Source organism: Humulus lupulus, chromosome 5, assembly GCF_963169125.1.
Source record: "Humulus lupulus chromosome 5, drHumLupu1.1, whole genome shotgun sequence".
Classification (NCBI taxonomy): domain Eukaryota; kingdom Viridiplantae; phylum Streptophyta; class Magnoliopsida; order Rosales; family Cannabaceae; genus Humulus; species Humulus lupulus.
This window is the reverse complement of record NC_084797.1, coordinates 4,365,800-4,638,785: the sequence shown is the minus strand read 5'-3', so window position 1 is coordinate 4,638,785 and position 272,986 is coordinate 4,365,800. Positions and strand designations below refer to the sequence as shown.

At 34.9% G+C, this 272,986-nt stretch overlaps 27 protein-coding genes, 1 non-coding gene and 2 pseudogenes across 35 annotated transcripts; 16 read left to right on the top strand and 14 right to left on the bottom strand.

Moving 5' to 3' along the window:
* Positions 1-11,889: 11,889 nt before the first annotated feature.
* Positions 11,890-16,775, bottom strand: LOC133834243 (myrcene synthase, chloroplastic). Its single transcript, XM_062263783.1, has 7 exons — positions 16,484-16,775; positions 15,345-15,609; positions 14,425-14,851; positions 13,974-14,192; positions 13,242-13,380; positions 12,542-12,793; positions 11,890-12,302 (listed from the first exon to the last, which is right to left on the bottom strand). Exons 1-7 carry the CDS (start codon positions 16,724-16,726, stop codon positions 11,997-11,999), a joined length of 1,851 nt encoding a protein of 616 aa, XP_062119767.1. The 5' UTR covers positions 16,727-16,775; the 3' UTR covers positions 11,890-11,996.
* A 6,606-nt stretch (positions 16,776-23,381) lies between these two features.
* Positions 23,382-30,543, bottom strand: LOC133834242 (uncharacterized). Of its 2 annotated transcripts, none has more exons than XM_062263781.1 (18): positions 30,164-30,543; positions 30,025-30,083; positions 29,784-29,915; positions 29,442-29,582; positions 28,502-28,558; positions 27,863-27,957; positions 27,057-27,189; positions 26,778-26,954; positions 26,418-26,605; positions 26,189-26,255; positions 25,717-25,850; positions 25,236-25,302; positions 25,086-25,148; positions 24,750-24,994; positions 24,515-24,644; positions 24,215-24,307; positions 23,915-24,100; positions 23,382-23,693 (listed from the first exon to the last, which is right to left on the bottom strand). In XM_062263781.1, the coding sequence occupies exons 1-18, from the start codon at positions 30,462-30,464 to the stop codon at positions 23,409-23,411; spliced, it is 2,553 nt and encodes an 850-aa protein (XP_062119765.1). In that variant the 5' UTR covers positions 30,465-30,543; the 3' UTR covers positions 23,382-23,408. The 2 variants fall into 2 exon arrangements, with proteins under 2 accessions (XP_062119765.1, XP_062119766.1); XM_062263782.1 differs by having other exon boundaries at positions 29,784-29,919; positions 30,164-30,276.
* Positions 30,544-30,704: 161 nt separating this feature from the next.
* Positions 30,705-30,778, bottom strand: TRNAT-AGU (transfer RNA threonine (anticodon AGU)). Its single transcript has one exon. It is a non-coding gene; the product is annotated as a tRNA-Thr (tRNA).
* Positions 30,779-31,377: 599 nt separating this feature from the next.
* LOC133834241 (uncharacterized) lies at positions 31,378-34,082 on the bottom strand. The gene is made up of 7 exons (XM_062263780.1): positions 33,788-34,082; positions 33,156-33,246; positions 32,482-32,597; positions 32,266-32,325; positions 32,112-32,177; positions 31,810-32,009; positions 31,378-31,726 (listed from the first exon to the last, which is right to left on the bottom strand). Exons 1-6 carry the CDS (start codon positions 33,842-33,844, stop codon positions 31,818-31,820), a joined length of 582 nt encoding a protein of 193 aa, XP_062119764.1. The 5' UTR covers positions 33,845-34,082; the 3' UTR covers positions 31,378-31,726; positions 31,810-31,817.
* A 28,451-nt stretch (positions 34,083-62,533) lies between these two features.
* On the top strand, positions 62,534-64,201 carry LOC133834240 (uncharacterized). The gene is made up of 2 exons (XM_062263779.1): positions 62,534-62,722; positions 63,717-64,201. The coding sequence occupies exons 1-2, from the start codon at positions 62,602-62,604 to the stop codon at positions 63,926-63,928; spliced, it is 333 nt and encodes a 110-aa protein (XP_062119763.1). The 5' UTR covers positions 62,534-62,601; the 3' UTR covers positions 63,929-64,201.
* A 1,399-nt stretch (positions 64,202-65,600) lies between these two features.
* On the top strand, positions 65,601-68,417 carry LOC133834239 (uncharacterized). Of its 2 annotated transcripts, none has more exons than XR_009893324.1 (3): positions 65,601-66,211; positions 66,323-66,416; positions 67,814-68,417. XR_009893324.1 is itself a non-coding variant. In XM_062263778.1 (3 exons), the coding sequence occupies exons 1-3, from the start codon at positions 66,088-66,090 to the stop codon at positions 68,012-68,014; spliced, it is 381 nt and encodes a 126-aa protein (XP_062119762.1). In that variant the 5' UTR covers positions 65,608-66,087; the 3' UTR covers positions 68,015-68,417. The 2 variants fall into 2 exon arrangements, 1 of the variants encoding a protein (XP_062119762.1); XM_062263778.1 differs by having other exon boundaries at positions 65,608-66,211; positions 66,361-66,416.
* A 1,397-nt stretch (positions 68,418-69,814) lies between these two features.
* On the bottom strand, positions 69,815-73,229 carry LOC133777840 (uridine kinase-like protein 3; annotated as a pseudogene).
* Positions 73,230-93,733: 20,504 nt separating this feature from the next.
* On the top strand, positions 93,734-96,084 carry LOC133834238 (uncharacterized). The gene is made up of 2 exons (XM_062263777.1): positions 93,734-93,918; positions 95,598-96,084. Exons 1-2 carry the CDS (start codon positions 93,798-93,800, stop codon positions 95,807-95,809), a joined length of 333 nt encoding a protein of 110 aa, XP_062119761.1. The 5' UTR covers positions 93,734-93,797; the 3' UTR covers positions 95,810-96,084.
* Positions 96,085-97,483: 1,399 nt separating this feature from the next.
* LOC133834237 (uncharacterized) lies at positions 97,484-100,224 on the top strand. 2 transcript variants are annotated; one of them, XR_009893323.1, is made up of 3 exons: positions 97,484-98,094; positions 98,206-98,299; positions 99,682-100,224. XR_009893323.1 is itself a non-coding variant. In XM_062263776.1 (3 exons), exons 1-3 carry the CDS (start codon positions 97,971-97,973, stop codon positions 99,880-99,882), a joined length of 381 nt encoding a protein of 126 aa, XP_062119760.1. In that variant the 5' UTR covers positions 97,487-97,970; the 3' UTR covers positions 99,883-100,224. The 2 variants fall into 2 exon arrangements, 1 of the variants encoding a protein (XP_062119760.1); XM_062263776.1 differs by having other exon boundaries at positions 97,487-98,094; positions 98,244-98,299.
* Positions 100,225-101,683: 1,459 nt separating this feature from the next.
* On the bottom strand, positions 101,684-105,098 carry LOC133777835 (uridine kinase-like protein 3; annotated as a pseudogene).
* Positions 105,099-126,145: 21,047 nt separating this feature from the next.
* Positions 126,146-127,791, top strand: LOC133834236 (uncharacterized). Its single transcript, XM_062263775.1, has 2 exons — positions 126,146-126,344; positions 127,400-127,791. The coding sequence occupies exons 1-2, from the start codon at positions 126,224-126,226 to the stop codon at positions 127,636-127,638; spliced, it is 360 nt and encodes a 119-aa protein (XP_062119759.1). The 5' UTR covers positions 126,146-126,223; the 3' UTR covers positions 127,639-127,791.
* A 7,607-nt stretch (positions 127,792-135,398) lies between these two features.
* LOC133834235 (Bowman-Birk type proteinase inhibitor-like) lies at positions 135,399-137,023 on the top strand. The gene is made up of 2 exons (XM_062263774.1): positions 135,399-135,590; positions 136,593-137,023. The coding sequence occupies exons 1-2, from the start codon at positions 135,470-135,472 to the stop codon at positions 136,829-136,831; spliced, it is 360 nt and encodes a 119-aa protein (XP_062119758.1). The 5' UTR covers positions 135,399-135,469; the 3' UTR covers positions 136,832-137,023.
* An 863-nt stretch (positions 137,024-137,886) lies between these two features.
* On the bottom strand, positions 137,887-143,196 carry LOC133777827 (uncharacterized). Its single transcript, XM_062217576.1, has 4 exons — positions 142,861-143,196; positions 142,686-142,773; positions 142,405-142,608; positions 137,887-137,892 (listed from the first exon to the last, which is right to left on the bottom strand). Exons 1-4 carry the CDS (start codon positions 143,184-143,186, stop codon positions 137,887-137,889), a joined length of 624 nt encoding a protein of 207 aa, XP_062073560.1. The 5' UTR covers positions 143,187-143,196.
* Positions 143,197-148,676: 5,480 nt separating this feature from the next.
* Positions 148,677-153,187, top strand: LOC133834234 (protein ACCELERATED CELL DEATH 6-like). The gene is made up of 5 exons (XM_062263773.1): positions 148,677-149,155; positions 149,305-149,360; positions 150,662-151,286; positions 151,885-152,423; positions 152,506-153,187. The coding sequence occupies exons 1-5, from the start codon at positions 149,080-149,082 to the stop codon at positions 153,055-153,057; spliced, it is 1,848 nt and encodes a 615-aa protein (XP_062119757.1). The 5' UTR covers positions 148,677-149,079; the 3' UTR covers positions 153,058-153,187.
* Positions 153,188-153,909: 722 nt separating this feature from the next.
* LOC133777822 (protein ACCELERATED CELL DEATH 6-like) lies at positions 153,910-154,874 on the top strand. The gene is made up of 2 exons (XM_062217570.1): positions 153,910-154,434; positions 154,554-154,874. Exons 1-2 carry the CDS (start codon positions 153,910-153,912, stop codon positions 154,872-154,874), a joined length of 846 nt encoding a protein of 281 aa, XP_062073554.1.
* Positions 154,875-155,928: 1,054 nt separating this feature from the next.
* On the bottom strand, positions 155,929-165,048 carry LOC133834267 (uncharacterized). Its single transcript, XM_062263824.1, has 11 exons — positions 164,869-165,048; positions 164,431-164,585; positions 162,996-163,113; positions 162,560-162,656; positions 161,897-162,003; positions 161,502-161,624; positions 161,215-161,368; positions 159,598-159,658; positions 159,115-159,494; positions 156,940-158,554; positions 155,929-156,454 (listed from the first exon to the last, which is right to left on the bottom strand). The coding sequence occupies exons 2-11, from the start codon at positions 164,556-164,558 to the stop codon at positions 156,205-156,207; spliced, it is 3,033 nt and encodes a 1,010-aa protein (XP_062119808.1). The 5' UTR covers positions 164,559-164,585; positions 164,869-165,048; the 3' UTR covers positions 155,929-156,204.
* A 9,087-nt stretch (positions 165,049-174,135) lies between these two features.
* Positions 174,136-176,526, bottom strand: LOC133780207 (uncharacterized). The gene is made up of 2 exons (XM_062220073.1): positions 174,903-176,526; positions 174,136-174,588 (listed from the first exon to the last, which is right to left on the bottom strand). Exons 1-2 carry the CDS (start codon positions 175,600-175,602, stop codon positions 174,554-174,556), a joined length of 735 nt encoding a protein of 244 aa, XP_062076057.1. The 5' UTR covers positions 175,603-176,526; the 3' UTR covers positions 174,136-174,553.
* On the bottom strand, positions 175,639-176,130 carry LOC133777813 (uncharacterized). The gene has a single exon (XM_062217561.1). It carries the CDS (start codon positions 176,128-176,130, stop codon positions 175,639-175,641), a length of 492 nt encoding a protein of 163 aa, XP_062073545.1.
* Positions 176,527-176,682: 156 nt separating the features above from the next.
* On the top strand, positions 176,683-178,335 carry LOC133834233 (anthocyanidin 3-O-glucosyltransferase 7-like). Its single transcript, XM_062263772.1, has 2 exons — positions 176,683-177,169; positions 177,244-178,335. Exons 1-2 carry the CDS (start codon positions 176,683-176,685, stop codon positions 178,074-178,076), a joined length of 1,320 nt encoding a protein of 439 aa, XP_062119756.1. The 3' UTR covers positions 178,077-178,335.
* A 28,876-nt stretch (positions 178,336-207,211) lies between these two features.
* Positions 207,212-209,398, top strand: LOC133834232 (anthocyanidin 3-O-glucosyltransferase 7-like). The gene is made up of 2 exons (XM_062263771.1): positions 207,212-207,843; positions 208,409-209,398. Exons 1-2 carry the CDS (start codon positions 207,363-207,365, stop codon positions 209,281-209,283), a joined length of 1,356 nt encoding a protein of 451 aa, XP_062119755.1. The 5' UTR covers positions 207,212-207,362; the 3' UTR covers positions 209,284-209,398.
* Positions 209,399-211,160: 1,762 nt separating this feature from the next.
* LOC133834231 (anthocyanidin 3-O-glucosyltransferase 7-like) lies at positions 211,161-212,885 on the top strand. 3 transcript variants are annotated; one of them, XM_062263770.1, is made up of 2 exons: positions 211,161-211,758; positions 211,878-212,885. In XM_062263770.1, exons 1-2 carry the CDS (start codon positions 211,308-211,310, stop codon positions 212,756-212,758), a joined length of 1,332 nt encoding a protein of 443 aa, XP_062119754.1. In that variant the 5' UTR covers positions 211,161-211,307; the 3' UTR covers positions 212,759-212,885. The 3 variants fall into 3 exon arrangements, with proteins under 3 accessions (XP_062119754.1, XP_062119753.1, XP_062119752.1); XM_062263769.1 differs by having other exon boundaries at positions 211,161-211,803; positions 211,884-212,885; XM_062263768.1 differs by having other exon boundaries at positions 211,161-211,803.
* A 2,344-nt stretch (positions 212,886-215,229) lies between these two features.
* Positions 215,230-216,351, top strand: LOC133777805 (anthocyanidin 3-O-glucosyltransferase 7-like). Its single transcript, XM_062217548.1, has one exon. The coding sequence runs from the start codon at positions 215,230-215,232 to the stop codon at positions 216,133-216,135; it is 906 nt and encodes a 301-aa protein (XP_062073532.1). The 3' UTR covers positions 216,136-216,351.
* Positions 216,352-222,286: 5,935 nt separating this feature from the next.
* Positions 222,287-224,112, top strand: LOC133834230 (anthocyanidin 3-O-glucosyltransferase 7-like). Its single transcript, XM_062263767.1, has 2 exons — positions 222,287-223,022; positions 223,103-224,112. Exons 1-2 carry the CDS (start codon positions 222,515-222,517, stop codon positions 223,966-223,968), a joined length of 1,374 nt encoding a protein of 457 aa, XP_062119751.1. The 5' UTR covers positions 222,287-222,514; the 3' UTR covers positions 223,969-224,112.
* Positions 224,113-224,155: 43 nt separating this feature from the next.
* LOC133834229 (protein EXPORTIN 1A) lies at positions 224,156-234,729 on the bottom strand. The gene is made up of 32 exons (XM_062263766.1): positions 234,405-234,729; positions 233,549-233,665; positions 233,257-233,349; positions 233,072-233,143; positions 232,790-232,897; positions 232,619-232,701; positions 232,094-232,232; positions 231,907-231,975; positions 231,750-231,827; positions 231,545-231,607; positions 231,391-231,435; positions 230,908-231,015; positions 230,720-230,818; positions 229,893-230,096; positions 229,614-229,673; positions 229,097-229,207; positions 228,471-228,568; positions 228,122-228,230; positions 227,931-227,996; positions 227,632-227,730; positions 227,468-227,548; positions 227,263-227,352; positions 226,851-226,936; positions 226,675-226,755; positions 226,407-226,589; positions 226,146-226,212; positions 225,923-226,033; positions 225,698-225,805; positions 225,474-225,611; positions 225,251-225,388; positions 225,050-225,154; positions 224,156-224,951 (listed from the first exon to the last, which is right to left on the bottom strand). Exons 1-32 carry the CDS (start codon positions 234,501-234,503, stop codon positions 224,829-224,831), a joined length of 3,231 nt encoding a protein of 1,076 aa, XP_062119750.1. The 5' UTR covers positions 234,504-234,729; the 3' UTR covers positions 224,156-224,828.
* Positions 234,730-244,023: 9,294 nt separating this feature from the next.
* On the top strand, positions 244,024-248,939 carry LOC133834228 (pentatricopeptide repeat-containing protein At5g27270). 2 transcript variants are annotated; one of them, XM_062263764.1, is made up of 8 exons: positions 244,024-244,596; positions 244,819-246,220; positions 246,329-246,643; positions 246,799-246,903; positions 246,987-247,074; positions 247,195-247,316; positions 247,545-247,609; positions 247,839-248,939. In XM_062263764.1, the coding sequence occupies exons 1-8, from the start codon at positions 244,063-244,065 to the stop codon at positions 248,397-248,399; spliced, it is 3,192 nt and encodes a 1,063-aa protein (XP_062119748.1). In that variant the 5' UTR covers positions 244,024-244,062; the 3' UTR covers positions 248,400-248,939. The 2 variants fall into 2 exon arrangements, with proteins under 2 accessions (XP_062119748.1, XP_062119749.1); XM_062263765.1 differs by having other exon boundaries at positions 244,459-244,596; positions 244,803-246,220.
* Positions 248,940-250,143: 1,204 nt separating this feature from the next.
* LOC133834226 (uncharacterized) lies at positions 250,144-254,139 on the bottom strand. The gene is made up of 8 exons (XM_062263762.1): positions 253,669-254,139; positions 253,406-253,501; positions 253,182-253,292; positions 252,777-253,086; positions 252,331-252,421; positions 251,418-251,745; positions 251,027-251,175; positions 250,144-250,915 (listed from the first exon to the last, which is right to left on the bottom strand). Exons 1-8 carry the CDS (start codon positions 253,996-253,998, stop codon positions 250,408-250,410), a joined length of 1,923 nt encoding a protein of 640 aa, XP_062119746.1. The 5' UTR covers positions 253,999-254,139; the 3' UTR covers positions 250,144-250,407.
* A 102-nt stretch (positions 254,140-254,241) lies between these two features.
* On the top strand, positions 254,242-256,643 carry LOC133834227 (NADH dehydrogenase [ubiquinone] iron-sulfur protein 6, mitochondrial). The gene is made up of 4 exons (XM_062263763.1): positions 254,242-254,391; positions 254,489-254,611; positions 255,379-255,463; positions 256,217-256,643. The coding sequence occupies exons 2-4, from the start codon at positions 254,504-254,506 to the stop codon at positions 256,324-256,326; spliced, it is 303 nt and encodes a 100-aa protein (XP_062119747.1). The 5' UTR covers positions 254,242-254,391; positions 254,489-254,503; the 3' UTR covers positions 256,327-256,643.
* Positions 256,644-257,896: 1,253 nt separating this feature from the next.
* On the top strand, positions 257,897-260,745 carry LOC133834224 (cytochrome b-c1 complex subunit Rieske-4, mitochondrial-like). Of its 2 annotated transcripts, none has more exons than XM_062263759.1 (3): positions 257,897-258,041; positions 258,316-258,497; positions 259,850-260,745. In XM_062263759.1, the coding sequence occupies exons 2-3, from the start codon at positions 258,323-258,325 to the stop codon at positions 260,494-260,496; spliced, it is 822 nt and encodes a 273-aa protein (XP_062119743.1). In that variant the 5' UTR covers positions 257,897-258,041; positions 258,316-258,322; the 3' UTR covers positions 260,497-260,745. The 2 variants fall into 2 exon arrangements, with proteins under 2 accessions (XP_062119743.1, XP_062119742.1); XM_062263758.1 differs by having other exon boundaries at positions 257,899-258,051.
* A 485-nt stretch (positions 260,746-261,230) lies between these two features.
* LOC133834225 (protein COFACTOR ASSEMBLY OF COMPLEX C SUBUNIT B CCB1, chloroplastic) lies at positions 261,231-263,375 on the bottom strand. Its single transcript, XM_062263761.1, has 4 exons — positions 262,947-263,375; positions 262,722-262,846; positions 261,710-261,862; positions 261,231-261,625 (listed from the first exon to the last, which is right to left on the bottom strand). The coding sequence occupies exons 1-4, from the start codon at positions 263,295-263,297 to the stop codon at positions 261,439-261,441; spliced, it is 816 nt and encodes a 271-aa protein (XP_062119745.1). The 5' UTR covers positions 263,298-263,375; the 3' UTR covers positions 261,231-261,438.
* A 2,247-nt stretch (positions 263,376-265,622) lies between these two features.
* On the bottom strand, positions 265,623-271,198 carry LOC133834223 (4-coumarate--CoA ligase 2-like). The gene is made up of 5 exons (XM_062263757.1): positions 270,050-271,198; positions 267,934-268,278; positions 267,738-267,805; positions 266,783-266,888; positions 265,623-266,030 (listed from the first exon to the last, which is right to left on the bottom strand). Exons 1-5 carry the CDS (start codon positions 271,121-271,123, stop codon positions 265,851-265,853), a joined length of 1,773 nt encoding a protein of 590 aa, XP_062119741.1. The 5' UTR covers positions 271,124-271,198; the 3' UTR covers positions 265,623-265,850.
* Between the last annotated feature and the right edge of the window lie 1,788 nt (positions 271,199-272,986).

Sequence of the window (272,986 nt, the reverse complement as noted above, 5' to 3'; positions counted from 1 at the left end):
GCAAGAGAGGTCTCGAGCTCTTGGACCTTCATGCGGGTCTTCTCCAACTCGGCCTTCGAGGTCGCCAAGGCATCTTAAGTCACCTTAGCCTCCTGAATAGTGGCCTGGTGCTTGGTCCTCATATCCTCGGGCTGAGTTTTGGCCCTGGTGATGCTCCGGTGAAGAGCGACGACGCCCTGCGGGAAATGAAAGATAAATTGCCTTAGAGGAAAAATAGGGCAAAGTATAATGGTAAAAGCCTAAGACAAAGAAAAAAGGAGGGGGCAGCTTACCGTTAGAGTCATGCCCATTGAAGACTCCATTACGTCAACCAGGCTCATCGTCTCAATAGTCCGGAGCTCCTTCTCGGTGAACTTATAGATATGGTCAACGGCGTAGTTCGCCGATTCGTACACCGTTCCCCGAAAGGCCTCGGGGATCTTCTCCAGGTTCTGAGGATTGACTGGGATGCGCACATCGGAGGCCACCGCAGCCGAAGCCCCGAGCTCCGTCCCTGCGTCCTGGGTGACGGTTGGAGTTCGCTGAGGTGGTGGATGCATTTGGCCTGCTCCGGCAGCAGGAAGAATCGCTCCCGCGTCCTGGGCTGACGAGGTTTTCTCCTTCTCATTAGCCAGGGACTTGGTGGAGGTCCCAGCAGTGCTCCTGGACCCCCGAAGCCTTTTCAGTCTTGGCCCGGCTGAGGGGTTTCCCCCGAAGACTGCGCCTCGCAAGCTCCCCTCGGGCTGAGACATCTCTTCTGTTAAACAAAAAACATGGTTATTACAAGTTAACAATCATACAGAGATAAAGACAAAAGGTTAAAGCTAAAAAAGTATACGAATACTAAGGGAACCCTACCCCCCGAGCTGGAAGAACCTAAGACGATTATTTCCCAAACTGGCACAGGTTCTGGGTCCGGTTCTGACTCAGGGCTAGATTCTTCTACATACTGCCTAAGCCCCGGAACATAGATACCCCTCTGGAGTGATGGCCATGTGCGTAGGTTGGTCCCATACTCCTCAAATAGGATCGACCTAAAGGCTAGGGTGTTATCTACTACTACGGTACCCCTAGGCCGGCTCTCTTGGTGATCCAGCAAAAGCCGGTCGACACAATGGAGCAGAAGTGTGTTCAGGTTCGGATCGCTTCGCTGACGATGGACGAGCTACCTAGGATTGAACCTAGCCAGCCGGGGGTCTGCAGTGGCCCTATCTGGACTCCTAAGCAAGTAAGGGTTACCTTGGCCAGAAGGACCCGCGGCTGCTCCGGATTGGATCCTCTCCTCGCCCATCCTCTGGGCGACCTCCAAGGTCCTCTTCCTGTTCCTCACGAGCGGAACTTCGTCGCCCTCGTCCTCCTCACCTTCATCTTCCGCGACCTCCTCCACGATGACAGGTCTGGTGTCCCGAGCTGGGGGCGGCCCACGAGGCCTCTTTAGGTTCAGGGTCTGATTTGGAAAAATCAGCTTGCAGAACACCATCGTCTCGTCCGTCACGAGCGCGCGATAATCTTTCTCGCTGGGGGGCAAGCCCGCCAGCGTGTCATATTGGCCCCCGAGGGTCACGGACTTTTCGGTCCTCGCGAAGATGGCTGGAAGATTATTTTGAGTCAGAATGGAGTATGAGAGGATTTGTAAGTGTCTTACTTTGTGTATTCTGTATTTTGGCAATTTCATGATTCATCTGTTAGTTTCTCAGTTCCATCTGTTTTGTGTATCTTGACAGTATTTTGGTTCATCTTCTGTTTTGCCAGTTGCATCTGGCTGTTGGACATTGTTTTAATTGACTGTTTGCTTTCGTGGCTTTGTTTGAGTTTGACTGTATCATTAGGTTTTGAGTTTTTCAGTGGTAGCTGAATTAATTAGTTTCTCTAACGATTTTCTGTTTTGAGCATGGCTGGGTTTTTGAGTTAGTTAGATCTTAGTTCTATAAATATATGGGTTAATTGCTTTCCTCAGTCGTGGATTTAGTGGTGTATGTTTTTCGTATAGTTTGTTTTTTGGTTATCTTTCTTTTACAGGTTAAAGAACTGAATCTTGAGAGTTTGTTCATCCATGGCTAGCTGTGATTGTTCATCAAGCTGAGTATTGGAAGAAAGCTGGATCTGCAAGAATTCAAGTGTGAAGATTCAACTAGTTCAAGCTAAGGATTGTTGCAAGAGAGACAAGTATAGATGATTTACTGTGTTGATTGTAAATTGAGAGATACTGTGTAAAACTTGCAATTCATATCTTAGTGGATTTCTTTTTGGACTAGGTCCCAAGGATTAGCCATTACTTTGTGTAGTGGTGAACCTTGTAAAAATTTCTTGGTGTGAATTTTACTTGTTCTTAGCTATTTCTTTAAATCTTGTTTTTAATTCGTCAAGATTGTAGATTCTTAGGTAGTATATCACCTTCAGGATCTAAAATAACACTTAAAAGGCGAGCTAAGGACGGGAGCAACTTACAAGGACGATTGAAATAGTGGTGCTCGCAGTTCCGGAAACCAGTCGACATGAAGAACTGGTCCTTAAAGTCATTTGGGTGAGTGGGAAGCTCGATGACCGCCGCCGTGTTGGGAAAATGGGTTAAATAGTAAAACCCGTCGCCTCGCCCCCGCTGGTCCGGGCTGGCTTTGAGGCAAAAGAAATATAAAATATCTGCAAGAGTGGGGACCTCCCACTCTTGCTTCTGGAACAAGTACCTCAACCCTGCCAGCAGACGGTAGGGGTTGGGGGGGAGCTGAAATGGGGCCAACCCCACGAAGTTCAAGAAATCAGCAAAGTACTGATCCAGGGGGAGGAAGGCCCCTGCCTTAAAGTGTTCACCGCTCCAGGCCGCGAACGACTCGACGAGAGGCGAGTAGCTCCGCTCGCCCTCCGCAGCAGGTCGGGCCACCACGGACGCTTTCCCCAGGGCGATATTGTGGGAAAGGAAGATTTTGTTAATCTTCGCCTGGTCGGTTATCTTCGAGACGATCCTTTCCGCCTCAAAGAAGGCATAAGGGGCCACCTCGACGTCCTTCTCCACTATCGGCCCGAAGCAGGGGATCGGGGAGCTGGGCATCGCCGCCTTCCCTTTCTCCTGCTGGGAGGCCGAGCTTCCAACGTTCTTCTGAGGGAGATTCCTTTTTGGAGCCATCTGGTCGCCTAACGAACAAAAGAAAACACTTTAGAAAAGGCGACCCAAGCAGGAGGAAGAAGCAATTATTATTTGCACAAGCTAAGGTAAGCCCAGCCCGTGGAGAGTGGAACCACGCGGTTCAGTGAACACGCGCTTATACTCCCAACAGATCCCCGATTACTCGGAATTCGTGTGTCAGGAGGTTCAGAATAGAATTTGCCTTGGGGGGAAAGTTTCAATAGGCAAAAAATTACAAAACCGCTTATGAGGCGTGTTCCCTAAGCTACCCGGTTTTACACCCAAAGTTTCCCAAAACTCCTACCTAGAAATTTTCCCAGGAAAAGCATCCTGAAACCCATACTCTAAAGCGATTTCCTACAACAAATATACCCTAACCTAAAAAGACTGTCACCCTCCATGTCCACGAAACCCTGAAAACCCTTGCATGCGGCTACAATAAAAAACTTTTTTACCTAAGCTACAGTAGCATGTTTTCAAAGCACACAAGGTCAGGAAACTTACAGTGTATGGCTGGGAGGTAGACGAGAGTGTTGCGTGGGTAGGAGCTTCGTTGATGTAGTAGCTTCCAAAGCCTCGGAGAAATCCGTACGCCTAAGCTTCTTGAACGATGAAAATGGCAGCAACAGTTTCGAATGAGGAAAAGGGTTTCGTTCTTCTGGAATATGGAGAGGAAAGAGGAAAAGAGGTTTGAAAATTTTCGAATGAAAGGGTGGCCCATGCGTAGGGTGGCCCGTGCGTAGGATGGCCACCCCCTTTTTATATGCGTGAAGGATCACGTGTAGAAGGCTCCTGGATGGCCCTAATGAGGGATCCGAGGCCTTCCACTCGAAATACGAAACGACGGATGGGCATAGGCTAGGCCATTAAATGTGGTTCTCGTAGGACGTACCGTCACCACCCATGATGTTCCACGTGTCAGGCGCCTGCATAAAGAGTGGGATGCGAAGAGTTTGTGGGAAAGTCTAAAAGCCCCTACTATGGTCTTATATACGACGTCATATACCACGAGCAGGAGCTTGGGGGCAGATGTACGCCCTGATTTTCCCACGGGCTGATTAGCAGGCCGAGCTTCGGACTAATCATGGTTAGTCCATAAACATCCCCCAGACCGGAGCTCCTGTCTTGAGGTCGTACCCCCCTTAGCTCGAGGAATCCTCAAGGACTCGCCAAGACTCCCCAAGACTGGAGCAAGGAATCGGAAGGCCGAAGGTTGAGTTAGATGCGCAGCTCGTGGTACGAGCTAGATATGGAGGCTATGACCCCTTGTAAAGCCAACACACGCAAGATAAACGTGCATATATCTGACATCACGTGTCCGATATCTCCCTGACTTCTCGGACACGCTGCAGGAACGTGCGTGTTCAGACACCCACGGCTGGGTTGGGCCGTGCGGCCCATTATCTCCTTACCTATCGATTTGACCATACTTATGTGTCAGGTTTAGGAATTAATCATGAATGTCACAGAGTTGATATGACAAATAAGAAGGTCACGGGATGACCTCCTTACCAACTTCCAGGTGCCTTCTCCTATAAATATGGAGACCCTGGGAGTTGATAAGGGTTGGCAAAAATAGTCTCTGAAGAGATATATACTTTGTAACCAAATACCCAGAATATATCAATAATATTGACTAGTGGAGTAGAAGGATTTTAACCTTTGAACCACTTAAAAACGTGTCTTGAGTCACCTATTTCATTCACTAAGATCTTATATCTGTTACGGTTCTACATTTGGCACTAATCCCTTTCTCTCTTTCTCTTAATTACCTGTTGGCGAAGAACCGCGTCAACACTTCCAAAATCTATATCGACCACTATTGCAGAATTGTGCAATTTCTTCAGGCAAATATGTGTAGGAAAAACTCATTGCGGCATCTTTATTTATTTTCATGCAATTTACATATCATCAAACAAACATGCAAATTCCTAGAACATGCTCCTATGAAATTGATACAAATACAAAGTAAAGTAAAAACTTACATTACGCAGCGGAACTGGAACAACTCCATCCTTCAATCTCTCTAACCCTTGATTCCATTCTGTAGCAGAGTATTATCAAGAGATTGACCAAGATCAGCAACACAGTCTTCCTCACCAAGCCTTTGATCAACCTAGAACTAGTGTGGGCTGGCTCTCAACACATGAGATAGAGATCTAGAAAAGAAGAAGAGATTGTGGCTAAGAAAGGATTAGAGTGTCTAGGTTTTCACTTACCCAAATCAACTGAGACTGACTTGCTACTGAAAACCCTAGATATCATATTCCTTATATAGACAACTTAATGGGATTTATTTAAATTTAAATTAATTAAAAATAATAAACAAAAATAAAAGCCTTGGGCTGCCATAAATGAACTTGGGCCCAATCTCTTTATTTTGAATTTAAATCCCAACTGGGCCTAAATTCAAAACCTTTTATTTATTTATTTTTTAATTAATTAATTAAATCCTTATTCAAATTAACTAATTATAATTTGAAACTTGATTTAATATTATTTATTTATATTGATACCAATTTATCAATATTAATAAATTTACCCAAATATTCTCTTTTATTCTCTAAATCTCATATCTCTGTAAATTTTCCAAAATTGACCTAGTCAACTTTAAAAATCCTAATTGATAATTAAATCAATTAATTGAGACATTCTAGATGATTTACTCAAAGGTGATGCGGGGACCATGGATCCATGAAATCAAGCTCCAACAAGTTACCGTGAATTTATTTACGAATAATTTCACTACCTTATTAATTCCTCGTGACTCCACTATAGACTCGGAATTGAACTCTTGAATTCATTGAACGTATTTTCAAAACCATAAATACGTTATCCATTGTTATAACCATTACAATCAGTCAATCCTCTATCGATGTCTTACTAACGAGCTGGGTGCAAATTACCGTTTTACCCCTCATCAGTATTTTATCCTTAACTCCCACTAAGTTCCTTATAAATGATATTTCCGTGAACTTAATCACAGAAATGAGATCTCAATCATTTAACCTTTTGAACAAAGCAATCAAGGAAATCATCTTTTCACTTCTCATACAGAAGTTATAGATTTCATATCTATGAATAATACTCCCACTCAATTTCATTATTAAATCTCCAAGATGTAAGTATGGGCTAGACCGTAGGGTAAGCTGGTAACGAACAAGTCAAAAGATTTAAATAATATAATTAGTAGAATATTATCACTCAGAATTAAGATCGACTTAATATATGGTCAACGTTGTGACATTGATTAGATTTGATAACAACGATACTTATTTATCAATCAATAATCAATATCGGTCCTAATCCGATGTAACTAAATACATCCGATCTTATCTGCTTGGTCGATGCCTTGGACAAGACATCACACCCTGAATGTGTAAGTAGATCATATCGTAGATTTCCTAATCAGTGAAAATCCAATGCACTAATCTAATCTTAGGACTCGTTCTTTTGAACATATAATTACAACTATAATCCACTGTGACCTAGTCACTATAATTGTAACTATCCATATGTTCGGGATTTTATAAATGTTTGTATTATTTCAATAATCATGTAATAAAACAAGCAAGCAACACGGTTGTCAAACTAAATGATTTCTACTACTTTTATTGATAATATGAAATCATGCTACATGTCCGACATGGTTTTATAAGGGCATAAAACCCAACAATATGTTCGAGGACTTTAAATGTTAAAGATGTGGAGGAAGCACAAAATGATCTTATTCAGATATTGTGCAAGATGGAGTTGATTTTTTCTCCAGCTTTTTTTGACATAATGATTCATTTGGTATTACATTTGCTAGAAGATGCAATATTGGGTGGCCTAGTATTTATGAGGTGGATGTATCCTTTTGAAAGGTACATGAAAAAATTAAAAAATTATGTGGGAAATAAAGCTCGCCTTGAAGGGTCGATCGCCGAAGGCTATGTTGCAGATAAGGCTTTGACCTTTTGTTCAATGTATTTCAAAGACATTGAAACAAGATTTAACCGTCTTGATCGAAATGAAGATACAACTTATATCCCACGAAATCTTACAGTTTTCCAATCTCAATGTCGTCCACTCACAAAGGGAACTTTGAAGCCTCTCGATCATAATAGTCGTGAAATCGCTGAGTGGTTCATACTTGAGAATTCTCCTAAAATTGAGCCTTATTTAGAGTAAGTTTATTCTCTTATAAATTAGAACATGTGTGGTTATTATCAGTATTTTGTTATCAAGAATCGTAACACTATTCTAATTAACAGCAAACACCTACAAGAGATTAAACAAAAATATCTAGATGGTGATCATGATTGTTTGCATATGAAAAATTTTCATTCGTGGTTTCATAAAAAGGTAGCTTTGAACTTTGAACTTTGAACAGTGATTTTATTAATGATATATTTTGTGAATCTAATATCATTTTATGTATTTAGATATATGACTTGCACAAGCTTGGGTCTTTGGAAAATGGTGATGAACTGTTAGCTCTAGCATCTGGGTCAGATCATTTGTCAACCTTTTACCAAGGTTGTATAGTCAATGGTGTTCGATTTATTGCACACGATCGAGACAAAAAGCGCACCACACAAAATAGTGGAGTGTCTATTGCCGGAATAGAATGTTTTAATTATTACGACACGCTTGAAGAAGTAGTGACACTTTCTTTCACTGGTGCATATTCAGTGGCATTATTTCGGTGCAAATGGTTTAATACAAATCCAAGAATGAAGAAAATAGTCATTGAAAATATATCACCAGTATAAACGTCAATGGTGAATGGTACAAAGATGAGTCGTACATACTTGCTACTCAAGCTAAGCAAGTTTTCTATCTCGATGATTTACTTAGAGGTCGTGATTGGAAAGTTGTAGAAGATGTGAATCATCGACAGATTTGGGACATTAAGGACAATTCTGATGAGGTTAATGATGTTATTGATGTTGTACATGAAACAAGTTCATCAAATTTTGTGTTGACTGTGGACCTCGGAGAGTTGATTATGCAATCTGATCAACCTGCTGCATATGTTGGAGATGATGAAGAGGGTGATGACGAAGTTGATATGTCAGAACATGAGGAAGTTGCAGATGCAGAGGATGAATTGTTAGTTGAGCTTTGTGAAGATGAAAATGTGTCTCCGATTACTGATGGAAATGATAGTGATTACTATGTTTAGTTTTTTCTATTTGTGTAACAGAACTATATATTTAAATATAATAAAGTTTTTTTTTGTAATTATAATATAATATATTTGAGCTTTGTGAAGATGAAAATGTGTCTCCGATTACTGATGGAAATGATAGTGATTACTCTGTTTAGTTTTTTTCTATTTGTGTAACAGAACTATATATTTAAATATAATAAAGTTTTTTTTTTGTAATTATTATTATTATGAATTCAATGTGATATACTTCTATTTTAATGCTAATTACTAACTAATAAATTTTAAACTGAAGTATAATGTCAGCTGATATAGATACTTATCATGGCGGAGATGGTGGGGGTCAAGACCCGCCAGATCCTTCTAGGGTACCATCATCTTGCGAGTCAGGTTGCATATCAAAATTATTTTTAGAAATTATATTGTTAATAAATTTTAAAGCCCCGCCGACGAGAAGAAAAGGTCGTGGCCTTGCTAGTAATAATGTTCTTGAAGAACGAAGGAAAAAAGCTAGGAACCCATTGGATCTAGAGCTTGATCCTGTGACCAACAAAGTGGTTGGGCAGGAGGATCAACCTTTTATTCGCATGTTGGGCACTCTAGTTTCCATTTTGTGTCCGGGGCATTATTTGGATTTTGCTGATGTACCTCAACAGTTTAAGGATCAAGTGCTTGATCGTATGAGGGTAAATAAATTACAAATCTTGTACTTTTCATTATTTACAAAGTTATCTAAATTTTTTTTCTTAATGCAGTATTACTATAATATAGACGGTCATCCACAACGTGAGTCAGTTCTGGCAACTGTCAACAAGGAGATGGGGGAAAGATATCGCGAGAGAAAGAACAATAGACATAGACACTTCAAAAATCATTATGCTGGACTAGAAGATTTGGAGAATGTCCTCTCTAAGCCACCTGACCATTGCACTAAGGAGGCTTGGCACAATATTTGTGAAATGTTTTTTAGCGAAAGATTTTTGGCTCGTTCCGCTAAAAATCAAGCAAACAGAAAACAAATGAAGTATGTAACAACACAAGGCACAAAGTCGTTGGCAGCTAAGCGTCACCAATATGTAAGAGAAGATGTTAATTTAATTTTATAAAATAACACATTCTGAAACATTTTGTTTACATTTGTATAGGAGAACCCAGATGCACATGTTGTTGATACTTGGAGGGATGCTCATATGAGAAAATCGACAAAATCTTTTGTCAATGAGGCAGCTCAACAAGATTATGTAAGTGAATAGTATTGTTTTCTTGTTTCTAATGTTTCTAATTTTTGTTCATATTGTTATCTTTATACAGGAAAAAATGGCGGTAGAGGTTCAAAGGTCACAGCTTAAGAGGCAAAGTCAACAGCAGAGTGAGGCATCTCTAAATGTATCTGGCGTTGATTCGTCCCCGGTCGATCAATACGAGATACTTAGTAAAGTACTCGGGGAGAGATCTGACTACCAAAGAGGAGTGGGTTATAGGGCGAAAGGGAAGGCAAAAAAGACATCCTCTAGCTCTACAGATCAAAGTCAGTCCCAATCAAATACTGCTGCCACGCTTAATGAAGATATGACTATTATGGCTCTGATGATGAAGGAAATTCGTGAGACGTTTCAGTCTGTGGTACCTGAGCATCCCAATAAACTGTATGACCTAAGGTTTGACAGTTTTCTGCAGAGGTATTTGCCACCACAATCCGAAGGTGGTTCGTCATCTCAGAGTAACACTGCCAATCATGACCTTCATACACCGCCACAACAGCAGTACCAGCCTCCTTCACAGCAGCAGTATCAGCCTCCTTCATAGCAGCAGTTCCAGCCTCCTTCACAGCAGCAGTTCCAGCCTCCTTCACAGTATCTGCCACAGCAGTTGTACCAGCCTCACCCAATGTATCTGCCACATGTGTCGTCGCAACAACCTCCTCAGTATCAAAACCAATACACTTTTGGACGCTCTTCCAGTCTCCTCCACTATATTTTAGCTTTACCGATTTTCCAGGAGGAACGATGCAGCCTCCGCTACCTAATGTTAGATATGGGGAGGTTGGAGGCGAGTCGCAGCCACAGCCTCAAGATCAGTTTGGGGACCTCACGCTTGGACGATCATCACAGCCACCTTATATTCCTTCACCGCCACAGCCACATCCGTCACCCTCACCGCCACCACCACAGTCGTCGTCCTCACAGCCAAACCAAAATGTTGAAGATGAGAACAATTTCAATATTAATCTTAATGATTTTACTTAGTTACTAGTTTATGTATTTGGACTGAATTAATCTTGTATTTATTTTTAATGACAATATCGATATTTATTAGGTTGATAAATATTAAAACTATTCAAATTAATTTTAATGTTAGTTATATTTAAACTAATTAAATGTTTATTTTTGTTAGATTATATTATGAATTATTTTTAAAAATCATGAAATTTAATAAATATTAATTTATTTCAAATAAACTTTAAAAAATATTATAAAAATAATATTAGCAGCGGACCCCGCAGCTAATGATAATGCCTCTGACAAAGGTATTAGCGGCGGGCTCCGCCGCAAATATTATATTATTAGCGGCGGGTGTGTCATTCCGCCGCTAATAATCATTATTAGCGACTAATATTTAGGCACGGTTTATTAGCGGCGGAGGCCCCCGCCGCTAATGTATGAATTTCTTGTAGTGTAGTCGCCGCTATTACGTTCGACGACAATAGTCAACCTTAGCAGCGACAACCACCGTCACCCCTAATCTTTGAAAAATATAGCATGATTGTAGTTTTTATACCATATTTGTTGTAATGTGTTTTATTTATACCATATTTGTCTGTTTAAAATTATTTTTATTTCCTATAGCACAATCTTCTTTGTTTTTACAGCCTTTTATGAATCTGAAAACACATGGCCTTAGTTGAACTTGAATTCGAGATTCATTGAGTGAAAATATAGCATGATTGTAGTTTAGTGGTTCAATATTCCCTAAATAATTTTGTGATAATATGCATATTTGAAGCTAGTGGTAATAAACAATCATATATGAAGCTAGTGATTATATTTCAGTTTACTCTGTATTACTAGGGTCACGTGTCCAATAATAGAATTAAAATAATATATAATATATTATTTATTTATTTTATGATGTAAGAGTTAATTATTTAAAATAAAATATTTATAATTTAAACTAGACTATAATATAAATTATAAAATAATTGATGGTTCTTGTAAAAAAATTAATAAATTAATTATTGATTACATTATATTATTATATTAATTAATAAAATAATTTTTTTAATAATAACCTATTACAACATAATATGGTATAACAAGTCAATAAAAATATAATCATCTTGATTACATAACCATTAAAATTCATCTATTTATATATATATAAATATATATATATATATATGTGGAAGGTTTTGCGTTATTAAAAAAAGATAGATTTGGTTTTTCCATACCATATTTTAATCTTTTATTTTATGAATAAATTGTACCGTTAAGTAATATTGTAGCGACAATTTTGAGCTTTTGCAGCGACAACTTTTACAGTAATAGCCCATATTTTTTGTGGTGAGTTTATAATAATATTTTTTAATTAACAAATTTTTTTAAAAAAGCAAACCAAAAAAAAAAAAAAAAAGCAGTAAACAAAATATTATATATTTATTGCAAAGGTAATAATACCCATAGTTAATTATCTACCCATAGTTAATTATTTTCCACCAACAAGATTTGAAACAAGTTTACATGATCACTTTCTCTCAGGAAAATTAATAGGATTAATAATCAGTGCCAAAATACGTTCTTTTGACAGACAGTTCTGAGAAGCATGTCCATCTCCATACTGGTACATGAACAATGCCGTTCTAGCAAGATTTTTGCAAACTTCAACAAATGTTTCTGATAAACAAGAGTTATCTTCATCGTTCTTATTCATATCCTTCCATGTTTCACATATCAAGAACTTGATGTGTTCACGAGCTTCGTCTTTCGAAGCACCAATATCGTACATGTAACATTGAATTGATTTAGGAACGTCGCCTCTATTCAACTCATCCTGATCGATCAATGAACGTTTTATTGTTAAGGATAAATAATAAAAGTAATGATATGTGCACTCAAATTATGCGCATAAACATTATACACAGTGACGTGACAGTTTAACTTAACAAATCACATTTATCAAAGCTGAACTCACTGTTTTAAAAAAAACAATATGTCACATTACTGTGTGTAATATTTGGGTAGCATATTAAAACAAAATCTAAATATGATGTGTAGATGTGATGAACTTACTGAAAATGTTCCTAAATCGTCTGCAAGTCTTACAATCAAGCATGATTGATGAATTATATTGGGATAACCTTCTGTGAAGAATTTCATAGAGTCTTTCGTTATGGGATTTGTGAAGCAGAAATAAGCATGCACAAGAATTACCGGTCCTCCTATTGAAAGCCAAGCCATCTCAATATATTCTTGCAAGGTTGGTTGGTATCCACTATAGTACCATTTTGCTTCTTGTAAATAACATTTACACAAATCTACCCACTGCAAATGATTTTATATATGCTAAAGTTAAATCATAAAGTCATGAAATATTACAAATACAGTTAAAGGAAAAATATACTATTTTGGATGTATCCTATACTTTCGCTAAATTTAAAAAATGACTGTACTTTAGACAAAAATTCCAATAATAAACATATATATTTTTTTACAAATATGATACAATTAATAAACCTTTGTCTGATTTTGATCGAACCTTTTTTTTAATATGACATGTTTGCCTTTGTTTAATTTAAAACAAATATAACTTTAGTTGAAAAATTCGTACTTACAAGTTAAATTAATTATTTCAGTTTAGTTTTAAAAAATTAAGCATAATAAACCAATCAAGTTAAATTAATTGTAAAAAATGGTAAAATTGTGTTATTTTACCAAAATATAAAAAAAATATATATCATATATATATATATATATATATACGTATACTTACCGATTTCTTGAGGTATTCAATGTTGAGGAAGTTTTGGTCTCCTAACACATCGAAAGCCATCTCATTTATGGTATTGTGTAAAACTAAAAAAGGCATCTTCATGTAATCCGGTAACTCATTTATTGCATTCACATCCCATCTACCAACAAAATCAATTATTACACAAATTAATGTTTATAATATATATACTATTGATTGAAAAGCTACAATTTAATTTTGATATATACTTTTTTTTTAATATATAAGTATGTATATGTATAAGTATAGTATATTATTGGATATAACTTTAACAGATTATTCTAAATATTTAATAGAATATACATTTAAAACATATTTATCAATTATATTAATATAAATTTAAATTCAAATGTTATAAAATATAATTATTATAATAATATATAATACAAAACTAAATATTTAATAATTATATTAATATAAATTTAAATATTATAAAATATCATTATAATAATAATATATAATACATAATCTTAATTTTTATTAAAATAATTATTATTTATGTTTAAAAAGATTATTATATTATGTACAAATATTTAAAAAAATCATAAACAGTATTTTAGTTTAATTTTTTATTTAATATATTTATGTCATTCTTTTAATTAAAATTTATATAAAAATGATATAAATTTAATAAATCTTATAAATAAAATTAAACAAACGTACATTATACATTGCTTATATCTAATATATATATATAATGATTAATTTACTAACCTCTCAACAGCTTTAGTGAAAAGCTCTAGCTCCTCCAAGGTTCCATATACATCATAAATATCATCAATTATTGTTATAAGCACAAATAATCTTGCAGATATTCTCTTAAAGTAGCTGAATTCTGACTCAAATTTTAGTCCAACATCCCATAAGAAAGCCTCCATCAATCTATCTCTAGCGAAATTCAACTTCTCACCAAGTTTAGAATGCCTCCACCACCTTATATATTATTCAATGTACGTAATATTATTCAATTTGACCAAAATTAGAGGTGTTCAACTAATCCAATCCGCACTATGTATGGATATCCGCACTAAGTATGGATATTTACAATCGAATTAGATTGGATCGTACAGATTGGATTGTATCGGTTAAATCTTGAACACCCCTAACCAACCGATTAAAACGAGATTTGTGTATCATTAACTATTTAATTAATTATTATTATTACCTAGATAAATGTTTTAGATCTTCTTGATGTGTTGATTGCACCATGTTGAAATCCAGCTTGGCAAACTCAAGCAAAGTAGAATTCATGTCTTGTTTTTTCTCATATACATCAATGAACCACCTAGCTTCCGATCTTGTTATCCTCCAATGAAGTGGAAGCTCCAAGGCATGGTTAATAATTAGTACATGATGATTAACATTAAAATTATCATTATGATCAAGATCATGATCTAATAATACTTTTTTTTGCTCCATCTTCATCATATATTCTTTGAGACATTCAGTTGAAAAAACTCTTGCTTCTTCCAAAACATTCTCATGTTTCATTGCATAGAATGAAGCTTCATACAAAGACAAAACTCCCATAATATCATCACTCAAGTATGTTTTAAACTTCCCTGTCTCATCCTTGAAAGCATTGAATACTTCTGCAATAATATCCATAAAACTATTATTTTGTTTCTATGTATAAATTAGTTAATAAAAAAGATATATGGGAGATGATATAAATACATATGGAAAAAATTTCGCTACTTAGGTATTTTTAGTATTTTCAGTACATGGATAAGTTGTGACTCTGTTTTTTTAACAAGACAATGTATAAGTATTTACCGGAGTCCTGCTCTCACAAATTTTCAGGAAATTCCAGATAATTTAAAATGCCGAAATCGGGATTTAAATAGCATATTGCACGCGCGTATAAATATTGTATCAAGCACATGTACAATAAGTTGTTTGAATTTTGATTTCGGCATCCTAAATTATTCATAATTTTCTGAAAATTTGTGAGAGATCCATTTTAACTATAATATAAATCGTCATGTAAAAAAATTATAATTAATTTCAACTTATTTATGTACCAAAAATACTACAAATACTTATAAACTTTAATCACTACAATATATATATATAGACATATACCTTGAGTTACCAAGTATCCATGTTGGCGTAAAAGCCTAAATTGGAGAGCAGTCGAGTATAAATTATAATTAGGATTAATATTATTTTTAATATTGATGTACTTTCTTTTTAAAATAGTGTTTATTTCATCCTCGAAATGATAAGATATTCCAAGTCTTTGCAATGTATCGATTAGGTCGAGTTGAGCCAAAGATTCGTTCGTCCCATCTACCATCATTTTCACCTCTTTCTTCAACTCATTTAGTCGACTTGAATAGGATTTTCCCTGCATGCAATTCACATATATATATATATATATATTTATATAAGATCTACTTTTAAAAGAATAATAATAATTCTAATATGATCATACACGAGTAAAAAAATTAGTCACGCGTGCAACAATATGTTTGAACTTAATTTTTGGTACTATAAATTATTAAAAATTTTCTAAAAATCGCGTCGATGCTCTAAACAACTATAATATACACGATCATAAAAAAAATCACACAAAAAACTATTCAAAAATCGAGAACATTGAGAGTCTCACCGATAAGGCTTAAAGTGAAGTCCTATAAGAGAATTGCCTATAGTATATAATATAATATAAAAGTCAAAAGTAATTTTTGAACTAAGTTATAAAAAACTCTTAGATCGATTTTGTACTTTATTTTTATTTTATATATTTTATTATTTATATTTCAAAACTATTGACTTTAAAAAATCAAACGACTCATATCTCAATGAGACAGATCACATCACACTACAAAAAGATCTTCCTTTTAGTCGCGACAAAATTTTCACTTTTAGTTACAAATTTTGTGACTAAAAAACATTATATACCAATATCATCATTAAAAAATTCGTATCTAAAATATTAGTCATCACAAAAATCATAATTTTTTTTAACTAAATATGTTTTTAGTCATGATATATATCATCACTATATATAATAGGTTGTTAGCTTGTATCTAAATATTATTTTCCTGTAACAAATAATTTTATATTTTGACTAAAAATAACATATTTAATCACAAAAAATATATGTTGTGTCATCACGAGACAAAATCAGTACTCTTGGAATAAGATTAGTAAATCTGGCTGGTAACAAAAATAACAAAAATAAATAATTGTAGCAAAAAATAACAAAAATAAATCACCTTATATTGGCTTGTAAGAGACTGAATGTAATCAAAAGACCAAATAGAGGGCTCATAGTTGGCTGATCTTCGATCAGTATTATTGACCACAGTACATTGGATGGGGTGACAAGTACTTGATCTTGATCTTGACTTTGTAGATGTTTTTGGTGTAAAAAGTCTACCAAAATCACTACTACTAATGCTACTGTGAATAGGGAGTGATAATAATGGAGCAAATTGGTGAACAGCCATGCACTGCATATTCTTTTAATTAAATTTGTTGTAATAATAATTTCTTGGGATGAAAACTTCAGCATTGCTTTGCCTTGAATTTATATATGTTGATTATGGAGAGTTAGGCAAAAAAACATTGAAAATGTTATATATTGTTAGATGAGTTTAAGTCTTCCACTAAATAATCAATTTTTTTTTAGTATATAGTAGATATATTAATTATTGCTTTATTATTTATACTTAACCTAAAGGTAGATATATAGACAGTGTGAGATACCAGGATTAATAAAATTAATTCTTGTTGGGATAACTTCACTTTCATTTTTTGAGGAAATTAACTAGACTCGGTGTCATCTTACTTTTATACACAGATTTATAATAATGAATGTTCTCATTATACCCTTTCTCATCAGCTATTCAGTCTCTTAGCCACATGCAATACGATAGGGTAAAGCAACACACATCTCGCCATCGCTCCGGAATATAGCTAGTCCACCGACCCGTAGAAATTTTGTATTTAATTTAAAAATTATGGGTATTCAAGAATTCAAACATGTATATATAATATTGTCAGTAGTTAATTTGTTTTATTATTTGTGGTTTTAGTGAAGAAAAAAATTGTTCAAACTTGAGTTCATGGGTCTACCTATATAAATTATTTTATAAAACAAATAATCCAAAAAATAACTTGTCAAAACACATAGTCTAAACAAATAATGAGATATCATCATTAAATTAAGGGTCACAAAAATTTGAATTTTTAAATTATAGAAAAGTTGATCATTTAAAGAGCGTTAAATAGATATATTAAACTATAATGTGTGATTAAAAATGTATACTATCAAATTTTTAATGCACATACATTATTGTTAAATAAATGTATGCTGTCACTAAAAAAAATTTAGCCCTTTTCCTCTTTTATACATGTTATAGATACACAAAATTAAATGCCGTGGTTAAGGATTCAAATTTCTTCCTTAATTAATTCCTTTTAATTTCCACACCAAACCATCTATATAAATATGTTTGTCATTATTCTTCTAGCTAGTATCAAGAAAATCAACACAAAACTTTAATACAATATATAATAAGATATAATGATATATATATATATACATATAAAACTTTCTCATAATCATATAATAATCTTAGACCCTATATATACTTAACAAAAAAAAAAGCAATTAAAAAATATAAATATATATATATTTATATATATATATATAAAAGGCTTTGCGTTATTAGAAAAACATAGCTAGGTTTGGTTTTGTCCTACCATTTTATTATTATATGAATAAATTTGGGTTGTGTGTTTTTTCTATATAAATAATATATATTATTTATAAATTTTCAAAAAATTCCGAACAGTTTACAATACTGAAAACTAGGTTCAAACATGTTGATTTTCACGCGCATAAAAAAAATTAGTCACGCGTGCAACAACATGTTTGGACTTAGTTTTCGTTACCGTAAACTATTCGGAATTAATTTTCTGAAAATTTGAAGGATGCTCTAAATAGTTACAATATACACGGTCATAAAAAAAAATTGCGCCGAAAACTGTTCATGGGTCGAGAAAACTGAGAATCCCACTGGTAAAGCTTAAAGTGAAGCCCTATAGGAGAATTCCCCTATATATTATTGGATATTGAATTTAATTTAATTTTTATAATAATGCCTTAATTAATAATAAATTAGATATTATTAATTTTTTTTTTCACATACGACATATACATTGGACACTGCGTCTCTACTTTGAGCTGACTACGGGGAAGAAGAAGAACACATAAATTTTTTTAGTTAGGGTTTAATCTCTAAATTTAAATTAGATTTTTTATGTTATTATTTTAAATATAATTTATGTTTAAATTAGACATTGAACTTTTTTTGGTTGGAATGATTTTTTTTTCAGTTTAAATCTATTTTTTAATTATTTTCTTTTCATTTTAAGTTTTGTAATTTATGTAAAAAAATTGAATTAAATTATAATATAGATGATTCCCCTCCCATACACACTAACACATTCAATTGAAAAAAAATGGGTGTGTGAATGTGTGTTGGAGGGATTTTTTTTTTTTTAAAATTATCCAATATTTATAAATTTTAAATTAATTATATTATTTTTTTAATATTTTAAAATTCTTTTTCTTTTTAAAACTCAATTTACATTTTTTTTATTAAAAAAACAATATGAGTTCGATCAATGAGGGGGCAACACATGTTGGCCTAATCAACACTTAATAGAGTTGGTCAAAAATAAGAATTATGTATTTATCTATACCACTTATTAAATATTTAGTATTTATACTGTAAATATTCCTAAAGAAAATAATAAAATAAGAAGATAAAACCATCTCCAATGCAAAATGTAAATTTTGTGATAAATCTAGCACAAAAAATGAGTTAATGCTATATTTGGCCCAATATTTACAATTGTACTCTAATGCACAATATGCAAATTAATACAAAAAAAAGTCAATAATTCATTTAATATTTATTGAGAGCATACAAAAATAAATTTTTTTATTATCCAAATTATGTTCTCCAAGAAATTTGCCACTAAAAAAAATGATATATGGTTGGTCATTAATTGTCAAGTAATAATTAATTATAATAATTAGTGGAAATATAGTAAATAAAAAAGTAGTATTTATTGATGTGTTATATTTTGTGACAAATTCGGTATAGCTTTTAGCATGTGACAAATTTAGCACACTTTTTGAAATACCATTGGATTTATATTTTTTTTGTAAAATGTGTTAAATGTAGCATTGCACTAGCTTTTTGACACTCTATTAGAGATGCCCTAAGAAGAAAAATAGTGAATGAGAAAGTGAGATGAAAGAGTAGGTAAATTTTGTTAACTAATTCATTAAAGAAATAGACATGAGAGCCACCTGGTTGTTAATAATAGTAAGGATTCAAATTTCTTCTAAGAGACTGATATTTTTAATTATTTCGGTTTAAATTCATACCGAACCATCTATATGATCGTGTATTAATATCCTAACTAGCTAGAAATAGGGACAATCAATATAAATATATATATAATATAATAACATGTATACATTTATCGGACAATTCTTCTATAGGAACTTCATTTTAAGCCTTACTGGTAGGGCTTTCAGTGTTTCTTGATCCGTGAATAGTTTTCGGCGCGATTTTTTTTTTTACCATGTATATTGTAGCTATTTAGAGCATTCTGCAAATTTTCAGAAAATTCCTAATAGTTTACAGTACCGAAAACTAGGTTCAAACATGTTTTCCACGCGCATAACAAAAATTAGTCACACGTGCAACAACATATTTGAACTTAGTTTTCAGTACTGTAAACTATTCGGAATTTTCTGAAAATTGGCAGGATGCTCTAAATAGCTGCAATATACATGGTCATAAAAAAAATCGCATCGAAAATTATTCACAGGTCGAGAAATACTGAGAATTTCACCGATAAGACTTAAAGTAAAGCCTTTCTAGGAGAATTCCCCTGAATTTATATACAACGTTCTCATGAATTAGAGTTTTTACCGGCTTTGCATTAGAAAAATATGAATAAATTAATATTACTTTTTCTTTACTATTTTTTATTTTTCTAATATTTCTTCAAAAATCTTAAAAGAATTAAAAAATGTAAAAGAAAAAAAAGAAGTAATTTTTTTCAAATAAAAAACATCAAAAATTACGTTATTTTATATATATATATATATATATACCATTTTACCCACTTGAGTTAGGTATGCTGGAAATAAGTTGGAGTTTTTTCTTCTTAATTACATAATTAATAATGAACAAAATTCTTTGCTTTTCTTTTCTTTATGTTAAATTACTTTGTACGTATCACTTAATAAAGCAGCCATTATTGATCAATTACAACGTTGTGTTAATAATTTCTAAATCTTTGTCCATAAATCATAGTCAATAATCTAATTGGCCTTTATTATAATATTAGACCCATTATTTTCAATTAAATTGACACTTGGGAATGAAATATTACCGATTTGAATCTGTGGTCCTAATAAGCCTATAACATGCATGTATATGGAGAATATCAGTTTAGTGCTCTATATTATATATTAAATCCTCTACTTGTAACTATTTGGTCTTTTTTCTTTTTTAAAACAAGAATTTTAGTTTATGAAGTTGAGATTATTATTTAGTCGTTTACTTTAAAATTTGACAGTTTAGTTTGCAAATTTACTACTCATTCCCATTCAAGTGACCAAATTGTAATGATCGTATATCTTCGTCATGTATTGAGTGATATATAAGGAATTTCTTGTTTCTTCTTCGGTTTTGTATTTCTTCTTAAGAGCTTCTCATATCTTATTTTTTGATGTATAGTATTTGTGTAGAGATCATAGAGGCGATCCGACAAAACATTGGGTTTTTGGCATCTACAAATGAGTTCATATTCTTCCATTTACTTCCTTTCTTTGATCACTTCTTGAGAATTGCCATCCTTTGGAGGCTCCAAAATCTTCAAGTCTTTCTTTGTCAATAACTTTCAATGTTGAGGAAAAACTTGATTTTGTCTTGCCATCTTACAAAGTTTGAACCACCAAACATATCTAGTCTAACTAGATCTTGAGACATAAGCTTGATAGCTGAGATTGATGAGCTTTCTTCCATGAGTTTAACTAGCACAAAAACCTTTAGAAATGCATAAACTTTGACAAAAAACAAAGGTTTAGAGATAGAGATTTTTTATTGTTGAGGATTAGGCTATAGATAACATTTGGTTTGTGATACAACTCGAGACAGAAGATACAGGTAAATCAACCTTTGAGAATAGTTAAACACAAATTATATAAACACAATGAGATTAGAGTTTAGAGTGGACCTTCCTTGAAGAACAAACCCTAGGAACATAAAATCATAAGCTATGATTTTATGTGAAACACAAAAGTTGCAAGGTTTGACACAAACAAAGATTTGTTGTCCAAATCTATATTCCTAGCATTCTCTATGGAAATGCTTGAAGCTACAACAATGCAATGAGATTGGGATACACAAGCATTGATCTTTCATACAAGTCAAGCTTTCTTGATGAAGATCTTGGAGAAAACTAGTAATCTTGGAGCTAGAGAGAGTTAGAGAGACAGAGAGAGGTGAGTGATTAATTCACCAATTAACTCATATGAACCCCTTAAATAGTATAGGACCCTCATTAGACTCAACCAATGAGATTAGAACATTTAAATTTAAGTTTTGGAGCTACATTACAGAACTGTACGGACACCCCATAACAGCCCAGGCGACGCATCGCGTGGTTCGTTTAGTCTAGGGTTTCAAAGCTTCAAGTGTGTGTTTAAATCATATCATGAATGTTTTGTACGATAGTTTGTGATTTAAAAGATTATCATATTATTATTATTATAGAAAAAAACCATACACAGTGTTTTGGTTTAATTTTTCATTTGTCATTCTTTTATATATTATGTTGATTATTTTTTAAAATTTTATATGGCAATCATAAAAACATGAGTTATTTGCGACAAAATCTCTTATTCTTTTACAAAAAGTTGCGACAAAATCCCCAATAAAAAAAATTTGGTGGCAAAACCCCCCTTCCATTAATGATTTGTTGCAAGTTACACACTTTTTGTGTTAAATGTCATATAAGCAAGTTAAGTGTCAACTAAGACACACATGACAACACTTTATAGGGCCACATGTCAAAAACTAATTAATTATTATTTTTAAAATAAATAAATTCAATTAATAAAAAATAGAAAAATAAATTTAAAAACTTTTTAAATTTATTTGAATTTTTTTTAAAAATTTATTCCCTTCAAAATTTAAATTTATTTGAAAAAATTTCTTAATTTTTTTTTTATTTTAAGTTTTTTTAGTGTTTCAATTATTTTTTCTAATATTTTACTATTTAAAAATAATAACACATAATTCAAATTAAACAAAAAATTAAATTGAAAAAAAAAATTATTTTTCTATTTTTTATTAATTAAATTTACTTTTTGACATGTGGCCCTATATAGTGTTGCCACGTGTATCTTAGTTAACATTTAACATGCTTACGTGTCATTTAACACCTAAAATGGTTAAGTTGCAACAAATCATTAACGGAAGGGGGTTTTGCCACCAAAATTTTTTATCAAGGGTTTGTCTCAACTTTTGTAAAAGAATAAGAGATTTTGCTGCAAATAACCCTAAAAACATAATAAAAATAATTAATAATTTTTTTAAATAAAATTAAACAAACGTGCAATGCAATGCACGTTGCTTATATCTAGTATATATGTGTGTCGAAATCCGTGTGTTTTAATTAATTACAAATTTTGTGTTTATTGCTTGCTTTAATTGTATTACAAGTGCTGAATTCATGAGAAAAAATTATCAAATTGGTCACTTTTTGGCCAAGAAACAAGAAATTCAAATGACTAAATTGCCAAAACTATCACCACAACAAACCTTCAAGAGAACAAATATATGCATATTCCAAAATTTTAAAATACGTTTGAGAAAGAATTTTCATTATACTTTTGGTGTGATATTTTGTCACGTATGTACATTGAAAATTCTTATATATACATTGCCTGAAGGGGAAACAAAAAGAACAAATGAGATACATTTTATACAAGGGCTCTCTCTCTCTCTCTCTCTCACTCTCTCTCTCTCCACTATACTTGTTAGAATGATTTGACATTTCTTTTTGCTTCCCCAATTATTTTCACAAATACAAATTTTGTCATCAAATTCTGAATTCAACCACATCACCATCTTTTAGCTTGGTATTAGGCAACACCAATTGGCCATTCACCAAAGCCATTTTTCCCTCGAGTCCTACTCTTCTAGCAGCATCGGCCGCAGTGCTGCCAGTGCTCAATCTCATTATCTCGCCATGGGGCCAACAAACAATTACCACCTCCCCAAGAACGACCGATCCGTAAGACTTTCCTCGTAGCTTCTCTTTTCCAAGACTTGCTTCCGAGTGTAGTTGCTCTTCCCACCGCAGCATTGTCCTTAGTAGGCGTACCTATACAAATTTAAAGCTAATATTAGCATCATGAATCTTATGCAGAATGTCGAGTGTGTTAGATATGATGTCGAATGTGTCTGAAATATCATTTTATAAGGAATAATAAAAAAAGAAATTCTCTTGTAAAAGTCAATTAAGACAGCCGAATAATTTGATATGAATAAATTTCAGTGCCATGATCAAAAACTGGTCTGGATTTGGTGAATTGCTAGGCAAACCTTGTTATTTATGCTAGTCTCCATGGAGCTCCATGTCACAGCATTTAAACTTGGCCTTGATGTATAATAATCAAGCTGTTTGCCATCGAAGACAGCCGACACGACAGCCCAATAGTCAGATTCTTCATGCTCCGTCAAATCAATGACCTGAAGAAATGTTGGCAATAGGCGCCCAAATTGATCTTGCTGCATGGCCACCAAAAAGTTTAATAAATGTTTCGGTTTTACTTCTCAAGGTGACACTCTACACCAGCCCAGATTGATCTGATATTTTCTGAGAATGAGACATGATGAACATACCTTGTGGTACATACCGTCTCGAGAAAGTGTATACTTCTCTAGGCAAGTACACCAATCCCCATGCCCTGGTTCACACCACCACTCGTCGGTCACCTGGAAGCCATAAACATGCAAGGTTTAGAATGATAAGCCATTATCGATTCAGCTATTCTTGATTAAAGAAGGCACTTCCATTCCATTATCTTGTGCACTTGCTCAACTCTCTTGACTCTGTCTCTTATATTTAATTTATCTCTGAACAAAGTCATCAATTATCTAAGACTGTCAAATCGAGATATTTAAAGCATATCAAATTTCAACCTTTTTAAATAACCTTGCATAAGCCTCCCACCGCCTCATTTGGGATGAAGATCTTCTATCAGCTACTGCTTCAGAAGCTGCCAGTCCAAAGCTCACAGCAACAAGCAGCTCCTTACCACCCTTTTCTACTCTGCATATTCAAAGACGTGCTACAATTTAATGACATGTATACCGAAAACTGTATACCAAATAATGACAGCAGCATTTTCATTTAGATATATGATGAAGTAAATACCTAATAATGACAGCAGCAAGAAGATGGCTTCCTTCAACTCTAAGTACTGGATGTCCAGATTTCAGCAAACTGTACTTCTGTAACAAATTGCATTCTATGGAATTCTGTTCCTCAGTATCACTGGAGAAATAAGGAGCAGCCTCCACTTCTGATTCATCTGTGATAGGTATGGAAGATAACTGGTTTCCAGTTTCTTTATAAAGCCAATGAGCAGCTAGTCCATGTTCAGCATATTCATGCATTCTCTGGTAAGAAGAGTTAATGAGAGTAGCTGAATTAAAAGATACAAGAAAGAAATCCTGAGTTTTCTATTGTCCGACAAAGTTTGGAGCCTACCTGTGTTCGTATTTGAACTTCCAAAGGTGATCTTTCGGGACCTTGTACTGCAGTGTGCAGAGACTACAAACAGAAATACAAAGCAATAGTAAGAATTACCCGAGAAACTTTTAATTTGTAGTGAAAAATAGGGGCGGGAGGAAATCTAACCTGATAGCCACTAGGCTTTGGATTGACAATGTAATCATCAAATTCACCATCAATGGGGGTCCAAAGTCTGCATAGTAAACCATATATGCCATTATCATCAATAATAGGTTTATGACGTGAAGATTCCATGTATATCTACCTCACTAGCTTAACAATTTGACAAAAATGTATGAACTCTTGCGACATCAACATTTGTAACAAATCAGTGAGCAACTCCACATGAACAAGGGTTTTCAATTAATTTTTTTTATTTGTGGGCCCTGACTGTTTGGCCGGGAGACCTCCCAGTGGCCCCAAGTTTTGAGTCTAGGGTAATTTGAACCCTGGAGCACTGCCCCAAGTTTATTCATCATATGAACAAGGGTTTTCAAATAATAATTAAAACAGGCAATAGGTTTTCACATAAACCATAATGTTGATTCAGTTTCATGTAAATAAAATAAAAAAACTGAAACAGAACAAAAGGTTCATTTTGGTTTACTTGTGTACAATGTTGAGAAGACTATAACAGCATTGAACAGCAGGCCCATGAAGAGTTCCTTTCTTGTCTCCAACAACTACCCTTAATGCACAGGCGTCATAGACTTGGTCAATGTCGATATCCTTTCTTTTCATCTACAGCAACATAGATAACTATGTCAATTTCTTTACTGGGATGAAATTCTGAACAAGGATCATTTTTCCAATCTTTAAACAATGAAGATAAGGTGATATGAGCAAATATTAAAGTCAAGTATAAATAGAAGCATTCTCTTTTAACGGTAAATGTAATGTCAGATTTGTTTGGATTGAAGGAACAGAAAGGAACACTCCTTCACATTTATCTCACAAGAAAGAATTGACATGATTTCAAACATCATTCCACACAACAATGTTGGCAAAACTATGTTTTGGAAAACACGCTAGCCCACCTATGATTAATGTAATTAACACTGCTTGATTATATTAATTACCTTGCTGTAGATGCTATATAAACTCTTTAGACGGCTAGACAAAGTTACTTCCATCCCTGGGACATAGCTGCAAGTACAAGAGAAAAAGGAGCTTTAAAGCACTAGTCTGAATGATTCTGATTTTCATCATAATCAGCATGGTAGACAATTCTGGTAATAAATTATGCACAAACTATGTAATTGAAATAAACTACAAGTAACAACAGTGAAAGGTGAAACCAGAACATACGAAGTTGAAATAATCAACTCCCGTTCAAGCGCTTCCTCACAAACTACTAGAGACTGTAAAGCAATCGCAGCATCTTGCACAACCTTCGGTCTTGTCGTCTCTAGATCTTTTCCTAGAGTACTAAGATATCTTGACCGCTTTTTTCTGTCTAGCAAGACATCAAATGGCAATACTGCTTCCAAAAGATCCTGAAATTGAATAAAAGAAACAACAATAGATAAACAACTGGCTTATTTTTAACTAGTTTCAAACTTATCTTTACTCTATGGGTTTAATGTTGATTTTACAACCATCCCCTGTTTCCCAAAGTAGTTTTGCCTGTCTTAGTAATTTGCAAAGGGCATTGGCAAAAAAGCTTACTTTCATGTTCGTAATGTCTTCATCAACTGCCATAGTCCCGTCACAATCAAATTCAGAGCTTTTCTTGTCCAAGGGTTGCAAGCTGGCTCTAGCACATATTCTTTTTGTGTTTCCCACTTTACTGCTAGGGCTCCACATAGAAGCTAGATCAGCTCTCAATTTCTGAAAGATTTGAGGCTGCATATGAAGTGTACAAGACATACCATCAAAACATGAATTGCAGGTTCCCTAATAACAAGTGCATGAAACTTGGAGCTAAACCAAAAAGATATAATAGACCTCAAGTACAGCAAAGCACAAATCTTCTAGCTCAGCTTTCAATGCCCACAAACCCAATCTGGAAGCAAGTGAACACCAAACAGCGAGGGTCTCCTTTGCAACAGCTTGAGCTTTTTGCAATGGCAGAACATAACTGTAAAAGAGTGTTATATAGTGTGATCAATTGCTACTATTTGAGCATTAGGTTATGGCGTGGGATAAGAGGGAGGATAAGTAAGAGAATAAATGGCACAACTAATATCAGACACCCCTTTATTGTATTTGAACAGTCACATAGATTTATAAAAATTACATCCCAAAGAAGATATATAAAAATAACAATATTATCAATCAACATTAAGACACGACTTTAACCTTCAAGAAACACAATTATTGATGTACATGATGTTGCACAACACTATAAATATTATTGATAGAACCCGCATATGGGTAGTATATAGGTAATAAGGGGTATACGGGTCATTGCATAGGGGTTTTTGGATGAGCTAGAATAGTAGTATATATATGAGGGTATGAAGAGTGAGAGGGATCATGAGAATTGTATTGTAATTTGAGCTTCGTCTCTTGGGAGAGTTGAGGTCTTTCAAATACCTCATTGTATCCATTGTTTTCTTATCATTTCTGCATTCAATATCGAATATCAGATCTGCCTACTTGTTTTCTTTGTTCCTATTATCAATTTCCTCTAAGATTTTGTCTATTATCTATGTTATTCATTGAAGACCCTAGTTGGGGTACATCAATTATATACAGATATATATATATATATATACATACATAAAACATATAAAGTTGAGAATCTGTACATTGTTCTCATATTGTGAAGACGGTCAGCAAGCTTGATAAGAACCACACGTGGATCATCAACCATTCCCAAGAGCATGACTCGTAAATTGTCTGCCTGAAATGTAAACAAAGCAAGTGTAAGATAAAGAAAAATAATCAACTAAGCTCTAGTTCTCATATGGTCATTCATGTTTGAAAAAAAGCTAATAACATCAACCAGCACAAATGCATATACATCAAAACAATAAATGCCCATTTACCAAATCTTTAATTGAAAGAATAACTTAGTACATGTGCACACATAGTAACATCTCATTGATTATTATTAACCGAGTACATATTGTTGAGGAATAGGAAAATTGCCTGACAATATCTCTCAGGAATTAACAAAATATCCAAATTACAATTATATACATTAGGAGTAGCTGAGAGACCTCAACAGAAGCTTCTGCATTGAAACAAACATAGATAATGCATTAAATTAAGGAGACTAATTGTGATTTAAGATTACCTGAAAGCTCACATATTAAACTACGAAGACATTAAGATTAGAAAATTATGTCTTATCCAATGTGATGTATAATGAATATATCAATAACTAGTTACCACCATTAAATCATGGCTAATTACTATCAATGCATATAGAATAAGTTGCGTACCTCTTCATGCCCAAGGGTACCAGTGTTCACATTTATTCTTCGATGTCTCCGCAAGAGCTGCATAGCAGATTAATAGTCATATGATGAAATCAAAATGAACTAAAATATGAGATTAAAAAGACAATACAAAATTCATAATCAAGTAATAGATTTCAAAAACAGTGAAGCACATAACTAACACAATTGTACTGTTGAATTAAAAACAAAACAATATTAATCAAACACCACACTGAAGGATCGCAATCAATTGACAAGTCAAGGAAACTAAAAGCAGAAAAGTAAGATTGCAAGCAGACATATGTGGTTTGACAAGCATTTACATTAAATTCCAAAGCCATAGGCTTGCACAAACAATCTACAAAGTAAGTTAATCACTGGAAATAGTTAGCTAAAGCAACAGAACTTGCAGGACCAAGACCCCCAAAATAAATAGAAGCAAACACTGATGTTAAGCCATTAGGAGAAAACGACCAAATGGACTATAAAATTTGTATCTCTAAATGTTTACCTTCAACTCTGTTTTACACTGTAACCATCCATGAGATCAAATGGTTCAGTTTCTCTCCATTATTAGTATATAATGCTAAAATCCTATGAAGTGCCAAAATCTAACCTTTTTAACAAAAGAAAAGATATCTCTTTAAACTGATTAAGAAGAAGAAACAACAAAACTATACACGACCTCTTTACTTTTCATAATTGGTAGGGTCAGATGTAATATAGTCTACCCTCATAGGCATGGAATGGTTATCTTCAAGAGAACAAGTATTCTTCTAGGACTTTACAGTTTGACAATATGGAGACATTCATATTCTCACAAGCTATTAGTGTCCAAAAAAAAAAAACAAAAGTTACAAGATGCCTAACTGTTTTTATGAGAAAAGCAATCAAAAGACCAATTACAATTATATATATTTCTCTCACAAGCTATTTGTTATACCTGATTAATATAACTCAACCTGGAAACACCAGCCACCAACCTAGCTACATCCTCACCAAATTCCTCTTCTATGTTTTGCAAACTTTTACATGTGTCGTCAACCACATCATGAAGAACTCCAGCCACAACAGTTTCAACAGCCTGCAACAGATTTCAGGTTAATGAAGGGATTGTAATTTTGTTCAGCAAAATCACTTCTTGTTGTATCAATACACAAACTTGAATGAAGTAAAACAAGAAATCGAAAGGTTTTTTCTCCCTAAATCAGAATAATACTGTCATTATGGTCATTACAAAACAACAATCAGGTGTAATGAGATTGAGAATGAGAAAGATATGTACTCTTTTGCCGGTAGAGGGGACCAACATAGCTAAGATTCGTCCAGTATGGATGCAATGAGTCAAATAAGGGTCTCCAGTTTTGCGAAGTTGGCCATGGTGAGCTATTTTAGCAAAGTGAATAGCTTTCTGCACCTGCCTTCACAAATGGACAAATTCCAGAGGCATCAGATGACTAATATATAATCAAGCACAGAACCATGAAAGATTGAATGGGTGAATAATAGTGACAGTGATGGTATACCATTGGATCACTAAAGATAGGATATCCAGTTACATCTACTCCTTCCAGTATGTGAGAACCTAACAACATCGTTCATCAATATTTAGAAAGAAAAAAAAACTATGAATGTAGCAAAATATGGAGTGGAGAAGAAGAGGACCTGGTTGGTCATCTAGTTTCGGCCACAAGAAATCGACCTTAGTGGAAAGACAAGCGCCGGAGGCAATCGCGACGGCGGTGACGGCAACATGAGTGATGGTGGAGGTGACGGCGCCGTGGAGGGAGGTGGAGCCGGAAGCAGCGGCAGCGGCGATGACGTTGGCGGAGGTGAAGACGGAGTTGAGGGAGGAAGAGACGGCGAATTTGGGAGCAAGGAGGTATCGGAGCTTGGCCGTACTCCGGCGATGGAATCGGTGAGCCAACATTGCGTTGGCTTTTGCGGGGGTTTGGCATGAGACCATCGTCTGCGTCTCTGCCTCTCCCTGATTCTCTCTCTCTCCTCACTTTCTCTCTCTAGAAAAAGAATATAATTTCACAAATTCAGGTGGTTGTGGTAGTTATCCCTTTCAATATAAATATTAATTAAAATAAAATCGAAAAAAATAATAATAAATAAAAGGGAATTATTTCTGGTTAGGATAATTCCACGAATTTTGAGAGAAATTAAATAAATAAAAATGTAAAAATAAAATAATAATTTCTGCTCTCGTTGAGAGTCGAACTCAAGACCTCCCGCTTACTAAACGGGTGCTCTAACCAACTGAGCTACGAGAGCTTTTTGTTCTGTGTATTTACCATATTAAAGAAAGGCAAATATAAATGGGTTAAAATACTATTATTGCTAACTTTTATTTTTCTTTTGTTTTTTTGTTTAGTTTTCTCCCTTTAATAACTCTAAAATAAGCAGTAAATCCAAATTCAATTTTATGATTTCTAAAACTTATGATAGAACCTACATAAATATTTATTGGTTATTTATTTTCAAATTCTCAATCTAAATATTAATTCTAATTTTAAGCTACAAAATAGAAAACATTATTTTCAAGTTTTCTCCCAATCCAAATCATTATATCCTAAAATCCTACAAATCTATCATTTTTTTTATATTTTCAGATTCTCTACCAATCACATATACACTTTCGCGAACCAACCAGATCCTATAATATTTGTTAATTAATGGGTTTGCTTTAAAGCAATGATTAATAACAATTTAGTGAAAATTAGTAGATAATATGTTAATATTGCTCAAGTGATTTTGCAAATTTTATACGTTTCATTAGTTTAGAGGAAGTCTACTAGCTATAAGTGAAAACTTTACCTCATATTATGTAGTTAGGTCATTTGCAAAATTGAGAGAGAAAATAAAGATCACAATTCTATATCTCAATCCATCTATATATATATATATATATATAGGCATATATGCATAGGAATGTTAAACATGGGGAAGCATATAAGCATACATAATCCTAGTATTTGTAGGTTTATATTTTCATCAAAGGCACATCCTGCAAATCTTCGAAAACAAAAAATATACATTGGAGGAAGTTTTCTTTCAACTTCGAGCGCCACCATTAAAGGCGAAGGAAAACGCGGAAAAGCTCCTAGTGAACGGTCATTAGCCTCTAAATCAAATCAAATTAATCCAGTCAGGATTTCTCATCGTGCAAAAGGTCGATTCTTCAGCTTCTAACAATCGAAATGCCCCTTGCTCGAGACAAACCTATAGAACGAAAGGAAAGTCGTTTGTAATCTAAATGTAGTGCGGGTGGTGATAATGAGGTATGATTGTGAAGAGCATTTTACCCGGGAAATTAGAATGATGAGGTGCCAACTGAAGAGTATCCAGCAGCTCTCATCTCTTTGAGTGTCTCGGCCAACCAGTCCAAGCCCTCGTAAAGTCCATCTCCACGGAGCGCACATGTCCCTTGTATGTGCCATTTTCTGTTCTTGAGATCGAAGAGGCCCATTCCTTCGCATACTTCCATTGGCGACATTGCTCCTTTCTTTGGTGGGGAAAGAGGAAAAGAAAACGCGACAAATTAAGCCAAGTTGTAGTGAAAATTAAGTGTGTCCTCGCATGAAACGTATTTACTAGTGCAGCTTACCATGTCCTGTTTATTGGCAAACACCAAGATGACACTGTTGAGCATAAATGGATCACTGATGATAGCCTGAAACATAAAAAATAGTCAAGTTGGAAAACAAACTTCAACTGCAAAATGCATGTTATCCAATTGTAATTCATTCAAGATTTAAAACCTGAAACTCTGCCTTTGCTTTTCCGATTCTCTCTCTGTCCAAGGAATCAACAACATAAATCTGCAGAATCAAAGATATCAAATATCAATATAAAGATCTTTAACGGTCGGATCATCAATGATACATGAGGAAGACCACAAATGAAATTCCAACAAAGACAGAACAATAAAAGAAGTCATTAGACAAGAACACAGAAAACACAAGCAGGAATATTACCAAGCCATCTGTGTTATTAAAGTAATGCCTCCATAGTGGCCTTAGCTTCTCTTGGCCCCCGACGTCCCAAACTGTGAATATGACATTCTTATACTGTACTTTCTCCACATTGAAACCTGCAGGAGACAGAAATGTCTTTACAGAAAAGTTCATAGAATAGTAAGAGCATAAAAACAGTGGTGTACAGTAATCTTCAAATAGGTATAAATAGCAAAGGAAATGCTGTCAATGAAATGATATCCAAATGCAAGAACCAATGGGACCTTGCCCTTAACACAATAAGAAAAAAGAAAGTCTTAAAAGAGAATCCTGATGCTATGAAAGAACCCAAAATCCCAACGGTCAAAAGATGTAAAACTGAGCAATGGCGAGAATCTTTTTGTACCATCCAACAAAAAAGGAAGGAAGAAATAAATGAATAAATCCATTTTCGATGGAATGAAAAAGACAATTATGATAAAATCATAAATATAAAATACAACCACACATGTCAACCCAAGTGAGGTGGCTCAAATGTTTAGACATGTGGTTTACTTTCACAAAGTCTGAGGTTCGAGTTCCTTCTGAATAAGTACATAACAATTGCTATATTTTCCTGGGCAAGAGAGCCTAGTTTCATCATAAATACAAGATAGAACCACACATGTCCAACTTAAACGAACAAATTGACATACCAATCGTGGGAACAGTTGACAAAACCTCTCCAATGTGCAGCTTGTACAAAATGGTAGTCTTACCAGCTGCATCCAGACCTAGCATTACAACCTAAGCCAACCCATTTAAACATGAAGATTAAGCAAAGCAAACTAATTAAGCACTAAGAGGAAAAACAAGACTAGCTCATTTAAAGCTAATACAATACAAAACCTCACAAGTCAAGCAAGTGGAATTAAGATTAAAAAAATCTAAAGCCGAAAGCAACATCATTAAGTTTGAGGTTTGAACTGAGCAATGTACTTAGTACTTAAAAGCATTTAATGACATTTGAAATCTACAATACTGAATTCAATTCAAATTCAACAGACCAATCAATACCCATGTCCATATTATTAAAAAAAGAATCATATTCGACCGAAAGCAACAGCCACGAGTTCCAAAAACAAAAAACTAATAAATTAAAAGGAAAAGTCGTACGACAGAGTAAGAATCCTGATAATAAATCATCACTCATTCAAACAACTACATATTGGAACAAAATTCAAAGCTAAAACAAATCGAATTCCCCATCAATTCAATAATAAGTTGCAAATAAATAAACAAACAAAAAAATCTGAAAAAATAAGAACGAGAGGAAGAGCAGACATACTCGCATCTCGGTGTTGCCGAAGAAGGCATCGAAAAGCTTGCGAAAAGCTTGACCCATGGTAATTGAGGTTTTGTGTTAAACTTATCTGTAAGTTTCAGGTAGAGCTCATCGACTGGAGGAAAGAAATCGCGGCGATTGCGATTGGAATTGAGATTGAGATTGAAGGTCAGGTTAGGTCAGCTTTGATCGATCTTTTAGAGAAGAGGAAGAAGAAGAAGACTCAGAACCTGGTAGCGTTTGCTTTTTTCTTTCTTTCCAAACACTTTTCAGGAAAATCAAAAAAACAAAAGCCAGAAGACTAGTCTTCATTGCTTTTTTTTTTTTTTTTAAAAAAAACTATTGAAAATTTAAAATAAAATAATAAATAAAAGCCCATTTTTTGTGAAATAAGGCCCAATCCAAACCAAGATGGGATTGAAAATTAACTCGAACTCGGTCAACAAATGCTTTTCAAAAATAACATTTTTTATTTATTTTTTTAGTATTACGACTTTAAAAATAATTATTATAAAATTACGTTCTCATACCAAAATAGACATCATATGTAGAAATATTTTGGTACAAATAAATCCGTAAAAACTTTATATGCTCTTTCCATATCGTTACTTTTAGTAACTGGAATTTTACATAAATAACATAATTACAAAAATTATAATAAAAGAAGGCAAGAAAGGAGTTCGACAAAATTCTAAAAAAAAAATCACATTTTATATAAACTATGTTTTAGTATAATCGGAGTGGATTGTGTTTGATATTTTCATTAATATATAAACTATGGTATTTATTATAAAATTAAGTTTTTTTTTTGTTGGAAGCACTAAACAAGTGCATAATTCTTTTATAGTTCTCTAACCTTTGTTTGTTTGTGGGAGAAAATGAGAGAGGAAAGAAAGTTTTGGAGAGAACATAAAATGAAGGTTGGTTTGGCAAGAGAGAAAATGGGGAGGGAAACAAAAGTGAGAAGAAAAAATTAGGTGATACCCACAATAAAAAAATTGAGAAATTTACACTTCACACTGTTTTTCACAATTTAATTACAAAAATACCGTACATAATTTAATTTACATAAATATTGCTAATGTAGTACTATTGTCAGCTTTTTTTCTCTCTCTTTCTCTACACCTTGTCTCTCTTTTTTTTTTTTTAGTTTATTACATTTTCTCTCTTCTCCTTAATTTCAAAAATATTTCTCAGCCATATCGCTAGTCAGTTGGGCTCAAGAATGGTATAATCGCGACCAACTCTTCAAAATGATCATTTTGATATAAGGGAAGTATATATTTTTTCATCATTGTCGAAAAAAATGACCAAAATAAAAAGCAATTTTTTAGTTTCTTTTGTATATTCGGTTGACTAAAAAGTAACTAAATTTTAAACTTAAACAAAATTTAATATACTAAAATTTTTATTCTTATTTTACATTTGAAAGATATCATATGATATTCTAAATAACTTTAAAGTTATTTTAAAACATTTCAAGTAACTTTTTTAAAATAGATTATTTAGGATATTATTGGGTAACTTTTAAATAGAACATAAGAAGACTATTTTTTGTAACTCACTAAGTTTGTTGGTTACTTCAAATTTGTGGCATACTAATTTTTTTTTAATCATATATTAAAATGTAACCAATTGGTATCTTAAATTATTTATAAAAAGCAATGAAAATGTAGTTTTTAAAAGTAATTATGCAATACACTAAATAATATCATTTTCTAATAAGCTATTCATGATAACTTGGAATTATAGGAGTAACTTTATATACTATATGATAACTAATTAGTTTTTAAGATAGACTTGAAGGTAACGTAAAAATATATTAATAATAAGACATGTAAATTACATGAGTGACTAAAAAAGTCTATTAAAAGTTTTCATTTAAAAGTTACCATGTAGTATACTAATTTTTTTTTTAATAAACTATGTGGTAACTTATTACATTATATGACAACTCATTAGTTTTTTAAATAAGCTTGAAGGTTACCAAAATGTATCTTAATCAGTAAGACGCAATAATATAACATAAAAATAACTAATTTGTGTATTAAGATATCTACAAATGAATTTAAAGGTAACCAAAAGCAACTTAAACAATATGATTTAAAAATAAAGCTTTAAAACAAAAGAGTAATCAATTGGTATCTTATCGGTATCATAAGCAACCAAAAGGTAAGTTTTTACAACCCAAAAAAAATTAGGAAGTAGGGTTTTCCAATTTTTTTCAAAATCTGGTATGCTATGCTAGTGTGGCACTAGTATTTGTGTAAATATTTTGGTTGAATGTATTTTTGTAAATACTTTAGATTTTATGTATATAATTGTAAATTTTCCAAAAAAAAATTACTCTTCAAATTAGAGAGAAAAATTGTGGGACTTTTATGCTTAAGTTATTAATAAGGAATATGCCATTTTGCTCTCTTTTGTTTATGCAAAATACCTACTATGCTTCCTGATTTTCATAAGTACCAAAATAATACCATTTGTTTTATTATTCATACCAAAATGATACCATGAACCTATTTTTGGTCAAAATTATTTTTTCAAAGACACTTCATCCTCACTTATATATTTTGTTTATAATAAATATATATACTTAAATAAATAATACTTCAAGTTTATTAAAGTTAAAATCAAATATCAAATAATAATAAAATGTAATACATGATTTTAATTATTTTATTCTCATTTATTTTATTATTCATTTAAGTTTATATATTTTTTAAAATAAAGTTTAAGTATTATCGATTTATTAAAAGAATAAAACGTAATTTTAATTATAGAAAAAATATATAGGTGAGGGTAAAGGGCCTTTAAAAAAAAATTGGGCTAAAAATAGGTGCAGGGTACAAATTTGGTATGAGCAACAAAACATAAGAAACAATTTTGGTATTTATGAAAACTTGGATGAATATCTGGTACTTTGTATTAGCTCAGGGACTAAAATAGTGTATTCCCTTATTAATATTAAAATTAGTTTATAAAAATGGTGAAAATTACATGTTATATGTGAATTTTAATAGATTGTGCAAAAATATAGTTTTTTTTTTCAATAAAAGTTAATCTATGGCTTTTTTTGTTTTAATTTCACTTATATGGGTTCAATTTCCCATATTTTTGTATAAAAGTTTGTTTATGCCATATTTTCACTCTTAATCAAGTTTTATGAATTTGGAAGGGTATGTTTGTAATTTGATTATTTTTTTAGCTTATTTGATTATTTTTTTATATTAATTTTATATAACTATTTTTATATTAAATTTTTCCATGGTTGTTTTGCAATTTTTTTTTTTTTTTTTTTGTAATATGAATTGTATTTATTATTTTTTTTATTTATTGTAAACATTTTTTTCTTTTTTTTTAGGTTGTACATTTTTTTTTCAAAACCTGGGTAAGGTAACTAGTTACTTAATTAATTTTTCAAAGTTATGTAAAAAAAATCCTACATTTATCTAGATGTTAGGTAACTAGCTTAAATAACATTTATTTAGAGGGGTAACCAGTTATTTGTTTGTTTTTTCATATTTATGTAAAAACTAATCTTAGAGGTTAAATAACATGTATCAGGAAGGGTAACCAGCTACAGTGCGATTAATAACTTACTGCCATAAGAGGGGTAACCAGTTATCATAAGAGGTTGACGAGTCACTCATATTAGAAATGAAAAAAAAAAAACATCACATTTGAAGGAAAAAAAAAAAAGTATGATTTAGTAACCTAGGTAACCAGTTACCATATAGAACCCAGAAATATACACACACATTAGAATGTGAAGGTAACCAGTTACCTCCTAAAATATACAAACAAACAACGTAAAAGTAACCAGTTACCACAGATCTCAAGACAGAAAAAAAAAAAAAAAAAAAACAAATCTCACCACGAACCAACCTCCTCCCTCGCCTCCAACCACCACCAAAAACCCCCATCCCCTACGCGCAAAACCCCGTCGCAAACCCAGCCATCCCCGTAGTTTTGCACAGCTCCGAGCACCACAAATCGCACACAGCCTAAGCGCCACCCTTCTTCCCCGCCTCCGACCACCACCAGCACTTCCCTCACCTCGGCCTATCCCTGTCTTTTTGGATTTGGGGGCTCGCGAATGGAATCGCGCAGAGATGCGCGGATTGAGTTTGTGTTCGTCGATGGTGCGGCTGGGGTGTGCTTGGCTGAGTTTCATGGAGGTGCGCGTCTAAGGTGGTAAAGGTGGCTGGGTTTCACGGAGGTGCGGCTAGGGTGTTCTTGGCAGGTGGTAAGGGGGTGGGCGGAGATAATGGTGGAGATGGTGAGGTAGTCGAGTGGAGGAGTGGCTGGGTTTCACGGAGGTGCGGCTGAGGTGTTCTTGGTAGGTGGTGAGGGTGGGTGGGCGGAGATGATGGTGAGGCAGCCGAGTGGAGGAGTTTTGGCTATGGTGGAGATGGTGAGGCGGCTAGGGCAAAATGAAAGAGAAGATGGACTTGGTTGAAGGAGTTTTGGCTATGTTAATTACCATAGTACCCCTCCTTTTGCTTATTTGTTTTGATTAATTTTGATTTCCAATATGGGATTAGTTTTTCCATAAACGAAGTTTTTGTTAATTAAATTTTTCCATACAAATTAAAGAAAGTTTAACTCCCATATTTTTGCACATTGATGGCTAAAAAACCATACTTTTTAAAAATCCCCATAAAAATAATAATAATTTCTTACTTGTGTGCTTTTATAAAACTTTTTTCTCTAATTTGGAGGAAAAAAAATTGGTGGGTACCACACAATATTATTCTCTTCACTTTTTTTTCTCTCTACTTTTCTTTCCTACTAAACATTTTCTTTTTCTTTTCACATTTTTTCCTTTCACTTTCTTTTCTACCAAACATAGGATTATTTTACCAAAATAGCCTCAATACTTCTAATTTTTATCTCTATATTACCAAAAAAAAAAAAAGTATGATTTAGTAACCTAGGTAACCAGTTACCATATAGAACCCAGAAATATACACACACATTAGAATGTGAAGGTAACCAGTTACCTCCTAAAATATACAAACAAACAACGTAAAAGTAACCAGTTACCACAGATCTCAAGACAGAAAAAAAAAAAAAAAAAACAAATCTCACCACGAACCAACCTCCTCCCTCGCCTCCAACCACCACCAAAAACCCCCATCCCCTACGCGCAAAACCCCGTCGCAAACCCAGCCATCCCCGTAGTTTTGCACAGCTCCGAGCACCACAAATCGCACACAGCCTAAGCGCCACCCTTCTTCCCCGCCTCCGACCACCACCAGCACTTCCCTCACCTCGGCCTATCCCTGTCTTTTTGGATTTGGGGGCTCGCGAATGGAATCGCGCAGAGATGCGCGGATTGAGTTTGTGTTCGTCGATGGTGCGGCTGGGGTGTGCTTGGCTGAGTTTCATGGAGGTGCGCGTCTAAGGTGGTAAAGGTGGCTGGGTTTCACGGAGGTGCGGCTAGGGTGTTCTTGGCAGGTGGTAAGGGGGTGGGCGGAGATAATGGTGGAGATGGTGAGGTAGTCGAGTGGAGGAGTGGCTGGGTTTCACGGAGGTGCGGCTGAGGTGTTCTTGGTAGGTGGTGAGGGTGGGTGGGCGGAGATGATGGTGAGGCAGCCGAGTGGAGGAGTTTTGGCTATGGTGGAGATGGTGAGGCGGCTAGGGCAAAATGAAAGAGAAGATGGACTTGGTTGAAGGAGTTTTGGCTATGTTAATTACCATAGTACCCCTCCTTTTGCTTATTTGTTTTGATTAATTTTGATTTCCAATATGGGATTAGTTTTTCCATAAACGAAGTTTTTGTTAATTAAATTTTTCCATACAAATTAAAGAAAGTTTAACTCCCATATTTTTGCACATTGATGGCTAAAAAACCATACTTTTTAAAAATCCCCATAAAAATAATAATAATTTCTTACTTGTGTGCTTTTATAAAACTTTTTTCTCTAATTTGGAGGAAAAAAAATTGGTGGGTACCACACAATATTATTCTCTTCACTTTTTTTTCTCTCTACTTTTCTTTCCTACTAAACATTTTCTTTTTCTTTTCACATTTTTTCCTTTCACTTTCTTTTCTACCAAACATAGGATTATTTTACCAAAATAGCCTCAATACTTCTAATTTTTATCTCTATATTATTTTTAATAAATTAATTATTTCAAAAATACATTTTTTATCATTATTATTGATACAGACATCTTATTTATATTTATTTTATTAATTTTTTCCCTACACTTTTTTTCTTTCTTTTTTTCCTTATATTTTTATGCTAAAATCAATCATTATAGTTATCAATAATAGGTGGAATAATTTTATAATGCTCTGTGGTCAATATAAAATTGTATATTTTGACACTTAATTTGAGGGTATTTTGCATTAATAAGGATTTTACATTAATATGGCTTTTTTTAAAAAAAATAATTAAAATCTGGAAAAAAAAGAAAAGAAACAAAGTTCCTAAATCTAGAAAAATTTGTATCTCTTATAGGAAAGTTCTTTGGTGTACCCTCCAAAAAAGGGCACACCAGTGCATCCTTTCTCTAGTTTTTGGTTTGGGAAGTATTTTCGGCGTAATTTTTTTTTATGGCTGTGTATATTGTAGTTATGTAGAGAATCCTACAATTTTTCAGGAAATTCTAAATAATTTATAGTGTCAAAAACAAATTTCAAATAAGCTACTTTCCACGCACATAAAAAATAACAGTCATGCGTGTAACAAACTATTTAAACCTTGTTTTTCGACACTGTAAATTATTTAGAATTTACTGAAAATTTGTAGGACATTCTAAATAACTAAAATATACACAATCATAAAAAAAAATTATGCTGAAAATACTTTAGAGGCAAAAACTAAAGAGGGGATGCACCGGTATGCCCCCTTTTGAGGGTACACCCAAGATTTTCCTTACCCTATATAAGCCCTTTTTTTCCTATAAAACTTGATACCATTTTGGTCTAAGATATGGTCGATCTAATCCCCCATGGTTGACCCTTGGTGCTCGATCTTGATCAGAATTGTCCAAACCTAATGTTGGTGATAACTGCAAGAGAATAAGAAGCATGTTCAATAGATTGTTGCGAACAATAATGCCACCTATGATTAAATTTTGTTACTATTATTTATGGGATTGCAGAAAATAAGATCACGAGTCTTCAAAATAACAACCCAGTCTAATAAATCAACTTTATTGAGTTCTCCATACTTTTTTTTTGTTGCAATGAAATTTATTATCATTGAAAAAAAATTCATAATGTCATGCATCCTATAAAACTAGGAGCAAAATAGTTCTTCATCCACCCAAAGAGTAAGCACAATTAATCCATAATGATGAACATGAATCCACTACAAGAAAGAAAGCTTTTGCCGGCGCAATTCGGAATCGCATCGGCAAAATAAACCTTTATTGGCGCATTTAGTGAAACGCGCTGGCAAAAACAAGGACTTTTGCCGGCGCAGCCTCGAATTGCGCTGGCAAAAGGTCTATCGAATTTAAAAAAAAAAGATCATACACTTTTGCCGGCGTATTTCACCTAACGCACCGACAAAATTCAAACCTGTATTTTAACAAAATGCACATTTTCAAGAAGGTAGGTGGATAGACTTTTGTCGGCGCATTTCGTTGCGCCGACAAAAGTCTAATTTTGCGTCGGTAAAAGTTGGGCTTATTAAAACATTGTCGTTTTGACCTAGGGTTTTAGTACTGAATTTTTCTGGCGCAACTAAACGCGCCATAAAAAGTCATAACGATATCCTCAGCCGCTCGAGCCCTTCTTCCCCATTTTTTTTCGTCAATTTCTTTCTTCTTCTCTTCTCTCTGGTTTTCTCTCTTTCCTCCACCACCCCACCAGTCGCACCCCCACGAGCCGCACCCTGAGCCCACCCACCCCGACGGCCACTCCACCCCACCCGAGCCCACCCACCCTGACGGCCACCCCACCCCACCCGAGCCAACCCACCCCGACGGCACCCCACCAGAGCCCCCACCTCACCCCACTGCGAGCCACCACTGCCGCCCCCTCCTCCTCCAAGTCGCCCATTGTAAGTTTTATAATATAGTTTTGTGTTTTATTTTATTTATGTATTGAATTTAATTTTTTTGTTTCTATGGAGTCCTCGAGCCACTGCCGAAGCAGTTAGAGCGGAACCACTGCTAGTGCGGAGCCACTTCACTCACTGTAATATTTTATATTTGCTTGTTAATATTTATTATATTGTATTTTGTGATATATGTATTTTAGTTAAAGTATGAACTTAAAAAAAAATCAGATTAATAATGTATGTTTATATTTTAAAATTGTTTTATATTAAATGTGATATGTTTGTAAATATGTATTTAATAATTTTTTTTGTATTAATAAAAAAATCAGTTTTGGTATATGCTTTTTTGTGGTTAAATATTTGTATATATGTAAATTGATGTATTTGTTAATGTATATATCTATATATTTTTTATGATATGAGAATATTCTGGTTATATATGTGTTTAATTTGTAGGTTTTTAAATTTTTGGGATAGTTTGAAATATAGTCGTTATGCTGCTCATATTTTGTTAGAGTTAGTAAAATTAATAAAAGTTTAATAATTAATTAAATAAAAGTTTAAGTTTAATTAAAAAATACATCAAAAAAATAATTTTTAACTATAATTTAAATAAAATAAAATTACCAATCATAATAATTAATAATTAATTTTAACATTAATATTAGATGTTATGTAATTGAAAAAAATTAAAAATATAATTAAGTAAAATATAAATATAATAAAATTGTTATTAATTAAGTAAATAATCAAATACAAATTGAAGAATTTAATAAAAAATTACAAAATGAAATTAATGTATAATTAAATTAATTTTAAAATAAAAGTAATAAATAAGTAAATGATTTAAAAAATTATAACAATTAATAATTAGCTACACTTTCTTTGGTAAATATAAATAATTATTTTTGCCAGATATAGGATATTATTATCACTTAGTGATAATTAGGGAAACAAACAGTCATGAAATATTTTGACTATCATTTCCCTTATTTTAAGACAATTATTAATATTTTCTGAATTATTTCGCTTAAAGATGGCGAGCAACAGAAGCTGGATGGGTGCGAGGAATCGTTGGTCTCTGAAGTATAGAAATGGTGTTAAGGAGTTCTTTGATATCGCTAAAAATCAGGTGAACGATCGGGGTTTGGTTCGTTGTCCGTGCAAGAAATGTGGGAATGTTAAGTTCTAGCCTATAAATGCAATTTCGATGCTTTTATTCAACAATGACATCATACAGTCCTACAAAGTGTGGCATTACCATGGAGAGGCGCTGCTGCCGCCACCAGATGTGGTACGAGATCAGGATAGAGATGAGATAGCGGATATCCTGGAGGATGTTTACGCTGAAGATGACATTCCCACTGGAAACTATAATGATCCTCCCCAAGATGATGTTCAACATCGCGACAAGTATGACAATTTATTTAAGGAGATGTCAAGTGAACTGTACCCAGGTTTCTGAAAGTATTCCGCGTTGAACTTCTTAGTGAAGCTAATGCATCTGAAAGTTATTAACAAGTGCAGCAATCATTACTTTGATGGTTTGCTGGAATTGTTAGTCGACGCTATGCCTGACGGAACAATTTTACCTAAGTCTAACTATGAGGCGAAGGCAAAGTTGCGGAGTATTGGATTGAGATATGAGCCCATCGATGCTTGCAAACATGATTGTGCACTGTTTTGGAAGGAGAATGCAAATTTGGAATTCTGTCCGGTTTGTGGTGAGTGTCGCTGGCAAGATAATTGTGGGAACGGGAAGAAAGTGGCTCAAAAGGTCATGCGGTACTTTCCGTTGACGCCGAGATTGAAAAGGTTGTACAGTTCGAGATATACTGCAGAGGATATGAGACAGAACTATTCTAAAAGGCCAAAGGAAGATGGTGTGATAAGGCACCCCGTTGACAGTAAGGCGTGGAAGCACCTTGATGAGTTGTACCCATCTTTCGCAGCTGAACCTCGAAATGTTAGGCTTAGGTTGGCTACAGATGGTTTCAATCCTTTTGGGAACATGAGCAACTCTTACAGCATATGGCCTGTGATACTTGTCCCATACAACTTGCCGTCGTGGAAGTGCATGAAACCACAGTCATTAATGTTGTCTATTCTAATTCCATGTCCTTCTTCACGTGGAAAAGATATCAATGTCTATATGAGACCTTTGCTTGACGAGTTGAAGGAGTTATGGGTGAATGGTGTCGAGACACGAGATGCATACAATAATACCTTGTTCAATATGTGTGCAGCAGTCTTGTGGACCATTAACGACTACCCAGCTTATCCTATGATGTTTGGGTGGGGCACAAAAGGGTACAAGGCATGCCCCACATGCAATGAAGAAACTCCATCTGTAGGGATTAGAAGTAAAATTGCATACATTGGCCATAGAAGGTTTCTTGATATTGATCATGAATGGAGGAGTAAACGAGCACTATTCGACGGTGGCCACCATCGAAAGATTACCCCAGTGATGATGTGTTGAAGCAATTAGAGAATTTGCAAATTAGACATCCTGGGAAACACAAAGAATTTGGTGGTGTGAAACACAAAAGGGCTTCGATTGAACTTAATTGGTCGAAGAAGAGCATATTTTTCGAGCTTGATTATTGGAAGGAAATATTGCTGAGGCATAACTTGAACGTAATGTACATTGAGAAGAATGTTTGCGACAATGTCTTGGGAACTTTGTTGAACTTAGAGGGAAAATCTAAAGACACTAACAAGGCAAGACTTCATCTAGCAGACATGAAAATTAGGGAAACACTCCACCTCCGCAAAGAGGGAAACAAGTGGAAGAGACTGCACGCCAGTTACACCCTCAGTGTCCCGGAGCGTCGAGTTTTCTGTGAATTTGTGAAGTCAGTTGAATTCCCGGATGGTTTTGCTGCAAACCTTTTGAAGAATGTCAATGTCAATGATGGCAAGATAACTGGGCTAAAATCACATGATTGCCACGTGTTGTTTCAACAGTTGTTGCCCATCGCAATTAGATCGTTTTTGGTTCCTGAAGTTCGGAAGCCAATTATTGAGTTGTGCGGTTTTTTCAAAAAACTTTGTTCAGACTTTGAATGTGAAAGACCTTGAGAATATGGAGACATACATTATCACCATTTTATGCAAGTTGGAAATGATATTTCCTCCAGCATTTTTCGACATTATGGTGCATTTGGTTTTGCACGTGGTCAACGAGGCCTTAACATTTTGCTCAATGTACCTCTGGGGGGTTGAGACTCTATTCAATCGATATGAGAGGAATGACGATTGCGTTGAATCCCAACCAAATCAGGAATATTCTATTTATAAGGCTGTTGGTCGTCCTTTTGGTAAGAAATTAAGTATGCTCCTCAAGCCGCAATTAAAGCAAAAGGCTGAGTGGTATATCTTGAACAATTGTGCCGAAATTAAGGAGTACCTTAGGTGTGTTTTCTAGTCTTTTTCAATAAATTTGTTTGGTTTATATATCGAGTAAAGGCAAAAATCATAACATTGTTGTCCGTTTGTAGTGAGCATATGGATGAATTAAGAAGACAGGGGGGCTCAAATCTTGACGTTTAATAAGAAGCTAATTTTCCTCAGTGGTTTAAAGAAAGAGTATGTATATTAGTCAATTCTTTTTTGAAACCCCACTTAATTAATCAAAAACTAACTTTCAATATTAATGTTGATAGGTGAACGGTTTGCATGACTCAACACCTACTGAAGTGAATAATGAATTGTATGCTCTTGCAAACAAATCAAGCGGCACTGTGTTCTCATATCCAGGGATGATAGTGAATGGTGTGAAATTTGTGATTCATGGTCGTGATATGAAGCTTAAAACACAAAATTACAATGTAATGGTGCCAAGTGAGGAAGAAGTGAACTATTATGTAGTTCTAGAAGAAGTAATTGAATTGTCCTACTTGATGGGTTACAATGTTGTCCTATTCAAGTGTAGATGGTTCAATACAAGTAGAATAAAGTGGAATCCAATTTTACGAGTGTATATGTGAAGGAAGAATGTTATAAAGATGATCCTTTCGTTCTCGCATCTTAAGCGAAGTTGGTGTATTAGCTTCGAGATGTGGAAAATGGGGATGATTGGAGGCTCGTTAATGAATACACTTCGAGGAATGTATGAGATTTCTCAAATTCCGATGTTGATGATACTGAGACCACAAATGATATACCAATATTGCAAGAAGTTAATTCTTCTTCATTTTAGTTGTGGGTAGAACTTCCAATTTTTGATAATCTTCAGTATGATTGGGTTGATGTCAATCCCACTGAAGTGTACAACGTCGATGCTTTGGTTGGCGAAGGTTCGGATGAATTTGTTGTCGATGATGAAGTTGAATTTGAAGACGACACGTTGGCCGAGTATGAAGACGATGAGGATGACGACAATGTTCTAGTCGATAGTGGTGTTCGTAATGATGTTGTAGTTAGTGATGATGAGGACAGTGATATGTAATTTAAACAAGCATATGCAACTTTTTATTTAATTCAATGAAAACTTTATTTATTATCATTAATTAATGATAGTATCAGATATAGGTACACATACACCTAGTGGATGCCTTGGGGATAATCAATGTATTCATGTACTGGTTCTCATTTTTTCAAGATATTTGATGAAATATCTTGAAGAAATGAGAATTAGTACATGATTGCTTACTATCTCCAAGGGATCCATTAGGTCGGAATATGGTAGGTTGGGAAAGACCATAATTAATAAAATGTTAATTTTATAACAAAAAACAATAGATATACACCTAGTGGATGCCTAGGGGATAGCCAATGTATTCATGTACTGCTCCTCATTTTTTCGAGATGTTTGAGAAACATTTTGAAAAAATGTGGAGAACTATATGACTGCTTACTATCTCCAAGGGATCCACTAGGTCAGAATAGGGTAGGTTTGGAAATACCATAAGTAATAAAATATTGATTATATATATAAAGTAATAGACATGCACCTAGTGGATGCCTTGGGGATAGCCAATGTATTCATGTACTACTCCTCATTTTTTCAAGATGTTTGAGAAACATCTTGAAAAAATGGGGAAAAGTACATGACTGCTTATTATCTCCAAGGGGTCCACTAGGTTGGAATAGGGTAGGTTGGGAAACCATAAGTAATAAAATGTTAATTTTATATAAAAAAAAACAACAGACATACATAATTTGAATTAGTTAATTAATGAATATTTTAATGTAGAATGGCCGAACAAAGTAATGACACCGGTGGTGGCTCCAAGAGGGGTAAGGGAGCTTATTACGATACCAATATCGAGAAGGAGCTGGCCACCAAAAACGTTAGCCATCTGAAATTAGAGTTTGATGCACAAACTGGAAAAGCTATTCAAACGACCGCAAGTGGTTCAACAATTCCATGGCTCGTTATTTGCGTAACATCGTACCCCCAACTACAGGAGTTGGGAACAAGTAAAACCTGCTGATATCCAAGTTATTCGGTAGAGGCTATCTGTAAGCATTTTTCAAATCTTTAATAACTCACTATTAAAGATTTTGTCTATCTTCGTAATATTTTAACAAATTCCAATTTAATTGTGATTTTATGACAAATTCATTTATCCACAAGACAATCCAGTAATCAATAATGTCATGGTAAGATAAATGCAAAAGAATCTAACTGATTGGCGCCACATGATGAAGAAACACTGGTTAGAGGTTGGAGGAGAGGTGGACAACGAGAGAGCGAAGTCAAAACCTTTTGGGTCGATTACTTCTTCTGATTGGGCAATTCTATGCGATTTTTGAGCTTTTAATTCTCAGCAGGTATGCTGTAGATTTTACATTAATGTTTAATTATGAAATTACAATCTAGATTAATGAGTACTATTTTCTGTTTGAAGCATATATCGAAGAGAAATAAAGAAGCTCGAGCAAAAATTACCATACCAGGAGGACACGGTTCCAAATCCATCGTTGCCTATGTTTATGATCACGTAAATTATAATAACCTATATCCTTACATTTACGAACATATTATAAAGGTAACAATGTTTAAATAATTTTATTTTTTAGATGGACCCGTCTACTAGCGAGCTTCCGAGCATGATCGACACATTCGAGCACCTCCACAAGAAGAAGGATAAATGGATCAGTGATGTAGCGGCGACAAAACATGTAAGTTGCATAACCTTAACTAATTTATGATCATTTAACTTTAAAAAAGTTTAGTAAATAATTAATAAATATTAATTATTAATTGGTTGGTGTCAATTAGTAATTATTTATTAATTATTAATTAAATTTTTAACAATTAAATCTTTATAATCTATGTGCCAATATTTTTATGATTAATGATTGGGGACTAAGATAAAAAAAGAATGTAACTAATGTTGTCCCCGTATAAGGGAGCTTGTGGGGCTAAGTTAGTTTGTTCATGAAAATCCATATCTAAATCACAAACTTGCAAATATAGTTGATGTATATGTTTAGAGACGTAAATTCCCCATTAATGGAATTAACTGCTCTTATTGTATATATCAACAATTTCTTCATGTTTTTTATTTAGATATGGATTTTCATGACCAAATTAACTTTAGCCCACTTGCTCCCTTATACAGGAACAAAATTAATTACATTCTTTTTCAATCACTGGTCTGCAGTCATTAATGATAGGATGTTGACAAATAGATAATAAAGTTATATTTTATATGTTGTTATATTAAAAAATTTTAAGTTAGGTTTTCAAATAATGTTATATTGGAATTCGAGGTACGTGCTTTTTATTGTGCAGACTGACAGAGCGTCGAGCATCGCAAAGTACGGCCCTTGTATCATCTTCTGCTTCTTGTGTCGGCGATAATGTCGATGGTCAGTTCCCACCTGATATGGATATTGTCACGGATGTCCTTGGACACCGCTCGCATTATAAGAAAGGGTTTGTGGGGTTGCCTAGGTTGAAGGCAATTGGCGCAAAGAGGGCAGCATTTTCGTCAACTTCTCAAATGTCCGGGCAATTGCCACCTGAAGTGGACACCATTTTGCAGCAAACTCAGGAAATTATGCTGGAAAATCAGAACCTAAAGAAGTATACGACTAAACTTGAGAGTCGTCAACGACGTCAAGATGTCCTACTCAGTACTTTGTTGAAGCAAGTTGGTATATTGGCTCTTGGTTTTACTGTCGACTTACCAGAACAAGATCCGGACGAGGACGATGATGCTCACGGGGGCGGGGATGATGAGGAGGGCAGTACACATTTGTAGAACTTTTTTATTTATTTATTTAAAGTTTAATTTATTAGAGATTTAATTTACTAAACTACTTTTATATTTTCATGTTTGGTGGAGACAATAAATATTAATAGTTGTAATTTTTTTTATTTATAAAATTTTAATTTTATTTCAAATTAAATAATATTACTAGAAAATTAAATAATTATTAATATATTAAAATCAAAATTTATTAATTAATATTAATATATTGAAAATAAAATTAGTAATATTATCAAAAAAATTATTTAAAAAATATTCTTACCGGTGCAAAATTACGTCGGCAAAAGTCTCAACTTTTACTGGCACAAAAATGCGTCACTACATATATCCACCTTTCCCGGCGCAAAAACGCGCTACTAAAAGACACATCTTTTACCGGCGCAAGTTTGCGCTACTAAAATAATAATCTTTGTCGGCGTATTTTTGCGTTGCTAAAAGTGTTTTACACAATAACGAGACAAAATTTTTTCCCGGCGCATTCTTATTTTTTTCCAACGCATTTTTTCGTCGCCAAAAGATACAATTGTCGGTGCATTACTTTTTGCGTCAGCAAAAGTGCCATTATTGACGGGGGAACGTCGTTGCTTTTTGCAGGCACAATACCTGACTTTTGCTGGCGCAAATTTACGCCGGCAAAAGTCTGATTTTTTGTAGTGACAATGATACTCTTGGAAAATTGGACAACGAACTTGCAATATCCTCTAACAAAGACTTTATAACTTGCAATATCTCTATCTCTCTCTCTCAATTTTTCAAATGAACGAACTTGTAATATCTTCTAACCATTCAAATTTATTTAAGATGAGACCTACTGTTTTAGTAGTGCCACGTCAGTTGATGTAATATCTTGGTGCACATATCATTATTCTAAATATTAGGCATGGCAAAATGGGGCGACGGGGTGGGGCGGGGCGCCGACCCGACGGGGCATCTTTGCCCCAGTAAAAATGGGGCGGAATTCGGGGCGGGGTGCCGCCCCGTCCCGCCCCGCCCCGCTAGGAATTTAAATGGGGCGGGGCCGGCCCGCCTCAATTATTTTTTTGTATACTCTAACTCAATTTTCTCATGCTACTTATATACATAGTACGTAAAATTGATATTTTATATGTGATTTAGAATATTTTTAATTCTATATAGACTAGAAAGAATTATAAATATTGAAAAATATGTTTTATATAATTCATCCTCATTCTTGTATTTATTTTGTAAAGTTTAAAATAAAAAAAACAAAATATAATATTTGATGGTGTAGTTGATACCAAGTGTAAAATGTAAAGATTACAATAAAAAATAATATCTAGGCTTGGGGAAAATTCTAAAATTATAATTTAATGTTTCTTAAAAAAAAAAAGTTAAATGGGGCAAATGGGGTGGGGTGACCCGCCCCGCTCCAAGAAACTAATCGGGGCGGGGTGGGGCGGGGCGGGGCGGGGCAGACCCGCCCCATTTACATCCCTACTAAATATACTAAGCAATGTCACATTAACACATTACCACTAGCCCACTCTCATGTGGTCGTACGTAGTAGCATTCCCCTTCGGCACACATGCTGCTCCACTCCTCTCCGCCGTCCACTGCCTAGCTGCAACCTCTTCCCCCGAGACGATCTTCTCTTTCTTTAACACTACTCAATCCAATCACACAATTTTTCCCACAATGACTAGTAGCAGTGGTGGCCAAGTAAAGGCATACGACATGTGGGATGGGGTCCCTGAGTGTTAGAATATGGAAAAATATTTAGAAGTAGAATGTGATACATAGTAAGAATCATGGAGTTCCATCTCAAAACCAATACAAATATTATGCAGAATAATTATGATTTTGTTAAGAATTGTTAGTTTGGTAAATTATTTTTAATTTTAGTTCAAAAAACTTTGATCATCGAAATCGGGTTTAGGGATCTCTTTGAACTATTTTACAAAACATATAGTCTAAAAAATAATTTTTCAAAACACAAGGTCCAAACAAAGAATGTAAAAAAATACAAGGTCCAAAAAATTATAAACCCTTAAAAATATCATGTTAAGCCAAGTGACAATAAATTCCGTTAGACAATCATTTATTATATATGTAAGATTATTTTTGAGTGTTGCTAATTGGCACCTTAAGGTGCCCAACACCACATGAGGTGACACCTCATAATTAGTTAGCGATACCCAATAATACTTATTAAATTCAAATATGTGGAACTCGATATTAGATTACCCCAATATTGGTATGCCACCTACTTGTGGTGTTGGACACCAATGATACCTCTTAACAATTCTCATTAATTTTATTTAACCTTTCTATTTGGCCCCTCCTAGTTAATTTTTATGCCATGCTTAGTTCAGCTGCTGCCTAATATGAGTTTGTTCAACATCAACACATTATTTTGATTTTGTCCTTTCGGCCAATCCAATTGAGTTACCACCAATTGGGTCCGGTCCCCACAGATGGTACATTGGAAATGAATTAATGTCATCATTAATTAAAGTTGTACATATATATACAAGTGATCAATAATTTAAGTTAAATATTTTAGATTTTTTATATTTCTTTGGCCGCCGGTTTGGCAAAGCATCCATCACACTACAATATTAAATATACCCAATTATTTAAAAATGAAATAAACTAGATTACTTAAATTTAATATATATATATATTATATTATATTAATCACTTAAAGTATTAAATATATTTAAAATAAATAAAAAATATTATAAAATAAATAAAAGAGCAAACGGGGCAGATGGTACTATTATTCCTGTCTTTGACCCATTTAACATGCGAAGTTAGAAAATAGCCCCTGTCCCCACTCCCATCCCATTAATTAAGGGCAAATCCCTATCCTGGTAGAGAAATTTTTCATCCTATCCACAACCACCCTTTGAATAATAATAACAATATTTTATCCATAAAGTTGTAAAAATAATCATATACCCTCTCCCCATGATATTGTTAATTAATTAATAAGTACAATAATAACGTGGTTGAATTTTTTTCGTTCGTATATACCAAATTCAATGTTTTCCAATGGTCTATACGTACCATACTAGCTACCAAATTCTGACCAAACTTGTAATTACCGATCATTATATAATTCTTGGTTTCGTTATTGTTAGTTGGATATTTTGAAAATATGTTCTAAATAGTTATAATATATACAGTTATAAGAAAAAAATTTATATTGAAAACTGTTCACAGGTCGAGAAACACTGAGAGTCCTACCGATAGAGTTTAAACTGAAGCCTTATAATAAAATTGTCTATATATATATACATATATAATCAAGATATTATGAATAACATACTTAAAGAATTTTAGACCATGTTTTTATCATTCTCTTTTCAATCTTTATACCTACCAATATTCAATTCATTGTTCTTAAAATATCCTCATCATAATAATAAGCAAACAAATACATTAAATTATATATACCAAGAGTAGAAGATTCAGACAAAAATGGACCACACTACAAAAAAGGAGACTTTTGCCGGCGCAAATTTGCGCCGGCAAAAGTATGGTTTTGCGCCGGCAAAAACTATGGAGTTTTTGCCGACGCAATTTTGCGCCGGCAAAGAATTGCGTCGTATCTCCGTCGCTAATGTCACTTTTGCCGACGCAAATATAATGCGCCGGCAATGGACTTTTTTGGCGACGAAAAAATACGCCGGTGAAAATATAAATGCGCCGGTAAAAAAATCTGTCACGATATTGTGAAAAACACTTTTAGCGGCGCAATAATGCGCCGGCAATAGTTTAATTTTTTAGTGGCGCATTTTTGCGCCGGTAAAAGTGTATATGTGAAGGTAAGATTGAAACTCTTTGCCGACGTAATTTTGCGCCGGTAAAAGTATTTTTAAAATAATAATTTGTATTAAATTATTAATATTATTTTCAATATATTAATATTAATTAATAATTTTCAATTTTAATATATTAATAATTATTTAATTTTTTAGTAATATTATTTAATTAGAAATAAAAATAAAATTAAAATTTTATAAATAAATAAACAAAAAATTACAACTATTAATATTTATTGTCTCCACCAAACATTAAAATATAAAAGTAATTTAGTAAAATAAATGTCTCATAAATTAAATTTTAAATAAATAGAAAAAAAGTTCTACAAATGAGTACTGGCCGCCTCATCATTCCCGCCCCCATCAGCATCATCGTCCTCGTCCGAATCCTGGTCTGGTAAGTCAACAGTAAAACCAGGAGCCAATTGACCAACCTGCTTCAACAAAGCACTGAGCAGGAGATCTTGACGCCGTTGACGACTCTCAAGTTTAGTCGTATGCTTCTTTAGGTTCTGATTTTCTAGCATAATGTCCTGATTTTGCTGCAAAATGGTGTCCACTTCAGGTGGCAATTGCCCGGACATTTGAGAAGTTGACGAAGATGCTGCCCTCTTTGCGCCAATTGCCTTCAACCTAGGCAACCCCCCAAACCCTTTCTTATAACGCGAGCGGGGTCCAAGGACATCCGTGACAATATCCATATCAGGCGGGAAATGACCGTCGACATTATCGCCGACACAAGAAGCAGCAGATGATGCAGGGGCCGTACTCTGCGATGCTCGACGTTCGGTCATCTCATTCTGCACAATAAAAAGCACGTATTTCGAATTCCAATATAACATTATTTGAAAACCTAACTTATAAATTTTTAATATAACAACATATAAAATATAACTTTATTATCTATCTGCCAACATCCTATCATTAATGACTGCAGACCAGTGACTGAAAAAGAATGTAATTAATTTTGTTCCCGTATCAGGGAGCAAGTGGGCTAAAGTAAATTTGGTCATGAAAATCCATATCTGAATCAAAATCATGAAGATGTTGTTGATATATACGGTAAGTGCAGTTAATTCCATTAATGAGGAATTTACGTCTCCAAACATATACATCAACTATATTTACATGTTTTTGATTCAGATATGGATTTTCATGACCAAATTTACTTTAGTCCACAAGCTCCCTGATACGGGGACAACATTAATTACATTCTTTTTTTATCTTAGTCCACAATCATTAATCATAAAAATATTGGCACATAGATTATAAAGATTTCATTGTTAAAAATTTAATTAATAATTAATAAATAATTACTAATTGACAACAACAATTAATAATTAATATTTATTAATTATTTACTAAACTTTTTTAAAGTTAAATGATCATAAATTAGTTAAGGTTATGCAACTTACATGTTTTGTCGCCGCTGCATCACTAATCCACTTATCCTTCTTCTTGTGCAGGTGCTCGAATGTGTCGATCATGCTCGGGAGCTGGCCAGTAGATGGGTCCATCTAAAAAAGCAAATTATTTAAACATTGTGACATTTATAATATTTTCGTAAATGTAAGGATATAAGTTATTATAATTTACGTGATCATAAACATGGGCAACGATGGATTTGGAACCGTGTCCTCCTGGTATGGTCATTTTAGCTCGAGCTTCTTTATTTTTCTTCGATATACGCTTCAAAAAGAAAACAGTACTCATTAATCTAAATTGTAATTTTATAATTAAAAATTAATGTAAAATGTACGGCATACCTGGTGAGAATCAGAAACCCAAAAATCACACAGAACTGCCCAATCAGAAGAAGTGATCGACACAAAAGGTTTTGACTTCGCTCTCTCATTGTCCACCTCTCCTCCAACATCTACCCAGTGTTTCTTCATCGTGTGGCGCCAATCAGTCAGATGTTTTTGCATTTGTCTTACCATGGCATCGTTGATTACTGGATTGTCTTCTGGATAAATGAATTTTTCCTAAAATCACAATTAAAATTGGAATTTGTTAAAATATTTTGAAGATAGACAAAATATTTAATAATGAGTTATTAAAGGTTTAAAGAATGCTTACAGATAGTCTCTTTCGAATAACTTCGATATCAGCTGGTTTTACTTGTTCCCAAGCTAGTGTAGTTGGGGGTACGGTGCTACGCAAATAACGAGCCATAGAATTGTTGAACCACTTGCCGTACTTTTGAATAGCTTTTCCAGTTTCTTTATCAAACTCTACTTTCAAATGAGTAACTTTTTTGATGGCCAGCTCCTTCTCGATATTGGCACCGTAATAAGCTCCCCTGCCTCTCTTGGAGCCACCACCTGTGTCATTACTTGTTTCGGCCATTCTACATTAAAATATTCATTAATTAACTAATTCAAATTATGTATGTCTATTGTTTTTTGTTATAAAATTAACATTTATTCATTATGGTATTTCCAAACCTACCCTATTCCGACCTAGTGGATCCCTTGGAGATAGTAAGAAGTCATGTACTTCTCCTCAGTTTTTTAAAATGTTTATCAAACATTTAAAAAAAATGAGGAGCAGTACATGAATACATTGTCTATCCCCAAGACATCCACTAGGTGCATCGCTATTATTTTTTGTTATTGAATTAACATTTTATTACTTATTGTCTTTCCTAACCTACCCTATTCCGACCTAGTAGATCCCTTGGAGATAGTAAGCAGACATGTGCGACTACACACTTTTTCAAAATATTTCATCAAACATTTTGAAAAAATGAGTAGCAGTACATGAATACATTGTCTATCCCCAAGGCATCCACTAAGTGCATCACTATTATTTTTTGTTATTGAATTAACATTTTATTACTTATTGTCTTTCCCAACCTACCATATTCCGACCTAGTAGATCCCTTGGAGATAGTAAGCAGACATGTGCGACTACCCATTTTTTCAACATATTTCATCAAATATATTGAAAAAATGAGTACCAGTACATGAATACATTGTCTATCCCCAAGGCATCCACTAGGTGCATCACTATTATTTTTTGTTATTGAATTAACATTTTATTACTTATTGTCTTTCCCAACCTACCCTATTCCGACCTAATAGATCCCTTGGAGATAGTAAGCAGACATGTGCGACTACCCATTTTTTCAACATATTTCATCAAATATATTGAAAAAATGAGTACCAGTACATGAATACATTGACTATCCCCAAAGCATCCAATAGGTGCATGTGTACCTATATCTAATACTATCATTAATTAATGATAATAAATAAACTTTTCATTGAATTAAATAAAAAGTTACATACACTTGTTTAAATTACATATCACTGTCCTCGTCATCACTAACTACAACATCATTACGAACATCACTATCACTATCACTATCGACTAGAACATTATCGTCATCCTCATCGTCTTCATACTCGACCAACGTGTCGTCTTCAAATTCAACTTCATCATCGACAACAAATTCATCTGAACCTTCGCCAACCAAATCATCAACGTTGTGCACTTCAGTGGCATTGACATCAACCCGATCATACTGAAGATTATCAAAAATTGGAAGTTCTACCCACAACTGAAATGAAGAAGAATTAACTTCTTGCAATATTGGTATATCATTTGTGGTCTCAGTATCATCAACATCGGAATTTGTGAAATCCCATACATTCCTTGGAATGTATTCATTAACGAGCCTCCAATCATCCCCATTTTTCACATCTCGAAGATAATACACCAACTTCGCTTGAGATGCGAGAACGAAAGGATCATCTTTATAACATTCTTCTTTCACATATACGCTCGTAAAATTGGATTCCACTTTAATTCTACTTGTATTGAACCATCTACACTTGAATAGGACAACACTGTAACCCATCAAGTAGGACAATTCAATTACTTCTTCCAAAACTCCATAGTAGTTCACTCCTTCCTCACTTGGCACCATTACACCGCAATTTTGTGTTTTAAGCTTCATATCACGACCACGAGTCACAAATTTCACACCATTCATTATCATCCCTGGATATGAATACACGGTGCCGCTTGATTTGTTTGCGAGAGCATACAATTCATTATTCACTTCAGTAGGTGTTGACTCATGCAAACCGTTCACCTATCAACATTAACATTGAAAGTTAGTTTTGGATTGACTAAGTGAGGTTTCAGAAAAGAATTGACTAATATACATACTCTTTCTTTGAACCACTGAGGAAAATCAGTTTCTTGTTGAACTTCAAGATTCAAGCCCCCCCGTCTTCTTAATTCATCCATATGCTCACTACAAATGAACAAAAAAACTATGATTTTGGCATTTACTCGGTATATAAACCAAACATCATTATTGAAAAAATACTAGAAAACACACCTAAGGTACTCCTTAATTTCGGCACAATTGTTCAAGATATACCACTCAGCCTTTTGCTTTAACTGCGGATTGAGGAGCATACTTGATTTCTTACCAAATGGACGACCAACAGCCTTATAAATAGAATATTCCCGATTTGGTTGGGATTCAACGCGATCGTCATTCCTCTCAGGTCGATTGAATCGAGTCTCAACCCCCCGCAGGTACATTGAGCAAAAGGTTAAAGCCTCGTTCACCACGTAAGCTTCTGCGATTGAACCTTCAGGACGTGCACGATTTCTTACATATTGTTTATAAACTCCCATCGAACGTTCAATGGGATACATCCACCTAAAGTGCACGGGACCGCCAAGAATTGCCTCTTTCGGAAGGTGCAAAACCAAATGCACCATAATATCGAAAAATGCTGGAGGAAATATCATTTCCAACTTGCATAAAATGGTGATAATGTCTGTCTCCATCTTCTCAAGGTCTTTCACATTCAAAGTCCGTGCACAAAGTTTTTTGAAAAAACCGCACAACTCAATAATTGGCTTCCGAACTTCCGGAACCAAAAACGACCTAAGTGCGGCGGGCAACAACTGCTGAAACAACACGTGGCAATCATGTGATTTCAACCCAGTTATCTTGCCATCATTGACATTGACATTCTTCGAAAGGTTTGCAGCAAAACCGTCCGGGAATTCAACTGACTTCACAAATTCACAGAAAACTCGACGCTCCGGGACACTGAGGGTGTAACTGGCGTGCGGTTTCTTCCACTTGTTTCCCTCTTTGCGGAGGTGGAGTTTTTCCCTAATTTTCATGTCTGCTAGATCAAGTCTTGCCTTGTCAGTGTCTTTAGATTTTCCCTCTAAGTTCAACAAAGTTCCCAAGACACTGTCGCAAACATTCTTCTCAATGTGCATTACGTCCAAATTATGCCTCAACAATAACTCCTTCCAATAATCAAGCTCGAAAAATATGCTCTTCTTCGACCAATTAAGTTCAATCGGAGCCCTTTTGCGTTTCACACCACCAAATTCTTTGTGTTTCCCAGGATGTCTAATCAGCAAATTCTCTAATTGCTTCAAAACATCATCACCGGAGTAATGTTTCGGTGGTGGCCTGAGTTCCCTGTTACCGTCGAATAGTGCTCGTTTGCTCCTCCATTCATGATCCATATCAAGAAATCTCCTATGGCCAATGTATGCAATTTTACTTCTAATCCCTACAGAGGGAGTTTCTTCATTGCATGTGGGACACGCCTTGTACCCTTTTGTGCTCCACCCAGACATCATAGCATAAGCTGGGTAGTCGTTAATGGTCCACAAGACTGCTGCACGCATATTGAACAATGTACTATTGTATGCATCTCTTGTCTCGACACCATTCATCCATAACTCCTTCAACTCGTCAACCAAAGGTCTCATATAGACATCGATATCTTTTCCAGGTGAAGAAGGACCTGGAATAAGAATAGACAACATTAATGACTGTGGTTTCATGCACTTCCACGGCGGCAAGTTGTATGGGACAAGTATTACAGGCCACATGCTGTAAGAGTTGCTCATGTTCCCAAAAGGATTGAAACCATCTGTAGCCAACCCAAGCCTAACATTTCGAGGTTCGGCTGCGAAAGATGGGTACAACTCATCAAGGTGCTTCCACGCCTTACTGTCAGCGGGGTGCCTCATCACACCATCTTCCCTTGGCCTTTTAGAATAGTGCCATCTCATATCCTCTGCAGTATATCTGGAACTGTACAGCCTTTTCAATCTCGGCGTCAACGGAAAGTACCGCATGACCTTATGGGCCACTTTCTTCCCGTTCCCACGATTATCTTGCCAGCGACACTCACCACAAACCGGACAGAATTCCAAATTCGCATTCTCCTTCCAAAACAGTGCACAGTCATGCTTGCAAGCATCGATGGACTCATATCCCAATCCAATACTCCGCAACTTTGCCTTCGCCTCATAGTTAGACTTAGGTAAAATTGTTCCGTCAGGCATAGCGTCGACTAACAATTCCAGCAAACCATCAAAGTAATGATTGCTGCACTTGTTAATTACTTTGAGATGCATCAGCTTCACCAAGAAGTTCAACGCGGAATACTTTCGGCAACCCGGGTACAGTTCACTTGACATCTCCTTAAATAAATTGTCATACTTGTCGCGATGTTGAGGATCATCTTGGGGAGGATCATTATAGTTTCCATGGGGAACGTCATCTTCAGCGTAAACATCCTCCAGGATATCCGCTATCTCATCTCTATCATGATCTCGTACCACAGCTGGTGGCGACGGCAGCGCCTCTCCATGGTAATGCCACACTTTGTAGGACTGTACGATGCCATTGTTGAATAAATGCATCGAAATTGCATTTATAGGCTGGAACTTAACATTCCCACATTTCTTGCACGGACAGCGAACCAAACCCCGATCGTTCAACTGATTTTTGGCGATATCGAAGAACTCCTTAACACCATTTCTATACTCCAGAGACCAACGATTCCTCGCACTCATCCAGCTTCTGTCGCTTGCCATCTTTAAGCGAAATAATTAAGAAAATATTAATAATTGTCTTAAAATAAGGGAAATGATAGTCAAAGTATTTCATGACTGTTTGTCTCCCTAATTATCACTAACTGATAATAATATCCTATCTCTGGCAAAAATAATTATTTATAGAGATATTTCCGGCTAAATTACTCAAACTTACAACTTACTAACACTTAAATGACACGTGACACCACATGATTGGTACACATTATTATTATTATTATTTTAAATAATTTTTCATAAAAAAAAAACATTTTTTATTTTTTATTTTTTTAAAAAAATCCAATTTATTGTTTTCCAATTTAAAGGTAACAAAAAATAATTTTTTTTTTCATTTTTTACAAAAAAAAAATCAAATTTGCTGCTTTTAATCAATTATTTAGGATTAAGTAAAAAAAATATTTAATCTTAAATTATTGCTTAGATTTTAAACAAAATTACTTAATCTTTAATTGAAAACAAGTAGACAAAATGATAAATAGGAAGATTTTAATAATAATAAATTAAAAATTTTGAGGATATTAACAATATAAAATTAAATTTTAAAAAAAATGTATTTTTCATACTTAATCTTAAGTTGAAAAAAATTTTGAATTTTTTTTTAAAAAATGTAAATTTTATTTTTTTGTTAAATTAAAAAATATTTTAAGAATAATAACAAATTTTATCAATCATGTATTGCCACGTGTCCGTTGACTAGTCTACTTTAACATTTACTTATTTATTACTTTTAATTTAAAATTAATTTAATTATACATTAATCTCCATTTTGTAATTTTTTATTAAATTCTTTAATTTGTATTGGATTATTTACTTAATCAATAATAATTTTATTATATTTATATTTTATTAAATCATTTATATTTTTAACTTTTTCAATTACAAAACATCTAATATTAATGTTAAAATTAATTATTAATTATTAAGTATTATGATTGGTAATTTTATTTTATTTAAATTATAGTTAAAAATTATTTTTTTGATGAATTTTTAATTATACTTAAATATTTATTTAATTAATTATTAAACTTTTATTAATTTTACTAACTCCAACAAAAATTGGGCAGCATAACGACTATATTTCAAACTATCCCAAAAATTTAAAAACCTACAAATTAAACACATATATAACCAGAATAGTCCCAGAGCAATATACAGAACATTCTCATAACATGCACAACATAAACCAAGATTAATAACATATATCAAATCTTTCTATATCAGTAACATCAAAACAATTTATTTAGTAAATATTTATAAACAAATAATATTTAATATAAAAAATATAATATATATTTTTTTAATATACATAATCTAATCTATTTTTTAATATACATATTAAGCATTAAAATTAAAAAAATATACATTCTCAAATCAAATTTTTTTTAATAAATACTAAAATTATATTTTCTTTTTCATTATTAATATCATTTTTTTAAAACTACACATTTATTTATTTTATAAACAGAAAAATATAATTATAATAACAAATATCACACACATACATTTATATTAATCAATTTCTACAAAAATTTAACATTAAATAAACATATATACACACCCATTTACAGAAATACATAAACATATATCCATATACAAACATATATACAGATATATAAAAAAAAAAAACCAAATTTAAGTATATATATATATTCAGATATAACTAATATATATATATATAACTAATATATATAAATATATACATATATATAAACTAATATATATAAATATATACATATATATATTCGGATATAACTAATATATATAAATATATACATATATATAAATATATACATATATATATTCGGATATAACTAATATATATAAATATATACATATATATATAATCATATATAAATATATATATATAAACCGAAATATATATAAACATATATAAATATATATATAAACTAACCTTTGCATTTGTTTCACCGAGAGAGTTACAACACACCTGTTCATAGGGAGAGAATAACAAAAAAAAAATACAATTACAAAACATAATATTGAGAAAAAAATCCAAAAATGTTAAAAAATTTCTCATTTTACTAACCTTGAGAGATGCTTCAATATATAACTTGAGCCACGGCGTGGGATTATGGGACACCGGTGGTCGGAGACTATCACAGAGGAGAGAGAGAGAGAGCTTACAAACTCAGAACAGAAATGGGGAAGAAGGAGGCTGCGGCTGAGATATATCGTTAAGACTTTTGCCGGCGCGTTTCGTTGCGCCGGCAAAAGTCTAAAAATGCGCCGGCAAAAGTGTTTAAGTAAACCCTAAAGTAAAACGATGTCGTTTTAATTATGTCGACTTTTGCCGGCGCGTTTTGTCACTTTTGCCGGCGCAACGAAACGCGCCGGCAAAAGTAAGCCCACCTACTTTTTATTTCAAACGTGTAAAAATTTAAAAACACGTTGACTTTTGCCGGCGCGTTAGGTGAAAGGCGCCGGCAAAAGTTTGTACGCTTATTTTGAAAAATCTGGCATTACTTTTGCCGGCGCAACCCCGACTTGCGCCGGCAAAAGTCATCTTTTCCGGCGTTAAATTGCGCCGGCATAGGGTTTGATTTTTGCCGGCGCAATTCATGAATTGCGCCGGTGAAAGTGATTTTTGCCGGCGCAATTACGAATTACGCCGGCAAAGAACTAGTTTCTTGTAGTGCCACTCAACGAATGCATGCAATAATTTTCACGTGCTCAATTTAATTTGAATAATAATAATACGTGTATGGTGAGATATGAATGAATAGGATAAGCTTATTATCCTTAAGTCTCTCTATAAATACCTTGGAAATAAGCCTCTAGTTTCCACATCTCAAAAGTATTATATATATATATATAATCACTCGATCGATCTTCTTCACTCACTACAATAATTAAAAATGGCGTTCATGAAGGTTTTTCTTGCTCTGCTTTTGTTGGCTGTGGTGGCTTCAACAACTCATGCTCGTGTTGATTTTTTGGGGTTGATTTCGGACAATGGTGCTCCCTTTTGTCCAGTTGGTATGTATGTATATATATATATATATAGATATTGAAGAAATTAACTTATTATAATAAGATCATAAATTATCTATACCTTAACCCTGGTCTCCAAACACTAGGAGTCATGACAAAATTTAATTTTTTTCACCCTTTTATAAAATATATATATATAATAGTATATTTTTTTCTTTCTAAATTTATGATTTTCTTTTGTATTTACAAAAAAAAAAAAAAATTAGAGTATTTTATTCTCTTATATTAAGTTTGGGTGGAGGAAATGAAATTGAAGGATAATAATAAAATAGAATAAAAATTAATATGAAGACAAAAAATGGGTTATTTTTTATAAAAATTATTGAGTTCTTTTCATTTACTTATTCACCCCAACCAAGCATCACATGAACATTAATTCATCTGATTATTATTGGTCTTAGAGTTATGTTGGTTCTTGACAAGAATTATGATCAGATTTTATCTAAAAATCAATTGGTAATTAGTGGAGTTACCCATGTTCTTATTCATGACTCAATATTCTTACACTTGTTCTACGTAGGAAATTATATTCTAATATCCCCTCAAGATGGTGACTATATTTTGCTCACCAGTCTTGAATAACAAATTATTTTTCTCAGCTATAGCTTTTTTTTATTTTTTATTTTTATCTCGAGTGTCTTTTTGTACTATGCGGATCTCGTGCGACTTATCACTTGCTATTTGGATCTCAAGTGTCTTGTTGCACTATGCGTATCTCATGCATAATGCAGCTTACTGATCTTCTTTTCTTTTTTTTAATTCTGCTCACTATTTGGATCGGTATGGATCGAATACCCGCTAGGAATATGACTCATGATACCATGACAATCAATGATTAGTGGAGTTAATTACTTGTGTTCTTGACTCAATATTCTTTACACTCGTTCCACGTGGGACACTATACTCTAACAATTTTTATATTTATACAATACATGTATATATATATATAATTTGATGAAGTGATGTTGTTTGTATGTAGGACCAACGAAATGTGCTAGCTGTAGTTGCGAAGTGGAATCTGGGAAGCTTAAGTGCGTTCGTAGAGACACAAGAAGAGGTGCTTGCCCATCAACCTGCGGCAATCCATGCTTCTGCGACAGATCAGCCTGTCCACTTTGTCAATGCAGCTACGAGGTCACAGGATGCCCTAGAATATGCCCAACAACCACTTCGACGAAGATATTCAACTAATCACTGATTCATATCTTAGTCATCATATCTTATATATATCATCATCTACACATAGCTAGCTCTCTTTCATATATATATATATGCATGCCTCAATCATACATACATATGATATTGTTGAGGTTTTTAAATAAGTGAATAAATGTAAGCTGGCTATACCTTATCTTTTAGAATAATAATATAATATCGGCAAGTTATTATATAACAATTATGATGATGTGGCAATATAATGACTTGGTATAGCAAGTCACCAATAGGTAAATATTTTTTTTTCAACATTGACTTTGAATTTAGTTATTTTTTTTTGCATAATTAATGTTGTTTTCAACCAATAAGAGACATTAGCTATATTTAGAAATTGACATGCATTTGAAAAATGAAAAGTTTACAATATTAAATTTTCATAACAAATACACGTTTTTCATCAAGTAACTCTTCCAAAAATTTGAAAAAATAAAAATTTATTTTTAGAAATATTAATTAACAACTATAAATATGGACCATTGATCTTAATCTAATGGATAATATTAAAGTAACTATCCATGGGTAGTAACCATTAAAAGTGCACCCATATATATTTATACATTCAACTCGTCAACACATAATGCCATGGCAAAATAAAATAGTATCCATTAACGAGTTAAAAAAACTGTCACCTTTTTACTCAAAGTATATAAGTTTATTGGAATTTTCTTAGGTAGAGGCTGCTCTTACCGTAAGGGCGTTTTCTATTTTTGGTACTTGAAAGAAATTATAACCTATTTAGTACTGTTATCTGTTTCGCAGTTAAGTCTGCGTACATGGTGTGAAATTTGCTTATAACTTGGGTACTTTTACCTCAAACATTTCTTAAATTGGGTAATTTTGCTACAAATATATCTTTTATTGGGTAGTTTTTCCTACGTTTGACAGACGAATTTAATTGTGAGAATTGACAGTTGTACCAAACTACACCAAAACATGGACAGAAGGTACTTTTATCGCCAAAAAAATAATTTGAGTACTTAAATGCTATAAACGTAATAATTTAGATACTTTAACTGCAAATAACCCTAAATTTAAATAGCAATAACTTCTTATTCAAGCACACACTACAACATATTTTTGAAGAGTCATATCTATGATATATAACATAAAATACAATTATTAATAACAAAATTGTAAACAAAAAAAATTGCCTAATGAGAATTGAAGCCAATAATAAAATCTCAATATGTTTCACACTCACATCCATATTTTCTTCTACCATTATTAGCTATAATATTGTTTAAAATTTTAGTTTCTTAAATGGAATAATCTAGTTTCTTTGAATACCTAATAAATTAGAAATGGTGTATATTAAGAAATAGGCTTATGTTTTAAAATTATGTGAAGATATTTAGTTGACTTATGGATAAGTAATTAATTATAAAGTGGTAAAAGGGGGAAAAAGAATCCAATAAAATAAACTAAATTTGGAAAATGAATATAATAACGTAAAGGGTATATAAAATTATAATTAACGCCATAAAAATATTCTGTAAAAATGTAAAGAAGTGCCAAGAGTTTTTACTTTATACTTTTTCATTCTTGAATAAATGAATATATAATTATGATCAGTAAAAAAAAACAATAATACAATTTGAGGGGTCGGGAATATTAACACTCCACACTAAAAACAAAATTTAATTTAAATAATATCTTTTTATGGGTGGGACCCACTTTAAGTCAAAATAGTCAAATGATTCTTTCTTCCCTTTTTTTTTTCTTTCTCTTTCCCCGACTTCTCTCTCTCTTCCCTTTCTCTTATCTTCTTTCTCTATTCTCTAAACGGCAACACGCCACCACCACAAAGACTCAACCTCCGGCAACCACTATTTTTGACATGCAGTGACTCATTGATTTGTCTTGCTCCAACGACCTCAACCACCAAGCGGCGCTGCCAAACTCGTCGTCTGTTCGGAATAGTCAGTCAAAGTTTTGGTCCGTCAACTTTGATTGTGTTTTCAGGCCATCTCCGACCACCTCTCGACGAATGGTTAGTACCTTTGAAAACAGCGTGAAGAGAGGAACAAAACCCACTTAGTCATTCCGGTCAACTCGTCATTTTTCTCTGGCGAGATTTTGGGTATCTTCTCCACTTTCCGGCGACGTTCCGACTAGTCTGAGCACCTTTTGGATCGATGGTTCGCATGAATGTGATCTACTCGCTGATGTGGTCATTTTGTTATATGTCACACCTACCTTCGTCGATGTTTCTGATACACCGCTCACTGTCGCCACCAACCGCTACTGTGCACCGCTTGGGTAAGGTTCCGGAACTTGAAATTTTAAATATGGTCATATTATATATCGTTGGACGCGATTTTGAATAAGGAATTTAATGATGATAATCATTTTTTCATTTAATGCACATAGGAAAAGTGTGATATTAAAATTGGACTAAATCATTATAGGATCATCGTTAAGCTCAGCAGCGTCGGTTTTAGCTTGGATTGAAAATTCTAAGGAGGTAGGGACTCAACTTGACTATTGTATTTATTTTACTCATATTGAATTGCATTAAATATATTCCAATTTTGAAATTTATAAAATGTTTGAAAAATTGAAAACTTAATCTACATGTTTTCTTATCTGTTTTGAGGGCACTGAGTGTCAAATATATTTTTGTTCACTTATTTATGCAGGTTATGATTTTTTTGGTTTTATTGAAATGCAGCTATTATGCTGCCATATTTTCTAAAATATAAAGGGAATGTGTTTCTTTCTTTTCATGTTTACTTGCATTTGGTTATACCGATGAGAGCCATAGTAATCATGATTTGTGCATGTTGTTGTTTCACGGCCTAGTCTCTGTGTCATCATAGGTAGATCAGCTGTCCACTCATCTGTAGGTGTAAAGACCTAGCATCTATATACAAGAAGTGTTCTAAGCCTCCCCCTTGTGGTGGTTATCAGGTCCGGCTACCCGATTTAAGATGTCGGTTTTTCTATGGTGGGTAACAGGAACTAGGGATCTAGTGGACGATGTGATGTGCACTTGTAGCTATGCTCTTATGATTATTTGTGTTTTCTCTCTATTTTGGTTCATACATGATGATATATGTTTTGTTTTCAAAGCTAACTATGCAAGGGTTTTATTAAAATTTTGGTTCCTATGTTATTAGTTGCTTTCTTACTGCGCTTTATAAGCTCACCCCCTATATCTCTCCCATTCCGGGAGCCTAGTGACGCGAATGTGGATAAGGTGAATTATTGATGGAGCAAATGTGTTTAGCCTAGTTCTATTTAGTGTCATTGTTTTATCTTTTGAACATTATATATGTATATTTGATTTGGAACCTAATGATCGGTATATTTGAATTAGTTATGTAATAGTTAGGAATGAGAAATGGTGGATGCTAAGTATTATTTTGAGTGTTTATGACTTATTAAATTTAATTGTTTGGTGACTACATAACTGTGGGGATATTATTGTTCTATATATAATGATAAATGATCATGCTTTTATCATTAATATTTTTATATACAGTTATAGGAGTTATTCCATGAATTTGACTTATAATTATAGTACTATTTAATATAAACTAAATGATCATTTATAAAGACTATTTTACAACAAGGGTCAAAGTTTGACCTTTAACCACCTAAGTTATAGATATTACAAATCAGCCACAGCCTAGGGCTCGAGTTGTGACATTATATGTATGCATGCAATGAATATTATTACAATAACATATAAATTTAAAGAGCAATGACTTCTTCTTCTTCTTCTTCTCATGCAATGAATATTATTACAATAACATATAAATTTAAAGAGCAATGACTTCTTCTTCTTCTTCTTCTTCTTCTTCTTCTTCTTCTTCTTCTTCTTCTCATGAGCCATCTGACAACATTAGTGATTATCAGAAAACAAACATCCATAGTGAGCGCATTTGCATGGATCGCAAGTTGTTCCAAGCTGCAACTGATGGTGAACTTGAAGTCTTCAGGGAAAAGGTTAGTGAACTCCAACTGTTATTGACCCCAGAAAGAAATACAGTGCTCCATGTCCATATCATCACTACTTCAAGAACACTAATCAAACAACCTTCGTGGAAGGGATCCTAGACTTGTGTCCAGCACTGTTGATGCAAACTAATGCAAGAGAAGAGACTCCCATACTCATGGCAGCAAGGTACGACCATCACCGCATTGTTGATTTTCTAATTGAACATGCAAAATCATCCCAACCACAAGACCTTGAAGAGGACATCTCTGGTGTCCAAACGATGATAAGGATGAAGAATGAGGAAGAGGACACTGCGTTGCACGAGGCTGTGCGGTTCGGTCATCTTGAGGTTGTGCAGATATTGACGAGAGAAGACCCTAATTTCTCGTATTCAGCTAATAAAGCAGGCGAGACTCCACTCTACATAGTCGTCCAGTGCCGACACCAAGATTTGGTTAATGTAATACTAAATAATTGTTTTTCACCAGCTACCGGTGGTCTTAATGGCAGAACTGCACTACATGCACTACAAGAAAAAAATGCTTTTAATAACACCGAAAATGTGTTATCAAAACATACGATAACACTTTCTGATGTGTTAAGACCAACTATGTTATCGTAGGTCAGGGTACTTTACATAACACTTTATTAGTATTATATAGATGTGTTATTGTACTGTCAACGATAACACAATTTCTGTGTTATTTTAATATATAGATAAGTGTTTAATTATGTTATTTATAGTCGATTATATAACACTTTTTTTGTGTTATACTACACTTTAGTATAACATTTTTTTTGTGTTATACACTTTATTATAACACATTTTTTGTGTTATACTATACTTTAGTATAACACATGTTTTGTGTTATACTACACTTTAGTATAACACATTATTTGTGTTATATAATGAAGTTTGCATAACATAATTCTTTGCATAAAAAGTGTTATTGTAATAGATATTATAACTCAATTTTCATATTATTGTTATATTTAGATATGTTTAAATTCTCATTATATATTTTATTTATATAACACTAATTTATTCCATTATATTTTAATTTTTTTTATATAATTAAAATTAGCTTTCTAATATATACTAGCATCATCAAATGAACTTGATTTTCAAATAACAAAAAGTAAGAACATTTAACATTGAATTAACAATCCACAATTTAGTTTAAAACATTCAACACTGTCATCAAGAACAAAATTAACTTTAAGTATTCAAGGATTCTAAAAGTTACTACTTTCAACACAAATAAATAAACAAAGTTACTACTTTCAATGAGTCTTAAGTATCCTTTTATGCTTCTCTTATCACATCTGCAAAATAAACAAAGAAATATTTTATTGTTATTATCTAGCATCACAAATTACTTCAAGAAAAATGCTATGGAAATTATATCAAAAAAAGGACACCACATACAAAATAATGGATTCACAACTACACCAAAGCAAACAAAAACCATTCTACTTCGAAACTACTCAGAAATGAGTATTTTACTTAAGAGTGTCAAAAACCATAATTTCCAAGTCTCCACAAAAGATATAAAGGAAATACTAGCAGTTTTTTTTTTTTGGTTTCATCATGTTTTGACAGGTGAGCAAAAGAAACAATTAATTGAAGTCGCACAAAATAGATTAGCATTTGCTAGTTTGGTAAAGTTGAGTCCTATTGAATATATGTAGTCTAAGCTAAACCCATGATAATATAATATCATTTCCTCTCAACAATGCAAGAATAAGCAACAAGTTATGCTATTCTATTGATATGAATCATGATGAGAAATTGATTCTTATTATTGAAAATGAACCAAGTGATGAGTACAATTGGGTTAGCCAATTAGCTTTATTTATAAGCTGGCTAGGCGATCAGGAGAATTCAATCAAGATAAGCTCAAAAACAATTATAGGTCTTACATGAGCTCAAGAACAAGTGAAGAAGCTCCCCCGCCACCGTTGCATATGACACCAACCCCGCACTTTCCCTTTTTATGTCTCAATACCTGCAACAACATTATTCTTATTTAAGAAATTCCAAGTAAAATATATCAGAGAGAGCATAGTTACCAATGTCTCTTTTATTCCACAGCTAAACATAACTGCATGATGTAAGATATATATAAGATCCAATGGCCTAGAATCTAGATGACACTCATATTATATGTGTGCAAGGCAAACATGTGATTAGGCTTACTAAAAAAGAAGCAATAAAGAGCATAAATGGTTGTGCCAATTCATTAGTCTGAAATAGTTTGAGAGATTAAATAAAGAGCATGACCATGTGTTTAGACTAAGTCCAACAAGCCATAAGGAACTCATAAAAGAGAAACACAAATAGAACACCACAATAAACTAAGCTACAAAAATCAGCAGCAGAGTGTGCTTTATGATCGAAGCCACTGCCAAAAAAAAAAACAGAGAGAGAAAACACAACAGACTAAACTTGGAAGTTTTATTAACCAACAATTCTGGGCCAAACAAAAAGCTATTATGCAGCATGTCTGTTTTAGTAGCCAGGATAGCTTTTCCCAAAGAATAATTGCTGTCTTTGTAGACAGAATTGTACAGTAATGGACAAATACACAATTGATCAAGGTATTGGGCTTCAAGGGTAGACAAAAGTTAATTATTTTATCTCCAAAATGATTTGTAACCACCAATAGTTTATCATAGAGGTTGATTAAAAAATGGAATCATAGAAATACATTGATTAAAAAATGAAAGACAATCATAGAGGGAATCGAAACCTGCTGGCCATTGTCTCATTTTCTGTGGATTAGAATTTTCCCAATCTTGATTCCCTTACAACATGCTCTCAGAGCATTCTCCATACTCTCACCACTGTAATGACAAGAATAAGTGTGCAATGAGAATATATCGAATTAGTACATTGTGAAAAATTACAGCTTTGAATCTTATTTTTTGGCCCAAGAATAGAAATCCTCTAGAGTTTGCTTCCAAATATAAAATTTATATGAAAAACTGACAAAAAAACACATGCCACAATTGCTTTGCGAAATTACCTCCTGATTATAGACACACCACATAATCTCTTACAGAAATCTACACCAGTATACACGGACTCTGCGAAAGACAGGAGATGTAAATTAGCTATCAGCAATTACAGTTTCAAGAAATTGGACTCTCTTAGCGAAATCAAAATTAGAAAAAGAAAACAAAATAATGAAGGTATCATCTATACAGCATAAACTAACTTTAGTCTTTGAACAACAAACATGCTATGAAGCATGGGTCCTAAACTGTCATATTAGGACAGTTAATATTAGATTTTCCTTTTTAGAGATTTGCAGTACTAACAACATAATGCTTTGCTTTTCTAATATGAGTAGTGGCACTTAATTGTTGAGGCTAAACAGTTAATGCCCTCACATTCAGACAAGAAGCTAATGTTACTCATATGCTAAAAAATTTCCTGTTTAAAAAAAGAAAAAAGGAAAAGTTACAATATGATAAGTAATTTTTCACATATAAGCTGAAGGAACCCATTAAAAATGAAAACAGAAAACTGAAAGGGACAAAGAACTAAAAAATTCCATTTGACTGTCAGCTTACCAGTTGGAGTGACCACCTGTTTTTCTGTAAATGGCAGATGTCCCAGACCATGCTCAACGACCTGGTAATAATTTCAAGATCATTACTCATTGACTAATCCCATTCTCAAAATGCAAAACCATAAATAAACTTTATATTCAAAGAAACAAATACTCACCAAACGAATCAACCGATCAGCATAAAATACAAAATCATGCTTCGTTGTTTGTGAATCACGTATGAGGGTATGCATGCCCCGTATCTGCATGAGTCAACCGGTAATTAGTGCCATAGAAAGTTGCTGAAATTACATTAATAACAGAGAATGAAGCTTGCCAGATACCTGAAAAGTTGAATGTATAACGTATAAATTAGGATATATTTTACACAAGTCATGTTGGCCAAGCTTTGTACGGATGTGTTATACAATCAAATCAATAGCCACGTGATTATCTCCTCCGCGAGGAATAATGATGTCAGCATATTTTTTTGTAGGAAGAATAAAGCATCAAATGCAGGCATCACAAACTTTGAGTACTGCATTAAAACAAAAGCATTTTAAGAAAATGAAATGGTGAAAAATGTAGCCTACTTTCATCAGATTATTCTCTCATTTTCATATGATCAAGTACCGGAGACTAACAGTGAACCCTCAACCCTATCGAGTGGAGATTTTGTGAAAGGGAATGACATAAATGATTAAACAACAAGAGTTAATCAAATAATAAGAGGAAACCATCCATCACAAAGATCACTTTCAAAAACAGCACTTTGACATTTCTAGCTACTAACAAGTAACAAAACATAATTACCACCAGAGTTGCAGTTTCATCTCCTGAGGTATATTCATTGATACTTTAAACTTAATTGAGGCCCACAAATTCAAAGATATAATCTCTTGGCAATAAGAATGATTACAAAATTACATGAATAGTTGCTAACCTGATCAAGAACTGTACCAATATCCCTGTTTTTTTCTACTGTGTCACGCCTTATCCTCCTTGCTAAACGAACATCAGCATCTGCACTGAAAAATTTTCAATGTGAAGTGCCTCAACTTAGTAACACTATAAAGTGACATATCACGGCATCCCATAGTTAATGCAGAAACTATAAAAGAAATCATTATATTAATTGAATCTCAAATGTAATGGTATAATAATGAATAAATTAGAAAAAAAATAGTCAGATAAGCATCTCAAGACCACATATTTGTAGTAGTAACTAATGAAAAGCATCAGAAATACAGAGTAAGAACATCAAGTAGCCTAAATGATAAAAAAGAAAATAAATGACCTGTATCAACAAATATCTTCATATTCATCAACTCTCGAACACGGGGATCATGAAAAATGAGAATGCCTTCCAAAATTATCACATCTGAAGGGTTTACCTGCACATCATATGCCGCCATATTGTTGAAGTAAGGGTCCTCTAATTCAGAATTCTAATAGAGATAAGAAACATACTGATAATTGCAAGCATGCACATACTGTAAGTACTGAATAACTTTAATTCTCCTATAACTTCTCTTTAGTAAGACAAGTATAAGAAAACAAGAGGCAATTCATTAGACCAGCATGTTAAGAAAACAAAAGTTGCCCTTCTAGGTGGGAAGACATTGTTTTTGTAACTCTTGAAGTCATAGTTTGGAATATCTACTGCTTGCCCATTCCTCAACTTATCCATAGAAGCTAAAAGTTTCTCATTATCAAATGCATCTGACAATAAAAGCAATTTTACATCAAAAGACATGAAAGAGACAGCATGCACCATATAGGAGAAATATATACCATAGTTAGGCTAGTTATCGCTACAAAGCAAACCAATTCTAATGTGCCCCACTAAATGGCTAAAAATATACTATATTTTTGTGAATTTTTAGCAAGATACATGTATTAGAAACTGTGTACAAATTTGTAGCATACTAAAAAAAAATTAGTCATATATTAAAAGTTAACTAATTGGTATCTTAAAATTATTTATAAAAAGCAATGAAAATGTAGCTTTTAAAAGTAATTATGCAGTACACTAAATAATATCATTTTCTAGTAAGTTATTCGTGATAACTTGGAAAGTAACTTTATGATAACTAATTAGTTTTTAAGATAGACTTGAAGGTAACGTAAAAATATATTAATAATAAGACATGTAAATTACACGAGTGACTAAAAAAGTCTATTAAAAGTTACCATGCAGTATACTAAATTAATTTTTTTTAATAAACTATGTGGTAACTTATTACATTATATGGCAACCCATTAGTTTCTTTAAAAAGATTGAAGGCTACCAAAATGTATCTTAAACAGTAAGATACCATAATATAACATGAAAATAACTAATTTGTGTATTAAGATGTCTAGAAATGAGTTTGGAGGTAACCAAAAGCAAATGAAACAATATGATCTAAAGATAAAGCGTTTAATAAAAAAAAAAAAAAGATCAATTTGTATCCTATCAATATCGTAAGCAACCAAAATGTAAGTTTTTACAACCTAAAAAAACAAAAAAAATTAGGAAGCGGGAGTTCTCAATTTTTTTTTAAAATCTGGTAAGTAGCGTGGCACCAATATTTATGTAAATAATTTGGTTGAATGTATTTTTGTAAATACTTTAGATTTTATGTATATAATTATAAATATTCCTAAAAAATTACTCTTCAAATTAGAGAGAAAATTTGTGGGACTTTTATGCTTAAGTTATTAATAGGGAATATGTCATTTTGGTCTCTTGGGTTTATGCAAAATATCAGTTATGCTTCCCGATTTTCATAAATACCAAAATATTACCATCTCTTTTATTATTCATTCCAAAATGGTACCTGGTAATATTTTTGGTCAAAATTATTTTTTCAAAGACACTTCATCCTCACTTATTTATTTTGTTTATAATAAATATATATACTTAAATAAATAATTCTTCAAGTTTATTAAAGTTAAAATCAAATATTAAATAGTAATAAAATGTAATACATGATTTTAATTATTTTATTATTCATTTAAGTTTATATATTTTTTAAAATAAAGTTTAAGTATTATCTATTTATCAAAAGAATTAAAAGTAATTTTAATTATAGAAAAAATATATAGGTGAGCGTAATTTAAAAAAAAATTTGACTAAAAATAGGTGTAGGGTACCATTTTGGTATGAACAACAAAACATAGGAAATTTTTTTGGTATTTATGAAAATTTGGATGCATATTTGCTACTTTGTATTAATTCAGTGACTAAAATAGTATATTCCTTTATTAATATTAAAATTAGTTTATAAAAATAATAGAGTAATTTCTCACTTGTCTGCCTTTATAAAACTTTTCTTTCTAATTTGGAGGAAAAAATTTTGGTAGGCATCACACAATATTCTTCTCTTCACTTTTTTTCCCTTAATTTTTTCTCTCTCTCTACTTTTCTTTCCTACCAAATACATTTTTTTTTCTTTTCACTTTTTTTTCCTACCAAACATAGGATTATTTTACCAAAATAGCCTTGATACTTCTAATTTTTATCTCTATATTATTTTTAATAAATTAATTATTTCAAAAATACATTTTTTATCATTATTATTGACACAAACTGTAACGCCCTAAACTCTAGGGACCGTTATGGTGTGCGTTTTATACAGTGCTAAACTCGCTAATCGAGTCATTTGGCCATAATCGTGTAACTAAGTATGATTAACGGTTTAAGGTTAAATTTTTTTGGTTAAGATATAACGTTTCACTAAAACGTTTACCATATACATTGGGATCCCAAAAATATTATTCAAAGGTTAATTACAAGAAAGTATTTACAACTAGCCGATCTAAGCAGCAAAATAGGGTTTAACCCTAGTTCCTCTTTCAACCCTCGGTCGTGGCGGTCGAGCAGCTGCATATGTACACATCGTCACCTAAGCTCTCAAACTCAAGGATGGTCCAGCTTTCTTTTGCCTTTACCTGCACCACATAGCACCCGTGAGCCGAAGCCCAGCAAGAAAACTCAATATGCTCATGAACAATAATAACATGTCATCAAATCATAAAGTGCATGCCTAGCAGTAATAGTCTTCATCACACATGCAAATAAGTTCAAATAATGATGGGTATCCAGGATAAGGAATCCTGCCCTCCTGAGTGGATGACTATCAATTCAATCCTAATCAGATGAGTGATTTAACACTGGTAGTTCTGGTAACCATGCTGGGCTTATAGCCCTAAATAGAAGAGTGACAGTTGTAACTATATGAGTCATTCAATGCCAATATTCATCGAACTTAGGGTCGGTCAGACATTAATGCTCTATATGAGTCATTCAATGCCGATGTTGATTAGACAAGCGCTTATAATTTTCATCGACCTTAGGGTTGGTCCAGCATTAATGCTCCATATGAGTCATTTAATACCGATGTCGATTAGATCTAATCTTTTTATCGGCTCTGTGCTCGTGACGCTTATGCCGCTCCTGACTCTTAGGTCAGTAACACACAACCAATGCTCAGTATCGTTGATGAACTTGACTAGTAAGTCACAGCTTCACAGACGGATCTGACACCATTGTCGATTATGACTAGTAAGTCAGTGTCATTCACAAGAAGCAAGATTTGCTAGCATTTAATATGCAATCCATGTCCACTTTTAAACATTCAACATGCCTCAATAATGTCCATGAATGTCATATATGGGGTGCAGTTTTCTTACCTTTGGTCCAAGCACATGTTACCAATAAACAAGCCACAAGCATGATCCTGATTCCAAGCCCCTATTGATAACTTAGTCACAACCATAATATAAAACCTCATCAAAATGAGTATATAAATACTTCCAAACCCAACCCAAGCCTCCAGGATGTCGAATCCCACTCAACTAGGTAGTAGGATCGATCACAGGGCCTTAGAGTTAGGTTCCCATTAACAAAACACAATTCTGGAAACTTTTTCTGTTAAGGGCCGCGACCCTCCTCCTTCTTCAGCAAGCTTGGGCCACGGCGCCCTAGAACAGGGTCGCGGCCCAACCTCGAACCAACCATTTTTCCTCGTTTTCTCCTTTTTAAAACCTTCCAAAAACCTATCAAAACATCTCCAAACTCAAAAATAAAAGTTCCCAAACATCCCCATGATCCAAAACCCATAAAACCCAATCTTTAATTCAATCAAAAACTCATCAAAACACAAAGTCCAATTCAAGCTTAAAAACTTTAAAAACTTAGAACTTAAAACTTGGATTACCTCCGATTATGTTGTTTCCCAACTAAATCCTCCAACTAATAAGCTTCTAATCTTCCCTAGGATCACTATGCCTCGAATCTCGCTTAAATCTGAGTCCTAGAACTCAACGAAAATGCGATCGGGAGACGAAAATGGAACTTTGAGGGAGAGAGAACATTCTTTTTATTTCTTAAAAGGTTACTTCAAGCTTAAGTAGCTTCAAATAAATCCTAACGCTCGGGGTCCCAAAAATGTCCCCGGGGGCAAAATAGTCAAAACCTCCAGAATTTCACCCTGATCTTACTAACTCCCAATTTATCTTCAAATTTTTATTCCCATTACCCACTAACACGGTAATGTGCTGAATGCCCCTTGACTCACTCCGAGTCAAGTATAAATATGTTGTGACTTTCTCACTAGCTTACCTCCTAGAATCATCTCGTGTTGAGTAACCCTAGCATAACCAAATAATAATAAAGCACCACACACATATCATATATGTCCCAATATGCCCGAAATGGCCAAAATATGAAAATCATTCAATTAATCACAAATGGGTTCACATGCATATTTAATACACCTAACACATGCATATTATTATTTAATAACATAATAAATCAATTATGGCCCTCCTGGCCTCCTAATCAAGGTCTTAAACGTTATTAGGAAATTTGGGTAATTACACAAATATCCTTGTTGACGCAGTTCTTCGCCAACAGGTAATTAAGAAAATAAGAGAAAGAGATTAGTGCTTAATAATGAACCAAAATCGATAAATGATCTTTTTATGGACTGATGACACAACTACGTTTTTAGGTGGTTCAAAGGTTAAAATCCTTCTACTCCACCAGCCAATATTATTGCCATATGCCTGGTATTCTTTACAGGGTACTGTCTTACACAATAGAATCCAACCCCTTGCAACTCCTAGGGTCTCCATATTTATAAGAGAGGGCACCTGGAAGTTGGTAAGGGAGGCCATCCCGTGACCTTCTTACCCATCATGTCACTTCTGTGACATTCATGATTAATTCTTAAACTCTGACAAACGAAGTGTGGTCTAATCAACAGGTAAGGGGGATATTGGGCCGCACGGCCCAACCCAGTCGTGGGTGTCTGAATACGCACGTTCATGCTGCGTGTCCGAGAATTCAGGGATATATCAGACATGTGATCTCTGATATATGCACGTTTACATTGCGTGGTTGAATTTATAAAAGGTCATAGCTTCTAACTCCAGTTCGTACCCCGAGCTGGATGCCCTCTCGACCTGCGGCCTTCAAAGTCCTGACTCGACCCTTGAGTAATCTTGACGAACCTTTTGGCTACCTCGAGCTAAAGAGGTAGGACTTGACGACGGAAGCTCCAGTCATGGGGTATCCATGTGGCTGACATAATTAGGCCACATCTCAGCTCGCTAACAGCTCACTGGAAAATCAGGGCGTACATCTGCCCCCAAGCCCTTGCTCGTGGTACACGCCGTCGTGTAGGGCCACATTAGGGCCTTTTAGGCTTCTCCATGGACTCTCCATATTCCACCTTTTACGCAGGCGCCGAATACGTGGAACATTGTGGTTGGTGACGGTACGTCTTCCGAGAACCGCATTAAATGGCCTAGCCTATGCTCAGCCATCGGGACACCATCCAAATCCCCTGCACAGGGGAAAGACCAGGGCCTGGCTGCCCTGGCCAAGGTACCTCCTCCTCTGCCAGTGGAGAAGATGCCCCCGCCTCCTCCACGAGCTCTGTCCCCTGCTCGAGACGTGGAGGCGGAGGCTGGGACTCTGACGGCCGTAGTCCCGGATGTGCGCATTCCCGTTGACCCCCAGGCCTTGGAGAAGATTCCTGACGTCTTCCGGGGGATGGTGTATGAGACGGAGAGCTACGCTGTCGACCACTTCTACCGCGCCACCGAGAGAGACCTGGAGGCCATCGAAACAAGGAGCCCGGAGAATGTAATGGAAACTTCATTGGGAATGGCTCTAACGGTAAGCTGACTTTACCCTTTTATGATCTTTGATTACCATGCCTTGCCCTGTTTCTCTCTCTCTTTTTTTTTTTTTAAGGCAGTTGCCTCTTTGTTTTTGTAGAGTGTCTTGGCCCTTCACCGGAGCATATCCAGGTCCAGGGCCCAGCTCGAGGAGATGAGGGGCGAGCATCAGACGATTTTGGCCGCCCATCAAACTGCCTTGATCGCCCTGCAGACGGCCCAACAGAAGGAAAAAGAAGCCAAGGATGCTTCGGCGGCCGCGCAAGCCGAGCTGGATGAAGCCCGTCCTAAGCTTCAAGAGGCCGAGGCCACCAAAGCCGCCCTTGCTGCCGCGCTGGTCGAGCTAGACTCTGCGAAGACTGGGGCCGAGGAGGCCAAGGCCGCCCTGGAAACGGAGGAGGCAGCTTCCAGCTCCGCCATGGAGGACATGCTCTACCACTGCTGGGTCTATAACTCGGACGACGACTTCTCCTTCTTAGGAGCGGACTGGGAGGTCTTCTAGGAAGGGTTCAAAGCTCGCCTCTAGCAAGAGGCACCTTCTGAGACCGGGGACGCCTCCGCAGCTGCCGAGCAGGAGGGCGAGACGGCGACCTCCACAGGGCAGCCCGGTGGAGCCTAGGGCCTTTCTTTTTCGGACCCACTCATTTATTATCATCATCATTTTTTTGGAACTTTTGTATGAGGTTTTTCCACCTCGAGACAATTGGTTTTATCAATTTTTACTTTTAATTGGTTTATTTCCTTTTGCCTCTATGCATTTCGGTCATTGCTTTGAAAAACTTAGTTCGTGTTAATTCCTGACTAATATTTTGTGCTTTTTTAGAAAAACACCGATTAATCAATTTGAATTAACTTCTAAGCTTTATGACCTGGTTATGTCTAGGTCCTTAGTTTGAAAACTTAGTGCGCGTTAATTTTTATCAATATCTTGTGCTTTTTAAGAAAAACAACGATCAATCAATTTGAATTAACTTCTAAGTTTTTAGGACCTGGTTATATCCAGGACGTTAATTTGAAAACTCAGTTCGCGTTAATTCTTGACTAATATCTTGTGCTTTTCAAGAAAAAATACCGATCAATCAATTTGAATTAACTTCTAAGTTTTGGACCGACCTGGTTATATCCAAGGTAGAGCTTAGTTCGCGTTAATCCTTTATCAATATCTCGTGTTTTTTAAGAAAAACAACGATCACTTGATTTGAATCAACTTCTAAGCCTTTAAGGCGACCTGGTTATATCCAGGCACCATATGCCCCCTAAGTAACTAGGAAAGGGTCTTTCGTGGTTACTTGATATTATACCCACAAATATTCACAATGAAAAACAAATATTTAATTTTCATTGCTTAACAAAAATAAAAAAAAGGAAATGGCTTTTAAGCCTTACAAGGGTGTTATCGATAATATCTCTTCAAATGGATGGCGTTCCAAGTTCGTGGGAATGCCCCTCCATTTAGCCGAGCTAATTTGTAAGTTCCTTCCTTGATGACTTCGGTAATTTGATATGGCCCCTCCCAATTCGATCCCAATACTCCATCTTTTGGATCCTTACCGGCTAAGAAGACTCTCCTGAGGACCAGGTCGCCAATGCTAAAGGCGCATTTTTTGACCTTTGAGTTGAAGTAACGAGTGATTTTTTGCTGGTAATGCGCGAGCTGAAGCTGCGAATCTTCTTGTCTTTCATCAATCAGGTCGAGAGAGGCGCAAAGTAGTTCATGGTTGTGGTCCTGGTCATATGCCTGGACTCGATGCGAAGATACCTTGATCTCGACGGGGAGGACTGCCTCCCTCCCAAAATTCAAAGAGAAAGGAGTATGATCCGTAGGAGTCCAATGCGAGGTCTGGTATGCCCACAGAACCTAGGGGAGCTGTTCTGGCCAGACCCCCTTGGCTTCGTCTAGTCTTTTCTTAAGGCTCGCCTTTAGTGTCTTATTGACAGCTTCGACCTGACCGTTCGCCTGAGGATAGGCCACGGGGGAGAAACTTTTCACGATTCCGTACCTTTCACAAAATTCGGTGAAGAGGTCGCTATCGAACTGAGTCCCATTGTCGGATACGATTTTCTTCGATAGCCCGAACCGGCAGATAATGCTCTTGACCATGAAGTCGAGGACTTTCTTGGAAGTTATTGTTGCTAAAGGTTCAGCCTCAGCCCACTTTGTGAAGTAGTCGATAGCCACCACGGCGTAGCGGACCCTGCCCTTTCCAGCGGGGAGGGCGCCAACCAAGTCGATTCCCCAAACTGCAAATGGCCATGGGGAGGAGATCATCTACAGCTCGACGGGGGGAGCTCGGGCAGCTGTGGCGAATTGCTGGCACTTGTCGCACTTCTTGACATACGAGATCGAGTCCTTTGACAGAGTGGGCCAGTAGTACCCTTGCCTTAAGACTTTTAGGGCCAGGCTTTGCCCCCCAGTGTGATCCCCGCAAAAACTTTCGTGCACTTCCTACAGGATGGCCTTTGCTTCGCCTGGCAGAACACATTGTAGGAGAGGTAGGGAGTGCCCACGTCGGTATAGCACCTCATCTATCATCGTATACCTTGGAGCCTGGTACAGTACCTGCCGTGCGTCATTACGTCCTTCGGGTAACTTCCCCTCGGTGAGGTACTCAAGGATGGGAGTCATCCAGGTCGGTCTGGCGTCAATCATCTCGACCTCCGCCCCGACCTTTTCTATACTTGGTTTTTCCAGGAATTCCACCGGTACTAACCCCAGCGTCTCCGTCTCCCCAGAGGTAGCGAGCTTGGCAAGGGCGTCTGCGTTGGCGTTCTACTCCCGAGGTATCTGCTCGTTTGAGCCTCACCTGAACGCGGACAGTTCGACTTTTACCTTGGCCAGGTAAGCGGCCATCTTGGCTCCTCGTGCTTGATATTCACCTAGCACCTGGTTTACCACGAGCTGGGAGTCACTGAAGCACTTAACGGAGCTCACCTTCAGCTCCTAGGCTATTCTTAGCTCGGCCAGCAAAGCTTCGTATTCGGCCTCGTTGTTGGAGTCCTTGAATTCGAATCTCAGCGCCGAGTGGAATCTATGTCCCTCAGGGGATATCAAAATGATTCCAGCCCCGGAGCCGTTCTCATTGGATGAGCCATCCACAAAGATCTTCCACGACGTCTGGGCCGAGGTGACCTGGGGTGAGTCTTCTACAGGATCCTCCCGGAATCCTGTGCACTCCGACGAGGATTCCAGTTCTCAAAGCCATGAGCTTGGAGCTGTCATCTGCGTCTCTGGCCCGAGCAGCAACGTTCGCGAACCTGCTCAGGTAAGCCTTCAAAGGCTCGTCAGGTTGTTGCCTCACGTTAGCCAGGGAGTCGACCTTGACGCGGCCAGCCTGGGAGGCTCGGAATGCCCTTTTGAAGTCAGCAGAGAAGGTTTTCCAGGAGCTGATTGATTGTTTCTTGCTTTGTTTGAACCGTTGTCTGGCAGGTCCAGTCAATGTGGAGGGAAATATCAGACACCTCAGCTCAGGGCCAATGTTGTGGGCCATCATCAGGTTATTGAACATCCCTAGATGATCCGACGGATCTCCGTCTCTGTTGAATTTGGACAGGTGCGGCATACAGAAACCGGATGGGTATGCCGTTGTTGTTATGCTGGGGGTGAAGAGCTGAAGGTCGTCCGCCGAATCATATTCGTCTTTCTCTTTCTCCGACAGGAGCTTCCTCATTAGCTCCTCCATCTGAGCCAGGCGCTCAAGGGTTTTGTCCCGACTTCCTTAGTTACTCCGGGGCTGTTCAACAACTCCGGATCCATTGTATACGGTTGGTGGGTTATTACCCCTCCTATCTTAAGATAGGTTATTTGGGGCAATCCCGCCGTTACGTACCTTGGACAGGTCTCCCCCTGAGCGAGCATGGCTGCCACCTCCTACCAGGTCCCCCCTATGAGAGTTAAGGTGATCTCGTAGGTTGCCCCTTGGGGTGGCTTGAGGGTTTTGCACCGAGCTTAAGCGCTGACGCAGGTCTCCGTCAGAAAGGTCACTCCGGCGACTGCCGGTCCAGTAGCTCCCGTTAGAGAAGCTCGGAGTCCGCCTCTGGGGGAGGATTCGGGCTCCCTCTGGGTGCCCTGCTATGATGGGAAGGTCCTGCGGATGGCGGGTTCCTGCTACTGCTTCCATAACCTGGAATATCTCAGATAGGGCGAGGAGGAGATGGATATCTTATTGGTGACGGAGGATGCCTGACCGGGGATGCAATCCTGGTTCCGTCAGGGCGGATCAAGTTAGGTGGGGGCCTCTCGGCCCTGCCAACCTGCGGGCCCCGCGCCTGGCGATTTGGACGAGGCGCAGGACGGCTGGTGGGGACGGGCTGGTGCTGTGAGCCCTCCCCGGATCTCCTTCTAGAATTCCCTCGAGCCCTCCTGGGCGCGCTCGAGGCTGGCTGTGAGCTGGGAGTTGAAGTTCGGACCGAGCGGCTATACTGTTGTTCGGCTCTAGGTATTTCTTCGAAGTTTCCTCTCGACGATGCGATAAGGGAATAGAGTTGGATGTCGGAGGTCTGTTTGAGTGGCTAGGCCTGGACTGATTACCCTGGCAGGACTTACGAGTCTCGCCTTGCCTCTTTCCGACGTTAGCGTCTGTTGTAAGAGGGGGTAGTCGGGCCAACACCTCCTTAATTTGCTGACTAGCTTTCACCAGTTGGCTCCTTAACTGAGCATTCTCCATCTCTACCGCTGTGTAAAAATCCGGGTTTGGATTAGGTGGCCAGGGTGCCGAACTTCTAGTGTCATCCTGGCCTATCGGCTGCTTGCCCGGCCGCTGCTGGACATCAGGATTTTGCTCACCGGAGATGGCGGCATGATGAGCCTCCTGCCCATCATGTTGTTCCGCCTCGTTACCGTGTCTTGATCGAGTGGTCACCATAGTTGGATGTTTGCGATAGCACCAATCTCACTAGCTCTTAACGAAAGCACCAATCTGTTGATGCGGTTCTTCGCCAACAGGTAATTATGAAAATAAGAGAAAGAGATTAGTGCTTAATAATGAACCGAAATCGATAAATGATCTTTTTATGGATTGATGACACAACTACGTTTTTAGGTGGTTCAAAGGTTAAAATCCTTCTACTCCACCAGCCAATATTATTGCCATATGCTTGGTATTCTTTATAGGGTACTTTTTTACACAATAGAATCCAACCCCTTGCAACTCCCAGGGTCTCCATATTTGTAGGAGAGGGCACCTGGAAGTTGGTAAGGGGGGTCATCCCGTGACCTTCTTACCCATCATGTCACTTCTGTGACATTCATGATTAATTCCTAAACCCTGACAAATGAAGTGTGGTCTAATCAACAGGTAAGGGGGATATTGGGCTGCACGACCCAACCCAGTCATGGGTGTCTGAATACGCACGTTCATGCTGCGTGTCCGAGAATTCAGGGATATATCAGACACGTGATGTCTGATATATGCACGTTTACATTGCGTGGTTGACTTTATAAAAGTTCATAGCTTCCAACTTCAGTTCGTACCCCGAGCTGGATGCCCTCTCGACCTGCGGCCTTCAAAGTCCTGACTCGGCCCTTGAGTAATCTTGACGGACCTTTTGGCTACCTCGAGCTAAAGAGGTAGGACCTGACGACGGAAGCTCCGGTCATGGGGTATCCACGTGGCTGACATAATTAGGCCACATCTCAGCTCGATAACAGCCCACTGGAAAATCAGGGCGTACAATCCTATTTATATTTATTTTATTAATTTCTTCCCTACACTTTTTCTTTCTTTCTTTTTTCCTTGTATATTTTTTATGCTAAAATCAATCATTATAATTATCAATAATAGGTGGAATAATTTTATAATGCTCAATGATCAATGTAAAATTGTATATTTTCACACTTAATTTGAGGGTTTTTTTGCATTAATATAGATTTTTTTTATATATTTTTACATTAATATAGCTTTTTTTTTAAAAAAATAATAATTAAAATCTGGAACAAAAAAAAAGAAGAAACAAAGTTCCTAAATATAGAAAAATTTGTATACCCTATAGGGTGATTTTTTGGTGCACCCTCTAAAAAAGGGCACACCAGTGCATACCTTCTTCAGTTTTTGGTTTGGGAAGTATTTTCGGCGTAATTTTTTTTTATGGGCGTGTATATTGTAATTATGTGGAGAATCCTGCAAATTTTCAGGAAATTCCAAATAATTTATTGTGTCGAAAACAATTTTCAAATAAGCTATTTTCCACGCACATAAAAAAATAGTCACCCGTGTAACAAACTATTTGAACTTTATTTTTCGGCACTGTAAATTATTTATAATTTACTAAAAATTTGCAGAACGTTCTAAATAACTACAATATATACAATCATAAAAAAAAATTACGCTGAAAATACTTTAAAGGCAAAAACTAAAAAGGGGGTGCACCAGTATGCCAATTTTTTAAGGTACACCCGAGAATTTCCTTACCCTATATAAGCCTTTCTTTTCCCATAAAACTTGATACCATTTTGGTCTAAGATATGGTCGATCTAATCCACCATGGTTGACCTTATGTGTTCGATCTTGATCGGAATTGTCCCAACCTAATGTCAGTGATAACTGCAAGAGAATAAGAAGCATGTTCAATGGATTGTTGAGAATAATAATGCCACCAATGATTAAATTACGTTACTATTGTTTATTGGATTGCAGAAAATAAGACCACGAGTCTTCAAAATAACAACCCACCAAAAGAAATCAACTTTATTGAGTTCGCAATACTTTTTTTTGTTGCAATGAAATCTATTATCATTGAAAAAAAATTCATAATGTCATGCATCCTATAAAATTAGGAGCAAAACAAGTTCTTCATCCACCCAAAGAGTATGCATAATTAATCCATAATGATGAACATGAATTAAGGATACTCTTGGAAAATTGGACAATGAACTTGCAATATCCTCTAACAAAGACTTGAGAAGTCATTGGAAAAATGAACATCTCTAAAGAAAGCAGTCACAACTGCTAAAGAGTCTCATGCAACAAAGTGCAAAGAAGTATCAAATAGCTAACTCTGAACCAACGACACTATTAAAGTCTGCATCAACAATTCTTCATCCTTCTTGTGTGTAGCATCCAAATATCATCCTGAGAAAGATGCTTGTGATAGTATCATGACTTTTAAGCTTATCTTAGAGGTAAATCTCGTTCTGTTGATAATTCTCGCTCTGTCATTAATTCTAATTTTATGTATAGTTATTATATGAGAGCGTCTTGGGGTGCAAGATCTTTTAATTTCCTCTTTTTGATAATATAATTTGTATATATGTGGGCATTGAAAAAGAATGGAGATCAAACTTGGCAAATATTGACGCAATAAGACTACAATAATTGTTTATTAAATTATATCAAGCTGTAATAATAATAATAATAATAATAATATCTCAAATTTTCCCTAATAAATTACTGAAAAAAATAAAATTACTAATAAGCACTGAAAAACTTAAAATTCAAATATAAATATTGATAACAATAATTGTAATAATAGTAAATTAATTAAATATGACATAGAATATCCTAAATTAGTTTAATATTGAAAAAATTCTGAAAAACAGTATAACAACCTTCTATTTAAAAATCAAATTTAAATAATAATATTTATCTAAAAATAACTAACATAAATAACTGTATTTGATAACATTGCAAATTAATGAATAACCGTTGAAACAACCAATCACGGCCTCTTATTTCAAATTAATAAGTTATTTTATATATAGTTATTTTATTTATATATATTTTAAAATAATTAAATAAAAAAATATTCACTAATATATAGGAAACAGTTTATTTCTCAATTTGTAACTAAACAATGGTTTCAATAATAATAGTAATACTAAAATAAACATAAAACATATTGCCTGTCCACACTTGGATTATTTTGGGGGTAAAGTAAATAATGAAAAAGTTGCTAAATTGTGAATACAAAAAATCTTAATTTTAGTCCCAATAAATGTTGTACCTACAAGTAAAAAATTTGTGACTAAAGAATTTTTTTTTACTTGTGTCATCACTAAAAAGTCTGTGGCTAAAAATATTAGTTATAAAAATCATAATTTGTTCCCACTTAATGTATTTTTAGTCCTAACAAACTTTTTTACTAAAAATAATAGGTTGTGACTAAAACTATATTAGTGACAACTTGTGATTAAGTATGACTTTTTAGTCACAGCTAATTTTTTGTTGTGACTAAAAATAATATTTAGTCACACAAAATATATTGATAACTCTACAAAATAGAGTTAATTTACCACTTTTTATGTGCTAATTGTTGCTTAATTCTTGAGTTTTTAATTGATTTATTAAGTTTTTAAGTAATTTTGAATTTATTAGTCTTATCATGATTTTATATATTTTTGTGTAGTTTAATTATTTAAATTATTGTGTTTAGTTAGAAGTAAAAAATGTGTGTTTTATTAAAACAAAATGTTAAATTAAATTAAGTTTAAATTAAAATTTTCATGAAAATTTTGTTGTAAATTTTATTATTAAAAATATTTAGTTTTAATGTAATTTATGTTTTTTGTAGGAAATTATTGTATTGTTGGTGCTTGAAAAACAAAGAAAAATAAAGGAAAAAAAATGACATTTTCAAGGAAAAGAATGAAAAAAAATTGGAAGATTTACACTCACTTACATTATATTGTAATTAATTACTAATTTGTTATGCATATTTTAATATACCTACATTATAATATTAATTAACCTAAATAGCATATATTCCAAATTTATTTACCATTTTATTGTACCTCTTATTTTTTTTTTAATTTAATAAGGTGTTTGTTACTTACCATTTTGATACATCATTTTATTTCCTTGTTTTCTTGGCCCTTTTATTATTGAATCACTTTATTTCTTAAAAAAAAACGCATTGTTCCAATATTTCCTTTACTTTTCCCTGTCTATGGGTATATATTTTGTGGTCTACATAATAATAACTTATGAATTCAATATAACTTTTGTATTAGTTTAAAATTTTACTCCTTTTTTAGTTTATATGTCTATTATGAAATTTCTTGTGATTTTTGTTTATATGTACAAAATAATTTATAATCACCGTTATTAACTAGTTTTTGTTTTGAATTTTGTAGTTATTTTAAACACTTGTATTTACTAATATAGTAACTTAATACTCAATAGTATCTAAATCAATGACTGTAATTTGATGTCTACCAGTATAAAATTAGTAGGTAAATGTTACTTTGGATACTTATATTTATCAAAATCATAGCTAAATACTCAATAGTATCTAAATCTATGACAAATTTTAAATACTTATTTGTATCAAATTATTATATAAATGTTACATATATTTTTGTTTTTGAAAGACCCATTTTGTCATAACCATAATTAGTTAATTATTTTCCATGATTTGGATACTTTTATATGATGGTAACTAAATGTAACATATTGCTCTTGAAAGTTCCCCGTATCAATATTTGACAATTTTTACTTACGGATAGTTTATTGATACTCTTATATATCAATCCCAATTAATTGGAATTCATCTCATCTCAAATGTAATTATGATATTTGTTAGATTTCAACAACAAGATTCCACTGCAATCAAGTGAAATGCAGCCAAGAACAACAAAGAAAACACTATAGCAACTTCAATCTAACTACAGTGGTACTCATGGGTAGCTAAATGTATTTGTTTATTAATTTGAATACTCTTTCCAAATATTATATATAAATACATACTTACGAGTATATTACATAAAAAAATATCCATTGTTAACACACTTGCAAACATATATATTATAAAAATGATCAATTAAACAACTAGAAAAATACTAATTTGTATCCATCAATATTTATTTTTTATAAATACTTTTTTCTTTTCTTATTTTTAATACCTTTTGGTATCCCATATACAATAAAAGCATAACCTTGATGATATAAATAATTGAAAAAAATATACTTTTTAGTATCCAATGAAAATAACATTATGAACATCAAAGTTTTAAAAAATAAAAATAAAAACTACCACTAATTATTATGTTATACATAAAAAATGATCATTTATTTAATTATATAATTAATGGTATTTTTTTTATATAATTATATACTTTTTGGTAATATTAAATAAAATAAAAACTACATTTAGTTTTCTTACATATAAAATGAATATGTAAGCAATATAAAAATTAAGACGAAATAAATTGTATGTCATATCCTATAATAAATATGAATGTCCTAAAAGAAATTAGCCATAATAAACGTCAAAGTATGAAAGAGAACATATATAAAATGGACATAAAATATATAAATCACAAGTGTGCTATAATAAACTTTTATTAAAATCAGATGCATCCAATACATAAGTTGGGTAAAAGTTTAAATTTTGTATTAGATTTGAATGAAACATAAGAAGAAAAATAAAATAAATAATAAATAACTACCAATCGGTACCCAAAATACTTAATTTTCTCAATAATCCACGCCACCTTAATATTGGTATGATCTTCAAGTTGGTTGTAGCTTCACATTCATTGTTCAAATAGTAATAATGATTTTTTAGTAGTCAAATCTTATATAAAATAAATTAGTAATAAGTCAACAAATTGATTAATTAAGCTATTTTAGGAAAGTTATCAAGTATGTGAGTAAATTAAGGAAATGTAATATTTTGTTAAATAAAATGAAATCAGTTATATACAACAATAATTAATATATTTTGGTTATATTATTTTATCCCTAACAAAATTGTTATTATTTATTCTTATATGTATAAATGTGTAAACTGCCCAAAAAAATTAGCAATTCTGAAAACTAAGGCCCAAGTAGCTTCAGCCTAAGCTTCCAGCTGCCCCAGCCGAAGATTCTTAGCTGCCAGCAAGCCCACGAGCCTCCTCCCAGTTGGCCCAACTCACCAGCCCAGCCCAGAAGCTGCCCCAGCCTTCACAGCCTTCCTGGCACTCCAACGGGCCAGCTGCACCAGGCCCACGAAAGAAGCCTCCCCAACAAGCTTTCCCTTGCCAGGCCCAACCCGCCAATATTTCTCCAACAGTATTCGGCCCACCTAAAACCCAAACTTTTACCCTTTTTGAGCCAACAAATTGTCACTTTGTCCCCTTGTCTAAAATACTAATTTTTTATTCAAATTTTTCTACACATTTTACCAAAAAATCATCATTATACCATATAATTTACCCATATTTACTATATTATTATTAATTTAATCAATTTAATTAATTTAAATTGATTATTTTAATACTATCATTTTGGCTATGAATAGGGAATTTTCAAGACCATTTTGGGTGTGCTTGATTTTTGGGAGATGTTACACTACACAAGTTCTAGACTTTCAAACATCTCTATTTTCTTCATCTTCATCTTCTTTTTGGTTAATTTTCTATGAGTTTTTAGAGGAAAAATTTGGGCGTTTCTCCTCCAAATTTTCCTATTTATGTGTATAATTTTTTGGTTTGTAATTTCTAGTCCAGTTATGAGTTTCTAATCTTTTTAAGATTATTAAGGTGATGATGATACAATATGTAACTAGATAGTGTTTATTTTGTATGTTGATTTCTCATTTTGTGCAACAAAGTTTATGGATTTTCTTTTTCAAATATTTTCTTTCATCTTAAATATCTTGTATTTTTTATTGTTAGCAAACATATTTACACTTTGTTATTCATTAGTGCAAAAACATAAGATTCTTTGTGTAAGATGTGTCATTAAATCATACACATCCAATGCTTAGAACAAAAATATTATGTTTTGCCTTATAAATAATGTTATTTGAATTTTTGTTGTTTCGTTAGGTTGATTCACATTCAATACTTTGAAATTATAATTTTGAAAAAGTGAAGAAAAATCTTATATTTTTAGAAGTAATTTGTGCTTAAAATTATAAATCTATTTGGAAAATGATAGTTTGATTTATTTTAACTATCACTAAAACTTGGGAATCAATGTACTTATAAATATTATTCAACTTATATTTTGTGGATTCTAGCACCTTAATAATCTTCTTTTACTATCTTGATTTCTATTTTTAATTTATTTTTATTTATTGTCTTTGATTTCTTTATTATTATCTTTTATTTTATTTTCATTATACAAAAATCTCAACAATCTTTGGAGCTATGTTAGAATTTATTAATTTTGGTTTAAAATAGTTTTCTTTTCGATTTTAGACAACTTCTTTGGGTTCGACATCCTTGATTACACGATCACTATTCTATATGAACGATTCGTGCGTTTGCGATATAAATATTTAAAACATACTTATTTTTGGTCCATCATATATGTTGTGACTAAAAAGTTGTTACTAGAGGGTACCTTTATTTGTAGTATTGATCATTTTCATAACCATCAAATGGTTATTATTATTATATTCTTTGTATCTTGAATATTGTAGATAGTAATGAAGAAATTTTCAATTGCTTGTTTTTTCTCATTGATCCAACTTCTTGATACTTTTATTTTCCTATTTTATTTTATTTTATTTATTTGTGTGTGTAATGAGACTTTTACTAGTGTTTTCTTTATTATTAATAAGAATTTTATCTATTGTTAAGGCCTTATGAGTTAACTAAAACCTTAGATTATTCATTCTAGAACCATATGATGAGTCAATAAAAACAGGCATTAAGAAAACATTACTACACTAATCTATATATGCATAGAAAGGATAATTTTGATGAAGAAAGAGGTGTAATTTTTACAATCTCTCTTTTTATTTCTTTTTACCATGTCCTTTTTCTAATAGTGTGTATATGTTTTATTGAGTTGATTATTGATAAATCATTACATAAATAGATGTGATAGTTTTATTTAACTAATCAAATTTATTTCAGATGAGACCTACTTTTTTAATAGTGCTACGTCAGTTGATATAATATCTTGGTGCACATATCATTATTCCAAATATACTAAGTAAAGTCACATTAACACACATTACCACCAACCCACTCTCATGTGGTCGTACATAGTAGCATTCCCCTTCGGCACACATGTTGCTCCACTCCTCTCCGTCGTCCACCGCTAGCCACAGTCTCCTCCCCGAGACGATCTTCTCTTTCTTTAACACTACTCAAAATAATCACACCATTTTTCCCACAATGACTAGTAGCAGTGGTGGCCAAGTGAAGGCATACGACATGTGGGATGGGGTCCCTCAGTGTTAGAATATGGAAAAATATTTTGAAGTAAAATGTGATCTATGGTAAGAAGTATAAAATTCCATCTCAAAACCAATACAATTATTAGGTAGAATAATTATGATTTTGTTATGAATTGTTAGTTTGGTAAATTATTTTTAATTTTAGTTAAAAATACTTTGATCAAAATCGGGTTTATGAGTCTATTTGAACTATTTTACAAAACACATGGTTCAAAAAATAATTTTTCAAAACACGAGGTCCAAACAAAAAAGTAAAAAAATACAATGTCCAAAAAAGTATAAACCCTTAAAAATATCATGTCAAGCCAAGTGACAATAAATTCGGTTAGATAATCATTTATTATATATGTAAGATTAATTTTTAGTGTTGCTATTTGACACCTTAAGATATCCAACACTATATGAGGTGACATTTCATAATTAGTTAGCGATATTACATAATACTTATTAAATTCAAATAAGTAGAACTCGATATAAGATTACACCAATATAAGTATGTTAGGTAGTGCCAAGCTGCCTAATATGAGTTTGTACTACATTAACACATTTTTTTTCCTTTCGGCCAATCCAATTGAGTTACCACCAATTGGGCCCGGTCCCACAGATGGTATTAAATTGGAAATGAATGTCATCATTAATTAAAGTTGTACGTGTATATATAAGTGATCAATAATTTAAGTTAAATATTTTAGATTTTTTAGATATCCTTTTTTTTTTTTTTTTATCCTTTACCTACTAATCTTTGGCCGGTTCATGCATCACACTACAAAATTAAATATATAAAGAAAAACCCACAAGGATGGGGCAAGATTCCTCGGTATACCCCTTTATTTAAAAATAAAATAAATAAAAATAAATTACTTAAATTTAATATATATTATATTATATTAATCACTCCAAAAATTAAATATATTCAAAATTAAATTAAAAATATTTAAAAAGTTACTAATATATTACAAAATCAAATAAAGAAACATGTAAAATAAATAAAAAATATTATAAAATAAATAAAAGATCAAACGGAGCATTGTTGGGGCGGAAAGTACTATTATTCCTATCCCCAACCACAACCACTCTATGGATAATAATAACAATAATTTATCAATAAAGTTGTAAAATAATTATATACCCTCTCCCATGATATTGTTAATTAATAAGTACAATAATAACGTGGTTGAATTTTTTTTGTTCGTATGATACCAAATTCAATGTTTTCCAAGCTACCATAATTTGACCAAACTTATAATTACATATAAATATATGATCATTGTAGCTATCATGATATATACATATTTTAATAAGTGTGTAGATAAAAGTAATTTTTAATTTTAACAATTTATTTTTATTTTTTTAATGTTAATTTTTTTAATAAAATATTTTTATATTTAACCAAATATTTTTATATTTAACAATAGTTTGTAAACTATAAATACTTAAGCTTATATTCCTATATAATTAATTTTTTTAATTATTTATTTTATTTTATTTAAGTTTAAGTGTTTACAAACTACCATTAAATATAAGAATATTCTATTAAAGTTAACATTAAAAAAATAAAAAACCATTAAAACAAAAAAATTTCATTATCTATATAATTATTATATAGAAGAGATATAAATATATATATATATAATCAAGAGATTATGAATAGCATAAAATATTTTAGACCATGTTTTTATCATCCTCTTTTCAATCTTTATACGTACCTACCAATCTTCAATTCATTGTTCCTAAAATATCCTCATCATAATAATCAAACAAATATATTAAAGTGTATAAACCAAGAGTAGAAAATTCAGACAAAAATGGACCAATCAACACATGAATGCAATAATTTCCACGTGCTGATCAATTTAAGTTGAATAATAATAATAATAATAATAATAATAATACGTGTATGGTGAGATATGAATGAATAGGATAAGCTTATTATTATCCTGAACTCTCTCTCTCTCTATAAATACCTTGGAAATAAGCCTCTAGTTTCCACATCTCAAAAGTATTATATATATATATATATAATCACTCGATCGATCTTCTTCACTCACTACAATAAATAAAAATGGCGTTCATGAAGGTTTTTCTTGCTCTGCTTTTGTTGGCTGTGGTGGCTTCAACAACTCATGCTCGTGTTGATTTTTTGGGGTTGATTTCGGACAATGGTGCTCCCTTTTGTCCAGTTGGTATGTATAAATATATATATATAGATATTGAAGAAATTAACTTATTATAATAAGATCATAAATTATCTATACCTTAACCCTGGTCTCCAAACACTAGCCCTATGTTTGGTAAGGATGAAAACGGGGAGGAAAGAAGAGAAAACTGGAGAGAAGTAGAAAGGTGAGTAATTTGGTTAGAGAGAAGAGAGAGGGGAAAAGAAAATTGGATAGAAAAATATGGTGGGACTCACTTAAAATATTTTCTCTGATTTTATTTTTTGAAGTTTAATGACTAAAATGACATTGACTTTCACATTATTTATTATTTTTAATAATTTTTTTTTTATTTTTATCTTCACATTATTATATATATTGAAAAAAAATAATATATATTGTGTTAAAAAATATTATATATATTTTTTAGTTTAAAAATTTTAATTATAAATTATTTATATGCATTTTTTTAGAATATAAAATAAATGGAAAAAAAGAATAGTATGCATGATAAAAAAATTATTTTCATGCTAATTATGATAAAGTTATAAGAGAAAAATATAATATTTAAATTATGAATAATACATAAAGATAAATATATAAATATTAATATAATGGTAAAAAATATCAATTTTATCTTACATTTCAATCAATAGAAATAAAATAATTTTCTTTTCTCTCATTTTTACCAAACAAGTAGAAGAGAACATATATTTTTTTTTCTTTCCTTTATCTTTTCTATCCCTTCTATATTTTCCATCCCTCTTATTTTCTTTCCTCTCTTCCAAACATAGGCTAGGAGTAGTCATGACACAATTTAATTTTTTTCACCCTTTTATAACAAATATATATATATAATAGTATATTTTTTCTTTCTAAATTCATGATTTTTTTTTTGTATTTACAAAAAAAATAGACACATTATTCTAAAATTAGAGTATTTTATTCTCTTATATTAAGTTTGGGTGGAGGAAATGAAATTGAAGGATAAGAATAAAATAGAATAAAAATTAATATGAAGACAAAAAATTGGTTAATTTTTATAAAAATTATTGAGTTCTTTTCATTTACTTATTCACCCCAACCAAACATCACATGAACATTAATTCATCTGATCATTATTGGTCTTAGTTATGTTGGTTCTTGACAAGAATTATGATCAGATTCTATCTAAAAATTAATTGGTGATTAGTGGAGTTACCCATGTTTTTATTAATGACTCAATATTTTTACACGTGTTCTATGTAGGACACTATATTCTAATATCCCCTCAAGATGGTGACTATATTTTGCTCACCAGTCTTGAATCACAAATTGTTTTTCTCAGCTATAGCTTATTTTATTTTTTTATCTCGAGTGTCTTTTTGTTCTATGCGGATCTTGTGTGACTTATCGCTTGTTATTTGGATATCAAGTGTCTTGTTGTACTATGCGTATCTCATGCATAATGCAGCTTACTGATCTTCTTTTCTTTTTTTAATTATGCTCACTATTTGGATCGGTGTAGATCGAATGCCCACTAAGAATATGACTCATGATACCATGATAATCAATGATTAGTGGAGTTAATTACTTGTGTTCTTGACTCAATATTCTTTACACTCGTTCCACGTGGGACACTGTACTCCAACAATTCTTATATTTATACAATACATGTGTATATATATATATATATAATTTGATGAAGTGATGTTGTTTGTATGTAGGACCAACGAAATGTGCTAGCTGTAGTTGCGAAGTGGAATCTGGGAAGCTTAAGTGCGTTCGTAGAGACACAAGAAGAGGTGCTTGCCCATCAACCTGCGGCAATCCATGCTTCTGCGACAGATCAGCCTGTCCACTTTGTCAATGCAGCTACGAGGTCACAGGATGCCCTAGAATATGCCCAACAACCACTTCGACGAAGATATTCAACTAATCACTGATTCATATCTTAGTCATCATATCTTATATATATCATCATCTACACATAGCTAGCTCTCTTTCATATAAATATATATATGCATGCCTCAATCATACATACATATGATATTGTTGAGGTTTTTAAATAAGTGAATAAATGTAAGCTGGCTATACCTTATCTTTTAGAATAATAATATAATATCGGCAAGTTATTATATAACAATTATGATGATGTGGCAATATAATGACTTGGTATAGCAAGTCACCAATAGGTAAATATTTTTTTTTCAACATTGACTTTGAATTTAGTTATTTTTTTTTGCATAATTAATGTTGTTTTCAACCAATAAGAGACATTAGCTATATTTAGAAATTGACATGCATTTGAAAAATGAAAAGTTTACAATATTAAATTTTCATAACAAATACACGTTTTTCATCAAGTAACTCTTCCAAAAATTTGAAAAAATAAAAATTTATTTTTAGAAATATTAATTAACAACTATAAATATGGACCATTGATCTTAATCTAATGGATAATATTAAAGTAACTATCCATGGGTAGTAACCATTAAAAGTGCACCCATATATATTTATACATTCAACTCGTCAACACATAATGCCATGGCAAAATAAAATAGTATCCATTAACGAGTTAAAAAAACTGTCACCTTTTTACTCAAAGTATATAAGTTTATTGGAATTTTCTTAGGTAGAGGCTGCTCTTACCGTAAGGGCGTTTTCTATTTTTGGTACTTGAAAGAAATTATAACCTATTTAGTACTGTTATCTGTTTCGCAGTTAAGTCTGCGTACATGGTGTGAAATTTGCTTATAACTTGGGTACTTTTACCTCAAACATTTCTTAAATTGGGTAATTTTGCTACAAATATATCTTTTATTGGGTAGTTTTTCCTACGTTTGACAGACGAATTTAATTGTGAGAATTGACAGTTGTACCAAACTACACCAAAACATGGACAGAAGGTACTTTTATCGCCAAAAAAATAATTTGAGTACTTAAATGCTATAAATGTAATAATTTAGATACTTTAACTGCAAATAACCCTAAATTTAAATAGCAATAACTTCTTATTCAAGCACACACTACAACATATTTTTGAAGAGTCATATCTATGATATATAACATAAAATACAATTATTAATAACAAAATTGTAAACAAAAAAAATTGCCTAATGAGAATTGAAGCCAATAATAAAATCTCAATATGTTTCACACTCACATCCATATTTTCTTCTACCATTATTAGCTATAATATTGTTTAAAATTTTAGTTTCTTAAATGGAATAATCTAGTTTCTTTGAATACCTAATAAATTAGAAATGGTGTATATTAAGAAATAGGCTTATGTTTTAAAATTATGTGAAGATATTTAGTTGACTTATGGATAAGTAATTAATTATAAAGTGGTAAAAGGGGGAAAAAGAATCCAATAAAATAAACTAAATTTGGAAAATGAATATAATAACGTAAAGGGTATATAAAATTATAATTAACGCCATAAAAATATTCTGTAAAAATGTAAAGAAGTGCCAAGAGTTTTTACTTTATACTTTTTCATTCTTGAATAAATGAATATATAATTATGATCAGTAAAAAAAAACAATAATACAATTTGAGGGGTCGGGAATATTAACACTCCACACTAAAAACAAAATTTAATTTAAATAATATCTTTTTATGGGTGGGACCCACTTTAAGTCAAAATAGTCAAATGATTCTTTCTTCCCTTTTTTTTTTCTTTCTCTTTCCCCGACTTCTCTCTCTCTTCCCTTTCTCTTATCTTCTTTCTCTATTCTCTAAACGGCAACACGCCACCACCACAAAGACTCAACCTCCGGCAACCACTATTTTTGACATGCAGTGACTCATTGATTTGTCTTGCTCCAACGACCTCAACCACCAAGCGGCGCTGCCAAACTCGTCGTCTGTTCGGAATAGTCAGTCAAAGTTTTGGTCCGTCAACTTTGATTGTGTTTTCAGGCCATCTCCGACCACCTCTCGACGAATGGTTAGTACCTTTGAAAACAGCGTGAAGAGAGGAACAAAACCCACTTAGTCATTCCGGTCAACTCGTCATTTTTCTCTGGCGAGATTTTGGGTATCTTCTCCACTTTCCGGCGACGTTCCGACTAGTCTGAGCACCTTTTGGATCGATGGTTCGCATGAATGTGATCTACTCGCTGATGTGGTCATTTTGTTATATGTCACACCTACCTTCGTCGATGTTTCTGATACACCGCTCACTGTCGCCACCAACCGCTACTGTGCACCGCTTGGGTAAGGTTCCGGAACTTGAAATTTTAAATATGGTCATATTATATATCGTTGGACGCGATTTTGAATAAGGAATTTAATGATGATAATCATTTTTTCATTTAATGCACATAGGAAAAGTGTGATATTAAAATTGGACTAAATCATTATAGGATCATCGTTAAGCTCAGCAGCGTCGGTTTTAGCTTGGATTGAAAATTCTAAGGAGGTAGGGACTCAACTTGACTATTGTATTTATTTTACTCATATTGAATTGCATTAAATATATTCCAATTTTGAAATTTATAAAATGTTTGAAAAATTGAAAACTTAATCTACATGTTTTCTTATCTGTTTTGAGGGCACTGAGTGTCAAATATATTTTTGTTCACTTATTTATGCAGGTTATGATTTTTTTGGTTTTATTGAAATGCAGCTATTATGCTGCCATATTTTCTAAAATATAAAGGGAATGTGTTTCTTTCTTTTCATGTTTACTTGCATTTGGTTATACCGATGAGAGCCATAGTAATCATGATTTGTGCATGTTGTTGTTTCACGGCCTAGTCTCTGTGTCATCATAGGTAGATCAGCTGTCCACTCATCTGTAGGTGTAAAGACCTAGCATCTATATACAAGAAGTGTTCTAAGCCTCCCCCTTGTGGTGGTTATCAGGTCCGGCTACCCGATTTAAGATGTCGGTTTTTCTATGGTGGGTAACAGGAACTAGGGATCTAGTGGACGATGTGATGTGCACTTGTAGCTATGCTCTTATGATTATTTGTGTTTTCTCTCTATTTTGGTTCATACATGATGATATATGTTTTGTTTTCAAAGCTAACTATGCAAGGGTTTTATTAAAATTTTGGTTCCTATGTTATTAGTTGCTTTCTTACTGCGCTTTATAAGCTCACCCCCTATATCTCTCCCATTCCGGGAGCCTAGTGACGCGAATGTGGATAAGGTGAATTATTGATGGAGCAAATGTGTTTAGCCTAGATCTATTTAGTGTCATTGTTTTATCTTTTGAACATTACATATGTATATTTGATTTGGAACCTAATGATCGGTATATTTGAATTAGTTATGTAATAGTTAGGAATGAGAAATGGTGGATGCTAAGTATTATTTTGAGTGTTTATGACTTATTAAATTTAATTGTTTGGTGACTACATAACTGTGGGGATATTATTGTTCTATATATAATGATAAATGATCATGCTTTTATCATTAATATTTTTATATACAGTTATAGGAGTTATTCCATGAATTTGACTTATAATTATAGTACTATTTAATATAAACTAAATGATCATTTATAAAGACTATTTTACAACAAGGGTCAAAGTTTGACCTTTAACCACCTAAGTTATAGATATTACAAATCAGCCACAGCCTAGGGCTCGAGTTGTGACATTATATGTATGCATGCAATGAATATTATTACAATAACATATAAATTTAAAGAGCAATGACTTCTTCTTCTTCTTCTTCTCATGCAATGAATATTATTACAATAACATATAAATTTAAAGAGCAATGACTTCTTCTTCTTCTTCTTCTTCTTCTTCTTCTTCTCATGAGCCATCTGACAACATTAGTGATTATCAGAAAACAAACATCCATAGTGAGCGCATTTGCATGGATCGCAAGTTGTTCCAAGCTGCAACTGATGGTGAACTTGAAGTCTTCAGGGAAAAGGTTAGTGAACTCCAACTGTTATTGACCCCAGAAAGAAATACAGTGCTCCATGTCCATATCATCACTACTTCAAGAACACTAATCAAACAACCTTCGTGGAAGGGATCCTAGACTTGTGTCCAGCACTGTTGATGCAAACTAATGCAAGAGAAGAGACTCCCATACTCATGGCAGCAAGGTACGACCATCACCGCATTGTTGATTTTCTAATTGAACATGCAAAATCATCCCAACCACAAGACCTTGAAGAGGACATCTCTGGTGTCCAAACGATGATAAGGATGAAGAATGAGGAAGAGGACACTGCGTTGCACGAGGCTGTGCGGTTCGGTCATCTTGAGGTTGTGCAGATATTGACGAGAGAAGACCCTAATTTCTCGTATTCAGCTAATAAAGCAGGCGAGACTCCACTCTACATAGTCGTCCAGTGCCGACACCAAGATTTGGTTAATGTAATACTAAATAATTATTTTTCACCAGCTACCGGTGGTCTTAATGGCAGAACTGCACTACATGCACTACAAGAAAAAAATGCTTTTAATAACACCGAAAATGTGTTATCAAAACATACGATAACACTTTCTGATGTGTTAAGACCAACTATGTTATCGTAGGTCAGGGTACTTTACATAACACTTTATTAGTATTATATAGATGTGTTATTGTACTGTCAACGATAACACAATTTCTGTGTTATTTTAATATATAGATAAGTGTTTAATTATGTTATTTATAGTCGATTATATAACACTTTTTTTGTGTTATACTACACTTTAGTATAACACTTTTTTTTGTGTTATACACTTTATTATAACACATTTTTTGTGTTATACTATACTTTAGTATAACACATGTTTTGTGTTATACTACACTTTAGTATAACACATTATTTGTGTTATATAATGAAGTTTGCATAACATAATTCTTTGCATAAAAAGTGTTATTGTAATAGATATTATAACTCAATTTTCATATTATTGTTATATTTAGATATGTTTAAATTCTCATTATATATTTTATTTATATAACACTAATTTATTCCATTATATTTTAATTTTTTTTATATAATTAAAATTAGCTTTCTAATATATACTAGCATCATCAAATGAACTTGATTTTCAAATAACAAAAAGTAAGAACATTTAACATTGAATTAACAATCCACAATTTAGTTTAAAACATTCAACACTGTCATCAAGAACAAAATTAACTTTAAGTATTCAAGGATTCTAAAAGTTACTACTTTCAACACAAATAAATAAACAAAGTTACTACTTTCAATGAGTCTTAAGTATCCTTTTATGCTTCTCTTATCACATCTGCAAAATAAACAAAGAAATATTTTATTGTTATTATCTAGCATCACAAATTACTTCAAGAAAAATGCTATGGAAATTATATCCAATAAAGGACACCACATACAAAATAATGGATTCACAACTACACCAAAGCAAACAAAAACCATTCTACTTCGAAACTACTCAGAAATGAGTATTTTACTTAAGAGTGTCAAAAACCATAATTTCCAAGTCTCCACAAAAGATATAAAGGAAATACTAGCAGTTTTTTTTTTTTGGTTTCATCATGTTTTGACAGGTGAGCAAAAGAAACAATTAATTGAAGTCGCACAAAATAGATTAGCATTTGCTAGTTTGGTAAAGTTGAGTCCTATTGAATATATGTAGTCTAAGCTAAACCCATGATAATATAATATCATTTCCTCTCAACAATGCAAGAATAAGCAACAAGTTCTGCTATTCTATTGATATGAATCATGATGAGAAATTGATTCTTATTATTGAAAATGAACCAAGTGATGAGTACAATTGGGTTAGCCAATTAGCTTTATTTATAAGCTGGCTAGGCGATCAGAAGAATTCAATCAAGATAAGCTCAAAAACAATTATAGGTCTTACATGAGCTCAAGAACAAGTGAAGAAGCTCCCCCGCCACCGTTGCATATGACACCAACCCCGCACTTTCCCTTTTCATGTCTCAATACCTGCAACAACATTATTCTTATTTAAGAAATTCCAAGTAAAATATATCAGAGAGAGCATAGTTACCAATGTCTCTTTTATTCCACAGCTAAACATAACTGCATGATGTAAGATATATATAAGATCCAATGGCCTAGAATCTAGATGACACTCATATTATATGTGTGCAAGGCAAACATGTGATTAGGCTTACTAAAAAAGAAGCAATAAAGAGCATAAATGATTGTGCCAATTCATTAGTCTGAAATAGTTTGAGAGATTAAATAAAGAGCATGACCATGTGTTTAGACTAAGTCCAACAAGCCATAAGGAACTCATAAAAGAGAAACACAAATAGAACACCACAATAAACTAAGCTACAAAAATCAGCAGCAGAGTGTGCTTTATGATCGAAGCCACTGCCAAAAAAAAAAACAGAGAGAGAAAACACAACAGACTAAACTTGGAAGTTTTATTAACCAACAATTCTGGGCCAAACAAAAAGCTATTATGCAGCATGTATGTTTTAGTAGCCAGGATAGCTTTTCCCAAAGAATAATTGCTGTCTTTGTAGACAGAATTGTACAGTAATGGACAAATACACAATTGATCAAGGTATTGGGCTTCAAGGGTAGACAAAAGTTAATTATTTTATCTCCAAAATGATTTGTAACCACCAATAGTTTATCATAGAGGTTGATTAAAAAATGGAATCATAGAAATACATTGATTAAAAAATGAAAGACAATCATAGAGGGAATCGAAACCTGCTGGCCATTGTCTCCTTTTCTGTGGATTAGAATTTTCCCAATCTTGATTCCCTTACAACATGCTCTCAGAGCATTCTCCATACTCTCACCACTGTAATGACAAGAATAAGTGTGCAATGAGAATATATCGAATTAGTACATTGTGAAAAATTACAGCTTTGAATCTTATTTTTTGGCCCAAGAATAGAAATCCTCTAGAGTTTGCTTCCAAATATAAAATTTATATGAAAAACTGACAAAAAAACACATGCCACAATTGCTTTGCGAAATTACCTCCTGATTATAGACACACCACATAATCTCTTACAGAAATCTACACCAGTATACACGGACTCTGCGAAAGACAGGAGATGTAAATTAGCTATCAGCAATTACAGTTTCAAGAAATTGGACTCTCTTAGCGAAATCAAAATTAGAAAAAGAAAACAAAATAATGAAGGTATCATCTATACAGCATAAACTAACTTTAGTCTTTGAACAACAAACATGCTATGAAGCATGGGTCCTAAACTGTCATATTAGGACAGTTAATATTAGATTTTCCTTTTTAGAGATTTGCAGTACTAACAACATAATGCTTTGCTTTTCTAATATGAGTAGTGGCACTTAATTGTTGAGGCTAAACAGTTAATGCCCTCACATTCAGACAAGAAGCTAATGTTACTCATATGCTAAAAAATTTCCTGTTTAAAAAAAGAAAAAAGGAAAAGTTACAATATGATAAGTAATTTTTCACATATAAGCTGAAGGAACCCATTAAAAATGAAAACAGAAAACTGAAAGGGACAAAGAACTAAAAAATTCCATTTGACTGTCAGCTTACCAGTTGGAGTGACCACCTGTTTTTCTGTAAATGGCAGATGTCCCAGACCATGCTCAACGACCTGGTAATAATTTCAAGATCATTACTCATTGACTAATCCCATTCTCAAAATGCAAAACCATAAATAAACTTTATATTCAAAGAAACAAATACTCACCAAACGAATCAACCGATCAGCATAAAATACAAAATCATGCTTCGTTGTTTGTGAATCACGTATGAGGGTATGCATGCCCCGTATCTGCATGAGTCAACCGGTAATTAGTGCCATAGAAAGTTGCTGAAATTACATTAATAACAGAGAATGAAGCTTGCCAGATACCTGAAAAGTTGAATGTATAACGTATAAATTAGGATATATTTTACACAAGTCATGTTGGCCAAGCTTTGTACGGATGTGTTATACAATCAAATCAATAGCCACGTGATTATCTCCTCCGCGAGGAATAATGATGTCAGCATATTTTTTTGTAGGAAGAATAAAGCATCAAATGCAGGCATCACAAACTTTGAGTACTGCATTAAAACAAAAGCATTTTAAGAAAATGAAATGGTGAAAAATGTAGCCTACTTTCATCAGATTATTCTCTCATTTTCATATGATCAAGTACCGGAGACTAACAGTGAACCCTCAACCCTATCGAGTGGAGATTTTGTGAAAGGGAATGACATAAATGATTAAACAACAAGAGTTAATCAAATAATAAGAGGAAACCATCCATCACAAAGATCACTTTCAAAAACAGCACTTTGACATTTCTAGCTACTAACAAGTAACAAAACATAATTACCACCAGAGTTGCAGTTTCATCTCCTGAGGTATATTCATTGATACTTTAAACTTAATTGAGGCCCACAAATTCAAAGATATAATCTCTTGGCAATAAGAATGATTACAAAATTACATGAATAGTTGCTAACCTGATCAAGAACTGTACCAATATCCCTGTTTTTTTCTACTGTGTCACGCCTTATCCTCCTTGCTAAACGAACATCAGCATCTGCACTGAAAAATTTTCAATGTGAAGTGCCTCAACTTAGTAACACTATAAAGTGACATATCACGGCATCCCATAGTTAATGCAGAAACTATAAAAGAAATCATTATATTAATTGAATCTCAAATGTAATGGTATAATAATGAATAAATTAGAAAAAAAATAGTCAGATAAGCATCTCAAGACCACATATTTGTAGTAGTAACTAATGAAAAGCATCAGAAATACAGAGTAAGAACATCAAGTAGCCTAAATGATAAAAAAGAAAATAAATGACCTGTATCAACAAATATCTTCATATTCATCAACTCTCGAACACGGGGATCATGAAAAATGAGAATGCCTTCCAAAATTATCACATCTGAAGGGTTTACCTGCACATCATATGCCGCCATATTGTTGAAGTAAGGGTCCTCTAATTCAGAATTCTAATAGAGATAAGAAACATACTGATAATTGCAAGCATGCACATACTGTAAGTACTGAATAACTTTAATTCTCCTATAACTTCTCTTTAGTAAGACAAGTATAAGAAAACAAGAGGCAATTCATTAGACCAGCATGTTAAGAAAACAAAAGTTGCCCTTCTAGGTGGGAAGACATTGTTTTTGTAACTCTTGAAGTCATAGTTTGGAATATCTACTGCTTGCCCATTCCTCAACTTATCCATAGAATCTAAAAGTTTCTCATTATCAAATGCATCTGACAATAAAAGCAATTTTACATCAAAAGACATGAAAGAGACAGCATGCACCATATAGGAGAAATATATACCATAGTTAGGCTAGTTATCGCTACAAAGCAAACCAATTCTAATGTGCCCCACTAAATGGCTAAAAATATACTATATTTTTGTGAATTTTTAGCAAGATACATGTATTAGAAACTGTGTACAAATTTGTAGCATACTAAAAAAAAATTAGTCATATATTAAAAGTTAACTAATTGGTATCTTAAATTATTTATAAAAAGCAATGAAAATGTAGCTTTTAAAAGTAATTATGCAGTACACTAAATAATATCATTTTCTAGTAAGTTATTCGTGATAACTTGGAAAGTAACTTTATGATAACTAATTAGTTTTTAAGATAGACTTGAAGGTAACGTAAAAATATATTAATAATAAGACATGTAAATTACACGAGTGACTAAAAAAGTCTATTAAAAGTTACCATGCAGTATACTAAATTAATTTTTTTTAATAAACTATGTGGTAACTTATTACATTATATGGCAACCCATTAGTTTCTTTAAAAAGATTGAAGGCTACCAAAATGTATCTTAAACAGTAAGATACCATAATATAACATGAAAATAACTAATTTGTGTATTAAGATGTCTAGAAATGAGTTTGGAGGTAACCAAAAGCAAATGAAACAATATGATCTAAAGATAAAGCGTTTAATAATAAAAAAAAAAAAAGATCAATTTGTATCCTATCAATATCGTAAGCAACCAAAATGTAAGTTTTTACAACCTAAAAAAACAAAAAAAATTAGGAAGCGGGAGTTCTCAATTTTTTTTTAAAATCTGGTAAGTAGCGTGGCACCAGTATTTATGTAAATAATTTGGTTGAATGTATTTTTGTAAATACTTTAGATTTTATGTATATAATTATAAATATTCCTAAAAAATTACTCTTCAAATTAGAGAGAAAATTTGTGGGACTTTTATGCTTAAGTTATTAATAGGGAATATGTCATTTTGGTCTCTTGGGTTTATGCAAAATATCAGTTATGCTTCCCGATTTTCATAAATACCAAAATATTACCATCTCTTTTATTATTCATTCCAAAATGGTACCTGGTAATATTTTTGGTCAAAATTATTTTTTCAAAGACACTTCATCCTCACTTATTTATTTTGTTTATAATAAATATATATACTTAAATAAATAATTCTTCAAGTTTATTAAAGTTAAAATCAAATATTAAATAGTAATAAAATGTAATACATGATTTTAATTATTTTATTATTCATTTAAGTTTATATATTTTTTAAAATAAAGTTTAAGTATTATCTATTTATCAAAAGAATTAAAAGTAATTTTAATTATAGAAAAAATATATAGGTGAGCGTAATTTAAAAAAAAATTTGACTAAAAATAGGTGTAGGGTACCATTTTGGTATGAACAACAAAACATAGGAAATTTTTTTGGTATTTATGAAAATTTGGATGCATATTTGCTACTTTGTATTAATTCAGTGACTAAAATAGTATATTCCTTTATTAATATTAAAATTAGTTTATAAAAATAATAGAGTAATTTCTCACTTGTCTGCCTTTATAAAACTTTTCTTTCTAATTTGGAGGAAAAAAATTTGGTAGGCATCACACAATATTCTTCTCTTCACTTTTTTTCCCTTAATTTTTTCTCTCTCTCTACTTTTCTTTCCTACCAAATACATTTTTTTTTCTTTTCACTTTTTTTTCCTACCAAACATAGGATTATTTTACCAAAATAGCCTTGATACTTCTAATTTTTATCTCTATATTATTTTTAATAAATTAATTATTTCAAAAATACATTTTTTATCATTATTATTGACACAAACTGTAACGCCCTAAACTCTAGGGACCGTTATGGTGTGCGTTTTATACAGTGCTAAACTCGCTAATCGAGTCATTTGGCCATAATCGTGTAACTAAGTATGATTAACGGTTTAAGGTTAAATTTTTTTGGTTAAGATATAACGTTTCACTAAAACGTTTACCATATACATTGGGATCCCAAAAATATTATTCAAAGGTTAATTACAAGAAAGTATTTACAACTAGCCGATCTAAGCAGCAAAATAGGGTTTAACCCTAGTTCCTCTTTCAACCCTCGTTCGTGGCGGTCGAGCAGCTGCATATGTACACATCGTCACCTAAGCTCTCAAACTCAAGGATGGTCCAGCTTTCTTTTGCCTTTACCTGCACCACATAGCACCCGTGAACCGAAGCCCAGCAAGAAAACTCAATATGCTCATGAACAATAATAACATGTCATCAAATCATAAAGTGCATGCCTAGCAGTAATAGTCTTCATCACACATGCAAATAAGTTCAAATAATGATGGGTATCCAGGATAAGGAATCCTGCCCTCCTGAGTGGATGACTATCAATTCAATCCTAATCAGATGAGTGATTTAACACTGGTAGTTCTGGTAACCATGCTGGGCTTATAGCCCTAAATAGAAGAGTGACAGTTGTAACTATATGAGTCATTCAATGCCAATATTCATCGAACTTAGGGTCGGTCAGACATTAATGCTCTATATGAGTCATTCAATGCCGATGTTGATTAGACAAGCGCTTATAATTTTCATCGACCTTAGGGTTGGTCCAGCATTAATGCTCCATATGAGTCATTTAATACCGATGTCGATTAGATCTAATCTTTTTATCGGCTCTGTGCTCGTGACGCTTATGCCGCTCCTGACTCTTAGGTCAGTAACACACAACCAATGCTCAGTATCGTTGATGAACTTGACTAGTAAGTCACAGCTTCACAGACGGATCTGACACCATTGTCGATTATGACTAGTAAGTCAGTGTCATTCACAAGAAGCAAGATTTGCTAGCATTTAATATGCAATCCATGTCCACTTTTAAACATTCAACATGCCTCAATAATGTCCATGAATGTCATATATGGGGTGCAGTTTTCTTACCTTTGGTCCAAGCACATGTTACCAATAAACAAGCCACAAGCATGATCCTGATTCCAAGCCCCTATTGATAACTTAGTCACAACCATAATATAAAACCTCATCAAAATGAGTATATAAATACTTCCAAACCCAACCCAAGCCTCCAGGATGTCGAATCCCACTCAACTAGGTAGTAGGATCGATCACAGGGCCTTAGAGTTAGGTTCCCATTAACAAAACACAATTCTGGAAACTTTTTCTGTTAAGGGCCGCGACCCTCCTCCTTCTTCAGCAAGCTTGGGCCACGGCGCCCTAGAACAGGGTCGCGGCCCAACCTCGAACCAACCATTTTTCCTCGTTTTCTCCTTTTTAAAACCTTCCAAAAACCTATCAAAACATCTCCAAACTCAAAAATAAAAGTTCCCAAACATCCCCATGATCCAAAACCCATAAAACCCAATCTTTAATTCAATCAAAAACTCATCAAAACACAAAGTCCAATTCAAGCTTAAAAACTTTAAAAACTTAGAACTTAAAACTTGGATTACCTTCGATTATGTTGTTTCCCAACTAAATCCTCCAACTAATAAGCTTCTAATCTTCCCTAGGATCACTATGCCTCGAATCTCGCTTAAATCTGAGTCCTAGAACTCAACGAAAATGCGATCGGGAGACGAAAATGGAACTTTGAGGGAGAGAGAACATTCTTTTTATTTCTTAAAAGGTTGCTTCAAGCTTAAGTAGCTTCAAATAAATCCTAACGCTCGGGGTCCCAAAAATGTCCCCGGGGGCAAAATAGTCAAAACCTCCAGAATTTCACCCTGATCTTACTAACTCCCAATTTATCATCAAATTTTTATTCCCATTACCCACTAACACGGTAATGTGCTGAATGCCCCTTGACTCACTCCGAGTCAAGTATAAATATGTTGTGACTTTCTCACTAGCTTACCTCCTAGAATCATCTCGTGTTGAGTAACCCTAGCATAACCAAATAATAATAAAGCACCACACACATATCATATATGTCCCAATATGCCCGAAATGGCCAAAATATGAAAATCATTCAATTAATCACAAATGGGTTCACATGCATATTTAATACACCTAACACATGCATATTATTATTTAATAACATAATAAATCAATTATGGCCCTCCTGGCCTCCTAATCAAGGTCTTAAACGTTATTAGGAAATTTGGGTAATTACACAAATATCCTTGTTGACGCAGTTCTTCGCCAACAGGTAATTAAGAAAATAAGAGAAAGAGATTAGTGCTTAATAATGAACCAAAATCGATAAATGATCTTTTTATGGACTGATGACACAACTACGTTTTTAGGTGGTTCAAAGGTTAAAATCCTTCTACTCCACCAGCCAATATTATTGCCATATGCCTGGTATTCTTTACAGGGTACTTTTTTACACAATAGAATCCAACCCCTTGCAACTCCTAGGGTCTCCATATTTATAAGAGAGGGCACCTGGAAGTTGGTAAGGGAGGCCATCCCGTGACCTTCTTACCCATCATGTCACTTCTGTGACATTCATGATTAATTCTTAAACTCTGACAAACGAAGTGTGGTCTAATCAACAGGTAAGGGGGATATTGGGCCGCACGGCCCAACCCAGTCGTGGGTGTCTGAATACGCACGTTCATGCTGCGTGTCCGAGAATTCAGGGATATATCAGACATGTGATCTCTGATATATGCACGTTTACATTGCGTGGTTGAATTTATAAAAGGTCATAGCTTCTAACTCCAGTTCGTACCCCGAGCTGGATGCCCTCTCGACCTGCGGCCTTCAAAGTCCTGACTCGACCCTTGAGTAATCTTGACGAACCTTTTGGCTACCTCGAGCTAAAGAGGTAGGACTTGACGACGGAAGCTCCAGTCATGGGGTATCCACGTGGCTGACATAATTAGGCCACATCTCAGCTCGCTAACAGCTCACTGGAAAATCAGGGCGTACATCTGCCCCCAAGCCCTTGCTCGTGGTACACGCCGTCGTGTAGGGCCACATTAGGGCCTTTTAGGCTTCTCCATGGACTCTCCATATTCCACCTTTTACGCAGGCGCCGAATACGTGGAACATTGTGGTTGGTGACGGTACGTCTTCCGAGAACCGCATTAAATGGCCTAGCCTATGCTCAGCCATCGGGACACCATCCAAATCCCCTGCACAGGGGAAAGACCAGGGCCTGGCTGCCCTGGCCAAGGTACCTCCTCCTCTGCCAGTGGAGAAGATGCCCCCGCCTCCTCCACGAGCTCTGTCCCCTGCTCGAGACGTGGAGGCGGAGGCTGGGACTCTGACGGCCGTAGTCCCGGATGTGCGCATTCCCGTTGACCCCCAGGCCTTGGAGAAGATTCCTGACGTCTTCCGGGGGATGGTGTATGAGACGGAGAGCTACGCTGTCGACCACTTCTACCGCGCCACCGAGAGAGACCTGCAGGCCATCGAAACAAGGAGCCCGGAGAATGTAATGGAAACTTCATTGGGAATGGCTCTAACGGTAAGCTGACTTTACCCTTTTATGATCTTTGATTACCATGCCTTGCCCTGTTTCTCTCTCTCTCTTTTTTTTTTTTAAGGCAGTTGCCTCTTTGTTTTTATAGAGTGTCTTGGCCCTTCACCGGAGCATATCCAGGTCCAGGGCCCAGCTCGAGGAGATGAGGGGCGAGCATCAGACGATTTTGGCCGCCCATCAAACTGCCTTGATCGCCCTGCAGACGGCCCAACAGAAGGAAAAAGAAGCCAAGGATGCTTCGGCGGCCGCGCAAGCCGAGCTGGATGAAGCCCGTCCTAAGCTTCAAGAGGCCGAGGCCACCAAAGCCGCCCTTGCTGCCGCGCTGGTCGAGCTAGACTCTGCGAAGACTGGGGCCGAGGAGGCCAAGGCCGCCCTGGAAACGGAGGAGGCAGCTTCCAGCTCCGCCATGGAGGACATGCTCTACCACTGCTGGGTCTATAACTCGGACGACGACTTCTCCTTCTTAGGAGCGGACTGGGAGGTCTTCTAGGAAGGGTTCAAAGCTCGCCTCTAGCAAGAGGCACCTTCTGAGACCGGGGACGCCTCCGCAGCTGCCGAGCAGGAGGGCGAGACGGCGACCTCCACAGGGCAGCCCGGTGGAGCCTAGGGCCTTTCTTTTTCGGACCCACTCATTTATTATCATCATCATTTTTTTGGAACTTTTGTATGAGGTTTTTCCACCTCGAGACAATTGGTTTTATCAATTTTTACTTTTAATTGGTTTATTTCCTTTTGCCTCTATGCATTTCGGTCATTGCTTTGAAAAACTTAGTTCGTGTTAATTCCTGACTAATATTTTGTGCTTTTTTAGAAAAACACCGATTAATCAATTTGAATTAACTTCTAAGCTTTATGACCTGGTTATGTCTAGGTCCTTAGTTTGAAAACTTAGTGCGCGTTAATTTTTATCAATATCTTGTGCTTTTTAAGAAAAACAACGATCAATCAATTTGAATTAACTTCTAAGTTTTTAGGACCTGGTTATATCCAGGACGTTAATTTGAAAACTCAATTCGCGTTAATTCTTGACTAATATCTTGTGCTTTTCAAGAAAAAATACCGATCAATCAATTTGAATTAACTTCTAAGTTTTGGACCGACCTGGTTATATCCAAGGTAGAGCTTAGTTCGCGTTAATCCTTTATCAATATCTCGTGTTTTTTAAGAAAAACAACGATCACTTGATTTGAATCAACTTCTAAGCCTTTAAGGCGACCTGGTTATATCCAGGCACCATATGCCCCCTAAGTAACTAGGAAAGGGTCTTTCGTGGTTACTTGATATTATACCCACAAATATTCACAATGAAAAACAAATATTTAATTTTCATTGCTTAACAAAAATAAAAAAAAGGAAATGGCTTTTAAGCCTTACAAGGGTGTTATCGATAATATCTCTTCAAATGGATGGCGTTCCAAGTTCGTGGGAATGCCCCTCCATTTAGCCGAGCTAATTTGTAAGTTCCTTCCTTGATGACTTCGGTAATTTGATATGGCCCCTCCCAATTCGATCCCAATACTCCATCTTTTGGATCCTTACCGGCTAAGAAGACTCTCCTGAGGACCAGGTCGCCAATGCTAAAGGCGCATTTTTTGACCTTTGAGTTGAAGTAACGAGTGATTTTTTGCTGGTAATGCGCGAGCTGAAGCTGCGAATCTTCTTGTCTTTCATCAATCAGGTCGAGAGAGGCGCAAAGTAGTTCATGGTTGTGGTCCTGGTCATATGCCTGGACTCGATGCGAAGATACCTTGATCTCGACGGGGAGGACTGCCTCCCTCCCAAAATTCAAAGAGAAAGGAGTATGATCCGTAGGAGTCCAATGCGAGGTCTGGTATGCCCACAGAACCTAGGGGAGCTGTTCTGGCCAGACCCCCTTGGCTTCGTCTAGTCTTTTCTTAAGGCTCGCCTTTAGTGTCTTATTGACAGCTTCGACCTGACCGTTCGCCTGAGGATAGGCCACGGGGGAGAAACTTTTCACGATTCCGTACCTTTCACAAAATTCGGTGAAGAGGTCGCTATCGAACTGAGTCCCATTGTCGGATACGATTTTCTTCGATAGCCCGAACCGGCAGATAATGCTCTTGACCATGAAGTCGAGGACTTTCTTGGAAGTTATTGTTGCTAAAGGTTCAGCCTCAGCCCACTTTGTGAAGTAGTCGATAGCCACCACGGCGTAGCGGACCCTGCCCTTTCCAGCGGGGAGGGCGCCAACCAAGTCGATTCCCCAAACTGCAAATGGCCATGGGGAGGAGATCATCTACAGCTCGACGGGGGGAGCTCGGGCAACTGTGGCGAATTGCTGGCACTTGTCGCACTTCTTGACATACGAGATCGAGTCCTTTGACAGAGTGGGCCAGTAGTACCCTTGCCTTAAGACTTTTAGGGCCAGGCTTTGCCCCCCAGTGTGATCCCCGCAAAAACTTTCGTGCACTTCCTACAGGATGGCCTTTGCTTCGCCTGGCAGAACACATTGTAGGAGAGGTAGGGAGTGCCCACGTCGGTATAGCACCTCATCTATCATCGTATACCTTGGAGCCTGGTACAGTACCTGCCGTGCGTCATTACGTCCTTCGGGTAACTTCCCCTCGGTGAGGTACTCAAGGATGGGAGTCATCCAGGTCGGTCTGGCGTCAATCATCTCGACCTCCTCCCCGACCTTTTCTATACTTGGTTTTTCCAGGAATTCCACCGGTACTAACCCCAGCGTCTCCGTCTCCCCAGAGGTAGCGAGCTTGGCAAGGGCGTCTGCGTTGGCGTTCTACTCCCGAGGTATCTGCTCGTTTGAGCCTCGCCTGAACGCGGACAGTTCGACTTTTACCTTGGCCAGGTAAGCGGCCATCTTGGCTCCTCGTGCTTGATATTCACCTAGCACCTGGTTTACCACGAGCTGGGAGTCACTGAAGCACTTAACGGAGCTCACCTTCAGCTCCTAGACTATTCTTAGCTCGGCCAGCAAAGCTTCGTATTCGGCCTCGTTGTTGGAGTCCTTGAATTCGAATCTCAGCGCCGAGTGGAATCTATGTCCCTTAGGGGATATCAAAATGATTCCAGCCCCGGAGCCGTTCTCATTGGATGAGCCATCCACAAAGATCTTCCACGACGTCTGGGCCGAGGTGACCTGGGGTGAGTCTTCTACAGGATCCTCCCGGAATCCTGTGCACTCCGACGAGGATTCCAGTTCTCAAAGCCATGAGCTTGGAGCTGTCATCTGCGTCTCTGGCCCGAGCAGCAACGTTCGCGAACCTGCTCAGGTAAGCCTTCAAAGGCTCGTCAGGTTGTTGCCTCACGTTAGCCAGGGAGTCGACCTTGACGCGGCCAGCCTGGGAGGCTCGGAATGCCCTTTTGAAGTCAGCAGAGAAGGTTTTCCAGGAGCTGATTGATTGTTTCTTGCTTTGTTTGAACCGTTGTCTGGCAGGTCCAGTCAATGTGGAGGGAAATATCAGACACCTCAGCTCAGGGCCAATGTTGTGGGCCATCATCAGGTTATTGAACATCCCTAGATGATCCGACGGATCTCCGTCTCTGTTGAATTTGGACAGGTGCGGCATACAGAAACCAGATGGGTATGCCGTTGTTGTTATGCTGGGGGTGAAGAGCTGAAGGTCGTCCGCCGAATCATATTCGTCTTTCTCTTTCTCCGACAGGAGCTTCCTCATTAGCTCCTCCATCTGAGCCAGGCGCTCAAGGGTTTTGTCCCGACTTCCTTAGTTACTCCGGGGCTGTTCAACAACTCCGGATCCATTGTATACGGTTGGTGGGTTATTACCCCTCCTATCTTAAGATAGGTTATTTGGGGCAATCCCGCCGTTACGTACCTTGGACAGGTCTCCCCCTGAGCGAGCATGGCTGCCACCTCCTACCAGGTCCCCCCTATGAGAGTTAAGGTGATCTCGTAGGTTGCCCCTTGGGGTGGCTTGAGGGTTTTGCGCCGAGCTTAAGCGCTGACGCAAGTCTCCGTCAGAAAGGTCACTCCGGCGACTGCCGGTCCAGTAGCTCCCGTTAGAGAAGCTCGGAGTCCGCCTCTGGGGGAGGATTCGGGCTCCCTCTGGGTGCCCTGCTATGATGGGAAGGTCCTGCGGATGGCGGGTTCCTGCTACTGCTTCCATAACCTGGAATATCTCAGATAGGGCGAGGAGGAGATGGATATCTTATTGGTGACGGAGGATGCCTGACCGGGGATGCAATCCTGGTTCCGTCAGGGCGAATCAAGTTAGGTGGGGGCCTCTCGGCCCTGCCAACCTGCGGGCCCCGCGCCTGGCGATTTGGACGAGGCGCAGGACGGCTGGTGGGGACGGGCTGGTGCTGTGAGCCCTCCCCGGATCTCCTTCTAGAATTCCCTCGAGCCCTCCTGGGCGCGCTCGAGGCTGGCTGTGAGCTGGGAGTTGAAGTTCGGACCGAGCGGCTATACTGTTGTTCGGCTCTAGGTATTTCTTCGAAGTTTCCTCTCGACGATGCGATAAGGGAATAGAGTTGGATGTCGGAGGTCTGTTTGAGTGGCTAGGCCTGGACTGATTACCCTGGCAGGACTTACGAGTCTCGCCTTGCCTCTTTCCGACGTTAGCGTCTGTTGTAAGAGGGGGTAGTCGGGCCAACACCTCCTTAATTTGCTGACTAACTTTCACCAGTTGGCTCCTTAACTGAGCATTCTCCATCTCTACCGCTGTGTAAAAATCCGGGTTTTGATTAGGTGGCCAGGGTGCCGAACTTCTAGTGTCATCCTGGCCTATCGGCTGCTTGCCCGGCCGCTGCTGGACATCAGGATTTTGCTCACCGGAGATGGCGGCATGATGAGCCTCCTGCCCATCATGTTGTTCCGCCTCGTTACCGTGTCTTGATCGAGTGGTCACCATAGTTGGATGTTTGCGATAGCACCAATCTCACTAGCTCTTAACGAAAGCACCAATCTGTTGATGCGGTTCTTCCCCAACAGGTAATTATGAAAATAAGAGAAAGAGATTAGTGCTTAATAATGAACCGAAATCGATAAATGATCTTTTTATGGATTGATGACACAACTACGTTTTTAGGTGGTTCAAAGGTTAAAATCCTTCTACTCCACCAGCCAATATTATTGCCATATGCTTGGTATTCTTTATAGGGTACTTTTTTACACAATAGAATCCAACCCCTTGCAACTCCCAGGGTCTCCATATTTGTAGGAGAGGGCACCTGGAAGTTGGTAAGGGGGGTCATCCCGTGACCTTCTTACCCATCATGTCACTTCTGTGACATTCATGATTAATTCCTAAACCCTGACAAATGAAGTGTGGTCTAATCAACAGGTAAGGGGGATATTGGGCTGCACGACCCAACCCAGTCATGGGTGTCTGAATACGCACGTTCATGCTGCGTGTCCGAGAATTCAGGGATATATCAGACACGTGATGTCTGATATATGCACGTTTACATTGCGTGGTTGACTTTATAAAAGTTCATAGCTTCCAACTTCAGTTCGTACCCCGAGCTGGATGCCCTCTCGACCTGCGGCCTTCAAAGTCCTGACTCGGCCCTTGAGTAATCTTGACGGACCTTTTGGCTACCTCGAGCTAAAGAGGTAGGACCTGACGACGGAAGCTCCGGTCATGGGGTATCCACGTGGCTGACATAATTAGGCCACATCTCAGCTCGATAACAGCCCACTGGAAAATCAGGGCGTACAATCCTATTTATATTTATTTTATTAATTTCTTCCCTACACTTTTTCTTTCTTTCTTTTTTCCTTGTATATTTTTTATGCTAAAATCAATCATTATAATTATCAATAATAGGTGGAATAATTTTATAATGCTCAATGATCAATGTAAAATTGTATATTTTCACACTTAATTTGAGGGTTTTTTTGCATTAATATAGATTTTTTTTTATATATTTTTACATTAATATAGCTTTTTTTTTTAAAAAATAATAATTAAAATCTGGAACAAAAAAAAAGAAGAAACAAAGTTCCTAAATATAGAAAAATTTGTATACCCTATAGGGTGATTTTTTGGTGCACCCTCTAAAAAAGGGCACACCAGTGCATACCTTCTTCAGTTTTTGGTTTGGGAAGTATTTTCGGCGTAATTTTTTTTTATGGGCGTGTATATTGTAATTATGTGGAGAATCCTGCAAATTTTCAGGAAATTCCAAATAATTTATTGTGTCGAAAACAATTTTCAAATAAGCTATTTTCCACGCACATAAAAAAATAGTCACCCGTGTAACAAACTATTTGAACTTTATTTTTCGGCACTGTAAATTATTTATAATTTACTAAAAATTTGCAGAACGTTCTAAATAACTACAATATATACAATCATAAAAAAAAATTACGCTGAAAATACTTTAAAGGCAAAAACTAAAAAGGGGGTGCACCAGTATGCCAATTTTTTAAGGTACACCCGAGAATTTCCTTACCCTATATAAGCCTTTCTTTTCCCATAAAACTTGATACCATTTTGGTCTAAGATATGGTCGATCTAATCCACCATGGTTGACCTTATGTGTTCGATCTTGATCGGAATTGTCCCAACCTAATGTCAGTGATAACTGCAAGAGAATAAGAAGCATGTTCAATGGATTGTTGAGAATAATAATGCCACCAATGATTAAATTACGTTACTATTGTTTATTGGATTGCAGAAAATAAGACCACGAGTCTTCAAAATAACAACCCACCAAAAGAAATCAACTTTATTGAGTTCGCAATACTTTTTTTTGTTGCAATGAAATCTATTATCATTGAAAAAAAATTCATAATGTCATGCATCCTATAAAATTAGGAGCAAAACAAGTTCTTCATCCACCCAAAGAGTATGCATAATTAATCCATAATGATGAACATGAATTAAGGATACTCTTGGAAAATTGGACAATGAACTTGCAATATCCTCTAACAAAGACTTGAGAAGTCATTGGAAAAATGAACATCTCTAAAGAAAGCAGTCACAACTGCTAAAGAGTCTCATGCAACAAAGTGCAAAGAAGTATCAAATAGCTAACTCTGAACCAACGACACTATTAAAGTCTGCATCAACAATTCTTCATCCTTCTTGTGTGTAGCATCCAAATATCATCCTGAGAAAGATGCTTGTGATAGTATCATGACTTTTAAGCTTATCTTAGAGGTAAATCTCGTTCTGTTGATAATTCTCGCTCTGTCATTAATTCTAATTTTATGTATAGTTATTATATGAGATCGTCTTGGGGTGCAAGATCTTTTAATTTCCTCTTTTTGATAATATAATTTGTATATATGTGGGCATTGAAAAAGAATGGAGATCAAACTTGGCAAATATTGACGCAATAAGACTACAATAATTGTTTATTAAATTATATCAAGCTGTAATAATAATAATAATAATAATAATATCTCAAATTTTCCCTAATAAATTACTGAAAAAAATAAAATTACTAATAAGCACTGAAAAACTTAAAATTCAAATATAAATATTGATAACAATAATTGTAATAATAGTAAATTAATTAAATATGACATAGAATATCCTAAATTAGTTTAATATTGAAAAAATTCTGAAAAACAGTATAACAACCTTCTATTTAAAAATAAAATTTAAATAATAATATTTATCTAAAAATAACTAACATAAATAACTGTATTTGATAACATTGCAAATTAATGAATAACCGTTGAAACAACCAATCACGGCCTCTTATTTCAAATTAATAAGTTATTTTATATATAGTTATTTTATTTATATATATTTTAAAATAATTAAATAAAAAAATATTCACTAATATATAGGAAACAGTTTATTTCTCAATTTGTAACTAAACAATGGTTTCAATAATAATAGTAATACTAAAATAAACATAAAACATATTGCCTGTCCACACTTGGATTATTTTGGGGGTAAAGTAAATAATGAAAAAGTTGCTAAATTGTGAATACAAAAAATCTTAATTTTAGTCCCAATAAATGTTGTACCTACAAGTAAAAAATTTGTGACTAAAGAATTTTTTTTTACTTGTGTCATCACTAAAAAGTCTGTGGCTAAAAATATTAGTTATAAAAATCATAATTTGTTCCCACTTAATGTATTTTTAGTCCTAACAAACTTTTTTACTAAAAATAATAGGTTGTGACTAAAACTATATTAGTGACAACTTGTGATTAAGTATGACTTTTTAGTCACAGCTAATTTTTTGTTGTGACTAAAAATAATATTTAGTCACACAAAATATATTGATAACTCTACAAAATAGAGTTAATTTACCACTTTTTATGTGCTAATTGTTGCTTAATTCTTGAGTTTTTAATTGATTTATTAAGTTTTTAAGTAATTTTGAATTTATTAGTCTTATCATGATTTTATATATTTTTGTGTAGTTTAATTATTTAAATTATTGTGTTTAGTTAGAAGTAAAAAATGTGTGTTTTATTAAAACAAAATGTTAAATTAAATTAAGTTTAAATTAAAATTTTCATGAAAATTTTGTTGTAAATTTTATTATTAAAAATATTTAGTTTTAATGTAATTTATGTTTTTTGTAGGAAATTATTGTATTGTTGGTGCTTGAAAAACAAAGAAAAACAAAGGAAAAAAATGACATTTTCAAGGAAAAGAATGAAAAAAAATTGGAAGATTTACACTCACTTACATTATATTGTAATTAATTACTAATTTGTTATGCATATTTTAATATACCTACATTATAATATTAATTAACCTAAATAGCATATATTCCAAATTTATTTACCATTTTATTGTACCTCTTATTTTTTTTTTTAATTTAATAAGGTGTTTGTTACTTACCATTTTGATACATCATTTTATTTCCTTATTTTCTTGGCCCTTTTATTATTGAATCACTTTATTTCTTAAAAAAAAACGCATTGTTCCAATATTTCCTTTACTTTTCCCTGTCTATGGGTATATATTTTGTGGTCTACATAATAATAACTTATGAATTCAATATAACTTTTGTATTAGTTTAAAATTTTACTCCTTTTTTAGTTTATATGTCTATTATGAAATTTCTTGTGATTTTTGTTTATATGTACAAAATAATTTATAATCACCGTTATTAACTAGTTTTTGTTTTGAATTTTGTAGTTATTTTAAACACTTGTATTTACTAATATAGTAACTTAATACTCAATAGTATCTAAATCAATGACTGTAATTTGATGTCTACCAGTATAAAATTAGTAGGTAAATGTTACTTTGGATACTTATATTTATCAAAATCATAGCTAAATACTCAATAGTATCTAAATCTATGACAAATTTTAAATACTTATTTGTATCAAATTATTATATAAATGTTACATATATTTTTGTTTTTGAAAGACCCATTTTGTCATAACCATAATTAGTTAATTATTTTCCATGATTTGGATACTTTTATATGATGGTAACTAAATGTAACATATTGCTCTTGAAAGTTCCCCGTATCAATATTTGACAATTTTTACTTACGGATAGTTTATTGATACTCTTATATATCAATCCCAATTAATTGGAATTCATCTCATCTCAAATGTAATTATGATATTTGTTAGATTTCAACAACAAGATTCCACTGCAATCAAGTGAAATGCAGCCAAGAACAACAAAGAAAACACTATAGCAACTTCAATCTAACTACAGTGGTACTCATGGGTAGCTAAATGTATTTGTTTATTAATTTGAATACTCTTTCAAAATATTATATATAAATACATACTTACGAGTATATTACATAAAAAAATATCCATTGTTAACACACTTGCAAACATATATATTATAAAAATGATCAATTTAACAACTAGAAAAATACTAATTTGTATCCATCAATATTTATTTTTTATAAATACTTTTTTCTTTTCTTATTTTTAATACCTTTTGGTATCCCATATACAATAAAAGCATAACCTTGATGATATAAATAATTGAAAAAAATATACTTTTTAGTATCCAATGAAAATAACATTATGAACATCAAAGTTTTAAAAAATAAAAATAAAAACTACCACTAATTATTATGTTATACATAAAAAATGATCATTTATTTAATTATATAATTAATTGTATTTTTTTTATATAATTATATACTTTTTGGTAATATTAAATAAAATAAAAACTACATTTAGTTTTCTTACATATAAAATGAATATGTAAGCAATATAAAAATTAAGACGAAATAAATTGTATGTCATATCCTATAATAAATATGAATGTCCTAAAAGAAATTAGCCATAATAAACGTCAAAGTATGAAAGAGAACATATATAAAATGGACATAAAATATATAAATCACAAGTGTGCTATAATAAACTTTTATTAAAATCAGATGCATCCAATACATAAGTTGGGTAAAAGTTTAAATTTTGTATTAGATTTGAATGAAACATAAGAAGAAAAATAAAATAAATAATAAATAACTACCAATCGGTACCCAAAATACTTAATTTTCTCAATAATCCACGCCACCTTAATATTGGTATGATCTTCAAGTTGGTTGTAGCTTCACATTCATTGTTCAAATAGTAATAATGATTTTTTAGTAGTCAAATCTTATATAAAATAAATTAGTAATAAGTCAACAAATTGATTAATTAAGCTATTTTAGGAAAGTTATCAAGTATGTGAGTAAATTAAGGAAATGTAATATTTTGTTAAATAAAATGAAATCAGTTATATACAACAATAATTAATATATTTTGGTTATATTATTTTATCCCTAACAAAATTGTTATTATTTATTCTTATATGTATAAATGTGTAAACTGCCCAAAAAAATTAGCAATTCTGAAAACTAAGGCCCAAGTAGCTTCAGCCTAAGCTTCCAGCTGCCCCAGCCGAAGATTCTTAGCTGCCAGCAAGCCCACGAGCCTCCTCCCAGTTGGCCCAACTCACCAGCCCAGCCCAGAAGCTGCCCCAGCCTTCACAGCCTTCCTGGCACTCCAACGGGCCAGCTGCACCAGGCCCACGAAAGAAGCCTCCCCAACAAGCTTTCCCTTGCCAGGCCCAACCCGCCAATATTTCTCCAACAGTATTCGGCCCACCTAAAACCCAAACTTTTACCCTTTTTGAGCCAACAAATTGTCACTTTGTCCCCTTGTCTAAAATACTAATTTTTTATTCAAATTTTTCTACACATTTTACCAAAAAAATCATCATTATACCATATAATTTACCCATATTTACTATATTATTATTAATTTAATCAATTTAATTAATTTAAATTGATTATTTTAATACTATCATTTTGGCTATAAATAGGGAATTTTCAAGACCATTTTGGGTGTGCTTGATTTTTGGGAGATGTTACACTACACAAGTTCTAGACTTTCAAACATCTCTATTTTCTTCATCTTCATTTTCTTTTTGGTTAATTTTCTATGAGTTTTTAGAGGAAAAATTTGGGCGTTTCTCCTCCAAATTTTCCTATTTATGTGTATAATTTTTTGGTTTGTAATTTCTAGTCCAGTTATGAGTTTCTAATCTTTTTAAGATTATTAAGGTGATGATGATACAATATGTAACTAGATAGTGTTTATTTTGTATGTTAATTTCTCATTTTGTGCAACAAAGTTTATGGATTTTCTTTTTCAAATATTTTCTTTCATCTTAAATATCTTGTATTTTTTATTGTTAGCAAACATATTTACACTTTGTTATTCATTAGTGCAAAAACATAAGATTCTTTGTGTAAGATGTGTCATTAAATCATACACATCCAATGCTTAGAACAAAAATATTATGTTTTGCCTTATAAATAATGTTATTTGAATTTTTGTTGTTTCATTAGGTTGATTCACATTCAATACTTTGAAATTATAATTTTGAAAAAGTGAAGAAAAATCTTATATTTTTAGAAGTAATTTGTGCTTAAAATTATAAATCTATTTGGAAAATGATAGTTTGATTTATTTTAACTATCACTAAAACTTGGGAATCAATGTACTTATAAATATTATTCAACTTATATTTTGTGGATTCTAGCACCTTAATAATCTTCTTTTACTATCTTGATTTCTATTTTTAATTTATTTTTATTTATTGTCTTTGATTTCTTTATTATTATCTTTTATTTTATTTTCATTATACAAAAATCTCAACAATCTTTGGAGCTATGTTAGAATTTATTAATTTTGGTTTAAAATAGTTTTCTTTTCGATTTTAGACAACTTCTTTGGGTTCGACATCCTTGATTACACGATCACTATTCTATATGAACGATTCGTGCGTTTGCGATATAAATATTTAAAACATACTTATTTTTGGTCCATCATATATGTTGTGACTAAAAAGTTGTTACTAGAGGGTACCTTTATTTGTAGTATTGATCATTTTCATAACCATCAAATGGTTATTATTATTATATTCTTTGTATCTTGAATATTGTAGATAGTAATGAAGAAATTTTCAATTGCTTGTTTTTTCTCATTGATCCAACTTCTTGATACTTTTATTTTCCTATTTTATTTTATTTTATTTATTTGTGTGTGTAATGAGACTTTTACTAGTGTTTTCTTTATTATTAATAAGAATTTTATCTATTGTTAAGGCCTTATGAGTTAACTAAAACCTTAGATTATTCATTCTAGAACCATATGATGAGTCAATAAAAACAGGCATTAAGAAAACATTACTACACTAATCTATATATGCATAGAAAGGATAATTTTGATGAAGAAAGAGGTGTAATTTTTACAATCTCTCTTTTTATTTCTTTTTACCATGTCCTTTTTCTAATAGTGTGTATATGTTTTATTGAGTTGATTATTGATAAATCATTACATAAATAGATGTGATAGTTTTATTTAACTAATCAAATTTATTTCAGATGAGACCTACTTTTTTAATAGTGCTACGTCAGTTGATGTAATATCTTGGTGCACATATCATTATTCCAAATATACTAAGTAAAGTCACATTAACACACATTACCACCAACCCACTCTCATGTGGTCGTACATAGTAGCATTCCCCTTCGGCACACATGTTGCTCCACTCCACTCCGTCGTCCACCGCCTAGCCGCAGTCTCCTCCCCCGAGACGATATTCTCTTTCTTTAACACTACTCAATCCAATCACACCATTTTTCCCATAATGACTAGTAGCAGTGGTGGCCAAGTGAAGACATACGACATGTGGGATGGGGTCCCTCAGTGTTAGAATATGGAAAAATATTTTGAAGTAAAATGTGATGTATGGTAAGAAGCATAAAGTTCTATCTCAAAACCAATATAATTACTAGGTAGAATAATTATGATTTTGTTCTGAATTGTTAGTTTGGTAAATTATTTTTAATTTTAGTTAAAAAAACTTTGATCAAAATCGGAATTAGGAGTCTATTTGAACTATTTTACAAAACACATGATCCAAAAAATAATTTTTCAAAACACGAGGTCCAAACAAAAAAGTAAAAAAATACAAGGTCCAAAAAAGTATAAATCCTTAAAAACATCATGTCAAGCCAAGTGACAATAAACTTGCTATTTGACAACTTAAAGTGTCCAACACTACATGAGGTGACATTCCATAATTAGTTAGCGATACTCCATAATACTTATTAAATTCAAATAATTGTAACTCAATTTAAAATTGTACCAATATCAATATCTCATCTACTTGTTATGTTGGAAACGGATAGTGCCTAGCTGCCTCATAGGAGTTTGTACTACATTAACACATTTTTTGTCCTTTCGGCCAATCCAATTGAGTTACCACCAATTGGGTCCGGTCCCCACAGATGGTACATTGGAAATGAATGTCATCATTAATTAAAGTTGTACGTGTATATATAAGTGATCAATAATTTAAGTTAAATATTTTAGATTTTTTATATATCTTTTTTTTTTTTTTTGATCCTCTACGTACTAATCTTTGGCCGGTTTGGCAAAGCATGCATCACAATACAATATTAAATATATAAAGAAAAACCCACAAGGATGGGGCAAGATTCCTCGGATATTCCCATTTATTTAAAAATAAAATAAATAGAAATAAATTACTTAAATTTAATATATATTACATTATGGTTGTGTTTGGTAAAATTTTTGTTTTTGAATTTTTTAAACACAAAAATAATAATATGTTTGATAACTATTTTTGTTTTTTGTTTTTAAAAATAAAAAATAATAAATGCGTTTTCTAACTTTTATTTTTATGTTTTGTTTAGTAATATAAAATGAGATGGTGATTTGAAGAAGAGAAGAAAAAAAAAACTAAAAGTTGAAAACAATTTAAAAAATTTTGAAAGTGCAAATTTTCTATTTTCAAAATTTAATAAATTTTTTTTAAAATTTAAAAAAATAAAAAATAAAAAATAAAAATAGAGTTACCAAACGCTATTTTATGTTTAATTGTCAAATTTTTAATTAATTAAATAAATAACTGTTTTTTTAATGATTACCAAACATCACCTATATTAATCACTCCAAATATTAAATATATACAAAATTAAATTAAAAATATTTAAAAAATTACTAATATATTACAAAATCAAATAAAGAAACATATAAAATAAATAAAAAATATTATAAAATAAATAAAAGATCAAACGGGGCATCGTTGAGGCAGAGAGTACTATTATTCCTGTCCCCGCCCCGTTTAACATGTGGAGTTAGAAAATAGCTCCCGTCCCTGCTCCCACTCTATTCCCAGTTTTGGCGGGGAATTCTCGTCCCATTAAAGGCAAATCCCTATCCTCATGATGAAAATTTCCATCCTACCCACAACCACTCTATGGATAATAATAACAATAATTTATTAATAAAGTTGTAAAATAATTATATACCCTCTCCCCATGATATTGTTAATTAATAAGTACAATAATAAGGTGGTTGAATTTTTTTTGTTCGTATGATACCAAATTCAATGTTTTCCAATGGTCTATACTACCATACAAGCTACCATATTTTGACCAAACTTATAATTACATATAAATATATGATTATTGTAACTACATGGAGATATATATATATATCCCTTCTATATTCTATATAATAAGCGTGTAGATAATATAAATTCTTAATTTTAATAATTTTTTATTTATTTTTAATGTTAACTTTAATAAAATATTCTTATATTTAATAGAATATTTTTATATATAACAATAGTTTGTAAACTGTAAACACTTAAAATTAAACTTAATTATATTATAATATAATTAATTTTTTTTAATTATTTATTTTATTTTATTTAAAATTAAGTGTTTACAAACTATCATTAAATATAAAAATATTCTGTTAAATATAAGAATATTTCGTTAAAGTTAACATTAAAAAAACAAAAAACCATTAAAACAAAAAAAATTCATTATCTATACACTTATTATATAAAAGAGATATAAATATATATATATATATATAATCAAGAGATTATGAATAACATAAAATATTTTAGACCATGTTTTTATAATCCTCTTTTCAATCTTTATACGTACCTACCAATCTTCAATTCATTGTTCCTAAAATATCCTCATCATAATAATCAAACAAATATATTAAATTATATAAACCAAGAGTAGAAGATTCAGACAAAAATGGACCAATCAACACATGCATGCAATAATTTCCACGTGCTCAATTTAATAATAATAATAATAATAATAAAGTGTATGGTTAGATATGAATGAATAGGATAAGCTTATTATTATCCATAACTCTCTCTATAAATACCTTGGAAATAAGCCTCTAGTTTCCACATCTCAAAAGTATTATATATATATATATATATATAATCACTCGATCGATCTTCTTCACTCACTACAATAATTAAAAATGGCGTTCATGAAGGTTTTTCTTGCTCTGCTTTTGTTGGCTGTGGTGGCTTCAACAACTCATGCTCGTGTTGATCTTTTGGGGATGATTTCGGACAACAATGCTCCCTTTTGTCCAATTGGTATGTATGTATGTATATATATATATAAATATAGATATTGAAGAAATTAACTTGTTATAATAAGATCATAAATTATCTATACCTTAACCCCGGTCTCCAAACACTAGGAGTCATGACAAAATTTAATTTTTTCTCACCCTTTTATAACAAATATATATATATATATATATAATAGTATCATTATTTTTCCTTCTAAATTTATGATTTTTGTTTGTATTTACAAAAAAAAGACACATTATTCTAAAGTTAGAGTCTTTTATTCTCTTATATTAGGTTTGGTTTGAGGAAATGAAATTGAAGGATAGGAATGAGATAGAATAAAATTGAGTATGAAGACAAAAAATTGGTAATTTTTTATGAAAATTATTGAGTTCTCTTTTCATTTACTTATTAACCCCAACCAAACATCACATGAACATTAATTCATCCCATTATTATTGGACCTGTACTTAATTCATCCAATTATTATTGGTCTTAGTTATGTTGGTTCTTGACAAGAAATATGATCAGATTTTATCTAAAAAATTCAATTGGTGATTAATGGAGTTACCTATATTCTTATTAATGACTTAATATTCTTACACTTGTTTCATGTAGGACACTATACTCTAATATCTTCCTCAAGATGGTGACTATATTTTGTCCACCAGTCTTGAATCACAAATTGTTTTTCTTAGCTATAGTTTATTTTTTTTTTATCTCTAGTGTCTTTTTGTACTATGCCGATCTCGTGCGACTTATCGCTTGCTATTTAGATCTCAAGTGTCTTGTTGCACTATGCGTATCTCATGCATAATACAGCTTACTGATCTTTTTTTTTTTTTTTTTAATTCTGCTCACTATTTGGATCAGTATGGATCGAATACCCGCTAAGAATATGACTCATAATACTATGACAATCAGTGATTAGTGGAGTTAATTACTTGTGTTCTTGACTCAATATTCTTTACACTCGTTACTCGTTTCACGTAGGACACTATACTCCAACCATTCTTATATTTATACAATACATGTATATATATATATATTGATGAAGTGATGTTGTTTGTATGTAGGACCAACGAAATGTGCTAGCTGTAGTTGCGAAGTGGAATCTGGGAAGCTTAAGTGCGTTCGTAGAGACACAAGAAGAGGTGCTTGCCCATCAACCTGCGGCAATCCATGCATCTGCGACAGATCAGCCTGTCCACTTTGTCAATGCAGCTACGAGGTCGTAGGATGCCCTAGAATATGCCCAACAACCACTTCGACTACTGTGTTCGAAGATATTCAACTAATCACTGATTCATCTTAGTCAGCATATCTCATATGTATCATCATCTACATATAGCTAGCTCTCTTTCATATATATATATATATATATATATATATATGCATGCCTCAATCATACATATGATATTGTTGAGGTTTTTAAATAAGTGAATAAATGTAAGCTGGCTATACCTTATCTTTTAAAATAATAATATAATAATATCTGCAAGTTATTATATCACTACAACAAAAATGCTATTTACCGGCGGAATAATTACCGGCGGAGATAGTCCGCTGGTAATCATACGATCTTTACCGGCGGAAAACGAATTCCGCCGGTATTAATCTTATTTTTATTTTTTAAATTTTTTTTAATTAATGCCGGCGGGAAATTTATTATTACCGGCGGACAACCCGCCGGTGATAAGTAGAATTCATTACCGCGGCCAGTTTACCGCCCAATTATTATATTCATTATTGTCGGCGGATAATTACCGGCTGGCTCCGCCGGTAATAATATTTCGATTATTACCGGCGGATTATTACCGGCGGGTTCCGCCGGTAATAATAAATAAAATATAACAGTTATTGTGCTATTGCCGGCGGAGTTATCAGCCGGCAATAATAATCTATATATGCAGACCATTCATCTTCTTCGCGTCCGTTCGCCCAAGTCTCCCAAAAAAAAACCCAGACGCTTTTCTTCTCCACAGATTTTCTTTGACGAGCTTTTCTTCTTCTGTGATATATTTTAATCGTAAGCTGTTTAAATGTTTAAGATTTACTAATATTTTTATTTTTATGTATTAAACAAATTAATAGATCGTCCTGCAAGAAGGAGGGGACGTGGCCCTGCCAGTAATATTAATACTGAAAAACGAAGGCGGGATGCTGGCAAACCACTTGAATTGCAACTTGATCCGGCGACAGACAAAGTGGTTGGTACTGAGCACCAAGCTTTTGTTCGCCAATTGAGTACTGAAGTTACATTACTATTGCCAGGACATTATTTAGATTTTAAAGATGTTCCTCAGCAATATAAGGACCAGGTCGTTCAAAAGATGAAGGTAAAAAAAAATATCTAATTTTTTTATATTATACATTTTAGTCTATAAAAATTTAAACTAACAATTTTTTTTTTAGTATTACTATAATATCGATGGGCATCCAGAATCTGAAAGAGTTATGGGAACTCTGTATACGGAGATGCGCAAAAGATATTCAAAGAGAAAGAATATTAGACATTCTCATTTCCAAAAATATTATTCTGGAAATCCGAATGATTTGGATAGTGCTCTCAATGCTATTCCTGACTTGTGCTCGAAGGAGAGCTGGAAAGAAATCGTCGATTTGTTTCTGAGCCCAAAATTTATAGCGCGATCTACGCAGAATAAGAAAAATAGAAAGGAAATGAAGTATTTGTCGACGCAAGGCTCTAAATCAATGGCAGCAATTCGTAACGAATATGTAAGTAAAATACTTAACTTTATTTGATATTATTATATTATTAATTAAACTAACACTATTATTTTGTAGGATGAACCTGATGAGCATGCTATTGATGCTTGGAGAGATACACATATAAAAAAATCTACGAAGACTTGGGTTAGCGAAACTTGCAAAGAACTACATGTAAGTTAAAGTTTTTTCTTTAATTATTGATCTTAAATTATAGTAATATTGGTTTTTTAACATTTTCTTTTGGCAGGAACAAATGACCCAAGAGATGGAGAGGCAAAATATTCAAAGTAGTCAATCAGGTTCGGAATCTGCTTCTAGTGAAGGTTCTACAGCTAAATCAATATAGTATCAGGTTATGGATAAAGTCCTTGGCTCGAGGTCTGATTATCAAATAGGAGTGGGATACAGGCCTAGAGGCAAAGGGAAGAAATCAACATCTAGCTCCACAAGTCGAAGTTCAAGCCAAACTCAGTCACAAGTTCCTACTAATGTGACTCCAGAGATGATGGGAGTTTTGGCTGAGATGTGGGTTAAGATGCGTGATAAGGTCGAGTCAGGAAATTTTCAGACTGATTCTTCCCTCCATGACCCATGCTATGAAAGTTTATTGCAGCAGTCTTTACCTTCTCAACAACAAGGTAGTACATCCAATCAAAGCCCGGGGACGTCGTCGATGCCACAACAACCACAACAAAATTCTCCAAACATATCTGGTGGTTCCTCTCAGTCGCCACTTTTTAATTATATGTTTGGACTTTCTTCCCAATTTCCTCAGACACAACCTATGGGAAGTCAGTTTGGAGGATTACCGCGGCAGTAGCAACAGCAACAACAACCTATGTACAGTCAATTTGGGTCGTTCATGCAGCAGCAGCCAGTATATCCTCATTATGGAGGATCGACACAGCAGCCCGTTTATAATCAGCAGTACTACACTTCTCCGAATCAACAACAGCAGCAGTCTCCTTTGATTCACCCACAGCCTCGGCCATATTATCCTTCGCCGCCAGCACCACAGTCTCATGAAGGTTTGAGTCGAAGCACGAATGTTGAAGATTTTTAAATGAAACTTTTGATGAAGACAATAATAATTAGTTTAGGTTTTATTATATATTATTAAATTTATTTTGTAAAGACAATTTTAGTATTTTAAAGTTGTATTTTTAATTTGGATATTAATTTAAATAATATGGATTTTATTTCTAAATTTTTTTAGTTATAAGTTTAGTTATTTAATATTAATTATATATAATTTATAAAAATTAATTTTTTTTAAATATGATTTACATTTACCGGCGGAAACCGCCGGTAATAATGTGTCAGACGTTAATTATGACCAAATTATTACCGGCGGGCTCCGCCGGTAATAATATTATTACCGGGGGGAGCCTAATTCCGCCGGTAATAACGACTTTTACCGACCGATTTGTACCGGCGGAGATCGCCGGTAAAAGTATTACCGGCGGCTTTATTGACTATTACCGGCGGTTTTCTCCGCCGGTAATAGCTGATTTTTCTGTAGTGTATATATATTTATATATGATCTTTTCTATACATTCAACTCGTCATCACACAGGTGTTTTCCTCTCAATCCCTAAGCAAGCACTTTTCCAACAGTTGTGCTTTTCAATACAGTTTCCCAAACCCAGCTCTCACAATCTTTCTCAATACTCAATCTTGATTTCCATACTTGATCTCTCTCTCTTCTAATCTGGTGTTTCTGCTGTTTTATCTGAATTTTTCTTTGCACTAACAAGTGGATCCAAGTTGTCTTTGTATAGACCAAGGAAAGAAATAACCCTTAAGTTAATGAGGTTGTTATGACAGTTGTGAACCAAACAACTCATTAATAGAATTAGTTGGGATTTGGAGAAACTACTCCCACAAAAACATTACACAAATAGACATGAAAGTTTTATTTAACCAATCAAATTTATTTCAGATGAGACCAACCATTTTAACAATGTTACGTTAGTTGATGTAATGTCTTGGTGCATATATCATTATTCTAAATGTACTAAGCAATGTCACATTAACACCAACCCACTCTCATGTGGCCGTACGTAGTAGCATTCCCCTTCGGCACACATGCTGCTCCACTCCTCTCCGTCGTCCACCGCCTAGCTGCAGCCTCCTCCCCCGAGACGATCTTCTCTTTCTTTAACACTACCCAATCTAATCACCCATTTTTCCCACAATGACTAGTAGCAGTTGTAATGCCCCGAAATCCCTAATGCGGTTTAATGGCTCGAATAGTAGGCCGGGAGGGCCATAACTGTTTAATTATGTCATTATATGAGTATATGCATGTTTATATGAATTATATTATAATATGATGTTATATGCATGCATGTGGGTCCACATTTCATAACAGGGATGTTTTGATAATTTGGCCCGTTGAGAGCATAATTGTATATTTGTATGCATGTCAGTGACATATTGTTGAGACCACATTATAATGTGGATTTGTTCGAGCTATTCGGCATGAGACGATCTTTGAATATGAATTAGCAGTTTAGTCATAACAGGTTTAAGCTTGGGGCTCGGGGTGAGTCTTGGGGTGATTTTAATGATTAGAGCATTGCCGGGAATTAGAGGGTAACGAGATGTGAATTATTGGTGTTTGAGAATAGCGAGAATTGGTGAGCATTAATTATGATTAACAAAATAGGTGGAACATTTTAATTTTTCCCTTGGGAGCCTTTAGAAATCCTTATTTGACCTAGGGGTATTTTAGTCTTTTCACTCCTAGGATAGATATAAGCCATTGAAGGCTGTAGAAGGAAGGGGAAAAAAGAGCATAGAACAAAACCTTCCCGTACCTAATTTTTCTCCTTTTCTTCTTGGATTTTTGAGCTTAAGTTGAGGAATAAGTCTTGAGAGCTTGGGAGTGAGTTCCACCGTTGAAGAGCATCATAATTTGAGCTTGAGGTAAGTTTCTAGCCATTAAATTTCCTGGTTTGCTATGTTTTAGCTTTGGTTTTCAGTTGAGATTTCTAGGTTGGATGATTGGTTTTGTTGGGAGTTTTTGGCTAGGGTTTTTGTGGTTGTGATGCTTAGGGCATGTAAGGATGGTTTTTGGGTTCATTTGGCACCAAAAATGAGGTTTGGAAGCATTGGAATCGAGTTGGAATTGAAGGAGTCGAAGGAAGAGGTTTCAGTGGAGGATCTGGCTGGGTGTAGCGCTACAGCGCCCACCAGGGGGCGCTATAGCGCTACCTAGTGCTCTGTTGGGCAGTTTGGGGTTATGAGAATAGCGCTAGGGCGCTATTGAGCAGCGCTGTAGCGCTACTCTGTTCCTTCAGAATCCTGTTTTGAGTGTTTTTAAGGATTTTTGGCTTGGGGTTTCAATCCTTAAGGCCCGGGATCGAATCTACTCACCGTGTGGGTACATTTCGAGGTCCCGAGAGTGGGGTTTAGGTCAAGACCCTTTCATTGTTGATTTTCATTAATGGAGGTTATAATTTGTTATGATTAGGTAACCGCTAAGGAATCAAAATGTTGATCGTTCTCAGGAGTAGTTTATATTCTACTTCTCGCTCGAACCAGAGGTAAGAAAACTGCACCCTGTGTATATGACATGCATGATTGTTGTTGAGGCATGTTGGTTGATAAATGTGGACAATGATTGCATATTAAATGCTTAGCAGAGTTTGCTTACTTGTGTATGGTACTGATTAGTCAGGGATGACACTGGTTGCGTATTACTGACCTGAGAGTCAAAAACGGCATAAGCGTCCTGAACGCAGGCCGACTAAGTATTAAATCTAATCGATATCAGCGTTGAATGACTCAGGGAGCATTAATGCTGGACCGACCCTAAGGTCGATGAAACTTATAAGCGCTTGACTAGTCTAAGCTAGTTACTCAGAGCCAGGGCCTAAGGCCTAGGTGACTGCTTGTCACATGGCTAGGGAGCGGAATCCCACGGTTATGACTCTATGGACATATGATAGGTTATATTGGTGACCAGTTCATCGAGCACCTATCTTGATAAGCTAGTGAAAGACTCACTTATTTGTAAAGCCCAGGTGACCCTATCGTCACATGGCTAATGGGAACGGAATCCACTTTAGTGACTTTTCCAATTGTCACTCCTCTATTTTGGACTGAAAGTCCTGAATGATTATTATGATCATTGTTGATATTATATTCATGCATTATTGTGTTTTCTTGCTGTGCTTTGGCTCATGGGTGCTATGTGGTGCAGGTAAAGGGAAAGAAAAGCTCACCCAGCCTTGAATGGAGAGCTTAGGTGGTGCTGTGTACATATGCGACCGCTTGACCACCACGACCAAGGAGTTCTCAGAGGAACTAGGGGGTTTACCCTATTTTTGCCGCTTAGGTCAGTGGGTTTGTAAATTTGAAACAGTAATGACCATTTTGAGTTGTAAATAAATTATAAATGGTTTTGATGGGCCCATGAATAGTTTTATGTTTTAAATAAAATATATCCTTTCCTTTTGATTGGTTTTCTACCTTAGCCTGTTAATAATACCTAGAATCACGTTTTTAACCAAAGGACTCGGGTAGCGAGTTAAATTTCCAGTTCACCGTATTTGTTCTGGGATAACCAGGGCGTTACAGCAGTGGTGGCCAAGTGAAGGCATACGACATGTGGGATGGGGTCCTTGAGTGTTAGAACATGGTAATTAAGAATAATTATGATTTTGTTCTGAATTTTTAGTTTGGTAAATTATTTTTAATTTTAGTTCAAAAAACTTTGATCAAAACCGAGTTTATGGGTCTATTTGAACTATTTTACAAAACACATGGTCTAAAAAATAATTTTTCGAAACACAAGGTTCAAACAAAGAATGTAAAAAAATAAAAGGTTAAAAAAAAATATAAACCCTTAAAAATATCATGTTAAGCCAAGTGACAATAAATTCAGTTGGATTATCATTTATTATATATGTAAGATTAATTTTGAGTGTTGCTATTTGACATCTTAAGGTACCTAATACCACATGAGGTGACACTCTATAATTGATTAGCGATACCCCATAATACTTATTAAATTCAAATAAGTGGAACTCGATATTAAATTGTACTAATATCAGTATACCACCTAATTATGGTGTTGGACACTAGTGATAGCGCTCGGTTGCTGCCTAATATGAGTTTGTTCTACATTAACACATTATTTTGATTTTGTCCTTTCGGCCAATCCAATTGAGTTACCACCAATTGGGTCCGGCCCCCACAGATGGTACGTTGGAAATGAATGTCATCATTAATTAAAGTTGTACATATGTATATATATATATATAAGTGATCAATAATTTAAGTTAAATATTTTAGACTTTTTATATATATTTTTTTAATCTTTGGCCGGTTTGGCAAAGCATCCATCACACTACAATATTAAATATATAAAGAAAAACCCACAAGGATGGGGCAAGATTCTTCGTATAAACCCCTTTATTTAAAAATAAAATAAATAGAGATAGAATACTTAAATTTAATATATATTACACTACATTATTAAATATATCCAAAAATAAAATTAAAAATATTTAAAAAAATTACTAATATGTTACAAAAGCAAATAAAAAAACATGTAAAATAAATAAGGACAAATATTATTCTCGTCCCTATCCCGTTTAATATGTGAGGTTAGAAAATAGCTCCTGTCCCCGCTCCCGCTCCCGCCCTATTCCTCATTTAAGCGGGAAATTCACGTCCCATTAATTAAGGACAAATCTCTATTTTCATGGAGAAAATTTTCAACCTACCCACAACCACTCTATGAATAATAATAACAATATTTTATCTATAAAGTTGTAAAATTATCATATACCCTCTCCCCATGATATTGTTAATCAATAAGTACAATAATAACGTGGTTGAATTTTTTTTTGTTCGTATGATACCAAATTCAATGTTTTCCAATTGTCTATACGTACCATACTAGCTACCAAATTTTGACCAAACTTGTAATTACCGATCATTGAAGCTAGCTATACATATAAATAAATATATATATATATATATAATCAAGAGATTATGAAAGATAATCAAGAGATTATGAATAACATACTCAAAATATTTTAGACCATGTTTTTATCATTCTCTTTATACGTACCTACCAATCTTCAATTCATTGTTCCTAAAATATCCTCATCATTATAAGCAAAACAAATACATTAAATTATACATACAGTAGAAGATTCAGACAAAAATGGACCACTCAACGAATGCATGCAATAATTTTCACGTGCTCAATTTAATTTGAATAATAATAATAATAAAGTGTATGGTGAGATATGAATGAATAGGATAAGCTTATTATCCATAACTCTCTCTATAAATACCTTGGAAATAAGCCTCTTGTTTCCACATCTCAAAAGTATTATATATATATATATAATCACTCGATCCATCTTCTTCACTCACTACAATAATTAAAAATGGCGTTCATGAAGGTTTTTCTTGCTCTGCTTTTGTTGGCTGTGGTGGCTTCAACAACTCATGCTCGTGTTGATTTTTTGGGGTTGATTTCGGACAATAGTGCTCCCTTTTGTCCAGTTGGTATGTATATATATATATATATATAGATATTGAGGAAATTAACTTATTATAATAAGATCATAAATTATCTATACCTTAACCCTGGTCTCCAAACACTAGGAGGAGTCATGACAAAATTTAATTTTTTTCACCCTTTTATAACAAATATATATATAATAGCATATTTTTTTCTTTCTATATTTATAATTTTTTTTTGTATTTACAAAAAAAAAGACACATTATTCTAAAATTAGAGTATTTTATTCTCTTATATTATAAGTTTGGGTGGAGGAAATGAAATTGAATGATAAGAATAAAATAGAATAAAAATTAATATGAAGACAAAAAAATTGGTAATTTTTTTATGAAAATTATTGAGTTCTTTTCATTTACTTATTAACCCCAACCAAGCATCACATGAACATTAATTCTTTTGATTATTATTGGTCTTGGTTATGTTGGTTCTTGACAAGAATCATGATCTGATTCCATCTAAAAATAATTTAGTAATTAGTAGAATTACTCATGTTCTTATTAATGGCTGAATATTTTTACATTTGTTCCATGTAGGACACTATACTCTAATATCTCCCTCAAGATGGTGACTATATTTTGCTCACCAGTCTTGAATCACAAATTGTTTTTCTCAACTATAGCTTATTTTATTTTTTTATCTCGAGTGTCTTTTTGTACTATATGCGGATCTCGTGCGACTTATCGCTTGCTATTTTTGGATCTTAAATGTCTTGTTGCGCTATGCGTATCTCATAATGCAACTTACTGATCTTCTTTTCTTTTTTTAATTCTGCTCACTATTTGGATCGGTGTGGATCGAAAGCCGGCTAAGAATATAACTCATGATACCATAACAATCAATGATTAGTGAAGTTAATTACTCGTGTTCTTGACTCAATATTCTTTACACTCGTTGCACGTGGGACACTATACTCCAACAATTCTTATATTTATACAATACATGTATATATATATATATTGATGAAGTGATGTTGTTTGTATGTATAGGACCAACGAAATGTGCTAGCTGTACTTGCGAAGTGGAATCTGGGAATCTTAAGTGCGTTCGTAGAGACACAAGAAGAGGTGCTTGCCCATCAACCTGCGGCAATCCATGCATCTGCGACAGATCAGCCTGTCCACTTTGTCAATGCAGCTACGAGGTCGTAGGATGCCCTAGAATATGCCCAACAACCACTTCGACTACTGTGTTCGAAGATATTCAACTAATCACTAATTCATCTTAGTCATAATATCTCATATGTATCATCATCTACACATAGCTAGCTCTCTTTCATATATATATATATATATATATATGCATGCCTCAATCATACATATGATATTGTTGAGGTTTTTAAATAAGTGAATAAATGTAAGCTGGCTATACCTTATCTTTTAGAATAATAATATAATATCTGCAAGTTATTATATAACAATTATGATGATGTGGCAACATAATGACTTTGTATAGCAAGTCACCAACAGGTAAATATTTTTTTTCAACATTAGTTTTGAATTTAGTTATTTTTTTTGCATAATTAATGTTGTTTTCAACCAATGAGAGACATTAACTATATTTAGAAATTGACATGTATTTGAAAATTTTCATAACAAATACACGTTTTTCATCAATTAACTCTTCTAAAAATTTGAAAAAATAAAAATTTATTTTTAGAAAGATTAATTAACAACTATAAATATGGACCATTGATATTAATCTAATAGATAATATTAAAGTAACTATCCATTGGTAGTAACCATTAAGAGTGCACCCATATATTTATATATATTTATACATTCAACTCGTCAACACATAATGCCATGGTAAAATAAAATAGTACCCATTAACGAGTTAAAAAAACTGTCACCTTTTAACTAGTATATAAATTTATTGGAATTTTCTTAGGTAGAGGTTGCTCTTACCGTAAGGGCATTTTCTATTTTTGGTACTTGAAAGAAATTATAACCTATTTAGTACTGCTGTCTGTTTCGCAGTTAAGTCTGCGTACATGATGTGAAATTTGCTTATAACTTGGGTACTTTTACCTCATACATCTCTTAAATTGGGTAATTTTGCTGCAAATATCTCTTTTATTGGGTAATTTTTCCTACGTTTGATAGACAAATTTAATGGTGAGAATTGACGGTTGTACCAAACTACACCAAAACATAGACGAAAAGTATTTTCGTCGCCAAAAAAATAACTTGAATACTTAAATGCTACAAACTGCAAATAATCCTAAATTTAAATAGCAATAACTTCTTATTCAAGCACACACTACAACATATTTTTGAAGAGTCATATCTATGATATATAACATAAAATACAATTATTAATAACAAAATTTTAAACAAAAAAAATTGCCTAATGAGAATTCACTACAAAAAAGGAGACTTTTGCCGGCGCAAATTTGCGCCGGCAAAAGTATGGTTTTGCGCCGGCAAAAACTATGGAGTTTTTGCCGACGCAATTTTGCGCTGGCAAAGAATTGCGTCGTATCTCCGTCGCTAATGTCACTTTTGCCGACGCAAATATAATGCGCCGGCAATGGACTTTTTTTGCGACGAAAAAATACGCCGGTGAAAATATAAATGCGCCGGTAAAAAAATCTGTCACGATATTGTGGAAAACACTTTTAGCGGCGCAATAATGCGCCGGCAATAGTTTAATTTTTTAGTGGCGCATTTTTGCGCCGGTAAAAGTGTATATGTGAAGGTAAGATTGAAACTCTTTGCCGACGTAATTTTGCGCCGGTAAAAGTATTTTTAAAATAATAATTTTTATTAAATTATTAATATTATTTTCAATATATTAATATTAATTAATAATTTTCAATTTTAATATATTAATAATTATTTAATTTTTTAGTAATATTATTTAATTAGAAATAAAAATAAAATTAAAATTTTATAAATAAATAAACAAAAAATTACAACTATTAATATTTATTGTCTCCACCAAACATTAAAATATAAAAGTAATTTAGTAAAATAAATGTCTCATAAATTAAATTTTAAATAAATAGAAAAAAAGTTCTACAAATGAGTACTGGCCGCCTCATCATTCCCGCCCCCATCAGCATCATCGTCCTCGTCCGAATCCTGGTCTGGTAAGTCAACAGTAAAACCAGGAGCCAATTGACCAACCTGCTTCAACAAAGCACTGAGCAGGAGATCTTGACATCGTTGACGACTCTCAAGTTTAGTCGTATGCTTCTTTAGGTTCTGATTTTCTAGCATAATGTCCTGATTTTGCTGCAAAATGGTGTCCACTTCAGGTGGCAATTGCCCGGACATTTGAGAAGTTGACGAAGATGCTGCCCTCTTTGCGCCAATTGCCTTCAACCTAGGCAACCCCCCAAACCCTTTCTTATAACGCGAGCGGGGTCCAAGGACATCCGTGACAATATCCATATCAGGCGGGAAATGACCGTCGACATTATCGCCGACACAAGAAGCAGCAGATGATGCAGGGGCCGTACTCTGCGATGCTCGACGTTCGGTCATCTCATTCTGCACAATAAAAAGCACGTATTTCGAATTCCAATATAACATTATTTGAAAACCTAACTTATAAATTTTTAATATAACAACATATAAAATATAACTTTATTATCTATCTGCCAACATCCTATCATTAATGACTGCAGACCAGTGACTGAAAAAGAATGTAATTAATTTTGTTCCCGTATCAGGGAGCAAGTGGGCTAAAGTAAATTTGGTCATGAAAATCCATATCTGAATCAAAATCATGAAGATGTTGTTGATATATACGGTAAGTGCAGTTAATTCCATTAATGAGGAATTTACGTCTCCAAACATATACATCAACTATATTTACATGTTTTTGATTCAGATATGGATTTTCATGACCAAATTTACTTTAGTCCACAAGCTCCCTGATACGGGGACAACATTAATTACATTCTTTTTTTATCTTAGTCCACAATCATTAATCATAAAAATATTGGCACATAGATTATAAAGATTTCATTGTTAAAAATTTAATTAATAATTAATAAATAATTACTAATTGACAACAACAATTAATAATTAATATTTATTAATTATTTACTAAACTTTTTTAAAGTTAAATGATCATAAATTAGTTAAGGTTATGCAACTTACATGTTTTGTCGCCGCTGCATCACTAATCCACTTATCCTTCTTCTTGTGCAGGTGCTCGAATGTGTCGATCATGCTCGGGAGCTGGCCAGTAGATGGGTCCATCTAAAAAAGCAAATTATTTAAACATTGTGACATTTATAATATTTTCGTAAATGTAAGGATATAAGTTATTATAATTTACGTGATCATAAACATGGGCAACGATGGATTTGGAACCGTGTCCTCCTGGTATGGTCATTTTAGCTCGAGCTTCTTTATTTTTCTTCGATATACGCTTCAAAAAGAAAACAGTACTCATTAATCTAAATTGTAATTTTATAATTAAAAATTAATGTAAAATGTACGGCATACCTGGTGAGAATCAGAAACCCAAAAATCACACAGAACTGCCCAATCAGAAGAAGTGATCGACACAAAAGGTTTTGACTTCGCTCTCTCATTGTCCACCTCTCCTCCAACATCTACCCAGTGTTTCTTCATCGTGTGGCGCCAATCAGTCAGATGTTTTTGCATTTGTCTTACCATGGCATCGTTGATTACTGGATTGTCTTCTGGATAAATGAATTTTTCCTAAAATCACAATTAAAATTGGAATTTGTTAAAATATTTTGAAGATAGACAAAATATTTAATAATGAGTTATTAAAGGTTTAAAGAATGCTTACAGATAGTCTCTTTCGAATAACTTCGATATCAGCTGGTTTTACTTGTTCCCAAGCTAGTGTAGTTGGGGGTACGGTGCTACGCAAATAACGAGCCATAGAATTGTTGAACCACTTGCCGTACTTTTGAATAACTTTTCCAGTTTCTTTATCAAACTCTACTTTCAAATGAGTAACTTTTTTGATGGCCAGCTCCTTCTCGATATTGGCACCGTAATAAGCTCCCCTGCCTCTCTTGGAGCCACCACCTGTGTCATTACTTGTTTCGGCCATTCTACATTAAAATATTCATTAATTAACTAATTCAAATTATGTATGTCTATTGTTTTTTGTTATAAAATTAACATTTATTCATTATGGTATTTCCAAACCTACCCTATTCCGACCTAGTGGATCCCTTGGAGATAGTAAGAAGTCATGTACTTCTCCTCAGTTTTTTAAAATGTTTATCAAACATTTAAAAAAAATGAGGAGCAGTACATGAATACATTGTCTATCCCCAAGACATCCACTAGGTGCATCACTATTATTTTTTGTTATTGAATTAACATTTTATTACTTATTGTCTTTCCTAACCTACCCTATTCCGACCTAGTAGATCCCTTGGAGATAGTAAGCAGACATGTGCGACTACACACTTTTTCAAAATATTTCATCAAACATTTTGAAAAAATGAGTAGCAGTACATGAATACATTGTCTATCCCCAAGGCATCCACTAGGTGCATCACTATTATTTTTTGTTATTGAATTAACATTTTATTACTTATTGTCTTTCCCAACCTACCCTATTCCGACCTAATAGATTCCTTGGAGATAGTAAGCAGACATGTGCGACTACCCATTTTTTCAACATATTTCATCAAATATATTGAAAAAATGAGTACCAGTACATGAATACATTGACTATCCCCAAGGCATCCACTAGGTGCATCGCTATTATTTTTTGTTATTGAATTAACATTTTATTACTTATTGTCTTTCCCAACCTACCATATTCCGACCTAGTAGATCCCTTGGAGATAGTAAGCAGACATGTGCGACTACCCATTTTTTCAACATATTTCATCAAATATATTGAAAAAATGAGTACCAGTACATGAATACATTGTCTATCCCCAAGGCATCCACTAGGTGCATCACTATTATTTTTTGTTATTGAATTAACATTTTATTACTTATTGTCTTTCCCAACCTACCCTATTCCGACCTAATAGATCCCTTGGAGATAGTAAGCAGACATGTGCGACTACCCATTTTTTCAACATATTTCATCAAATATATTGAAAAAATGAGTACCAGTACATGAATACATTGACTATCCCCAAAGCATCCAATAGGTGCATGTGTACCTATATCTAATACTATCATTAATTAATGATAATAAATAAACTTTTCATTGAATTAAATAAAAAGTTACATACACTTGTTTAAATTACATATCACTGTCCTCGTCATCACTAACTACAACATCATTACGAACATCACTATCACTATCACTATCGACTAGAACATTATCGTCATCCTCATCGTCTTCATACTCGACCAACGTGTCGTCTTCAAATTCAACTTCATCATCGACAACAAATTCATCTGAACCTTCGCCAACCAAATCATCAACGTTGTGCACTTCAGTGGCATTGACATCAACCCGATCATACTGAAGATTATCAAAAATTGGAAGTTCTACCCACAACTGAAATGAAGAAGAATTAACTTCTTGCAATATTGGTATATCATTTGTGGTCTCAGTATCATCAACATCGGAATTTGTGAAATCCCATACATTCCTTGGAATGTATTCATTAACGAGCCTCCAATCATCCCCATTTTTCACATCTCGAAGATAATACACCAACTTCGCTTGAGATGCGAGAACGAAAGGATCATCTTTATAACATTCTTCTTTCACATATACGCTCGTAAAATTGGATTTCACTTTAATTCTACTTGTATTGAACCATCTACACTTGAATAGGACAACACTGTAACCCATCAAGTAGGACAATTCAATTACTTCTTCCAAAACTCCATAGTAGTTCACTCCTTCCTCACTTGGCACCATTACACCGCAATTTTGTGTTTTAAGCTTCATATCACGACCACGAGTCACAAATTTCACACCATTCACTATCATCCCTGGATATGAATACACGGTGCCGCTTGATTTGTTTGCGAGAGCATACAATTCATTATTCACTTCAGTAGGTGTTGACTCATGCAAACCGTTCACCTATCAACATTAACATTGAAAGTTAGTTTTGGATTGACTAATTGGGGTTTCAGAAAAGAATTGACTAATATACATACTCTTTCTTTGAACCACTGAGGAAAATCAGTTTTTTGTTGAACTTCAAGATTCAAGCCCCCCCGTCTTCTTAATTCATCCATATGCTCACTACAAATGAACAAAAAAACTATGATTTTGGCATTTACTCGGTATATAAACCAAACATCATTATTGAAAAAATACTAGAAAACACACCTAAGGTACTCCTTAATTTCGGCACAATTGTTCAAGATATACCACTCAGCCTTTTGCTTTAACTGCGGATTGAGGAGCATATTTGATTTCTTACCAAATGGACGACCAACAGCCTTATAAATAGAATATTCCCGATTTGGTTGGGATTCAACGCGATCGTCATTCCTCTCAGGTCGATTGAATCGAGTCTCAACCCCCCGCAGGTACATTGAGCAAAAGGTTAAAGCCTCGTTCACCACGTAAGCTTCTGCGATTGAACCTTCAGGACGTGCACGATTTCTTACATATTGTTTATAAACTCCCATCGAACGTTCAATGGGATACATCCACCTAAAGTGCACGGGACCGCCAAGAATTGCCTCTTTCGGAAGGTGCAAAACCAAATGCACCATAATATCGAAAAATGCTGGAGGAAATATCATTTCCAACTTGCATAAAATAGTGATAATGTCTGTCTCCATCTTCTCAAGGTCTTTCACATTCAAAGTCCGTGCACAAAGTTTTTTGAAAAAACCGCACAACTCAATAATTGGCTTCCGAACTTCCGGAACCAAAAACGACCTAAGTGCGGCGGGCAACAACTGCTGAAACAACACGTGGCAATCATGTGATTTCAACCCAGTTATCTTGCCATCATTGACATTGACATTCTTCGAAAGGTTTGCAGCAAAACCGTCCGGGAATTCAACTGACTTCACAAATTCACAGAAAACTCGACGCTCCGGGACACTGAGGGTGTAACTGGCGTGCGGTTTCTTCCACTTGTTTCCCTCTTTGCGGAGGTGGAGTTTTTCCCTAATTTTCATGTCTGCTAGATCAAGTCTTGCCTTGTCAGTGTCTTTAGATTTTCCCTCTAAGTTCAACAAAGTTCCCAAGACACTGTCGCAAACATTCTTCTCAATGTGCATTACGTCCAAATTATGCCTCAACAATAACTCCTTCCAATAATCAAGCTCGAAAAATATGCTCTTCTTCGACCAATTAAGTTCAATCGGAGCCCTTTTGCGTTTCACACCACCAAATTCTTTGTGTTTCCCAGGATGTCTAATCAGCAAATTCTCTAATTGCTTCAAAACATCATCACCGGAGTAATGTTTCGGTGGTGGCCTGAGTTCCCTGTTACCGTCGAATAGTGCTCGTTTGCTCCTCCATTCATGATCCATATCAAGAAATCTCCTATGGCCAATGTATGCAATTTTACTTCTAATCCCTACAGAGGGAGTTTCTTCATTGCATGTGGGACACGCCTTGTACCCTTTTGTGCTCCACCCAGACATCATAGCATAAGCTGGGTAGTCGTTAATGGTCCACAAGACTGCTGCACGCATATTGAACAATGTACTATTGTATGCATCTCTTGTCTCGACACCATTCATCCATAACTCCTTCAACTCGTCAACCAAAGGTCTCATATAGACATCGATATCTTTTCCAGGTGAAGAAGGACCTGGAATAAGAATAGACAACATTAATGACTGTGGTTTCATGCACTTCCACGGCGGCAAGTTGTATGGGACAAGTATTACAGGCCACATGCTGTAAGAGTTGCTCATGTTCCCAAAAGGATTGAAACCATCTGTAGCCAACCCAAGCCTAACATATCGAGGTTCGGCTGCGAAAGATGGGTACAACTCATCAAGGTGCTTCCACGCCTTACTGTCAGCGGGGTGCCTCATCACACCATCTTCCCTTGGCCTTTTAGAATAGTGCCATCTCATATCCTCTGCAGTATATCTGGAACTGTACAGCCTTTTCAATCTCGGCGTCAACGGAAAGTACCGCATGACCTTATGGGCCACTTTCTTCCCGTTCCCACGATTATCTTGCCAGCGACACTCACCACAAACCGGACAGAATTCCAAATTCGCATTCTCCTTCCAAAACAGTGCACAGTCATGCTTGCAAGCATCGATGGACTCATATCCCAATCCAATACTCCGCAACTTTGCCTTCGCCTCATAGTTAGACTTAGGTAAAATTGTTCCGTCAGGCATAGCGTCGACTAACAATTCCAGCAAACCATCAAAGTAATGATTGCTGCACTTGTTAATTACTTTGAGATGCATCAGCTTCACCAAGAAGTTCAACGCGGAATACTTTCGGCAACCCGGGTACAGTTCACTTGACATCTCCTTAAATAAATTGTCATACTTGTCGCGATGTTGAGGATCATTATAGTTTCCATGGGGAACGTCATCTTCAGCGTAAACATCCTCCAGGATATCCGCTATCTCATCTCTATCATGATCTCGTACCACAGCTGGTGGCGACGGCAGCGCCTCTCCATGGTAATGCCACACTTTGTAGGACTGTACGATGCCATTGTTGAATAAATGCATCGAAATTGCATTTATAGGCTGGAACTTAACATTCCCACATTTCTTGCACGGACAGCGAACCAAACCCCGATCGTTCAACTGATTTTTGGCGATATCGAAGAACTCCTTAACACCATTTCTATACTCCAGAGACCAACGATTCCTCGCACTCATCCAGCTTCTGTCGGTTGCCATCTTTAAGCGAAATAATTAAGAAAATATTAATAATTGTCTTAAAATAAGGGAAATGATAGTCAAAGTATTTCATGACTGTTTGTCTCCCTAATTATCACTAACTGATAATAATATCCTATCTCTGGCAAAAATAATTATTTATAGAGATATTTCCGGCTAAATTACTCAAACTTACAACTTACTAACACTTAAATGACACGTGACACCACATGATTGGTACACATTATTATTATTATTATTTTAAATAATTTTTCATAAAAAAAAACATTTTATATTTTTTATTTTTTTTAAAAAATCCAATTTATTGTTTTCCAATTTAAAGGTAACAAAAAATAATTTTTTTTTTCATTTTTTACAAAAAAAAAATCAAATTTGCTGCTTTTAATCAATTATTTAGGATTAAGTAAAAAAAATATTTAATCTTAAATTATTGCTTAGATTTTAAACAAAATTACTTAATCTTTAATTGAAAACAAGTAGACAAAATGATAAATAGGAAGATTTTAATAATAATAAATTAAAAATTTTGAGGATATTAACAATATAAAATTAAATTTTAAAAAAAATGTATTTTTCATACTTAATCTTAAGTTGAAAAAAATTTTGAATTTTTTTTTAAAAAATGTAAATTTTATTTTTTTGTTAAATTAAAAAATATTTTAAGAATAATAACAAATTTTATCAATCATGTACTGCCACGTGTCCGTTGACTAGTCTACTTTAACATTTACTTATTTATTACTTTTAATTTAAAATTAATTTAATTATACATTAATCTCCATTTTGTAATTTTTTATTAAATTCTTTAATTTGTATTGGATTATTTACTTAATCAATAATAATTTTATTATATTTATATTTTATTAAATCATTTATATTTTTAACTTTTTCAATTACAAAACATCTAATATTAATGTTAAAATTAATTATTAATTATTAATTATTATGATTGGTAATTTTATTTTATTTAAATTATAGTTAAAAATTATTTTTTTGATGAATTTTTAATTATACTTAAATATTTATTTAATTAATTATTAAACTTTTATTAATTTTACTAACTCCAACAAAAATTGGGCAGCATAACGACTATATTTCAAACTATCCCAAAAATTTAAAAACCTACAAATTAAACACATATATAACCAGAATAGTCCCAGAGCAATATACAGAACATTCTCATAACATGCACAACATAAACCAAGATTAATAACATATATCAAATCTTTCTATATCAGTAACATCAAAACAATTTATTTAGTAAATATTTATAAACAAATAATATTTAATATAAAAAATATAATATATTTTTTTTTAATATACATAATCTAATCTATTTTTTAATATACATATTAAGCATTAAAATTAAAAAAATATACATTCTCAAATCAAATTTTTTTTAATAAATACTAAAATTATATTTTCTTTTTCATTATTAATATCATTTTTTTAAAACTACACATTTATTTATTTTATAAACAGAAAAATATAATTATAATAACAAATATCACACACATACATTTATATTAATCAATTTCTACAAAAATTTAACATTAAATAAACATATATACACACCCATTTACAGAAATACATAAACATATATCCATATACAAACATATATACAGATATATAAAAAAAAAAAACCAAATTTAAGTATATATATATTCAGATATAACTAATATATATATATATATTCGGATATAACTAATATATATAAATATATACATATATATAAACTAATATATATAAATATATACATATATATATTCGGATATAACTAATATATATAAATATATACATATATATAAATATATACATATATATATATATATTCGGATATAACTAATATATATAAATATATACATATATATATAATCATATATAAATATATATATATAAACCGAAATATATATAAACATATATAAATATATATATAAACTAACCTTTGCATTTGTTTCACCGAGAGAGTTACAACACACCTGTTCATAGGGAGAGAATAACAAAAAAAAAATACAATTACAAAACATAATATTGAGAAAAAAATCCAAAAATGTTAAAAAATTTCTCATTTTACTAACCTTGAGAGATGCTTCAATATATAACTTGAGCCACGGCGTGGGATTATGGGACACCGGTGGTCGGAGACTATCACAGAGGAGAGAGAGAGAGCTTTGCTTTCAAAAATTCAGAACAGAAATGGGGAAGAAGGAGGCTGCGGCTGAGATATATCGTTAAGACTTTTGCCGGCGCGTTTCGTTGCGCCGGCAAAAGTCTAAAAATGCGCCGACAAAAGTGTTTAAGTAAACCCTAAAGTAAAACGATGTCGTTTTAATTATCTCGACTTTTGCCGGCGCGTTTGTTCACTTTTGCCGGCGCAACGAAACGCGCCGGCAAAAGTAAGCCCACCTACTTTTTATTTCAAACGTGTAAAAATTTAAAAACACGTTGACTTTTGCCGGCGCGTTAGGTGAAATGCGCCGGCAAAAGTTTGTACGCTTATTTTGAAAAATCTGGCATTACTTTTGCCGGCGCAACCCCGACTTGCGCCGGCAAAAGTCATCTTTTCCGGCGTTAAATTGCGCCGGCATAAGGTTTGATTTTTGCCGGCGCAATTCATGAATTGCGCCGGTGAAAGTGATTTTTGCCGGCGCAATTACGAATTACGCCGGCAAAGAACTGGTTTCTTGTAGTGATTGAAGCCAATAATAAAATCTCAATATGTTTCACACTCACATCCATATTTTCTTCTACCATTATTAGCTATAATATTGTTTAAAATTTTAGTTTCTTAAATGGAATAATCTAGTTTCTTTGAATACCTAATAAATTAGAAATGGTGTATATTAAGAAATAGGCTTATGTTTTAAAATTATGTGAAGATATTTAGTTGACTTATGGATAAGTAATTAATTATAAAGTGGTAAAAGGGGAAAAAGAATCCAATAAAATAAACTAAATTTGGAAAATGAATATAATAACGTAAAGGGTATATAAAATTATAATTAACGCCATAAAAATATTCTGTAAAAATGTAAAGAAGTGCCAAGAGTATTTACTTTATACTTTTTCATTCTTCAATAAATGAATATGTAATTATGATCAGTAAAAAAAAACAATAATACAATTTGAGGGGTCGGGAATATTAACACTCCACACTAAAAGCAAAATTTAATTTAAATAATATCTTTTTATGGGTGGGACCCACTTTAAGTCAAAATAGTCAAATGATTCTTTCTTCTTTTTTTTTTTTTTTTTTCTTTTTCTTTCTCTTTCCCCTTTCTCTCTCTCTCTCTCTCTTCTCTCCACGGCAACACACCACCACCACAAAGACCCAACCTTCGGCAACCACCATTTTTGACACGCGGCGGCTCATTGGATTCGTCTTGCTCCGACGACCTCAATCACCAAGCGGCGCTGCCAAACTCACCGTCTGTTCGAAATAATTAGTCAAAGTTTTGGTCCGTCAACTTTGACTGTGTTTTCCGGCCAACTTCAACCACCCCTCGACGACTGGTTAGTACCTTTGGAAACAGCGTGGAGAGAGGAACAAAACCCACTTAGTCATTTTGGTCAACTCGTCATTTTTCTCCGGCGAGATTTTGGGTATCTCCTCCACTTTCCGGCGACGTTTCTACTAGTGTGAGCACCTTTTGGACCGATGGTTCACATGAATGTGATCTACTCGCCGATGTGGTCATTTTGATATATGTCACACCTACCTTCATCGATGTTTCTGATACACCGCTCACTGCTGCCACCAACCACTACTTTGCACCGCTTGGGTGAGATTCCAGAACTTAAAATTTTAAATATGGTCATATTATATATCGTTGGACACGATTTTGAATAAGGAATTCAATGATGATAATCATTTTCTCATTTAATGCACGTAGGAAAAGCGTGATATTAAAATTGGACTAAATCATTGTAGGATCATCGTTAAGCTCAACAGCGTCGGTTTTAGCTCGGATTGAAAATTCTAAGGAGGTAGGGACTCAACTTGACTATTGTACTTATTTTACTCGTATTGAATTGCATTAAATATATTCCAATTTTGATATTTATAAAATGTTTAAAAAATTGAAAAATTAATCTGCATGTTTTCTTATCTGTTTTGAGGGCACTGAGTGTCAAATATATTTTTGTTCACTTATTTATGTAGGTTATGCTTTTTTGGTTTTATTGAAATGCAGTTGTTATGATGCACAATTTTCTAAAATATAAAGGGAATGTGTTTCTTTCTTTTCATGTTTACTTGCATTTGGTTATATCGATGAGAGCCATAGTAATCATGATTTGTGCATGTTGTTGTTTCATGGCCTAGTCTCTGTGCCATCATAGGTAGATCAGGTGTCTACTCACCTGTAGGTGTAAAGACCTAGCATCTATATACAGGAAGTGTTCTAAGCCTCCCCCTAGTGGTAGTTATCAGGTCCGGTTACCCGATTTAAGATGTCAGTTTTTCTATGGTGGGTAACGGGAACTAGGGATCTAGTGGACGATGTGATGTGCACTTGTAGCTATGCTATTATGATTATTTGTGGTTTCTCTCTATTTTGGTTCATACATGATGATATATGTTTTGTATTCAAAGCTAACTATGCAAGGGTTTTATTAAACTTTTGGTTCCTATGTTATTAGTTGCTTTTCTACTGGGCTTTATAAGCTCACCCCCTATATCTCTCCCATTTCGGGAGCCTAGTGACGCGAATGTGGATAATGTGAATTATTGATGGAGCGAATGTGTTTAGCCTAGTTCTATTTAGTGTCATTGTTTTATCTTTTGAACATTATATATGTATATTTGATGTGGAATCTAATGATCAGTATATTTAAATTAGTTATGTAATAGTTAGGAATGATGAATGGTGGATGCTAAGTATTATTTTGGGTGTTTATGACTTATTAAATTTAATTGTTTGGTGACTACATAACTGTGGGGATATTATTGTTCTATGTATAATGATAAATGGTCATGCTTTTATCATTAATATTTTTATATATAGTTATAGGAGTTATTCCATTAATTTGACTTATAATTATAGTACTATTTAATATAAACTAAATGATCATTTATAAAGACTATTTTACAAAAAGGTTCAAAGTTTGACCTTTGACCACCTAAGTTATAGATATTACAAATCAGCCACAGCCTTAGGCTCAGGTTGTGACATTATATGTATGCATGCAATGAATATTACTACAATAACATATAAATTTAAACAGCAATGACTTCTTCTTCTTCTTCTTCTTCTCATGAGCCATCTGACAACACTAGTGATTATCAGAAAACAAACATCCATAGTGAGCGCATTTGCATGGATCGCAAGCTATTCCAAGCTGCAACTGATGGCGAACTTGAAGTCTTCAGGGAAAAGGTCAGTGAACTCCAACTGTTATTGACCCCAGAAAGAAATACAGTGCTCCATGTCCATATCATCACTACTTCAAGAACCACTAATCAAACAATCTTCGTGGAAGGGATCCTAGACTTGTGTCCAGCACTGTTGATGCAAACTAATGCAAGAGAAGAGACTCCCTTACTCATGGCAGCAAGGTACGACCATCACCGCATTGTTGATTTTCTAATTGAACATGCAAAATTATCCCAACCACAGGACCTTGAAGAGGACATCTCTGGTGTCCAAACGATGATAAGGATGAAGAATGAGGAAGAGGACACTACGTTGCACGAGGTTGCGCGGTTCGGTCATCTTGAGGTTGTGCAGATATTGATGAGAGAAGACCTTGATTTCTTGTATTCGGCTAATAAAGCAGGCGAGACGCCACTCTACATAGTCGTCCAGTGCCGACACCAAGATTTGGTTAATGTAATACTAAATAATTGTTTGTCACTAGCTACCAGTGGCCCTAAGGGCAGTACTGCACTGCATGTAGCTTCTACAAATATAGGTAATAATTAACTTTTTTTTTCTTTCTAATTTGTTATTTCTTTAGGGTACACTTAAAATGAATTTTGACTATGTGTATCTTTATATCTTTATATATATAAAAATTATATATTTAACTTATTCTTGCTTTAATGATTTTTTTCTCTGTCAACTTTAACAAAATCTTACAAATATTTAATGGATTATACTTTTAAAATTAATTAAAAAATACGATACACTATAGATATTTATTAATTATATTAATATAATTAAAATATTATAAAATATCAGTATTACAATAATATTTAATACATAATCCTAATTATTATTATTTATATATATTTTTAAAAATCATATTATTTTTTTTATTATTACTTACTCTAACTTATATAAATATATATTCATATAATTAAATAATATAATAAATATTATAGATACATTGATAATCATGCGTGTACAAAGAATGTAACTATGTAAGTATACAAGAAAGTATAACATCCTTCTTCCACCAATAAATAGACTCTATTTCTCTATTTCATTATTATTATTATTATTATTATTATTATTATTATTGTTGTTGTTGTTATTAATGTTGTAGATAATTTACTTAAATTCTTCAGGAATAACAAAAATGTTTGTGGACAAAGTAGATTTTCTGACAAAACAAGTAGATGATGATGGTTGTATTCCACTGCACTATGTTGCTTTCTTCTACTCATCAAATGTGGTGGAGATTACAAAAATGTTGCTAGAAAATAATGAAAGTAGTGCATACATCAAAAATAAGGAAGGCATGACAACACTTCACATTGCAGCTTACAATGAGTGTTGTGGTGATAAGATAATGAAGGAAATTCTGACAAGTTGTCCAGATAGCTACGAAGAAGTTGACAATGAAGGCAGAAATGTTCTACACCATGCTGTGTCGACTACATATCTCTCCAACGTAAACTTCATCTTAGAACACGCATCATCATTAATTTTAAATAGAAAAGATAAGGAAGGAAATACCCCATTGCTTCATATGGCTGCCACTTCCTCATGGAATCTGCCCGTTCTAAAAGCTTTGTTGTCTCATCCCAAAGTGAATAGGATGTCACTCAACAAACAAAACAACAATATTCGAGATGAGTATATGATTCAATTCAAACAATATGAGGTAATTATTTAAATTTCTATAGTTTGACTTTTATCTAGCTGTGTTATATCTTATTGTAAATTGATCACTATATATATAACAGGTAAGAATGCTGGATCTCTTCAATAAATACTTCATAGAGCCTTCTGTGGGAATACATATCCTAGAACTCGAACTCAATCGCAAGAACATTAATTATATGCAGAAGGAAATCATTACAAAAATTAAAGAATCTAGTCTAGTTACTTCTACATTGATTGCGACAGTGACATTTGCAGCTGGATTTACGATGCCAGGAGGTTACATAAGCGACGAGGTTGGACATCGACAACAAGGGAGTGCTGTACTGAGGAACAACACAGCATTTCAGGCCTTCATCATAACAAACACAATGGCCATGTTGCTCTCTGCTACATCTGTTTTTTTGAACATCTTTCTTAATATAACATTTGTAGAAGGAGTAAATGATCACAGGAAGTGGAATTACTATAAGTTTTGCATGAGCTTAACCATCTATGCCCTGGCCTTAATGATGATAGCATTTGTCACTGGTACATACGCAGTGTTGTCACTTTCTGCTCCCCTTGCCATCACCACTTGTTTTATTGGATCGTTTTTCTTCGTTATCACATTCTACATAATAATGCATGAATAAGAGTGTATAATTTAGGAATAATTTTCATATATATACTCATTAAACTTGTAGTCATAACTTGTGCAAGTGATAAATATATAAGAGTAAACTCAAAATTTTAAATTTATTATTAATAAATTTATTTTAATTATTTGAATATTATTACAATATATAAATGTTATTATGGTGTTGGTTCAGCCACTTTAACTAAATGTTATTGTGGTGTTTGGGTTCTTTTTCTTTCAGTTTTATTATTATGTTTAGTTAGTTAGTTCTGTTAAGGGAATTAGCTATAAATACTTGAGAACCTTGGTCTGTTGGGATATTGGTTAAGAGTTAGAAATTGAGTGAGATTGGAGGGTTGTAAAGAGTTCAAGTGTATCTGATCTTGATCTTTCATTGTGTGAGCTCTCTTTGTAATTTGAAGCAAGGCTTCTTGGTGTAAACTCTTGTTTTGATCTCAAGCTTACTGAATAAAGTTCTCAGCCATTTTTTAGGTTGTTCTACCCCTTGGATGTAGGATTACATTGTGATCCGAACCAAATAATTGTTTGTGTTGTTTTGGTTCAAATCTGATTTGTTATTCTCTGTTTTATGCTAGTTCTTTTGTTGTTGTTTTTACAACAAGTGGTATCAGATGCACAAGTTGCATTAGAGGATTCAAGAACTACTTGGTGACCATCTTGGTTGATCAAGATACAGAGCAAGAATGAGTTCAGCCAGATTCGAGGTGGACAAGTTCTTATTATATATATTTATCTTATTACATATATTTTTGTAAATATATAATTTCTTCTAAAATATTTATTATTATTATTATTGTTGTTAATAATGTTATAGATAATTTACTTAAATTCTTTAGGAATAACAAAAATGCTTTTGGACAAAGTAGATTTTCTGACAAAACAAGCAGATGATGATGGTTGTATTCCACTGCACTATGTTGCTATGAATCGCAAAAATGTGGTGGAGATTACAAAAATGTTGCTAAAAAATAATGAAAGTAGTGCATACATCAAAAATAAGAAAGGCATGACAGCTCTTCACATTGCAGCTTACAATGAGTATTATGGTCATAAGATTATGAAGGAAATTCTGAGAAGTTGTCCAGATAGCTACGAAGAAGTTGACGATGAAGGCAGAAATGTTCTACACCATGCTGTGACGACTACATATCTCTCCAACGTAAAATTCATCTTCGAACATGCATCATCATTAATTTTAAATATAAAAGATAAGGATGGAAATACCCCCTTGCTTCATATGGCTGCCACTTCCTCATGGAATCTGCTTGTTCTAAAAGCTTTGTTGTCTCATCCCCAAGTGAATAGGATGTCACTCAACAACCAAAACAACAATATTCGAGATGTGTATATGCTTCAATTCCCAATACGTGAGGTAATTAATCAAATTTCTACAGTTTGACTTTTATCTAGCTATGTTATATCTTATTGTAAACTGATCAATATGAGGTAATTATTTAAATGCTGGATCTCTTCAATAAATACTCCATACAGCCTTCTATGGGAAAATATGTCCTAGAACTTGAACTCAATTGCGAGAAGATTAATAATATGCAGAAGGAACTCATTAAAAGATTTAAAGAATCTAGTCTAGTTACTTCTACGTTGATTGCAACAGTGACATTTGCAGCTGGAATTTCGATGCCAGGAGGTTACATAACCGAAGAGGTTGGACATCGAAAAGAACCAGAGAGTGCTGCACTGAGGAACAGCGTAGTATTCCAGTTCTTCATCATAACAAACACAATGGCCTTGTTGCTCTCTGCTCTATCTGTTTTTTTGAACATCCTTCTTAATATGGTGACACCAAGTTGAAGAACTACAAGCTCTGTCATGAGATTAACAATCTGGGCCCTAGCCTTCATGATGCTGGCATTTGTCACTGGTATATCCACAACGTTGTCACTTTCGACTATCAAATATCATTAAGGGAGGTTGACGAGAGCTTAATTTGAGAATAATTTTCATATATATATATATATATATATATAACTTGTGCAAGTCATAAATATATAAGAGTAAACTCAACATTTTAATTTTATTTTGCTAATGTTGAAATTTTTTCAAATTTGCTTGATTTAATATATAATGACTTGTGTGAATTGAATAACATGTTAACTAGAGGAAAAATTATATATTTTTTGGCATCCATTGATGATCGATTGCTCTATAGGTTTACATATGTATATTTATTTAAGAGCAAGATGAAACTTTACGCGTTCTGGTGTAGCAGCATTCAAATCTCAAACGGGTTAACTCTCTTTTGTCAGTAGCTACAATGAGATGGTTGTTTTGCCAATGTAGTGCATTTGATTAGCGAATATTACGCAAGGGTCGAGCTAAATTCCACTACAAAGTCCCATCTCCACTTCTTACGAGGTACACTCTTGCAATAGCAATTAGGTTATTTTAGTGAACTCTTTCACAAAATTTTTAGTTTTTGAATGAATATTTCTAGATTATCCAATTCAGAGATATTGTGCATCACCAATTCAGAGTAAATTTATTGTAAAAAAATGTTCGAAATTCTATTATATTTGCAAAAAAAATTTACTCAATTCATTCTTTAAAAAAAAAAAAAAAGCTCCTCTATAGGCTTTTACTCTTTATGGGAAACTCATAATTATTAAGTTAATAATGTCTTGTAGCCATTTGGGTTGTCTACATGACGAGAGCAGAAAAATTTAAAAACAAAATGAAAGTTAAAATGGCTAAACAAATAGCAAAGTGATACAAAATATTAGATAAGTTATTTTTTACTGTAAAAGAAAAATATATAAAAGATTTACCTACTATGGTTAGAGGCTGTTAGTCCACTTTTCAAATTGGTTTTAATTTGAATTTTTGCTGGTTCAAGATACAATGCGGCTTTTAAATGCAAATGAAAGAAGGGTCTTTCATGATAATTTTGATCATAAATCAGTGTGGTTAAGCAATCAACAGAGTTGCATACTATACTATAAAGGGGTAATTTTCTAATTACCTTAGAGCTGATTTGACTTTAAGCCAGCGGATACTGCCAATCTCAAATCGAGCAGACGAATCAAAAAATAATAACAAAAGGACATGGATGACGGGTTTCGAGAATGGCAGTAGGGAAGTTATCTGTTCTCTTACCAAGGAAGCATGTAGCAGCTGTAAGTCCCTATTTAACAGCAGCAAAAGCTGCAGAGGTAACAGCTGCCTCGGCTATTAAGGAGACTGGTTGACGAGCCTGCAGGCAAGCGCCTATGTCGAAAGGGTGCAACTCAGCGCCATCGAAAAGAAGATTGACACCGGGAAGGACAACTTCTCTGTTGTCGGCCTCCTCTTGCTCAACTTTTATTGTGCTCCCTGAAGGGGATTCTTCGATTGGCCTTGTGGAAGCCTCGTACACAGGCGCCAAAGCGTATGACCTGAACACCATCATCAAAGGAAGGAATTAGACCATATGATCCATCTCAATTCCTCTTTGCTATCATAACAAATATTTATATGTATTGGTAAAAGAATGCATCCAATAACCAATTGTGCAAGTTTATGGCTAGCTGCTATGTTTATTAGCCTTCATTTATTCATATAATGGATAACTTCTAATATCTAATACAACATCCAAGAAAACTATACGTATACTAATAAGAAACTAAATGTAAGAAAGAATAAGATTCCTCAAAAATGAAAAAGAACAAAAAATCTAAAGCGCAACCTTTGCCAGTCTTTCATAAACGAAAAAAAATCGTATCTAGAAGTAATCTCTAAACACCACCCACATCAAATGCAGAAAGTAAACCAAGAAATATTAGTGCATATCATGGTACCAAATTAACTGCAAGGATATGGTGGGAAATAGGATAATATGCCACGTGTAAAAGAAAAAGAAAAAAAAAGATTTAAGATTGACCTGAGGATGCTCCCATCAAAGCTCAAGACTTCAGTTCGGCAACGATTTCGGTTAGCTAGTTTTAGTCTCTGATGTTCACTCATAGCTCCCGAAATGGGAGATGAAGGATCCACGAGTGGATTCCACCTTCCACTAGCATAATTCATGAGATGTCGAGATGGCTCCTTTGATTTCTCTTTCTGATAAAGAAGCTTTGCTGCAGGACCCGTTGCTTGATACTCTGCACAAACATCCCGTAATCTTTTTCTTATGCCTTGCATTGCATCATGATGCTCATGTAGTGAGTCTGCTTGAAGTAATTGGGATGAAACGACCCTCTTGCAAATATTATTGCATAACTTCGGACTGAAAAGTGGAACACCAAATTCCACACTCAGTGGAACCCATTCATACTTCTCTTCAACAGGTGAAAATTGTTCAGACTCTTTTTCCTTGAAAAGTTTTAAGAGCCGAATGTAACCCACTGTCCACAACTCCATTTTGTTAGCCAAATCAGCCAACAAAGAGTTCAGCCTTTTACTTTCCTCTTCACTCAGTCCCATATCCCCCTCTATACGAGCAGTTGAACCATCAGAATTCTTTAACGGCAATGGAATATCTAGAGTAACAACTCGCCCAGATTTATCAAGGTCGTACTTACTGAGGGGCTGCACTAGCACAGCTGAGTGTTTCAGAAGTGAATTTAAACAGTGCAAGAGTATACCTCCCTTAACTAAGTTTCCTTCAAACTTGCCCCCCAAGCCTCCTACTGTAGAACCATCCCAAGACCATATGAGAGCCTTCTCACAACCAGCCAGTGGTGCAGGAAGCAAGCGTAAGCATTGCCCTTTCATCAGAACAATAGATAGAGGTCCACATGCCACAGTTGTGTACAACACCAACTTCATCCAAGGTGTCATGGATGAGTGAGAGGGAGGACCAAAATGAACAGGAAATGTCGGTCCAGGGAGGATTGATGAATGTGGAAGAGGAATAATAGAGACAACAATATCATAGTCACGAAGAAACAACCGTTCTAAAGTTGCGGGTGCAAGAGATGCCAAGCTTTCACAACGAAGTATGTCTACGCGATATTTCTTTATCCTCCTTGACATTTCTTTTCCAACATCTGACCCTTCAACTGGAATCAGTTTCTCATCCTCCAGAAGATTTATGGATTCAGTGACTTCAATTAAGCTATCATCATCTCCTGATGAAATTCCAACTATTGGTTTAGTATCAGTACTTTCAGGAACAGATTCAGTAAGGTCAGAATCCCCCTGTGACATCTCCTTATTAATGGAACCATCGCCGTTAAACCCATCTTCATCCACACCAGTAGGTTCTGATCTGTCATTTATGGTAATATCAGCAACCAGAGAAGCAATCTCCTCATTGCTTAAGGCCATTTTATCTATATTGTTGAAAATCTCATCTGCTTTCACATAAGTCGCAACTCCACCTGACTGTAGGCATTCTAAAACACAACGAAGGCTAGAAGCATGATTTGCGAATTCCTGGAGTTCTCCCTCAAATTTAGCTCCCTCTAAGGTACTCAGATCCTTACAAAGATCCGCAATGCTAGCATGACCAAGTTTTCCCGCTTCATACAGTGTCACAGCATGAGATTTTAAGCCTGAAAGACGAATTCTTTAGTAACATATATAGAAAACCATGAAAAGATACGACCGAACACTGGAAAGAATATATGTATATTACGCAAAGATGTAACAGACTTGGCAGGAAAAAGGAAAGAAAATATTCATAAATGCAATCAGTAACACCATGTTCCCCTGTTTTAACAAGATGGAAAGGATACTCAGGATGTCCACACATCATAACATATGCAAAGTACACTAGTAAACTGCACAATGCTGGGCAGGAATAGAAATGAGACAATGAAGGAAGATAGTTTTAAGAATCTATCACACCGTGTTCCAAAGAGTATTATGAACTTGTGTGCATTCTTTTACACAACACACCAAAGGTATCCATCAAGATATCTAAATTTCATGTCTTCCTTCCTCATTCACAACAACTTCAGATACAGATCACCTATTCCATAATGTTTAAGGGAGAAGATTCTAAGTTCTGACCAATTAGAAGTATTTTAATTTAGCTCTGATGACAGTAATATTAAAATATTATAAGAAAAAGTCAGAAGCTTGTTAAAAAATAATCAACTGAAAGACAAACCTGGTGAAACAGATCCCATCATAAGATACGATGTTATGTTAGCATCCACAATGAAAGCAACACGAGCATACAATGAACCTGGCCCAAACTTTTCTGCTCCTGAAGCTTCCCCTTCTGAAGCATTATCACCATCTATGAAAATATTTGATGAGCCAGCACCAGCATGAGAACCCTCTTCATCACTAAGAATGGTCCTAGGAGATCCAGGTATACTTGAATCTTGAAGAATAGATGCTGGATCAATGACTTTCACTGCCCAACCCAATCGACATGCAAAAGATGCAGCTGCCTGCAGTTGTGAAAGGTCAGCCTGTAACGTTGCTGCCAGCTCAGCAACAGTTGCATTCTCACTTGAAACAACAAATACTGCATACAGTAACCTTCAAAATAAGACATTGAAAATATCAGGACTCAGTTTCCTTGCCAGTCAAAAATATAACGATGGGGTATTAAAGACATTGTTATGTCGAAATACTGCCTTACTCCTCTATAGGATCTTCATAAGACTGCTCTCTGTTGGAAACAAACCCTTCAAGCCTGGAAACTGGACCTCTGTAACCATTAGTAATTCAAACACAGAAGCCTACTATGATTACTGATGAAAAATGAATCAACTTGAATATTTTCTGGATTGCAGTACATATTAGGAAAGCATAGAAGAGTACTTGTTATTTTGAATTACTTAAATCATAGAATAATATATACAATTGACTGTTACTAGTTAAGTTTAATAAATGCAAGTGAAAGTCACAGCTCAAAACAATAGAAGTTCACACATTTTAACTCATAATCTATCATTTATAGTTTTTAGAGAAAGGCTCATTGTGTTTTGACCCAAAAAGATCACAAGTATGTAGAACAGACTTCAGGTACCCTAATAAAAATAATCTAGAATTATCAGAATGCCAAATGTTCACCGAACCCCTAGTTGGATGATGTGGCAGTTCAGCATAAAGACAAGCAAGAATGTGCAAGAGCAACTATAGTATATTTTTATGTATAGCTATTTTCAATTATATTTCACGTATATTGAGAGAAAGACCGAAAACATAATCATAGCAAAAGTTAAAGAAAAAGTTCAATATATGTGATGACCGATAAGAGGTATTTGCAAATAAGCTATTTGGCCATAAGCCAATTCTCGAGCCTAGCGAGAATTATACCAGCTCAATGTTACAATCAAGAGTAACAATTTAGAGATGTGGGGTGGGGGGTTGGGGTTGGAATGGTGAATGCAAGTGTTTCTTGGAATTTTCACTTAAAGAGAAACCTGCTTGATAGGAAGATTCCAAAGTAAATGAGTTGCTAACCATGCTGGAAGGAAGGTAGGAATGTTTGTCACAATTTAGAAGATAGAAGGGTTTGGCTCAATGATAGTTCAGAAATTTATACTTACAAATTTGAGTGTTTAAAGGAACAGGTCCAGCCAGTGATGTTTCGGGCTTCCAGTTCCCTCAAAATAGTTTAAGGAGCAATGGGTGTTTCAGCAACATTGTTTACAGTTTCTGTTTTCTTATATTCCAAATAAAAAAAAAGATGAAACGAAAGTTATTGAGTGTGCTACAATGGCCATCAGTAGGGTGATCTGATTAGAGAGAAACAGAAGACTTTTTAAGGTGTTGAGATTTCACCAAAAAGTCTATGAGATAAAGTTAGGTATGGGGTAGCTATTTGGTTATTCAATGTGAAAGATTTTAAAGAAATTTTATTTTCTGACTTAGCTAGAGATTGAAGTTATCTGTCGCTCGGACTTTTATTTTTTTCATATATTAATACAAGTTCAGTTTCTTTTTAAAAAATGTTACAATCAAGAGTACCGCCTTAAGTAGCATCTTTTGCACAAAATGCAAAGGACAGAAATGCATTTCAACTCTATATGTGAACACAATCTTTAGCTTCTAAAACTAACAATGATGAACAAAAAACAACGAAAGTAAATGAGTTCATTATTAGCCTCCAGAAAAGAAGTGCAAAGTTTCCAAAGGAATAACATTATAACACTAGTAACTTGTACAAGGTTTTTTTTTCTTTTCAAAATCAATGTATTCAATATGTTAACATTGGAATAAATAATTGGCATGATATTGTTATTACACTTACCTTTAAAGCGGTCATCAGAATAAACTGGAACATCAAAGTATATTAATCCCCGCCGAAAAAGACCTTTGATAATGTCAGGATCGAACAGGATAAATGAATTGGCTTCTTCCTTGCAGACTTTATCTATGGTAGCCATTTCTTCTTCTGAGAGTTTCTACAAACGCAGGTAATAATTGTAATCGACATCAATCACACAAATCATAACTTCGAAGCATGTGGCACAAACACACATAAAATTGTGTGATTGCGGAAATGATGTTGATATTTTTGAGCACTAGAATTTTTACCTTAAATTCTTCCAATGTAAAGTTCACGAGACAAACTCCCCACCATGGTTCAATTGTAAAATCCACAGGTTGGGTAGGTAAAAGTTCTTTTGCAATTGACTTGTTAAGCTTCCACATAATTTTCTGCATAGCTCCAAACCAGATTTTAGAAAAGGCGAAATAATAAGAATCACTGTGAATGTGGTCCCAAACAAGTGCATAGGTTAAACCACTACTCAAAGTAAAAGGTTTCAGAATGGAAGCACAACTTTAAAGTTTAAACAGAAGAATCAATAATAGATCATAAATTGGTTTGTTTCCCCTCCCCTAGGTTCTCTCTCTCTCTCTCTCTTTCTCTCTCTCTCTCTCTCTTACACACGTTCAAGATACAGACCTATAAAAATGAAAGTCGGTACCTTAGATCTGCACTTGTTCATTATATCAATAAATTCATTTCTCCCTATGCCTGTAAGCCGCAATGCATCTGCAGCACTAAAATTTGGGATGCTATCATAAGGTTGCTCTGCAAATAACACGAAATACATGAGCATCGTTACCTACTGTAAGTATCAAGCAATTCTCACATGCAAAATCGAGCAACAATGTCCAATTTCGCAAAGTTTTAAACCTTGTAAATAAAAATCTAACCATGTAGAGACTTCTGTACAAGTTCAACTAATTTAATACATTCACCTCTTGCTGATACATTTCAGATCGTTTTATTATATGATTGAGATTCTTAGGTAACGTTCCACCATCCCTTTGTCTTGCAAGATCACAAGCATCAATAGCAATAGAAAATTTCCTTCTTTTTTTCCTTATTCTATAAATATGTATATGTTGCTTTGCATAATAAACGTACATAGTAAATTAACCAACTACTGAAAAGTTTGTTGACATTATACACAGAAATTTAAACAGACCAATGAAGGCAAAGTAATTCGTTAAGTGTCAGCATAAGTGTGGTGCCCTTGCCTTATGTATCAACATGCTAGTATTCAGGAATCTTCTAGAAACCAAATAAAAATAAGACTAATTCATACTCTTAGCATATTTATCGAAAGAAAGTGAAGTATTACCATTCTTCATAACCTCAAAAATCATATCGCAGTAGTATTTAAAAGGTGATACCCTCATCACACGGCAAACATACTCTGCAAGGTGATAAGGAAATAGCTGCACATAACAATTTCAACAACAAATTGCAAAAATCATATATTTGAAGCAAAAGGAAAATAAAGGTAAATTTTGTACAGCTGATACAATTAAATCAAAGTGATACTATATTGAGTGAAGTAGAGAAGTGATAACATCATATCATCTAAGATTTAACTGTGCCAAGTCTTGTAATATTACAAATATATGAAACTACATCAAATATAATATTGGCAAATCCTTTTGTTGCACTTTATTCAAAAGGGATAGAGAGTGCAGAACATGTTGATCGTTGATGCAGTGTAGCAGTAACAGTGTGATTTGCAAAGAACTTAATATGCTTCCAAAAATAAGACGCACCGCTAAATTCTTTCGCAAGTAGCGCATCAAATCTTCGTAATATTCCGTTTCTTTGCATATTTTGCGAGCAAAACAAGCATTCCATTGAAGTCTTTTTTTAATGCAATGTTCAACTATCCTGCATAGAGTAAGCACGGGCAAGTGAAGTTAAAACTAAAATTAGGCTGCAGCCAACGTTGCTAACTGAACATTAACAGAGCAAATATTGATCAAAAACAGTGTTCAATCACCATAAACCTATATTAGTCTACATTTCATAACTAATTAATTTATCTAAGAGGGTGACAAGAATGATAAACCTCCCATAAGACTAGTGTATGTAAGGAGAAAGAGAATTTTCCGTGAATGGTTTAGATAAGATAATCAGAATCCTATCAAGTAATATCAGAGACAATCTTGGGGCCATGGTAACGAAGAAGATAGATGCAAGAGTCCAAGTGGCAGAGGTTTGCTGATTGTGAGGCCACTTGGGAAGCTTTTGATGATCTCCAGCAACAACTTCCATCCTTCAACCTTGAGGAGAAGGTTGCTGATTGAGCGGGGAGTATTGATAAGAATGATAAACCTCCCATAAGACTCACGTATGTAAGGAGGAAGTTTAGAAACAAACAAGTTAGTTAGGAATTTAGTTGAGCGAGCTGGTATGTTACTACAATTCTGTTTTGGGCTGTTATGATTGCACAAAAGAGGTTAGTTCTAAGGAGAGAAGTTAGAGCAGAATTTGCTTATTCTTGGGAGAGGAGAGCCCCTCGAATTAACTCACCATTGTATATGTTAAAGTTTTGGTGCTTTGTCAAATCTGAAGTTGAAGAATACAGAGACATTTCAGTAGAATTTTGTATGAATTGTTTAGATAGGACAATCAAAATCCTACCAACAGGGTAGCTCAAATAGTCAAAATAGTCAAGCATGTGGTTTCCTCCACAATGTCTGAGGTTGAAATCTCTCTAGGATACCAAAACAGTAAAAATTATAGTTTATTTTTCCTCGAATATTATAAAGTTAGGCAAAGAGCCCACTTTCAACAAAATAAAACAATATTAACTAACCGTTTGGCAAATGCTTTCTCTTCACTTTTATATAGAAACTAAAAGCACACACTCATGAATACTTTTAATGTTAACATGAATATTATAACAAAACTAAATGCAATTCTTCTATGAACCCTCAATTCGATTGTTAAATCAACAAATGCTGAACTGTATGCAAGCCACGTATCAAAGAAGTTCATAAAGCAATGTAATAGCGGCCTCAGTGTATTCTATTTTAAAGCAAATTAGTTAATAGTAAATGCTTTCTCATTGAAACATTTTTTTCTAAATGAGCACAATATTATTCATCTTTTAATATTTACAATTCTTTATACAATACATTGTTATTCAAAGAAAAACTCAAAAGCAAGAAAAAGAAAAGTAATAATAAAAAGTAGCTTAACCTTCTGTGCCATTCTTCCTTGGAGGACAAGGTGGCTTGAAGCCGTTTGGGCAAGCTCTCCCATGGACATTCCTCTTTGATTGTTTTCAATATCAATTGTTCCTCGATCGTCGCTGGAGAACGCTGCATCTTTTACACAATCACCTAATCTACTCTCTGCACATAAATCAAAGTTTTCATTAACACAGGCAGACAAAAATTTACACGAAATCGAAACAAAATTTAGCCAAATTCAAGCATAATCCATAACCAAATCAAAATACAAATAAGTAAGTATGAAGCAAGTCGAAATTAGATCCAGAAAAATCAATTTTCTCGCTAAAATACGCAGTGGAAATGAATTTAAGAATATCAAAAATTAAAAAATGCGAAACCAAATTTTGAAGAACCACGTTGAGGATGCATAGATCAGAGAGAGAGAGAGAGAGAGACTGAGTACCTGAACCTGATAGTGAGGTAAATTTGATTAGGGTTTGGGATTGAGAGGGTGTCGAGCTTTAGAGATCTGTCAATGGAAGAAGAATGTGGTGGGTTGGGTTGCACTCAGTACTGTTCATCTTCATCAGTTGAATCTCCATATTAAGAAGAAACGGTCACTTAGTCAAAGGCCCGAATGGATATTCCGACCCGCGATACAACCCACTCGACAAAACTAGGATTTTCGGGTTTTGGATGGGTCGGATTCGGATTTTGTGGGTTTCAGATTCGATAAATAAGTACCAATCGCGCTCGAAAAGATTTTGGAGGATGTAGAAATTAGATCCAGTAGCCACTTTTAATCAAGCCCTTTCTTTTTTATTTACAATTTTTAAGTTTTAGTATAATATCCACTATTTCAATCAATATACCTATTATACCCCTATAATTGGTAGATACTGTTTTTAGAAGAGTATCATGTGGTCAATGGTATTTTATGAATTATCTGTGATAAAAATTGGTAGAACTAAACTAAAAATATTTAGAAGGTAATTTTAGTTAAGAACTCATTAAACTGGCTAATTTTCAATTTATCTCATTTTAGATTTGGCATGTTTTCGAGTTGATTAGGTGTAGGTGGGTTTAAGACCTTTTGTGGGCTTTGGTAAAAGTATTTAAAAATGCCATGTTTTGATAATTAATTTTTATTTTTTTACTTTTGATATGTTATTTTAACAAAATAAAAATGAGAGAAACTTTTGAAAGCCAATTTGTTCAATTGTTTTAGTTGAACTGCATAAGTGTTTTTTTTTATTTCATATAAAAATTGGACTTAGTAAGCCAAACACATTGTGTCTCTTGATTTTTATGTCGTTGTCATTTCCACATAGATAAATTGTTTATGTCATTCGTGCATGGAAGCATGATTGTGATGACGAACATCTAGAAGTTTATTAACTAATGTAAGTCAAGAAACCAATACCATACGAAGCTTATTAACCAATAATCACCATGGATGTAGAGATGGTAAGCACTCTTATGTTTTCCTTTCCCACCCAAGTGTATCACTCTTATGTTCTCGCTAACACCTTGGAGTATGATCACAGCTGAAGAGTGAGGAGAAGGGTTGGATTCTAAGTCCTATTTATAGAGTTTTAGGAATAGATATCTTATTTTTTGCTTTGAATAAAAATAATGAATTTAATTGGAAATATTTTAATATTCTTCAGTCAAAGGCTTAGAACTTAGTCAAATTTTTCAGAGAGAGAGGTTGAAGGAGTCAAAGCTTGATTTTTAAAATTAAAAAATAAAAATAATAAAAACAAATAAAATCTTAACTTCTAACTCCCTAAATCTCGTAACTCTATACTCATTGCAGTAAAATTGACATAACTAGAGTTGTAGAACTCTGATTTATACCATCTTTATACCGTTAGAAAGATAATTCAATTATCTACAACTTTTTAGAAATACTATTTTTCGAAATTCATAACATAAGTGGGTCAAAAATAGATCGGAAGTTACAATACCCTAAAGTTACGGGAAAATCTATTTAATAATCTAAATAACAACTTAATCCACAATTAAATAAAATCGTGACAAATGTCATGCTCCTAACAGATTCTGGTGAAGACTAAGTCTTATATTTCCAATATTTTATCATTAAAATAATAATTCCTTAATAATCATGCATATGACAAGTGTCATAATCCTATTGGCTCTATCTAAACCTTAGGAATAACCATGCTCATGACAAGTGTCATATTCTTATTGGCTCTATCTAAAACTTAAGTTATAATAATTATCATATTAATAATAAGCAATATTAATCAAACATTATGTTATAATTAATATTCTTAAACTATATATTAAACTTATAAAATCCATAACTATTGCTAGGAGTTTCCAACTAAATCTTGGTTTGAACCAAAATCCACGAAATCTAACATACTACAAACTAATACTAGATATTGCTACTACTACTACTATCTAACTAGCTAAGTAAAATTCTAGGACTCTACAAAGCACTAAGTGGAAGTAAGTTATTACAAATATCTGCGGCCGAACCAATATAATTCCTGGTGTCGTTTAGTTCTTACATTCAACTTACAAATTTTTATCGTTTTGGTGACTCCGTGTCGTTGGCTGAATCATCAGTCAACAATATTAATTAAACTTAAATTTATTTTGACAATTAAAATCAATAAATATGCATTTTTCACCACTAATCAAACATATATTCTTTGTATTTAACCAATCATAGCATTCCCCCACTTGTTTAAATACAAGCATCAACCCATAGCTCAAACAATTTTGGTGCATAAAGTAAAATGTTTTTCGATTTGAACTTACCTAAGTGAAAATATCACAAAGTCTTATCAAAATCATTGGTAGCTTAAAAGGTTGATACTTCACACACCTCCACTAGATCTTTTATTTTCCCACTTTCTTGCTTTAGCACTCATATGGTCATGTGTTCATCCATTCATGAACTTTCCAGGGAGAAACTCCAGCACATTAACACTCCAAATAAAACTCATATTCACCAAAATTTCTAATTAAATAGATAAAAAATATCTAAAAGATTTAGGATGCCTTATTACATTTTGAAAGCTTAGACTTATATAAATATATATTATATGAAGATAGATTTTCTATAATGTTATGTTTGTATAATTCATATTAAATTATATATATATATACATACACACATGTATTAGATTATCACTTAAAATTATCTCATAAATCAATTATTTTAATTATTTTTTAATTTACTAATACTTTTTCTAATTCTTATATGAAAAATATAAGAAATTATTTAAAGTATCACAATTTTATTTTTTTCTCTATTTTATCTCATGTAATTAGCACATAAATTATTATACAATAAAAATAAATTAATATTATAGAGTCTTAATTTTCTTTATTATCTTGAATTTATTGACGTGTTAGATTATCTATATTTTTTTTTTCAGATGAACTCAACACCACCACAAAATATAATCTTGTATATGTTTCTTCAGAAAGAACATGACTTATATATATATATATAAATAGTCATACAATATAAATGTTTTTTGTTACACTACATATTATATTTATAAATTTAAATGATATAAAAATATATAATACAAAAATTAAATATATAGATATAAATATATATCACCCATATATGAAAAAAAAATACTAATTTTATTATTGATATAAATTTTATAAACTCAAAAATTATAACTAATTGGACAAGATTTTATTAATCAATCACCCATAAAAAAAACTAATTGCAGGATAAATCAAATTGAATGAAAAAAATATACTTTATTTATAGCCTACAACTATAACACCCACAATGATTTGTAAACTATATGAGATTTCGATAAAAAAAATCATTACTTAACATATACAAATAAAACTCAAATTCACTTAAATTATAATAAAATAAATAAAATAGCTCTAAGAAATTATAAAATGATAAATCATTTCTCCAAAGCTTTTCTTTATAGATATACAGATATAGATAGATTTTCCAAACGAACTCAAAATCACCACTACAAATAAAAAAAAAATTATATGTCTCTTCAAAAATATATATAGATATATAGATTTGTCAATTTGTTCTAAAAGAAGGGGAAAAAAACTGCAAAATATTTGTGTTGATGAAATAATAACAATCATATATAACCAATTATTTCATTTTGTGTCTAATATATATGAAAAGGACCTATAACAACCAATCGTTACTCCTGTAAAAATTATATATGGTAAAGTAAGTGACCATGTCATCATTAATTCTTCACCACACAAATAAAAAGAAAAAACAGTACAATTACTAATCTCGTACATATATGTAATAGGTTGGTGCACGTCAAGAAAAATAATAAATGTAGAAATGTGGGTTGTTGGTACGGTGTTGGTTAGTGATAACACCACATTTTACGATAAAAATGTAATAAATTATTATTAATACAATTTAATATCGAGTTTTATATATTTTAATTAAATAAATATTAATTATGAGATTATATATCGCTAACTAACTATAGAGTATAATTTTATATAATGTTGGATACTTTAGTGCCAAATAGTAACACCCCTTAACTAATTGCATGAATATTGTCCAAAACATCGCTAAATGCAGTATATATTAATTAATGTAATTTAATAACATATTTTAATTGAATTATAATTTTGATACTTTCTATTCCAATCAAATACTTTATATTTATAAAATCAGTAAAAAAAAAAAAGGTACTTTCTCCTTTAATTTGGTCAATATTTTTTTAATAATGCCCAAAAATATCCTTAGTTATAAATACTTTAATAATAAAAATGTATTTGAATAAAATAAATATCTTAAAATTGATTTTAAAATTACAATAGATCTTTTGTTTTCCATTTTCTCGCTTTAGCACTCATATAACCATATGTTCATTTATTTATGAACTTTCCGAGGAGAAACTCGAGCACATCACCTCTCCAAATAAAACTCATATTCACCAAAAATTCTAATTAAATAGATAAAAGATCTCTAAAAGATTTTAGGATGTCTTATTACATCTTCAAACCTTAGACTTATATAAATATATATTATATGTAGATAGATTTTTTATAATGCTATGTTTGTATAATTCACATTAAATTATATACATACACACATGTATTAGATTATCACTTAAAATTATTTCATAAATCAATTATTTTAATTATTTTTTAATCTACTTATACTTTTTTCTAATTCTTATATGAAAAATATAAGAAATTATTTAAAGTATCACAATTTTATTTTCTCTCTCTTTTGTCTCATGTAATTAGCACATAAATCATTATACAATAAAAATAAATTAATATTATAAGGTCTTAATTTTTTTTATTATCTTGAACTTATTGACGTGTTAGATTGTCTATATATTTTGTTCAGGGGAACTCAACACCACCACAAAATATAATCTTGTATATGTTTCTTCAAAAAGAACATGACTTTTTTATAAAAAAAATAGTCATACAATATAGATGTTTTTTTGTTACACGATATATTATATTTACAAATTTAAATGATATAAAAATATATAATACAAAAATTAAATATATAGATATAAATATATATCACCCATATATGAAAAAAAATACTAATTTTACTATTGATATAAATTTGATAAACTCAAAAATTATAACTAATTGGACAAGATTTTATTAATCAATCACCCATAAAAAAACTAATTATAGGATAAATCAAATTGAATGAAAAAATACTTTATTTTTATCCTACAACTATAACACCACAATGGTTTGTAAACCATGTGAGATTTCAACAAAGAAAATCATTACTTAACATATACAAATAAAACTCAAATTCACCTAAATTATAATAAAATAGATAAAATAGCCCTAAAAAAATTATAGAATGCTAAATCACTTCTCCAAAGCTTTCCTTTATAGATATATAGATATAGATATATTTTCCAAACGAACTCAATATCACCCCTACATATAATCTTTTATATGTCTCTTCAAAAATTATGAATATAATTTTTTTTTTAAAAAACAAATAAGTCATAGAATATATATATATGTCTTTTGTTCTATTATATATTATATTTACAGATTTAAATGATATAAAAATATATGTTACAAAAATTAAATTTATAGATATAAATATATTGATATAAATTTGATAAATTAAAAAATTTTAACTAATTGGGGAAGATTTTATTAATCAATCACCCATAAAAAAATATTAAATGTTGGACAAATCAAATTGAATAAAAAAAAATACTTTTTCTCTATAAATATATATAGATTGAATGAAAAAAATACTTTATTTATAGCCTATAACTATAACACTCACAATAATTTGTAAACCCTGTGAGATATTTACAAAGAAAATTATTACTTAATATATATAAATAAAATTCAAATTCACATCAATTCTAATAAAATAGAGAAAATAACTCAAAAAAAATTATAGGATGCCACATCACATTTCTAAAGTTTCCCTTTATAAATACATATAGATTTGTCAATTTGTTCCAAAAGGTGGAAAAAAAACTGCAAAATATTTGTGTTGATGAAATAATAATAATCATATATAACCAATTATTTCATTTTGTGTCTAATATATATATATATATATATATATATATATGAAAAGACCTATAACAACCAATCGTTACTCCTGTAAAAATTATATATGGTAAAGTAAGTGACCATGTCATCATTAATTCTTCACCACACAAATAAAAGGAAAAAACAGTACAATTACTAATCTCGTACATATATGTAGTAAATATGGGGAACGTTTCCAATAGGTTGGTGCACTAATAATTAATGAAGGTAGAAATATCGGTTGTTGGTACTAGGAATTAATGTTATTGATTAGCGATAAAATATAGTATGATAAGGATGAAATAAGATGTTATTAGTGCAATTCAATATCGAGTTTCATACATTTTAATTAAATAAGTATTAATTATGAGATGATGTATTGCTAACTGGGTACAATCTTATGTGATGTTGAGTACCTTAGTGCCAAATAGTAACACCCCTTAACTTAATTGCATGAATATTGCTTGATATGAGGTACTAATGGTGTCCAAAACACCACTAGATGCATGGTATATTAATTGGTATAAATTAATATTGGATTCAACATATTTTAATTAAGATAAGAAATATATGTACTTATTTGATACTTTGTGTTTTATTGAATTATAATTTTTGTACTTTCTAATACGAAAAAAAAATCATATCAAATACCTTGTATTTGTAAAATCAGTAAAAAAAAAAGTAGATTATGCTCTAATTTGGTCAATAATTTTTTAATAATGCCCAAAAATACCTTTAGTTATAAATACTAAAAAATACATTTTTAAGATTTCTTGTGGAATGTATTACGGAAGCTCTCACAAATGAAAATAGTTCTCTAGAATGTATTTCTAGCCAAGTGCTCTAGTGGATAGAAATTGTATGTCTTACAAGTGAGCATTAGGCTTTTATTTATAGAATTTTGAGATACTCTTTTAATTTCAACTTACACCAACCCCATTGGTTATTACCAATGTTTAATTGGATGTTTATGGAATTAAAATGAAGATTTTGGAATTACTTGGGATGTTAGAAACGTTCAAAACTGAAAAGAAAAAAAAAGAATTGGAATTTGGCTGTCAGCGAGCCTAGCCGCGGCAACTGTTCCCCAGGCTGCAGCTAGGGATGATAGTGGCCGCGGCCACAGTGTTTTTTCGGCCTCCCAAATTCTCTCAAATTTCCAAAACATCACAAACTCCTTTCCACTTGATTTTGTAACCTCCATACACATAATGAGAGTTAAAATCATATCTCCAACAACCATATCACATTATGGCTTTGTGAAATTCAAACTCAAATGTGTAAATATCAATCTACATATTGTTGGGTAATATTTGAGAGTTATAAATTTATAACTGAATTGTAACTCCAAAATATGTTACATTTAGACACACACATGTATATAATTTTGTAACTCTCTATAATATGTTACAATGTATGACAAATCATATTGTGTGACATTATTTAATCTAACATTATATTATATAAAATAATATAACATCAAGTGCATAGTTGTGCTTGACTATAGTTCGTGGTAGGTAGCAACCATTCAATAATATTTTTAATTTCATTTTTCTAAAAATATTATTGCGGATGAAAGAAAGAAAGAAAAGAATGAGAATATTATTGATCTGTTATATATGTAAAACAAAGCTACAGAAAGTCTTTATATAGGCAAATACAACCAAAAAATAACAAACTCTCCTAACTAATAAAGAAACAAAAATAACAGACAAATACAACTGAAATACACTAAATATAATGATGGGAGACCCATAACTGAGTAAACCCAATACCCCCCCTTCAAGATGGACTGTATATATTATGAACAGTCATCTTGCTTATGTGAGAATTTAGAGCTGTGGAAGGAAGAGCCTTAGTGAATGCATCTGCCAGCTGTAAGTGACTACTAATAGGAATGAGACGAATCGAAGAATCTCTGATTTTGTCTCTAATAAAATGGCAGTCGAGCTCGATGTGTTTGGTTCGCTCATGAAATGTGGGGTTGTTAGCGATGTGAATAGCAGAGGAGTTGTCACAGTAGATGAAAGCCGGGGTATTATTAAGAACATGAAGGTCACGAAGTAAGTATTGAAGCCATGTTATTTCACTGGCCGTGGCTGCAAGAGCCCGATACTCTGCTTCAGCCGAACTTCGAGAGATAGTTGGTTGTTTCTTAGTACGCCAAGAAACTAAGGAATCACCAATGAAGATGCAAAAACCAGTAGTAGAACGTCTGGTATTGGGACAGGAAGCCCGTCCGAATCGGAGAACCCACGAAGATGGAGAGAAGAAGTTGGTGAGTAAAGAAGTCCTTGGCCAGGAGTACCTTTGAGATACCGAAGGAGGTGATGAACAGCTTGAAGATGAGGAGTTCGGGGGCTGACATAAATTGACTTAGACAATGAACAGAGTATGTGATATCCGGCCTTGATAGATTCAAATAGAGAAGCCTACCAATGAGTCTTCGATATTGTGTAGGATCGGTAAGAAGCTCACCGGTTTCAGCAGAGAGTTTTAATCTTGGATCCATTGGTGTGCAAGATGGCTTGCTTCCAAGGTATCCAGTATCTTCAAGAAGTTGTAGAGTGTACTGTCGCTGTGATAGAAACAAACCAGCTGTGGAACGGGCAATTTCGAAGCCGAGAAAGTATTTCAATGTACCAAGAGCTTTCAGCCTGAATTGTTTGTGAAGTGAGGCTTGAAGGTGTTGGAGATTTTGAATATTTGGGCCAGTGATGATAATATCATCAACATAGACCAAAAGGGCGATGAAATGTTGATCGTGGCCACGAGTGAAGAGTGTATAATCAGCTTGAGATTGGGTGAAGCCTTCGGCAATGAGAGCATCTGACAATTTTCTGTACCATTGGTGCGAGGATTGCTTGAGGCCGTAGATGGACTTGTGCAATTTGCAAACAAGAGGTCATGCACATGTAGAAGAAGGAACAATAAGACCTTTAGGAAGAGTCATGTACACTTCCTCATGTAAATCGCCATTGAGGAATGCATTATTTATATCAAGTTGAAGCATAGGCCATCGTTTGATGGTAGAGATAGCCAATAATAATCTGAATGTGACAAGAAGCAAGTTCTGCTCAGGAGTCTCAACACAAGAAAATTGATGCTCAATGCCTTTGGAAGCAAATAAATTAGTAAAAGCAAGTTCTGGAGCATTGTCAGATCGAAAACTCTTGAGGGAACAATTAAATTGAGTTTGAATAAAAGAAAGAAACTCAGGAATGACAAGTAAAGCATCAGATTTGTGCTTGAGCAAATAAATCCAAGTAAATCTAGAACAATCATCAACAAGGGTAAGAAAAAATTTATGATTAGAATAAGATGGTATATAATAAGGACCCCATATATCACAGTGCACAAGATCAAAAATATGAGATGAAAATTTATTATTATTTGGAAAAGATAACTTATTTTGCTTTGCTTGAGGACAAATATAACAAGGTGTCTTTTTATGTAGTAAAGAAGTGTTACAATGTAAGACATTTCGAAGCAAAGCTAATCTTTTATTGGATAAATGGCCCAATCGAGAATGCCAAGTATCAGCTGTAATAGAAAAAACACTTTGTGCAGTAGGAGTAGAATCCAATAGGTAGATTCCATTGATTGCTTTACCCGTGCCAATCATCCTCTTGTTGAGGTTGTCCTGGATAAAGAATTGGTCAGTCTTGAAAGTAATCGAAAAAGAATTGGAAAAAGTTAGAGCACTAACTGAAATGATATTATAATGAAAACTAGGTACATAAAGAACATCATGAAGAATAAGATTTTGACAAAGATTAATAGATCCACTAGAATGCACTAATAAAGTGTGATTATTAGGAAGGACAAGTTTAGTGGGCTGAATAGGACAAAGAAATTGAAAAGAATTAATATTAGAGCATATGTGTCTAGTAGCACCTGAGTCTAGAATCCAAGAAGTAAGAAGAGGTAAGTGAGAATTAGTGGAGAGAACAATACCTTCAATACCATGAGAAGAAGAGATGGCTGAAGAGTGCATACCAGAATTTTGAGAGGCTAAAAGATTAAGTAATTGCTGATATTGAGTTGAAGTAAGTTGAGGGAGAATGGTACTATTGGTAGTGGATGACTTAGAGAGATCCTCATCTGTTTGGGCTTGATTCACAGCAGCTTCCTTAGGTACCCGTGGAGGAAGAATGGTACTAGTAGGTGGTTTGGTTGTGGTAAATCCTGGAGGATACCCATGGAGTTTATAACATTTTTCAATTGTGTGACCAAGGCTATTACAATGAGTACAGAAGGGACGAGTTCTTCTTTGATTGGATGATCTTGGTGCAGCAGAATTATATCTTTGAGAGATAGATTTGTCACTGTTAACAGCAAAGGCCATAGAAGGGGCAGTAGGATCGGGAGTGCCATGTTGATTTTCTTCCTGAGTGACCAAATGAAAAACACGATTAAGCTCGGGCAAAGGATCCATAAGGAGAATGTTACCTCGGACTTGAGAGTATGAGTCTTTGAGTCCCATAAGAAAAGACATGATATACTCCATATGGTAGTGTTCTTGCAATTTCTTGACTCCTCCACATGTACAATTGTTACATGTACATGTTGGGCGATAATTGGTGAGCTCCTCCCAAATCGTTTTGAGCCGAGTGTAGTACATGCTAATTGACATCATATCTTGATTAAGATTCATTAGTTCCTTGCGAAGATTGAAAATATGTGGACCATTTCATCGCTGAAATTGAATTCGAAGATCTGTCCAAATCTCAGAAGCAGATTCATCATATAAAATGCATGCTGAAATTTCTTTCGAAACCGAGTTAAGTATCCAAGAAATCACAATATTATTATTTCTAAACCAAGCATTGTATAAGAAAGTATCAGATATGGAAGGTTTAGCGATAGAACCATCAAGAAAGCCTATCTTGTTTTTGACAGATATAGCAAGCCGCATTGCCCGACTCCATGAAGGGTAATTGTCTTGGTCGGTGAGAAGTTGTGTGACCAAGATATTGCCGGGGTTATCTCCATGATGAAGATAGTAAGGATGTGCTGGATCTTCAAGTGGATGTTTGGAATTGGGCAGCTGAGATGATGAAGTAGTATTGGTGGATGTGGAATGAGGAGAAGGATGAACAGCAGACGAATCAGGTGATGGGGTAGTATTTGGGGAGTCATCAATCGGAGAATCAGAGGAAGGAGGAGTGCCACCAGTAGACATGGTGAAAAAAAAAATTTGCAGAAGAAGAGTGGAAGAATACAGCAATCCCTGGGAAAGAAGAACACCGGGTGATGTGGAAGAAACGCCGGTGGTTGCTGGAATTGGAGCAGCAGTCAGAGGTATAAACCAGAGGATGCCGGAGAAGACGCCGGAGAAGGATCGTATGGAAGCTCTAAGCTTCCGGCTTTGATACCATATTGCTGATGAAAGAAAGAAAGAAAAGAATGAGAATATTATTGATCTGTTATATATGTAAAACAAAGCTACAGAAAGCCTTTATATAGGCAAATACAACCAAAAAATAACAAACTCTCCTAACTAATAAAGAAACAAAAATAACAGACAAATACAACTGAAATACACTAAATATAATGATGGGAGACCCATAACTGAGTAAACCCAATAAATATGTCAACCACAATAATATTCGTTGTACAAGAATAGACTACGACAAGCATTCATGATACACCAACTACTGCTATACTATAAATTTTATCAATAAAGAGCAAATAAGTGCAAGTATATGTAATAAGACAAGTTACAAAAGTTTCCATGGCAACATCACCAGTCCACCCCCATGTCATTGTAGTAGCCTTTCCCTTTGGCACACACACTGCTCCACTCCTCTCCATCGTCCGCCGCCTGGCTGCAGCCTCCCCCCCTGAGACTATCTTCTCCTTCTTCAACACTTCTCAATCCAATCACACCATTTTTACCACAACGAGTGGCGGTGGTGGTGGTGGTGCCAAAGTGAAGGCATACGATGTCTGGGATGGAGTGCCTGAGGGGCACACCTTCACTAGAGGGCATCAGGAACCCATCGAGCTTTTCATGAAGGCTGCGCCGCAGAGCTTGAGGCTGGGCATAGACAAGGCGGTGGTCGAGACCGGAAAGAAGGTGACATGTTTGGTCACTGACGCTTTCTTTTGGTTTGCAGCTGATATGGCTCAAGACATGGGAGTGCCTTGGGTCCCCTTTCGGACTTCTGGACCTTGTGCATTCTCTGCTCATCTTTACACTGATCTTATTAGACATCAAGGTTGTTATATATGCTATTGCTACTCTACTTTTTTCGAATATATATGTTGGTATTGATCATGATGTTTCTCTCAGTTGTAGCTGGTAGTGGAAACGAAAGCCTTGGCTTCATAGCAGGAATGTCAAAAATACAAGTTCAAGATTTGCCGGAAGGAGTGGTCTTTGGAGACTTGGAATCCTATTTCTCCACCATGCTACATCAAATGGGGTTGATGTTACCGCGGGCAACCGCAGTTTTCATGAACTCGTTTGAAGAACTAGACAAAACCATTACGGATGACATGAAGTCCAAACTCCAAAAGTTCCTTAGTGTGGGGCCATTAAACTTAGCGTTGCCGCCGCCGCCCGCTCAAGATGAGAGCGGCTGCCTGCCGTGGCTTGACAAGCAGGAAGCTGCCTCGGTTGTATACATTGGCTTTGGGTCAGTGGTGGTACTACCAAAAGAAGAGCTCGTGGCTATAGCTGAAGCCTTGGAAAGCAGCGGTGTTTCATTCATTTGGTCCCTCAAGGAAAATGGAAAAGCAAATCTACCAAAAGGGTTTTTGGAAAAAACAAAAACGCATGGAAAGGTAGTGGCTTGGGCTCCACAAAGGAACATACTGTCCCACAAGTCAGTTGGAGTGTTTGTGTCGCACTGTGGTTGGAACTCGTTGTTGGAGAGTATAGCTGGGGGAGTGCCTATGATTTGTAGGCCATTTTTTGGTGACCAAAGGATAAATGGGCGAATGATAGAGGACGGGTGGGAAATTGGGATCAAAATTGACGGTGGAGTATTCACAAAACAAGGCATGGAAAGTTGTTTGGATGTGGTATTATCTCAAGAAAAAGGAAAGAAAATGAGAGAAAATCTCAAAGTACTTAAAGAATTAGCAACAAAAGCTGTTGGCCCTAGTGGAAGCAGTACATAAAACTTCAAGCAATTGCTCCACTTGATAAACAACCCTAGTGCTGCTTAGAGTGCTGCTCAATGTTAAAGAATTTCGCATAATAAGAAAGAATAACTAAATGCATTTGTGCATTGGTATCTTTGTACTTGCTTTGATTTTATTACTAGTATCCTAAAAAGGCCATGTTTTTAATTTCTTTAAAGGAATCCAAAATTGCACTACTGCTTAGTGTAATTAATAATGTAAAAGAATTGGGATAAGCCTGAGCCATTTCAATTCATTTCAACAACAAATGAAAAAATAAAATAAAATCATATGGTACGTTATGTCCACTAGATGGTATAAGTCAATAGTCGATTTTTGACCAATATAGTATTTTCTATGATTTTTATGTCCATTTGTTTATTGGATCGACGTGAAAGGAAAAAAAAAAGTATAATTAATGTAAACATTGTTTTGTGAATTTTTTTTATTAAGAGTAAGAATAATAATTAAAATAATATTTGGTGAATATTATTTTAATTAATGAAGTGTGAGTTGATTGTTTTAGACCATAGTATGGGACTTAGATGTGAAATAAATATAAGATAGACATCTTGTTCAAAGAGTTTAAGTATATGATTTTATGTGTTTGGAATCTACATAAAATCTTAGAATTATTTTAGACTATGATGTTGTGACTTATTCACTAAGAGTCTATGAATAATTCAAGAGGAATTTTATGGAACTAAAATTATGATTTTATGTTGAAATGACTCACATAAAATCATAGATATAAGTTTATACCAAAGTTGCATTATTTAGTGCTTAGACCATAGTTGATTTTAATTATTTTAAGCTATTGTTTAATGCATTATTTTGGATAAAATGCATGTAACATTTCAGCACATATATTATTGTGCTTCTCACGTGTGTGTCTCGACCAACCACACAAATCAAGTTTTGGTGGGAAGTTTTTGAAAGGATCATGGGTAGTTATTAGAGGTTGGTTGAGACGGGGTGCCATGTTTCTCTCATTTTGCTCAGCCATCTTCGAAATTGGAAGGGAAACCGAGAGAGAAAAGATGAAGAACACTTGGTGTTCTTGAGAGTGTGGTACGTTCGGGTTCAAGAAGAAGAAGGCAAGAGAAAGAAGGGAGTGTTTTGAGAGTTCGGTGCAAGAATAGTCAGAACAAAATAACTGTTTTGGACTAAGTTGAGGAGAAGTAAGAACACACCAAGAACCGGCCACAGTAAGAGGTATATATTCATAGATTTCCTTCGTAGTTTTAAGTTTTCGATTTTTCATTTTCGTTTCTTAGGATGGTGATGAATTTATGGGCTGTTATGTATGGTTTTAATCAGCGTTTTAGGACTATAGAACATCCTTAAGGTGTTGGGAAGGGTCTAAAATAGTAGATCTTAAGTTTTGGGGTGGCAAGGTGGTGGTTGTAGCCATGGCCGATGGTTGCATTGAGGGTTTCTTCACCGCCGGCATTAATGGAGGTTGCAGGCGATGATGATGTTTAAGGCCATGGGTTGGGTGTTCTTCCACACCCCTAAGAGTTCCAGAGGTGTATTAGAAGTTGCCTTGGGTTGGGTTCCACCTTTGGTGGGTTTGGGAGTCACGGCTGAAACTTGGGAGTCATTGTTGACTGTTTGCTTCGATCAACCACCACCGGTGGTGGTGGCCGGAGGTGAGGGTCATGGTGGTGTCGGGATGAGGCAGTGAACGTTGTGGGAGGTACCTATGGCTCGAAACTGGACTTGAAGAGTGCTTTCCATTCTTGGCCGTGCACAAGAAGCCATTGATGAAGGCTTTGTGCACGTGAGCATGCATGCATGGTTTGATGTTTCTTTTGGTACCTATGGTTACCAATTTGTAACCAAAGGGGATAAAAAGTGGTATTTGTAACCAAAGGGGACAAAAAGTGGTATTAGGTATTCTAAGATCAAAATCTGATTATTGAGAATTAAGGATGAATTTTCCCTAGTTAATTGTCCAAGTATAATAATTTATAAGCTAGGCTCGGGAATTATTATGTGAGCTTCAAGAAAAATTCTAGGTTTGGGAGTTAGTTTCAAAGTTTAGATTTGATGACTTAGAAGCTACGAAATATTTTCAAGGACTTAGAAAATATTTTAGGAAGTACAATATTACCGATTTTAAGTCTCAAAGTCAAGAGGTGGGCTCGGGGCTCGTGAATTGGACTCGAGCATCGGAAAACAGAATTTTAAGAAATAATTAGAGTTTTGACTTGAAGTTTCGAACATGGCCTAGGATAAAATTATTATTGGAAATAATAATTTTCTAAGTTTGGGATTCTGAGAGGGGTATTATGGTCATTTTACCTCAAGGGCTCGGGTTTGGGCCATGGTTGGGAATTTCAGTTTTGTTTTTTTAAATTCCCTTATATATTTTAGAATCTTAGTAAGCATAAACTGAGACATATTGTCCCAATATGATAATAGGTTCTAAACGCGATCGGAAATACTCACAAAGACATAATTCACGAAAGCTAAGGACAAGAGGTAAGGAAGTATACACCAAGAGTAACTTAGCTTGTTGTGATCTTAGTGAATTGTTTGCATGTTTGTATACTGCCGGTCAAATTCTAGTTGCTATATATATATGTGTGATTATATGGCTGGATGCGCATGATAGTACCCATCTACCGGGTTTGAATGTGCATAGTGCAGTAAAGTTATCATGAATGCATGTGCAATGTTTGTAACTTTCAAGGGAAACCTTGTGAGGGTGGACCCCATGCAGCCGTGTAGTGGGGTTAGCCGTCAAGTCAGTAAAGTCATCGAGTTTTAGCGGAGTATACCCCTTTGGCACGGGAGGTGAGTATATTTTGGGCCGCGGAGGCCACCCGGGGATCATGACCCCACAGATAACTCGATGGCTCAGTACAAGGCCTTGTGAGGGCGGATCCCCATGCAGCCGTACAGTGGGGTTATCCACCAAGTCAGTAAAGTCATCGTGTTTTAGCGGAGTATACCCCTTTGGTACGGGAGGTGAGTATTCTCTAGGTCGTGGAGGCCACACTGGGATTAAAACCCCACAGATAACACGATGGCTCAGTTATATGTTTTCAGTATGTTACGCAACACTTTGACTTATGTGAATATGCTAGACGTGTTGCTCAGTTTGCAGTTTCTAGATATGCATTTCTGTTATGCAAAGTTTGTTTTGGATAGTAGAGTCATAAGTTGTAGCTAGCTTCCTTACTGAGCGTTATAGCTCATCAGTTACTCTCTGTGTGTGTAGGTAAGGGCAAAGCTTAAGGAGCAGTGCAATGAGCTGGAGGGGATTCTGTCTGAAGTATGCATACTGTGAAACAACCGACCTGCGGGGTTGTCAGGGTTCTCTTAAGTTTTCCGCTGAGTCTAGTAACAGTTTTATCAATTTCATGTTTACTAGTTTTACTTAAAGAAGACCCTATGGCCACAGACTATTTCTTAAGTTACGTTTAACTACATTTTGTTTTTTAAAAGTATGGGATCTGTACGCCCTAAACATCCATAGGTTATTAGCGAGCTGGAAAAAGGCATACTCCTATCAGCCACGTGGAAGCCACCTACCCGAAGCTGCTGTTACGAGTCTCTACCTCTTTAGCTTGAGGTGGTCAAAGGTTTAGTCAGAATACTCGAAGGCATCAGGTCAACAGTGTGGACACCACGAGCTGGGACTATATCAAGTTCGAGGTACGAGCTAGAGCTGACACCTCCGACCCTTTATAAAGTCAACCACGCAATGTAAACGTGCGCATATCAGACATCACGTGTCTACTCCATTTCTGAAATCTCGGACACGCAGCATAAACGTGCGTGTTCAAGCACCCCACGACTGGTTTGGGCCATGCGGCCCATTATCCCCCTTACCTATTGATTAGACCACACTTCATTGTCAGGTTTTAGGAATTAATCATAAGTGTCACAAAAGTGACATGATGGGTAAGAAGGTAGCTGGATGACCCCCTTTGCCAACACCCAGGTGTCCTCTCCCTATAAATATGGAGACCCTGGGCATTGCAAAGGGTTGGCGTCTAGTTTGTAAAGAAACCCCCTGTAAGGAATACGAGAGAAATATCAATAATACTGGCTGGTGGACTAGAGAGGGATTTTAACCTTCGAACCACCTAAAAAAGTAAACGAGTTATAACCTTCCCTTGAGATTATTTACATATTACGGTTCATCATTTAGCACTAATCCATCTCTTTATTCATATCATTATCTGTTGCCGAAGAACCGCGTCAACAGTTTGGTGCTTTCATTGAGAGTATTTTAAATTGGTGCTATTGCAAAAACCCAACCATGGTGGTTACTTGCTCGAGACATGGTAACGAAGCGGATCAACGTGATGGGCATGAGGCCCACCATGCCGCCATATCCGATGAGCAAAACCCTGAGGTTCAGCAGCGACCGGGAAAGCAGCTAATGGGCCAAGACGACACTGGAAGTTCGGCTCCCCGACCGCCCAATCCGAACCCGGATTTCTACACGGCGGTAGAAATGGAAAATGCACAGTTGAGAAGTCAGCTGGCGAAAGCAAACAAGCAGATCGAAGAGGTTTTGGCCCGATTACCCCCTCTTACAACCGACGCTAACGTCGGAAGGAGGCATGGTGAGACTCATAAGTCCCGCTGGGGTAACCGCTCCAGGCCCAGTCGGTCGGTCAGAACCTCGACATCGAATTCTACTCCCACCACCAGGAAACTGTATTTGAGAAACTTCCTAGGACCGATCAGCAATTCAGTTGATCGGTCCGGACCTCAACTCCTAGCTCAGTTCCACCCTCGAGTACACTCAGGGGGGCCCAAGGCAGCTCGCGAAGGAGATCTAGGGAGGGCTCGCGATGACAGCCTGCCCCGGCCAGCCGTCCTGCACCACGGTCAGACCACCGAGCGCAGGACGCAGGGAATGGAAGAGCGGGACGGCCACGACCTAGCTTAGTCCGCCCTGACGGGACCAGGATCGCGTCACCAGTTAGGCATCCCCCTTCACCGATAAGATATCCATCTCCTCCCCGTCCAGTCCGAGACATTCCGGCTCATGGGAGTAGCAGGAGAAATCCTCCTTCCGCTGGACCTTCCCATCGCAGCAGAGCGCGCGGGGAAATCCTGGATCCTCACTCTCAACGGCGGGCACCGAGTTTTTCAAACGGGAGTTACTAGACCGGGAGTCATCGAAGTGACATGTCCGATGAAGACTTGCGCCATCGTTTGAGTTTGGCTCAAAGCCCTCGGGCCACCCCGAGGGCCGACCTTCGAGATCGCCTCAACTCTCAAAGAGGAGATCCTGCTAGAAATGGTAGTCGCGCTCACCAAGGGGAGGGTCTGTCGGAAGTACGTGAGAGCGGGAATGCCCCACATAACCTGGCTCAAGCTAGGAGGGACAATAACCCGCCTAACACTTACAATGGAACTGGAGCTATTGAACCGCTCCAGAACAACGAAGAAAGTAAGGACCAAACCCTTGAGCGTCTAGCTCAAATGGAGGAGCTGATGAAGAAGCTGTTATCGGAAAAGGAAAAGGATGAGTATGACTCGGGGGACGAACTCGAGCTCTTCGCCCCCAGCATAGCAGCTACGACGTATCCACCTGGTTTGCATATGCCTCACTTGTCCAAGTTCAATGGAGACGGGGACCCGTCAGATCATTTGGGTATGTTTAACACCCTAATGATGGCCCACAACATCGGTCCCAAGCTAAGGTGTTTAATATTTCCTTCCACCTTGACTGGGGCGGCCAGGCAATGGTTCAAGCATAATAAAAAACAGTCCATCAGCACGTGGAAAACCTTTTCTGCCGACTTCAAAAGGGCCTTTCGTGCTTCTCAGGCTACCTGCGTCAAAGCCGACACCCTGGCCAATGTAAAGCAACTACCCGAGAAACCTTTGAAAGCTTACCTGAGCAGGTTCGCCAACGTCGCGGCTCGAGCCAGAGACGCAGACGATAGTTCCAAGCTTGTGGCCTTGAGGACTGGGATCCTCATTGGGGGCGGACTCAGGGAGGAGATACAGAGAAAAGGTGTAAGCACGGTGGACGAGTTCCTAAGCAAGGCCCAAGGATGGATAAACCTGGAGGAGGCACAAGCTTCGGCGGCGGGAACCAGCCAAGCCCCTGAACAGCCCGCTGGAGTGGAAACGGATGTCGTAAAAATGACCCAAACTGTTACACAGAATAACCAGTTGGGTGGAGGCAAGAGAAAAGGAAGTGGCGAAGGCGGCCAGCACAGCCCGAAGAAGAACAAGCCCGTAGAAAAGTTTAAGCCAATCTATGCGACTTACTCCGAGCTCACAAACACTAGGGAGAACATTTTCCTAGCAAACTCAGCTCGCCTCCCCTGGAAGAAGCCGGAGCCGTTGAAGCACCAAAAGGCTAAGCGGAGCCCCTCCAAGTTTTGTCGATTCCACAACGACATTGGCCACAACACTGACAATTGTAGGCACCTGAAGGATAAGATCGAGACTCTCATCAGAGCCGGACCCTTGGCTCAGTATGCGCGGAATAGAGTTCCAGCCAGCCAACCTGCTCCAGAAGCTCCGATGAGCCAGCCCAGGTCTCGGATAAATCAAGACACCCCTCATCCTGTGATAGGGGGAGAGATCTCCACGGTCTCCGAAGGCCCCCATCTGGCTAGCACGAGCAGGGGGGCCCAGAAGAGATATGTCAATGAATTGAAAGCTCATAACAGAGTGGAGTTTGTCCCAGAGCAGCATCTACCCAAACAACAACGATTGGAGAGGCAACCAATCACATTCACCGAGGAAGAAGCCAGTCACGTCCAGTTCCCTCTTAACGACCCTCTGGTCATAGCCGCTCAGCTCGCTAACCGGAGAGTTAGGAGGATACTGGTCGATAATGGGAGCTCCGTGAACCTGCTGTTCCGGTCCACGCTGGAAAATATGGGTTTATCCGTCACCGAGTTGAAAGCCACCTCCATGATGCTATATGGATTTTCTGGAGAAGGGTCGGTAGCAATAGGAACAATCGGGTTGGTGATCACCTTGGGAGAGGGACCTCGGACTGTCTCAAAGCTCCTCGAGTTTGTGGTCATCGATTGTCCCGCCGCGTACAATGCTATTTTGGGCCGACCTACATTAATAGCGTTCGAAGCCATAACCTCCATCCGTCACCTCGCACTAAAATTTCCCTCCTCCACGGGGATATGCACTGTCCGAGGCGATCAGCTCGCTGCCAAGGAATGCTATAGCATTTCTATGAAGGGAAAATCAAAACCCGGGCAGCAGACGATGACCGTCCAGGGCGGGAGTGAGGAATCTCAGGAAATTGTGCCTAGTCCTGAGATTGAAAAACCTCAGAATGCCAAAGGGAAGGATATCATCTTAAATAATGATATTGACCCCAGAATAGGCGAGGACAGATCCGAGCTCCAGGCTATCGAAGAGCTCGAGGAGGTCACTATCGACCCACAAGACCCCTCGAAGGTGGTAAAGCTCGGGAAAAATATATGTAGTGAAAGGAAGGCGGAGCTGATTAGGTTTCTGCGAGAAAATTTAGATGTGTTTGCCTGGTCTCATGGAGACATGATAGGGATCAACCCGAGCGTCATCATGCACACCCTCCACTTGGATAAAAGCATGCCTGCAAAATCCCAGAAATAAAGGCGCCTAGGAACAACCCGAGCTGAGGCCCTAGAGGAGGAAGTAGCCCGACTCTTAAAGTGCGGCTTTTTCCGCGAAGCAAAGTTCCTGATCTAGGTCACCAATCCTGTGTTGTTCCCGAAGCCCAACGGAAAATGGCGAACATGCATCGACTTTTCCGATCTGAACAAAGCCTGCCCCAAAGATTGCTTCCCCTTGCCAAGGATCGACCAATTGGTAGATGCCACGACGGGGCACGAGCTCATGTCTTTTATGGATGCATACTCGGGCTATAATCAGATCGCCATGAATCCGGTAGATCAGGAACACACTAGCTTCATGACCCCAACCAACGTATATTGTTACAAGGTCATGCCTTTCGGGCTAAAAAACACAGGAGCTACGTACCAGAGGTTGGTAAATAGGATGTTTACCAATCAGATCGGGAAGAATATGGAAGTGTATGTTGACGACATGTTGGTCAAGTCCAAAACTGTCGATAACCATGTCTCCAATCTGGAGGAATGCGTCAAGATTTTGAGGGAATACGGCATGAGGCTAAACCCCCAAAAGTGTACTTTCGGGGTTGCGTCAGGAAAATTCCTGGGTTTCATCGTCAATACCAGGGGAATAGAAGCGAACCCCGATAAGATCAGGTCGCTACTCGAGATTCCCTCACCCCGGTCGCGAAAAGACGTTCAAGGTCTGACAGGAAGGGTGGCGGCCCTTAATCGATTTATTTCTAAATCTACCGACAAGTGCTTGCCATTCTACAACCTGCTCCGGGGAAATAAAAAATCTGAGTGGACCAAGGAATGCGAACGTGCCTTCCTCGACCCGAAAGCACATTTAGCCAAGCCGCCCATGTTGTCCAAACCAAAGGCAGGAGAACCTCTTTTCCTTTACCTAGCTATCACGGAAGATGCGGCTAGCGCCGTATTAGTCTGAGAAGAAGACAAATCTCAAAAGCCAGTCTATTACATCAACAAGAGGCTTCTCAGGGCTGAATCCCAGTATCCGTTGATGGAAAAGATGGCTTTCTACCTTATTACGGCCTCCCGAAAGATCAGGCCGTATTTCCAGTCCCACTCAATACACGTCATAACCGATCAGCCTTTAAGGCAGGTTTTGCAGAAACCTGAAGCATCGGGACGTCTGTTGAAGTGGGCTATAAAGCTCAGTCAATTTGAGATACTCTACATGTCGCGAACTGCTATAAAAAGCCAGGCCCTGGCTGATTTTGTGGCAGAATGCACAGGGTTCCGAGAAAACCCAGCGGAAGAATCAACTCAGGCCTCATGGAAAGTCTTCGTAGATGGCTCGTCTAACGAGAACGGCTCCGGGGCTGGAATCATATTGATATCCTCAGAGGGACATCAATTCCACTCGGTGTTATGATTCAGATTCAAAGCGTCCAACAACGAGGCCGAGTGCGAAGCTTTATTGGCTGGGCTAAGGGTGGCCCAGGAGCTAAGGGCCAGCTCCGTCCAGTGTTACAGCGATTCCCAGCTCGTGGTAAACCAAGTTTTAGGATAATACCAAGCACGGGGAACCAAGATGGCTGCTTACCTGGCCAAGGTAAAGAAAGAGCTATCCGCATTTGAGCGCGGCTCAATCGAGCAGATACCTCGGGAGCAGAATGCCAATGCGGACGCCCTGGCAAAACTCGTTACCTCTGGGGAGGCGGAGACTTTGGGCCTGGTGCCAGTAGATTTCTTGGAAAGACCAAGCATAGAGGAAGTCAGGGCGGAGGTCGAGATAATTGATGCCAGACCGACTTGGATGACTCCCATCCTCTAGTATCTCACAGCAGAAAAGTCACCCGAGGGGCGAAATGACGAAAGACGGGTACTTTACTAGGCTCCAAGGTATATAGTGATAGATGGGATATTATACCGGCGTGGACACTCGTTACCTCTCCTACGGTGCGTTCTGCCAAGCGAGGCGAAGACCATTTTGCAGGAGGTGCACGAGGGTTTTTGCGGAGATCACACTGCGGGGCAAAGCCTGGCCCTGAAGATATTAAGGCAAGGGTATTATTGGCCCACTCTGTCAAAGGACTCGATCTCCTACGTCCAAAAGTGTAACAAGTGCCAACGATTCGCCACAATTTCCCGGGCTCCTCTGGTCGAGCTGAAGATGATCTCGTCCCCATGGCCATTCGCGATATGGGGGATTGACCTGGTTGGTGCCCTCCCTACTGGAAACGGAGGAGTTCGCTACGCGATGGTGGCCATCGACTACTTCACAAAGTGGGCAGAAGCAGAGCCCCTGGTGACAATCACTTCAAAGAGAGTCCTCGACTTTGTGGTCAAGAGTATTGTCTACCGATTCGGGCTGCCAAAGATGACCGTGTCGGATAATGGAACGCAATCCGATAGTGACCTCTTCACCGAATTCTGCGAGAGGCACTGCATTGCTAAAAGCTTCTCCTCCGTGGCCTATCCCCAGGCCAATGGGCAGATCGAGGCTGTCAACAAGATGCTAAAAGCAAGCCTTAAGAAGAGACTGGATGAAGCTAAGGGAGTTTGGCCCAAACAGCTCCCCCAGGTACTGTGGGCATATCGGACCTCGCACTGAACTTCGACGGGTCATACTCCTTTCTCCCTGGCTTTCGGGAGTGAGGCAGTCCTTCCTGTCGAAGTAAAGGTAGCCTCGCATAGAGTCCAGGCGTTTGACCAAGACCGGAACAACGAATTGCTCTGCGCATCCCTCAACCTAATTGATGAAAAACGAGAAGCTTCGCAGCTGCAGCTCGCGCATTATCAACAAAAGATCACTCGTTATTTCAACTCAAAGGTCAAGAAACGTGTCTTTAGTGTTGGTGACCTGGTACTCAAAAGAGTCTTCCTAGCCAGTAAGGATCCCAAGGACGGGGTGTTGGGACCAAACTGGGAAGGGCCCTATCAAATAACCGAGGTCGTGAAAGATGGAACCTACAAGCTAGCTCGGCTTAATGGAGAAGCAGTCCCGCGGACTTGGAACGCTATACACCTAAAGAAATATTATCAATAATATCTTTGTAAGGCTTGGTTAGAAAAGCCATCTTTTGTTTATTAAGTAATAAGAGTTAATCTTTTTGCATTATCGTATATGTTTGTGGATGTAACGTCAAGTAACCACGAAAGGCCCTTTCCTGATTACTTGGGGGGCATATATCCTGGATACAACCAGGTCCTAAAACTTAGAAGTTGATTCAAATTGATTGATCGATGTTTTTCTTAAAAAACACGAGATATCGATAAAGGATTGACGCGAACTAAGTTTTTAAAATTAATGTCCTGGATACAACCAGGTCCTAAAACTTAGAAGTTGATTCAAATTGATTGATCGATATTTTTCTTAAAAAGCACGAGATATCAATAAAGGATTAACGCGAACTAATTTTTTAAAATCAATGTCCTGGATACAACCAGGTCCTAAAACTTAGAAGTTGATTCAAATCGATTGATCGATGTTTTTCTTAAAAAGCACGAGATATCGATAAAGGATTAACGCAAACTAAGTTTTTAAAATCAATGTCCTGGATACAACCAGGTCCTAAAACTTAGAAGTTAATTTAAATTGATTGATCGATGTTGTTGCTATATTTTAATACACGCAAGTGCACGTATCATACGAGTAGTACTCACACAGGTGAGGTCGAACCCAAGAGAATTGCAGCCAAGTACTAACCAAATTGGATTTATATTTCTATTTGGTGACAATAAAAATTGGTTTTTAAATTAAATTGCAGAAAACAAAACAAGCAAAACAACAAATAAAAAAGGGGTTTAACAATGGATGTGAAATTAGGAATATGATTTCAATTGCTTTGATTACCCAATTGTTAATACTAGTCAACTATTCTTCTTCCTCCTATGTGATGACAGATTATAAAATCACCTAAACTCTTTTCAGATCATAAAGGTACTATATTGCATTGTCAACTATTGCATCTCTGAGATAGTACAACAAACAATTCGCATTAAGCAATAATCTAAAAGTCACATAAGCTATGCAAATACTTTCGTTTCACATCAAAACCTATGTTTATTCATTTAGAGCATTCCTAATATTCACTTTTCAGATTTCACATTAGGATCATGAATCATGCTTAAGGTGATCAATCTCAAACATGTATTGAGCACAAAAATGAACAAATCACATAAACAAGGAAGAAGGAATAATCAAATAGCATTAATCCATGGAATAATCTCAGTCAATATCCATCAAATCCCTAAATAGGAGTTTAGCTCATAATCTCAATATTCATATCCATAATCAAACTAAACATAAACAATAACATAGAAAATTAAAGAAAAAGAGAATGAAACTAGATGGGGAATTGTCACAGATCGCCCACGCTTGCTCCAAGCTTCTCCTCCTTTCTTTTTTTCACCTCCCTTTTGTCTCCAGCCTCTAATTCACGTTTTCCCTCCTCCCAATCGCATCAGAACTCGTTACCCTAAATTAGCCCTTGTGAATGGACCAAAATGTCCTTCATTTAAAAATCTGCCGAATTTCAATTTCCAGCAACCTAGCGCGGTCGCGCTCTACAGTGGCGAGGTCGCTATACTCTCTCAGAAAAGGCATTTTTGACAGCTTTACGAATTTTTGTGCTTTTTGGCATCTTTTTCATTCTAAATCATCCCAATCCTTCAAAACTTGAAAATAAACAAAAACAACGCAAAACAAGCGTAAAATAGAACAAAACAACCCTAAACCTCTAAAATACTTCCTAAGTAGACACACTAAAACAAGTCTAAAACTCGCTAATCAGATGTTTTTCTTAAAAAGCGCGAGATATCAATAAAGGATTAACACGAACTAAGTTTTTTAAAATTAATGTCCTGGATACAACCAAGTCCTAAGACTTAGAAGTTGGTTCAAATTGATTAACATATGTTTTTTCCTAAAAAGCATAAGACGTCAATCATAATACCAAAAGAAACTAAGTTCTCGCAAAAACATATATATAAATAGATTAAAATAAATCTAAGGAATCAATTGTCTCGAGGATAAAAAACCCCGTAATGTAAAGTTACAAATAAAATATATATATATATAATAAGAGAAAGGAGTAAAAATCCTAAGCCCCGCCAGGCCGCTCCGACGAAGTCACCCCCTCGGCATCCTGCTCGGTTGCAGTGGAAGTCTCCCCGATCTCAAAGGGCACCTCTTGTTGAAGGCAAGCTTTGAACTTCTCCAAAAAGGACTCCCACACCTCCGGCCCCAGGAAGGAGAAGTCACCATCCTGGTTGAAGGCCCAGCAGTGATACAGCATGGCCTCCATGGAGGAGCTGGAAGATGCCCTCTCCGCCACAAGGGCGGCCTTGGCCTCTTCAAGTTCAACCTTCGCGGCGTCCCGGGCGACCTTAGTAGCCTCGGCCTCTAACAGCTTGGCCTGAGATGCCTCCAGGTTGGCCTACGCAGCAACCAAGGTAGCTTGCGCGACCTTCTCGCTTTCCCGGGCAGTCACCAGGGCATCTTTGGCATCCTGCTCCTATTGTTGAGCGGATGCGAGGGCAACCTGGGTAGCCTGGTGCTCGCCCCTGATCTCGTCAATCCTGGCCCTAGAACGAGATATGCTCCGGTGGAGAGCCAAAGCCGCCTGCAAGACAAAGAGATAATAAGGCAAGTGCCTTAGAAAAAAAAACAGAAAGAACCAGCGGCAAAGCAAACTTACCGTGAGGGTCATCCCCAATGAAGACTCCATGACATTTTCGGGGCTCCTCATCTCGATCTCCCGCAAGTCCCTCGAGGTGGCATTGTAGCAGTGGTCCACCATGTAGGTCGCGGTTTCGTAGACCGTCCCCCGAAAGGCCTCGGGGATTTTCTCCAAGGCCTGAGGGTTGACCGGGACGCACACGGCAGGAGTCGGAGCTGGCAAGGTCTCGGTTGGTACCTCCTGTTCCCGAGTAGGGACAGGAGGTCGCGGGGGAGGTGGAGCCATCTTCTCTATGGCAGGAGGGGGTGGAGGCACCTTCTCTGTGGCGGAAGGACCCTGGCTTTTCCCCTTGGCAGGGGACTTAGAGGATGTCCCAGAGGTTTTCTTGGCCAGCCGGAGCCTCTTCACCAAGGGCCCGGACGGCCCGAAGGAAGGATTTCCCCCTAGAACATTGTAGAGTCCAAGAACTTTACTTAGCTAATTGTTTAGTAGTATTATAGTATGTATAGTATTATCTTTGTTACTGTGGATTTTTGGTTCAGACCGGGAATTATTTGGACACTCATAGTAGTACTTATAGATTTTCTAAGTTTAACTTATAGTTTAAGAATATTAAGTATAACCTAAGGTTTGATTATATGACTGATATTAAGGATTATATTTATTATACTATAAGGTTTAGATATCATCCAATAGGATTTTAAGCACATGTTATGAATGGGTAATTAAGGATTAAGTATTTTTGAGGATTAAATTTAATAAGGAGTAAAGTTTGAATATTATAGGGTCAGTCAGCAGCTTTGAATACGTTGAGGGCTTAGTCAAGGCTGTTTACTCCATTCAAACTTAGCTAAAAATGTGTAATTTCGTGTTTAATTATTCAGTGTGTGCCGATATATCGCAGCTATAGGGGGCGATATATCGCAGCACGTAGATACGGAAAACACGAGACGATGCACGGCAGCCTCGGGCATACTGGCCCAGGTGATGGACCCAAAACGGGTATGTTTTAAAAATTTATACTCGCAAGCGCACGAATCATATTTATAGAATAGTGTTCGTGTAAGCACGAGGTCGAACCCAAAGGAGTTGTCTAAAATAAAAAAGAAAACTATTTTAAATCAAAAGTAATAAATTCTAACCTAGCTCCAAAGATTGATGAATTTTAATATTATGAACATAAAATAAAAGATTGAAAATAAAGCTATTTAAGAGAATAAAAATAAAGCAATAATGAGTTGACAATAAGTGTTAAAAGAAAAGATTATTAAGATACTAGAATCCACAAAATGTAAGTTTAATAATATTTATTAGTATATTGATTCCCAAGTTTTAGTGATAGTTAAAATAATTTAAACTATCCTTTTCCAAAAATATTTATAATTTTAAACACAAATTTCTTATAAAAAGATAGGATTTTTCTTCACTTTTCAAAATTATAATTTCAAAGCATTTAGTGTAAATCAAACTAATGAAATAACAAATAAATCAATGAACATTATTTATAAGGCAAAACATAATATTTTTGTTCTAAGCATGGATGTGTACAATTTAATGACACATCTTACACAAAGAATATTATGTTTATGCACCAATGAAGAACAAAGTGTAAATATGTTCTAACAATCTAAAATACAAGATATTTAAGATGAAAGAAATAGAAGAAAAATCCATAAACTTTGTTGTATTACAAGGGAAATCAACATACAACATAAATATTACCTAGTTACAAGTTGCTTCATCATGATCTTAATAATCTTATGAAAAAGATTAGAAGCACATAACTAGAGTAGAAATTGCAAAATAAATAACATACATACTTGCAAAATGCTCTTGAAAAACCCAAATGGAAGATAGAATGGTAGAGAGAAAATGAGAGAAAAAAGATGGTAACCAAAAATTAAGCCCCCTAAAATGGTCTTGAAAGTCCATATTTATAGCCAAAGTGAGATTATTAAAATAATCAATTTAAATTAATTAAATTGATTAGATTAATTAAATAAAATAAATATGGTATGTAGAGGTAAATTATAGGGTGTAATGATGATATAGTGGTGAAAATGTGTAGACAAAATGGTAAAAAGTTGACATTTTTGTCATAGGGGACAAATGAGCAAATTGATGGGCTCAAGGGGATGGTGTACGGCACACCAGGCGGCTGGGCAGTGAGACTCGGCTGGAACACTGCTGGGCCGAAGGACAGGCCCACGATTGGAGGCTTCATGTGATGATGGGCCAAATTGCTTGGGCCAGGAGTGAAGGGAGCCTTGCTATGATGATGAGATGGGAGTCCCACGTGGAGGCATCAATTGGTAATGCTGAGAAGTATTGACTTGGCTTGGAGAAGGCAAGAAAATTGGCAGGCGTTGGAGGCAAGCATATGAGGAGATGCTTGGGATTGATGGTGGTGTGAGCTTGTGGTGGGCTTGAGGCAAGCGTGGGCCTGAGTGACAGATGGGCTAGGATTTGAAAAATGCCCAACTTCCTTGCTAATCTCTTCAAAAATGCCATTTTTTTTCTTTCTTTTCCTTCTTTTTCAAGCATACAACATAATTCCTACAAGATGAAAATAAATTAAATAACAATCAAATATTTTCAATTATAAATAAATCATATTAATTATTTGAAAATATTGATTATAACTTAATTTAATATAGCATTTAAGTTCAAAAGAATTACACTTTTAACTTCTAACTTAACAATACAAATTTCATATAATTAAATTACAACATATTATAATAAAATATCTATAAAAACATATAAAAATATATAAAATCAAAATAAACCTAATAAATTCAAAATTACTTAAAAACTTAATAAATCAATTAAAAACTCAAGAATTAAGCAACAATTAGCACATAAAAAGTGGTAAAATAACTCTATTTTGTAGAGTTATCACCAGGCGATATATCGCCTCCTTCAGTGTAATTTCAATGTGTTTTTGAATTCATTTCCTTTCAGCCATTCAAACTCCTGTATAAGTCCAGCATCTTTTGAACGAGTCTTCAGCCTCTGCTGAACGATTATTCAAATTATTTTCACCTAAAAAGCCATTATTTTTATTCAAGTAAAATCAAGATACTTTCATTCCCAAACTCTATAAATAGGACCTAGTACCCAGCCATTATTCACCTTTTGCTCTAAGTTCAGAAGCTGCTAGTGTTAAGTGAGTGTGAGAGTGTAAACACCTGGTTTGGGAAAATCATAAGCTTAAACATCATAAGCTTATCAAACACTTTGGGAAGTGAGGTTCTATAGTATTTCGGTTGTGGTGTAGATTGATCTTACAAGTCTTTGAGGTAACCAAAACTCTAGTTCATTTCTGTATTATGTTATTTTCTTTCTCATAGTCTTCTACTCAATCTCTAACCTTAATCTTCATTTTGGTTAGGGAATCTAAGTTCTTGAGCACATAAGTTTGGTAAGTGTGACTTTCAATGGTTTAGTCTTCCCATTCCTTTTCATCTCTTTTCCTTCTTTAGACTCACTCTTGTTCATTATGGTTTTTGGAGTGTTCCAAAAGTCCCAACTCAGTCCACATATCCCGGTAACTTTGGTAAGGAAAATAGGATAGAATCTATATGTTCATTGCTTATGTTATCTTATGTGTTATGTTATGAAATATGATATGTTATGAATATGTATGTTTGTAGGCTTGGGCTTATGCCCTATTGGACTAACAAGACCCCAAAAAGATTATGGGCATATGCCTACTTAGCTAGTAGGACCCCACTAATCTCATGGGCATAAGCTTGTTTAGTCTATGGGACCCCAAGTAATAATGGCCATTATAGTAAGTGTATGTATTAAGTGTTATGATATGTCTTTACGTTTATTACGAAATATATGTTTATGACTATGTGTTAGATTTTCCTTACTGGGCATTAGGCTCGTTCCTTTTTGTTTTATGTGCAGGAAAATAAGCTTTAGAGGCGGTAAGATTCGTGACGCTTAGAGGATGTGTATCGATGGTGAATGGAGTCAAGGGGCCGAGCGTTATTCGATTCGAGGATGTAGTCTCATTTTACCTTTTTATGGTTTTATATGTATTTTCCGCATTCCTTATGTAATTCTTTTCATTTAAATCATGTTTTGTTTTTTTAAAGACAATGGGATCCCATATCCTTCTTAGTATTCTATTTTGTAAGAAACTCTTATTTTTACAAGTTACTCAGTAAAATTATGGTATTTCCGCAAAAATGTAAGTTTTATGTATAGTTTCGTTAATGGTCCAAATAGTCTAGATTAGTGGGTCATTACAAACATAGATCGCAGACTGTTGTCCCCGGGCTGCAACATCTCCTCGCGTGAAACAAAGACAATGAATCATTAGTATGCATGTAAAAATACTTTGATCACAAAAAATCTAAAGAATGTATTGAAAAAGGCCCTACCCTCCGAGCTAGAGGAGGAATCTATTGTCAAGACCTCCGGCTGCGGAGCTTCTATGGGGAAGTCTAAGATAATAACTTCACGAATGAGAGGAGGCTCTGGATCTGAATCCACCTTAGGACTGGACTCCTCTACATTCTGCCTAAGCCCCGGAGCTACTACACCCTCCAGAAGGGAGGGCCACGACCTAAGGTTGGTCCCGTACTCCTCAAAAAAGGCTGACCTAAAGGCCAGGGTATTATCTACTACTACAGTGCCCCTAGGACGGCCCATGTCATGACGCACCACTAGCTGGTCAACGCACTGGAGTAGAGTTATGTTTCGATCTAGGTCGTTTTGATGGCAGTGAACGAGTTGGCTGGGGTTAAACCTAGCAAGCCGTAGGTCGGCGGCGGCCCTGTCTAAATCCTTAAACAAATAAGGGTTACCTTGGCCGGAGGGGCCGGCTGCTGCCCCGGACTGGGTCCGCTCCGCGTTGGCCTCCTGGGCGACCTCAAGAGCCCGCTTCTGGCGCACTAGGGGCACCTCGTCTTCCTCGTCCTCGTCATCATCCGCGGCCTCCTCCTCGAGGATGGGCGCCATCTCACGAGCTGTGGGGGTGGTCTGCGGCCTCCTCAAGGCCAGAGTCTGGCCTGGAGAAATTAACTTACACGCCAGCATCGTCTCATCAGACACGAGCTGGCGGTAGTCTTTTTCACTTGGGGGGAGCCCCTGTTGGAAAAAGCTTATACAGGATCTTTATTTATTTTCATGTATATCTAATATTAAACAAATTAATACGAGATAGCCTAAAACATGTTTCTAAAATTGAATTCAAAGAGAAACAAATAATATAATACTTACAGTATACGCATCGGAATTAGGAGTCCTTCCTTCAGTTTCTCTAACTCTTGTATCCTTTCTGTCGCTGAGTATTATCAAGAAACTGAACCGATCTTCTATTTTTTCTTCACGATCTTCCAATGTATCCTTAGAACCACCTAGACTAGTGTGGGCAATTCTCAACACATGAGATAGATATAGAGAGAAGAAGAGAAAATAACAAAGTGGCTTAGAAAAGGACTTGTGTTTAGAGAGAATATAAAACTATCAGAAAATCTGACTTGTGACTTATCAAACTTATTTTTCGACTTCTCTCTAAGCACTCCTTTTATAGACTCAACTAGGACATTTAATTTAATTAAAAAATCAATAAAATAATAGCCATTTTGAAGCCCTAGGTCGAAATTATCATGGGCTATAGGCCCGTGAAATTTCCCATTTGATTATAAGCCCATTAGACTTAAAATCAAGGCCTGTATTATTTTCTATTGATTTAATTAATTAAATAATTATTTAAATCCTTTATCAAATTAATTATTTCTAATTTGAACCTTGATTTAAATTTATTTATTAATTTAGATACCAATTTATCTTAATTAATAAATCTGCCATAATTTCTCTTTTCTTCTCAAAATTACACAACTCTGTGAAACTATCCAAAATTGACCTGGTCAACTTTGATAATTCTAATTGATAATTAAATCAATTAATTGAGACTATCTAGATGATTTTATCCAAGGTACAATGGGGACCATGGGCCTATGAAATCAAGCTCCAATAAGTTGTCATAAATCTAACAAATAAATTTACTAACTTATTAATTCCTCGTGACTCCACTATAGACTTGGAATTGCACTCTTGAATTCATAGAATGCTCTATAACAAATATAGATACGCTATTAATTATCCATTGTTACAACCATAATTGTCACTCAATCCTCTATAGACATTCTACAATGAGATAGGACTAAAATACCGTTTTACCCCTCATTGTATTTTATCCTTAAAACACTTAGTTCCTTGTAAATGATATTTCAGTAAACTAATTTAATTACTGAAACGAGATCTCTATCATTTATCACCTTGAACCAAACTAAAAGGAAACCATCGTTTCACTTCTTCATCAAAAGCTATAGATGTTCATATATATGATTAACACTCCCACTCAATTATACTACCGAGTTCCCAAGATGTAAGTATGGGCTAGTCCGTAGGGTAAGCTGGTAACGAACAAGTCAAAGAACTCAAATAATAAAACCAGTTAGAATACTAACCACTCAGAATTGAGATTGAATTGACCTATGGTCAACTATATGATATGACTAGAATAGATAATAACGGTACGTTTACTTATCTTATCAACTGTCAATATCGGTCCTGTCCGATGTAACAAATACATCCGATCTTATCTACTTTGCTAATGTTCTGGAAAGAACATAACACTGTAATGTGTAAGTAGATCATATCGTAGATTGGCAAGTCAGTGTAAATCCGGTGCACTGACTAATCTTAGGACTAACTTATTTTGAACATATAATCATATTTATATTCCACTGTGATTACGTCACTATAAATAAGATTAGCTATATGCTCGGTGTTATACCCAAAAATTGGAGATCAAGGACGTGGCAATAAATGTGACAAGTGGCAGTGCATAGTCAGTAAAAGACACGTTAATAGTCAATAAATACATTGACTCCTCAGAGTTGTGATAAAGTGACCCGGTAGACTGACGAAGAATTTGGACTGCTTGAAAGATGTCATAACCAAGCCAAGTGCACCTTGGTCCTAGGAGGCTAAGGAGAGTGCATCCTAGGAGGCTAAGGAGAATGCATCCTAGGAGAGCTAAGGAGAGTGCATCCTAGGAGGCTAAGGAAAATGCGTCCTAGGAAGCTAAGGAGAATGCATCCTAGGAGAGCTAAGGAGAGTGCATCCTAGGAGGCTAAGGAGAATGCATCCTAGGAGGCTAAGGAGAAACATGGCATGCTAGAGGAGAGTGCCATGTTAGAGGAGAGAAGTGCATGTCCTACCACCTTGGTCCGAGGAGACCCCAAAGATTTGGTCCGAGGAGAAACATGGCATGCTAGAGGAGAGTGCCATGTTAGAGGAGAGAAGTGCATGTCCTACCACCATGCATGTCCGACCAACAAATGTTTGTCCTACCACCATGCACATGTTCGACCAGCACTTGCATGGGTGGTCAGTAGGAGGTGGATCAACTAGCTAGAGGAGACTAAGTCAAGATTCCCATAAACAACTTCAACAAGATATGCGGGAATCTCTCATTCTTCCCACAAATGGCGGGTTTGTTACATTTTGAATTTTGAATGTTTCTTTGTAATTTAAATGTAATAAATATAATAAAATATCTCGGTTCTAGGGGATACCGTATGTATGACCCTAAGCCTATAAATAGAGAGCTTATGGGATTAGAGAAGGGTTTTCTTCTGCTTCTTCTTTCTAGAGAGAGAAAATTGGGTCTGTGTATTCTAGAGAGATAAAGTGCTGGCATTTGAGAGAATTCTTGTATTTTTGCAATCTGTATTGAAGAAACTCAGTTGGCTCAGTCCATCTGATCTTGAATATAGATCTATAAATCACAACTCTAAGTGGATTAGGCTATTACCGACAATCGGGGCTGAACCACTATAAAATCTCTTGTGTGTTCTTTATTTTCTTTATTAAACTGTCTGTGTCATTTACATTCTCTTGAAGGCTTGTCGTTATTGACGTTCTCACGTCGTTGGCTAAAATCACAGTCAACACTCGGGATTTAATAGAAGTTTATATTAAACAAATAATCATGAAAATAAAACATGTGAGCAAAGTGATTGACCAAGTCAAAAAATGATTTCTATTCTTTTATTGATAATAAAATGAGATTACAAAGAATTTGGGTTTTAATTAGGGCATAAAACCCCAACAAACTCCCACTTGCACTAATTGAAACTAATGCCTTAATTCTACTAATCCCATCTCCTTGATATGCTTATCAAATGTAGCTTCTGGTAGTGTCTTTGTAAACGGATCCGCAAGATTGTCTTCAGTTGCAATCTTCATAACCTTCACATCTCCCCTGGCCACATATTCTCGAATAATGTGATACTTCCTTTCTATATGCTTACTCCTCTTGTGACTTCGAGGTTCTTTTGAGTTGGCTATCGCTCCTGTATTGTCACAAAACAACACAAGCGGTTTGTCCATTTCTGGAATAACACCAAGATCTGAATAGAACTTCTTTAGCCAGACTATTTCCTTAGCTGCTTCTGACACGGCTATGTACTCAGCCTCCATGGTGGAATCTGAGATTGCAGACTGCTTTACGCTTCTCCAAATCACAGCTCCACCCCCAAGAGTAAACACCATTCCAGAAGTAGACTTTTTGTCATCGACATCAGTCTAAAAATCTGAATCGGTGTAGCCTACAGGGTTCAGAACACCACCCTTGTAGACTAACATATAATCCCTAGTCCGTCTCAAATACTTCAGGATATGCTTAACTGCTATCCAATGTTCCGGTCCTGGGTTTGACTGATACCTGCTCACTACTCCCACTGCATAGCAGATATCTGGTCTAGTACACAACATGGCATACATCAGACTTCCAACTGCAGATGCGTAAGGAACTTTTCTCATTGCATCTTCCTCTTCAGGAGTCTGGGGAGACTGCTTCTTTGAAAGATGAATTCCATGGCGGGACGGTAGACGCCCTTTCTTGGAATTTGTCATTGAGAAACGTTCAAGCACTTTATCAATGTAAGCTGCTTGAGATAAAGCTAAAAGTTTGTTCTTTCTATCCCTGATGATCTGGATACCTAGAACATAACTTGCTTCACCCAAATCCTTCATCTGGAATTGAGTGCTCAGCCAATTCTTCACATCTGATAATTTCTTAACATTATTTCCAATGAGTAAGATATCATCTACATAAAGAACCAGGAATACCACTATTTGATTTGCCTTCAGTTGGTAAACACAGGGCTCATCAATATTTTGTTCAAAGCCATAGGTTTTGATTATTTCATCAAACCTAAGATTCCAGGAACGAGAAGCTTGCTTAAGTCCATAGATGGACCTATTTAACTTACAAACTTTTCCTTCTTGTCTAGATACTTTAAATCCTTCTGGTTGATCCATATAAATGACGTCGTCAAGCTTTCCATTAAGAAAAGCTGTCTTGACGTCCATTTGCCAAATCTCATAGTCGAGAGCGGCTGCTATGGATAGGAGGATGCGAATGGATTTGAGCATGGCTACCGGACTAAAAGTTTCCTCATAGTCCACGCCTTCTCTTTGGGTATAACCCTTTGCCACTAATCGAGCTTTATAAGTCTCGATATTTCCATCAACACCTCGTTTCTTCTTGTAGATCCACTTGCACCCAATGGCCCTAAAGTCACTAGGTGCTTCCACTAGATCCCAGACGGAATTTGAGTACATAGACTCCATTTCCTGTTTCATGGCTTCGAGCCATAGTTCCTTTTCAGGGTTAGCCATTGCCTGTTTGAAAGACAATGGATCATCATCACTAGTGTCACCAACAACCATATTGGTTTCACCATCCAAACCATAGCGAACTGGGTTTCTAGAAACCCTCCCACTACGACGAGGCTCCGTGACTGTTTGCTCAGGAACAGTGGTACTTTCTTCATTTAAATCGACTTGCGTCGGTTGTACATGAAGAGTGGGAATTTCATCATCAACACGCATTGATGACGATGGAACATTGGTTGGAGTCAATTCTTTAACCATCTCCTCTAAAACTACTTTGCTGCGAGGTTTAAATTTTTGGACATAGTCATTTTCTAGAAAAGTAGCATTTGTAGAAGTAAACACTTTTTTTTCTGAATGACTATAGAAAAGTCCACCCCGAGTACCTTTAGGATAGCCAATAAACATGCAAACTTCAGTTCGTGGTTCTAGCTTTCCCTCCTTTTTCCTCAGGACGTGAGCGGGACACCCCCAGATTCTATAATGGTGTAAACTAGGTTCATGACCATTCCAGCGTTCTAAAGGTGTTTTGGGGATTGATTTTGACGGCACGACATTGAGAATGTCATTTGCGGTTTCAATTGCATGTCCCCAGAACGAAGTTGGTAGAGTTGAGTAACTAAGCATGCATCTAACCATTTCCAATAAAGTTCTGTTTCGGCGTTCCGCTACACCATTTTGTTGCGGAGTACTTGGGGCAGTAAGTTGTGATAAAATCCCAAGTTCAGTTAAATGATCTTGGAACTGCATATCCAAATATTCTCCACCCCTATCAGATCGCAAGACATCACGTGTCTACTCCATTCCTGAAATCTCAGACACGCAGCATAAACGTGCGTGTTCAGGCACCCCACGACTGGTTTGGGCCATGCGGCCCATTATCCCCCTTACCTATTGATTAGACCACACTTCCTTGTCAGGTTTTAGGAATTAATCATAAGTGTTACAGAAGTTACATGATGGGTAAGAAGGTCACGGGATGACCCCCTTTGCCAACACCTAGGTGTCCTCTCCCTATAAATATGGAGACCCTGGGCATTGCAAAGGGTTGGCGTCTAGTTTGTAAAGAAACCCCCTGTAAGGAATACGAGAGAAATATCAATAATATTGGCTAGTGGACTAGAGGGATTTTAACCTTCAAACCACCTAAAAAAGTAAACGAGTTATAACCTTCCCTTGAGATTATTTACATATTACGGTTCATCATTTAGCACTAATCCATCTCTTTATTCATATAATTATCTGTTGCCGAAGAACCGCGTCAACAGGATCCCATCCAAATACTATTTTATTTCAAAGTACTCCAATGCAAAATTTTCTAAAGTTTACTTTAAATTTTATTTAGTTCTTAACGTCCGATTTTGACCAAAGTTGATCGTTAGGGTCCAGTTGACCCCAGATAGTCATAGTCGTATTTCAGTGGATCTAGTTAAGAAAAAGTCATGTCGTTACAATTAAGCTTCTCAGAAGTTAATGAAGTCTTGTGGGGCTTGCCTAGAGCTTCTCGGAGTGTAAGCTCCTCCGCATGCAGTTTGCTCCATCTAGTGAGAATGTCTTCAAGTTAGGCCACGTGTAACGCCCCACGTCACTATGGCTGCTTCTTGGAATGACAACTAGCCCTGAAAACCAACACGAGTCTTTCCAGCGTGCTTTGTCCTCACTCGCACACTTCCTGGGAAAACTTCCCAGGAGGTAACCCATCCTTAGATTACTCCAGGTCAAGCACGCTTAACTTTGGAGTTCTCAAGTGATGGGCTACCGAAAAGAAGACGCGTCTTGTTGATATAGGTAGTACTCATCAATCCATTTAAGCCCTCTTCAACTGTGTAGTCCCATACCTACACAGTCTTAGAATCATCACACTTGACCTTCCCCAGGCGGTGTGGGATTGCACAGCTTTACCCGGTCTTTCCCTCTGTGGATCACGGGATTCTGACTGTCACACCACGTCTCGAAGGCCTGCGTTGGGGTCCTCCTGTCTGATGGGTGCATTAGTCCTCCAAGCCTAAGGAGTTTTTCCTCAAGACATGGAGGGTGTGCCAGATGTCAGTCCCAGCGACTTTGGGCCACAAGCGGCCATCTGACAACTTTTCATGCCTCGGGCTGTGGTGTTGAGATCGTACACTCGACAATTGGTATGTCCCAAGGCGTCGTCTGACATGGGAGACGTGTGCCTGCATTCTGACCATATCAAGGGCATGTTACCGATAAAAGAGTGAGTTGCAACCTACGAATTAGGCCTCGTGCGATCCGCATGGGCCCACCGCCACCTTTATCAAATAAATGTATTTTAATTAGGAATTTAATCCCAGTTATGTGGGAATATTCTTCTATTAACTCCTCATTAAGAGAGTTAATTTCTCTCGGCCTCTATAAATAGGGCTAGGGCACCATTGTAAAAGGGTTCACAATTTTTATTCTCACGCTGCCTAAACTCCATTGAAGTTTGCCCAACCAAGCTTGACATATCCTAATACTAAAAGCCTCGTGGACTAGGTTGTTTTATAACCTGAACCATGTAAAAATCTTGTATTCTTCATTACATTTCTTTAAAGTTCTATTTATTTCGTTGATAGCGAAAAAGACAGTCAACACATAATATAGTTATTATCGAAAAATTATATTCAACAAATTCCTGCAGACACAAAACTTTGCAAGAAAAGTTTCCTCTATTTCTCAAAATTATATGCAATGACATTATTGCTACAATAAATGCACAAGTTGACGCGTCAAGTTTTCTTTTTATTTTTATTTTTTTCAAACTCTATTTTTTTTTGTCGCCCCAATAATTCTCTTTTCTCATAGGTATGAAAATTTTTGTGTCACCATTAAACTAATGTAAGAAAATCTTGTTTCAATTAGAAAAATGATGTAAAAAAAAATTGATGCTGGTTTTAAACTGACGTAAAAAAATTAGTTAATTAATAGATAATAAAAATCAATAGTCGATTTTGGACCAACATAGTATTTAAAAAAGGTCATTCTCACTAATTTTTCATTATTTTATTAATTTAGACATGAGTCATTTTGGAAAAAATTATCAAAATTACACCAAAGTACAAAATTACGTAAAAAATAAATCGTTCTCACTAACTTCTCATTATTTTATTAATTTAAAATGTATAAGTATTTTGAATATTATCCAAAAATTATATTTAACAAATCTAGTTATTCTTGTTTTATTCTAACAATTATAATAGGGTAAATATCATTTTGGCTCCTGTGTTGTGCAAAAATTACCGATTGGACTATCTGTTTTGTTAAACAACAATTCGGACCCTGCATTTTGCAAAATAGAACAAAATAATACCCTGAGTCTGAGTTTGGTCAAACTTTTTTTAAATATGACCAAAATACTTTGAAGTTTAATTTTAATTAGATAAAAAAAATCAAAAGTTAAATTAAATAAAGTTGATTCTCTCTCCACCTCTATCTCTATCTCTCCCTCTCGTGTTCATCTTCCTTTCCTATATTTCTCTTTCCCAAGGTTGCCAAAGATCCACATGCTCATTGGTTTGGAGGTGATATGGCTCGAGAGATGAGAGTGCCTTGGGTGCCCTTTTGGGCTTCTGGGTCACATGCACTCTCTGCTCATCTTAATACTGATCTCATTAGGCACCACTACATGTCTCATCAAGGTTTTTATATATTGCTACTTGTTTTATTCCAAGACCAAACCTCCCAGGCGAGTCACGACTTGGCTCAACAAGTCGCAACTTGCCCCAAGTCAGAGAGCAAGCTCCTGTGCCAGAGGGGAGGCGGGTCGCGACTTGGCCAGGCAAGTCGCGGCGCGCCCCCAAGTTAGAAAGCACCCCAAGCCAAAACAGCCACACACGCCACAGTGCCCCCAGGCTGGGTCGCGGCGTGCCCTGCAAACCCAGAGAAAACTTGGGTTTTCTCCTCCTTCTCCCAGCCAAGAACACCCATACTCAGCCCAGAATTTTCCAACAACCTCCCCAATTCAATCACCAACCAAGCTACGAATTTTAAGAATAAACTACCCATCTTAATCCTCAAAACCTCAGCAATAAATTTGAAGTCACCAATTAAATTCATCAGCTATAAACATCCCAAGAACCCGGTCTAAATCCATCATCCAATTCAAGTTCATGACTCCAAAATTTATCTAGACAACCCAGCAGAAAAACTATAATTGAAAGCTAAAATTCATACCTCAAATGAAGACCCAACTTTCAGTAAAAACCTTCACTCCAATCCAACTCAATTCTCTAACTTTTCTTCTAAATTCCAGCTCCAATTCCAACTTGAATCTCCCTAACTTTCTATGTAAAACTCCAAACAATCACACACCAAAGATGAGAGGGAGAAATCGTGAGGGAGAGAGGAAGAGTGAGCTGAATCATTTTCCCTTCTTTCTTTCCTTAGATTATTCTATAATCTTCTCTGTTTTTGTCCTAATAAAATTGAGCATTTCCTTAGTTTTAGGAAAAGACCTCTTTGCCCTCCCAAATAGCATTAACCTTTAACTCAATCTAGGGCCATAATAGTCATTTGTTCCCAATTCTCACTAATTCCTCAGATGTTCCTAATATTTACCAACTAATCTTGTCATCCAATTAATTACCGACTATTTATCCATTGTCTAATAATCCTCAATATATTTTTTCTAAATTCCTGAAATACCCTCTAGGCTTCCCTGAGCTGGGTATAAATCACCACCGTGACTATTTCGCTAAACCACTCACTAGGACCATCTCAAGCCATATGTTGTAAATATATCCATATAATAATGTGGTCTCAACAATTTATCACATATATTTACATTTATGCCCTCAACAGGCTAATATTACAAATATGCCCTTACAAGCTAAATAAGACCCACATGCATATTTAATACTCATAAACATGCATTTAATCATATCCATATAATCATATAATCATGCATGCCACAAAATCATGCATTTTATCATTAATTCACATAAATACGAATTATGTCCTCCCGGCATACTAATCAAGGCTCTTAAGCCGTATTAGTAATTTTGGGTCGTTACAATGTAGAGATTAGTTACTGAGGTTACTTTTGTTAACTAATCTGTTATATTGGTTACCATTCTATTAGGCTTTATAACAGCCTATTACCTCTTGCAATCAATATATAAAAACACTACTCTCTATCATTTTCGACATCAATAATACAATCTACTTCTTTCCTTGCTCTCTTGTCGTCTATCACTCCTTAGCACTCCTCTCTTTCTAATTCAATCCCATAAACCATAAACCTTATGAGGTTCCTCATCTCTCAAAAGTAGGTGAGTAATAAACGAATTTAATAATCCATAAAATAGTAGATGGTACCTAACACCAATCTCACTATCATTATATGCCTTATATTTTTATATTTTCGAAATCTACAAATACATTACAATATAATACAAAACACATTATCATAATTTGTCCATTAGTAGAGATACTTTACGATTAAATATTCTAAATATTTTATTTTCCTCTTCGGTACTAAAACATCACATCTTTGAAAAAGTAATGTCGAACAACTCACAATAAAATCAAGCATAAACACCACCAACCTTAGGTAAAAGTCTCAAAGCGCTCACCACCCCCATTTAGAATGATGGTCACTATGTATATTAACGAGTACATAATGCCTAACACCACATAATCACTATCACTATATGCATTTTGCTACAATGTAAAATGATATAATAAATCATACTAAATAATAATTAACTATATATTAAAAAAATAAAAGTGTCCCACCATTGATATATATATATAGGGGAATTCTCCTATAGGCTTCACTTTAAGCCCTACTGGTGGGACTTTCAATGTTCTCGACCCGTGAACAGTTTTCGGTGCAATTGTTTTTATGACCGTGTCTATTGTAACTATTTAGAGCATTCTGCAAATTTTCAGAAAATTCTGAATAGTTTACAGTACCGAAAACTAAGTTCAAACATGTTGCACGCGTGACTAATTTTTTTTATGCGCCTGGAAGTAACATGCTTGAACCTAGTTTTCGGTACTGTAAACTATTCAGATTTTTTTGAAAATTTGCAGGATGCTCTAAATAGCTACAATATATACGGTCAAAAAAAATTGCGCCGAAAATTATTCACAAGTCGAGAAACACTGAAAGTCCCACCGGTAAGGCTTAAAGTGAAGCCTAAAGAAGAAATGTACTATATATATATATTATATGATAAAAAAGCATGTGCGTTTGGCTCAACAACCAATTCTTCGAAGACCATGAAGAAATGGGAAGAAAGTGGGTGACCATTCTCATCTTTCATTCTTCACCACACTAATAAAATGTAGTGAAAACAGTACTACAATACAATACAATACTAAGACATAATTTGTAGACATAGCTACTAGTTTCCATGGCATCACACTCCCATGTGGCCGTAGTAGCATTCCCCTTCGGCACACATGTTGCTCCACTCCTCTCCATCGTCCGCCGCTTAGCTGCAGCGTCCTCCCCCGAGACCATCTTCTCCTTCTTCAGCACTACTCACTCCAATAACACCATTTTCACCACTAAAGACACCAATGTGAAAGTGAAACCATATGACGTGTGGGACGGGATCCCTGAGGGACACACCTTCACTAGAGGACGTGAGGAGCCCATCGAGCTCTTCATGAAGGCTGCGCCGCAGAGCTTGAGACTCAGCATGGACAAGGGCGTGGCCGAGACTGGAAAGGAGGTGACATGTTTGGTCACTGATGCTTTCTTTTGGTTTGGAGGTGATATGGCTCGAGAGATGGGAGTGCCTTGGGTGCCCTTTTGGGCTTCCGGGTCACATGCACTCTCTGCTCATCTTAATATTGATCTCATTAGGCACCACTACATGTCTCATCAAGGTTTTTATATATTGCTACTTGTTCTGATTATATGTATATATATGTTTGTTTTGATCATGGGATATATTATGTATTTGCGATAGGATCAAAACCAGTCCCCCAATCTCATGAGCAGTAAGCACACTAAGATATACCAGAGATAGAACAAGGAACAAGAACAGCACATAAACACAATCAACTACCAGATTCAGACCATATATGTCCTGTTCATCTTAGGCAGAGGTGTCTCCTCTAGTCAAATCAACTCAAGAATTTTCATACCTCCTGCCATTGATGAAACATACATCTGTTTTTTCAACTGCAAAAACCAATACAATTTGTTAGTTGAAAATGGTCTTCCAAGCTCTAACACACCCTCTGTGTTCAGACAAAAAACTTAGTATTTATTGTTAACACAATTGTCAGATTTTGTCACAATATAGCTCTCTTAGTAACCTTACTAATCTCTTATTCAAGCCAATAATCAATAGAACATAGCCATGGAGATATGCTGCAATCAAACCAAAGGGATAACGGTCATGTAGCAACATTAGTTTTGATCATATGTTTCTCTCGCTTGAAGCAGGAAGTGGAAACGAACTCTTGAGTTTCATACCAGGAATGTCACAAATTAAACTCCAAGATTTACCAGAAGGAGTGGTCTTTGGAGACTTGAAATCCTACTTCCCCACCATGCTACATCAAATGGGGTTGATGTTACATAGTGCAACCGCAGTTTTGATAAACTCATTTGAAGAGCTAGACAAAGCCATTACGGACGACTTGAAGTCCAAATTCCACAAGGTCCTCAACATGGGGCCTTCCAACTTATTGTCAACACCGCCACCGCCACAAGACGAGAACAGCTACCTGCCGTGGCTTGACAAGCAGGAAGCTGCCTTAGTTGCATACATTAGCTTTGGCTCAATGGTGGTACCACCAAAAGATGAGCTTGTGGCTATAGCAGAAGCCTTGGAAAGCAGTGGGGTTCCATTCATATGGTCACTCAAGGACATTGCCAAGGCAAACCTACCAAAAGGGTTTTTGGAGAAAACCAAGACACATGGAAAGGTAGTGGCTTGGGCACCACAGATGAGCATACTGTGTCATAGGTCAGTTGGAGTGTTCGTGTCGCATTGTGGTTGGAACTCGTTGTTTGAGAGCGTAGCTGGTGGTGTGCCTATGATTTGCAGGCCTTTTTTTGGTGACCATCGGCTGAATGGATGGTTGGTAGAGGAGTTGTGGGGAATTGGGATCAAAATTGAGGGTGGAGTTTTTACAAAACATGGAATGGAAAGCTGTTTTGATGCGGTTTTATCTCAAGAAAAAGGAAAGAAAATGAGAGAGAATGTTCAAGTGGTTAAAGAGCTTGTGACTAAGGCTGTTGGGGCTGGAGGAAGTAGTGCAGAGAATTTGAAGGAGTTGCTTCGAGTGATAAACAGCCCTGGTGGAAGTATGTAGTGCTTAGTGAATTGCAATATCGATGTTTTTGAATTTTGCATAATAAGAAAGAATGTAAGAGTATTTGCTTTGATTTTATTACTAGTCTAGTGTCCTATGCAGACCCTATTTTTCATTTCGCATTATTGTTAGTGTGAGATCCCCGACACTCTTTACTTTGGTAGTGGTAGTGTGAGTGAGAGTTGTTTGTTATTTGATTCTTGTTCTTTTCTTTTATTCTATTGTTTTTCATCTTCATATTCTTCTTTTCTATTTACTTGTATTTCTTGTTTAGAGTTGTAATCTTTTCTTTTCTTTTGTTACAAACACTTGCTTTATTAGTATCCTTTTGTTTAGAGTTGTATTTATCCATTCTCTTCTTCTCATTTTTCTCTTGTTTATTTATATTTTTCAGTCATAAAGTTGTAACACTATTTAATCAATCTTGTTTATTTGTATTATTTTATCTAGAGATGTAACTATTCTTACCATTTCCATTGATACAACATATATTTTCCTAACATGAAGCTCCTCACCCACCATCGACGGCGCCTTCGTCCCGTCAAAACCAGAGCAAATGGAGTCTTCGAACCCGACCATAGCCCCATCAGATCTGAAGCTCTAGAGAGATCTGCCTCCAAAGACCTCGATTGCGCCTTTGTCCCGCTTGTTTTGGCAACCTTGGGAAAGAGAAAGCTAGTAAAGAGAGAGATAAAGATAGAGGAGGAGAGGGAATCAATTTTATTTAATTTAATTTTTTATTTTTTTTATTTATTATAAAAAAATAAAATATATTAAAGATTTAGAAAATCTAATAAAAATTAAACTTCAAAGGTATTTTGGTTATATTTAAAAAAAGTTTGACAAAAATTAGACTCAGGGTATTATTTTGTTTTATTTTGCAAAACGCAAGGTCTGAATTATCATTTAACAAAACAAATAGTGGGGTCGATAATTTTTGCACAAGAGCCAAAATGGTATTTACCTATCATAATATCATTTTTTAAGAAAGAAAATCCGAGTCGAATTGTACTTAACTTTATAAAATAATAAAACTAGTTAAAAGAAAAGAAATAAATTTGAAATTGATTAAAATTACAAAATATATATGTAATAAATAATAAAATAAAAAAGGACCCTTACCCTTACCCATCACCACTATTCTCCACATTCCTGGAGGATGGGAAGTGAACACGTGTGTGTGATCATCTTCATTCCTCATCACACACAAAGAAGAAAAAAAAGTTATACTATTAATGACTTATAATAAATAGTATAGAAAATAGAGCATTTACTTCGTAGTCTAACTCCCAACCCAAGTGCATGAAACACTTAATTAGCCGGTACCTATCAAATAATAAGAGTTCTGATATTTGGTACTTTAATAGGTACAACAACACACTTATTAAATTTATTAGCAATAGATAACATTTATTAGCAATAATTCATAATACTTATTAAATTTAAATATATGGAACTTAATGTTGAATTGCACCAATAGCGATACGTCACTTCTTTGTGGTATTGAGCACCACTGGTGCCCCTTATCAATTCTCAAATAATACTGTCAATAATTAAGAGAATTGCTAAGGAGCAACAAGCAGGTGTCATACTGATATTTGTGCAATTCAATATCGGGTCTCATTTATTTGAATTTAATAAGTATTATAGAGTGACAACTGATGTGTTGTTGTTGGACAAAGATGTCAAACATCAACATCAAATAATTATACATAAAAAAAAAGTAATTAATTTTTAACCACTAATAAATAAAGCATTAGTTCTTCTACATCGGACTGCTACCATTACTAACTAATTAACCCCCATTCCTAAGAGGAGGACCAACCCCCATTCCTACGAGGACGACTAAACCCCATACTACATCCTATCCTTCTACCGCTACTGCAATAGTATATATATATATATATATATACATATATATATATACATATGCATATATAAAGCAAAGGGTGCGATTATATATTATGCAATATCGACATTAACACACTATTTTGATTTTGTCATTTTGGCCAAACCAAGTAACCATGGTTACACCATCACCAGCCCACTCCCATGTGGCTGTAGTAGCATTCCCCTTCGGCACACACGCTGCTCCACTCCTCTCCGTCGTCCACCGCCTGGCTGCGGCCTCCTCCCCTGAGACTATCTTCTCTTTCTTCAACACTACTCAATCCAATCACACCATTTTTACCACGATGAGCGCCGGCGGTGGTGGCGGTGGTGGTGCCAAAGTGAAGGCATACGATGTCTGGGATGGAGTGCCTGAGGGGCACACCTTCACTAGAGGGCATCAGGAACCCATCGAGCTTTTCATGAAGGCTGCGCCGCAGAGCTTGAGGCTGAGCATAGACAAGGCGGTGGCCGAGACCGGAAAGGAGGTGACATGTTTGGTCACTGATGCTTTCTTTTGGTTTGCAGCTGATATGGCTCAAGACATGGGAGTGCCTTGGCTGCCCTTTTGGACTGCTGGACCTTGTACACTCTCTGCTCATCTTTACACTGATCTTATTAGACATCAAGGTTGTTATATATGCTATTGCTACTCTACTTTTTTCGAATATATATGTTGGTATTGATCATGATGTTTCTCTCAGTTGTAGCTGGTAGTGGAAACGAAAGCCTTGGCTTCATAGCAGGAATGTCAAAAATACAAGTTCAAGATTTGCCGGAAGGAGTGGTCTTTGGAGACTTGGAATCCTATTTCTCCACCATGCTACATCAAATGGGGTTGATGTTACCGCGGGCAACCGCAGTTTTCATGAACTCGTTTGAAGAACTAGACAAAACCATTACGGATGACATGAAGTCCAAACTCCAAAAGTTCCTTAGTGTGGGGCCATTCAACTTAGCGTTGCCGCCGCCGCCCGCTCAAGATGAGAGCGGCTGCCTGCCGTGGCTTGACAAGCAGGAAGCTGCCTCGGTTGTATACATTGGCTTTGGGTCAGTGGTGGTACTACCAAAAGAAGAGCTCATGGCTATAGCTGAAGCCTTGGAAAGCAGCGGTGTTTCATTCATTTGGTCCCTCAAGGAAAATGGAAAAGCAAATCTACCAAAAGGGTTTTTGGAAAAAACAAAAACGCATGGAAAGGTAGTGGCTTGGGCCCCACAAAGGAACATACTGTCCCACAAGTCAGTTGGAGTGTTTGTGTCGCACTGTGGTTGGAACTCGTTGTTGGAGAGTATAGCTGGGGGAGTGCCTATGATTTGTAGGCCATTTTTTGGTGACCAAAGGATAAATGGGCGAATGATAGAGGACGGGTGGGAAATTGGGATCAAAATTGACGGTGGAGTATTCACAAAACAAGGCATGGAAAGTTGTTTGGATGTGGTGTTATCTCAAGAAAAAGGAAAGAAAATGAGAGAAAATCTCAAAGTACTTAAAGAATTAGCAACAAAAGCTGTTGGCCCTAGTGGAAGCAGTACAGAAAACTTCAAGCAATTGCTCCACTTGATAAACAACCCTAGTGCTGCTTAGAGTGCTGCTCAATGTTAAAGAATTTCGCATAATAAGAAAGAATAACTAAATGCATTTGTGCATTGGTATCTTTGTACTTGCTTTGATTTTACTACTAGCATCCTAAAAAGGCCATGTTTTTAATTTCTTTAAAGGAATCCAAATTTGCACTACTGCTTAGTGTAATTAATAATGTAAAAGAATTGGGATAAGCCTGAGCCATTTCAATTCATTTCAACAACAAATGAAAAAAAAAAAAAAAATCATATGGTACGTTATGTCCACTAGATGGTATAAGTCAATAGTCGATTTTTGACCAATATAGTATTTTCTATGATTTTTATGTCCATTTGTTTATTGGATCGACGTGAAAGGAAAAAAAAAGTATAATTAATGTTGTTTGTGATTTCATCGTTCGAGAAGTAATTAATGTAATAACCTGGATTTTATTTTATTTTATTTATTGTGTTTTATGTAAACATTGTTTTGTGAATTTTTTTTATTAAGAGTAAGAATAATAATTAAAATAATATTTGGTGAATATTATTTTAATTAATGAAGTGTGAGTTGATTGTTTTAGACCATAGTATGGGGACTTAGATGTGAAATAAATCTAAGATGGATATTTTGTTCAAAGAGTTTAAGTATATGATTTTATGTGTTTGGAATCCACATAAAATCTTAGAATTATTTTAGACTATGATGTTGTGACTTATTCACTAAGAGTCTATGAATAATTCAAGAGGAATTTTATGGGACTAAAATTATGATTTTATGTTGAAATGACTCACATAAAATCATAGATATAAGTTTATACCAAAGTTGCATTATTTAGTGCTTAGACCATAGTTGATTTTAATTATTTTAAGCTATTGTTTAATGCATTATTTTGGATAAAATGCATGTAACATTTCAGCACATATATTATTGTGCTTCTCACGTGTGTGTCTCGACCAACCACACAAATCAAGTTTTGGTGGGAAGTTTTTGAAAGGATCATGGGTAGTTATTAGAGGTTGGTTGAGAGGGGGTGCCATGTTTCTCTCATTTTGCTCAGCCATCTTCGAAATTGAAAGGGAAACCGAGAGAGAAAAGATGAAGAACACATAACTTATATAATACTTGAATAAACGCAATATGATAAATACAATATTTATATCTACTAAATTAAAGATACATGAATACTATAATTATAAATAATACTATATAAATAACTATAATATAAATGACAATATTATAATTATAAATAACACAATATAAATAACAATATTATAATTATAAATAACATAATATAAATAACTATAATAAAAATAACAATATCATTATAATTATAAATAACCCAATATAAATAATTATAATATAAATAACAATATTATAATTATAAATAACACAATATAAATAATTATAATATAAATAACAATTATAATTAAGTTAGACAATAATTATAAAGAACAAAATAAAAGCCGAGGCATGTGTAACACACAATTTCCTTAAAACAGAGATTCGCCGCCTCCCAAGATACAACGGTGAACGACAAGTAACTCAATTACTTCGCCGAACCAAATATGTCCGAACTCTATCACAAAGAAGACAATAATCATAAAAGAATAATTAAACCATGTTTTTGGTATAATATATATATATATATATGTTTTTGGTATAATTAAACGACTTGTGTCTTATAACAATCTCAATTACTTTGTTCCACATTGCTTATAAATAAAATTTTGCCTTAAGATAAATTCAACATGAGTAGTCTAAGTTTAATCACACCATGTATATGTTTTTGGTGTCATTAAACTACAAGTCCTATGATCTTTATATATAGGCCAAAATTGAGAGGCAAAACCACTCACAAAAAATGTGGGACTACACCCAATGGCTTTTTCATTCAAAAAATCCTAACAAATACTGATCTCATTAGGCACCACTACATGTCTCATCAATGTTTTTTATATATTGCTACTTGTTTTGATTATATATATATATAAATATGTGTGTTTGTTTTGATCATGGGATATATTATGTATTTGCGATAGGATCAAAACCAGTCCCCCAATCTCATGAGCAGTAAGCACACTGAGATATACCAGAGATAGAACAAGGAACAAGAACAGCACATAAACACAATCAACTAAGATTTACTTGGTTGGTTCAGATTCAGACCAGATATGTCCTGTTCATCTTAGGCAGAGGTGTCTCCTCTAGTCAAATCAATTCAAGAATTTTCATACCTCCTGCCATTGATGAAACATACATCTGTTTTTTCAACTGCAAAAACCAATAAAAAGCTTTCACCAAATAACACTATCTCTACACAATTGTCAGATTTTGTCACAATATAGCTCTCTTAGTAACCTTACTAATCTCTTATTCAAGCCAATAATCAATAGAACATAGCCATGTAGATATGCTGCAATCAAACCAAAGGGATAACTCAGCTTGAATCTTAACTGTAATAACGGTCATGTAGCAACATTAGTTTTGATAATATGTCTCTCTCGCTTGAAGCAGGAAGTGGAAACGAACTCTTGAGTTTCATACCAGGAATGTCACAAATTAAACTCCAAGATTTACCAGAAGGAGTGGTCTTTGGAGACTTGAAATCCTACTTCCCCACCATGCTACATCAAATGGGGTTGATGTTACATAGTGCAACCGCAGTTTTGATAAACTCATTTGAAGAGCTAGACAAAGCCATTACGGACGACTTGAAGTCCAAATTCCACAAGGTCCTCAACGTGGGGCCTTCCAACTTATTGTCACCACCGCCGCCGCCACAAGACGAGAACAGCTGCCTGCCGTGGCTTGACAAGCAGGAAGCTGCCTCAGTTGCATACATTAGCTTTGGCTCAATGGTGGTACCACCAAAAGATGAGCTTGTGGCCATAGCCGAAGCCTTGGAAAGCAGTGGGGTTCCATTCATATGGTCACTCAAGGACATTGCCAAGGCAAACCTACCAAAAGGGTTTTTGGAGAAAACCAAGACACATGGAAAGGTAGTGGCTTGGGCACCACAGATGAGCATACTGTGTCATAGGTCAGCTGGAGTGTTCGTGTCGCATTGTGGTTGGAACTCGTTGTTTGAGAGCGTAGTTGGTGGTGTGCCTATGATTTGCAGGCCTTTTTTTGGTGACCATCGGCTGAATGGATGGTTGGTAGAGGAGTTGTGGGGAATTGGGATCAAAATTGAGGGTGGAGTTTTTACAAAACATGGAATGGAAAGTTGTTTTGATGCGGTTTTATCTCAAGAAAAAGGAAAGAAAATGAGAGAGAATGTTCAAGTGGTTAAAGAGCTTGTGACTAAGGCTGTTGGGGCTGGAGGAAGTAGTGCAGAGAATTTGAAGGAGTTGCTCCGAGTGATAAACAGCCCTGGTGGAAGTATGTACTGTGCTTAGTGTAATGCTCAAATGTGTTTGTGCATTGATACATCTAAGAGTATTTGCTTTGATTTTATTACTAGTCCTATGCAGACCCTATTTTTCATTTCTTTAAAGGACTCTAAAAATACTACTGCTTAGCTATATAAACCTGTCATGTCATGACAGTTGGCCGTTATGTCTTTGGTTAGAATTTTCTGTTTTGGGAAAGTAAGCCTTGCTTGTACTTATAAAAACCAGACCAAGCCTTTTAGTTGTAACAAAAAAGTTTGACATTTTGTGAAGAGAGAATCACCAGTGAGAAAGAGCTGTGAGTGAGGGTGTACTATAAATTGGCTTGTCTTCTTCTTCTTCTTCATTCTTTCGTTTATGCTTTTATGATTCAAATTATGTGTTAATCTTGTTATCTTCTACTTCTACTGCTGTGTGTGTATCAGTGAATCTTGGTGTTCAAATATATACTACAGCATATGTAGTTCTCAAAATTCAGTATATGCAGTTCTGGTCGAAGCTCTACATGAAAAGTATATCACATACATATATTATTATAGTGTTAAAACCTCAAGTGTTGAAGAACACAAGAATCATTACAACTCATGAAATGTTGAGGATCATGTTTCCCTATTTTGCAGAGCATGTGCTCACCTTCTAATCATCAGCTCTACCACCATCACCATTGATATCTTATTCTTAAGGATAGGTAACCATTTGTTACCCTGTGTTTTTGCAAAGTATCATCTTGTTGGTACCCTGTGTTTACAAATAATGCTTATTTAGTACACTGCATTTTGAAATTGTACATATTTGGTACCTTCTATTTTAAAATCGTACATATTTGGTACCCTGTATTTTAAAATTGTACATATTTGGTACCCTAAACTCAAATTTAATTAATAAAATTTTACCAATTTAATCAAATTACTCTCAATCATACGAGGTACAAATTATATATAACTGCTAACAGTTTGGTCATATTGACAAAATTTTATCAATTAGGATACCACATATCTATGTTTTCAAAATACGGAGTACCATATGAGCATTATTGAAAACAGAGGGTATCAGAACGATACTTTGCAAAAACAAAGGATATAAAATGAGTAAATTCTCTATTCTTAATAAATAGAAAATTTGATAGATGGATAACTATCATTGCCTATATATAAATATAGTACAAAAAATTATCAAAACCATTGCAAAGTACAAAATAACTTTAAAAAAAAATGTCATTTTCACCAATTACTCATTCAAAAAATTACCCAATAATTTTTTAGTAGTTTTTTATAAGTTTATCGATTGTAAAGAACAATATTACTTTTTATTGTTGTCTTTGTTACTTTTATCGATTGTAAAGTACCATGTTACTTTTTTATATTTTTTATATTAACTCATATTCAGATAATTTGAATTTTAAGGTACCAAGTTACTTTTTATTGTTGTTAATTTTGATACAGTTTTCAACATACTGGGTTACTCTTTTAAATAATAAAAGAGTAACATGGTCCCTATGATAGTAATAACTTATCTAGCACAAGGTAACAAGCAACTTTTGGTGGTAACCTCATTTGAAAGCAAGAAGAAGATGAAAAACTAATGTTCATTAAAAAAAAAAATATTGAATAAAAAATACATAAAATTACACAAATATCCTTTAAAAATTAAATAAAATGATAAAATACTCAAAAGAAATAACATAAAACACTGCACTAATAATAAAAAATATGGAAATAATTCAAACAAACACAAAATATATGGAAATGTTTATCCACATAATTAGCTTAATAAAGAAAATGTCATAATTTATACAAAATCTAAAAAAATCCATATTTATGTAAACAAATGAAAAAAAAAAAAGACATGCTGCATAATTTCCACTAGATGGTATAAGTCAATAGTCAATTTTGGACCAACATAGTATTTTCTATGATTTTTATGTCCATTTGTTTATTCGATCGACGTGAAAGGAAAAAAAATAATGTTGTCTGTGATTTCATCAATGGATACGTGACGGTTGTTTGAGAAGTAATTAAGCATCTCGAGGGTTAATGAAGTCATGTGGGGCTCGCCCAGAGCTCCACGAAGTGTAAGCTACTCCTGATGTGGTTTGCTCCATCTAGCGAGAATGTCTTCAAGTTTGGCCACGTCTTGAAGACCTACGTCGGAGTCCTCCCGTCTGATGGGTCGCTTAGTCCTCCAAGTCTAAGGAATTTCTCCTCAGGATATGGAGGGAGTGTCAGATGTCAGTCCAAGCGACTTTGGACCACAAGCGGCCACCTGACAACTTTTCGTGCCTCGGGTAATGGTGTCGAGGTCGTACACTTCACAATTGGTATGTCTCAAGGCATCGTCTGACATGGGAGATGTGCGACTGCATTCTGACCATGTCAGGGGCATGTTCCCCATAAAAGAGTGGGCTGCAACCTGCAAATTGGGCCTCGTGCTATCCGCTTGGGCCCACCCTCACCTTTATCACAGAAATGTATTTTAATTAGGCATTTAATCCCAGTTATGTGGGAATATTTTTGTATTAACACATCATTAAGAGAGTTAATTGCTCTTAGCCTCTATAAATAGGGTTAGGGCACCATTGTAAAAGGGTTCACAATTTTTATTCTGAGAGTATTTGCGTATACGTTGCCTGAACTCCATTGAAGCTAGTCCAACCAAGCTTCACAGATCCTAATAATAAAAGTTTTGTGAACTGTGGTTGTTTTATAACCTGAACCACGTAAAAATCTTGTGTTCTTTATTACATTTCTTTAAAGTTCTATTTATTATGTTGATAGCGAAAAATGCAGTCAACACATAATATAGTTATTATCAGAAAATTATATTCAACAAATTCTTGCAGACACAAAACTTGACCATAAAAGTTTCCTCTATTTCCCAAAATTATATGCAACGACAGTATTGCTACAATAAATGCAAAAGTTGTCGCGTTAAGTTTTCGTTTTATTATTCTTTTTTTCAAAATATAATTTTTTTGTCGTCCCAATAATTCTCCTTTCTTGTAGGTATGAAAATTTTGTGTTACTATTAACCTAATGTAAGAAAATCTTTGTGTCAATTAGAAATATGATGTAAAAAAAATTGATGTTGGTTTTAAATTGACGTAAAAAATAATTTAGTTAATTAATAGATAATAAAAGTCTGTAGTCGATTTTGTTCCAACATAGAATTTAAAAAATATGTCATTCTCACCAATTTCTCATTCTTTTATTAATTTAAACAGGTCATTTTGAAAAAAATTATCAAAACTACACTAAGTACAAAATCACTTAAAAAATATATTATTTTCACTAATTTCTCATTATTATATTAATTTTAAATGTATAAGTATTTTGAATATTATCCAAAAAAGTATATTTAACAAATCTAGTTATTTTTGTTTTATTCTGACAATTATAATAGGGTAAATACCATTGCAACAAAAACTCAAATTTGGCAACATGGGAAAAAAATCGATATTGAAATCTCTATGAACAAATACTCTCAAAATATTCAAGGCAATGAATAATAGGTTGAAAAATACCAAATAAATCACAAACTCAAATATTGTTCTTGCTGCAAACAAGATTCGCCCATATCTCAGACCAATCCCAGCGAGATCCAACCCCAAATATGGGGTCACCTTCCCTAGCCGAAGATGGAGCAGATCTGAGGCATCCATCGTTGTTGACTGAATGAAGCTCCTCACTCACTATCACTTGACAAAGCTCCTCACAACCATAGATGGCATATTCGTCCCGTCAATGCCAGAACCACCGACGTCCCCAAACACGCGTCGCCTTCCCTAGTCGGAGATGAAGCAGATCTGAGGCATCCATCGCCGCCGACTAACTGAAGTGTTATATTATTTTATAATATAATGTTTAGATTAAATAAATGTGACAAAGAATGTCACATATTGTAACATATAATAGAGAGTTACAATATTTAGATATATGAGAATATCAAAATATGTAACATACTTGCTGTTACAAATTCAGTTACAAATTTGTAACTTCTAAATATTGTCCATTATTGTGTAGATTTGTTGTTACACAATATTGAGATGAATTTCTTAAAGCCATATGTGAAATGTTTGTTAGAGATATGATTTTAACCCAAATAATGTGTTTTGGGGGTTACAAAATCAATTAGGAGTGGATTGGAACGGTTTGGAAAAATAGAACATTTTTGTGTGCTGAAATTGGTCAGTGGTCGCGGCCAGGGATGTTGGTGGCCGCGGCCTGGGGAACAGAGACCAGCGGCCACTGATACTCCTAGCCGCGGCCACAGATGCTGACTGACCAAATTTTAGTTTTTTCCAACTCTTTTGAACGGCTCCAAAAACATAAATAACTCCCAAATCTCATTTTTAATTCCATAAACATCCAATTAATCATTGGTAACAACCATGAGGTTGGTGGAATTTGAAATTCAAATGGTGTCTCTAAACTCTATAAATAGGAGCATATTGCTCACTTGTAAGACATAATTTTTCTATCCATTAGAGCACTTGGCTAGAAAACACGTAGAGGCTTGATTATTCCGGAAAGCAATTTCTAAATCTGTGAGAGATCCATTAGTGCTTGAGTTAGGGGGAAATGAGTTTTTGGACAAAGGTTTCAAATCTTGTTCAAATTGGTGATCCCCAACACTCTTCACTTTGGTAGTGTGAGTGAGAGTTGTTTGTTATTTGATTTTTGTTCTTTTCTTTTATTCTATTGCTTTTCATCTTCATATTCTTCTTCTCTATTTACTTGTATTTCTTGTTTAGAGTTGTAATCTTTTCTTTTCTTTTGTTACAAACACTTGCTTTATTTGTATCATTTTGTTTAGAGTTGTATTTTTCCATTCTCATCTTATAATTCTTCTCTTATTTATTTGTATTTTTCAGTCATAGAGTTGTAACACTATTTAATCAATCTTGTTTATTTGTATTATTTGGTCTAGAGTTATAACTATTCTTACCATTTCCATTGATACAATATATATTTTCCTAACATGAAGCTCTTCACCCACGATTATTGATTGAAGCTCCTCACCCACCATCGACGGTGCCTTCGTCCTGTCAAAACCAAACCAAATGGAGTCTTCGGTCCCGGTCATAGCCCCATTAGATCTGAAGCTCTAGAGAGATCTGCCTCCAAAGGCCTCGATTGCGCCTTTGTCCCGCTTGTTCTACCCTATGTGGATCGTTGGCAACCTTGGGAAAGAGAAAGCTAGTAAAGGGAGATAAACACGAGAGGGAGAGATAAAGATAGAGGAGGAGAAAGAATCAATTTTATTTAATTTAACTTTTTTTTTATTTATTATGAATAAATAAAATATATTAAAGATTTAGAAAATCTAATTGAAATTAAACTTCAAGGGTATTTGGTCATATTTAAAAAAAGTTTGATCTAAATCAGATTATTTTGTTTTATTTTGCAAAACGCAAAATTTGAATTATCATTTAACAAAAATGCATGGTCGGATCGATAATTTTTGTACAACATAGAAGCCAAAATGGTATTTACCTATTATAATATTACTTTTTAAGAAAGAAAATCCGAGTCGAATTGTACTTAACTTTATAAAATGATAAAACTAGTTAAAAAAATAGAAATAAATTTGAAATTGATTAAAATTACAAAATATATATGTAATAAAAAATAAAATAAAAAAGGACCCTTACCTACCACCACTATTCTCCACACTCCTGGAGGATGGGAAGTGAACACGTGTGTGTGATCATCTTCATTCCTCACCACACAAAGAAGAAAAAACAGTTCTGCTATTAATGACTTACAATAAATAGTATAGAAAATAGAGCATTTAATTCGTAGTCTACTCCCAACCCAAGTGCATGAAACACTTAATTAGCCTGTACCTACCAAGAAATAATTCATATTTTTTATTAAATTTAAATATATGGACCTCATATTAAATTACACCAATACCACGAGTAGGTGTCATAATAATATTGATGCAATCTAATTTGGGTTCATTTATTTGAATTTAGCAAGTATTATAGTATCACTCTACTTCATATGATATTGGACATTGACAAATAGCAGCACTCAATAATTAATTGACTGTAATATTAGTGAAAGAATTATACATAAAAAAGTAATTAATTTTTAACCACTAATAAATAAAGCATTAGTTCTTCTACATCGGACTGCTACCATTACTTACTAATTAACCCCCATTCCTAAGAGGAGGACCAACCCCCATTCCTACGAGGACGACTAAACCCCATACTACATCCTATCCTTCTACCGCTACTGCAATAGTATATATATATATATATATATACATATATATATATACATATGCATATATAAAGCAAAGGGTGCGATTATATATTATGCAATATCGACATTAACACACTATTTTGATTTTGTCATTTTGGCCAAACCAAGTAACCATGGTTACACCATCACCAGCCCACTCCCATGTGGCTGTAGTAGCATTCCCCTTCGGCACACACGCTGCTCCACTCCTCTCCGTCGTCCGCCGCCTGGCTGCAGCCTCCTCCCCTGAGACTATCTTCTCCTTCTTCAGCACTACTCAATCCAACCACACCATTTTTACCACAGTGAGCGGCGGCGGCGGTGGTGGCGGTGGTGGTGGTGGTGGTGCCAAAGTGAAGGCATACGATGTCTGGGATGGAGTGCCTGAGGGACACACCTTCACTAGAGGGCATCAGGAACCCATCGAGCTTTTCATGAAGGCTGCGCCGCAGAGCTTGAGGCTGAGCATAGACAAGGCGGTGGCCGAGACCGGAAAGGAGGTGACATGTTTGGTCACTGACGCTTTCTTTTGGTTTGCAGCTGATATGGCTCAAGACATGGGAGTGCCTTGGGTGCCCTTTTGGACTGCTGGACCTTGTGCACTCTCTGCTCATCTTCACACTGATCTCATTAGACATCAAGGTTGTTATATATGCTATTGCTATTCTACTTCTTTCGAATATATATGTTGGTATTGATCATGATGTTTCTCTCGGTTGTAGCTGGCGGTGGAAACGAAAGCCTTGGTTTCATAGCAGGAATGTCCAAAATACAAGTCCAAGATTTGCCGGAAGGAGTGGTCTTTGGAGACTTGGAATCCTACTTCTCCACCATGATACATCAAATGGGGTTGATGCTACCGCGGGCAACCGCAGTTTTCATAAACTCGTTTGAAGAACTAGACAAAACCATTACGGATGACTTGAAGTCCAAATTCCAAAAGTTCCTCAACGTGGGGCCATTCAACTTAGCGTCGCCGCCGCCGCCCGCCCAAGACGAGAGCGGCTGCCTGCCGTGGCTTGACAAGCGGGAAGCTGGCTCAGTTGTATACATTAGCTTTGGGTCAGTGGTGGTTCCACCAAAAGAAGAGCTTGTGGCTATAGCCGAAGCCTTGGAATTCAGCGGTGTTTCATTCATATGGTCCCTCAAGGACAACGCAAAAGCAAATTTACCAAAAGGGTTTTTGGACAAGACAAAAACGCATGGAAAGGTAGTGGCTTGGGCACCACAAACGGACATACTGTCCCACAAGTCAGTTGGAGTGTTCGTGTCGCACTGTGGCTGGAACTCGTTGCTGGAGAGCATAGCTGGGGGTGTGCCCATGATTTGCAGGCCATTTTTTGGTGACCAAAGGCTAAACGGGCGAATGATTGAGGACGGGTGGGAAATAGGGATCAAAATTGACGGTGGAGAATTCACAAAACAAGGCATGGAAAGTTGTTTGGATGTGGTGTTATCTCAAGATAAAGGAAAGAAAATGAGAGAGAATATCAAAGTACTTAAAGAATTAGCAACAAAAGCTGTCGGCCCTCGTGGAAGCAGTACAGAAAACTTCAAGCAGCTGCTCCACTTGATAAACAGCCCCTAGTGCTTCTCAACGTTATAGAATTTTGCATAATAAGAAAGAATGTCTCTCTAAACTCAAAATGCATTGTGGCATTGGTATCTTTGTACTTGCTTTGATTTTATTACTAGTATATCCTATAAAGACCATGTTTTTACTTTCTTTAAAGGAATCCAAAATTGCACTACCAAAATTCAATATCCAAAAGGACTAACAAAACAAACATCTATTAAAAAAGAAGAAAAAATACATATGTATTTAACTAAATCGTTGATAAGTAAACAAAAAATAAACCTCCTTGAAGAAAATATAGAAAGAAACACAACCCACCAACCACCACCACCCTATGAATAATAATAAATAACAAGAAAAGGAGAAAAGAAAGTAAAATCTGCACAACTAGGCCAAAGTTAGTATACATATTACCCCCTAAAGATGAATAAATCATCATCATCATGATCATCAAGTACTGCAAAATGAGTCATTAAAACAGTCTGCGCCCCCATCCATATCCGTCAACTACAAATTATGAAGAAGTGGATATATCCAGCAAAACCGTACAATGACTCTCTCTCCATATATATTTTTTTCCTAAATCAGCAACTAAAATACTCTACACCCCACCATCTTCATCCAATTCAGCCACGCTCATTGGTGCCCAGGGGGGTGTCCCTTTTTGTGGTTTTTCTACTTTTTCACTAAAGAAAATTCCGGAAGAAGAACACACCACCGAACCGGAAACTAACAAGGAGAAAAAAATCGCCATCTCTTCTTCGCGAGAATGAAATATGAATCATCAAGGCCACCCACCACAGCAACAACTCTGCCTCATCATCCACCACACAATTAGCTCCTCCATTAAACAATAGCTAGCTACCCACCAACTATGAGTCCAACATCTCGTCTTGGATCTCGTTAGGGGCGATAAGGCCTGGAATAGATAGCATTCTTTGTCGCTCTCTTTCTCTCTGAGCGGCTGCCTCCTCAGCATAAAGATCTTTGTTGTCCTGTAAAAAGGTTCAGCACAATCAGATCACACGACACAACTCCATCTGAATGATAGAAAAGTTAAACTTGAGCACTTTGTTGTGTATTTTAGTTTTACCTGTGCAGAAAACTCTTTGGATTGCACGAGAAAGTCTCGAATATGATCCTTAAATTTGGAGATGTCATTTCTTGATTCAAACAGTTCGCTCACAAATTGTGTGACCTACAAAAATATATTCGCACTTGCATAAGCATCTCATTTATTTTTCCCTTTCCCGTTTGGGTAGGAGTAAGAAATTGGGGAAATGGGGTATCATACCTCAGCTGTAGTCATATTGGGGAAGGACGTACTCAAGAGTTTTATGGTGTATTCACGAACAAAAAATCCATTATTAGGATATGCGAAGGCTACAGTTGCAACATCCCACAAAGGCTCGCTTAGCAAGCCAGTTTCCACCTGGAAACAAATGAAGTGTAAGTTGAATTCGTAATAACAACTCCTAAGCTTGAGGAAAAATCAGGGCATATCAAAGATGTTCTACCAGGCAAAACAACTGCTGAAGCACCAAAACATGCAACTTGAAACCAGGCTTGTGAAACGTGTCTGTCAAGACGGCAAATATTTCTTGCTCGATAGTCAAAAAGTATGTTCGGAAGAATTGATTGCAGAACTCCGAACCCTGTCGATATGTCAAAAAAAATTACACTTGACTTCTCATTCGACAAAATCATGAAGTTCAATAAAAAAAATTAAAGAAAAATGCACCTGGAAGTTCTTTAGCATCTCTAGTAAAAGGTTTAGCCCAGTTTCTGCAATATTCCTTTCTGTGTGCCGAAATGCCCATATAATTGAATCCATGACAAGCTTTAGTTGCTGAAATGTGCACCAAAAAACACCCCCAGAAAAGAAAAGAAAATAAATCATTGGGTCAGATCAAATATTTAGAAAGAATTGATATGTAGTTCAAGAATAAAAAAGTTAAGCGCAAACCTGGCTTGATAAGCGAATTAATGCTGCAAAACAATGTGTTGCAATTGCACGAAGCAATGAAAAGAACTTAAGGCGATGCTCAGGATAATCTTCGAAATTTTTAGTAATCATCTGCAGGGAACATCTCAGTCGTGTTAACAGTCAACCAAACAGCTGGTGTTAAAATCAACTTGGAGATAACAATTTAATTTGACAGAAAAATTTCCAAATAGCTGATTCTCACCTCCAAAGTGCACTGGAAAACTGCTTCAAAAATGCGAGGCACGTCCTCTGTCATTGCACCTTTGTACCTAGAAAACAAGTAGACAAACGAAAAATTGACAACATCAAAAAAGATCCTTAACTTGTGCAATAAAATCAAACTTAAATACATAAGAACGATATTACATCTTATTTGGGTCAAAACAGCCTATAATATACAACATCAGTAATAGATTTGTAATTTGAGACAGACAAAGAAAGAGATGTGGGGAAGGCAGCATACTTATTTATTATTGTAGCAAACAGGGACAACACTTCAGATTCTCTAGCATCAGGCAGATTCCTGGCATAATCTCCAAGAACAGGATCCATCATTGGAGGCACAAATTGTTTTCCTATTTGGGGTTGATCTTCTGCTTTGTCCAAGAAAGTTTCAATTAACTTAAGAGTCTCCCTCTTGACGGACCTGCTTACAGTGAAAGAAGCACGCTTAACATGCTAACGTAGAATCTTATAACTAAACTTATAGAAAAGCTAGAAATCAATAGGACCTTAAAAGCTTCACATAGGAAGTTTTAGATGCATAGGGGCCCCCTTCTGCAATGCTGCTAGATATGAGCTCACTGTACATCCTGTTGAGTCATTTAAAGTAGTTAGGTTTTAGAATAAAAACAATCTATTACAACTAATAATTGATATTAGAAAATTGTGTTTATAAAAGATATACCTGTAGACATTAAGCATGTCCAAAAAGATCAAGGAAATTTGGGACAAGAAATATGTTCCAAGAGAGCTGGCCACACTTGTATTTGTCTGCAAATTTCAACATTTTTTAGTGATTAACCGCTAATCCTCAAGCAACTAGGTATCCTTTATTTAAATTAAGATATAAACAAATTCAAGATATAAACAATTATTAATAAACTACTTTTCTTAATATTCATAGCAACAGTTGCTCTATGAACAGAGGTAGCATCTAGCAGAAACATTTGACATACAACATAAAATATTCTGTTATTCACTTCAAAAGAGAGGAAGCAAAATACTAAGCTCTCAGAAAATCATATAAACAGCAACATTGAGGTAAATGTATGAAGAAAGGAGGATTGAAAAGAAAGAAGGGGAAAAAGAATCCACACCTGCAATATATTCAACACCGTCCTTATCACATCTTGATCCTTCAGGAAATCAACACTTAAGCGTGCCTGTCCTATAATTTCAGCCCATTTCTGGATTACAAAGTAATAGCACAAGGAATTCAGTATATAGCATATATGATCTATTTTGTATCTAACAAAAACATAAATGGAGGTGACCAAGAGAAGTAAATAAAATTTAAATGACCTGATTAGGCAGCTCCATCAATCTCTGTAGAAACTCATCCCTCTTCTGAGGATCAGATTCTGCATGAATCATATGACCAACCTGAAACAAACCACCATATGCTTTAAACGTGTATGACCGTTTTATGTATAATAAAGTAAATAGGTCCAACTAAAAATTCCTACCGATTCATAGAATGAATGAATCTGGTGAGGCTCAAGATCTGCAACAGTGGTTGGAAGGCCTGTTAAAAGTTCACTTATAAATGGTTCATTTTCTCCAACCTGCAAATAAAAAGGAGCAAAGTACTGAATAAATAGGAGTTAACAAACTAATCCACACTCCAGTTTCCCTTAATTGTGAAAGCAAGTTAATATCACCCTTTACTTAGTTGCAAATATAACTGAACCCAGAGAAAAATATTGACAACTACGAACAGCCGGAAATCAAATAAAAAATGTGAGTTTCTCAAAGTAAATGTTACCTGAACAATTACAAATTTACGCTTGCACTTCTGAACAATCTTCAAGAATGTGTCACAGGCCATATCCTGAAACACAGGAACACAAAGCTTTAGCAACACTTATGTAGACAAACAATTCAATTTAAAGACAAAATTTCTCAGTAACTTTTAAGCCTTAAACCTAACCAAGAAAACCACAACAAAACAAATACCTGAACACCAGGATGTGTCTCATGCATGAACTCAAACAATTTGTTCACAACAGTTTTTAGGAACTTCCAGTGAGCTCTTAGAAACCTCGGGTACTGTCCCACAACATACCTGCAGAAAGAGGGGAGGATTATGTACAAGATTTCAAAAAGTACTGGTTGTATACCTCCAACCAAGTTTCTCATAGTTCTCAAAGTTACTCAATTAAAATCAAGTGGCTAAAATTCATGGTTTCTAACAATGACCAAAGAATCTGGATGGAATGAGGTGTTATGGCCTGGCAGACTATATCTATATGCATTCCACCTCAACTCAAGATAGATAATCAATCATTCAATCATAAATACTTACATAATGTTACTTGCGATGACAGCTTTGTTATCCTTCCCTTTCGTGATTTCGCATAAATTCAGCAAGTCACGAATGACCATAACCAAAAACCTGTTCTCCTGCCAAAACAAACCAACATAAAAAATATGAAGGGCATGCATTGACCTCCAAAACATGAATGTTTCTTATGCATTTGATGATGCAAACACATTATCAAGAAACAGGTATAACATTTAAATAAATCATTTTAAAAAGAAAAAACCCATTCAAACCCACATATTTTCCCAAATGAGAGGGGCATGTAAAAGTGATCTCTAGGTTCTACATCAAGATCCCTAACACCACATGACAGATGCATGGACATGTGCCCTCGCAAACTCATAACGATATGTGGTGTAACTAACATTTACAAGGAAATAAAGTACAAGCTTACACTGACACATGTGACTATTTTTGTTCAGAATAAACATTTTTTTGTAGTCAAAACAGAAATGCTAAGTAAACTATTATCACAACTAGGGAGGTGGGACATAGACAATATCTCAAGAAGTAAATGATGAGTTTATAGTTGAATCAGAAAGTATAAGCAGTGACCACAAATAGAAAATGAGTAGAAATAGCATATATAAGGAAAGTTAAAAATGTACCTGTTCTTCCATCATCGAACCAGATATAGACCCTATTGCCCAACATAATGTGTTTAAGTTGTTCCAATTCCAATCCTCGCCACTTAATTGTTTGCTTAGCTTCTTTAGCATCTGCATCATACAAGAAGAATAGACAGCATAAGATAGAATTTATAATGAAAATAATATATAACACAATCAAATGACACCTTTTCTCAGCAAGTGTCAGACAAGATAGAAACAAGGTGTTCCATTATAATTATACATGCAGAAAATAATTTCAATTGAATGGCCAATAAAAGAAATTCCCCACTCATATTTTCCCTCAAACTATTCACTATCAGCAGCCCCCAAGCTGCAGCCACATGACTTAAAAGAAATTTCCACTCAAAATAGGTCGCATCATAACAGAAATATTATTAGACATAAATATAAATAAAAACTATAGCTAACACAAGCTAGTACTACCTTTGGTACAAATGGAAAACATGAAAAATATTTCAATACATTTACTACTTTATTTTCCATAAACCCATACCAGCTTTTCCGTATCCTCGTGATCAAGATGTGACAAATATATCAAAGTCTCCCTCATGATCTGCAACAATAATAGACCATAGCAATTTGGTTAAGGAAAGTTTCCATGATAATTAAAAATGAGATACCAAAAGACAATTTAAAAAATACAAATGTAGCAAAAAAATAAATACAAAAAAATTAAAAACCACGAAAAAAATTTAAAATATAAATTCAAATACCAAGGACTTTTTCTAGCCCACTTATAATGAATTTTACTTGCAAAGCATAGATTACTGACCTTATATTGCACGAGAACATCATTGTCCTTCATAGTTTCACGAACAATGTTGCCATTTTCATCTTCCACTATGAGAACCTCTTCTGGCTTGGCCATACGAGAAATCATAAGCATTCTTAACTTTGACATTGGCTCAGCATATAATTGCCGCCGCTGCATCAGTTGTGATCCAAGGCCATCAACCATACCAGGTAGCAAAGGCATCTGCTTATTCAGTATAAAACCACAGGCTAAAATAAGTATCTGTCCCATGACAAATTTCGAAAAAACAAATAACATATAAATAAAAAAAGAATCACACAAACAAAGAGGAGATGGAAAGACAATTTCCTTAATAAACAAAGGTTTGACATAATTCAAGACCAGAGATTACAGGTCACAAAATATTTGATGTCACAAAACTAAAGAAATTATATATTACTATCTCCAACCATTTAGACTACAAAAAGGAAAAGAAAAGAAACCCAACTGCTCTGAAGGTTCAAAAGACAATATTTATGGAAAACACAAATTGAAATGAAAATTACATACATATCATGGAAAACACAGAGAAATAAGAAACAAATCAACTAATTTTGTATCCGATATACAAAAGTAAACAGTAAACTGCAAGAGGAAAAAGATGATATGTGCAAGTGCAACCATATGAAAATAAAACAATCACACCAAAAACTATAAAATATCATCTGAAAGTAAACAATATACAAAAGTAAAACAGTAAACTGCAAGAGGAAAAAGATGATATGCGCAAGTGCATCCATATGAAAATCAAACAATCACACCAAAAACTATAAAATATCATCTGAAAGTAAACATATTCACAATACCTGCAGCCCCATCATGTTTGCTGTTACAGCAGGATTATCCAAATTGTGGTGTGCCTCAAATAGTTCCAACACAAACGAATTCCAAAAGTCTAAGCAAACCTGTTCCGGTCATAAAATGATTAAAACTCATCCTAATTTTAACAAATTTCACCTGTATGTTCGAGTCTAGACTACTAAAATATTGGTACCTTGAAAACTTCTGTGTCATCCACATATGAAATTTTGGTAAGATATTCAACACCCATGAGCAAAGCAGCTATGTTCTCTCCAGGAGTTTCCAGCACACGAATGTGAGACTGCACAAGGATAGAACGATGTAAATGTTGCAATGTATTTAAACAGCAACTTCAAATCTCTGAGATTTGACAAGGAAACAATGTGATTGTATATTATCTTATTAAATCCCTTAAGCAGTGAATGTTGCAATGTATTTAAACAGCAACTTCAAATCTTTGATATTTGACAAGGAAACAATGTGATTCTATATTATCTTATTAAATCTCTTAAGCAGTGCCTTATTGACACATTAAGCCTGTTTAGAGTTAGCACACTACAACTAAATGAACCATAACCTACAACCATAAGAGGATGGCCATTGAGATATAGATATAACAAAATGTGGTAAATAATAAGATCAAGAAAGTATAAAGGGAAAAAAGAAAAAAACTTGCCTTATAAAATGAAGTGAAAAACAAAGCCAAATTCTGAATAAAAGCCTGCAGAATAGGTAACAGTTACAAAGTCATTGCCAGAAATAAACAATTATTGAGCGAACACATAAAAAATGGTCTAAATTAAATTTTGAAGCGCCAAAAACAACTTTACCTGCTCTTCGCTGGAACCAATTGCATAAGCCTCGGGAATATTTGTATTAAGAGGAATCATGGTCTGACCAAAAGGAAGAAAAAAAAATATTAATAGCAACACAGGAACAAGACATACAATTAAATAGAAGAAAAAATTGTACAATGATGTGATGAGTATGCCAGCAAAAGATAGTACTACAATAAGCATTTTATTTTGGACCTACCTGTAACAGTTTCATGAATATGGTGTACATCTTAACGTACTGGGCATTGTAGAAATCTCCAAAATTAAGTGCTGCAACCTAAACACCAGTGCAGTGAACTATGAGAACCAGGCACAGTTTTGAAGCAACTCTAAACTAAATCAGAATACAAACACACCTCTGTCAAACACTGAAGAGTGAGATTCCGATACGATGGCATGGGGAAAAAATTCAGCAGTGTTTCAAGCTGTTACGTAAACAAACACAATCAGAATTTTGCTCAAATGTACTTACTCTTTTAAGGAAGTTATTAAGTATTAAATTCAAAGGCAATATGACAACCATCTATCAAGTAAAGCACATACCAATGGAGACTCAAATATATATCCCAGGGGAATCCATGAGAGAAATGCGTGCAATGTGGACAGTGTTGCACGTATTAGCTCAGTTCTTTGAGAGGCTGATAGTACATATAAGCATAGCTCATGAATGAGTTGAAATTCACTGCAACAACCAATCACATTATGTGTGAGAGATTGGAAAAATGCTTAAACATATCATTACTATGAACTGGCAGCATGTGCCTATCAGTAGTCCAAGATAAGTGATCAGATCACTTGACTTTGTGGTGGCAGTTCAGCCGGAAGACATTGTATCAAAATGTGTATAATAGTGCATAATGACTTCTCATCAAAGGGCATCTAAAAGAACTGTCCTTAAAATATATATAATTATAAGCAAATGATAAGTCTACAGAAGGAAAAAAAAAAGAGCACTCATGAAACATTACAATATAAAACATGAAATGCATCACAAAATGAAATAAATTCAGGAGAACAAGACTTAACATATTACCAGCTATAAAAATAAAAAATACATAAATTATCTACCTGTTCAATGATTGTTTAAGCTCCTTTATCTTACTTTGAGTCATCTCTCCTCTTGAGAAATCAAATACCTCTTCACTTAGAAGCTGAAGAAAACATATTCAAGTAATTAGTGTAATTAGTGCCAACTAATTCTCAATAGTTTAAGAGAGAGAGAGAGAGAGAGAGAGAAACCTTCAATATAGCCATGCAATTCTCACAAATTGTTTCACTAGTTTTAGCAGCTGAAACAAGATCAGGAATAAAGCTTTGCCATCTTGCTGGCCAATCATGCTTCAAAATCTGTACATTAAACATAGAGTAAGAAAATTAGGGTTGATTATAAATCTTCTACAAAGAAGAAAAATGGAAAGACCAGAAAAATCACCCATAACACAACCAGCAGTAACCATAAGAAAGCCTTGCTGTCAAATAGCATTCGGCTTGCACTAAGAAGCTCAAAAGAAGAGGACTTGCCTGAACTAATATGATATTCAACTTGTTGACATACAGCCTCTCTACTCGAAAAGAAGTCTCATTGCTTGAAAGCTATGGAACAGAGATGATCAAATGTCAAAACAATGCAATACAAATAGCTAGCTGAAAGACATAGCCAACAATTTTAACATCACGTTTATCAAAATCCACCAGAAAAATTGCACCTGTACAATAACATCTGATATGTAATTTTTCATTCCATCACGCTGCTCAACAGGCAATGCATTCCATCTGTACTTTATAACACCTTCTAAGACCTGCATGAAGACGGAAAGATACAACGATGCACTTATTCAGGACAATCAAATTTTACATCAGCCACTTCCCAATGAAATGTCGGTAATGTAGACAAGAGATAAAGTCAAATAAAACGAGGAAATAAAAACTGTGACATCAAAGGAGCAATGTCCTGTACATTAGCTGGTATTATAATTTTTATAGACAAATGCAACAAACCTGCAAGGCAAAGAACTTGGTATTCAGGTTCTTTGCATTTTGTAGAATGTGCACGACTTGGAGCCACATATCAGGATTGTTTTGCAAGTCCCGCAATATCTGGTCTGCAGCTGTTCTCTGTTTACCCAACAAATAATCAAAATAAGTTCTGAGGAATTATATAACTTGTAAAACATGGGCTGGACTTGTAGCAAATGCATATGGCACATGCCACAGGCAACACATGCTCTATCATGTAGAACAATATTCAACGAGATTCATCACTTCAAAGCGCATAAATTTCAAATTCCTTAACAAAAAGATACTGTTGAATAGTGCAAAACGCCAATGTACTTCTACCAGTACACTTATAAACGTTGAAACTACAGTTCATAAAGAAACAGAAAGTCAATTGATTACTCCAACCCATTCGTCAAATTTCTAAGAAAAACACGAAAGATTCAGGGATCCCTGTAGTTACAAACAAACAGCTTGAATTAAACGCCATTGCTCCTCAAACACCTCGGCAAAAACGAAACACGAAACCCGTAAACCCTACCGTTGCCAAACAACCGTATCTAACCACACAAAGATCCCAAAGTCACTAAACCCTAACTCACCATCATGCAGCCCCCAAAAGCAAACACATCGACGTTAAACCCTAGCCACTAATAAGAACAAAGCAATCGCAATGAGGCACGAACAACACTAAACCGGGAGATTACACAATCCGACGAGTTCACCGTACTCCCCAAGAAACCAGCCAAAAAGCAACAAAGTAAAGCAGTCGAGTGTCCACAGAGTTGAATTACAGAGCCAAATTTAAAAACAAGAGAGAGCACAAAAAGAAAAAGAAGAAGAAGAAGAAACAGGTCACCTCTTCCTTAGATCCGGTGCCATAGAAGGCGGCAACGGTAGCATCAAGGATAGCAACGTCAATCGGTTGACTCAAATCCCTAAGCTTCTCGGCCGCCATGTTAGAGACAGCGGAGTGTGATAAACCCTAGAAACGGAGCGGAGCACAGTAGACGGAGAAAGAGAGGAGTAAACCCTAGGAGAGAGAGAGAGAGACGGGATAATGGTTTGGTTTGGGGTTTGAGAGAAGAGAGGGAAATGAAAGAAAGAAGAGAGAAGAGAGAAGAGAGAAGAGGAGAAGGTTATTTATAAGAGGGAAAATTTTGTAAAGACTGCTTGAAAAGAAAGCAGAGTTAATAAGAAAGAAAAGAATGAGAGAGTGTCGACTGGGAAAGAAAGAAAGACTCTTCTCTCTCAGCTTTTTAATTATTTATTTATTTATTTATTTATTTGAAAATTAATAATAATAATAAATTGTTTTTTTTTTGATTAAAAATTAAATAAATGAAAATATTTACACTTTCTCAAAAATCAAAATAACACAGTGAGGAGCGCATGTGACGGAAAGAGTCAACGTTTGAAAGTGGGAGCTAAAAATATATAAATTTTTAAAAAATAAAAATTGATATATTTAAAGTAATTAATATTTTTATTTTTTTTATTATAGACATTAGGTTTATTATTATTTATTGGTAAAATGTTATTATTGTTGATATTGAATCTTTTGTGTCATTTATTATTCTAATTAATTATTAGGGGAACATTGGTGGTAAAAAAAAATTAGGAGAAATAACCCTTTTTTGCCTTTTCATTTTCATTTTTGCAGTAGTTATTTATTAAGTATTATTTAATTTTATGTCAATTTGCATTAAATATTCTCTTTATAATTTTTTAGTATTACAGATATGAAATGGAAATTGACATATAAAAAATGAAAAATTATAGGTGTTGTTTGGTAATCCTTAAAAAAATAATTTTTTATTTAATTAATTAAAAATTAAATATAAAATGTGTTTGGTAACTCTATTTTTATTTATTATTTTTTAAAATTTTAATTAAAATTTATTAAATTTTGAAAATATAATTTTTTTACTTTCAAAATTTTTTTAAACAGTTTTCAATTTTTTATTTCTTTTTTTTCTTCTCTTCTTCAAATCAACACCTTATATTGTTAAACAAAAAATAAACATAAAAGTTACCAAAAGTCTTTATTATTATTTTGTATTTAAAAACAAAAAATAAAAATAGTTACCAAACATATTTTTATTTTTTTAAAATAAAATAATATTTCTATTTTTGTGTTTAAAAAATTCAAAAACAAAATTTTACCAAACAAAATTATGGCAAGAACAATAAATGAATATGCAGGTGCTACTATGTGCCGCTTGACACACTTAACGGCCTAGAGACCAATTTTCGCACTAAAAGAATAACGGTAAGTACTTTTTGTGCCAAAACAAACTTCATAGGTATTTATGCCTCAAATTTCATTTTTGAATAAATAGCATTTTTGCCCCCCGAACTATTACCATTGTCTGATTGTGCCCCCCGAATTGTTCGCCTTGTTAAAAATTCCCCCGAATTATTCCCATTACTGAGTTGTGGGACTTCTGTTACTTTATGTCCCATGTGGCTAACAGAGAAAAAATTTGACATTTTGGTCACTAACGTGGCACTGCCACCACACTACAACGTCAGTGCCACATGTATAATTCTAATTAAATATTTAATTTAAAAATTAATAATATTAAAATAATTAGATAAAAATTAAAATTAACTTAAAGAATAAAAATATTGGCCATCAGCACTTCAAAAAAAAAATATATATATATATTCCCATGCCTTATACCATATTTCTCTCTCTCCCATCTTCTTTTCCCTCATCTTCTTTCCTCCCTTGGACCCCTAGCAGCTGCCATACCCACCTCCGACCACCATTCTCTGTTGCCATAACCGCCACAGCTCCAAGCCTAGCGTACCCAGGACCCCTCGCCTATCCCCCACGAACCCAAGCTTCACGAGAGCCCACCCCGAAAATCGCTGCCTTCCCCAAACCCGCGCCTCCTCTTGAACCCATCTCCATGAACTCTAAGACCCCAAGATAATTCCGCGACTTCGTGCCCAGCCTCTCGCACAGGTGCGCGAGCCCAGTCGAGGCACCCACGTGATTGGAGGCGTGCACGTCCTCAAGCCCAGCTACAAGAACCCAGTCGCAAGCCTTTACGAACCCAAATGTGAAGCACCCAGTCGCAAGCCTCTGCAAACCTAGATGCGAAGCACCGCACACAGTCGCAAGCCTCTGCGAACCTAGTCGGAAGCACCCAGTCGCCCACCGCACCCAATCGCAAGCTTCTTGTGTTTACTTAAATCCGAGTTTGGATTTGAGTTTTTTGTTTGAATATGAGCTTGAAGATGAAGAATATAATATTGGGTTTGTTTGGATCTAAATTATTTGCTTATGTTTTGTAGATTGATGAACAATGTGGATTTTTGTTTTGAATTTTTACTATTTGTTTGTAGGTTGTTTTCACATTTTGGTACTTTGGTTTGTGTTCTGCATATAGAAGAAAATTGATTTTCAATTAATTATTTAATTTAAATTATTTTTTTAGTGAGTGAAATTGATTTTTAATTTTTTAAATATTTTAATTATACATGTGCTAGTGATGTGTTAATGCCACGTTAGTACCTAAAGTGCAAAATCAACACTCTGTTAGTCATGTAGGATGAAAAGTAACGGAAGTCCCACAACTCAATAACGGGAATAGTTCGGGGGGAATTTTTAACAACGCGAACAATTCGGGGGCACAATCAAGCAGTGGTAATAGTTCGGGGGGCAAAAATACTATTTATTCTTCATTTTTTATATGTCTATTTCTATTTTGTACGTGTGCAGCTAAAAAATTATAAAAAGTATATTCAATAAATAGTTGTTCGCTTTTACCCATTTACATAATAAGTAATAAATTTAGTTTTAGCATAAAGAAATGCGGCGAATTAGAACCACATTTATAAAGGGAAATTTTAATATGTAGGCTTGATAAAAGTTATAATTACAAATAAATACTAGGCATATTAAAATTTACAAAATAATGCTAATTTTTTGTACATTACCCAAAATGCCCTTTTCACTTCTTCCTCATTCTCATTTCTCTCTTCTCTCTTCCCTCTCTCTCTCTCTCTCTTATTTCACTCTCTCTCACCTCACAACACCACCACCACACTAAATATTATATTTCGAACAGATTTGGACATGATTTTTGGGTTTTTTTTGCGATTTTTTTCAGATCTGAAACTCTGAAATCTGTAAAAAATCGACACTGCTCGATGGTGGTTCGATGGTGCTCGATGCCAGCTCGATGAGACCTTCAAAATCATGATTTTTCATGAAAAAATGACTTAGCTCGATGGTGGTTCGATAGTAGTTCGATAGTGGCTCGATGGTGCTCGATGAGACCTTCAAAATCATGATTTTTCATGAAAAAATGACTTAGCTCGATGGTGGTTCGATGATAGCTCGATAGTGGTTCGATAGTGCTCGATGGTGCTCGATGCAATTCTTGTAAGAGACATAATTTTTCACTCGGGTGTCTGTTTGGGGTGATTTTTTTTTTTATTTTGGGTATTTTTTCAATATCTACACGTTTGACATGTTAATATGCACATTTTGGAAGTGTAGCACTTGTAAAAAATAGAAAAGTGCAAACATACCTCATGTTTAAGACATCTTTTGGTATATTTTTAAGTTTTAAACTTCCTAAATGTGCATATTAACATGTCAAACGTGTAGATCTTGAAAAAATACCCAAAATAAAAAAAAAAATCACCCCAAACGGACACCCGAGTGAAAAATTATGTCTCTTACAAAAATTGCATTGAGCACCATCGAGTCATTATCGAGCTACCATCGAACCACCATCGAGCTAAGTCATTTTTTCATGAAAATCTTGATCTTGAAGGCCCCAGCGAATGGTGGCTCGATGGTGCTCGATGCCAGCTCAATGAGACCTTCAAAATCATGATTTTTCATGAAAAAATGGCTTAGCTCGATGATGGTTCGATGTTAGCTCGATAGTGGCTCGATAGTGCTCGATGGTGCTCGATGCAATTCTTGTAAGAGACATAATTTTTCACTCGGGTATCCGTTTGGGGTAATTTTTTTTTTGATTTTGGGTATTTTTTCAAGATATACACGTTTGACATGTTAATATGCACATTTAGGAAGTTTAAAACATAAAAATATACCAAAAGATGTCTTAACCATGAGGTATGTTTGCACTTTTGTATTTTTTACAAGTGTTACACTTCACAAATGTGCATATTAACATGTCAAACGTGTAGATCTTGAAAAAATACCCAAAATAAAAAAAAAATCACCCCAAACGGACACCCGAGTGAAAAATTATGTCTCTTACAAGAATTGCATCGAGCACCATCGAGCACTATCGAACCACTATCGAGCTACCATCGAACCACCATCGAGCTAAGTCATTTTTTCATGAAAAATCATGATTTTGAAGGTCTCATCGAGCTGGCATCGAACACCATCGAGCCACTATCGAACTACTATCGAACCACCATCGAGCAAAGTCATTTTTTCATGAAAAATCATGATTTTGAAGGTCTCATCGAGCTGGCATCGAGCACCATCGAACCACCATCGAGCAATGTCGATTTTTTGCAGATTTCAGAGTTTCAGATCTGCAAAAAATCGCAAAAAAAACCCAAAAATCATGTCCAAATCTGTTCGAAATATAATATTTAGTGTGGTGGTGGTGTTGTGAGGTGAGAGAGAGTGAAATAAGAGAGAAAAAGAGGGAAGAGAGAAGAGAGAAGAGGGAAGAGAGAAATGAGAATGAGGAAGAAGTGAAAAGGGCATTTTGGGTAATGTGCAAAAAATTAGCATTATTTTGTAAATTTTAATATGCCTAGTATTTTTTTGTAATTATAACTTTTATCAAGCATACATATTAACATTTCCCTTTATAAATTATGGGGCAAATGAACATAAAGATAAATAATACAGGGTAAATGACAACTTCTTGCAAAAGTGGAAGAGGGTTATTTGTCCAACTTTTTTATTAATATGCAATCCTATTTATTAATTTTAAATGGGTAAGGATAAATGTAACTGAATCGGGTTAAATTATTGATAGATCTACGATGATAAAAATCAATACTCTACAAAAATTAGAGATAGCAATAAAAATACAATTTTCATTCATGCAAGTCTTGAGTTGTTGAGAACTAAAAAAATTAGGTTTTATTGTATTTATATAAAATTTCAATTTAGTTATTTTGTTTGGAAAAAATTATAAAATATCCTATGTTTTGTAGTTTGGTTAAAAAGTTCCTTGAATTTAACTTTAATCAAAATATTTTCAAATAATAACAAAATATTACTTTATATATTGATATTTTAGAAAGAAAAAAAAACAATACATTTTCCATCTTTCCATTTCCATCATTTCTATTTCTCTCTATCATTTTAATTACTTTTTTACCCAATGCAAATAGTTGGTCGGAGTTTCTCATGCTAGTGGCACTACCAGAAAAACCTTATTTGGAACCGAAGCCAATATTTTTATTGTCGATTTCATAATCGAAGCTTATTCTAGCGACATGATTGGTGTAGTGAGAGGCGTCGGTTTTGAATAATAGCTAAACATAATAAAAAAAAAAATTAGAACCATCACCTATGTCGTGAACCACCACCACCTATAAACATCCTCAAATCAATCAAACCACCATCACAACTAGGTATTTTGAGCAAAAAGTAATGATATGTGCACCCAAAATATACACTCAAACATTACACACGGTGATGTAGCAGTTTAGCCTGGCCAATCACATTTATTAAAACTGGGACCCACTGTTTTAAAAAGCAGTGACATGTCACTGTGTGTAATGTTTAGGTGCATATTTTGGGTGCACATATCATTACTCTTTGAGCAAAATATACAAATCATACAAATCTCAGAGCCACCAATACAAAAAATTCAGAGGCAATAACCTAAAACTCAAAGAGAGAGACAGCTTGAAATCCTCGAGCCTATTGTCACCCTCGTCACACGCCTACCATCGTCGTCAGTTGTCACTCGTCGCCACCATCACCTTTCTTTCTCTAATTAAACATCTCTATATATACAAACATTTATTTGTGTGTATATATATACAAAAGTTCATCAAACTATAAGTATATGTCTTTCTTATTAGAATTCTTTGGTACATTATAATTTTTTAAAGTCAATCATGAATCATGTAGGCTGAAGGTATAGTGGTGTGGTTCTAGGGTTGTTGTCTGTAAGGTGGGACTTCAAATTGTTTGCATCTTTTCTATCTTTTGTTATCTTACATTCTTGTATGAAACATTATTTGTTTCTAAATTACAAACATTATTTTTTTTACATGAAATTACATGTAAAAAAATTCATGAAACATGAAATCTATAAGGTGGAAATTACATGAAACATTTTTTTTTTTTTAAAAAGCTTCGATAAATATGACATTTTTGTTTCTAAATTTTTGTATGACATATTTTATTTGTTTACATTTTTACGAGGTTTTTTTTCCTATGTTTTTATAATTTTATCAAAATATACCATATACTTAGTAAAAAAATTCAATATTAATTTTGTAATTACTTTTAGGGATATTTTTATTACTGTATTTTTTAATTATATTTAAGTTAATAATATATATACAATTAATCGTATATATAAAATAATATACTTTCCTCCATCAAATATATATATATTATTGTTATTATTATTTTTATATATACATACAAATATATTCCATTATGAAATAACATACAAATCTATATATATGTATACATACATTATTGTTGTAATTATATTGTCTTCATATGTACATACAAATCTAAAGCGATGAGGTTGGCTTTCACTAATGATGGTGATAATGATGATGCTTGTGTTATGTTCATTATACATATGCATGTTTTAGATTATTTTTTGACATACATATATGACATTTAATTTCATTTTAAATAATAATTAGTTATCACTATAAAAATAATTTTGAATTTTTTAGTAACGTGGCAGTAACTAGTTACCACTATCAATTTTAACTGCCATGACATGTACTCGAGTGAATTGTAACTGGTTACTGCCAAATTTGAAAAAGAAAAAAAAAACTTATCAAAATATAGCCACTAAAGAAGAAGGAGGAGGAGGTGGTGGTAATTGACTACCCTTATCAAAATAACAACTAAATAGTAAATGGTTACTAAGCTAAATCTAGAAATAAAAAGTTATTTTTTAAGAAAAAAAAAACGAATCTGAGAAGTAGAATAAGGTGGTCATCAGTTACCCTTATTTATTAATAACTGGTTACCAAGGTAACCTGGAAAAAAAATAAAACTCTAAGAATAAAAAATTGATACAAGAAGTAGAAGAAGAAGAAAGTGGCAACTGATTACCCTTATCATTGAATGGTAAGTGGTTACTTAGCCAAATCTTAAAAAAATAACTATACCTGAAAAACAAAATCATATATGAAAATAACAAAGAAGAATAATAATACCGAAGATGGTTACTAGGTAACTAGTTACTTAGGTAGTTTTAAAAAGAAAAACATATTTTATAAACAAAATCATATTTAAAAACAACCATGAAAAAAGAAGATTGAATAAGGTAACTGTTATACCCAAAAATTGGAGAATGCATCCTAGGAGGCTAAGGAGAATACATTATAGGAGTGCTAAGGGGAGTGGTCCTAGGAGACCCCAAGGAGGATGTGGTCCTAGGAGACCCCAAGAGAGTGATCCTAGGAGAACCCAAGGATGAGGTCCGAGGAGAACTCAAGAAAGTGGTCTTAGGAGACCCCAAGGAGAAAGTGGTCTTAGGAGACCCCAAGGAGGATGTGGTCCTAAGAGACCCCAAGGGTGTGTAGGAGGCAAGCCTCCCAAGGTTTCCTAAGTGTTGGCTCGAACGTGTCCAAGGTGAGGTGCTAAGGAGGTTGCCTCAATGTTGTCCAAGGTGAGGTGCCAAGGAGGTTGCCTCAATGTTGTCCAAGGTGAGGTGCCAAGGAGGTTGCCTCAATGTTGTCCAAGGTGAGGTGCCAAGGAGGTTGCCTCGGACCACCTTGGTCCGAGGAGAAGCCAAGGAGATTGGTTCAAGGAGGAACATGGCATGCTAGAGGAGAGTGCCATGTTAGAGGAGAGAAGTGCATGTCCTACCACCATGCACGTTCAACCCACGAAAACATGTCCTACCACCATGTACGTCCGACCAACACTTGCATGGGTGGTCAGTAGGAGGTGGATCAACTAGCTAGAGGAGACTAAGTCAAGATTCCCAGACACAGCTTCAACAACATACGCGGGAATCTCTCATTCTTCCCACAAATGGGGGGTTTGTTACATTTCGAATTTTGAATGTTTAAATGTAATAAATGTAATAAATATAATAAAATATCCCTATCATAAGGGGATATCAGTTGATGATCCCAGACCTATAAATAGAGAGCTTATGGGATGAGAGAGGGGTCTTCTTCTGGCTTCTTATTTCTAGAGAGAGAAAATTAGGACTGTGTATTCTAGAGAGAGAAAGTTGGGTCTGAGTATTATAAAGAGAAAATTATTGTATTTTTGCCATCTGTACTGAAGAAACTCAGTTGGCTCAGTCCATCTGATCTTGAGTACAGATCTATAAATCACAACTCTAAGTGGATTAGGCTATTACCGACAATCGGGGCTGAACCACTATAAAATATTGTGTGTTCTTTATTTCCTTTATATAAACTGTCTGTTGTCGTTTACATTCTCTTGAAGGCTTGTCGTATTTGACGTTCTCACGTCGTTGGCTAAAAACGCAATCAACAGTAACTATCTACAAGTAGGTGTACAAAAAAAATCAGATTTGAAAACAAAACTAGATCATGATAGTAACTGGGCACATAGACAGATCTGAAAAAAAAATCAAATTTTAATCAATTAAGAAGGGGAAGAAGAAAAAGAAGAAGAAGAAGAAGAAAAACACGAAGAAGAAGAATCAAAGATGGTGTCGAAGGTGACCGAAGGTACGCCAATCGTTTTTGGTTGCCGATATGAGAGAATTCCCATTGTTGTGAGAAAAAATGGTCGATACCATTGATGTGATAAAAAATAGAAAGAGTGAGAGAAAGATACGTAAGGGAGAGAGGAAAATAAGAGAAATATAATGTATTTTTGTTTATAGTATTTTATGAGATTCTCATATTAAATATATATTTTTTTGTTAAAAATACTATATTTTGTGACATAAATTTTATGCCCGTAAATATAGATCGTAACTTGTTTTTTCTCATATTTTTTATTTATAAGTGGAATAAATCAATGTCAATTTTATTTATTTCTCTAATAAATAATTGTCATCTTATATAAAATATTATTTTATTTATTATAAATTAATTTTTTTTTTTAAAGTGATTGTTTTTAAGTGATAAGATTTAGATAGGACAAAACAAGTACAGGGACAAAATATTTAAATCAACCTCTAGCCTCTAGTTTGGGAAGAGCAAGACTCAACCATAAAACGACTTGTCGTTTTTAGAAAACGACATTTTATTTTTATTTTAACAAAATGATAATTTATTTATAAATTTAAAATATCCATCAAAATCTGCAGAGCACAGCTTCTTCTTCTATAGAGAACTAAAAAGCTCAACTCAACTCAACAATGGAGTCTCTCAACTCCTCCTTCCTATACAACACTCTCTTCATACCATCTTCCTCCACTACCCGCTTCCACTCATCCAAACCCACAACCCCAATCCGCTCCTCCGTCACGCCGGACCCCTGGACACTCAGCGACGGCGACCCCACCAGGCCCAAGCCCAAGTCCAAGAACCCCAAGAACCCTCTTTCCGATGACAACGCTCGACGTATCATAAAGGCCAAGGCCAGGTACCTCAGTGCTCTAAGGAAGAACCAGGGCCCGCAAGCCCAGACTCCCAAGTGGATTAAGAGGACCCCTGAGCAGATGGTGCAGTACTTACAAGATGACAGGAATGGCGGCCTCTATGGGAAGCACGTCGTGGCGGCCATTAAGCGGGTCAGGTCGCTGTCCCAGAAGGTGGAGGGTGAGTATGACATGAGAAAGGTGATGGGTTCCTTTGTTGGGCAGCTGAGCTTTAGAGAGATGTGTGTGGTGTTGAAGGAGCAAAAGGGGTGGAAGCAAGTCAGGGACTTCTTCGACTGGATGAAATTGCAGGTTTGGGTTTTCTTCTTTGCATTTTTTTCTATGTCAAAAATTTAGTCTTTTCATTTTCTAACTTTCATGTTGTTTAGTCTACCAAGTTACTTCTTCATTATCTTGAGTGGTTGAGTTTGGCATCTTTCTTTTTTCTTAACTTGTTTAATCTTTTCATTGTTTATGATTTGTGTTGTTCCAAATAGATTAATGCTGTTTAGTGATAGACTTGTGCTTGAACAGTTAAGCTATCGGCCCAGTGTTATTGTCTACACCATTGTTTTGCGCATATATGGACAAGTTGGTAAGATAAAGATGGCTGAAGACACGTTCTTGGAGATGCTTGAATCTGGATGTGAGCCAGATGAAGTTGCTTGTGGTACCATGTTGTGTACATATGCCAGATGGGGTCGTCACAAGGCTATGCTTTCATTTTATTCTGCTATACGAGAAAGGGGAATAGTAATGTCTGTTGCTGTTTACAATTTCATGTTGTCCTCATTGCAGAAGAAGTCACTCCATAGAAATGTCATAGAAGTGTGGAGGCAGATGATGGAACAAGGAGTGGTGCCTAATGGTTTTACTCATACTGTAGTTATTGGCTCACTTGTTAAAGAAGGTTGTTATGAGGAAGCTCTTGAGAATTATCATGAGATGAGGAGTGTTGGGCTTGTTCCTGAAGAGGTTTCGTATAGCCAGCTAATAAGTTTGTGCACCAAACGTGGTAAGTGGGATGAAGCCCTAAGACTATACGAGGACATGAAGGCTCAGAGATTAGTACCGAGTCGCTACACCTGTGCTTCTCTTTTAACACTGTATTACAAGAATGAAGATTATTCTAAAGCCCTGTCTCTCTTCTCAGAGATGGAACGAAATAAAATTGCAGCAGATGAAGTTATCTATGGTTTACTCATTAGGATATATGGGAAACTTCGTCTATACGAAGATGCTCGTAGGGCTTTTGAAGAGACTGAACAGCTCGGTCTACTTAGTGATGAGAAAACGTATTTAGCAATGGCGCAAGTTCATCTCGGTTCAGGGGATTCTGGAAAAGCCTTGGAAGTTATTGAACTAATGAAGTCTAGAAACATTTGGTTATCAAGATTTGCTTATATTGTTTTGTTGCAGTGCTATGTTATGAAGAAAGATTTAAGTTCTGCCGAAGCAGCATTTCAGGCTCTTTCCAAGACTGGACACCCTGATGCTGGTTCTTGCAATGATATGCTCAATTTGTATATGGGACTAAATTTGATGGAAAAGGCAAAGAATTTTATTGCCCATATGAGGAAAGTTAAAGTACACTTTGATGAGCAGCTTTGCAAGACGGTTATGAGAATATATTGCAAGGAGGGAATGCTTACCGATGTTAAACAGTTGGTAGAAGAGATGGGTATGAGCGAGCCATTGAAGAGTAATAAATTTATTCAAACAGTTAGCTCTGTGTGTAAACATAAGGGAGATGATCAATTTGACGGCAAATTATTGGCCTTCGACCAACCTGACACAGTAGCTCTAGGTCTTGTGCTTGATATGTATATGGCAGATGGGAATGCCAGGGAGACAAAAAAGGTTTTGGCAGGGTTGCTTGAGAGTCCTGATGGTGTATCAGTTGCTAGTCAGCTTGTCAGTAACTTCATTAGAGAAGGCAAGAATCCCTTTTATTGAAGTCCTAATAGTATCATACTTTGCTTCAAGCTTTATCCTGGTTTGATGAAATGCTGCAAACTCACAGTATATAGATATTTTACTACAGGTGATGCATTTAAAGCTAGAACCCTCGTTTATCAATTTCGCGAGCTAGGCTGCAGACTGGATGATGCCACAGTCTGTTCTCTGATTAGTTTGTATGCAAAGCTACACAAATTGAAACAGGCCGAAGAAGTCTTTCACGCATTTGCTGATTCGCCTGCAACGAAAAAGTCCTTATGTAAATCTATGCTTGATGCGTATGTCAAATGTGGTAAAGCAGAGAAGGCATTCTCACTCTACAAACAAGTTATTGCCGAGACAGGGAATTGTGTGGATGCGGTTTCTATCAGCATTCTCGTGAATTCTTTGTCGAGCAGTGGTATGGTCAATTGCGAAATTCCTAATATTTGAAAGATACAAGCTTTTTGTTCCAAGTTGAAGCAAAGTTTTATGTTATTGAGAATTATAACCAGTTTATATTGTTTATCTTCTCATATTTGAAAACCACGCTCATGAAAAAGAACCTATTGGCAGGCAATCATCAAGAAGCTGAGATTGTCATCCGCCAAAGTCTTGAAGGACACCAGGAGCTTGATACCGTGGCATTCAATACCTTCATCAAGGCAATGTTGGATGCAGGTTCGCACGGGATATTCAATTTACATATTGAAGAATTGTGCTTATCAAAGGTGTCTTTTAAATAATTCTATTTTGCATTACAGGTAGATTGCATTTCGCATCCTGTATTCACGAGCACATGCTTTCGAGTGGGGTCGCTCCATCAATTCAGACATTTAACACAATGATCAGGTACACCTTATTTTCCACATCTGAAAGATAAAAAGCTAGAATTCCTGGCTTTTCTTTCCCTTCTTGCTTGATCAACAGGCCATATCTAGCCAAGTTAATTATTGCATTTTGTTGGCACAGTGTGTATGGTCGAGGACGAAAGCTGGAAAGAGCTACAGAAATGTTCAATACCGCTCGAAGCTTGGGTCTTTCTTTGGATGAGAAGGCGTATATGAATATGATTAGCTGTTATGGGAAAGCTGGTACCACTCTACCCATCATCATTAGGAAAATATCTCTAAGGCAATGTAAAAAAAAAATAATAGATGCTTAATTAAATTATGGTGTCTTTCACCGCATTGCATGTAAATATACTCATCATTTGTCAGTTTATTTAAATGCATACATTACCAAGATGCTACTCTTTCTTATTGCTGTGTATACTCATGCTAGTTTACTTGATTACCCTTATTTCCGATTTTTTTTTGCAGGTAAAAGGCGTGAAGCATCCTTACTCTTCAGGGAAATGCTAAAAAAAGGAATAAAACCTGGACTGGTATGCACATACAGCTGTGAAATCTTATGCTGCTTGCTGTGTTAAGTTAACTAAGAAAAAAATTATCCAAATAAAATATTGTTATGGCTTATTCTAGACATTGACCATATTTTATTGATATAATAATTTTCATGCATATATTAATACCTTATGGCTACAACTTTGAAACAACCATTATACTCTACTACTAAATTCAAATTCAAATATCTTGTCATTTCTTGAATTGCAGATCAGCTACAATATTATGATGAATGTATTTGCTACGGGAGGACTTCATCAAGAAGCGGAGGAACTTTTCAAAGCCATGGAACGAGATGGTTGCTCGCCTGACTCCTTCACATACTTGTCGCTAGTTAGAGCTTACACAGAGTCCTTGAAGTACTCTGTTGCTGAGGAAACCATCGATTCTATGCAGAAAAGCGGTATTGTTGCTTCCTGTTCACATTTTAACCTCTTACTCTCCGCCTTTGCAAAAGCTGGTCTCATGGTGGAAGCAGAAAGAATCTATAGAAAACTGCTTGGAGTTGGTTTAAACCCTGATTTATCATGCTATCGGAGCATGGTTAGAGGTTATATGGACTATGGACACGTGACAGAAGGCATCAAATTTTTTGAACATATAAGCAGAACTGAGGATTCAGCAGACAGGTTCATTTTGAGTGCAGCTGTGCATTTTTACAGGTCGGCTGGAAATGAACTAAAAGCTGCAAGTGTTTTGGATTCGATGAGGAATTCGAGAGTTGCATTTCTGGAAAATCTGGAAGTTGGTTCAAAGTTAAAATCTCCTTGATTATGTCAGAATGAACTCATGGAGGTAAATAGTGATATAGCTGACAATGGGAGCCTCCTTTATAGCCAATTATTGATATAATCATAGTTGTAGAAAAGCAATAACACACCATCGATTCATTGCTGTCTGTCCTTTGATTGAGTGAGAAGAAAGAAGCTCCAGCAGAAAATGTCAACATTATCATTATTGGTTGTACAACAGCGCCAATTCGATCGACTGTGGTTGTATGAAGGCTTGAGAAAATGATTGCTTGGGTTGGAAAATGATGATGGTCTGTGCAGTTCATAGATATATGAATGTTAATGTAAGGTGATTATTTTCAAAGGTTATGAAGGCTGCAAGATTGATGTACATTCTTGTATCTTTGTTCAAAAGGCAAAAATAGAAAAAAGAAAAAAACATCAAAGCTTAAATAGTAAATACTTCCTTTGGTCCATTCAAGCCTGCTTGTGTTATTCTTTATATACTTTGCATTTGATTATTTTGTCGAAGTTTCTTTGTGAAATGTTTTAATGAGCTGTTTGGTGGTGCTTTGATTTGTTGTGTGGTGTTTACAAGCAATCATAAAGTAACAACTTTGGAATTACTTCAAAAATTTAAGACCAAAAAGTCTTAAAAACATACAAGTAATTTTGCATGCATTTTTTTTAAACAAATATTTTGCTAACATTTGAATTTAATGAAACATGATATGGGAATTGCCAAAAATCCCCCAAGTCTTTGGGGTGCAAATAATAGTGATAACATAATGCCAAAACTAAAAATGAGTTTTCTCACACTCAATGCTAAGCTATTTCTAAGAGCATCTCCAGCTACACTAGCTAAGACGATACCAGTGGTGGTGGAGATCTGAGGGAAGAAGCTTCGACAACATCTCATCCCTTGGGGTCTTTTTTGACGTTGTTCATGGCGAAGAGCAAAGGGGCTGTTGGGGTCCGGTTAGTGTGGGAGGAAATCATACCTTGTTTTCCTCATATATGATTTTCCTATGTTGTGTGGAGGTCTATATCTTCAACTTTTTTTTGGTGGTATCTTTAATACTTTGTTTATATTAGTTATTTCTTTGAGTTGTTTGACTATTTGTTTCCCTTGTGTGACTTTATTTATGTTTTTCCTGTGTGAGACTGAAGGTGAATAACTGAGTTAGTTTGGTTGTTTGCTCTAATTTTGGATTTTCCCTTGTATGCGATTCGGGGGTTAGTATCCTTGTTTTGTTTGTTTACCGACTATCTTTGATAGTTTGGTACTTGTTAACGACTGTGACTACATATGATGTGTGTGCCTTGTTTATAAGCATATGTAAGAGTGTTGTTATTTGACACCTTAAGGTAAGGTTACACTTTATAATTAGTTAGTGACAACTCATAATACTTATTAAATTCAAATATGTTAGACTCGATATTGAATTGCACTAATAACAATATGTCACTTTGTGCTGTTGGGCACCAGTAGTAGTGTTGCTCCTTAGCAATTCTCCTTATGTAATAGTGGTTGATCATAGCAGTCCAAGAGGGACTCGAACATATAAACCTTGTGAGAACAAACCATGAAATTATAGTGATTAGTGATTGCTAGCCCTCTTGAGTAGTTGTTTGGTGTTTACAAGTGATCATAAAGCTGTTCCAATGTAACAATTTCCAATTTATTGCCAATTCTCTTGTGGGAGTATGTAAAAAATGTAGACATTGTATCTCATAATTAACTCGGATGCAAAATGTGTACTCCAATCATTCAAGGCCAAAAGTATCCAAAAAAATATATATGCAATTTTGTATGCAATTTCTTTTAACAAATATTTGCTAACATTGAATTTAATGAAACATGATATGGGAAATGCCAAAATCCCCCAAGTCTTCAGGGGCAAATAATAATGATAACATAATATGCCCAAAAGCCGAAACCCAAAAAAAGACAGGCTTTCTCAAATGTGTACTCACTCAGTGCTAGGCTTATTTCCAGCTACTTCTAAGAGGATGGAACTTGGTGGTCAAAATCATTCGTACATTAATCACTTTTTATCAGTGGCTGCCAATTTTATTCTCTGTTGATGTTCAGCCACTTTGTAGTCAACTACCTCGCGGAAAAGGCTCGAATCGAGCACACAATTTTCACTGCCATAAACGGCGGCTTGAACACCCGCCATTAGTTTTGCTATTTCTCTCCCAGAAAATCCTTCGGTCTTCGCTGCTGCTTCTCTCAATATGTCATCTGTCAACCCCTTTATCTCTATCTTTTGCGGTTCACTCTTGAATAAATTACTAAACAAACCGGGTTTTCTCGAGCCAGCCTGTGCAATATATTTGTCGAGATACAACTTTAGTAGCTTAAAACGCTCCTCTTCCCCGGGCAGTGGGAATTCCAGTACTTCATCAATACGATCTGCCACAGCTGAATCAAGATCACCAGGACGATTTGTTGCCAGGGCAAGGACAATGTCTTTCGACTGGTCACCAGTGCGGAACAGGAGAGCATTGAGAGCACTTCTTTGCGCTTCACTCATATAGGTTTTGTTTCGCCTACAAAGTTTGTTCAACAAAATTAGAGTTGGATAACATCCACGTCGAGTTTGGCACAATCTCCGAGTAAATTAAACATTACCAAAACCATTAAGGGTAGCGATAACTTACTCGCACAAAAATGCATCAGCTTCATCAATGAAAAGCAACAAACCCTTCCGAGACTTCTTGGCCCAATCAAACAGCTGGTGTATCTTGGTAACAGCCTGTGATCCAAGGGGGGCAACATCACCTCCCGTCATCAATGCATAGTCCAATCCCTGAAGGCATGGAAATTTAAACTCAGAACATAACCGTAGAGATTATGGAGATAACAAAGACTGACAGTGGGGAAACAGCAGACAAGTCAGCTACCTATATGCATTCACTATCTATTCCATTCCAGAAAATTTTGCTGAATGACCACATATTTACTAGGCTTATCTTATTTAATTTTCATACAAAATTTTGAATGTCTCCAAGCTATATATACGAGTGTTAATGCAATGGTAGGATCTCATACAGATTTCTGAGCCAGCTCCCTGGCAGCCATAGTCTTTCCCGTACCCGGAGGGCCATAGAAGAGCATGTTTCGAAACGGTGCCTGATGGGACTTTGTATTGGCAGTTGCACCAGCCAACTGTTCTATTCTTTTCTGAAGAGAAGGGTGCAAAATAACATCGCCAAACCCATTTCCCTTATTAGAAGACGCTTTATCTGTACCACGAAGGGTGCTCATCGAACATGAAAACAATCCTGACCAAGGATATTTTCCTCTGGAAGATTCCCTTATCAAAGATGGTTGCCCTAATATTCTATCGACATAACTCCATATCACTTTAGCACCTTCTCTGCATTAAAGAAATGAGACTTGCATAAGCAATTATGCAGATACAAATGCCCAGTAATAGAGGTTTCCAATCCAAACTATCATAGAGAATATAATTTGTTTCTGTTAAGATGTGAATACCAGTTTCCCATACTTAAAAGTGATGAGAATAGAAGAGAGCAATTATTTGTTTGGTCAGAAGTGTCCTCCAAATATTTTTTTCTTGGATTAGTGAGCAGTTTCAATATTTTTATATTCGAATATGACTAGAAAAGAGAGGACAAGCTCATTACATTAAAAAAAATATTTTGGGAATTCTGATAAGATAAGCATCAGAAGTAATTGAGCGTGAGAGCCAAATGAATCGAAAGATTCATGTTTGGTTTTGAAATGAATGGAAAGATAATCTACTAAGTGATTTATTAGATAATAAAAAACAGAAGATCTCGAAGACTATTCAAAATTCAGAAGAACTACGCGGGAGGACCCTAGAATAACTGGAAAAAGCCTGGGCCAACATGTGAAGCAATATAAACATATACCCACTCAGCACACGAGAGAAAAATTACAAAAGTCAAGCATTTAATTATGCTATCAACATTATTACCTTGTCGTGTAAATCCCTGCTGCTAAAGCAGTCACACCCCCAACAGCCACTACCAGTTTATCTTGATCTGTCAGAATAGCTTTCAAACCCCCTGCAACAAATATCCCAGTCTATTTAAAACTAGATGTCAACCCATGAGTTATAAGAAAGTAACATTCTATGACAACATTCTAAACCTGAACATGCTAATGGGGATGAAAATAAGTGATGATGGGCAAGTTGCTTTACCCATTAGTTGAAGAAGATATAATGACAATGGAAATAAAGATAAATTACTCCTCAAAGATCAACTAGTTACAAAAAGAGAAGAACAAAACTAAAAATGGCAACAATTGGCACAATAAAGTAAAAAGTTAAGTTTGTCTATTAAAGTTTAATATTTTGAAAAATTGATATACCGTGTCAAAGGACAAATATTTACTACATACAGTTATTTGATTACATACCACCAATATGTTCAAAAGTGGTATTTATGGCAGCAACCCATTTCTCTCTTTCAGCATTTGCACGGTTTACTAGCATGCGCCTATTAACGTCTTCAGCTAACTTTGCTTCATGTGCTCTTCCTTCTGCTTCGGCAATGGACCTCACTCTGATTGTTTCTCGTTCTATCTCAGCCTTCTCCCTCTCTGTTTGTCGGCGTTGTGCTTGGATTTGTTCTTCTGTTGCTCGTCGAGCTTGCTCTTGTCGGATCGAGGACTCTTCTTGCAACTTTACGAGTTCTTGATTCCTTGATCTTTGTAATTCATTCTCTGCCTGAAAAAGGCAGGACCAAAAACTAAATCTTTTCCATAAACTAATAAAATAACATAAAAATCTAAACCACAAAAAGTCAGAGGCTGCTTGCCTACCTGCATCCTCTTCCTTGCCAACTCATCTTCATAACGAGCCATTTGGGACTTCGTTTGTGCTTGATGTTGGGCTAGCTTTTTCTGCTCATCATATATGACTCTTTGTCTCTCCTGAATGGCAATGAAGTATGGTATAGCAATTATTATTCCGAGTAACATATTCCTTAGCAGCTTGCCCACAAAACTAATAGAAAGACTATTGAATTGCAAGAAGAAAATCTTACAGTTTCTGACTGAGCTTGCATTGCCTTGAATTCTGCAGCCTTGGCAGCTAGCTCAGCCTGCCTGGTCTCTTCTTGCTTCTTTATAACCTCAAACACCTAAAACCATACAAATACCATCAATCAAAGTGATTTTTCAGAGTTCAAAAGAGGGTAAATCAATTATATCATAATGAATCAAACTTAAACTAAGTCATTTGTGCAAGCAATAATCTTGTATAAAAAGCAGAAATTCATTATTACAACCATATATGAAAAAGGCAAACCTTTTTGGCCTGAGAAGAGGTAGTGATATCTTTCAAAGCCTTGGCACCGCGCTCCAAAGCCTCGGGATCAAACCCCGCGGAGGTGGTTCTAGGATTATCGTTCCGAACCTTAGGAGGAGGAGGAGGCTCAGCATTGTCGGGGGGCGGCGACGCCTTGGATTGGTCGGAAGAGGCGGCGGCGGCGGCACCAACAGCTTGAGAAACATTGGAAGAAGCGGAGGAGGAAGGAGAGAAGCTGAAAGGAGAATCGGCATAAGCAGGTTGAGAGCGAGATAAAGAAGCAGAGGCAGCCATGGCTGTAATGAGTCCAATTGCATAACTTTTCCCCATTTCGCTTTATCTGAAACAAAACCCTAGACCATAGAAGAAGAAGAAGATTGTGCAAAAGCAGAGAACTTGGATTGGAGTCCAAGAAATGAGAGCTGACCCGAACCAGAACCAGAACCAGAGAGAAAGAGAGAGAAAAGTGAAGGCGGTAGAGCCTGGGGTTTTTGTAGGGTTTGTGTTCAACTATACCGGTTTCTACTACCACAACTTTCCCGCATTTTAACATTGGGCCTGGGCCTTGATTGGGCTTTGAACCAGGCCCAGTAATCTCTAGGCCCATCAGTCCAATTGGCTGGTCATCTCATCGTCTTCTTCTCTCGCGTCAATTCAATTTTGTCAATTTGTTGTTGCCTCCGCCGTACCGTCTCTTCAAGTTGATTTCTTTCGATTATTTTGGTATGAATTCTTCGAAATTTAGGGGCTTTTTAGCTTGAATTTCAATTGGGTTGGATCTAAACCATGCCCTAATTTCAATTTCAACTATTTTGCGTAGGTCGGAGAAGAGCAAATGGCGTCGAGTCTGATGAAAACCCTAATCGAATCTTCCAAATTGGGAGTCAGAAATCTCTGCCTCGTTCCCAATCAAGTCAGCAACCACACCGCCAAGTGGATGCAGGTACCTACCTTTTCTACATCTTTTTTAATTGAAAAATAAATGAAATTTATGGGAAAATCTTTCATTGTTAATCTTTCCAGTTTGATTTGGAATAGTTTTGGGGAATTTTGGGATTTGATTGTGAATGAACCATCACCTCCAAAACAAAAATTGCATTTTTTGGATTGATTTAATGGAGTTTTTGGTTAAGCAAAATAGACCAATTTGAGTTCATAAGAAAGTGAGGCATCAGCCAAGCTAGCTAATCCTAATATCTTTCATTGTTAATCCTAATATTTCCAGTTTAATTTGGAATAGTTTTGAGGAAGCTAATGTATACATTCCAATGGTTTTATCTACTTGTTTTGTGTTGTGCTCTGGGAATTTAGGGATTTGATAGTGAATGAACCATTACCTCACAAAAAAAATTGCATCTTTAGGAGCATAAGCTCGTTAGAGAGAGACACATATTGATGAATCAGTTGTTTGGTTATTTGGATTGATTTTATGGAGCTTTTGGTCAAGCTAAATAGGCCAATTTGAGTTCATAAGAAAGTGGGGCATCAGCCAAGCTAGCTAGCTAGCTAGCTGCCTCTAACTTTGAACACTGAAAGATGTGTTTTTTTTTTTTTGTATATGCCACAATACTATTCTTGTTCTTTGTTGTTAGATTCAAATATAAACAGTAGTATAGTACAATCCAATCCATTCATTTCAGTATCATATGATTTTTGAGTTTGAGATCTTATATTATAAGAAATGAACATTTCTCATTATCTCATTAATAGGATACTAGTAAGAAATCTCCCATGGAGTTGATCAATGATGTTCCACCCATCAAGGTTGAAGGCAGGATTGTTGCTTGTGAAGGAGGTTAGTTTCTCATACTCATTCTTAGTTTCTCTTGCTCATTCTTAGTTTCCCATTGTTGATTGTTGCTTGAAGAATTCCCAAGAGGAATAGCTCGAATGATCGGTCATGTAGTTTGCTCCCACGAGGTTTGAGATCCTCTTAGGTACCTACATACCAATCGCCATAGTTTCCTGGTCATCAAATATTGTAGGGATAGGCTTCCACCTAGTCTTCTAAGAAACTGTACAATGAACCCAATAGAGATAGCTCAAATAGTCAAACATGTAGTTTGATCTCGTAAAGTCTGAGGTTCGAGTCATTTTTTGGTACCTACGTAGCAGTTACTACAGTTTCTTCGACTCCAAATATTGTTGGTTTAGACTGGTAGTTGTTTTAGAAAAAAAGGGATTATACTTTTTTAAACTTGTGTTTTGCCTTATTACCGACCCTGTGTTTTGTAAAATTATTCAAATAGGTTCCTAAACCTGATTTTGATGAACAAAAAATTGAATATAACAATACAATTCTTAGGCAGAATGACTGTATTTTTGTTCTAAGTTGTTAGTTTGATGAATTATTTGTGGTTTTAGATTGGTTTTAGGGGTCTATTTGAACTATTTTAAAATATACAGGGTCCAAAAAATAATTTATCAAAATACAAGGTCTAAACAGTTAATGAGTAAAAACAGAGGATCTAAAAAGGCATAAACTTTTCAAAAATGGTATGGTAAAGTAGCTATAACTTGTTTTGAGGCATAACCTTTTGGTTTGCAGACAGCGACCCGGCACTAGGGCACCCAATTGAGTTCATATGCCTCGACCGGAAGGAGCCAGCCGTCTGCAAGTATTGTGGCCTTCACTACTTTCAGGATCATCACCACTAAGAATGTGAATGTGAGGTGATTATTTCCAAGGTTATGATGGCTGCAAGATTGTTGTCCATCCTTGTATGTTTGGTGAAACTTTTTAAGGCAAAAAGCCAAGCTGAAATGATAAATACTTCCTCTGGTCTTTTTTAGCAGAGAATAAGGAATTGTTCAAGCTTGTCTGTGTTATTCTTTCTATACTTTGTATTTGATTATCTAGTCAAAGTTGCTTTGTGAAATGTTTTGATGAGTTGTTTGGTGGTGAGATGTTGATAAACATCTTATAACACAATCATAAAATAGTGTTATTGAAACAACTTTCAATTTATTGCCAATTCTCTTGTATGTGAGAATATGTCAAAAATATAGACATGGTATGTCATAATTGTGCTAACAAATTGAATAGAAATATGAGGCTTAGTCAAAGGCCACAATTTATTAATTTAAGGTAATTAACCATTAATGGGCAATCTAATCATTATTGTATTATTGTGTTTACTTATGCCCTAGAATCTAATCATTGTATTAATGAGTATCATATTTATGTGATTGAGTAGACAAATAATCAATTTTCATCTCAAATCAATGAAAGACAGGTGGATTCTACTAATGATTTGAAAAAAAATATTAAAATATAAAAAATTGAATAATATCTACATGTCGTATGGATGAACGAGAATAGCAATAGAGAGTTTCCTTAACACTATTTTTCCATTAAAAGTTTAAAATTTATTTTTTTTAAACACAATAATATAGATTTTTATTTTAAATAAAATTCACTTCTTTAAACACAATAAAATAGATTTTTATTTTAAATAGAACTCACTTCTTTTTCTGGTAATGAATTGGCTCCTAATATAAAAATCACATGAGTTTCACTTGCATTCACTTTATGAAAAAAGTGAATCTCATTCCAATTTGTAGCATATTACAAAAAAATAAGGAAATCTAAAAACAACCAAAGTAATCTTTTAGATTTTTATTCTTATTCTCTTCTACATTTTGTAAAAACAATATTCGCGTAACATTGACTCAATAGCTTCATTAATAATAAGCAACAAATTTTTTTTACATTTTCTGTTAAGTACTTAAATTAAGATTTCGTATACTCTGAATTTGAATTTGATTTTATGTTGTTACACTTTCAATAATTAATAACAATCTAATCAATATGACCATTGATCCAACAATTGTGGGATGAACGAGATGCATCCTCTAACAGGACAAAATCTGCTCCAAAAAATAAATAGACTTAAAATTAAAATGAAAACAAAAACAACCTCAATTGAAAATTTGAGCAATGACACTTTTCATTACCACAACCTAATCATCAACTTAATACATTGTTTGTGAGTATAAAAATATATAATAATACGTAAGAAATTGTTTTGACTAAAAATATCTATGTCGTTTCTCTATTTTTATGTCGTTTGATCTCACATCACATATAATCAAACGACAGCCATTAGTTACCACTTTTCAATATTGGGCTCAGTTCTTAATTGGGCCTTGTTCAATCTCTAAGCCCATCGGCCCAATTGGGTGGCAGTGGCCGTGGCAGCCCCCTAGCCCTAAATTGAATCGTTCTTTGCATTTCAATCTCGATGAGAAGAGAGTCACAACCCATTTCGTCCTCGTCGCCTTCTTCTCTCTCTCTCACCTCAAAACTCTCTGAGATTGTGTCGTTTCTTCTTCCCTCCGCCGTGCCCCGCCGTGCCCTGACGCCTCTTCGAGTTCAGTTTTGTTCGTTTTCGATATCTTTTCTTTTTTTTTTTCGTATGAAATTTTGATAGTTTAGATATAATGGAATTCCTTTGCTTGGTGATTTTCATGTATTGTGCTAAGTTTAGGGTTTTTTCTTTAAAAGGGAAAAACTTTGCTGGAAATTTAATTGGGTTAGATCTACACGATACTCTTATTGCAATTTCTTCGTAAATTGCTGATTTTCGTAAGTCGTTGGTTTTGATTTTGATTTTTTTTTTTTTTGGGATTTGGCATTGGTTGCAGGGGAAAGATGTTTAGAATTGCAGCGAGGAAGCTCTCTACTCTTTCCGTCGCCCCATGGAGGACGAACCAGGCGGCCACCGCCTCTTCTATCATCCCTCGCTATCTCGTCTCCGAGAATGATTCTTCTTCTCAGCTGAGATCTTTCCCATTCACTACCGACTTCCATATTCCCTCCTCCAGAGGTTCGCCTTCTTCTCTTTTCACGTTTAGGGTTTGTTTCCCCTGAATCTTCGATATCATGCTTAATTCTCTTATATATGTATGTGCTCTGTATTTCTATAGTGTAGAGTTTTCAATCCTTTTAATTTAAATTGAAATTTAGATCTACAGTATGGGTGCTATGTATTTTGCATACTAATAATCCATCCTTTCCTCCAGGAATCGTGGATTTCAATTTCAATTTCATTTATGTATGTATATTTTTATTGGATACTTAATCAATTCAGTACGTTGCATTTGTTTTCTAAAAACACGTTTGCTCCCCATAAACACGAGAAGTCACTCTTTTGCACCACTTATCTTTTGAAAACTTACATGTATCTCAGCTATTACGTTCATATCTCATTTTCTTTTTCTACGTTGATGAAATCTTTATTCATATCAAGATTGATAGAAATCCTTCTTCCAGACATTTGTGTTTAGTTTGTTTCATCTAAGTTTGCAATGACTTTTCGCAGCTTGTTTTGTGGCCTTAGCCCATGATGATTTTTCTTTTCCTTTTGAGGTTGACAACTCCGTCATATAGATATGCTTGCTGCATTTGGTTTTTCAGTGCGTTCATGCTCACTATCACTCATATTTACTCTCACCAATGTCGTCATCGAACATTGAACTTTTATCACTTCCATGACTAGATTGATCCAGATGCTACAGTTTCTTCTACCTCATCATTAGTGGACCTAGTATCTTTTCAACATTAGTTATTTTTTTGTACAAATATCATGTCTATGATCCTTTTAGCTGGAAATACCTTAGCCTTCTTTAAAACATCTTTATCTCACTACCTGGTAGGAGATATTAAAACTCACAATTCTCAAGTAACCCATCCCACTCGTAATGTTATGAAGCTCCAACATAGACATCGAGTTAGGATAAGGCTGTAAATTGTTTTTTAAAACACGTTTGCAGTGGTATGCTTATTGCTAAGCTTGTTCCCAGTCTTGAAACTTTGTTGCATTGTTTGCACAACTTATCTTTGCAGTTACTGTTGATGAAAACCCTTACATATATATTAAGGTGGTTGTTTACTAAACTTAAATCTCTTTTTCTTGGACGATAGTGAAATCTTCATCATAAAGATCGTTCGAGATTGCAGTTTGTCTAAGCTTGCAATGACTTTCCATTTATTCCTGATACAAAATGATTACGCTTTTGATTTTAAGTTTTATGATTGCAAGTCATTTTAAGATAATCAAATGAAAAGTATAGAAAGGATTTTCCTTTTTTTTTAGGTTGACAACTTCACTAATGATTTGCTAAATCAATGGCTTTTGCTGTTATATAATTTCTGTTGTAATTTGATTAATTGCTTCAGGTTTTGCTTCTGATTCACTTGCCCCATCAATGGAACACGGTGGCTTAGTGTCAGACATTCCGGCAACTGTGGCAGCTGTTAAGAACCCAACCTCAAAGATAGTATATGACGATTCAAACCATGAGAGATACCCACCTGGGGATCCTAGCAAGCGTGCATTTGCCTATTTTGTCCTCACAGGTGGTAGGTTTGTGTATGCTTCTCTGATTCGTCTCCTTGTCCTCAAGTTTGTGCTGAGCATGTCAGCCAGTAAGGATGTGCTTGCTCTAGCCTCTCTCGAGGTCGATCTCTCAAGCATTGAGCCTGGAACCACCGTCACAGTTAAGTGGAGAGGAAAGCCAGTCTTCATCAGGCGCCGAACTGAAGACGACATCAAGCTGGCAAACACTGTCGACCTTGGCTCTCTCCGTGACCCTCAACAAGATGCTGAGAGGGTTAAAAACCCCGAGTGGCTTGTGGTCGTTGGGGTGTGCACGCATTTGGGTTGCATTCCCTTGCCAAATGCAGGTGACTTCGGTGGATGGTTTTGCCCATGCCACGGCTCCCACTACGATATTTCTGGAAGAATCCGCAAAGGACCGGCACCGTACAACTTGGAGGTACCAACATATACCTTCTTGGAGGAGAACAAATTAATGATTGGTTAAGCAGGTGGACTCGTTTTGTAGAGGGGTCCTTTGTTTATTTGGGATTCAGAATTTTTTGTTCTGTTTTAAAAGTTCATAAGATAACGTCGAAGATTTGTGAAAAAACGTCCTTGTTTAGAGCCATATTTCTATCTGGCTTGAAGTTTGATAATGTAACTTTATCACGCTGGGATTCTCAATAAGTTGCCTAGCTTTTGCTGAGCAGGAAATATGTTGAATTTTTGCTTATTCATTTTCTTTAAAATTAAACACCTTGTCTCCTAGCCTAGGGAATGATATTGTTAACCCTTTTGTTATAATATTTTTTTTAAATCAATTATTTGAGACAATGAAATCTCTTTGTGATGCTGTGGTATGGGGCTGCAAAACATAAACAAGCTCTTTATCGAACTCGACTTTCTTTCTCGTTTATTTGGTGACAATTTTCCTATTTTAAGTTTATTGGTGGAGTTTTTTATTATTCTCGACTCGTGAATATTTTATTTTATGTTTGTGTATATTGTAATTAATTTTTAGAAAATTTTAAATAGTTTACCGTATCGAAATTAGGTAAAATATGTTGTTTTCTACGCGCATAATATGTTTGAACTTAGTTTTTGATACTGTAAACTTGTCGAAATTTGTTGAAAATCACGTCGAAAACTGTTCAAATATCAAGAATATTAAGAGTCATACCAATAGGGCTTAAAGTGAATCCCTGAGAAAAATTATCATATATATATACTGTTTTTGTCAAGCGTGCACCTAAATTGCATGAAAATTGGGCCTAGTTTGATGCAAAATTGAAGAATACAATCTTAATATATATGGTTTTAATGCTATGTACTCTAGTTTTGTAAGTATACACAATTACAAAATTTTGATTGGAATCAATTGTTGAAGAAGAAGAAGAAGCCTCAATTATATTTGTGCTTGAAGTGAGCAATCAACACACATTGTCGATCATCTCTCGAAAATGCCTTTGACATACACCATGCCCTTCTCACTGAGCTGAAGCTCCCTTCTCATCTGCTCGACTTGTTGGTCGTCCCCTTGAACGATGACCTCCGACAGCGCCCCATCTTCTCCGACCATCATTTTCACCTTGATCTGTTCGGTCCTCGAAGCTCGCTTCCAGTAGTATGCTCCTCTGTGTTGTTTTGTTCACAGTTGCATTAGAACACGTTAGTAGAACTACCTATGAAAATCAATACAAAAGAGTGATTGTGCTTACGCTAATGGACTCAAGATGGTGAGGTAGAACCAATTGTTGCCCACGTCTGGATAAGTTATGGTGAGAACAAGTGCAACACTAGCCAAGCTGATGCAAGTGCAGAATGTCAGCAAAGCTGCTTGGCCTCTGCTTGGGGTCATCACTCCCTCAAACCTTCATTCAAGAGTTTCATCATAAACAAAATAAGGGTCCTAAGTACATCATTCTTAGAGAAAATATCCTACATAGAATAGAAAATATATTTATAAGAGCAACTCTAATGGTGGCTACCTCATTAGTTGCTTAACATCTCCAAATCATCCAAAATTATAATTTTTTATTTTCTCTCTCATTCACATCATTTTCGGCAACTTTTTTCATAAAAATGCTCCAAGGCTAAACCACCCCAAAAGTTATATTTATATATATATACATATATAACCAAAACAAAAAAAAACCACCGTTGCCTCGTTGCCTCTCCAGTACTTTAAAAAAAACAAACTACGGTGCTTGTCAGAAAATGGTCAATGGCTACCCAATAAGCCACACTATTGTGGCTGCTCTAAAAGATTACTCCACTCATCACCGATTGATTTTGAGATAAAACCCTATATTTCTTACCATGTATTATTTCCTACTTTCTAAATCACTTTCAACCACATTCTAACATATTATCAAAGCCAAAAAAAACATCTCCAAAAAGAGAGCCAAAAGTGACTTTTCTGATTCGGAGATGATGAGTCAAAAAGAACCAACGAGAGCTACTTGCGATCGAACCATCTAAGATTGGTGAGCAAAAATAGTCACCATCTTAAGATCTTAAGGGAATATTAGAGAAAATATCTTACATGAATAATGTGTTAATATATTCAATAATTTATAAGAGTATGAATTGCTCCACTCATCGCTGATTAGTTTTAAGAGGAAACCATACTTCTTAGCATGCACAATTTTCTACTTTCTAAACCACTCTCCACCACATTCAAACAATTATGTTTAAGCCAACAACATCAAACCAAACCAAGAGACTTACGTAATGGTCTCTCCTCTATCAGTAATAGCAAAATTGTTGCGAGTGAAGAAGGAAAGAATCTCCCCTGCCACTTGGTTAGGTGGCTTCTTGGCTTCACCTTCGCCTATAAATGTCTTCTTAACTATCTGTATCATCGTAATTTGCACACAAGTAAAACACATACACACACACACAACACAACACAGAGTCTTCGAAATGTGAAGTAATATCATTGTGGCTTGTTACCTTGGATTTGACAGAGCGCTTGATGAGCGACCAGAGGCCTGGGACAGAGATGACGAAGAGACCCAGAGAGGTGTAGTAGCTGGCCAAGGAGTAACCAACGCTGTCAGAAACCAGAAAGAGGGATGACGAGGTTTCGAGCTGTTGTTGAAGGTCGTGAGTAGAAGGGGAAGAAGCAATGGAGATGGCTTCGTGGAGAGAAGAGCGAAGATGGAGTTTGGGGGGGTTGGAGCTTGTTGTTCTCGGAAGCCATGGCCGCCGCCGGTGGTGGTGGTGGTGGTGGTGGGAGGGGGTGGTGGGGAGAGTGAGAAGGTGAGGGTGGGGATAGGTTGAGAATAGTTGAGCTGATTCCATTGGGGTTAGTACTATTCGAGACTCTGTTGATCTTCAATCCCACATTGAAAAAGAAAAAGTTTGAGAGGTGAGAGCTATAAGAGATAAGATTCAGAGTTAGGTTTTTTAATCCCAAAGCTTATATAATGCCACGTAGTTTCCTTTATATATTTTTTTTAAATTTTTTCAAATAAGGAATTTATGATTTTTTTTCTAAAGAAGGAATTTATGATTTTAAGTACCATTGCCTTTATTTTCTAGATTAGCATTCTCTCACCTATTCCCAGCATAACATAAATAGGTGAAAATGATATATATATTTTTTTAAGTAATTTTGCATTCGGTATATTTTTTATAATTTTTTACAAAATAGTATTTGTTTAAAATTTGACTAGTTGTCTAAATTTTTCAACCAGTTGTCTAAAATTTTCGACCACCTGTTTAAATTTTCAACTAGCAGATTAAATTATGAAATGTCATCTTGCAAAGAATTATTAAAACTAGACTTGTTGACATCGTTTTTCGTCAACTTGAATATGAAGAGCACTAAACACAAAATTAAAAAAAAACAATTAGAATTTTACGTGGTTCAACAGTTAAAATCTGCCTAGTCCACGAGTCAGTATTATTGACAAGTGATCTTCTCTTAGAGCTTTAACAAAGCAATTTAGCAGAGAGTTTTCAGTACCAAATTGTGTGTATCCACAAATGAAATTCTTCAGTCTATTTATAGATTGGTTAACAAAATATCTTCCCGTTATAATTCAAATTTGAAATAAATACAAATAAATGCATTAATTACATAATATCCCATGATAATCGGTATTTATTATCAAATTACAACAAATCCCCGAGGAATAGGGATTTTAAAATAGCAGTCGCATTCAAACTAGATTACCAACCTCGAACATACAACTTACACACTTTCGAGATCAACCCACATCACGAGCTTGTCATTCTGATTAACCTCGTCCTTAGTCAGTGACTTTTCGATCTTAACCATCGGAAATCAATCTCCTCGAGCTTACAATGAAGGTTTGAATTACACTCAAACTTCGGAGAAGATTCATCTTTTCGAGCTTGATGCCTAAGCTTGAGCCTTCTTAACTGGTGCTCGGTCGCCAATAAGAACAAATCAGGAAACATGATAATGTATACAAGTACTGAACCCTTACTTGCTATTTTCGAGCTTACACTTTACGAGTCTTCATTTTAAGGTCATAAATTCTATTATCGAAATTTAGGTGTAACAAGACTAGACTACAAAATGACTTTAAAAAAATAAGTCATTTTGTTAAAAGACCCCAACATAATACATGTTTCTTTTAAGAACTAATTTAATTTTGCTTTATGAAATCAAATTACATTTCTCAAATACAAGTTGAATTTATAACTTTAGATAATATTCATATAATAAAAAATATATGCACGTCAGTTCATACTAAATTCAAAAAACAACTTCAAATCTCACAGCAGAGCACAATGAAAACTCATTAGATTAACATAAAATAGGATAATAAAGAGTTCTACTCCCTAATAGATACACATTGAATTTAATATTTTCTAATCAAATAAATTAATATTATTTGGTCATCACTGAAAATAATTTTACCAAAATTGGTATAAATATAAATGATTTAAACTAATATACTATGCACAAAATATAAAATATTAATGGTACTAATTAAATATTCTATGATGAGCAACTTTTCTCCCAATTTTTGTTACAAAATTAATGTATTTTTTAAGAAATATTTTAATATATTTTGTGCAATTTTTTATAATAATGCCCTTGCTAATTATTTTTATTTAACTTATACATGTAATTTTTACAGTTTGGCCTCCTTTTTATAATTTTTTTTAACAAATATATATTCAATACAATTATTTTACTTTTTAACATGTAAAAAAATATATATATATTTAATTTATTATTGATTGACTTAAAATGTCTTTTTATAACGATGACTCATTGTTAATATTGCTTGACTATATGTTATATCATTACAATTAATGTGCAAAAATTTGGTATACTATTATTATAGAAAAATATTAGTGTTTTGTTAAATGATAATTCAGGAACAAGTATTTACAAAATAATTAAAATAGTATCTTATACTTAATTTTAATCAAAATATTTTCAAATATAATATGATATTCATTTCTCTGATCTCATTGCATCGCCAACGACCCAAGAATCGATCGTATAATAAAAAATAATTTGACCAAAATCTGGTCTAGGGTACTGTTTTGATCCATTTTGTAAAACACATTATCTGAATTATCATTTAACAAAACACAGAAAGCAATAGCGTGTTCGAAAGAAAAAAAAATACAAAGACCAAATTGAATAGATAAATGACGAGTGTCATTGAATACTTAACAAGAGAGAGCTTTTGTTGCACTACAACTCTTTAACAATACATGTAAATACACACAATTCATGAATGAATGAGAAGTGGTGATGTTGGCTAAGTTAATTTGTAGCTTCACAACACCCAAAAATACTTTCTTATTAAGAATGAAGAACACCCATCAAACCAATAAATAATTAAAATGAATACATTTCACTAATTATTGATTAGATTTATCATTATTATTATTAGTAGAGGTAGGAGTAGGAGCAGAAACAGGTGAGGCTGAAGCTATTAGGGCAAGCTTGGCTACGAGATCTTTTCTTAAAATCTTTCCCGATGGAGATTTTGGAATCGAATGAATGAAGTAAACCTTGTGCAATTTCTTGTAGAATACCACCTGCACTAGCAATAATAATTGTTGAGTAGTCTTTCTATATTCGTACTAAGATATGTATAGTCCTAATTTTGTTTTCGTATGACAATGTATATTGTAGTTACAACAAACATCTTACTAATTTTCAGGAAATTCTGAATAATTTGCAATGCCGAAATCATGGTTCAAATATTTTGTTGGACTCACATATTAAAAAACAAATATGCGTGTAACAGAATTGTTTGAACTCTATTTTCAGCACCTTAAATTATTCAAAAAAATTGGAATATCTGGTGTAACTGCAATGTACACAATCATATAAAAAAATCAGGATTTTAACTATCCTTGAATTGAAAACACAAAAAGGTACACCAATAGTCATTTTTAGAAAAAACTATTGGAGAATTTCCCTCAACTAGATATAACTCCTATTATTTATAGGGAAATTGGTGAAAATTACCTTCTTTTTTTTTTTAGTGATTTTGCACTCTAGCTTATTTTTGATAATTTTTTGCAAAATAGCACATCTATCGAAAATTCGATTAATTGTCTAAATTTTTCGAACAGTTGTCTAAAATTTTCGACCTACTGTTTGAATTTTTTAACTACATGTCTAAATTTTCGACTAGCTGTCTAAATTATGAAATGTCATCTTACAAAAAATTATTAAAACTAGACTAGAGTACAAAATAATTTTAAAAAATAAATCATTTTGTCGGGGGAACTTATTAATAAGATAATTTGTTTTATAATTAATGAATAAATAACAGCTATACCTGCTTTGCTACGAATTCTTTTACAGCCTCTTCAGTCAGATCAAAGCCAGTATTTGATTGAACCACAAAAGCAACTGGTACTTCTCCGGCCACCTCATCTTTTTGCCTATTTTTCACATAAACATATATATTATAAGATTGAAAAACTAATAATAAAATCACTTCTTAAATATATAAATAAGTAATCGAATAATATTTTATAAAATAGATTTGTTAAAATGTTGACAACACTTTGTTGATACCTATATGTAGAAATGAACATTTAATCCGAAAATCTGACTAAACTGATCCAAGCTCGCAAAATTCAGTTTTAGCCAAAATTCGAAAATTTCGGGTACACCCGAACCGATCCGAACACATTCGGGTTCAGGTTCGGGTTTAATTTTCTTATGGTGTGGTTCGGGTTAAGCCCGAAAACCGAAGGAGAACCTAAAATTATGTTTTTATAGATTTTTGTTTTATAATTTTTTATGTGAAATAATGCTTTTGAATGTTGGCATGTTGCTGTAAATTATTTTATTTTGGTCAAAATATATGACAAAAGTTTAAAAAAAAAACTCAAAAAATGCTGTCAAAGCCCATTCAAGGCCTGAACCTGAACCAGCCTAAACCTGAACCCCAAACCCAACCCCACCCGAAACCCAAAATCCGAAAATGTATCGGACGGATTTGGTACCATTTTCGTGCACCCGAACTCGACAACCCGAAAACCCACCCGATGTGCAGCCCTACCTATATGACATATATGTCAATGTATTGGAAAAAATATTTTGTAAAAAAATATTTTGCAAAATAACTTTAAATAAATATCATAACATATATGAAAAATGTAAGAGATATTTGACAAATATATATTTTTAATATCATTCTACAAAATATTATTTTATACATATTTCATATTTACTTGATATTTGTAAAAATTATTTATGATTTTTTTCATAATGAAATTACTTACGGAACTACTGCAGCATCTGCAATCGAAGCGTGGCTAATAAGGAGGGCCTCAAGCTCTGCTGGTGGTACCTAAAGTCATCGTCACAACAGAGTAATTAGCGAAAATAGATTATTTTAATAATTCTTTACAAAATGATACTTTTAAATATAAAAATATTGATCGAAGAAGTTCGATAATACACAAATATATGCAATACCTGAAAACCCTTGAACTTGATAATCTCCTTAACTCTATCAACAATGAAGATCTCGCCGTCATCGTCGACATAGCCAATGTCGCCAGTGTGGAGCCAACCATCGACGTCGATGGTGGTGGCGGTGGCTTCGGGGTTGTCCAAATACTCCTTCATGATTTGGTGGCCGCGGATGCAAATCTCACCGGGCTCGTTATAGGGAAGGGAGACACCAGTTTGAGGGTCTATGACCTTGAGTTGGGAATTCCTAACTACGGTGCCACATGAGCCTGACTTGGTAGGGAATGGATTCTTTGCAAAGGCCAAGCACATCGATAGCACTGGCCCAGCCTCAGTCATCCCATATCCCTGCAACAATGGCATTTATTATATTGTAATTAATGCGTTTGATAACTTTTATTTTTATTTAGATTTATTTTTTGTTTAATAATATAAAATGAGTTGTTGATTTGAAAAAAAGAAGAAAAAAAAAGAAAAGTCGAAAACGATATGAAAATTTTTTGAATGAAAAAAATATATTTTCAAAATTTAATAAATTTTAATTAAATTTTTTAAAAGTAATAAATAAAAATAGAGTTACCAAACACTGTTTTTTATTTAATTTTTTTTCAAAATATTAATTAATTAAATAAAAAACTATATTTTTAAGTATTACCAAACAACACCATTATTAATTTTTAGAGCTTATTTGTATTGATTTACATTTTACACCACTATATCATATAACATTTTACTAATTTAGTTGTCATTTGTCAACATAAATCACTAGTTATCACATATTCTTGAAATTGCATGCATTAATTAATTAATTAATTATCACCAAAATTCATTAAATGAATCACAACAACATTCATTTAATTTAATAATTCTTGGATCAAGCATTCATATTATAACCCTATTTTTCTAATTTATAGATTATAAGTCAAATACTTATTATATACTTTTTATTACACGAAATTGAAGGAGAAATTTTTAGTAATTAATCTGGTTTGTAAGAGCTATTGCTTCAATTATTTAACTTAAATTTTTAATCACTAATGTTAAATAATGCTACATCATAATTGTATATACTAATATAATTGTAGAGTAGTATTATAATAAATAAATAAATAAAAACTTCTGTAATAATTTGTGATGCTTAACACCAATGTTCCATTATATTGTTCTATTTAAATTGTAATTTTGTTAATATAAATTAACCATTAGTGCTCTATATCTTAATTATCAATCATATATTATTTATTTCACAATTTTTTTTTTTTTGAGTGATGCCATATTTCTTTTTACACATTGTATAAAGTGATTTCGTACCCCTCATAAATAAGACTCACAAATCAATATATAATTATAGTATAATTTTTGTACAGGGACTTCACTTTAAGTTTTATCAGTAGGGCTCTTCAGTGTTCTTGACTCGTAAATAGTTTTCAATGCGATTTTTTTTATGATCGTGTATATTGTAGTTGTTTAGAGCATCCTATAAATTTTCAGAAAATTCTGAATAGTTTACAATACCGAAAACTAGGTTCAAATATGTTGATTTCCACGCGCATATAAAATATTAGTCGCGCGTGCAATAATATGTTTGAACCTAGTTTTTGGTACTGTAAACTATTAAGAGCTTTATAAAAATTGTGTCGATACTCTAAATAGCTACAATATACACGATCATAAAAACAATCATACCAAAAACTATTCAAAAGTCGAAAACACTGATAACCCTACCAATAAGGCTTAAAGTGAATCCCTTATACGATAATTGTCTTAAATATATATAGCTAAGCTAATGCAATTTACTACATGGACATGTTAACTTAAATAATTTCTTCTCTTTCAAAAACTAAAAAAATTGAGAAATTTCTAATATATTTAAAAAAAAAAAACATTTTAAAATTTGTTAGTCACTTATTTTATCCCTTTGTAACCGTTCACTCGTGATTTAGACGCAAATATTTAATAATTTAAAACAAAAATCTCATTTTTTTTTCTTATATACATAATATTATATTTTTTTAGAATGTTTTTTTTTCTAATATAACTCAAATAATAATAACAAAAATAAAACATTAATCTTAAAAAACACAAAATAAAAATATCTAAAACATATATTTGTCCGAACCTGGCCGATAACCGCCTGAGGAACTCGTCTCCGGAGAGCATCTTCAAGCTCCATTCCCAGCGGCGCCGCCCCAGAGAGCACCATTCTTATGGAGCTCAAGTCATACTCAGCCACAACAGGATTCTTCGCCAGAGCCAGCACCAGCGGCGGCACCACCGCAGCCACCGAAACACGGTGTTTCTGAATCAACTCCAGCAGAGTTCCGATCTCGAACTTCGGCACGAGCAGAACCGAAGCTCCGGCTCTCAACGAACAGAGAAGAACACTGTTGAGCGAGTAGATATGGAAGAGAGGAAGAACACAGAGCACCACATCGTCTGGTTTCAAATACAGGTTCGGATTCTCTCCGTCCACCTGCTGCGCCACGCTCGTGATCAAGCTCTTGTGCGTCAGCACCACCCCTTTGGGCAGCCCCGTCGTCCCGGACGAGAACGGTATGGCCACGGGGTCTTCCGGGTGGATCTCGACAGGCTCTGGTTCGTCGCTCTGTTTCGCCTCGGAGAGAACGGTGAACGGCAAGCAATTCTCCGGTGGGTCGTCGGTGGTGACGACTGAGAAGTCCCGGCCGATGAGTTTTTCTGGGTCATCTCTGAGCTTGTCGACGAACTGGGATTGGGTTAGGATGAGCTTGGCTTTGGAGAGTTTTAACTGTTTGAAAATCTCGGCTGAGGTGTAGAAAGGGTTGGCGGTGGTGGTGGCGGCTCCGATCATGGAAGCTCCGAGGAAGGAGAAGACGAACTCGGCGCAGTTGTGGAGGAGGAGCATGATGACGTCACCTTTTCGGATGTCGAGCCGGGCGAGTCCGGCGGCGGTGTTTTGGGCAATGAGGTGGGTTTGGGCGTAGGAGTAAGTCTTTCCGGTTGAGCCGACGACGAGGCATGGCCGGTCTGCGTTTTCCGGGAGGTTTTGGAAGCAGTAGGTGTGGAGTGGGAGGTTGTCGGAGATGGGTATTTCGGGTAATTTGGATTTGAAGACATGTTCGTGGTCATCAATGGTGGTGGTGGTGGAGATATTGGGAGAGATGTCAGCTGGTTTAGTTTGGGTTTCGAGAGGAGAAGCAATGGAGATCATCATGGTGATCTTTGATGATGATAATGATCTATATTTCTCTGTCCGCTTCTCTCTCCTAATGTAATGACTTTTTCTGTAGAGTGAGAATATAAATAGAAGGAGAGAGAGAGAGAGGGGTAGGTAAGAAGAATGGTGTATATGCATGTGTTTGGGTGGTAGATGAGGAGGTTGGTCCAATTACAACCCAGCGAATGTTTGTTTTGAGCAGTTGAGTTGTCTTGAAGAGTGTAGAAAATGTTAAGATGGAGTGAATATTAAACTCTAATGTAGAAAAAAATTCACTTTATCTTTAAAATACATGTGAGGCTTACACAAATTATTAACTTTACTTTCTTAAAATTTGAATCAAACATAGTAATGGTTTTAGATTCTCATTCTCATATTTATTTTACCTCATACCAAATACCCATTGAGTGTTGTTATTTGGGGGTTCAGGGCAACATGAGCTATAGTGGAATAGTTGCTTAGCGATACCACATAATCCTTATAAAATTCAAATGTGTAGAATTTGATATTGGATTGGCCACATAATACTTATAAAATTCAAATGTATAAAACTCGATATTAGATTGCACCAATAGTGATATGTCGCATCTTTGTGCTGTTGTGTACTAGTGGTGCCTCTCTTAGCAATTCTCTAACTAAATACTTACTATTTTAATGAGTGTTGCTATTTGATATATTAAGGTATCACATGCCATATAAGAGCTGACAGCTTGTAATTGGTTAGCGATACTCCATAATAGTTATTAAATTATAATGTGTGGGACCCGATATTGAATTTTACCAATAGTGTTATGTCACATTCTTGTGTTATTGGGCACTAATGGTGCCCCCTTAGCAAGTCTCTAACTAATTACTTACTATTTCAATTAGTGTTGTTATTTGGTATATTAAGGTATCTCACGCCATATAAGAGCTGATACCCTATAATTGGTTAGTGATACTCCATAATAGTTATTAAATTATAATGTGTGAGACCCGATATTGAATTTTACTAATAGCGTTATGTCACATCCTTATGCTGTTGGGCACCAGTGGTGCCCCCTTAGCAATTCTCTAACTAATTACTTACTATTTCAATGAATGTTGATATTTGGTACATTAAGTTATCCAATACTACAAGAGTTGATGCCTTATAATTTGTTAGCAATACTCCATAATAATTATTAAATTAAAATGTGTGAGATCTAATATTGAATTTTACCAATAGCGATTGGTGTTGAGTACCAGTAGTACCCCTTAGCAATTCTCTATTTTAATATTTAATAATTGCTAAGGAGTGGCATTGGTGTCCAACACTACAAATATGTGACATATTGTTATTGGTACAATTTAATATTGGCTCCTATATATTTTAATTTGATAAGTATTATTGAGTATCGCTTGTTAATCAATCATAAATTGTTACCTCATTTTGTATCTACATCTTATCTTGTCAAATCACAATAATCCTTACTATATTCATGTATGCTTAGATTAAGATTTAATACATTTCAAGGGTTAATAATTGTTGAATTAATTAATTGATACGAGGATAATGCATCTCTACACTGGCAAAATATGGCCCCATATCATTAATTGATTTTTTTTATTTATTGATTGTGGAAAGAAATGTATTTATATTCAAAATATAATAATAAAATAAATTATTTAATTATTTTTAAGAATTTTAATTTTAATTATATTTGTAACGGAATGATAATTCATTCTTGTTAAAAAAGGAACGATAATTCATATATAATTTTAAAAAACAGTGAGAATACAAAACATCCAACCATACAAAACAGTTATCAATTTTTTTTTTCAATTACACTTTATATATAAGACAAAATGTTTTTTTCCTCCGAAGTATAATATTTGTAG

Excerpts from the sequence above, each read along its gene's own strand:
- LOC133834243 (XM_062263783.1), bottom strand. The coding sequence starts at position 16,726 with ATGCAGTGCATGGCTGTTCACCAATTTGCTCCATTATTATCACTCCCT. Across the intron at positions 15,610-16,483 it reads CTCTTACAAGCCAATATAAG|GGAAAATCCTATTCAAGTCG; the intron begins GTGATTTATTTT and ends AATTGCATGCAG. Across the intron at positions 14,193-14,424 it reads GATCTAAAACATTTATCTAG|GTGGTGGAGGCATTCTAAAC; the intron begins GTAATAATAATA and ends ATAATATATAAG.
- LOC133834242 (XM_062263781.1), bottom strand. The coding sequence starts at position 30,464 with ATGGTCTCATGCCAAACCCCCGCAAAAGCCAACGCAATGTTGGCTCAC. Across the intron at positions 27,958-28,501 it reads GTACCCTTGGGCATGAAGAG|GCAGACAATTTACGAGTCAT; the intron begins GTACGCAACTTA and ends TTTACATTTCAG. Across the intron at positions 24,645-24,749 it reads CTTGCTGCTGTCATTATTAG|AGTAGAAAAGGGTGGTAAGG; the intron begins GTATTTACTTCA and ends TTGAATATGCAG.
- LOC133834241 (XM_062263780.1), bottom strand. The coding sequence starts at position 33,844 with ATGGGTCAAGCTTTTCGCAAGCTTTTCGATGCCTTCTTCGGCAACACC. Across the intron at positions 32,598-33,155 it reads GTCAACTGTTCCCACGATTG|GTTTCAATGTGGAGAAAGTA; the intron begins GTATGTCAATTT and ends TGTCTCCTGCAG. Across the intron at positions 32,326-32,481 it reads TTAATAACACAGATGGCTTG|ATTTATGTTGTTGATTCCTT; the intron begins GTAATATTCCTG and ends TTGATTCTGCAG.
- LOC133834240 (XM_062263779.1), top strand. The coding sequence starts at position 62,602 with ATGGCGTTCATGAAGGTTTTTCTTGCTCTGCTTTTGTTGGCTGTGGTG. Across the intron at positions 62,723-63,716 it reads TGCTCCCTTTTGTCCAGTTG|GACCAACGAAATGTGCTAGC; the intron begins GTATGTATGTAT and ends GTTTGTATGTAG.
- LOC133834239 (XM_062263778.1), top strand. The coding sequence starts at position 66,088 with ATGGTTCGCATGAATGTGATCTACTCGCTGATGTGGTCATTTTGTTAT. Across the intron at positions 66,212-66,360 it reads CGCTACTGTGCACCGCTTGG|GATCATCGTTAAGCTCAGCA; the intron begins GTAAGGTTCCGG and ends AAATCATTATAG. Across the intron at positions 66,417-67,813 it reads GGATTGAAAATTCTAAGGAG|AAAACAAACATCCATAGTGA; the intron begins GTAGGGACTCAA and ends AGTGATTATCAG.
- LOC133834238 (XM_062263777.1), top strand. The coding sequence starts at position 93,798 with ATGGCGTTCATGAAGGTTTTTCTTGCTCTGCTTTTGTTGGCTGTGGTG. Across the intron at positions 93,919-95,597 it reads TGCTCCCTTTTGTCCAGTTG|GACCAACGAAATGTGCTAGC; the intron begins GTATGTATAAAT and ends GTTTGTATGTAG.
- LOC133834237 (XM_062263776.1), top strand. The coding sequence starts at position 97,971 with ATGGTTCGCATGAATGTGATCTACTCGCTGATGTGGTCATTTTGTTAT. Across the intron at positions 98,095-98,243 it reads CGCTACTGTGCACCGCTTGG|GATCATCGTTAAGCTCAGCA; the intron begins GTAAGGTTCCGG and ends AAATCATTATAG. Across the intron at positions 98,300-99,681 it reads GGATTGAAAATTCTAAGGAG|AAAACAAACATCCATAGTGA; the intron begins GTAGGGACTCAA and ends AGTGATTATCAG.
- LOC133834236 (XM_062263775.1), top strand. The coding sequence starts at position 126,224 with ATGGCGTTCATGAAGGTTTTTCTTGCTCTGCTTTTGTTGGCTGTGGTG. Across the intron at positions 126,345-127,399 it reads TGCTCCCTTTTGTCCAATTG|GACCAACGAAATGTGCTAGC; the intron begins GTATGTATGTAT and ends GTTTGTATGTAG.
- LOC133834235 (XM_062263774.1), top strand. The coding sequence starts at position 135,470 with ATGGCGTTCATGAAGGTTTTTCTTGCTCTGCTTTTGTTGGCTGTGGTG. Across the intron at positions 135,591-136,592 it reads TGCTCCCTTTTGTCCAGTTG|GACCAACGAAATGTGCTAGC; the intron begins GTATGTATATAT and ends TTGTATGTATAG.
- LOC133777827 (XM_062217576.1), bottom strand. The coding sequence starts at position 143,186 with ATGTATCCCATTGAACGTTCGATGGGAGTTTATAAACAATATGTAAGA. Across the intron at positions 142,774-142,860 it reads GAAATTAAGGAGTACCTTAG|TGAGCATATGGATGAATTAA; the intron begins GTGTGTTTTCTA and ends GTTCATTTGTAG. Across the intron at positions 142,609-142,685 it reads CTCAGTGGTTCAAAGAAAGA|GTGAACGGTTTGCATGAGTC; the intron begins GTATGTATATTA and ends TAATGTTGATAG.
- LOC133834234 (XM_062263773.1), top strand. The coding sequence starts at position 149,080 with ATGTCACACCTACCTTCATCGATGTTTCTGATACACCGCTCACTGCTG. Across the intron at positions 149,361-150,661 it reads GGATTGAAAATTCTAAGGAG|AAAACAAACATCCATAGTGA; the intron begins GTAGGGACTCAA and ends AGTGATTATCAG. Across the intron at positions 152,424-152,505 it reads TTCAATTCAAACAATATGAG|GTAAGAATGCTGGATCTCTT; the intron begins GTAATTATTTAA and ends TATATATAACAG.
- LOC133777822 (XM_062217570.1), top strand. The coding sequence starts at position 153,910 with ATGCTTTTGGACAAAGTAGATTTTCTGACAAAACAAGCAGATGATGAT. Across the intron at positions 154,435-154,553 it reads TTCAATTCCCAATACGTGAG|CCTTCTATGGGAAAATATGT; the intron begins GTAATTAATCAA and ends TACTCCATACAG.
- LOC133834267 (XM_062263824.1), bottom strand. The coding sequence starts at position 164,558 with ATGCAGCGTTCTCCAGCGACGATCGAGGAACAATTGATATTGAAAACA. Across the intron at positions 162,657-162,995 it reads ACTTGCGAAAGAATTTAGCG|CTATTTCCTTATCACCTTGC; the intron begins GTGCGTCTTATT and ends TGTTATGTGCAG. Across the intron at positions 159,659-161,214 it reads TTCTGATGACCGCTTTAAAG|TTTCCAGGCTTGAAGGGTTT; the intron begins GTAAGTGTAATA and ends ACAGAGGTCCAG.
- LOC133780207 (XM_062220073.1), bottom strand. The coding sequence starts at position 175,602 with ATGAATCTTAATCAAGATATGATGTCAATTAGCATGTACTACACTCGG. Across the intron at positions 174,589-174,902 it reads TTCTTCTCATGGTATTGAAG|GACAACCTCAACAAGAGGAT; the intron begins GTATTGTTCTCT and ends TTCTTTATCCAG.
- LOC133777813 (XM_062217561.1), bottom strand. The coding sequence starts at position 176,130 with ATGTCTACTGGTGGCACTCCTCCTTCCTCTGATTCTCCGATTGATGAC.
- LOC133834233 (XM_062263772.1), top strand. The coding sequence starts at position 176,683 with ATGGCAACATCACCAGTCCACCCCCATGTCATTGTAGTAGCCTTTCCC. Across the intron at positions 177,170-177,243 it reads TGATCTTATTAGACATCAAG|TTGTAGCTGGTAGTGGAAAC; the intron begins GTTGTTATATAT and ends TGTTTCTCTCAG.
- LOC133834232 (XM_062263771.1), top strand. The coding sequence starts at position 207,363 with ATGGCATCACACTCCCATGTGGCCGTAGTAGCATTCCCCTTCGGCACA. Across the intron at positions 207,844-208,408 it reads CCACTACATGTCTCATCAAG|GAAGTGGAAACGAACTCTTG; the intron begins GTTTTTATATAT and ends CGCTTGAAGCAG.
- LOC133834231 (XM_062263768.1), top strand. The coding sequence starts at position 211,308 with ATGGTTACACCATCACCAGCCCACTCCCATGTGGCTGTAGTAGCATTC. Across the intron at positions 211,804-211,877 it reads TGATCTTATTAGACATCAAG|TTGTAGCTGGTAGTGGAAAC; the intron begins GTTGTTATATAT and ends TGTTTCTCTCAG.
- LOC133777805 (XM_062217548.1), top strand. The coding sequence starts at position 215,230 with ATGTCTCTCTCGCTTGAAGCAGGAAGTGGAAACGAACTCTTGAGTTTC.
- LOC133834230 (XM_062263767.1), top strand. The coding sequence starts at position 222,515 with ATGGTTACACCATCACCAGCCCACTCCCATGTGGCTGTAGTAGCATTC. Across the intron at positions 223,023-223,102 it reads TGATCTCATTAGACATCAAG|CTGGCGGTGGAAACGAAAGC; the intron begins GTTGTTATATAT and ends TCTCGGTTGTAG.
- LOC133834229 (XM_062263766.1), bottom strand. The coding sequence starts at position 234,503 with ATGGCGGCCGAGAAGCTTAGGGATTTGAGTCAACCGATTGACGTTGCT. Across the intron at positions 225,389-225,473 it reads TTCAGCAGTTGTTTTGCCTG|GTGGAAACTGGCTTGCTAAG; the intron begins GTAGAACATCTT and ends ATTTGTTTCCAG. Across the intron at positions 225,155-225,250 it reads CCAATATGACTACAGCTGAG|GTCACACAATTTGTGAGCGA; the intron begins GTATGATACCCC and ends ATATTTTTGTAG.
- LOC133834228 (XM_062263764.1), top strand. The coding sequence starts at position 244,063 with ATGGAGTCTCTCAACTCCTCCTTCCTATACAACACTCTCTTCATACCA. Across the intron at positions 246,644-246,798 it reads GAATTCTTTGTCGAGCAGTG|GCAATCATCAAGAAGCTGAG; the intron begins GTATGGTCAATT and ends ACCTATTGGCAG. Across the intron at positions 246,904-246,986 it reads CAAGGCAATGTTGGATGCAG|GTAGATTGCATTTCGCATCC; the intron begins GTTCGCACGGGA and ends TTTGCATTACAG.
- LOC133834226 (XM_062263762.1), bottom strand. The coding sequence starts at position 253,998 with ATGGGGAAAAGTTATGCAATTGGACTCATTACAGCCATGGCTGCCTCT. Across the intron at positions 253,087-253,181 it reads TGGCAAGGAAGAGGATGCAG|GCAGAGAATGAATTACAAAG; the intron begins GTAGGCAAGCAG and ends TGCCTTTTTCAG. Across the intron at positions 251,176-251,417 it reads GGGAGCTGGCTCAGAAATCT|GGATTGGACTATGCATTGAT; the intron begins GTATGAGATCCT and ends CCATGCCTTCAG.
- LOC133834227 (XM_062263763.1), top strand. The coding sequence starts at position 254,504 with ATGGCGTCGAGTCTGATGAAAACCCTAATCGAATCTTCCAAATTGGGA. Across the intron at positions 254,612-255,378 it reads ACACCGCCAAGTGGATGCAG|GATACTAGTAAGAAATCTCC; the intron begins GTACCTACCTTT and ends TCTCATTAATAG. Across the intron at positions 255,464-256,216 it reads GATTGTTGCTTGTGAAGGAG|ACAGCGACCCGGCACTAGGG; the intron begins GTTAGTTTCTCA and ends TTTGGTTTGCAG.
- LOC133834224 (XM_062263759.1), top strand. The coding sequence starts at position 258,323 with ATGTTTAGAATTGCAGCGAGGAAGCTCTCTACTCTTTCCGTCGCCCCA. Across the intron at positions 258,498-259,849 it reads CCATATTCCCTCCTCCAGAG|GTTTTGCTTCTGATTCACTT; the intron begins GTTCGCCTTCTT and ends TAATTGCTTCAG.
- LOC133834225 (XM_062263761.1), bottom strand. The coding sequence starts at position 263,297 with ATGGAATCAGCTCAACTATTCTCAACCTATCCCCACCCTCACCTTCTC. Across the intron at positions 262,847-262,946 it reads AGCGCTCTGTCAAATCCAAG|ATAGTTAAGAAGACATTTAT; the intron begins GTAACAAGCCAC and ends ACGATGATACAG. Across the intron at positions 261,863-262,721 it reads GATAGAGGAGAGACCATTAC|GTTTGAGGGAGTGATGACCC; the intron begins GTAAGTCTCTTG and ends TCTTGAATGAAG.
- LOC133834223 (XM_062263757.1), bottom strand. The coding sequence starts at position 271,123 with ATGATGATCTCCATTGCTTCTCCTCTCGAAACCCAAACTAAACCAGCT. Across the intron at positions 266,889-267,737 it reads GCAGATGCTGCAGTAGTTCC|GCAAAAAGATGAGGTGGCCG; the intron begins GTAAGTAATTTC and ends TGTGAAAAATAG. Across the intron at positions 266,031-266,782 it reads AAGAATTCGTAGCAAAGCAG|GTGGTATTCTACAAGAAATT; the intron begins GTATAGCTGTTA and ends TTGCTAGTGCAG.